Source organism: Dermochelys coriacea, chromosome 5 (genome assembly GCF_009764565.3).
Source record: "Dermochelys coriacea isolate rDerCor1 chromosome 5, rDerCor1.pri.v4, whole genome shotgun sequence".
NCBI classification, from domain to species: domain Eukaryota; kingdom Metazoa; phylum Chordata; order Testudines; family Dermochelyidae; genus Dermochelys; species Dermochelys coriacea.
The window spans coordinates 25,803,835-26,092,192 of record NC_050072.1 but is presented as its reverse complement, the minus strand read 5'-3'; the positions used below and the strand labels follow the sequence as shown (position 1 = coordinate 26,092,192).

Genomic DNA, 288,358 nt, shown 5'->3' with positions numbered 1-288,358 from the left:
AACAAATTTATTAGAGCATAAGCTTTCGTGAGCTACAGCTCACTTCATCGGATGCATTTGGTGGAAAAAACAGAGGAGAGATTTATATACACACACACAGAGAACATGAAACAATGGGTTTATCATACACACTGTAAGGAGAGTGATCACTTAAGATAAGCCATCACCAGCAGCAGGGGGGGGGAAAGGAGGAAAACCTTTCATGGTGACAATGCATCCGATGAAGTGAGCTGTAGCTCACGAAAGCTTATGCTCTAATAAATTTGTTAGTCTCTAAGGTGCCACAAGTACTCCTTTTCTTTTTGCGAATACAGACTAACACGGCTGCTACTCTGAAGCAAGGTAGGCTAATTCCAGCAGTTTACAAGAATATCAGAGGAACAGTGGGGGGTGGGGTGGGAGGGAGAAATACCATGGGGAAATAGTTTTACTTTGTGTAATGACTCATCCATTCCCAGTCTCTATTCAAGCCTAAGTTAATTGTATCCAGTTTGCAAATTAATTCCAATTCAGCAGTCTCTCGTTGGAGTCTGTTTTTGAAGCTTTTTTGTTGAAGTATAGCCACTCTTAGGTCTGTGATCGAGTGACCAGAGAGATTGAAGTGTTCTCCAACTGGTTTTTGAATGTTATAATTCTTGACGTCTGATTTGTGTCCATTCATTCTTTTACGTAGAGACTGTCCAGTTTGGCCAATGTACATGGCAGAGGGGCATTGCTGGCACATGATGGCATATATCACATTGGTAGATGCGCAGGTGAACGAGCCTCTGATAGTGTGGCTGATGTGATTAGGCCCTATGATGGTATCCCCTGAATAGATATGTGGACAGAGTTGGCAACGGGCTTTGTTGCAAGGATAGGTTCCTGGGTTAGTGGTTCTGTTGTGTGGTGTGTGGTTGCTGGTGAGTATTTGCTTCAGATTGGGGGGCTGTCTGTAAGCAAGGACTGGTCTGTCTCCCAAGATCTGAGAGAGCGATGGCTCGTCCTTCAGGATAGGTTGTAGATCCTTAATGATGCGTTGGAGAGGTTTTAGTTGGGGGCTGAAGGTGATGGCTAGTGGCGTTCTGTTGTTTTCTTTGTTGGGCCTGTCCTATAGTAGGTGACTTCTGGGTACTCTTCTGGCTCTGTCAATCTGTCAGTCTCTCTGGTCACTCGATCACAGACCTAAGAGTAGCTATACTTCAACAAAAAAGCTTCAAAAACAGACTCCAACGAGAGACTGCTGAATTGGAATTAATTTGCAAATTGGATACAATTAACTTAGGCTTGAATAGAGACTGGGAATGGATGAGTCATTACACAAAGTAAAACTATTTCCCCATGGTATTTCTCCCTCCCACCCCACCCCCCACTGTTCCTCTGATATTCTTGTTAACTGCTGGAATTAGCCTACCTTGCTTGTCACCATGAAAGGTTTTCCTCCTTTCCCTCCCCTGCTGCTGGTGATGGCTTATCTTAAGTGATCACTCTCCTTACAGTGTGTATGATAAACCCATTGTTTCATGTTCTCTGTGTGTGTGTGTATATAAATCTCTCCTCTGCTTTTTCCACCAAATGCATCCGATGAAGTGAGCTGTAGCTCACGAAAGCTTATGCTCTAATAAATTGGTTAGTCTCTAAGGTGCCACAAGTACTCCTTTTCTTTCTGATTACTATGAAATTACTATGAAAATTGAACTGAAGTCAAAGGAACTACTATGGTGAATGAGGATTATTATGTACACAACAGTTGCAAAATTGGGTTCTATTTCAGGAGAGGACTGAGGTATCCTAAATAAGTTTAGAAATGAAAGAGAGTGAGCAAGAGAGCATATTAGGCCTTACACTTACTTGTATAAGACTTGTGCATAATATCTACTCTCTGCTGCAGGGAGAGGAAAACAGAGAGGACTATAATCTTAAATACATGCTATAATTTTGGGAAATGCTCAGATACATGCGTGCTGTATGAGAACTTAAATAGATGAGTTGATACATAAACTAGATTAGATAATTGGATCAAACAAATAGATTAAATAGTGTGAAGTTAGTCACACTAAGTTAAAATTGCTGTCCGAGAAGCAGTCAAACTGTGTACAAAACCTAATTTCTCATCTTTTGAATGTGATGAACAAAAGAATTGCTGCTAGATAAACAGATGCACTTCTGCAGTTTTTTATAGCTGAGTTTCTTAAATGGTTTCACAAAATAGGTACCTAAATAAATAGCTTTCCGCCCCATAACTGCTGAGCAGCTGCTGTTGAAATCAATTAAAGTCTTTTCCCTGACTTCAGTGGGAACTGGATCATCCCTAAATGCTCACAAGTCGCCAAATTAAGGTGGGGGGAGACAACAGTACTGAGAAACAAAGTCAAGTTATATCCAGAACATTTTTAATACATGTATTTTAATAAATGTATTCATGCAGTTAGAGCAGATTTCCTATAAATACTTTATAAATGTTTGATTATTTGCTACTTGGCACCTTCAAAGCACTGTATAAATATTTAATTTAATTTAATTAATTCCTAAACACCTTTGTAGGCTAGATAACTAAACATTATTATCCCCATTTTATAGATGGGAACACTGATGATTCATTCAAAGGTTTCTTGTTTCTAGTTCTGTGCTTAGATATTTATCTATAAAATATTTACGGAGGGCCAAATCTGTCAATGCTTATGCAGGCTATGCTCCTGTTGAATGAAATGAGAGATTTGCCTAGAGAAGGGCTCTGTATGGATGGTGAGATTTGGTCATGAAGGAATTGCACATTGAGGGCTACTGAGCTAGAAGGGAGACATTCGTTACATGACAAAATTGCATAGTCTTTATGTGAGTTCTTTCTCATGACCACAGTAACCTCTTTTCCTATTCCTTAAAATGAGATACAGGCAGTTTTACCATAGATTCAACATTAAGGCACTATCAGGAAGAATAAATCTCAGGAACCTGTGCTCACAATATTGAATTACCAATAAATATATACGTCTATTGACCCCACAGTACATCAAATGACTGTGAAAGCACAATGAACTAACAGTAGTAGATACAGTTAGTTAAGCAAACACCAGTTAATAAATACCTAATCTTAATACATTCATGTGCAAAACTTTTCTTGTTCAGTCACACTAGTAAAGGCTGGGGTTTTCCAAGGTGCCTATTTGAGTTAAGTGTTCTACTCTTAGTGGATTTCAGTGGGATTTCAGTGGCTACTGAGATCGCTTATACCCCTTTGAAATTCCCAGCCTTAAAGAAATAGGGGTTTTGTGTGGCTCTCTAACAACAGGAGAAGGCCCAATGACTTAAAACTCTGTGTGAACTCTTCCAGCAGAGTAAATCAACAGGTAAAATCCACAATCCTCCATAAAAGCAGAGAAATCTTCCCTGACCTAACAAGGCTAAATGAGATTACAAAATACATAAAGAGCCACACAAAGAGCTGTTGGTTTACTCATCAAAAGTTCTTTAACCTGGGCTAAAATAAATAACTTTTATATAACAACCAAGCCAAAGAAAACGTTTAACCAAAGATTTAGTACAAGCTTTATACAGACCCTCCACGCTGACTGAGTTCTGCTCCTAAGTCTCGTCTCCTGTGGAAAATTGGTCACTGCAGTGCTGCCCGCTGTCCTGTCTGGTCTCTCTGTTTTCTGGGACTTTGAGGTGCATTTCCATAATAGTCAAGAGCCTCCCCCGAGCCCGACCTCTGTCCCCCTCATGCCTACTCTTAACCTACAGAAGCTGGTCCTATGGATTTGGGATACAGGTGCCTCCATGGAATCAGGAAAGCACAATCAGTGGAGCTGCTATGTGCCCCTTCTTTGCCCACAACATAACTTGATAGTGTTGCCAACTATCGTGATATTTGATTTTTTAAAGCCCCAACTCCTGAAGTCAAGTGATTACATGAGAATTTCAGATTTCATTTTTTTAAAAGTAAGTTTCTAGCCCACGTGATTGTAGGGTAAAGCTTGAAATCATGACTAGAATGTACCCTAAAGTCTCAAATGAGTCAGCAAAGTACCCCAAATCTATCTTATTTTTTTAAAATCTTCTGATTTTAAGTGAATCTTCTGATCCTGGGTGGGAGGGTATTCATGGTTTTTTGATAGTTGGGGTTGGTGATACTGACGACCTTCCCTCTGCACAGACAAATGGAAAGGAAAGTATAGACCATACAAGTTTACTGACATTCCATGGAATTCTCAGCCCTTCCAGTATTTTCTCTCATTGCTTATTATCAAACTATTTGTTTACAGAGAAGAGATATTGTTCAGGCCACTTGCTTCCATTGAGATAAACGATGATGTTCCAAACACTAAATTACAACATCGCTGGATGAATCAAGCAAGATGATCTTGAAAGAGAGAGCTTTTCTTTCCACAAAAAGAAAAGGAGTACTTGTGGCACCTTAGAGACTAACAAATTTATTAGAGCATAAGCTTTCGTGAGCTACTCTGAAACCTGTTTCTTTCCACAGAAATAGTAGAATCATTAGCACTGATGGGAAAGGAAATAAAGAACAAGATTATGAGGGTAAAAGAAATGATTGAATATGATATTCTGCACTGTTTGTTAGCGGGGAGCTGTGACTCTATCAGCATTTTTCTTAAAGCTTTAACTTTTTCTTACCTAAGATTTCATAAAAGCAAAGCAATAAAAGAGGATGGACAGTGGCTGGACAAAGAGAAGGTGACACTTCTTCCCCTGCTATGAAGACCATGCTCCCTCTTAAATGTCTGGTGTAAAAAATATTTAATAGGAAGGAGACTTTATGATACCAGCTAAAGAAAAGGGGAAATATAATTGTGCTTTCTTAATATACTGAAGAAGCTGGTATTGGTCATACCATGTCTGTGATTAATAAAAGCTTATATATCTTCCACCATATATATTGGCTGCTGATTCTGTAAGTATTGTTGCTTAAAGCACAGGATTGTCTTAGTTTCTGTTCATGTCAGCTTTGTGCTTAGTGTCTTCTCTTATCACCTCCAAAATGTTGCCATCTTTTGGCTATTACCATGAGAGTCTAATTCAGGTACAGTGGTCCTTGTTCTTGTAATTTCATTCATTACCATGGTGTGTGTGTTTGAGTGAGTTAGTTAGTTAGTTATACCAGAAGACTATCTTCATAGACTCTTCCTTTTGCAAAATAGAGCTGGTTACATTCATGATGTTAATTCTGTATGTTACTTCAGTTAAGCTGCTCTGCTGACTATTCCATAACATAGTCTACAGACATATGGCACACATACTTCTAGCAGGTGCACATTCCCAACCCAAGTAAGTATAAGATCTGAATTTGTAATGTTGTTGTGTCCATATGTTAAGACTGATGTTAATTTTTATATTCAGGCTTATGTTCTTTGAGCATCTTTTGTCATTATATTTTTGTATTTATATTGTAAATTAATGTTTGATGCTACTCCATGAGACACACACATAATGCTAACTTGGGGCCAGACTCTGCCTGGCACTTATGTGGGTCAGAGTCGAGGGGGTGGGTGTAGCGACTCTTCCCCCTCCTTGTGTCATCTGTGCAAAGGCCAAGTAGAATTGTAGTTCTTGCATTCTAGGGAACACAGGGATTTCTTACTTCATTCTCCTCTGAGGAACTCTGATGTCTCAAACGAAACAGCGAGACTAGACAAGCAAGGCTATAGCTCCAACTTCTATGCACTAGACAGCTGAGTTGGTAAGCTACAGTAGTGGGGAGTAAGGTGTACACTGAAAGAGATGTAGTAACAGATGCACAGTATCTGTGCATCAGGGAGACCCGGGAGGCATGGTACCTTTTTGTGGCAGGGCAGCCTTGGGAATCAATCCTGAATTCCTTGGGAATCCAATAGGCTCACTAACTTCAGTAAGAATTGTGTAGGCAGAAGAAACACAGAATCTCTTGTATTATACTAGCTTCCCAAAGATGGGAGTGGAATGTCAATCAGTCCCTAAAAATTGGGTCTTCCTCCTAGAGGAGGTCCACCAGAATCCTTGTCTGACTGTATTTTTGGGCACACATCCAGTTCCATTTTACCATTTCATTTCTCCTATCATGGGCTGTTTTCAGCTATTTCCATTTTTCTTAGCCTTCTGCCACACTCTTGCTTTCTCTCCTTCTTCCAATTTTTTTGGAAATGGATCCTTTTGGAGATGGAATATGTTTTTGCTGCTCGCTGACTGTGCACTTGATTTGCCTGGTTGCTTGTTTTCCTAGATTTTTAATCCTTTGTAGAATCATAGAATCATAGAATATCAGGGTTGGAAGGGACCCCAGAAGGTCATCTAGTCCAACCCCCTGCTCAAAGCAGGACCAAGTCCCAGTTAAATCATCCCAGCCAGGGCTTTGTCAAGCCTGACCTTAAAAACCTCTAAGGAAGGAGATTCTACCACCTCCCTAGGTAACGCATTCCAGTGTTTCACCACCCTCTTAGTGAAAAAGTTTTTCCTAATATCCAATCTAAACCTCCCCCATTGCAACTTGAGACCATTACTCCTCGTTCTGTCATCTGCTACCATTGAGAACAGTCTAGAGCCATCCTCTTTGAAACCCCCTTTCAGGTAGTTGAAAGCAGCTATCAAATCCCCCCTCATTCTTCTCTTCTGCAGACTGAACAATCCCAGCTCCCTCAGCCTCTCCTCATAAGTCATGTGCTCTAGACCCCTAATCATTTTTGTTGCCCTTCGTTGTACTCTTTCCAATTTATCCACATCCTTCCTGTAGTGTGGGGCCCAAAACTGGACACAGTACTCCAGATGAGGCCTTACCAGTGTCGAATAGAGGGGAACGATCACGTCCCTCGATCTGCTCGCTATGCCCCTACTTATACAACCCAAAATGCCATTGGCCTTCTTGGCAACAAGGGCACACTGCTGACTCATATCCAGCTTCTCGTCCACTGTCACCCCTAGGTCCTTTTCCGCAGAACTGCTGCCGAGCCATTCGGTCCCTAGTCTGTAGCGGTGCATTGGATTCTTCCATCCTAAGTGCAGGACCCTGCATTTATCCTTATTGAACCTCATTAGATTTCTTTTGGCCCAATCCTCCAATTTGTCTAGGTCCTTCTGTATCCTATCCCTCCCCTCCAGCGTATCTACCACTCCTCCCAGTTTAGTATCATCCGCAAATTTGCTGAGAGTGCAATCCACACCATCCTCCAGATCATTTATGAAGATATTGAACAAAACGGGCCCCAGGACCGACCCCTGGGGCACTCCACTTGACACCGGCTGCCAACTAGACATGGAGCCATTGATCACTACCCGTTGAGCCCGACAATCTAGCCAGCTTTCTACCCACCTTATAGTGCATTCATCCAGCCCATACTTCCTTAACTTGCTGACAAGAATGCTGTGGGAGACCGTGTCAAAAGCTTTGCTAAAGTCAAGAAACAATACATCCACTGCTTTCCCTTCATCCACAGAACCATTAATCTCATCATAAAAGGCGATTAGATTAGTCAGGCATGACCTTCCCTTGGTGAATCCATGCTGACTGTTCCTGATCACTTTCCTCTCCTCTAAGTGCTTCAGGATTGATTCTTTGAGGACCTGCTCCATGATTTTTCCAGGGACTGAGGTGAGGCTGACCGGCCTGTAGTTCCCAGGATCCTCCTTCTTCCCTTTTTTAAAGATGGGCACTACATTAGCCTTTTTCCAGTCATCCGGGACTTCCCCCGTTCGCCACGAGTTTTCAAAGATAATGGCCAAGGGCTCTGCAATCACAGCCGCCAATTCCTTCAGCACTCTCGGATGCAATTCGTCCGGCCCCATGGACTTGTAAACGTCCAGCTTTTCTAAATAGTCCCTAACCACCTCTATCTCTACAGAGGGCTGGCCATCTCTTCCCCATTTTGTGTTGCCCAGCACAGCAGTCTGGGAGCTGACTTTGTATTTGTAGTTGGTCTTTATCATTGGGTGCTTAAGTTCCTCAGAAAAAGCACCTAGTAAATGGATTAAACAAACAGAATATATTGCAATGAAATGTCTTGGTGGGAAGCAGAACTACCTTCTTTATGAGTAAAGAGACTGTAACCAATAAAATGCAATTGTTCACAGCCAAAAAGGAAATTACATAGCTCTCAAAATCAAAGAAAGTCCCATGTCTGAAAGCATGGCTTGTACAGTTCAAAATGTGGTAGTTTAGAGAAAGCACACTACTATTCTGAAGGCTGAGACTTTTAGGAACAATGAAATGGCTATACCTGATCAAATGAATAGTCTAGTATTCTGTCTCTGACAGGGGCTAGAGCCAGATTCTTCAGAGGAAAGTACATTAATCCCATAATAAACCCAAAGGAGAAGTTTTTCCTAACCCCTATCAGTTAGTGTTTGGCTTATGCCCTGAAGCATGAGGATTTAGATCCCTTATTCATTTATCATTCTCTAATATATTATCCATATAGTTGTCTGATATTTAGGCTCTTTCTTTCAATGAGTGCCACATGTTAACTAATGCATTGTATAATAAAGTATTTCTTTATTAGTTTTCAGTTTGTTGCTTTACAGTTTCATGACAAGGGATCAGCTGGGAATTGTTGAAGTACAGAGAGGCTCTGGTCATGCCCCAATATACCTAACGGATAGGGCACTGAACTGTGATTCAAGAGACCTAAGTTCTCTTCCCACATCTGCCACTGGCCTGCTGGAAGACCTTAGGAAAGTCACTTCCCTCCCCATAAGAATTTCCCCACCTGAAAAATGGGGAGAAAATTACTGACCTACTTTGTAAAGTGCTGTAAGTTGTACTGATGAAAAACACTATATAAGAGATAGCTATTATTAGATGAAAAACTATTATATTAATGCCTTATTCTTAGGATCTTGCTCAGTCTGAAATGCTATTAACCTTAAAGCAAAGCAGAGGAAAATGAAAGAGTGTAGTAACATATTGAAGTGGGTGCATGGGTAGTACAAACAAAGCTGAGACAACTGAAAGCAGTTCTAATTTTAAAAGAGAATTATTCACTAAAGGGCAGTGTAACAGGGTCAGCCATCTCCCACACCCCCCTCATGACCAGGAGTGGGCCTGCAGCATGATGCCTTAGTTTATCTCCATGGGCTTCTCAGATACTCACAAGTATTCATGAGTCCATTAACAGCCCTTCTAGGGGGTCTGGTTATTAGCAGGAACTTCAAAGTGAACCGTCTTCCTCCCCAGCCTTAAGTTGGGCACATTTCCTCCTCCCTGAGGTACTATCTCTTACAGTTCGGGCCTCTGGAGAAGATGTAAGACCTAGATTGCCTTCTTTACCTTCATCCCGAAAGAACAACAAAACTTTCAGGCAGGGCTTTGTTCTCAGCCTCAACTCCATTGAAAACTGAATGCCTGGCAATCCTATTATAAGGTGAGGTCTAAGCAGGGAGGAAGGCCTCTGGAGCCCTCATAACCCCAGAGTAGAGCATGGGCTCATGGAACAATTTAGCTACATACATTGTTACAGCACCCGTGTTAGTCTGTATTCGCAAAAAGAAAAGGAGTACTTGTGGCACCTTAGAGACTAACAAATTTATTAGAGCATAAGCTTTCGTGAGCTACAGCTCACTTCATCCGATGAAGTGAGCTGAAGCTCACGAAAGCTTATGCTCTAATAAATTTGTTAGTCTCTAAGGTGCCACAAGTACTCCTTTTCTTATTGTTACAGCAGTGGCTAAAACTTTGATTTCCCATCTGTTGGCTGTTAGAGTGTGCATACAGCCATTGTACAGCACCGCAGTCTAAATCATTTCTGAAGCTTTTAAGCAGGAAAGTGAATTGAGGGTTTCAATATTGTCAAGACCTGCCTGAAATGTATCACTTTCACTTCACAGGAGTTTGAACAAACACTTTCTTTGCCTTTGATCAGTGTGTGGGCTTGCATGCTGGGAGTTCTGCTTTAGGTTTCAGTCAAACCTGAAACTCAAAGGATTCAACTATTAAAGGACAATGAGATTTAGACTCCAATTGAGGAAATATAGTACAGAGTATAAGCCTGTGGAATTTACTGCCACAGGAGGTCATCAAAAGAAATATGATGTCTGGGTTTTTAAGAGGACTGATAATTGCACTGCTTTTAATGTGTAGTTAGGCAAGGTAAGAAAATATGTGTAAAAAAAGCTTCTATTTCAGAGCATAAGCTAGTTGCCTGCAGCACGCACCTTCCTCTGCACAGCATTCCATAGCTGATTAGGGACCTGACCCAGTTCCTATTAAGTCAGTAGGAGTCTCTCCATTGACGTTAATGGAAACTGGACCATCCTCCAAATGGCTCCCCCTGTGGAAGGGTAAGACTGTGATTTCATCTTCTTCAGAAGCATCAGTTATTCATAAACCTTGAGTAAGTCTTTTGATACTGTCTCACATGACCTTCTCAAAAACAAACTAGAGAAATACAACCTAGATGGAGCTACTATAAGGTGGGTGCATAACTGGTTGGGAAATCATTCCAAGAGAATGGTTCACAGTCATGCTAGGGTAGGGCATAGGGCTAGTCATGGTAGGGCATAATGAATGGGGTCCCGCAGAAATCGGTTCTGGGTCCAGTTCTGTTCAATATCTTAATCAAGTATTTAGATAATGGCACAGAGAGTACACTTATAAAGTTTGCGGACTATACCAAGCTGGGAGGGATTGCAAGTGCTTTGGAGGATAGGATTAAAATTCAAAATAATCTGGATAAACTGAAAAAATGGTCTGAAGTAAATAAGATGAAATCCAATAAGGACAAATGCAAAGTACTCCACTTAGTAAGGAGCAATCAGTTGCACACATATGAAATGGGAAATGACTGCCTAGAAAGGTGTCTGCAGAAAGGTATCTGGGGGGTCATAGTGGATCACAAGCTAAATATGAGTCAACAGTGTAACGCTGTTGCAAAAAAGGCAAACATCATTCTGGGATGTATTAGCAGGAGTATTGTAAGTAAGACATGAGAAGTAATTCTTCTGCTCTACTCCGCGCTGATTAGGCCTTAACTGGAGTATTGTGTCCAGTTCTGGGCACCACATTTCAGGAAAGATGTGAACAAATTGGAGAAAGTCCAGAGAAGAGCAACAAAAATTATTAAAGATCTAGAAAACATGACCCATGAGGGAAGATTGAAAAAATTAGGTTTGTTTAGTCTGGAGAAGAGAAGACTGAGAGGGGACAGTTTTCAAGTACATAAAAGGTTGTTACAAGGGGGGGGGGAATTGTTGTTCTTAACCTCTGAGGATAAGACAAGAAGCAATTGGCCTAAATTGCAGCAAGGGTGGTTTAGGTTGGACATTAGGAAAAACTTCCTAACTGTCAGAGTGGTTAAGCACTGGAATAAATTGCCTAGGGAGGTTGTGGGATCTCCATCATTGGGGATTTTTAAGAGCAGGTTGGACAAACACCTGTCAGGGATGGTCTAGATAATACTTATTACTTGAGTGCAGGGGACTGGACTAGATGATCTCTCAAGGCCCCTTCTAGTTCTATGATTCACCACAGCCAGTTAGCAGATTTGATGGACTTATGGTCTGATATTAATTACAGTTATGTTCCTTTAAAATACCAAAGACCATACAATAAATGATCTCTGAAATATTTGTAAAATAGGCAAGTGCTATGTAAACATCCCTGGAAAAACATAATTAAATGTCTTTACATTTGGATACCTGTTTTATAAACTTATAATTGTAAGGTGTGGTCTACACAGTTGTTGTACCAAGATAACTATGTCAGCAAGGGGTGTTATTTTTTGTTTGGTTGGGTTTTTACTGATAAAGTAATACTAGTACAACTCTTAATGTGGATGCAGATATACCAGTACAAAGGGGCCTTACATTAAAATAGCTTATTCGCCCTTCCTGTACAGAAACAAGCAAGACTAGTATGAGCACTTTTATCCCAATATAACTGTGTAACACTGCTGCAACTTTTATACAGGTATAGTTAAAGCGCTACTATGTTTATTCATAGGTAAGCCTAAGGAATTTTCCCTGGGATAACTAGAGCTGGGTGAAAGAACAAAGGAGAAAGAAATAGAAAGTAACATTCTTAGCATTCAGACCAGAAACTAAAGAATTCTTTTAACAGGATGATCATTCATGTGACTGGAGAATTGCTAATATAGTACCTATTTTTAAGAAAGGAGGGAAAAAGTGATCTGGGAAACTACAGACCTGTTAGTTTGACCTCAATTGTATGCAAGGTCTTAGAACAAATTTTGAAAGAAAAAGCAGTTAAGAACATAGAGGTGAATGGAAATTAGGATAAAATACAACATGGTTTTATAAATGGTAGCTTGTGCTAGGATAACCTGATCTTCTTTGAGAAGATAACTGATTTTTTAGACAAAATAAATGCAGAAGATTTAATCTACCTGGATTTTAGTAATGCGTTTGATACAGTTCCATATGGGAAATTATTAGTTAAATTGGAGAAGATGGGGATTAATATGAGAATTGAAAGATGGATGAAGAACTGGTTAAAGGGTTGGCTACAATGGATCATACTGAAAGGTGAACTGTCAGGCTGGAGGGAAGTAACTATAAAGTTCCTCAGGGATGGGTCTTGGGACCAATCTTATTCAATATTTTTATTAATGATCTTGGCGCAAAAAATGAAAGTGTGCTAATAAAATTTGTGGAAGACACAAATTTGGGAGGTACTGCCAATACGAACAGAATATCATACAAGAAGATCTGGATGAACATGAAAACTGGAATAATAGAAATGAGATGACATTTAATAGTGCAAAGTCATGCATTTAGGGACTAACAACAAGAATTTTTGCTATAAGCTGGAGATGTATCATTTGGAAGTGACAGGAAGAGAAGGATCTGCGTGTATTGGTTGATCACAGGATGATTATGAGCTGCTAATATGATGCAGCCGTGAAAAAGGCTAATGCAGTCCTAGGATGTATCAGGCTAGGTATTTCCAGTAAAGACAGGGAAGTGTTAATACCATTATATAAGGCACTGGTGAGACCTCATCCAGAATACAGTGTGCAGTTCTGGCGCCTCATGTTTAAGAAAGATGAACTCAAACTGGAACACGTGCAGAGAAGGGCTACTAGGATGATCCAAGGAATGGAAAACCTACCTTATGAGAGGAGACCCGAAGAGCTTGGCTTGTTTAGCCTAACAAAACGAAGGCTGAGGGGAAATATGACTGCTTTCTATAAATACATCAGAGGGTAAATACCAGGGAGGGAGAGGAATTATTTAAGTGCCACTATGGACACAAGAACAAATGTATATAAACTGGCCATCAACAAGTTTAGCCTTGAAATTAGATGATGGTTTCTAACCATCAGAGGAGTAAAGTTCTGGAACAGCCTTCCAGAGCAGTAGAGGCAAAAAACCTAACTGGTTTCTAGGCTGAACTTGTTACACTTATTGAGGGGATAGTATGATGAGATTGCTTACAATGGCATGTAGCCAAATAGCCAGTGATGAGACATTAGATAGGGAAGGCTCTGAGTTACTACAGAGAATTCTTTCCCAGGTGTCTTGCCCCCATGCTAAGGGTCCAACTGATTGCCACGTTTGGAGTTGGGAAGGAATTTTCCCCTGGTCAGATTGGCAGAGACCTTGAGGATTTTTTCACCTTGCTCTGCAGCATGGGTCACTTGCTGCTTTAAACATCTATAACTTGAAGTCTTTAAATCATGATTTGAGGACTTCAGTAACTCAGCCAGAGGTTATGGGTCAATTACAGGAGTGGGTAGGTGAGGTTCTGTGGCCTGCAATGTGCAGGAAGTAGACTAGATGATCACGATGGTCCCTTCTGGCTTCAGTCTAAGAGTCTATATCCATAGATTACAAGGCTATAAGAGACTATTCTGATCCTCTTATCTGACCTCCTGCATAACAAAGGTCATATTGAGATCCATACAAGAATAAACTGAGTTTTGCAAGGAAACAAAACCCACAACAGGACTGATTCATATAATTGCTTTATTTTAGAAAATCAGCAAAAAAGGAAGGGAAACTAATTATTAAAATCAAATTTTGGTTCAAAGTCTTGCACAAACATCAGGATGCCCTTCTTGTACTGGACAATACACTATCAAAAGGCAGTCTATAGCAGCTTTGTGGTTAGGAAATGTTCTGAGGATCACAAGACCAGATATGCAAAGTACACAGCTGCCCTGCCTCTTCCCCATAGCCCCTGCCCCTGCTCTGCCCAAGCCCTGCCTCTTCCCACCCCATCACAAGATCAGCACAGGCTTCCACCTCCTTGTGCCGGCTGGACAAATAAAGAGTCCCCACACCTTCTTTGGTGCTTCACCCTTGTGTCTCTATTTACAGTACAACTATATAGTCCCTTTTATTCCCCAACACCTACACCCATTCAGACTCTTCCCAAGATCTCCTAGCTGGTGAGGCCCCTTGCCTTTAGTGAGGCGATAAAGCTGTAAGCCTCCTATCCCCTCCCAGGCTAGCCTCCTGACTGAGCTTTCTCCAGGGCTTTTATAGCCCTTCCCTTCCTCAGCCCAGCTGCCGCTACTTAGCTCAAGTCATTGCTGTGAACTGGCCCTCATTAGGGCCTGCAGCTGGGCTCTCTGCTGGCTGCCTGAGCCCCTGCACCTAGCTTCTCTACCAGAAAGCAGGGCTTGGCCAGCATTTTAGCAGGGCATTCAAAAGATTTTACCCCTTTCCTGCCAGACACCCCTTCCCACTCCTGCTCTGCCCCAGTCCCACCCCCACTCTCCTGAGGACTGAAGCAGGGCTGGGCCTGCACTCACTGGTGGTGGGAAGTGCAGTAACCCAGCCCTAACTATGCTGCCAGTGAGTGCTGGGGCATGGTTTCCTTTGCCCCCCAAGCCAGCCCCCCCTGCCGAGGCCTGCATAGGGCCCCAGTATAGCTAGGGATGACCCTGCACAAGACCTCAACTCTCCCCTCTTCCAGAAGAAATGAGGGGCTTAATCATCCCTGGAAATACGAGTGTATTTCTCCCTGTGAGTTACTTTGCTATAATGATGAATGGTGGTAAAATAGAAAAGAATATTTTTCTTATCTGTTAATTTATTTTCTTTGAAATAACTTATTCACCAATCCCCACCCACTCTGTTAGGCAACTCATATGACAAGGCATTTCTTCTGTGCATAGGTGTTTTTAAAAACCCTTAACTTTCAAGTGATAAAAACACACTGGGTCGGTTCCTTCCTGTTGAAAATCATCAGCACTCCAGTTGAAGTCAATGGATGACACCAGTTTACACCATCTGAGGATCTGGAATATTATCTTTAAAGCTCAAGGGGGCATATTTTCAAAGGGACAGATAGAAGTTAGGCACTTAACTGCCCTTCATGAGATTTTTTTCCAGGGCATGAATATTTTTATTCAGCTTCTGTCAGATGTATTCATTTTGGAGCTAGGTCCTCTGAACAGCTCTGACTGCTCCTCAGAGCTCTCTAGGGAAGGACACTACCCAGTTGAGATGAATCAGTGGGCAAGCATTCTACTTCCAAAAAAGAAAAAGTAGTTTAGAAAAATAACCTTTTGGTGAGCTACATGTACAGCGCTCCTCCTGGGGTTTCTGGAGGCACACAGTTGGCCTGGTCTGAGACTGTTATAATGTTGCTACTGAGCCATCTGCTAGGAAGCACACAGGAATAGAGGCTTTGCAGTACTCTGAGCCACATCTTGCTCAAAGTAGGCATCACAGTGTATCCAGAAAGTGGGAGAGACCATTTCCAATTAGTTTTCAAACGAAGTAATTATAGGATATGGATTAACTGTGTAACTTTCCATTTGCAGAGAAAGATGTGACTCAATACTTCTCTACAAATGGAAAGTTCCACTGTTAAACAAACTCCAAGGTTCTTTGGCTGAGTCTTTGATTTTTGGCTTATGGGGATTCTAAGAAGGTTAATAAACTGAAGTTTAAATCTGTTGCACTGGAACTCAGTTTTCTTTTGGTGTTTTCAGCTTTAAAGAGGTAGGTGTAGGGAAGGGGTGTGTCTGTGTGTGTGACAGAAATATCTGAATATAGATAAATCTGTGAAAGAAAGAAAGAAAGATGTGCTTTGGTTTGCCTTTTCATTCAAAGCCTCAATATTTTTTTAATCTCATTTATCATTGTCATTCATCAGCTAGTATAAGTGCCACTATGTTCAAGTGTCCTGGCTTTTTAACAGGTTTCAGAGTAGTAGCCGTGTTAGTCTGTATTCGCAAAAAGAAAAGGAGTACTTGTGGCACCTTAGAGACTAACAAATTTATTTGAGCATAAGCTTTCATGAGCTACAGCTCACTTCATCAGATGCATTCAGTAGAAAATACAGTGGGGAGATTTATATACACACACAGAGAACATGAAACAATGGGTTTTATCATACACACTGTAAGGAGAGTGATCACTTAAGATGAGCTATTACCAGCAGGGAGGGGAGGGGCGGAAACCTTTTATGGTGATAATCAAGGTGGACCATTTCCAGCAGTTAACAAGAATGTCTGAGGAACAGTTGAGGGGGAGAAATAACATGGGGAAATAGTTTTACTTTGTGTAATGACCCATCCACTCCCAGTCTCTATTCAAGCCCAAGTTAATTGTATCCAGTTTGCAAATTAATTCCAATTCAGCAGTCTCTTGTTGGAGTCTGGTTTTGAAGTTTTTTTGTTGAAGGATAGCCACTCTCAGGTCTGTAATCGAGTGACCGGAGAGACTGAAGTGTTCTCCGACTGGTTTTTGAATGTTATAATTCTTGACGTCTGATTTGTGTCCATTTATTCTTTTATGTAGAGACTGTCCAGTTTGGCCAATGTACATGGCAGAGGGGCATTGCTGGCACATGATGGCATATATCACATTGGTAGATGCGCAGGTGAACGAGCCTCTGATAGTGTGGCTGATGTGATTAGGCCCTATGACGGTGTCCCCTGAATAAATATGTGGACAGAGTTGGCAACGGGCTTTGTTGCAAGGATAGGTTCCTGGGTTAGTGGTTCTGTTGTGTGGTTGCCGGTGACAGAGCCAGAAGAGTACCCAGAAGTCACCTACTACAGGACAGGCCCAACAAAGAAAACAACAGAACGCCACTAGCCATCACCTTCAGCCCCCAACTAAAACCTCTCCAACGCATCATCAAGGATCTACAACCTATCCTGAAGGACGAGCCATCGCTCTCTCAGATCTTGGGAGACAGACCAGTCCTTGCTTACAGACAGCCCCCCAATCTGAAGCAAATACTCACCAGCAACCACACACCACACAACAGAACCACTAACCCAGGAACCTATCCTTGCAACAAAGCCCGTTGCCAACTCTGTCCACATATCTATTCAGGGGATACCATCATAGGGCCTAATCACATCAGCCACACTATCAGAGGCTCGTTCACCTGCGCATCTACCAATGTGATATATGCCATCATGTGCCAGCAATGCCCCTCTGCCATGTACATTGGCCAAACTGGACAGTCTCTACGTAAAAGAATGAATGGACACAAATCAGACGTCAAGAATTATAACATTCAAAAACCAGTTGGAGAACACTTCAATTTCTCTGGTCACTCGATCACAGACCTAAGAGTGGCTATACTTCAACAAAAAAGCTTCAAAAACAGACTCCAACGAGAGACTGCTGAATTGGAATTAATTTGCAAACTGGATACAATTAACTTAGGCTTGAATAGAGACTGGGAATGGATGAGTCATTACACAAAGTAAAACTATTTCCCCATGGTATTTCTCCCTCCCACCCCACCCCCCACTGTTCCTCTGATATTCTTGTTAACTGCTGGAATTAGCCTTCCTGCTTGTCACCATGAAAGGTTTTCCTCCTTCCCCCCCCTGCTGTTGGTGATGGCTTATCTTAAGTGATCACTCTCCTTACAGTGTGTATGATAAACCCATTGTTTCATGTTCTGTGTGTGTGTGTGTGTGTGTATATAAATCTCTCCTCTGTTTTTTCCACCAAATGCATCCGATGAAGTGAGCTGTAGCTCACGAAAGCTTATGCTCTAATAAATTTGTTAGTCTCTAAGGTGCCACAAGTACTCCTTTTCTTTTTGCGAATACAGACTAACACGGCTGCTACTCTGAAACCTGTGATTATGCATGGCTTTTGAAGTGTGTCTCCTCGAATCTTAATAGGGTCTGGGAACTGAGAAGCAGTGCTGAATAGTTTAGGGGTTCTCCAGGGACATGCTTGGATATGCTAAGTAGTGGAGAAACATGGAGACACTTGTGTTTTTCAGTTGTTAAATGCAAAAATTACATGGGCTCACTATTAAGGTTGCAGAGTTAGAATCACAAAGTCAGGAAATGAACAAATGTGTCAAACAGCAGCATTCACTCAGATACGTTGTAGTTTATATTCCTGTTTTCTTTTTGTTAAATGTGTAGCTTAATATTACAGTATAATTCTTTGTCCAACATGCACCATAAAACATGAATATGGTTGAGTTCCAGTTGCTGTTGGAAACTAGCTTTTCCATTTCCTAACTTTTGTGACTCTAATTTCATGACAGATGTGAACGCAACATTAATTTTTTTGCATTTAATTTCCATGTCCTCTTTACAGTTAAGTGGGGGTTTGGGAAAAATGACCTATGGCTAATGATGTTAGCATTTCAATTGTCCAAATTAGGATTTGAAGTTCACAATTTATTAAGGTGAGTGTGCTGGGGGATGTGTGAGTTTACAGGGCACTGGCATTTCTGTTTACATGGTGGTAGCTGCATTTTCACAACAACAATAAAAGATAAAAATGTAGAGTTTTGCCATTTGTCAGGATCTCACCTTTGGCCCTTACAATTTCCCACATGGAAATCATTCTAGCAGCAACCGAAGCCTCTTGGCTTATCATGCTGGGCAAGGAGACTGGCGTAATGGATATGTCACAGAGAGTGCAGGTTTTCATTTGTGGAACTGGATGAAATATTCATAGTGAAGATTTTTTGTCAAAACTGCCTGTTCTTAGGTTTGTGAAATTCTTGTGAAACAAAAGCAATTTTACTCAAAATTTTCCAAAGATTTCAAATATTGGGTAAACTGGAACTTGGAATTAACTGCATGAGGCTCCTGTTGCTCTTTGTACAATTGTGTTGGATTAGAAGTCAGATGGTAATGAGAATGCTTACCATCTCTGTTTCTGTCATGTTCTTCTCTTTATTCCTGAAAAGAGGGGAGAAATTGACTGAAAGAAATGGATTATGCGGACCCTGAAATGCAAACTCAGAGCATGGAACCTGTCAGCAACAGGGCAGAGACTAACATGCATGATCCCTAGGATGTAAGTGTGTTCTTGTTTGTATAGTTAATAACTGGGAAGTGAGACTCAGCCAAGTTTATCAGTTCAACTTTTGTTTTCATTTTTTTTTCTTGATTTTTTTCAGTAAACATTGCTTTATTGCATCTAGTCCCTTAGTTCTGCCGTTGGTTCCTTGTCACTGCAACAAATCTTCTGGAGCCTGCTAGCACTGCTGAGAGTGCCAGCTAGAAGAGCTCACTCGAGCAGTGCAAGGCTCTCCTGTCCTGTAGGCCTGACGAACAAGTGACCCAAACTTTGACCCTGTCTCTTGAGTAGCAGTTTTGCTTCTTTTCGTTCTTTTTCTCCTTCAACTTTCTTTTATTGTTGCAGACACATGGATTTTAAAAAATGCACAAAGTTGTTTTGCACAAACATGGAAATAAGGTAACAACATCCTGGAATTGTAAATAAGTAGTGGTCCTAGATTTTTGGATCTCTAGAAATTGCCAGATCCAAGTATAGATTTATTTAGTTATTTATTTATTTATATCATATGACCTAAAGAAGTAGGTCCCAGTATCATGATTTTACTTGCAATGATGCTAGGTGATTTGTATTGATAAGTTAAATGCAATGGGTGAACAAGACAAAAAGAAAAATGAATCTCTGTATCTTATCTCTATACATAGAGATCTGACTCCTGAATCTCAACAGCCTCTCCTTATCAATCAGTACTGCAAATATATATCCACGTGGTTTAGCTTTGACTTACAATTTCCATTTTGCCTACATAACAGACAAAACTTTGTTTGCTCAACTGATGTAAAGTTCTGTTGAAATCAAGATGGATTGGACCTGACTTTCTGTTGCCCTGCATTTTGTATACTCCATTTATACTAGCGGAATGGGAGTCCAAAATGGATATAAAATGCTACTAACTCTGAATGGGTAGTGTTTTACACCTACTTTACACAATGTGAAGATTACATAAGATAAAGCGCAATGGAGAATCAGGTGCATCGTGCCTTCTATCTGTACTTTCTGAAAAGTTAAAAGCACAGAGTAAATCAAAGCTATGGTTTTGTAATTTATGAGGTTTTTCTTTACTTTTGTACAAGTTCAAAGGCCTTCTCTCATGCTATATCCCCAACTCCTTCAGTTGTCTCAAAGGAGAGTTCCATGGAAAGGGTTTGCAGAAATAAAATTGAGGATTACAAATCCCCCTCCAGAATGATGCATCTGCTGAATTGTTTTTAATGGAACTTTATATTACTTTTTTTTTTAATTTATCTACTGCTTTGGATTCAAGGCACTGGATTTTTTAAAGTAGCTACAAAGTATGTGCAGCTCTTCAGAAATGTATTAATACTTCTTTCCTTGGTTTCTATTTGATGGCCGGTAACTTCAAATGTTTTTGCAGGCGCTTTTTTCTATGGCATTGAATGATTTGTTGAATGTTTGATAATGAAGCACGTTAAAATGTTGATAACAAATATACATATTTGGTTTGCCACCATTCATGAGAATTTTAAAACTAAGGCTAAAATACTTGGACTTTCAGACAAAAGTGGTCAGATAGTTCTGTGCATAGATTGGTGGTTGTATATGGCCCTAAACAAATTAGTTAGAGAATGTTACATTTGTAACCTGGCTAATAGCATTTGCCTGAAACGCCACACCCTGTTATAGGAATTGGTCTGATACAAAAGGTTTAAGTGGGTTTCATTGACTCTGTGGCAGGTGGCTATTTCCTGACCCAGAAACAGTATATAAAGGGAAGTGAGAGAAGCTCTAGGGTATGGGCTGAGCAATCATGATATAGGAACACTAGACACAGCCAAGCCTTGTAGAAGGCTTAAGCTGAACTTTATCTTATTAACTTCTTTTTTAACAAAGCCAAGCCCCAGGAAGAGGGTTATTTGTTGAGTTTGCACAGTGTGGCATCTAATTGTGTTTTGGGTTATTAAAATGTTTTCTTAAATTATGCAAATAATAATACATAGCTCTTAAATAGTACTTTCCATTGGTAGGTCTCAAATCATTTTACAAAAGAGGTAAGTGTATCTCCATTTTACGGATGGGGAAACTGAAACATAGAGATGAAATAAGTTGCCCAAGACCACCCAGCAGGCTAGCAGCAGAGCTGGGAATAGATCCTGGGTCTCCCGAGTAGAGCTGGTCAGGAATCTTCCGATGAAATTGTTTTTTAAAGGAAGATACCAATTTGTCAAAACCAAAAGGTTCTACAGAAATGGTACAGTGTTGACAGACTTCCTCCCCAAACCTGCCTGGCTTCCTGCCAGCTTGCCTGGAGCGTTCCTGGGGACCCCAGGCTTCCAGGGTCCATGGATCTGAGGTAGCTTTGCCTTGCTTACTGCTGCAAAGTCAGGGACCACAGAGCTTCCAGGCTTCTTGCTGTGAAGCCCCAGCAGCCTAGAAACCCTGAGATCCGCAGCACCAGCCAGAGTACCAGGTTCTCCACTCTGTATGGCAGGGAACTCTCCACAATCCCGCCCTGGGTTTTCTGGGAAGAAGGCAGCTGGCTGCTCCATTTTGTTTTGAAAATATTGAACCAAAACCTCTCAGGGCTGGGGGAGGTGTCCCAAAACTAAAAATTTCAAAATTTTCTTTCTACAGGAAATTTTGAAAATTAGTTATTTATTTCCAAATACAAGCAAACACTTTTTTTTTTTAATATCAGAATTTCTTGTGGGCTGGAAACTAAGTTTCGAACAGCTCTGCTCCTCTTTTTCAATCCATTTTCTGTTCACTAGGTTACACTGCCATAATTTGCACAATTTCAAAACTTGTAGTAGAAACCATAATGATGGTAATAAATCATGAACAGATACAGCTGATGCACTTAGCATTCCAGTTCTGTTGCTTGAAGAGTCCTTTCTGACAGTGTCAGCTCTTCTGGGCTCACTGATTGGATTGTGGAATTGACCACACAGTAATTACAGAATCAGATAAAGTAGCTAAATGTGTAGAATTAAAAGTTGTTGCATTGTGTTGTTTTTTCTGATGTCCAGCATGTCCTTCCATCCTTGATCACAAAAAAAATTGACGTTTAGAATAGCAGAGAAAGTTGTCAAAATATGGCAATTTGAAGGAATATTTCAGGATGTCTGGTCAAATTCAGCCCTGATGTAATTAGGGGCAAACTCACTTAAAGTCAAAAGAGTTGTGCCAAGTGAACTGATCTGAATTGACTTGTAGATTTGAAGAACTAAAGCTAGAGACCTGAATCCAGGCTTAGTTAGCTAAACAAGTTGTTCGATTTTTTTCCCCAAGGCTGCTGAACACCTAAGTTTCTATTGATTTAATTGGTAACAGTGGGTACATGCTTAGCACCTCTGAAAACTAGATCTCAGATATTTCTGTGCTTTGATCTCAATATAGGTGCCTAACTTTTGTGGAAAATTTTCAAAAGGATCCCAACCCAGCCCCTAAATTTGCACCTGCACCTTGCACTGACAGTTACTTGTGCATACAATTTAGTAGCTTCTATAACCCAGGGAAGTACTTTATATACACAAATGAGGGATGCTGCATGTATATACTTGCAGCCACATATTGAGAAATTAAAATCTTTGAAAAACTGTGGCCCTAAAATGAAATACACATGCCCCAAACTCTTTCACACTAATAAAGAGTACAAATAATGGATTGTATTTCTATAGTGTCTTTCATATGAAGCCTCAGAGTGCTTAGCAGGTGATACCTTAACTGCTATAAAATTCATCCTGATTGGGCAGTGTCTCTCCATCTCAAAGGGCAGCGCTGGAATAGAAAGCAATTGTATACATCCTGCATGAGCAAGATACCTGGGAAGTGTAGTCAGTCAGTGACAGTCCTAAGGGTTCAGTCAATTCAGCTTCTAGATCTGTTTACCACTTGTATTGGCAAAATGCCAATAGGCCTCCAAATCTGTAGCAACCCCTAGCTCTTGTTTTGCATCATGTGTATGTGTTTGTCCTGGAATCCCAGAGGGCAGATTAAAGCAGCAGCTCCTGTGACTCTCTCCAGTTGGTAGTGCCAAATACTGCCCTCTCTGCTTTCAACAGGCTTCCTCAAGCCTTTTGCCTCCCTATAGCCTCTGGCATGCTGCTGTGCTAAGTGACCCAGGGCCAGCAGGGCTCAGAGCCTCTCTCTCTTCCTCCTACGTGACTTTGCCCATGTTCGGAAATATATCCTGTTTCAAGCCCTAGGGCTTCTGCCTGTATCCAGTAAATCAGCTTTCCTTGTGTACTCAGGCAGTAACTGGAGATGGCAGTAATGTGCATTTTCCTTCCACAAACCCCTCCTCCTCCTCCTTTTCCCCATTCAGTGCCTGACTGTGTTGTAATCCCTAGCTGTAGTCTTCTTGGCCCCTGGGGGCAGATGGAATGAGAACATGTTGTAAGTGTTAGTGATTTATCAGGCACAGCTTGTTACTCATCTAGAGCTTTCCCTCCATTCCAGCTGCCCTGCCACATAGTTAAACAGACAAGCATGTCACAGAGCTGGCACATGGACATCACCTATATTCCCCCTCTTAAATCAGGGATTGGGATTGGGAAAAAAGTGTAGGAGGAGGGGGAAGAACTGGTCAAATCCATCACTACACAGGGTCTGCACTGAGAGGAGAGTGCATACAGGATTATAGGAAGTTATTGACAGTAGACGGTAACCACAGGAGTAAACTACACTGCAATCAGCCTGATACGAATGCCTAGGCGGATGGCTGGGACACATGTTGCTTGGAACTAGAGAGGGGTTTAAACCAAAACTTCAGATACAAACTTTGGTGGTTTGGATCTCGAAAACTGAACAATTTTATCTTCGCTGCAGGGTGGAGTTATTGTTGATCTTACATCATGTAGGAATGACAGAATATTATGTTGCTATATGATATGAAAATTTTGAGCTTATAAAGTGTTGGTGTTATAAGAGCACCCAGAGCATGGGAAAGATGCCTGTTGGCTGACTGATTAATGTCTCTGCAAATAATTTTTTTAAAAAAGGGCTAACTTCACATTAAGTAGTAAATTACTCTGCACATAAGGATGGCAGAATATGGCCCTGAATAAACAAATAAAAAGTGAGAACATCATGCTGACATACACCAAATCTGCCCTGTTCCCTGAAACCCCTTTGTGTTGTCCTGCACCAATGAGGAAGAGGCCAACAGGGATAGTGCTAATGACCACAAGCCTCACGTTGCCATTTACAGACAGACATCATCTTCCTCTCCAAATGCAAACAGATGGACATCATAGCAAAAGGACTGAAGGTAAAAAATCCATTACAATCTACATACCACACAGACTATGCCGACAGCTTGTGCCACACTCTCTCAAAGAAACTGTGGAACCACCTGATCAACATCCTCTACAGCAAACAGGGAAAGATTGAGCTCTCAAAACTGGATACTCTCATAAAAAAACAACCTTCCACACAAACTTCCTCGTGGCTGGCCTTTACAAAAAATAGACAAGCCATTTACAACACACACTTTGCTTCTCTACAAAAGAAAAAGGACACTAAGCTATCTAAACTACTACATGCCACAAGGGGCCACAACAGTGGTTCCTGTAACCCACCTAGCAATATTGTTAATCTATCCAACTATACTCTTAAACCAGCAGAAGAATCTATCCTATCTCGGGGCCTCTCCTTTTGCCCCTCCACCCCCACGAGCATGATACAGTTCTGTCGTGACCTAAAATCCTATTTTCGACGTCTCCGACTCAAGGAATATTTCCAACACACCTCTGACCAACATATTAACCCACAGAGACCTTCCTACCAACACTACAAAAAGAAGGATTCTGGGTGGACTCCTCCTGAAGGTCGAAACAGCAGCCTGGACTTCTACATAGAATCCTTTGTTTGAACACTTTTAGCATATGTTTAGTTTTGTTATAACTGAATGTTACTTAGCTACACATAAGTTATAAGTTCTTTGGGCCAAGGATCGTCATTATTTTGTCTGGAAAGCACTTGGCATTATTTGGGTGCTGTAGAAATAATTAATTTGATTTTTTTATATAATTAAAAGGCTATAGTGCAATTAACTTCTTTGTTCCTCAGTTTTATTTTATATTTCTCTTCCATGTTGTTTCTTTACATTATTTGGTTCTGTTAAGTGGAACAGTAAAGAGATTCCTTTTTTCTTTTTAAATTCAGGAAAAGTGCTGGCCCTCTGCCTTTGCAGAGGAAAAAAGCACGAGGGCTCAGGGCCTGATCACTTTGGGTTAAAATCCACCCCTATGCAGAGGGCAAGCACAAAGCCCTCTTATGAGGATTTGTATGGGCCTTTGGTGCATAGTTTTTGTGCTGGCCTTCTACACAGGGTAGATTCCCCCCTGTGTCCTATGTTCATACATTCCAAGGCCAGGAGGGACCATTGTGGTAATCTAATCTGACCTCCTCTATAACAGAGGCTTTAGAACTTCCCCCAAATCATTCCTTTTGAACTAGGGTATATCTTTTAAAATAAATCCAATCTTCATTTTAAAAACTGCCAGTGACAGAGAATCCACCATGACCCTTAGTACATTGTTCCAATGGTTAATTGTCCTCACTGTTAAAGATTTGCACCTTGTTTTCAGTCTGAATTTGTCTAGCTTCAACTTCCAGTCATTGGGTTGTGTTATATTTTTGTCTGCTAGAATGAAGAGTCCATTATAAAATGTGTTCTCCAAGTAGGTACTTATAGACTGTGATCAAGTCACTCTTTAACTTTCTCTTTAAGGTAAATAGTTCGAGTTCCTTTAGTCTGTCACTATATGGCATGTTTTCTACTCCTTTAATCATTCCCAGGCCTCTTCTCTGAACCCTCTCCAATTTACCAACACCCTTCTTGAATTGTGGGAGTCAGAACTGGACATGGTATTCCTAGTGGTTGCACCCATGCCAAATACAGAGGTAAAATAACCTCTCTACTTCTCCTTGAGATTCTCCTTCTATGCATCCAAGGATTGCATAAGGCTTTTTTGGCCACAGTGTTGCACTGTGAGCTCATGCTCAGCTGATTAGCCACCATGACACCCCTCCCCAAAACTTTTTCAGAGATACTGCTTCTCTGAATAGAGTCCCCAGTGCTGTAAGTATGGCTATATTCTTTGTTCCTAAAATGTGTACATATTAAAATGCATGTTGTTTGCATGTGCCCAATTTTCCAAATGATCCAGAGTTCTCTGTAACAGTGACCTGTAGTCTTCATTATTTACCATTCCTCCAATCTTTGTGTTGTCTGCAAACTCTATCAGTGATTATTTTATGTGGATACAAATGATAAACAGTGCAGGGATGATCCACTGATACCTGTGTGCCCCAGTAGAAGCACACTGATTCCATCAGTTAACCAGTTTTTAATCAATTTAATGTGTGCCATGTTAATTTTGTCATTCTAACTTTACAATCAAAGTATCCTGTTTTATCACGTCAAAAACCTATCAGATGTTTAAGTATATTACATCAACATTATTACCTTTATCAATCTTGTAATCTCATAAAAATCAAGTTAGTTTGACAGGATCTATTTTCCATAAATCTAACTTGATTGGCATTTCTAATCCTTTATTAGTGAAGTCCTGTGTCAGCTGCTCCATGCTCTAAGCTGGAATCGATGTCCAACTAACAAACCTGTCACTATCTGTTATAATGTTAAGGCTATAATACTATTTAAAAACATCCTTCTCTGCTGAGTTATTTCTAATAGTAGTGCTGAATATTTTAAAAAATTAAACTGAAATTAAAGGTGATCTGCACATCTAAAAAATCCAAAATAAATATGAGCCTCCCCCAGCCAGAGCTCTCAAATGTACAGGATTTTGCATGATTGTCCATCTTTCATGTGAATCAGGGAGGCTGTTCTGGCGCACTGCCAAAGCGGCCATCATGCTATGGACAAGAGAGCTCCTCTTCATCTACATACATTGTAGTCTAGTTAAAAGTGCATTGAGCTAGAGACCATCAGTTCTAGTCTCATCTCTATTGACTCCTGTTCATATGTCTGTACCTTCAGTCATTATGATTAAAGCAAGGCCTCATACCTTACCCTAGAAGTCATTATAATTTCTCCATTTTACAAATAAGATTACTTCAAAACGAACTGGGAACTTAATATGGCAAACCCAAGATTTATCTGCATAGCATACTGACCTTCAGAATGAATGTGCAAATCCACTGGCTTGGTTCTCCTGTCTCTAGCCACTGTTCTTGCTACTAGATTAAAATCCTGTCCTAGAGCCAGGAATATAGAACCCAAGATCTGATCTCTAACGCTGTACAGATGTCTAGCAAAGAATTATGTAACCACTGGTAACATGCGTGTCACATCCTTCTCTAGGGGTTGTTCCAAATAAAGAACAACAGTTATTCCTTTAGATCAGGTGGTAGGGGATCTGAGTTGTATATCTGTAGGTTGGGGGGAGGATGTTACACCTACTGATGAACTATGAGTGTGTGTGTGTGTGTGTGTGTGTGTGTGTGTGTGTGGGGAGGGGGTCCTTGTGGATGTAAATGGTGGACATTTTCTTTCTTCCTTAAAAAAAAAAAAGATTATTACATTCACACAGTGGAAAAAATATTCTTAACTTGTTTTGATTGTTTTTAGCTATCTTTCAATTATGGCACAGTGCACAACAAAACACAGGTGGTCCATATTTAGTTCATTGTGACACATTTTCATTGCTTGTGTCACACGTTGACATGTTTAGAGGTTGAAAGAGATGCCCCGTAGGTCATCAGCAGAGATTAAACCAAAGATTTTCAGCACCAAATTACAGCCCTCTGCCACTTGAATTAAAAGAGCAATGCATTTGTTGGTAGCAGTAGTAGATTCTTATTCTCTGTTGGAACAAGTCACTAGAGGCGGATACAACACATGCAACCAGGGTGTTAAAGTAAGATTTTTGTTGTTGTTGAATAGATAACATAACCAGGTTAAGGAGTAGCAGCTGTGTTAGTCTATATTCGCAAAAATAAAAGGAGGACTTGTGGCACCTTAGAGACTAACAAATTCATTTGAGCATAAGCTTTCGCGAGCTACAGCTCACTTCATCGGATGCATTCAGTGGAAAATACAGTGGGGAGATGATTTATATACTGTGACAAAGCTCTGTCCTTGTCTCTGTGGGTCCACGTTTCTTGGCGGATTTCGCTAGCCTCAGAGGCTCACTGTGACCCTCCATGTAACCCTTCTTTCTCTAGAGACAAGGGTCACAGTCTACTGAGCCATTTTCATCATAAGCCAGCAAGGGAGGTGAGGAGAAGTTATCCTTCCTTTCACAGTCTCTGTTGTCTCCCAGTCTCAGTGATTAATCAGGAGCAAAGGTGGGGGGGAGCCCGGGCCCACCTTCTACTCCGGGTTCCAGGCAAGGGACCCTAATAGTATCAGCTGTGGTAGCTGACCCTTTAGAAACATGACATGTACAATTCCCTGGGCTACTTCCCCCACAGCAGCCCTCACTGCCTCAAGCCTCCTTCCTTGTACCTGATATGGTGTGTACTACTCAGCCTCTCCAACCGCACAACTTCTTCCCACAGCTCCTGACAAGTACCCCCACCTGACTAACTGGGAGGCTTTTAACTAGTTTCAGCCAGCCCTTGATTGGCTCAGGTGTCCCAATCAACCTAGACTTCTCCCTGCCTTCTGGAAAGTTCTTAATTGGCCCCAGATGTCTTAATTGACATGAAGCAGCTGCCATTTCACTTATCCTGGTACCAGGGATTTGTTTAGCCTGGAGCTAATATATCTATCTGCCACTAAACTTCCATAGTCATCTAGCCTTGCCCCATCACATATCCGCCTTCCCCCCCGCTCAACACCATAGAGTTGGGCAACTTGGGATGCCAGGCAATATGCTTGTGACAGACCATCAGCATTGCCATGGTGGCATCCAGCCCTGTGCCATATGCAGAACTGGAATGGTTGGAGGGACAAGAACCACCTGGTGACCCTTGCATTCTTTTCCTTATTCCGCTGCATCCACTGGAGGGATGCATGGCCCGTCACAAGAGTAAATCGCCGGCCTAAGAGGTAATAACACAGTGTCTCCATAGCCCATTTGACAGAAAGGCATTCTCTCTCGAGTACTGCATATTTCTGTTCTCTTGGGAGAGGCTTTCTGCTTAGGTAGAGGATTGGGTGTTCCTCTTCTCCCACCATTTGCAACAGAACTGCTCCCAACCCCACCTCGGAAGCGTCTGTTTGTAAAACAAATTCCCTGTTTAAGTCCGGGGCTGTGAGTACGGGGTCATTACAGAGGGCCGTCTGAAGGTCTGTAAATGCCCCCTCTGCTGCACCGGTCCACTTTGCCATGTCTGGACCTCGGGACTTCAACAGGTCCATTAGGGGACTTGCCCTAGTGGCGAAGTGGGGAATAAACTGTCGGTAGTAGCCTACCACGCCTAGGAACACATGGACCTGCTTCTTTCAGGTCGGCTGGGGCCAGTTTTGAATTGCCTCTAGCTTATTCATTTGGGGCTTCATTATGCCCTTTCCCACAATATATCCCAGGTACCTAGCCTCTGCTAGCCCTATGGCGCATTTAGCAGGATTAGCAGTGAGGCCAGCCCACCTTAAGGTGCGCAGTACTGCCTCAACTTTCTCCAAGTGGGCTCCCCAGTCTGGCGTATGGATGATGACATCATCTAGGTATGCAGCTGCATAACTAGTATGGGGGCGCAGCAGCTTATCCATGAGGCACTGGAATGTGGCTGGAGCCCCATGTAGCCCAAAAGGGAGGACGATGTACTGGAATAGCCCATCTGGGGTGGAGAATGCTGTCTTTTCTTTAGCTTCTTGTCAGAGGAATCTGCCAGTACCCTTTTGTCAGGTCCAGTGTAGTCAAGAACCAGGCACTACCCAGTTGGTCAACCAGTGCGTCGATGCGTGGTATGGGGTATGCATCAAACTGGGATATTTCATTCAGTCGGTGAAAGTCATTAGAGAATCTCATGGTACCGTCAGGTTTAGGCACTAGAACAATTGGACTGGACCACTGACTGTAAGATTCTTCAATAACCCCTAATTCTAACATTTTCTTTACTTCGGCCTTGATTTCCTCTCTTTTGGCTGCTGAGATTCAGTAGGGTCTCAATGCTACCTTGGCTCCAGGGATCATGTGGTTATGGTGATAGGTCTCAGTCATCCGCCCTGGTTTTGTAGAGAACACATCTCTGTTGCGATTAATCATGTCGGCTGCCTCGATCTTTTGGATCGGCGTCAAGTCGGATGATATCCTCACTTGCTCGTGTAAGTTATCCTCCTAGGGAAGGGTCTCCTGAATGACTAAGCATGTCTCTCAATCGTGGCAAGGTTTTACAAGATTGATGTGGTAAATTTGCTCCAATTTCCGGCGGCCTGGCTGCCGCACCTTATAGTTCACCTCTCCCACAGCTTCGATTATTTCGTAGGGTCCCTGCCACTGGGCCAACAGTTTACTTTCTGCTGTGGGCATCAGTACCATCACCCGATCCCCTGGTTGGAACTGTCGAAGCTTCGCTTGGTGGTTATAATGGGTTCGTTGGGTCTCCTGTGCTCTCTCCAAGTGTTCCCATACAATGGGCGTAACTCGGGCTATCCGATCTCTCATCTGCAGTACATGCTCAACTATGTTCCTTCCAGGATTTGGCTCCTCTTCCCAGGCTTCTCTGGCTATATCCAACATGCCCCATGGGTGGCGCCCATATTGTAGTTTGAATGGAGAGAAACCCGTGGAGGCTTGCGGAACCTCCTGGATGGCGAACATGAGGTAAGGCAATAGGGTATCCCAATCTTTCCCATCCCGGCTCACCACTTTCCTGATCATGGCCTTGAGGGTCCTTTGAACCTTTCCACAAGGCCATCTGTTTGCAGGTGGTATATAGAGGTCCGTAGGGCTTGTACATGGAGCAATGAACAGAGATTTTTCATCAACTTGGACATGAAAGGTGTCCCTTGATCAGTCAATATCTCCTTGGGTAGCCCAACCTGGGCAAAGATCTGTACTAGCTCCTTAGCTATTGTCTTGGAAGCTGTGTTGCGGAGGGGAACAGCTTCCGGGTACCGGGTTGCATAGTCCAGTACAACAAGCACATGTCGGTGGCTCCGAGCTGTCTTCTCTAGGGGCCCTACCAGATCCATGGCTATCCGTTCAAAAGGAACCTCTATTATTGGAAGAGGTACCAAAGGAGCCTGCAAGTGCGGGTGAGGGCTATGTAACTAACACTCTGGACAAGAGGTGCAGTATCGCTGGCCATCTTCATGTACCCCTGGCCAGAAGAACCTCCGCAGGATCCGTGCCTGGGTTTTCTCTACCCCTAGGTGTCCTCCAAACAGGTGACTGTAGGCGAGACTCAATATGTTTTTTTGATGTTTTCGTGGCACCAGAAGTTGTTGTATCTCTTGCTCCTGCATTTGCACCACGCGGTACAGGAGATCTTTCTTCACTATCAAGTAAGGTTTGGGACCCCGGACCTTCCCATCCACGGGTATCCCATTGATCTCGGCCACCTCTTTCCTGGCGTTATCATATCTGGGGTCCTCCGCCTGGTCCCGCCCAAAAGTCTCTCTCCCGGGACTAACCTGCCCAAGCTCCCAGGGGCTGGCTTCTGCTTCTTCCAACAGCTCGCCGCCATCATGGCTGGGGGCAGTTTCTGGCTCACCTTCTGTGGTGCAAGTTTCTCTGTTGGCTGCTCGCGTCCATCTGCCTACTAGGGAGGTCTTCTGGCCCTGGGTCAGGATCCGGGTTCCCAAGGCCTTCATGGCCTTCCTCTCCTTTTTTGTCTTCCGAGTCTTTTGGGGGGCTGAGAACAGATCCTGAGAAATCTCAGCAAACATCGAGGGTTGACATTCCCCCGGTGACGAGTCGCTGTCCTCAGGGTCCCCACCTCCCTCCAGCCTCTCCGGGGGGAGTAAATTATCAAACCCTGGATAGTCCCTCCCATTGACTACAGGATATGGGAGTTTAGGAACTATGCCCCCGGTCACCTCAATGGGGTTTCCCTGAACCTCTATCTCCACTGGGATGGTGGGGTAATGGCTCACGGTCTCATGCACACACATCACTGCTACGCGTTTGGCTCATAGTAGCTGACTATTTTTTTACCAGCTTACCCGATACGAGGGTGATAGCACTCCCAGAGTCCACAAGTGCTGTAGTCTCTGCTCCATTTATCCTCACTGGCCTGGTGTAATTATGCGGGGCTAATGCGACCCCCGCGAGGTAGATAAGGGAGCATGGGACCTCCCAATCCCCCAAGTTACATTGCATAGGCTCCTTGGTGCTGGGACACTGTGCTACTATGTGTCGCCACTCCCCACATGCATAACATCTATAATTGCTTTTAATCACTCCCATATCCCGGCGGTTAGGAGGTTTAGTCCCCGGGCTCCCCCCATTCAGGCCAATCCCTTCCTTCTGGGATCCCCGCTGGTTTTTGCCCCCCCCCTTCCACCTAGGACTCCCCAGGGGTTTGGCTGCCCAACCTTCCAGGGTTGGGGTCGGGTGCTTGCTTCGAAAGGGGCCTTCCTTGGGTAGTCGGGTCAGTCCCCTGGCTGTCATCCGTCTTTCTACGAGTGTTATCATCTCGTCATACGTGGACGGATCATTCTGGCCTACCCATTTGCGGAGATCTGGCGGCAGTCCCCGCATGTAATGGTCTATGAACAGGGTTTCCAAAATCTCCTCCGGCCTGCACGTCTCGGGCTGTAACCACTTCCGTGCGAAGTGTATGAGGTCAAATAGCTGGGACCTCAGGGGTTTGTTCTCTTGGTATTTCCACTCATGGAACCTCTGGGCCCTTACCACTGCCATTACCCCTTCTCGTGCTAGGATCTCTGCCTTCAAATGGGTATAGGCAGTGGCATCTGTGGCAGGCAAGTCAAAGTAGGCCTTGTGGGCCTCTCCACACAAAAAAGGGGCAAGGATGCTGGCCCACTACTCCTGGGGCCACACCTCACGCTGAGCAGTCCTTTTGAATGAGAGGAGATATGTCTCTATGTTATCTCTTGACGTCATCTTTGGCAGACAACCAGTGGCCCTCAGGGTTTGCATCCTGTCGGACCCCTGGGCGTGAGTGGTGAGGATCTTCAGCTGGTCCACCACTTCTCTCAAGAGAGCATGATCTTGGGTTGCCTGGCTCATCAATAATTGATTGGTTTCCTGCTGTAGCCGCATAGACTCCTGTTGTGCCATTGGCAGAACCCGGGTGGACTCCTGCTGGGCTGCCGTGGCTTGTACCAGAGCTCTTACCACCTCCTCCACCTCCATTGTGGTACAAAGCAAACAAACAAAAATCAAAACAAAAAAAATCCAAATATCCAGTGCACTTTTTTTTTTAAAACCTCTTTCTTCCGCCACGCTGTGAACAAAGTCCCACTCCTGACACCAGTTGTGACAAAGCTCTGTCCTTGCCTCTGTGGGTCCCGCATTTCCTGGCGGATTTTGCTAGCCTCAGAGGCTCACTGTGACCCTCCACGTAACCCTTCTTTCTCTAGAGACAAGGGTCACAGTCTACTGAGCCATTTTCATCATAAGCCAGCGAGGGAGGTGAGGAGAAGTTATCCTTCCTTGCACAGTCTCTATTGTCTCCCAGTCTCAGTGATTAATCAGGAGCAAAGGTGGGGGGAGGCGGGAGCCCAGGCCCACCCTTTACTCCGGGCTCCAGCCCAGGGACCCTAATAGTATCAGCTATGGCAGCTGACCTTTTAGAAACATGACATGTACAATTCCCTGGGCTACTTCCCCCACAGCAGCCTTCACTTCCTCAAGCTCCACTTCACCCTTACCTCAGGGCCTCCTTCCTTGTACCTGATATGGTGTGTACTACTCAGCCTTTCCAACCGCACACCTTTTTCCCACAGCTCCTGACATGCACCCCCACCTGACTAACTGGGAGGCTTTTAACTAGTTTCAGCCAGCCCCTGATTGGCTTCAGGTGTCCCAATCAATCTAGCCTTCTCCCTGCCTTCTGGAAAGTCCTTAATTGACCTGAAACAGCTGCCATTTCACTTACGCTCGTACCAGGGATTTGTTTAGCCTGGAGCTAATATATCTCCCATTACTCTTCAATAGCCATCTGGCCTTGCCCCGTCACAATACACAGAGAACATGAAACAATGGCTGTTATCATGTACACTGTAAGGAGAGTGATCACTTAAGATGAGCTATTACCAGCGGGGGGGGGGAGGGGGGAAGAAAACCTTTTGTAGTGATAATCAAGGTGGTCCATTTCCAGCAGTTGACAAGAACGTCTGAGGAACAGTGGGGAGGGGGGGGAAATAACATGGGGAAATAGTTTTACTTTGTGTAATGACCATCCATTCCCAGTCTCTATTCAAGCCTAAGTTAATTGTATCCAGTTTGCAAATTAATTCCAATTCAGCAGTCTCTTGTTGGAGTCTGGTTTTGAAGTTTTTTTGTTGAAGAATAGCCACTCTTAGGTCTGTAATCGAGTGACCGGAGAGACTGAAGTGTTCTCCAACTGGTTTTTGAATGTTATAATTCTTGATGACTGATTTGTGTCCATTTATTCGTTTACGTAGAGACAGTCCAGTTTGACCAGTGTACGTGGCAGAGGGGCATTGCTGGCACATGATGGTATATATCACATTGGTAGATGCGCAGGTGAACGAGCCTCTGATAATGTGGCTGATGTGATTAGGCCCTATGATGGTGTCCCCTGAATAGATATGTGGACAGAGTTGGCAACGGGCTTTGTTGCAAGGATTGGTTCCTGGGTTAGTGGTTCTGTTGTGTGGTTGCCGGTGAGTATTTCCTTCAGGCTGGGGGGCTGTCTGTAAGCAAGGACTGGCCTGTCTCCCAAGATCTGTGAGAGTGATGGGTCGTCCTTCAGGATAGGTTATAGATCCTTGATGATGCATTGGAGAGGTTTTAGTTGGAGGCTGAAGGTGACAGCTAGTGGTGTTCTGTTATTTTCTTTGTTGGGTCTGTCCTGTAGTAGGTGACTTCTGGGTACTCTTCTGGCTCTATCAATCTGTTTCTTCACTTCAGCAGGTGGGTATTGTAGTTGTAAGAATGCTTGATTGAGATCTTGTAGGTTTTTTTCTGTCTGAGGTGTTGGAGCAAATGCGGTTGTACCGTAGAGCTTGGCTGGAGACAATTGATCGTGTGGTGTGATCTGGGTGAAAGCTGGAGGCATGTAGGTAGGAATAGCGGTCAGTAGGTTTCCGATATAGCGTAGTGTTTATGTGACCATCGCTTATTAGCACCATAGTGTCCAGGAAGTGGATCTCTTGTGTGGACTGGTCCAGGCTGAGGTTGATGGTGGGATGGAAATTGTTGAAATCACTACAAAAGGTTTTCTTCTCCCCCCCACCCCTTGCTGATAATAGCTCATCTTAAGTGATCACTCTCCTTACAGTGTGTATGATAACACCCATTGTTTCATGTTCTCTGTGTATATAAATCATCTCCCCACTGTATTTTCCACTGAATGCAGCCGATGAAGTGAGCTGTAGCTCACGAAAGCTTATGCTCAAATATATTTGTTAGTCTCTAAGGTGCCACAAGTACTCCTTTTCTTATAACCAGGTTAGGAGGGCATTCTACCCATTAACTTCAACTGAGGTTGTGTAGGCTTACTAAGGGCAGCATTCAGCTCATTAATGGTCTGGTGCAAAGCCTATTGAAGTCCGTGTGAAATCTTTACTGGGGTTTGCATAAATCCCTCAATGTTGACTTCTATACAGAAAGTTGTTTACTTGGAATGGCACAGTTGTGTATGAATGCTGTGTGCCAGCATTGTAGGGTAGCTTCTTTGGAAATCACTTTTACAAAGTATGTTACAAAACAGACTTTGAGCATATAACACATAATTACAAACGAGTTTTTATCTGGCAAATTGTTCAGAGTGAGGAAACCCGCAACATTTAGTTTGCATTATATCAAAATTAATAATAGAGCTGTTTGAGAAATATTTGTTAAATTAAGACTTCTGTGGGGTAAAATATTCAACCAGGAGGTGCTGGGAGGGACAGGGAGGAGCAGGGATGGGGCATGGATGGGGGATGGGGTAGGAAGAGGCAGGATGGGGCGGAGCAAGGGTGGGAAGAGGCAGGGTGGGGATGGGATCTTGGGGGAAAGGGTGGAGTGGGTGGCGGGGGTGGGAAGAGGCAGGATACGGTGGGGATTTGGGAGAAGGAGTGGAGTGGGGGCGGAGCGGGGATGGGAAGAGGTGGAGCAGGGATGGGAAGAGGCGGGGCGGGGATGGGCCTGGAGTGGAGGTGGGGGTTGAGCACTCCCCGGGGTAGAGAGGAAGTCCACGCCTATGAGGAGGGATATTCAGATTTGGGGTTTGGGTTATGACCTTTTCTATATTCAACTTTAACATGAAGTTTATGAAAGCTACATAAAATAAGTTGTATAAGAAACAAACCTCTAGCCTTTCAATAGTCTGCCTTCAAGGAAAGCTGTTAAATCATGCTTCTAGCGCATTCTTAACAAAACAGTCTGCAATCATGGTACATGAACACTGACTGCACCATCTAGCCAGTTGCTGCTTCTGTTAAACGTGACCTGCAGAAAAATTGGACTTATGCTATATTTTGTTTCTTTATGATAGATTTTAAAAAAATACCCATTATGTGAAATACATTAGAAATGCAGGTATCTGTCTTGGCTATAAGGTTCTATGCTGAATGATATCACATGACTGGTGATAGCACAAGAGATAACAGATAAGCTGAGTTTGGCTCACAAAATTCTCATTAAAGTCAAGGACTACACAACTGGGCTTTTTATTGTAATACAGCATCACTGATGACTTTTTTCATTTCATTATAAATTCAAAACTCATTAAAGGAAACATGTTTTGTGCCATTCCTCACAGTGTGTGTATAAATCCCGGGCCAGGATCTGGAAACCACCCCAAGTTATTTGTGTTCCCACAATCTAGACCATGAACATCTCCTCTTCTTCGGGCATCACATCATTCACTATAATCTGCTGTCAGGTGTCAGGGTGCATGGGGGAGCACACATAACATTCAAATACCACTGTTTATTTACCTCTGCTAGGAAATAATTAACCATTATCAATCCCATTTTTGCTCAACTCACATATTGCATCATACAAATATCAGAAAACAGCCTAATGAACTATGAGTGTATGTGGGGCAGTCCTTGTGGATGTAACTCTGGACCATCTTCTGTCTACTGAATAACCTCTTTCTGCTGAATAACCTGAATAGCCCCAATATCCTTCCTTCCCTCTCCCTCACAATCTTTCTGCTATCGTCCCCCTCCGAGCTCTGTCCTCCTCTTTCTCCCCTGCGGTTTTCCTTCTTCTTACTCCATCCCTTTCTTTTATTTACTGTTTTCGCCTGTCAATTCCCTCCCCCACACAATATAATATTTCTATGATGCAATATGTGAATTTAGCAATGAAATAAAATAAAAGCAATAGAACTAACAAGCTGTGTGCCAGGTCACTCTGATCCCTTTGCTTTTCACCCACGCTTTTGTATGTTTTTTGTCTTTTTAGATTGTAAAATCCAAAAAAGGCTTTCAAGCATGCCTCTTTAGTGCCTCTTTAGCTTGCTTTATGTTTGTGTGGCACCTGGCATAGTGGGGGTCCCAATCCCAATTGAAGCCTTTGGAATTTATTGCAATATTCATAATAATGGTCAAGCAGTAAGAAGAGGTTGGCAGAGAAAGAGAGAGAGATAGAGGTTGACAATGAACATGCAAACAACTGAGAAGCAGAGCACACAATGTCTGAATTTACCCTTTGTTACATCCTGTCGATTTAGAGTGGCACAGGTATAACTGAGGGCAAATTTGGCAGACTAATTTTTAGCAATACAGAAGAGAACACAAAAACTACAGGCCAAGTACAGTCAGTTTGACATTGACATTCTGGGGTTATTACATTTTCTCCAGTGTGAAATTACCTTTCTAACGGTAAATGAATTACATTCTACTTTCATTTACATCTATGCAGCCCCTTTGGAGTCAATGAGGTTGCATGGGATGTAGCTGATGGCAGAATTTGGCCAAAAGTGTTTCAGGGCAAATTCCTGCAAAGCAAGAGTAACATAAATTAGCGTAATAATGAAAAGAGAGGGGAAAAAATCATATTATTGCCTCAGAAAAAATAAAAGGTACAAAATATAATTGGCACTATCTGGATAGTCTAGTAAATACGTCATTCTCTTTTGTTAAAGACCAATGTCCCATCTCCTACATGCAGCCTGAAATATATTCATTCCATTTATCAGATGTGTGATTAATGTAAATTGGGTTAAAGATTGCTGCACCTCTAATTAATCCAAAATATATTTCATCATGAGCTGATGACAAGTCCAAAGAGGAGAAATGAATTGTGGTTAGTTTATATTCCTAGGGATGCAATGTCTAAACAATGGAGTATTGCTCATTTCATGTTCTTCCAACAAATTATTTGACTTTTATTGTATAGTTTCAGATGCTGTTATACACTGACCCTGCTGTTGTAGTGTGTATAAAACTCTCATCCAACTTCAGTAGGAGTCCAGCGTGCAAAGTTACTGCAGCACCAGGCCCTTACATGTAACGATTGATAGTATTTTACAAACTTAATAGATACAAACTATATATAGGGCTCACTTCATCCACTAGTGAGTGTTAGGGCCATTAGCCTTTTAGCACCAGAATGTAATCAGGGTTTTAAAGTTTCCAAGGGGAAATTTTCATTTTATGTTTACATTTACGGATAGTGGATTGGCTGGAAATTGACCTCTTCGTACCTGTTTTTACAATGGGGAAGGAAATGGTCAGTCAAACTCATCAGACTGATAGTTTCCAAAGCTAAAGAAAGTCCCATCTTTGATTTCAAACTACAACTTAATAACTGAAGTAGAGAGATGGACAGCCCAATAAACTAGGAAAATAAGATGCCATGCAATGCTTTGGGGAGGAGACATTGAGAGGCTCTGTTCCTCTGTAGTAACTGCACAAGGTGGTGTTGGTTTCTTCTAAAGGATTAATTAATTCATATGGGACAAATAGAAAACACAAAGCAAGGAGCTATCATTGCTTCATCTGACTTCAAAGGGAGCAGGATGGGCTGCATGTGAAGGCTTGAGCCTGGAAGGTCATTTGAAGTTGATGGGAGTTGAGGGCACTCAGACCTAGATTTTTAAAGTTATGTAGGCACCTAAAGATGTAGATATGTATCTAAAGGGATTTTCAAAAGTGCCTAGGCACCTAGGATGCTCGAAGGTATTTAGGTGCCTAACTCCCATTGATTTCAGTGGGAGTTAGGCACCTAAATGCATTTGAGGATCTGGGCCCTAAGCCCTTTTGAAAATCCAACAAGGCGCTTAGCTACATCTTTAGGTGCCTAAACACCTTTAAAAATTTTTCCCTCTATCCCTTGCAGGATTGGGTTGTAACTGAAGTAAGGAAGTGTTAATAAGGAAGAGAAGTTAAAATACTATAATAGGTGGATAGTGTGTATATTCAGAATAAATGCTAAAGTTAAAAAAAATAGGTACTTTATTTGATAGGCTTAGTAGCTAATACACATGACAAAGAAAAGAAACCAAGTGTGTAAACTGATTGTGAAGAAAATAGTCTGTATGGATTCTTAGAGTCAAATCCTGATCTGAACCGTGCTGCTAAGGGGAACAGAGATTCTAGTAGATGCATCCGCTGCCTGCCAACTAGACCAGGATCCCCAGGCTGGGCCTCAGCAGCTGCACAGAAGAGCATTCTTTGGGTGAAACATTGACCCTATCGGATGGGAGTCGGTGGAAGTTTTGCCACTGATTTAAATGATCCCAGTATTTCACTTTTTGTCTTTAGAAGAGTGCAGCGCATACCCCCAGCTATAGTATGTTGATGACTGCAGCAGTATATGTACTAGCAAGGTGGGGAATGGAAACATTACCTAGATGGCAGATCATTCCATATAGCCATGCTGCACAGGCTGTTGCTCTAGCTGGTCTTTCTCTCCACTGCTACTTGTTTGGTTAGAGGCTCCTGCTCTGTTTCTTACACTCTTTCCTGCCTGTAACCCAAGCACATCACTATACCAGAGGTCAGGATCTGGCCCTTAGGGTTTTCTTTAATTAATACAAGATTTAGTTGATATACACACATTGTGACAAAGTTCCTCCTCTGCATTGGTGGGTCCTGCGCTTTTTGGCAGATTTGCTCGCCTCATAGGTTCATGGCAGCCCTCAGTTTGGCTGCTTTTGCTAGAGACTCAAACCTGCCATTCACTCAGCTAACCTCATCACTGGCCAGCATGGGGGAAATGGAGAACAATCACCGCAGTCTCTGTGTCCCACCTAGTGGGTCGGGGACAGGCCAGATCCCTTTCCAAATTAGAACTTCCCTTCTGGTGTTGCTCACAGACCAGGTCAACTCCTCCTGTGTCCAATCAGGGGATGGGGGGGAACCCGGGCCCACCCTGTAGATAGCAGCTGTCTACAATGTCCCCTGTATCAGCTGCGTGACAGCTACAACTCCATGGGCTACTTCCCCATGGCCTTTCCCCAGCACTTTCTTTATCCTCACTGCAGGATCTTCCTCCTGAAGCCTGATCATGCTTGTCCTCCAGCAACAGGCCTTCTCACTCCCTGTTCCTTGCATGCCCCCCCCCACTAACTGATGGGAAGTCCTTTTTAAACCGGCGTCCTGATTAGCCTGCCTGCCATTATTGATTCTAGTAAGTTCTTAATTGCCTCCAGGTGTCTTAATTAGCTTGCCTGTCTTAATTGGTTCTAGCAGGTTCCTGATTGCTCTAGGGCAGCCCCTGCTCTTGTCACTTAGGGAACAAAAAACTATTCATCCAGTGGCCAGTATATTTGCCTTCTACCAGACTCCTGAACCCCACTGGTCTGGGTCTGTCACATATTCCTCCCCTCTGCTCAACACCAAGGGGTTGGGCAGCTGGGGACGCCAGACAGTGCACACGTGACAAGCCATCGGCATTGCCATGACAGCTTCCTGCTCTTGTTGCACATGGAACTGGAAAAGTTGGAGGGATAAGAACCACCAGGTCATCCTTGTGTTCTTCTCCTTGTTCCGCTGCATCCATCGAAGAGGGACATGGTCGGTCACGAGGACAAATCTGCGGCCGAGCAGGTAGTAGTGCAACGTTTCCATGGCCCATTTTACAGCGAGGCACTCTCTCTCCCCCACTGCATATTTTTGTTCCCTTGGAAGGAGTTTCCTACTGAGGAAGAGAACTGGGTGTTCCTCCTCCCCGACCATCTGTGATAGGCCGGCCCCCAACCCTACTTCCGATGCATCCGTCTGCAGGATAAATTCCTTGGTGAAATCTGGGGCTATCAGTATGAATTTACTGCAGAGGGCAGTCTGTAGGTTTGTGAACGCTCTCTCTGCTGCATCAGACCATCTCACCAGATCTGGTCCACGGGCCTTCACTAGGTCTGTCAGAGGGCTTGCCCTTGAGGCAAAGTGCGGGATGAATCGTCAATAATACCCCACAACATCTAGGAATGCCCAGACTTGTTTCTTGTGACTTGGATGAGGCCAATTTTGGATGGCCTCTAATTTATTCAGCTGAGTTTTTACCAGACCTTTTCCCACAATGTAGCCAAGATATTTGGCCTCTGTAAACCTTACGGTGCACTTGGCAGGGTTTGCTGTAAGGCCAGCTCACCTGAAAGTATCAAGAACTGCTTCCACCTTCTTGAGGTGGGTTTCCCAGTCTGGGTATGAATGACCACATTGTCCCGGTAGGCATCAGCATAATGATTATGGGGGCATAATAAGAAAAGGAGGACTTGTGGCACCTTAGAGACTAACAAATTTATTTGAGCATAAGCTTTCGTGAGCTACGACTCACTTCATCAGATGCATTCAGTGAAAAAAAAATATAATAGCATAATAGCTTGTCCATGAGGTGCTGGAAGGTAGCTGGGGCCCCATGTAGTCCAAAAGGGAGGATAGTATATTGGAAAAGACCCTCTGGTGTAGAGAATGCAGTCTTTTCCTTTGCGTCTTTGGCAAGGGGAATATGCCAGTACCCCTTTGTCAAGTCTAGGGTAGTCAAGTACCCGGCATTGCCCAGACGGTCCACTAGTTCATCTATGCGAGGCATGGGTATGCGTCAAACTGGGATACCTCATTTAGTCACCGGAAGTCATTGCAGAACCTTGTGGTGCCATCAGGTTTGGACACTAACACAACTGGGCTTGACACTGACTTTGGGATTCTTCAATAATCCCCAACTCCAGCATTTTTTTTACTTCCGCTTTTATTTCCTCCCTTTTGGCCGCTGGCATCCAATGTGAAACTGCAGAACTGGAATTAATTTGCAAACTGGACACCATCACATTAGGCCTGAATAAAGACTGGGAATGGTTGGGCATTACAAAACCTAAACCAAATTTCCCCAATACTAATTTCCCCCTACTGTTACTCACAACTTCTTGTCAACTGTCTGAAATGGGCCACTCTCATTACCACTTCAGAAGTTATTTTTCCTCCCTTGGTATCCTGCTGTTAATCGATTGTCTCGTTAGACTGACCTCACACTTGGTAATGCTACTCACATCTTTTCATGTATTTATACCTGCTCCTGTGTTTTCCACTCCATGCATCTGATGAAGTGGGTTCTAGCCCATGAAAGCTTATGCCCAAATAAATTTGTTAGTCTCTAAGATGCCACAAGGACTCCTCATTGTTTTTGCTGATACAGACTAACACGGGTACCACTCTGAAACCTATAAACAAATATATTTGTAATTAAATATGACACCATAGAGAATCCTGCCTGCATTGGATTTTTATTACACTTGAAACTCAGCACAGGTTCATTGAAAGCTTTCCTAAATTTGTGATTCTTCTGAGCAAACTTGGGTCCAATTTTAAATGAATCTGGGACCATTTATAGTTTTACATCAAAATCAGGTGCAATTCTTGGCTTTACCTGATTGCAACAAGACACTGTTTTACCTGAGTTTGGCTTTGAAACATTTAGGGGTTTTTTTTAACCAAAATCTCAATTATCAAAATGTAATTATAGACGAATGAATTGATGTCACTTCAGGACAGGATGCAGAGTTAAAGTTTCTTGACACCTTAAATGACTGCTTCTTGAAGCAGCTGGTCCTGGAACCTAGCAGAGGAGAGGCAATTCTTGATTTAGTCCTAAGTGGAGCACAGGATCTGGTCCAAGAGGTGAATATAGCTGCACTGTTTGGTAATAGGGACCATAATATAATTATATTTAATATCCCTGGAGCAGGAAAAACACCACAGTGGCCCAACACTGGAGCATTTAATTTCAGAAAGGGGAACTACATAAAAATGAGGAAGCTAGTTAAACAGAAATTAAAGGGTACAGTGCCAAAAGTGAAATCTCTGCAAGCTGCGTGGAAACTTTTTAAAGACACCATAATCTAGGCTCAACTTAAATGTATACCCCAAATTAAAAAAACATAGTAAGAAAACCAAAAAAGAGCCACCGTGGCTAAACAACAAAGTAAAAGAAGCAGTGAGAGGCAAAAAGGCATCCTTTAAAAGGTGGAAGTTAAAGCTTACTGAGAAAAATAAAAAGGAACATAAACACTGGCAAATGAAGTGTAAAAATACAATTAGAAAGGCCAAAAAAGAATTTGAGGAACAGTTAGTCAAAGGTTCAAAAAGTAATAGTAATTTTTTTTAAGTACATCAGAAGCAGGAAGCTTGCTAGACCATCAGTGGGGCCACTGCACAATTGAGGTGCTAAAGGAGCACTCAAGGACGATAAGGCCATGGCGGAGAAAATAAATGAATTATTTGCATCAGTCTTCACGGCTGAGGTTGTGAGGGAGATTCCCAAACCTGAGCCATTCTTTTTAGGTGACAGATCTGAGGAACTGTCCCAGATTGAGGTACCATTAGAGGAGGTTTTGGAACAAATTGATAAATTAAACAACAATAAGTCACCAGAACCAGATGGTATTCACCCAAGAGTTCTGAAGGAACTCAAATGTGAAATTGCAGAACTATAAACTGTAATCTGTAACCTATCATTTAAATCAGCTTCTGTACCAGATGACTGGAGGATAGCTAATTTGACACCATTTTTTAAAAAGGGCTCCAGAGGTGATCCCAGCAATTACAGGCCTGTAAGCCTCACTTCACTACTGGGCAAACTGGTTGAAACTATAATCAAGAACAATATTGTCAGACATATAGATGAATATAATTTGTTGAGGAAGAGTCAACATGGTTTTAGTAAAGGGAAATTATCCCTCACCAATCTACTAAAATTCCCTAAGGGGGTCAACAAGCATGTGGACCAAGGGGATCCAGTGGATATAGTGTACTTAGATTTTCAGAAAGCCTTTGACAGGGTCCTTCACCAAAGGCTCTTACACAAAGTAAGCTGTCATGGGATAAGAGGGAAGGTGCTCTCATGGATTGGTAACTGGTTAAAAGATAGGAAACAAAGGGTAGGTATAAATGGTCAGTTTTCAGAACGGAAAGAGGTAAATAATGGTGTTCCCCAGGGGTCTGTTCTGGGACCAGTCCTATTCAACATATTCATAAATGATCTGGAAAAGGGGGTAAACACTGAGGTGGCAAAATTTGCAGATGATACAAAATTACGAAAGATAGTTAAGACCCGGGCAGACTGCAAAGAACTACAAAAGGATCTCTCAAAACTGAGTGACTAGGCAACAAAATGGCAGATGAAATTTGATGTTGATAAATGCAAAGTAATGCACATTGGAAAGCATAATTCCAACTATACATATAAAATGATGGGGTCTAATTAGCTGTTACTACTCAAGAAAGAGATCTTGGAGTCCTGGTGGATAGTTCTCTGAAAACATCATCTCAATGTGCAGCGGCACTCAAAAAAGCAAACAGAATGCTGGAAATAATTAAGAAAGGGATAGATAATAAAACAGAAAATATTATGTTGCCTCTATATAAATCCATGGTATGCCCACATCTTGAATACTATGTGCAGATGTGGTCGCCATCGGCACCAACTTTTCCCGGTGCTGGTGGGTGCTCACCCCTGCCCCGCCCCCATTCCAACCCCTTCCGCAAAGTCCCCGCCCCAGCTCTGCCACCTCCCAGCCCCTTTTGGACTCCTTCCCCAAATCCCCGTCCCAGCCCCTCCTCTTCTCCTGAGCGCACCTCATTGCCCCTCATCTCCCTTCCTTCCCAGCACTTGCTACACGAAACACAAGTACTGGGAGCTAGGTGGAGAAGCAGGATGCGGTGTGCTCAGGGGAGGAGGCAGAGGCAGAGCAGAGGTGGAGGTGAGCTGGGGCAGAGGGTGGGGCAGGTAGCTGTCAGTGAGTGCAGAGCACCCACCAATTTTTCCCTGTGGGCGCTCCAGTCCCGGAGCACCCACGGAGTTGGCGCCTATGATGGTCACCCCATCTCAAAAAAGATATATTGGAATTGGAAAAGGTTCAGAAAAGGACAACAAAAATGATTGGGGTATGGAAAGCCTTCTGTATAAGGAGAGATTAATAAGACTGGGACTTTTCAGCTTGGAAAAGAAACATCTAAGGAGAGATATGATTGAGGTCTATAAAATCATGACTGGTGTAGCTAAAATAGATAAGGAAGTTTTGTTTACTACTTCTCATAACACAAAAAATAGAGGTTACCAAATGAAATTAATAGGCAGCAGGTTTAAAACAAATAAAAGGAAGTATTTCTTCACACAATGAACAGTCAACCAGTGGAACTCCTTGCGAGAGGATGTTGTGAAGGCCAAGACCATAATGAGGTTCAAAAAAGAACTAGATAAATACATAGAGGATAGGTCCATCAATGGCTATTAGCCAGGATGAGCAGGGATGGTATCCCTAGCCTCTGTTTGCCAGAAGCTGGGAATGAGACACAGGGGATGGATCACTTGATGATTACCTGTTCTGTTCATTCCCTCTGTGGTACCTGGCACTGGCCACTCTTGGAAGACAGGATACTGGGCTACATGGACCTTTGGTCTGACCCAGTAGGGCTGTTTTTATGATGTGGTTTGGAACTGAAGAAAGTGTTTTCCCAAACTAGTAATGGGCCCAATCCACAAAGTTCATCGCTGGATTTGTATCTGGAACCCCAAACTTTTCCGATGCTTGGATTCAAGATTTCAGTTCAAGCCCATCTCTAGTAATAACACTTGTAAAGAAAATCCCTCACACTGCACCCAACCTTAAGAATGGACACTTTTATTTTACCTGGCCAAATTTAGTATTTGTATATTAGTACATTATTTACATAATGATTTGAATTGGGGTTTACAATCATTGCATACATTGGGGAAGACTGTTTATAAAGCAACTGAAATGTGCAGAGCAAGAGCTGAACTGACACTGAGGGAGGAACAGAATGTTCAGAATCATAAGGGATGACCTCAAAAAAGTTTAGAAGCTCTGCATGACCTCAGCTGCCCTGCACAACCTTAATTGATTTCAGAATCCAGAATGATATTAGTCTTTCCTCTTAGAGACTATAGTAGTTTCCTATGACCATTTTTTCAAAAGAAGACACTAATTTTGGGTGTCCAGTTTGAGACATCATCCTTAGGCCTAATTTTCAGAAGTACTGAGCACTCACATCTCCATTTGATGTCATTAGGAGCTGATATCTCAGATTGAACGTCCTGACAACTAATGCACACAAAAACTAACTAGTTCAATCAATCTTATAATTTGAACTGCTAACATTGAGCTAAAGGTAAATAATAATCCCTCACTCTCACAAAATGTTTTTCATCAGTAGATCTACAAGCATTTTACAAAGGTCAGTATTATTATTCTCATTTTACAGGTGGAGAAAATGAGGTACAAAGAGGTAAAGTGACTTGTCCAAGGTCACACAGCAGACCAATGGCAGAGCTAGGAATAGAGTGCAAGTCCCAGTCAGTGCTCTGTCCAGTAGGCCACATTGCCTTCACTGTTGAACTGTGACTGCATTGCTATTAAGTGAGGTTTTCAATTGAGCTAAATTAGAAAAACTCTCCTATGAAGAGAGATTGAAAAGATCGGAATTGTTTACCATAGAGAGGACATGGCAAAAGTATACAAAATAACGAATGGTATAATAGGTAAGATAGATTAGGAGTTTCTGTTTCCCCGGTCTTATAACAGAAACAAGGGGACATTCGAGGAAACTGAGAAGTGGCGGATCCAAATTGCTAAAAAGAAACACTTTATCATATAACACATAATTAGATTGTGGACCTTGCTGCAACAGGATGTCACTGAGGCCAAGAATTTAACAAGGGTCAAAGAAGGATTGAATGTTTACATGTATAACAAGAATATCCAGTAATAATGGTTAATGTTAACAAAAAAAGTACTGGAAATCTCATGTTTCAGATTCTAGCTATTAAGGATTCGGATAAAACCTTTGTGTGTGTGTGTGGGGGGGGGGGCAGATTACCCCACATTTACCTGCTGTTTGTTTTCTTGCACCTTCCTCTGAAGCATCTGGTGCTGGCCACTGTCAGAGACAGGGCACTGGACTAACTGGACCATGGATCTGAGCCAGTCTGGCAATTTCTATGTTTCTGTGCTCTCTTACAATGGACAAGGTTAAAAAAAAAAAGAGATGGGAAGTAAGTTAGTGTGCAGCAAGGTTACTCCATGCCACATGGGAAGTATACAGGGTATTGACCCCAATACATATTATCAGCAGGACCTTCCGTACTAAAGCATAGTACTACCACTGGAACTAAAAGAGTAACTCTCTTAGTTAGCAGTTGTTATTCTTTATGTGATCTAGCCACTAGCAGGGGACACAACCCAGACTTTACAAACGTGTGGCATAGTGTATTTTGAAGAAGCAGGCCATTGGTGCATTTTTATGGTCAAATTGTAGTTTGATCATTTGAATACCCTGGCACACATTATTCAAGCGTGGGAATAATCACAACTCTTGGTTGTTTCACATGTTTCCATTACTTTTCCTTTATAAGTATATATTGAAAAAACAAATAAGGAATTCTATGCCAAGAACTATGTTGATTCAAAGAGATGGTTGCTAACCAAAATGCACAAGTTCTGCAGGCACATTAAAGAGAAAATATGTCCTCCTAGTGATTAAAACATCAGTTAAGAAGTGCATACTTACAGATTTAAGGAGTTCAGCATAAAATCATAAATGCTATTTTTATGATTTATATTTTTCAGAGCCCACTACACATCAAATTCTGTTCTACCTCAGGTCCCCAGTACTACAGTGACTTCTTGTCCCCTTGTTGCCAAGAAGGCTAATGCATTTTGGGCTGTATAAGTAGGAGCATTGCCAGCAGATTGAGGTACGTGATCATTCCCCTCTATTCGGCATTGATGAGGCCTCATCTGGAGTACTGTGTCCAGTTTTGGGCCCCACGCTACAAGAAGGATGTGGAAAAATTGGAAAGAGTCCAGCAAAGGGCAACAAAAATTATTAGCGGGCTGGAGCACATGACTTATGAGGAGAGGCTGAGGGAACTGGGTTTATTTAGTCTGTAGAAGAGACGAATGAGGGGGGATTTGATAGCTTCTTTCAACTACCTGAAAAGGGGTTCCAAAGAAGATGGATCTGGATTGTTCTCAGTGGTAGCAGATGACAGAACAAGGAGTAATGGTCTCAAGTTGCAGTGGGGAAGGTTTAGGTTGGATATTATGAAAAAAAATTTCACTAGGAGGGTAGTGAAGCACTGGAATGGGTTACCTAGGGAGGTGGTGGAATCTCTTTCCTTAGAGGTTTTTAAGGTCAGGCTTGACAAAGCCCTGACTGGGATGATTTAGTTGGGGATTGGTCCTGCTTTGAGGTCCCTCCAACCCTGATATTTTATGATTCTGTGACTCCATGTGAGGCGTAGAAGATTCCAAACTGACGCATATTCCAGGGAGGAAGAACTTTCCTAATTTAATTTCTTAGTCTGCTCTCTTCTTGACACTGCCCCTTTAAAATGTCCTCTTCTGCACTCCACATCAGTAGCATGCATGCATGCTATTCTTTATAATGTTCTAAAAATTACTGAAAAGGAAGAATAATATAATTGGAGATTTATTTCTGATTTAGATTGGGACTATGCACTTTCCTTACTCAGCTGAGCAAAGTTGAGCAGAATGTTGATATATTCCCCTAATTGAAGGAAGAACACTGTTTTTGTTTCCTTTTATAAAAGAACACCCACTAGAAACCACATCAGTAGCAAGTTAAATCATGCCTGAGATAACCACATATCCTGCTTGGTGGTGGTGCTTGTTCTTCAGAGAGAGAGATTGCTGAGTCTATTCAGCTCTGTGCAGCACCGGGATGCCCATGAAATTAAAGACTGTATAGGCAGCTGTGCTTTTTAATGCTTGCTACTTTTACTGTGCAGTTTTCACAGCTTGTTTACTGTGGTTTATTCCTGCTTCAGGAGTCCAGTGTTAGTCTGTACCATCCCTGCAGAACTCAAACTCACCTGTCAGTATAGTAGAAACACCTAATTGGTAAGATATTTCTACGTGTGCTTATACATAAGGGAGGGTTCCTAGATGACATAAGAAAGAATTAACTGAGATCCCATGTTTATTCAAATGTTTAGCTGTCTCTCTGTCTGGTGACATTGTAAATTGGTTCTTCTGACTGCCATAAATTCCTGCTTTGACCATAATATTATATACTATCACGGACCACTCAGATATATGCCATAAAAAGCAACTCTCTTTGTCTTTAGCTGCCAGTTCTTTGTTCTAGTGAATAGAACAGATAGCACCTTTGTGCCATAAAAGCTAACCTGTCTTACTTTAATCTTAGTGAGGAGGTGAAATACCTCTAGGATTCATTGTTTTATCATTATAAGATAGGTCATGATCCCCTCTAATGTGGCTGCACTGTGAGGAAAGGGAATAATACACAACTTGTGTAAGAGCCACCTAGAAAAGCAGTCCCTGGGTTTGTGGGAGCACACAAGCTAATATTTTGTAACCAGTAGGGCCAAATCTTGCAGCCTTTGCTGACTGCAGTAGTCATTAGTCACAGAAGTAGTTTCTTTGGGCCATTCAGTGGTGATATGTAGCATGGTGTAAGTAGACTCTCTTATACTTGGTTAGATTCCCTGAGACATACTTACAACCACTTATCAATGTGTAAGGGAGTCCAAGTTAGTGTAACTTGCATCTTTTGCAGGCTGTTTGGAGTGTAGGTTCGAGCAGTGTGTGGCTATTTTAACTTTCACATTCTTATACCCTCCTGTTACTTGCCTGCGGCATTCCTTTCTTCTGGCCCCTTAGCAGGCATATTACATCAGTTTAGATTCCGTTACATTCAGAGGGTCAAAGTTAGACTCAATGGGACAAGTTCTGAGGTGATGTGAGGGAAGGTGTAAATTACACCTTTGTAAGTGGGTGTGAAACTAAGTAAGTGTGAGCACCAGGGAGTCTTGGTGTAACATGTTGCAGGGGCTGGAGGGAGGTATGAATTACACAAGTGAGGCTCTTAATAGACTTCTTTAGACTCTCCTTTGTAGTTGGCCTTTTTAATAGGACAACCTGCATGAGTAAAAATACTTGCATGAGTAAGAGTTGCAGGATTATGCCCATAATGATTCTGAATATCTTCAAGTTTTTATAACATGCATACTATTCTTTATAATGTTCTAAAAATTACTGAAAAGGAAGAATAATATAATTGGAGATTTATTTCTGATTTAGATTGGGACTATGCACTTTCCTTACTCAGCTAAGCAAAGTTAAGCAGAATGTTGATATATTCCCCTAATTGAAGGAAGAACACTGTTTTTGTTTCCTTTTGTAAAAGAACACCCACTAGAAACCTTTGCAATCATACAACATGCAAATCATGCAGTTTTCTCTATGTTCTGCTTGGAACTGCATTTCTTTTGATGAATGGCAGATATATAAACTTTCATCAAATCTCTCTTTCACACACACTTACCCTCACACAACTAGTGTTAATTGCTAATTTGCTCTACTGTTATCAGTAAAATGATATAATTAGGGTTTATGTATGAAGCTGTTCTGCCTCTAGAAAAACACAGAATCTTCTGAAACCATTCTCTATCCCCTTTTTGGTAAGTGCTATGCAATGTGACTTTGGCGTCATTCACTGCCCACCCCATTATGTTAATCTTTCTGGCTTTACATAATCTCCTAAAGACCAGCCTCTGCTAAGAACTCTACACTTAGCTGTCAGAGACAGTAACACAAGAGCGTGCTCAGTAAAGGCTTGCTTTATTTCATCTACAACATTTTGTGCAAGAGCAATGTTATTTGAATCTGGTGTAACTGCTTTAACAAGGTGTTATTTTTGAGTTTCTGCATTAGAAGCTCATCTCAACAGAAAAATGCAAAGCAGGAATTGTAGCAGTTAGGCAGCTATTTGGAAAACATAGTTTCTATGCAGGATTTTAAACTACTGAAATTAGGCTTGGGTTTGGGTTTTTTTTATCTTCAAAAGAAGAGCTAGTAAGACTAAACCACAAGTTCTGGGCCAGATAAACTGAAGCTTACTGTATTTTTTTTTTAAACTGTAAGGACCGTAAGTATGAGACACCAAGAAGTTCCTGCTAGCGAAGCAAATGCATTATATACAGGGATAGGACCTTCATGTACAGGTAACAATATTACAGTCAGCTCTGTGCATCACATGAAGGACAAACCTTACCTCACCAAAAGAAGAGGATGTCCCAGTGATACTTGGACCGTGAACCAAGCTACTGGTACCAGTACTCATGTGCATAAACAAACAATCAGCGATCAGTTCCCCAGCTTGGGTAACAGTGAATTAAAGTGCAGCGATGAATGCTACACAGGTAGGTTTTAAATGACTAATATTTTGTATATATGTGCTCCCACAGCAAATATATTTTTGGTGAATGGGAGAGTTGTAGGCATAAAGGCCAAATTCTGTTCCCAGTTATAAGCATGCTGTCCCTGTAATATTAATGGGGTTGCAAAGATGTAACTGAAGACTGAATTTGGTTTGAAATGCTTTTCATCCTAAACTCTTAAAGTTATGATTCTACCAATGTAACTCTGCAAGGATCTGTGGTTTGTGCTTCCTGCTGAGTTAAAAAAAATGCATGTTCAAGTGTTGCATTTTGAAATCCCAGAGCAGTCCCGGGTTTAGATTTTGCTATAAATTTTAATTCCAGTCAGTCTTTCTTTATTCCTAAGGATGTTGAGTTCTGTGTCATTGAAACTTTTGCAGCTTTCAGAAAGGCCTGGCCTAGCACAGCTCATGGAAGAGGCACTTGCTACCATGGCTGTACTAAATGCTATGTCCTATGCTGAGCACTTTGGCAATAAGATCAGGGCTGACTCATTTAGGCTCACCAAAGAGCCCCAAACAGAGGAGCGGGAAGAGGAAGTATTTGAAAGTGATTTATATGAAATTATTAACAGCAGCTCAAAAGGAGGAAGGACAGTATCAAGAAACAGTTTCTGCATAATTGACCAGTAAAAATACCTGTGTGTGATAGTACAAACTATTGCTAAACCAAGAGCTGGTCTAGTGCACTAAGAACAGTGCTAGGAGTAAGGCACTTCTGAGGTCTAATCCTGGTTCTGCCACTGATTTAGTTTATAGTTCTAGGCAAATACGTAGGCCTCAATCCAGCAAAACATTTAAGCGGGTGCTTAATGTTAACTACAAATGGTCCCATTTATTCATATGCTTAAAATTAAGTATATACTTACTTGCTTTGCTGGATTGAAGCCTTAACTTCACTGTCTGTTTCTCCATAAGTAAAATGAGGAAACTAACACTTAATTAGGATGTGGTGATGTTGAATATTTGTATTATGATTTATGAATATTAAATGTATGCTAATTATTATGACCCTTCCTAAACTGACCACTGCATGGGCTGGAGTGTTAGGTTATATATAATAATAGAGAGCATGGGGATGTCAGAGAGTCTTGAGAGTGTTTATTAAGCAATTCTTTGTTCTTGGCACAGTCTCACTGGTTTAGTGGCACAGTTACTGCTGGCATAGCAGCTCTGCTTAAATTACATTATTGTGATGTGACTTCCAAAAATACTTACTACACGCACTTGTTTGAAAGGAGGCATAACATTTTTTCACAAACTGTAGTCTTTGAGGTTTTAAAAAGTCTTTGTTAAGCCTATCCAATGCTCACATGTGGTTGGAACTGTGCTGGCCAGTGCTGTGTACATAATGTATCTATATGCTGGGTTTGTAAACATCACAGGGACCAGGCTTCTAGCCAAGTTATTATGACCAGTGTGAACAAGGATATTTTTAGAAAAAATCCTTCACAGATCCATGATATAAAAGCATGGGATAATAAATAGCACCATTTGGATAACTTCAATTCCTACTCCACTGCACAGATGGGGCTTGAGCCCCATAGCAACAAAAGTTGTGGCTAGTACAGTATTAATGTAAGGGTGAATATGGCCTAACAAGTAATGGCCCAATCCTGCAAAGTCTTAGTCACATGATTGTCAGCAGTGAGATTATTCATGTGAGTATGAGCGATTTGTGTGATGAAGGATTTGCAAGTTCGGATCCTAGTAACATAGGAAAGATATTATAAAAGTGTGATTCTAAGAAGCATTATTTGGCCCTAGTTAGCTGGACATGATCTGGCCTTTTCTTTTTCCTAAATACATTGGAAATGGAATCTAAGTTTCCTGAGCAAGCTTGAATCATTTTTGATCTGAGTGGGGCTGTGTAACTCCCTATCTCATTCCAGTCACAACTTTTCCCACAAGTTGTATCTATATCATGCTATTTGAAACTGAGGTTGACAATGTATATTTGCCTTTTATATAGTGTCTTTCATCAGCACATTGTATGATATACCCTACATTTCAGTGAAGAGATTCCTGTATGTCTACACTACAATAAAACACCCAGGGTTGGCCTCTGTCAACTGATTCTGGCTTGTGGGCTTGGGCTGCGGAGCTATAAATTGCAGTTAAATTGCAGTATAGACAATCAGGCTCAGGCTCAGGGACTCTGCCCTCTCACAGCGTCCCAGAGGTCAGGCACCAGCCTGATCCTGGATGTCTGCACTGGGATTTTACAGGAATTTTACAGCCCTGTAGCCCGAATGAGCCTGAGTCAGCTGACACGGGCCAGCTGTGAGTGTTTAATTGCAGTGTAGACTAGTGTAGTTTGGACTACAGCTGGTTGAAACCTGAAATTTCTGTTCTGCTGGAAATTCCAACACTTCAAAATTTTCTGTCATCCCAATTTGAAACAAAAAGTCAAAATTTTTCACAAAACAGAAATTCTGAAAAAATTGTTTTGGAAATATTGAAACAGCCTTATTGAAATGTTTCAATAAGGTTGATGTGCTTTGTTTTGATTATTATTTTTACTTAAAAGTTAAATGTTATGATTGAAACAAAGCACTTTGACCTTAAAAAAACAGGTTTCAGAGTAGCAGCTGTGTTAGTCTGTATTCGCAAAAAGAAAAGGAGTACTTGTGGCACCTTAGCGACTAACATTTATTTGAGCATAAGCTTTTATGAGCTACAGCTCACTTCATCAGATGCATTCAGTGAAAAATACAGTGCTTTGACTTTGTTAAAACAAAATATTTGTTTTCATGGAAAATACATTTCTGCTAAATGTTTAGATTTTGTCAAATTAGTATTTTTTTTTTATGGAAAACTGTTTTGTTGGAAAAATTTTGACCAGATCTATTGTGGACATCTCATTAACACATCAAGTTTGAATATTGTGCATTACCAACTAAACTACCAAAACCATGTCCTGGTGCACCTTTCAGTGTCCTTGGATGTCTGCTGTCCAAGCACTTCTCAGACCCACTTCTGCTTAGCTTGTGAAGTCTGACAGGACCACAGTTTGATTATGTGATATGGCTGGAAAATAGTCACTTCTAAGACTGCAGAGTCAAATTTACCTTCATGCTACAACTCTAACCTGTTTTATATTTCATGGTTTGCTTTTTTTGTGATTGATAAAGGGAATACAGTAGGTGTCGCATATTTGAAGTTTAATAAAGCATTTCTTTGTGTCACAAAATCTTAATAGAAAAATATATTTAAATTAGCTGGGAGAGAGTTGCTATCATATATGGATTTAAAACTGGCTGTGTATCAAGATGGAGGGGGACTATTTTAATTTTCCTGGGATGTGATCCTGTAGGTTTCACTTCTGAGGACTCTCAATTCCTTTTAAATTGAAGTCAATAGAGTCAAGGACATTAAGGCCAAGATTTTTTAAACATCGGAGTCTAAACTTAGGGTCCCAGGTCCATACTTGGGTTTCTAAATAACTGACCTGATTTTCATAAGTTTTGAGCAACCAGCAGTTTCCAGTGACTTCATTGGGAGTTCCTGGTTGCTCAGAACTTAAAAATCAGACTTGTTATTCAGGAACATACATAGAAATTTAGGCGCCTAACTGTAGACTACTATTTTTTTTTTAAAGTCTTTGTCTAAAAGTCTTGCAGGAGGTGTTCTGCATTTTACAGATTTAAACTACTGTTTTTCCTGTATCTCTAATTTCGTCCCATGTAATGTTCCTCACTTGAGTTTTGGCAATGAAAACTAGGATTATGCACTTCAAAGGGATCAGGAAGGGACCTGAGAGCTTGGCTGAAATCCTTGCTGCACACCCACTTGCCTGAGAGCTAATTATGATTTTAAATTGTGATGTTTAATCAGATCTATAAAATGTAAACCACACTTCGCCCAGCATGTTTTGTCTTGTTTTTAGCCATAAGGCTTCATTGATTTTTGGCTGAAATGTATCTATAGGAATGTAGACAGTTGTTTCTTTGTATCCAAAAGTAATGTGCTAAGAAGCAGTTTTAGAACTGAAACAAAATAAGTTTATGTAGAAAAAAATCACGTTGGTTTTGCACTATCGTGGGTTTTTTGGTCTGCTTCTGTAATTTATGCATCTGAAGGGAGTTTCTTTTTTTCTGATAATAGACAATAGTGAAAGATGGAAATATCAGTACATAGCTTAACTCTGATGTATGCTTTTCTGAGACAAATTTAGAGCCAAATCCTCAGCTAGTGTAAAGTTAATGTAGTTCCTTTGACTTCACTGGAGCTATTCTGATTTATAATGGATCAGAATCTGTCCTATATTTTAGACCATATTTGTTTTATTCTGTTCTTAGCATTAATAGTTTTGAATATCCTGCATGACAATAATATTGTAATGCTTTTTAAATGTGATCAATTACTCTAAACTTTACAAATTTTAATAAATGGTAGGGCAAACCTATCTGTCTGTCTATTTATGTCTCCTGTGAGTGTCCATCACTGTAATATCCAAGTACCTTTGTAGAGGTAATAACAAAAATGACAATAAGTGAGGAATCTAATTTTCTTCTCTACTTCTCCCAAGACATTCACAGGATAGCTAAATAGTATATCACTTGAAATAATATGTCTGCAGAATATTAGCATTAAAACTTTGCAAAACATGCCACATATACTCTAATTTTACTTCTTGAATGTTGTTTCCTAGGAGCTAGAAAACATAAAATCCCAAACCTGATTTACAATAGCTGTACTTTTCATTCAGGTTTACAGTATTTCATCTAAGTGTTTGTGTTTTCGCTGCTTGTTTATGAGGGTTAGCAATCAAATTATTATCACTACGTTTTGAAGTTTAGTAACCCATTAAGGTGAATATAGTCACATATGTCCTGAATGTTGACACTGTTTCTGTCTGCAAACTCAGCAAAACAGAAATATATTGACATTGAGAAAAAGTCTGTCTTCACAATCATAAGGTAGAGCTGAATGGTGAGGGCAATTGTGGGGATTCTGTTTATTTTTAGAAAAAGTATGTGGACAAGGCCATATTATACTGTACTTAACAGTATACTATGCAGATTGTACTGCAGCACTGACAGGCCTAACTTGGTTCAGACAATTTTCTGGTTATAGTGTCTGTGGTTTGATGCTAAAAGTGGCAACAGAAATGTCCCACTGCTATTAGCTTTTTGCGTTAGAGAACATTTAAACTAGTTCTGATTTTTTTCCTCTAAGGAGTCATCATACAGTTAAATAGTTTTTACATTAGCTCATGTAAGTATTGCTGTACTAATTTCTGCAAATAATAATCAAATGTTAGTGAAAACATGATACAATGTAAGTGGAGCGCATAAGCTTGCTAATACCATACAACACTGTACCAAAAAATATAAGGGTAGAAATTATATTCACAGACACTGATATTCTCATTTAATAGTTTTTGTGTTTTAAAAAATTGTGCTTTCTACATTTCCCTGAGCCCTTATAAAGACCAAAATTCTGAATGAGAAAGAATAAAAAATCCAAGGAAGATGTCAGGCAGCAGGATTCCACTTACTTGTAAAGAGCCACAAAATATATACAATATAGGGGAAAGACTTCTAACAGTAGCAAAGGTTATGGCAGATTGTGATGGATTTGTTGGCCATTTTAAGGCCTCTCAATTTGCGAACTGGGTGAAAGGCAGCAGTGAAAATTTGAAATACTTGCTTTACAACAGGGTTAGTAGCACAACATCGGCAAAACAGCCTGGAAAAGACTGGCCAGCTGTGTGGGGAAACTTTTAAAATACAGCTTTTTCCAGTTTTAGCCTAATATTGAATTCATTCTATAAGGTGTAGCTAGTATCTAGCATTAATGTTTACTTTCCTGGAAGATTAATAATGACTACTAACATTTTACTTTCTTCAAATTTGACTGGCTAGCTCCTGAATAATATTTGTCATGCAAACTATATTACAAAAGGTAGGAGTTGGTACATCCCTGGTAAAGTAGAGAGAGCCTAATTAGTCTACGTAATTCTTCCACTCTACTCCGTGCTGATTAGGCATCAGCTGGAGTATTGTGTACAGTTCTGGATGCTACATTTCAGGAAACGTGGATAAACTGGAGAAAGTCAAGAGAAGAGAAATACAAATGATTAAATATGTACAAAATATGACCTATAAAGGAAGATTGAAGAAATTGGGTTTGTTTAGTCTGGAGAAGAGAATACTGAGGGTGGACATAACAGTTTTCAAGAACATAAAAAATTGTTACAAGGAGGAGGGAGAAAAAATGTTCTTGTTAACCTCTGAGGATAGGACAAGGAGTAATGGGTTTAAATTGTAGCAAGGGATGTTTAGGTTGGACATTAGGAAAAGCTTCCTAGCTGTCAGGATAGATGTAATAAATTGCCTAGGGAGGTGGTGGCATCTCTGTCATTGGAGATTTTTAAGAGCAGGCTAGACAAACACCTGACAGAGCTGGTCTAGATAATATTTAGTCCGGCCTTGAGTGCAGGGGACTGGATTAGAAGACCTCTTGAGGACCTCTGCAGTAGGGTTGCCAATTTTTGTTGGATGTATTCCTGGAGGTTTCTTCGCATGACATAATCTTTAATTAAAGATTAATCTTTAATTCCTGGAGACTCCAGGCCAATCCTGGAGGGTTGGCATTGGCAACCCTACCTTCCAGTCCTACAATTCTATATCAGAATTAACTGGTTTCTTGGTTTTCTAATTCACGCAAAATGGAACATTAGCAAGTGGGATGGACTGGAATAGAATGCAGAACTCTGTATGAGAAAATCAATTATTTACTTCCTTTATATAAGAGAGACAATATAGGTGAGGTAATCTTTTACTAGACCAACTTCTGTTGGTGAAAGACAAGCTTTCAAGTTTCACCGAGTTCTTCTTTAGCTTGAAAGCTTGTCTCTTTGACCAACAGAAGTCAGTCCAGTAAAAGATATTACCTTGTCTGTCTAAAATCCTTGTTCCAACATGGCTACAACAGCACTCATTGACATAAGGCAGCTAGTACTGATTTATAATTACAGTCAAAGTTGGCAAAATACAGATTTTGAACTACCCAAAAAACAGAATTGACGTTTTCAAATGCAGATGCCTAAATTTAGGAATCTTAATCCATGTTAAAATTGGCCTCATATTCAGAATTGCTGTGCACTCACAGATGCTACTGAAGTCTGTGGAGGCTACTACAGTACAACATACAGGAGATACAGGCACTTCTGTTTAGGTGTATAAATATATATTTAGATACCTAACTTTAGGTATCCACGTTTGAAACGTTGTTTTAAAAAATGTTTTCAAATACCTGCAGAAATGTGAAATGTGAATCTCGGAACACTGAAGGTAAAACAATTTTTTAAATATTTTCAGATCCAAAAAAACCCCCAAATTAATTTTGCAAACTGCAAAGAGAAAACAATTTGTAACTGTTGTCTTTTTTCCATGAACCCATCTCTCATCCTTTGTTTTTTAGGTTTTTCTCATGCTTTGGGATGTCTGAAGCCGGGGCACTGACAGCAACCTTGGTCTTTGCTTCTGACCAAGAACCTGAACTGGACTTAAGTTCAGGCCTCCCTCCAATCTGTCCTCCGAGGCCACGGATCATTTACCTGTCCTCAGGACAATATGCAACAGTAATCCCAAACCAGCCCAAAACTTCCTTAAATTTAATTTAAAAAAAAAAGGAGGGGGGGGACAAAAAACTTCAACTTTGGGAAAACAGAAAATCAATATAAATAAAAGGAAACCTTACAGTTTTGCATTGCAGGTTGAAATTACCACACACCTAGCTGGATAAACAGACTTTTTCACATTACAGGTAGACTTAATGTAGCCTTAATTTTACATTCTGGATTCAGCTATATCCTTGCTTGTCTTTCTGTTTAATGCTTCCTGTGCTCACTCAGCATCCAGCAATCATGTTTTTCCAAGTCTGATCTCTTTTTTTCTACCCCGAAACAAATTTTAAAAACATGATCTCCATTTGTGCATGTTCTGTTGTTAAAACCTATTTCCTGCATGCAGAGGTGACAGTGCTTAAACACATGTACAACAAGTGCCAAGACCAGGTTGAAGTCTGAAAATATAGTCTGTATACTGCAATTACAATATTATTATCCAACACTTCCCAGCATCCTCTTTTCATCATCCTATTTTGGATGTTTTGTTTAAGGAAGTAAAAGCCACAGAGATTTTTTTCATAATGTGACCTACATTTCCTTTTTAACATTTCAGTGCTTTCTAGAAGTGATGAAATAAATGACTGATTTAAAAAAAATCATGAATAAGAATTTGTATTGCACAATCCTTCATCAAAAGTGAGATTTTTTTTTTTTAAACTGCCATAGGGAAAAATACTCCTCAGAGACCCACACAGCCAGTCTCAGCTCTAATATTCTGCCCTCGTGTATGTGCACAGAACTCAAATGTCAGCTCAAATATTCTGCTTTCCCCTATATGTGCAGAATTCGGAGCTCACATAGGGAAGAGCAGAGGGATGATGCTGGGAGCCATGATCTGAGCAGATGGAAGAGAACAGAATATTGTGACTAGGATCCATGCTGTACACGCACAGGGAAGAGTAAGTTTTAGATCAGAAATCTGAATCCCTCACATGTAAGGGAGAGCAGAATATCAGATCCAGGTTTCAATTCCTCACATATAAGCAGTATATTGGAACCAAGATTGGCCATCCAGCTGATTCACAAATGAGTTAACCAGGCAATTCTAATACTTGCCGCAGTCATTTTACAACTCTCAAGGCAGGAGACATTAGGCCAGGTTCTTTCTAATTCAGCAGCTTCAGAGGATTTGTAGAAAGGGAAAAGGAGTCTAGTGGGGATTATTTATGGGCAGGCACTCCTTCTCTTGGCTGAGAGTGGTGGATTATTCCTGTCCTAGTATTCAGAGGCAACTCCTTTAGCAAGCTTCTGCGGTGACTTTTTTCCAACAGCTTCCTTCACCCAAAAGTAGTTGAACTGCTCAGGACTGGAGCAACCCCGTCTCATCCAGCCTCTCACCAGACTCTGTCTGTGTGTCCTTCTCCCTGTAATGAAGAGGTGGGGCTGCCTATCCTACCCTTCCCCTTTCTTGGCCTTGACTCATTGTCTGTGTGTATGTCCGTGACTGCTGCTGCTAATGACAAAGGGCCACCTCTTCCTTGGGACACTGTGCCAGTCACTGTGCCTGTTTGTATGCCCCCTGCTGAGGCTAAAGAAACAAAGAAGTTGTCCATCACTTCCCTCTTCCATTCCCAGCATGCAGCAGCACTGACAGTGTCAACTGTTCAGCAATGCAAAAACCACAAATTAAGTCAAGACCTTTAGAATTAACATAGTCATTTGAGTGTGCAAATTCCCCAGTGTTGCTGGCCATACAACACTGATTAGTTAGGTCTGCATCACTCATTCCTAGTTAGGATGTCTGTACAATATTTTTATTTAAACATGCTAGATATTTAAAAAGTTTTTATTATAATTTGATACATAGGATTTTTTTTTTACAAAGATTACTAATGGGTTCACTCCAGGAGAATGCTGCATGGCTTGAACACCCACAATACCGGGGATACACAGGGTTTTCCCCTGTTTTTGGTAGCAGCAGCATAGATCCCTGAAAATGACATGACTTGATCCAGGTGGTATCAGTAACCTTTTATTAAATGCTCTGAGAAGAGCTCTTTTCTCAGGCACAGGAGTTAGAATCATAGAATATGAGGGTTGGAAGGGACCTCACGAGGTCATCTAGTCCAACCCCCTGCTCAAAGCAGGACCAATCCCCAATTTTTGCCCCAGATCCCTAAATGGCCCCCTCAAGGATTGAACTCACAACCCTGGGTTTAGCAGGTCAATGCTTAAACCACTGAGCTACCCCTCCCCAGTTAATGGTGATTCTATTTTCTAAAACAGAATACACCTTTTAATGTCTTAACGAGCACTATTATATCCCTAGCTCCACAATTTTCTGCCATAAACCAACCAATTGTAAATCTTTCCTCAGTAATTCCCAGTTTAGAACTGTTATTTCAATAACAAAAAGTTAATAGTGTTCTGGCAAAGGATTTTCTAACTCCTGCAGCCTTCTAGCTCCAGCCAGGGTGACTCAGTGATAGCTGATGTGGAATCAGCAGGTTCCTTTCTCAGTCCAGTTCTTTCTTTGCTAATGCAATATGCTACAGGCTTTAAAATGGTAAATGTATCTTTAAAATATTGTGCTGGATTTTACATTTTAAGAGGTAACTTGAAAGTGTCCTTTAGTATTTAAACTTGAACCTTAATAAATGGGGGGGGGGCGGTAGGGAAGAGAGAAAAGTAGTTGTATTTAATAAATGAATATCGCAATGAACTATTATTGTTTATATCAGTGGTTCTCAACCAGGGGTACATGTATCCTTGGGGGTACACAGAAGTCTTCCAGGGGATACATCAACTCATCTACAACAAGGAATCCGGTGGCACCTTAAAGACTAACAGATTTATTTGGACATAAACTTTCATGGGTAAAAAAACCCACTTCTTCAGATGCAACTCATCTAGATATTTGCCTAGTTTTACAACAGGCTTCATAAAAACACTAGTGCACTCAGTACAAACTAAAATTTCATACAGACAATGACTTGTTTATACTGCTCTGTGTACTACACTCTGAAATGTAAGTACAGTATATATATTCCAGTCGATTTATTTTATAATTATATGGTAAAGTGAGAAAGTAAGCAATTTTTCAGTAATAGTATGCTGTGACACTTTTGTATTTTTATGTCTGATTTTGTAAGCAAGTAGTTTTTAAGTGAAGTGAAACTTAGGATATACAAGACAAATCAGATGCCTGAAAGGGGTATGGTAGTCTGGAAAGGTTGAGAGCTACTTCCCCCTCTGCTGGATAGAATTGAAATTGCTCATCTAAGTGCTGCAGCATATGTCTTTTGCTGCTATCAGCTAACAGAGATTTTCCTTTAGCTGAAGTTGTAGGGGATTGTGCTTGTGGAGCCAAAGATCTCTTCGGGCTCTCACTGTGAGAGTCTGTGGCAGACAATATAGTGACAAGCATGAAATCCTTGGTGATCACAGATGTGTTAACATGTCATTGCCAGAAATACTGATGTGACTAAATTCAGCCCTTGGGTAAGCAGGAGTAAAAATAAGAGGGGCCACAATATTTATAAATTACTTTGAAAATTTAAAGAATAACTATAGTAACACTCACTATTAATTATTACAATTATTACCTTGTTTTTAAATCTACTACCAGTTCATTTCAGTGATAAACAATCAGTTTCATGTTTTTGCACCTGAATTTCTGTGAGCAATACTTATTTACATGGGTAATTTAACAGTTGTTCAAACATTTTATTACTAAATGATAAACTTTAATGCAGGGGTGGCCAAACTTACTGACCCTCCAAGCGACATATGACAATCTTTAGACTTTCGAGAGTCTGGGTGCATGTACCGGGGCTCGGGGCTTCAGTCCCACAGGAGGACCTGCCAGGACTCAGGGCTTCAGCCCTTCAGGGAGGGGGGGTTTCAGGTCTTCAGCTCTGTGAGAGATGCCTTCTCAGGGCTTCAGCCCCGCTCCTGCTGACGTCTCCAGCCCCAGCAGGCAAGGCCTGCTGTGCTGAAGCCCTGAGTCCCTCTTCCGCTGGGCAGAAGCCAGAAGCAACATGTGGGGGGAGGCATGTGAGGTCACGTCCCCCCCACCCCGATTTGTCAGTGTTTGCTGGCCTCACTTGGTCACATGGTGCAATCGGGCCCCCTCACTGCTCTGCAGCTGCTGGAGCCAGCATGCTGGGAGCTGCAGCTATGGGGAGAGGCAGCGGCAAACAGTTGGGAGCTGCAGGGTTAGCTGCTGCCTTTCCCCGTGGAGCTAAAGCAGCGGCCCCTCCCTGCAGCTCCTAGCTGTTTGCCACGGCCTCTCCACAGGGAGCTAACACCTGGGCGCTGCAGGGAGGGGCCACTGAGAGTAAGGCGGGAGGTTGGGGGGGGCGTGACTTAAGCTGGGAAGGTGAACCTTTAAATTATGCCCCTCCCCCCCAGCAGGCACCAGTTGTCTCTGGCAGAAACCCCTAGCCCAACACCCCAGTGGAGGGTGGCAGAAGCCCTGAGCTTCCCGCCCCTCCAGTCTGGTAGGTAAAGAATGGGGGGGGGAGGATATGTGGGGGCTCCGCAAGCTGCTCTTTAACTGTAAAAGTTGGTTTGGCCACCCCTGCTCAAATGGAAGGCTTATTATACCTTATATATATATATATGGGACTGATTGTGCAATTAGAACAGTTTGACCACCAATGGGTGTGCAAACCAAGATAAAGATGTTACTCTTATGTTTGCAGAACTGGGGTGGGGGGGTGGGGGGGAAGGTAGATATGTGTTGATCCTGTGGGAAGTCCCTGTTATAAAAATCACATCTTTATGAGGTATATTCAGCCATCTCAATGTTTTTTAAATGGTGGGTGGCAAGTAGGGTGATCAAATACTCTGATTTTATAGGAATAGTCCCGATATGCGAGGCTTTGTCTTATATAGGTGCCTATTACCCCGACCCCTTGTCCCGATTTTACATTTTGCTATCTGGTCACCCCTGTGGCAAGACACCAAATGACCAGAGTGGGCCAAATTTTGCCTCCTCCTTTCCAATTACATCAGGCCATTCATTATTGAAAGCAAGGGGTTTTTTCAGTCTGCTTGCTGCACTGGGGTTGTATAAAGACCTGAGCTTGAGTAACTGATCCCAGGCAAGTCGCGGGTGAAAGGAGTTGCAGAACTGGGGTTTTTTGTCCACTGGTTGAAATAACTAGAAAATGTTGGGGGGGGGAATGAAAATGGGGATCTATTAAGAGCAGACTCAAATCACAACTCAAATCAGCTTGTCCCCACTGCACATCTCCTTCTTCCTGGAAAGGAAAGACGAAAGGTCCTGAACCAGGAAATGATCAGGTTCTATTTGAAAACAGTGACTGGCGCTGCAGAGAAGCAACCCCAGGAACTGTGTACAGAGCCACATGCAGAACAGATTGTGACTGCCAGATATCACACTGGATGCAGCTGTGTGTGAGACTGATGGGGGAACAGCAGCAATTGGGCAGGGAGCCAGTGCAGAGACACTCTGCTAAAACTGATCCTGGCCTGGAAACCTGTAAGCCCCATTTGCTTGAATAGAGACTGGACTGGAGAGGGCATCCCAGGCACTAGGCCTGAAGAGTCCCAACTCTCCACTAGGTTTCCCCAGGGACCCAAATAAGAACCGCTATTGCTCACTTTGAACTGTAACTTTTTAAGCCTCTGTACCTAGGATGTTTGCACCTTTCCTTTTCCTGCCAGCCCTAGTACGTTACCTTTCACGAGGCCAATGCCTACGAAGTCTAGCTGCTGAAGCACATACAGCATTTGCCTCCAAGTCGCTGACATGTTACTGGCACCATAGGGGCTTGATGTACTCCAGCACTGAGCAGCCCCCATAATTACAGAATGCATAAGAATGGACAATAAAACTGTGGTAGTGGGGCCATGTAGAGTTGCCAACTTTCTAATTGCACAAAACCGAACACCCTTGCCCTGCCACCTGCTCTTCCCCTTCTCTGAGGCCCGGCCTCCACTCACTATCCTGCCCCCCCATCGCTCGCTCTCCCCCACTCTCACTCACATTCACCAGGCTGGGGCAGGGGGTTGGGGTGCAGGTGGTGGTGTGGGCTCCAGCTGGGTGGCGCTTAACTCAGGCAGCTCCTGGTTGGTGGCACAGCAGGGCTGTCAGGCTCCCTGTCTGTCCTGGCTCCTCACTGCTCCTGGAATCGGCTGCCATGTCCAGCCCCAAGGTGGAGGCTTGGCCAGGTGGCTCTGCATGGTGCATGCTGCCCGCACCCACAGGCGCCGCCCCTGCACCTCCCATTGGCCGAGGAAGCAGTACCTGTGCACCCCTTAGTACAAGGACCACAATTGTCCCAAACACTTGTGGGAGGTTTCAAGAGTGGAGTAAACCCTCCCCCCTATACTCCTATGTTATAGCCAGGAACAGTTTGGCTATAAACTAGACAAACACTGAACATGAAGATAACAAACAAAAGAAAGGGTTAGGAAAAGGGGGGACAAAGGTTAAAGCAAATAAAAATAATACGAGTTATATTAGGTATAGTGTCTCATTCAAATCATTCTTAAAAACTGACTTCTGAAGATAACAAAAATTGAGTATTTCCACTTAAAAACAAACAACAAACCTCCCAGTGCTTTTGAACCATCAAGAATTACATATATCTTAATTCAGTGACTATGCACACTAATTTCTGTAACTCATGTACTTTTTCCTCCTTCTCCTTCCTAGTGTATATATGTCTGTCATGGTCATCATTTTAGTTCCAATCCGGCAAACACTTACACACATGCTTAACTTTAGTCACATTGAAGTCAGAGCCTTCGACTGTAAGCTCTTCAGGGCAGGGATGTGTTTTCTGTGTATTTTCTATGACGCACATAGCTGTCACTACAAATACTAATCAATAATAATGTAGAAAATCTTATAAACTTGAATCTTTTAGATTAGAGATAGATACCACAGGAAGTGGGGTTTATGGGAGGACTTGAATGAGAGTAAGGATATTTGGCAGAGAGGAATAGAGATGACTTTCCAATATACAGAAGAGCTCCAAAAAAAAGGCACCCAGGTGAGAGTGGGAGGAAGCAAAGGATGGTGAGAAGAACAGGCAGGGTGAAAGGACAAAGAGCTAGATTCAAAGCCACTGAAGTCAGTGGAAGTATTTCATTGACTTCAGTGGACTTTGGATCTGGTCCATAATGATGAATGATAGGAAATATGAGAGATGTTGTAGGCTGGGGCAAACCAGCATGTAGGCTTGAAAGTTATGACAAGGAGTTTGAATTTTATGTGGGAAGAGATCCTGAGCCTGTGGAGAGACTCAAGGAGGGAGAGGTGTGACCTGGCCAAAGTGGTTGCAGGGGAGCATTTTTTAACTACTGAATGCTGGATGAAATTAAAAGATGTTTTAGACAGGTGCTCAGCTACTACAGGGATAGGGCTAATTGGTCTGATCCTGCACCCACTAAAGTCAAAACAACATCCCCATTAACTTCAGGGGGTGTAATATCAAGCCTTATATGAGAAGGTGGGGTGTAATACTGTTTACCAAGGACTAAGCAAAAACTGAGTAAGGACATTAGTATTTGGCCCAAAATATTATCTGTTTAATCTATCTAGCATTCTTATTGAAATGAAGAGAGAATTTTGGGTGTGCTTGGAAATAGACTCAAGCCCATAGTCTGTAAACTATTTGGGGATCTTGCTGGATGAAAAGCATTATTTTTGGTCTAAAAGAAGTTTAAAAATATGGGGCCAAATCCTGCAGCCCTAACTAGGCACAATTCACAGTAGGCTTAATGGGAGTTTTGTTTGAGTAAGGACTGCAGGACCAAGCCCTTTATTTTTAGAAGATGAGAAATACCTTTATTTAAAATTTTCAGTGGATCCCAGTGCAGCATTACGATAAATAGTTTAATTCACATGTTCTAAAAGTGACCTCTTTCCTTTTCCAGAGACATCAGTTATTGCTCAGCCCATATTTATTTTTGAAAAGAAAGAACGACCTTTCAAGGTAACACTTAAGCTTCTTCCTTTTGCTTTTGTCATAAAGCAGCCAGAAAATCAGGAAATAAAAGGCCTGATTGTGGAGCCATGGCTCCACGAGGGGGGAGTTTTTCACAGCCCGGGTGCCAGCTTGAGCCCAAACATTTACATTGCTATTTTATAGCCCGGAAGCACGAGTCTCATGAGCCTGGGTCAGCTGACACAGGCCTGCCGTGGCTCTTTTACTGCAGTATAGACATATCCGTTGACATTTTTTGTTCTTTTTTTTTTTTCCCCAGAGGCCTGCAGAAGACCTGGTTTACAAGGCTGAGAATGGTAATAATTGCATAATTAAAACCCTTTATAATAAACTTGTTATAAAGGGTGTATTTATTTGTAAGTGCTAAGTCCATTGCATGCATTAGTAGTGATTAGAATTTCACTTTATATGTAACAGGGCAATTTACCATGGGTGGATTAAGACTATATATGGGGCACAGAGTTATCACTTTTGTCCTCCTTTGTCACACACACCCCATCCAAATTTCAGCTCCCCTGCAGCACTTGCACAACTATTAGATTTTGAATGATCTTTCCACTTCCTTCAGGTCTTGTTATAAGGTGACCCCATAGAGGGAAGAGTACTGTGGATCCAGAGTCCTGTTTCAGCCATCTCTTTAAAATCATCTGAGTGCCATACAGCCTGATGCAGAGTGAAAAAAGGCCTGATCCAAAGCCCAGTGAAGTCAGCGGGAGTGGAATTGATCTCAGTGGGCTTTGGATCAGGCCATTACTGAGGCATCAAGAGCCCCTTCCATAAGTAGATTCTGCTAGAGCCTTGCAACCTGACCCGAACCTAGTGGTATGCAACTACAAGTATTGGGTTTGGGTCAGGTTGCATCTAAAAACAGCCCAAAACCTCTCGGGTCAAGTTGAGTCTAGTCAACTCTGAGCACCTCCTCCTGTCCATGAGGTCAGCACAATGGCTGCTGCCGCTGAGTTGCAGTGCCTCTCACTCTGCAGCACAGCAAGGCAGCAATGGCCAGCAGGATGAGGCATGCAGCCCCCGCTGCACCGACCTCATGGGCAGGAGGCAACTGGAGACGATTTGCAGACATGAGATGTGGGGAATGGGAAGCCCCCAGCAGGCCAAGCCCCAAGGACAAGACAGTCACACTGACTCGGGGTCGGGGGAAGTGTTGGGTTGGGTTGTATCTAAAAATGACTCAACACTCTTGGGTTAGGTTCGGTTTGTCTGTACTCAGGTTGGGTCCAGGTCAGGCTTTAATGAGACCTTTAATATTAGAATTCTGTACTGCAATAATTTACTGAAATCTGTTGGAAAATTTGATTTTCCAGTACATGATATGTTATGTTTCTCTTAGATTTCATTGGTTGTTCCAGGAAACGGGCAAGGTCTTCATCTTTTACTTTCCAAACATCTGACTCGCAGTTCTACATGGGTATGGCATTTAGATCAATTCCTTTATAATTGTAATTATATTTTCTAGATTGATAAGATAGAAAAAATATTTTCCTCATTATTCAGGTACACATTTTGGTTTGAAGTGATCAATCTCTTGTTACAGTGTGTATGGTAATACCCATTGTTTCATCTTCTCTATGTATATAAATCTCCCCACTGTATTTTCCACTGCATGCATTCGATGAAGTGAGCTGTAGCTCACGAAAGCTTATGCTCAAATAAATTTGTTAGTCTCTAAGGTGCCACAAGTCCTCCTTTTCTTTTTGCGAATACAGACTAACACAGCTGCTACTCTGAAACCTGTCATTTTGGTTTGAATAATTCCAAGTCAGCAAAACTTTTAAACTTCAAAGTTAGTCTGCAAGTAATGCTCAGTGAGGAATTGTACCTTCCTAAGTCTGAAAAAATATTGGTTTTAAATTAATAGAGGGCCCCAGGTCCATATACGAGTTATTTCCACATAAGGCTGTGGAAAGTCCATGTGTTTCAATCATGAGTTTCCCTGGAATTTTTTGACAAGGTCCAGGAAAAGCAGGATTTCCTACCCTGTGGAAGATGTTCATGGTTCAGCCCCGTGAGCCCAGGGGGACCCATGGAATTGAGAAGCCATGCTGACAAGGGCTTTCCCCTCCAACCTGTTATCATCTGACTTGGAAACCCCTTCAAGGTGGTGGGATTATTTCCACAATATTGAGGGGAACACACACACAAGTCACTGCAGACCGCTGTGTACTGAGCATGTGCAGTAGAAATTCTATTTTAAAATGTGCCATATGCTTTCCTCAGAATTTGGGCCTTAATGTAGGTAAATAATATTAACCCATTTAGTTAAAAGAGTACAATTAATTTAACTTTATCTACCCTTAAAATTACATCTAGATCATTCCTACATCTACTTAGACCTGAACAGCTCCATACAAAAAAAAAAAAGAGTGGTTATAACATGACCAGAATTTGTGTGTCAGAATTTTGCTATAATAATCCTCTTTGCCTGTGCCTGTACTATATTTTTCCCACCTTTCTTCAGTATCATTGGTGGTAGCAACAACAGGAGTACCAATGTAGACTAGCCTCTGGCACTTTAACAACCATGACATCTAGCTCTAATCTGAGAAGATCTAGATGATGGTATGGTCAAAAATGCTGGCAGCTGCCAGCTCTTTCTCTATGCTGAAGCTGCACTAGTGCTAGCAGTGATTGGAAATTCAAAGTCTACGCTACAGAGCGTTAGTAGTTGCCTGATACAGGTAGAGTCCGCTCATCTGTGACAAATACATTTTGCTAACATGAAAAATCCATATTCAGGTACTGTGCTTTGAACAAAGGATAATTTCAGTCTCTTATGTTTTCAGATACAGCACTCTCTCGGAAAAGAATGAGATCATCTTCCTGTACTTCCATCCTTCCTACTTTTCCTCCATCACAGCCAGGTCATTAAAAATATTATTCAGTAAATATTCACATAAAATCAAAAATCAGTAAAATAACAAAATAAAACAGCTTTTTTTGTGGGACTGAGCTAACTGAGCTGGGCCAAGTCAGTATGTCAGAAGGAGAAAGGAACTTTGCAATGTTCAACAAGATGTGTTGGTGATTCAGTAGATGGCATTCGTTTCTCAGTCAATGTTGCACTAATGTCTCCTTGTGCTAGGGAATACTCTGCACATGGGAGAGCTGCTGTTTAGATGGGAGCTGCTGTTTGGATGCAAGCAGCCTATGCCATATGCTACTCTGGGTTGTGCAGAGTCTACTCACTGTTGCAAGTTAGATGTTTTTGAGATTTACAAAGGCTTGTAGCAAGTAGGTGGAAGGTTATATTAACCTATAAAATATTATGTCAAATATTATGGACAGTAAACACAGAATGGAGTTGAAGAAATGGTGTGAGCTAGATGTGTTTGGACTAAAACAGTGATTCGCATATTTATCCATACAGACGCAGCATTTTCCATTCTTGGAATACCCTCTATTCTAGCCAAGATTTAGCAGGGATCACCCTCTCATTTATCAATAAGGGAAGGGCAGGGTGGTCACAAACCCTGACACCTGTTTATGACTCCCAGATTGAAAACCTTTGGATTAAAAGAATTGTTGATGAGGGGTTTCCAAATAATCTGGTAAGGGTACAAAATTGGAATAGCAACAAACTAGAATCATCTTGGAATGGAATGGAGGAGTTCATAAATGGATTATGAGACATGTAATTTTGTCGCACACTATTGATGGGATAAGGCTGACAGCCTTTCTGAACATTTCTGGGTAGCATTTGGAAACCATATAAAAGCAGCAGTGCCACACACTGACCATCATTACAGTTATCATGATGGTCATCACTACCAGCACATGCTGGATCTCCAGCATTTACCATCGTACTCTTGGGTCTCTTTTGCTGATCTGAAAGGATATTCTGACTGGATGACATTATCATGCCTGTGAGCTGTAAAACTAAAGGACAGTTTTGTGGTTAAAGTAGTGGCTGACTCCCAGGATGTCTGGGTTCAATTCCTAGCTCTGTCTTAGAGTTCCTGGGGAAGTCACTCTCCCTGTGCCTAAGTTTCCCCTGCCATAAAATGGGGATCATATTTTCCTTCCTTGAAGAGGTGGTATGAAATAAATTAATGTTTCTGAGATGCTCAGATACTGCAGTGATGGGGGCTGCAGAAATGCATATAAACAATTAAGCACTGTGGATAAACACTTCTTTTGCAGTAAAGAATAACATATTCATGACCTCAGCTCTTCTCCGGAGAAACCATGACATCACAAGAACAGAAAAAGGTAACTATTGTTAATATTGCAATATTTATTAGTTGTTGATCCACAGTGTGCTCAACACTATACAGAGCAGGTAAAACATAGACAGTCCCTGTCCCAGCCACTTTACTCTCTACAGCTGATATTCACTCCCCCGTGCAGAAGGCCTGTATTATAAGCCTGTAAACCACTTAATTCCACTTAAAGCCCTATTTCGAAAACTTAAGTGGTTCATGGGCCATGTTCAGGGCCACTGCTCAGGAATGAATATCATCCTGAATAAAAATTTCTGATACATAATGTTAACAAGAACTGAACTCTGCTGCCAGTGAAGGCAAGGCAAAACTCCTGTTGACTTCCAGGGGTGCAGGATCAAGCTTCATATAATCAGAAGATGGATTTATCACAATCAGTGCAGATTTATTTTATTAAATATTACATCACTCCTTTATTTGGCAGGGTTTTTAGAAGGGACTTAAAACAGGAAAGGGAAGCAGGTATTAACAATAACACTTAAATACAATTAAGTTAAAACTCCACAGCACATCCACATTATGAGTCAGAAGAAGCACGACTAAAATGTGTTGTTTAAATGTAAAGGAAAGATTGCATATATTAACCTTTTATTTTGTATTTTGCAAGGACCCTCATCACCAATTCAGCAGTGGACTGTCATAAGACCTGCCATTTTACAGCCACCACAGTCTCAGATATGTGAGGAAAGAAGGCAGATGTGCACTGAAAATACGCGGGCATCTTCCAAAGCTAAAGAGAAAGCAAATATTCAGGTAAAATGTAACTTCAATGTCAAATATACATGTCTGGGTTTTTTCCATGTGCCTGAGCTTTAATAATATTTCACTGAAATTAACTATTTTACAGGGAAGTCTTCAGTATTAGTTTAATTCTGTTCCCATTGAAGTCAACAGGAGTTTTGCTTTTGACTTCAGTGGAGCAATTGTGCCAATGCTGAGCACTTTGAAAAATCCAGCCCTTGCTAAACTACCCATACAGCAGATGAGTGTGCAGATGCTGTAAATTTGTAATTCAATCTGAATTTGGGGTAGAGGGTTGGAAAAGCTTTACTTTGTAGGGATTTTTTTTAAAATATCTGGTTAGGAATTGCACTGGCTTGCTTCACACAGTAAACATGGGCCTGTCTCTGCAAACCACCACATGAATTATCTTAACTCATGCAAGTGGACCCATCATGCATGGGCTTACTCTTGTCAGTAATACTTTCTCGCATGCATTTAGCTTTGCAGGCCCTAATTTCTGGTAAAACAATTTATAGTGCAAGATGAGCCACAATTAATTTTTTCCAACATTTCTGAATTGATCATATTAATTGTTTCCAGTTATCTAAAGAAAGCTCTCGTTGCCCAGCAGAGAATTCAGCAAGTTCTGAGACAACAGTGAGGCCATCTATCTCCTTGCACCTTACTAGCCCTAAAACAATAGGGTAAGTTAGTCAGTGTTGTGGGTTTTTTAATGTGTACCTAGAGAATAGTAAGTGTTTGGTTTCGTCCTCTAGCTTGTTACTCTATGTGTCTGTGTAGCTGATAGGTGAAAAAATGCACACATCGGCCAAAAAGGAAATAAAGGCTTATGGGCAGATAATAACTTGAACTTTTCCTTACACCTCTGGATGAGTTACCTGGACTTAAAGGGTATGTCTACCCTGTAGCGTAAACCCTGGGTTAGTGGGATTCAAGTCAGCTGACCTGTGTTGGAGAACCCAGGGCTTAAGTGTCTACACTGGATGACCTTGTAAACTGGAGTAATAGTAATAGGATGAAATTTTAATAGTGATAAGTGCAAGGTTATGCAGTTAGGGATTAATAACAAGAATTTCTGTTCTAAACTGGGGATGCATCATTTGAAAGTAACAGAGGAGGAGAAGGACCGTGGAGTATTGGTCGATCACAGAATGACTATGAGCCACCAGTGTGATATGGCTGTCAAAAAAACTAATGCGGTCTTGAGATGCATCAGGCGAGGTATTTCCAGTAGAGACAAGGAGGTGTTAGTACCATTATACAAGGCACTGGTGAGACCTCATTTGAAATATCGTGTGCAGTTCCCATGTTTAAGAGGGATGAATTCAAACTGAAACAGGTACAGAGAAGGGCTACTAGGATGATCCGAGGAATGGAAAACTTGTCTTATGAAAGGAGACTCAATGAGCTTGACTTGTTTAGCCTAACTAAAAGAAGGCTGAGAGGAGATATGATTGCTATCTATAAATATATCAGAGAGATAAATACCATGGAGGGAGAAGAATTACTTAAGCTCAGTACCAATGTGGACACAATAACAAATGGATATAAACTGGCCATCAGGAAGTTTAGACTTGAAATTAGACGAAGGTTTCTAACCATCAGAGAAATGAAGTTCTGGAACAGCCTTCCAAGGGAAGTAGTGGGGGCAAACGACATATCTGATTTCAAGACAAAGCTTGATAAGTTTATGGAGGAGATGATATGATGGGATAGCCTAATTCTGGCAATTAATTGATCTTCCACTACTAGCGGTAGATATGCCCAATGACCTGTGATGGATGTTAGATGGGATGGGATCTGAGTTACTACAGAGAATTCTTTCCTGGGTGTGTAGCTGGTGAGTCTTGCCCACATGCTCAGGGTTTAGCTGATAGCTATATTTGCGGTCAGGAAGGAATTTTCCCCTAAGGCAGATTGGCAGAGGCCCTGGGGTTTTTTTGCCTTCCTCTGCAGCGTGGGGCACGGTCACTTGCTGGAGGATTCTCTGCACCTTGAAGTCTTTAAACCATGATTTGAGGACTTCAATAGCTCAGACATAAGTTAGGGGTTTGTTACAGGAATTGGTGGGTGAGATTCCATGACCTGCATTGTGCAGGAAGTCAGACTAGATGATCATAATGGTCCCTTCTGACCTTAAAGTCTATGATTCTAACCCTACCTTAAGGATTTTCTAACCTGGGCTTCAGTTTGGGGCTCTGGCATCCATAATGCAGCATATAGACCTCAGTCAAACCATCCATATCCCAGGCTCCCTAGTGCCCTCCTGAAACGTGGCCACTCTAACCTGTTGTCCATGGTGCACTGTGGGAAAACTTTACTGCCCACCCTGCATGTTACAGGAAGGTTGAACAGCCCAACAACACAGCCAGCTGAGCAACATAGAGGAGATCCCTTTTCAAGAAGTTGTCTGGCTTGCACTTTCACTCTTGAGACAGGAAACAGGCAGAGCTTCCATGAGGCACTAGTGGACATTTCAGCAACGTTTTCTGACCCACCAAATGCACGAGATGGACCAGGAGGAAGAGGTGAGCCATTTCCCCCTGAATGGACCTATGACAGCAAGGAACCACTGAACACTCAGCCAGAAAGTGCACTTACCACAGCTGGAACTAGATGCATACAGGCAACAACATTCAGGGATGCTCTGTGCTCCTACGTTATGAACTTCCATAACCCCATGGAAGAGGGGGAATAGTATCTCTATGAATCTGCTTGTGGGAGTTAAGGGGCTAATTGATTTGGGGGTACACTGCGTGGGGAAGGGTGCAGACTTGATCGTCATGCAATGTACTTATGAATGACATGCTGAATTATGAATTGGGGATAGAATGGGGGATGATTCACAGTATGGATTCACATCAGGAAGTTATTGATGTGAGACTTGCTGTACCTAACTGTATAGAGGAATAGCATTTGCATAGTAATTCCTAATTGTTCCTGATCATGTGTTTAGCTTTGTTATTTCAAATCATGATTGTATGATGAGATGCAGTATAGCAATAAACTTTCCTGATGACATAAAAGGCTTTACTTATAAATGTGTTAACACAGTGCAACAGTCACCCATTGCCATTAAACCACTGAAACAGTGACAAAAGAACATTTCCAAAACAAACAAATGAAGTGTGTGAACCAGTGCAAACACAACAGAATCACCCTACCACTGCATGTCCCCTGGCCTCTGTTCTCCTTTCTCTTTTTTCCTTGTTTTCTGTGCACTTGGTGCCGAGGCAGAGGTATCAGTGGGAGAGGGGGCAAGATGGAGAGCTATATAGTGTTTAGTTGTCCTGCACAGCTGCTTTTGGGGCCTGATTGCATGAGTCACCCACATGTGGAGTTTTCCAAGTTGTTGTTTCTGGACTGAGAATACGTTGCAGAGGAATCAGGCGATGGTGTGGGAGAGGCATCAGGAACCGATAATCTTGCAGCCCTGACTGAGATGAGCTGCTCAAACAGTTCTCTCTGCTGAGCTCTATGCTCCTCCCTTAGCTGCCATTCCTGTTCCAGGAACTGTGAAGCAAGTGCCTACTCCTTTGCTAAAACCCTGTCCTCAAGCTGTGTGGTAAGCCTCAGCCTTTCCTCCTGCCTCTTGGCAAGCTTCTTCTCCAATATTAAGTCCCTCTGCTTCTGGTACTGGACCTGCTGGTTGGCCCACTCAAGAAATTCGTCCAAGTTCACCATGGAAACGCTCTTCTTGGAACAGTTTGTGAAGGTACACTGGGCCAGGCTCGTACTGCACTGAGGTTGAGCTGTGGAGATATAGCAGCCAGTAGAGGTCAAGGGGCCTGCAATAGGACAAGACACTGAAGGTTATTGTCTCAAATAGCTCACTGGAGGAGCACAGAATTAATGCTTGTGGAATTTCAAGGACATAAAATGTTACATTCAAAACTGAACTGCGATATATTGTGAAAGGGATGCTTCAGTCCACAGAATGTCCCTGGGCACAGCCCGGTTAATCGCAGTTACAGTAGTACACAGACAATGGTATGTTAAAAATTCCAAGTTGCTTTTGTTTTACAAAAAAATCCTAACTACTTGTGTTGGGGGTGGGAGGCCGGTCAGTGGCCTTACAACAAAAGGTTTTTACTATCATTTCAAGTCTTTCAAATTTTGGATGACATAACTGTGAGGCAAACCCAAACTAGAGCTACTCACTCAGCTGCCCCTCCAATGGAGCTGAATTGTGTCACCGCTCAGGATGCAATAATTTAGCTTCACTGATTTACTTTTCCAGCAGTGAATCAACCATCAGGCATGCAGCAGCAACCTCTCCCTGAACCGAGCCTGGGTCAGATGACCTCCAGGCTCAGGTATTTCTCCAACCCCCCCAGATCAGTCTGTGAAATAGCACTACCTGGCCAGGAACCCTCCTGCTTCCTTGCAGTGTATCAGACTCTCGAGACTCCCAGCTGGCTCTTGATCCTGTTCCTGCCCCAGCCTTGCCTGAACCCTGTTCCTAGTCCTTGCCCTACTCTGACTTTGCCCTGTTACGAACATGTTCCAGCTTTGCCTCCACCTCTTGACTTTCCCTGGACCCTTGAACTCTGACTATCCGGCATTGACCTTTGGCCTGTGTCTCCACCCTGGCTATGGTACTGACTTGGTTTGTCTCTGGTCTCTGACCACCTGGCTTCAACCCCTAGCTTGAACCTGGACTTTTGCTCTGGTGTTGATTCTGGCTTGTCTACAGCCTCTGATCTTGGTTCTGACCCTGGCCTGTCCCTGGATCTTGATTCCAGTGTCACCCTTGGCCCAGGCCCAACACTACATCCTGCTTTGACTGCACTCTGACCACTAGGCCTAATTACTGGAAGGTAGTGCTTGACGATAACTGTTCTTGTGGTGCCCTATAGACAAAGGAAGATGTTTATTCTAAGCTGCTATTGGAAAATCTGCAGTGTATGCATCCAAAGTATTCAAACAAAAAGTGACTGAACAGCACATCTGTGAGTGGAGTGGGTTGGTCAGCTACTGAGGTGTCCCTGGAAAATGCGTCCTTCTCTGCAATGGGACTACTGATCTGGAGTTCCTGCTTCAGGAAAAGTTTGCAGCTATCAGCATTTGGGAGTGGGTCATAATCCATGAGGGAATCAACAGGATGCTGTGTTAGCTTCCACATGGCTTACAGAGCATCACAGCCTTCCCCCTCCCTGCCCCCCAGCACTTTTCTGAACAAAAAATTCAAACCCCGGTCATACTTGGGACAAATGATTTTTGTCACCTAATGGACTACCTCTCACTGAAATGGGCTAGTTTTGGAAGTGGAACACACTTCCCCAAACACACACAGAGAGTTCAGTGTTTCCAGGCAACTCCACAGACTGTTGAGTGATTATAGAGCAGAAAACTTAAAGGCATGGCAATGTAATGTTGTTGTTGTTTTTAAGAAACAGGAATGGCCCTAGCAAAAATCTGTGCCTTTCTGGTAAAAATACACTTTAAAGATGTTCTTTATTGTTGGCATTTCCCAGTCGCCATGTTGAATTCCACGTGGTGGCAGGGAGTGGGGATGCCAAGGCACTGGGATACAATCCACCAGTAGTGGATACATGCTGCTAGCTGGGGAGTCTCATAACTTTTGCAGTAGTTCTTAGAGTGGAAATCCCTCTAATTCTGTAGCAATACATTTTAAATTGGAGGCAGAAACTTTCCAGGCTCAGGGGCAGCTTCTGTCCCTTCCATGTCTGCTGCAGGCTCGGCAGTGAGCTGTTCCATGTGGGGACATAAAACAGCTCCTCTGAGTATGGACCCAGAATTTGCTGCTGATCCTGTTCTAAAGCATGATCTGGGACTGGTTTCAGCAAGAGAATTACTTCATGGTCCTCACTTGATCATAGAATCAGGCTTGGAAGGGACCTCAGGAGGTCATCTAGTCCAACCTCCTGCTCAAAGGAGGACCAATCCCCAACTAAATCATCCCAGCCAGGGCTTTGTCAAGTCTGACCTTAAAAACTTCTAAGGAAGGAGATTCCACCACCTCCCTAGGTAACGCATTCCAGTGTTTCACCACCTCCTAGTGAAAAAGTTTTTCCTAATATCCAACCTAAACCTCCCCCACTGCAACTTGAGACCATTACTCCTTGTTCTGTCATCTGCTACCACTGAGAACAGTCTAGATCCAACCTCTTTGGAACCCCCTTTCAGGTAGTAAAGCAGCTATCGAATCCCCCTCATTCTTCTCTTCCACAGACTAAACAATCCCAGTTTCTCAGTCTCTCCTCATAAGTCATGTGTTCCAATCCCCTAATAATTTTTGTTGCCCTCCGCTGGACGTTTTCCATTTTTTCCACATCCTTCTTGTAGTGTGGGGCCCAAAACGGGACACGGTACTCCAGATGAGGCCTCACCAATGTCGAATAGAGGGGAACGATCATGTCCCTCAATCTGCTGGCAATGCCCCTACTTATACATCCCAAAATGCCATTGGCCTTCTTAGTTACAAGGGCACACTGTTGACTCATATCCAGCTTCTCATCCACTGTAACCCCTAGGTCCTTTTCTGCAGAACTGCTGCCTAGCCATTCGGTCCCCAGTCTGTAGCGGTGCATGGGATTCTTCCGTCCTAAGTGCAGGACTCTTCACTTGTCCTTGTTGAACCTCATCAGATTTCTTTTGGCCCAATCCTCTAATTTGTCTAGGTCCCTCTGTATCCTATCCCTACCCTTCAGCGTATCTATCTCTCCTCCCAGTTTAGTGTCATCTGCAAACTTACTGAGGGTGCAATCCACACCATCCCATCAGTCCCCAGGCTGGATTCTGAGGCCAGCAGGGCACCATCCTGGCTGACCAGGTCATCATGCACCATGGTTGACTCTGTATTGGGTGCAGTACCCAGCATCCAGTCAAACACCTCATAAAATGGGCACAATGTTGGCAAGTTGTCTGAGGTGCGGTTCTGGTCCCTGGTCCTCTAGTACTCGCTTTTGAGCAATCCAGTCTATTCCCCGAATTGGTCAGTGATCCAGTAAATTTGCAAAGCTGCCAGCTTGTTTGATATCTTCAGGTATGCATGATCATTCCTGGTATTTTTACTGAAGGTCACAGTTTTACTTGCCTCACACCAGATATTCACCAAAGTCTGGGTGCATTCCCATGACCATGAAGCTGCCTGCTTTGCAAAAGGCTTGTTCTGTTCAGTCTCCATTGCAAACACAGAAGCCACTCGAATGGTGTCTTTGCAGCTTAGAATCATACAACCATAGGGTTAGAAGGGATCACAAGGGTCATCTAGTCTAACCCCCTACCAAGATGCAACATTTGTTGTGCCTAAGCCATCCAAGACAGATGGCTATCCAGTCTCCGTTTCAAAACCTTCAGTGAAGGAGCTTCCGCAACCTCCCTAGGCAGTCTGGTCCATTGTCCTACTGTTCTTACAGTTAGGAAGTTTTTCCTGAGATTTAATCTAAATCTGCAATGTTGTAGTTTGAACCCATTGCCTCTTGCCTGACCTCTGTGGCACAAGAGAACAGCTTTTCTCCATCCTTGTTATGGCAGCCTTTCAAGTATTTGAAGACTGCTATCCTATCCCCCCCCCCTTAATCTTCTCCTTTCCACACTAAACATACCCAGTTCCTTCAGCCTGGTTCATATGGCTTGCATTACATCCCTTTTATCATCTTTGTCACTCACCACTGGATTCTTTCCAGTTTCTCTACATCCTTTCTATACACTGGTGATCAAAATTGGACACAGGACTCCACTGAGGCCTAACCAGTGCTGAGTAGAGCGATACTATCACCTCCCGTGACTGCTCTGTTGATGCAACCAAAAATTGCATTTGCTTTTTTTGTAACGGCATCACATTGCTGACTCACTTTGAGGTTGTGATCCACCACAACTCCCAGATCCTTCTTAGCAGCGATGCTGACAAGCCAGTTATCCCCTATTCTGTATTTGTGCATTTGGTGTTTCTTCCCCCAGTGTAGCAAACTTACATTTGTCTTTGCTGAATTTCATTTTGTTGTCTGCAGCGCAGTTCTCCAATTTATCAAGATCCCTCTGAATTTTAGCTCTATCCTCCAAAGTATTGACAAACCCCCTTAACTTTGTGTCATCTGCTAATTTGGTCAGTCTGTTCTCTACACCTACATCCGGGTCATTAATAAAGTTGTTAAACAACATTCTACCCAGAACAGATCCCTGTGGAACCACACTTGAACCCTCCCTCCAATGTGACATCATTCCATTAATGGTTATTCTTTGTTTGTGGTTGTATAACGAATTATGTATACACTTAATGGTAGTTCTGCCAAACCCACATTTCTGCAACTTATTTATCAGAATGTCATGTAGGACTGTGTCAAAAGCCTTGCTAAAGTCCAGGTATATTATGTCCACCACATTCCCCCTATCCACCAAACCAGTTACCCTGTCAAAGAAGTCAAACTAGTTTGACATGATTTGTTTCTTAGTAAATCCATGCTGTCTGCTTGTGATTACCCCTTCATCCTCCAGATATTCACTAATTGAATGTTTTATACATTTCTCTAGTAGCTTCTCAGGTATTGAAGTTAGCTTGACTGGTCTACAGTTCCCCGGCTCCTCCTTTCCCCCCTTTTTAAAGATGGGCACTACATTAGCCCATCTCCAGTCTTCCGGGACCTCTTCTGTCATCCATGAGTTTGCAAATATTGCTAGTGGCTCCGATATTTCGACAGCTAGTTCATTCAGTACCCTGGGGTGAACAGCATTAGGCCCGTTGACTTGAATTCATTCAAATTGGTCAAAATATCTCTGACATGTTCTTTACTTATCCTGATCTGCATCTCTTCCTTTTAGTGGTTAGAAGAAAATGACTCGCTGAGCTGTTGCTGTACGCCAAGTGGGGGCCTCCATTTTCAACTGAGTCTATTAGAGATTTTTGCAATAGAGAGGACAAAAGAAGATGGCCTGTGGGATTATGGGATACTTTTGGCAGACTCCCAGGACGCAAGTTAAGCAGGGCTGCATCTATACTTCAAAGCACTAGAGCTTGAACCCTGGGTCATGGCTTGGCACTGGCTTCGACCCTCCATCCCTGCAGGGTCCTAGAACCCTAGGTCTAAGCCTGAGTCTGAGAGATTTGTTTGTAGATGGAAGGAGGATTTGGGCTCAACCCAGAGTCTGAACCCACGCTTACATTGCAGCATTGACATAACCTATATCTAGGTATGCTGAAGTAAGCTTTGCGCCTGCCCCCTATGTTCCCCAAGCAGATGGACAAGGAGTAGATGAAGAAGATAGGGGAGAGGGTGGGTTTGATGGCCGGCACAGCTAAGCCGACACGGGGAGGGTAGCAGTTTGCTGGAGTAAGAGGAAGTAGGGAGAGAAGTGTGCCTCTTTGATGCAGGATTCTTTCCCTATACTGCTCCTGGGGTGCTGCAACAGTGGCTTGTGGCTTTGCCACTACCTAGGCTTTAAGGAACAATCTCATTATTCCACATGAAATACAATGTATCTCCCTAAATTCCTTTAATGATGTATTCTCTGTGGTTCCCAGTAGGCCAATATTTTTGCTTTAATGTAGGATTTGGAAAGGTAAATGTATGCAGTTATACATATTATATTTGCATCTCTTACAAAGTCTAATTGATATTTTTCACATATTCCTCTAGAAATCAGCCAGTTGAAGATGTAACTTTTTTAAACAGAAATTCTACTTTTGTGTTTGGAGAAAACATGGTAGAGAGAGTTTTGGTAAGATTTGTAAATATTGAAATTTTTTCTTTTTTCTTGTTTCTAAAAAAGTTGGCATTTGAATGCTGAGGTCACATTTTCAAAGATGCTCACCTAAATTGTGACCACAACACTTGTCTTATGTTCATACAAAGCCCCCCATCCTGTAGATGCTTATGCACATGAGTCATCGCTTTGAAGTCAAGTCATGTGAGTAAAGTTAAACATGTATTGCTGTTCACGGGATTGGTCCAAAATGGGTAATTATATATGTCAGTTCATCTGTAAAGGCAATTACTTGTTGGGTATGCTCGGCTGGCTTGTGCGCACATTTCATGGGCACAACTTAGGTGGCCCAAATTTTAGATTTGGCCCTTCAGTAGGAAAATCAGTTCTAGTAATTTTCTGTTATAGCACAAACCATTTCAGATTTTTTAACATTCAGAGCTGTAGGCTTTCTCCCCTCTGACTCCCAAGAAAATATTTGATTAGCAGTATACAGATATATAGGAGATGTGAACAATGAGAAAACTGTAACTCTGCAGAATCTGCTAAATGTAATAGTTTAAAATATCTCAAAGTGATTATTTCTAAATTCTGCAATGCCTTTTTAAAATTTTTGGTATATATGGTGATCAGTAAAATGAGGAATTAATTTGGAAAGATACCTGGTAAACAAAGTTCCACTATTGACTGAAATACCAAACACTTATTTATTTATATCCTATGTCAGTAATTGCATGTAGGAGTAAAGTTTGCATGTTAACCTATTATTTCAACTAATCTTCACCCCTGCTGTGTATTTTATGATTCAATATATTCCTGATCTTTCAGCTTGCTGCTTATATAAACATTACAATTTCTTAATCTGTTTTCCTTGTTTCTTCAATTTTTAGAGTCCTCAAAAATCTCCCAAGCTGCATAATGAAACTGATCTATGCAAGAGAGAAATAACATCCACAGATGCCAAAACTTTTCATATTGGTTATTCACATACAAGTAAGCATTACTAGTTAGCAAACAAATACAGTGAGGCTCTACCAATAGGTCAATTTCAGTGCATCATAGAGGATATCAAATTAGTGGTGGTCAGTAATTATCATTTATTTACTTTAAAGTTATCCAGTCATTAGTATACTATTGGGATGTCCACCATAAATTTAAGTGTCCAGAAAGCAACTGCCATTTGGTTTGTGACTCAAAACTAGAGCTAGATTATCATCATAGCGAATGATTTATTATTTGATTAATTTAGATTATTTTTTATTTGTAAGTTTTCCTTGAATAGCCTTAGAGTTTTACAAATTTATTTGTTATCCAAAACTGTGTGGTGATTACTTTGTGAACACATTTCAGCCTATAGTTTGTTTATGAACAAGTCACTTCAGCTACAATTTTAGCATGTTGTTATTTCCTGCTGAATATTCACACCGCTCTTATTACCATTATGATTTATGGGACTTATGTTTTTCATGACTATGACTTTGAGCAGCAATATCCCAAAATAATTTGATTTGGAAACTCAACTATTAACTAGTTAGGGTTTGATCCTGCTAGTTGTTCCTTGTGGACAGACCAATGTGCCTATACAGAAACACTGGGTCGTGATCTAATTCTTTAAAAAAATACGCTGGAATGCCTGAAGTTTTATTAAAATGTTAACTGATATCTAGCACTAAGAGGAATGTACAAAGACCTAGACCATACAAATAGACATACCGTTGACATACTAAAACATTCCCGCTGTAGAAATTTTTGAATTTTCTATTGTTTTTATTTCTCCTTTAGAAACGTTTTTTGCCAAGAAGTCAACACTAATTGAATCAGCTGCAGCTTACATTTCCAAACCAGCACAGAAATATTTGTTAGATAAAGTTGAAGTTATAACAGGGGAAGAAGCAGAACATAACGTGTTGCAGGTATATTTTCCTAAAGACTGCATGATGAGCCTTTTCACTTATGTTTGGAAAGCACATTATGGTCTACTGTAACTGTCTTCACAATAAGTCACAGGTTTCAGAGTAGCAGCTGTGTTAGTCTGTATTTGCAAAAAGAAAAGGAGTACTTGTGGCACCGTAGAGACTAACAAATTTATTAGAGCATAAGCTTTCGTGAGCTACAGCTCACTTCATTATGCATCCGATGAAGTGAGCTGTAGCTCACGAAAGCTTATGCTCTAATAAATTTGTTAGTCTCTACGGTGCCACAAGTACTCCTTTTCTTTTCACAATAAGTCAGTGTTCCCTAACACCAATAAATAAAACCCCAAATTATAAGTACTCTTAAAGTTACTTTATAAACACAAAGGCTTGATTTTTTTTTAACTAAGGAATTATCAAAGTAAGTGGTTTTATAATAAAACTAAGGTACATTGTTGTAATTTTAGGCCAGCACGATAAATCTTGCTCCTCGAGATTCTTAAAACTCTTTATTTTCTTGGCAAATTAACACTTGCATATATTACAAAAATCTAAAAATGGAAAGAAATACAATTGTAAGATTGAATCCACTCTCCCATCCATTTGTGGGAAATTTGTACGTGGATGGGTCATTAGCTTCAATTTATGACAGTACTGGTACAATGGGTTGCATGAAACTTCTGATATCAGTGATGTCATAGGATGATGCATTCTAGGACATCGTCAGGAAATATGGAGATGCTGGTGGATTTCACAGAGAAGGATTAAAATAGAAAAGGTAAAAGTGAAATGTATTTCTATGCTAAACTTTCCCCATAGTAGATTAGTAGAGGTACTCAACATAAATCTGGGGTTAGTGCAATTTTCATTTCACTTTTAAAATTTGTCTTAATTTTATGCAAACTGTAAAGTAAAAAGTTATAGCACAGAGACATCAAACGTATAAACTGCATTCTCTGGCACAACAGAATTCAGATCTGTTGACGTTTTCCATAACATTTTCCCCTTTTAGATCAGTTGCAAGCTTTTTGTATTTAATAAACTCTCACTATCCTGGACTGAAAGAGGAAGAGGATCCCTGAGGCTTAATGATACTTCAAGCAATAAACATGGAACATTACACTCAAGGCTAGGTAAAAATTAGTTCCACTTCTTAATCATACTCTCTTAATCATTTGCTATAGTCAATTGGATATCACATCATTGTAATCCTGCAACCAGGTTTGTTTATATCTATATCCAGTTGCTCAAAGCCTCTTCATTATTACTCTATAAAGTTAGCTACCTTCTAAACATCCCTAGCCACTGCAGCTTTTGTGAGCTGCAGGTACTCACAAATATCACTAAGCACTATGTATTCTGCTTCCAGATTTCTTTAGCACTAGTTCTCTCTTTTCTGACGTGGCTTTTCCAGAGGTGCTTCTTCTTCCAAGTGACTTATGGGATGTTCTGTTTATTGAGCAGTAGTTTCTTATACTTTATTGTGTAGTTTTGAAAGATTGTTTCATTATATCATATGGCAAAAAGTATAAAATATTGAGAGAAACTTTAAAAATATGAAATCATAATAAAGAAATTTAAACCCCCACCTCTTTCAAAATGTTGGGTTATAAATCCCCTGAAATGCAAAGTTAATGGAAATATGATTTTATAGCAGTACTGAATAAATCTGCTGTAACAACAGGGAGGTTTCAATCGCCATGTAATGTCTAATATGTAAGCCTTCCTGTTTTAGTTATGCGAAATCAAGGCAGTTTGAGATTGATTCTCAACACCAAACTCTGGACTCAGATGGCGATAGAAAGAGTAAATCGCAAGAGTTTGTGCATCACTGCGACAGACCTAGAAGATCATTCTGTTAAAGTATTTCTAATACAGGTAAGAAAAAATTGAAAAAGGACAAGTGTCTAGAACTTGGCAATTTAGCTCAGATTCCTTGTTCTAGCAAGCCTCCTTCTGGTAAAAAGTGTAAGGCTATAACATGTACAGAATTACCATTGAGGTCAATTGCTGTTTTTTGTGCAAAAAGCTGAAGGTCTGATATGGCCCAAGGAGCTAACCAGATCACTGTATTAGACAGCCAGCAGGGGTCACTAAAGCAATGGTATACAAGTTGTTCCCAAACTGTGGTCTGTGGACTATCAGTGATCTATGGAACTGGCTACTCCATGATGCTAAATAACATTAAAAGATGCCTAAAATATATCAACACACTTTCCTGATTTTTTTCCTTCTGTGTCGAAACAATTGCTATAGTTGCCACAGGGATATTATTCAAAGTGATCGTTGTGGTTGATGGTGGGTCCAGGCAATCATGACTAGAAGGGCAGTTGGTCCACAAGAGTCGCCAATCTAGTCCAGTGTCCTGTCTTCCGAAAGTGGGAAGTACCACAAGCTTTACAGGGAATGTTCCGAACAAGGCAATTATCGAGTGATCCACCCCCAGTTGTTCAGTCCTAGCTTCTGTCAGTCAGAGGCTTCAGGACACCCAGAGCATGGGGTTGCATCCCTGGCAAACTTGACTAAGAGCCATTGATGGACCTATCTTCCATGAACTTATCTCATTCTTTTTTGAACCCAATTATAGTTTTGGCATTCACGCTATCCCCTGGTAATGGTTGACTATGCATTGTGTGAAAAAGTACTTCCTTATGTTTGTTTACTAGGCAGCAGGTTTAATTTCATTGGGTGACTCCTCATCCTTTTCTTATGTGAAGGGGTAAATAACACTTCCTTATTCACTTTCTCCAGACCATTTGTGGTTTTATAGGCCTCTATCATATCCCCCCTTTAGTCATCTATTTTCTAAGATGAACAGTCCCTGTTTTTTAACCTCTTCTTATAAGAAAGCTTTTCCATACTAGGGTGACCAGATGTCCCGATTTTATAGGGACAGTCCTGATTTTGGGGTCTTTTTCTTATATCAGCTCCTATTACCCCCCACCTCTTGTCCCGATTTTTCACACTTGCTGTCTGGTCATCCTATTCCATACTCCTAGTAATTTTTGTTGTCGTTTTTCTAATACTAATATATCTTTTTTGAGATGTGCTGACCAGAACTGCATGTAGTATTCAAGGTGTGGGGCATACTATGGATTTTATATAGTGGCGCTATGATATTTTCTGTCTTACTATCTCTATCAGTTTCCTAATGGTTCCTAACACTGTTAGTTTTCTTGTCTGCTGCTACACATTCAGCAGCTTTTTTTCAGAGAACTATCCAAGATGACTCCAAGATTTCTTTCTTCAGTGGTAACAGCTAATTTAGATCCCATCATTTTGTATGTATAGATGAGATCGTTTTCCCCAATGTGCACTGCTTTTGCATTTATCAACATTGAATTTCATCTGCCATTTTGTTGCCCAGTCATCCAGTTTTGTGAGATCTCTTTGTAACTCTTCAGTCAGTTTTAGACTTAACTCTCTTGTTGTGTAATTTTGTATCTTCTCGAAACTTTGCCACATCACTGTTTACCTCCTTTCCCAGATCATTTATGAATATGTTAAACAGTGCAGGTCCCCGTACAGATCCTGCTATTTATCTCTTTACATTGTGAAAACTGACCATTTATTCCTACACTTTGTTTTCTATATTTTAACCAGTTACTGTCCATGGGAGGACCTTCTCTTATCCCATGACTTCTTACTTTACTTAAGAGCCTTTGGTGCGGACCTTGTCAAAAGCTTTCTGAAAGTCTAAGTACACTATATCAACTGGATCATCCATGTCCACATGCTTGTTGACACCCTCAAAGAATTCTAATAGATTGATGAGGCACGACTTCCCTTTACAAAAGCCATGTTGACTCTTCTCCAACAAATCATGTTCATCTGTGTGTCTGATATTTCTGTTCTTTACTATAGTTTCAATCAATTGCCTGCTATTAAAGGTAGTCTGTAATTGCCAGGATCAGCTCTGGAACCTTTTTTAAAAATTGTCAAATTAGCTATCCTCCATTCATCTGATATAGAGGCTGACTTAAGTGATAGGTTATGTACCCCAGTAAGCAGATCTGCACTTCCATATTTGAGTTCCTTCAGAACTCTTGGATGAATACCATCTGGTCCTGGTGACTTAATTTATTTTTAATTTATCAATTTGTTTCCAAACCTCCTCTGTTGACATCTCAATCTAGGATAGTTCCTCAGATATGCCTAAAAAAAATGGCTCACCCATGGCTCAGGTTCAAAGATATATGAACAAGTTAGAGAACCAATGAAAAAGGCAGCTACTTGAGTTTAATCTACAACATTTGCAACCCTAGGCTGACTTTGTCCCTGAAAAGCTGCATATTCCTGACAAATTACTCAGTTTACTGCTGAGTTAATTTCTGCTGAAACACCAACTCTGAATTGCTCTCAATGGCTTTCTTTTGTGCATGGCTATGGTGAAAGGAAAGTTTTTGGCTGCTGCAGATGTGAGCAGCATGGAAGAATAGCCAGATACTCTACTGCTTTGCATCTCTTGCAGTCACTTACACCTGTGCAAAGTGAGTATAAATTGGGTATAAAACTACCAGATCAGACTAGTATCTTTCTACTCCGAATTTGTACAGGTGTAAATGAATCCACATGGTGCAAAGCAGTGGATATCAGGCCCCAGAAGATCATGTGCTTTCAACTACCCTCTGGTAATGATTTCCTTCCAACTTTACCAGCAGAGTTCCTGGCACCTTTTCATTTGTTAATCAGAGAGAATTTATTTTTGGTTATTAATTCTGTTTTTACTTACTTCTAACCAGAAATATTACTATGAATTTTCACAATCCATATATGTTTTATTATTGTCAGAAGTACATTTTGTTACTGAGGAGTTGCACAGAGTCAAGACTATTAAGTATTCAATAAAAAATGAGTTTTATTCACTAGATGAATCATAATTTTTGTTTTAAGGTTGCATCCATTATATCAATAAGGAAAACAGCCAACAATTATTTTTTAACAAATTCTAAAACACAGACCATTAAGACAAACTTAATATTTGTATTTACGTTGATTTTCTCAAAAAGTTACTAAATTGGAATCTTACATACGTTTTTTTGACTCTGAAGGACAATAAGTGTCTGATGTAGGGATTTTAGCTCTTTTCAGTCCTTTTGAAATCTCTCCCCTTTACATCTGCACTTCAGTGGTTGGTTGGGATGCAGTCAGAGTTATTTTGCAGTTATTTTCAATGGTTGTATGCACTTTATTTTCTACAGGCAAGTTCAAAAGATACTGAGTACCTGTATGTAGCAATACATCACCGTCTTGTTGCACTGCGAAGCTTTGCTGAGCAAGAATTGGATGCAAATCAGGTTGACACAGAGCCAGAAACAGCCTTTCGTTCATTAAACTGTGATAGTGACGATGATGATGAAGAAGATGAAACAATAACTCAAGTGAGCAGCAATGAATCAGGTAAGTAGAGTTTTTCCTGGGGCTTTTGTGCTCCTTTGAACTTCTCTTGGTGCCCTGAGAATCCCATTTATACTCCCTTTTATTAACCTCTACTTTCCATCCAAGTGCCTATGTTATGGTGACCCTCTCTCCAGCACTGAAGTAGGGTTTTAATATTTTGACAGGCTTGTGTCAACCGTGCCAAATTTTTTTAAAACAAATAATCAGAGTAGTCTTTTGACACAGGAATGAGTGTCAGGATATCTGAGTTAAAAATTTTCAAGCTTAAAGTTAAGGCTCCTAAATCCAGACTTGGATATCTCAGTTAAAGTAGTCTGTAGTGCTGAGCTCAATTTACACTTACTTCATTGGAAGTTGAGTCCAATTATACCGGTTCTGCATACAGCTTATGGTCATAAAAATGGTCATTAGAACCAAACTTATGTAATGGCTGATTTCTTTTAAACACCAACCTATGCTGACAGACTGTAACAGTCATTTATGAATGGTAAAACTGGTTGACAATGCAAGCACCAGGAGATTTTATATTGTTACAGGACATTAACAACTTTGATAAAGTGATAGATTCTGTCTACCAGGAGATTTGTGGGGCTAGGTTTAATCTGCTTTCACCAGTGGAACAAAGACTACAACCCTCACTGGTAAAGAGTCCACCTAAAGCAAGGTGGATTGGAGCAGGATGCTCACAAATCCCACTCCAGTGGCAGTTAGCATAGCCCATAAAGTGGCTGGGGTCAACTGTGGAGAAGTCAAGGGACTCTAGAGATACAGTGGCCAGAGCTGAAAGTTGCCTTTCCTTAGTGGAAGGCAGGCACTGTGCTGCCCAAGTGGGGAGATTCACCCCAGGAGAGCTGCCATTGTGCATGTAGGGGTTGTAAATTGCATCTACGTTCTCTCTCAGGAGGAATACGGCAGTGATGTTTGAATTATCATCAGCCACATGACACTTTTCCTTCCAGTGGAGCTGCAGGCTGTTCCCTTTTTAGTTGTTAAAAGAACTATTCAGCAAGGATCATATCACATACAAATAACAGTTTTGAGTGACTGTTTACTTTAGGAAATAAACATGCATTTTTTCCTGTTAGCAAGAATATGACAGTTTACAATACTTGTTCCCATAATCATTTGTTGTATCTCTATAATATTCAGTTCACAGAACAACACATGCCATTATTATAAAACAAAACTTTTTTTCAAGTATCCATTTGCAAATATTATTCCATTATACAAATGGGGAAAATGTTAGTTTTTGGGGTTTTTTTACATTAATACATTTGGTATACAGAATTAATTTAAATGAGTGCCAGGACTTTAGAGCTGGTAAAATAATTGAAAATATTAACATTAAGCACTTTTCCAAATGACTTAACATGAAAACTCACTTGCTATCCCCAAATAGTTAAACCCCCTCTGTGTTCTTCCAAAAATAGTCTCCATTGGCTTTAAGAAGAGTTTTTGTTAATATGAAAATGTCATGTGAAGCTGGATTCCTTTCCGGAATCATTGACAATAAGGACTTCTAGTTCTTGCACAAAGCCGAGATGAAAAGTAATGTCAAAAAGGTATAGGACAGTGGATTTACATTCAAAGACTTCTGATGCAGAAGCTGAGATAGCAAGTGACAAATAGAATCTGAGATCTGTGTTTTAGGAGCACAAAAAAAAGAGAACAATACCCTTCTGCTGGTTACTCCTGGATCCTTAATCTAAACCTCTGTCTTTCATGTACAAGTGATCATTGATAGTAGTACTCAGTCCCTTTCAACAAATCTTTGGGTGGCCTCTAGCATTTACTGCTTTACCTTCATCTCTCCTGTTATCCTTATACCCATTAGATCTTCATCTTGCATAGGTTTTGCCTTCCAGTATTCTGTCCCCACTTTACACTCACACAGTCACATCTAGTCATGCAACCCAATCTTGCAGCACACTCACCCCTGGAACTCCATTTCTAAAATGATTCATGGTGCCCTGCTCTCTCACAAGCAGTTAGTATTTGGCTCACTTGTAGCTCTTCTGGTTGAAATACACAGTAAGCAGTTTCTTTTAACAATGTGTAGAAAACTGAGGATTGCATGAAGTACTACTTTCAAAAACTGATAGGCTAGATGCTCAAAGTGCAGTAAATTCTCAAAATTTCCCTTTATCTTTCTCTCAAAGTTTTTTCTGATCTGCAGAATACAATGTTCTCCATCACTGGCTACACGCAGATACAAACTGGCTTTGTATCTGGGTGTACAAACTGGTTTTGTTTACATACTTGGGGCCTCATTCTGGGCTCACGGATTCATAGATTTTAAGGCCAGGAGGGATCACTGTAGTTCCTGCATAACTCAGGCCAAAGAACCTCACCCAGTAATCTCTGCATCAAGCCCATGACCCCAACCTAATGAGCCCCACATCTCCTGCACCTGGACCACCCTAATGAGCCCCCCACACTTGAACTCGCACCCCACTGAGCCCCAACCAGCTGCACCCAGACCCATACCTCCCCCAGCACCCAGATCCTCTCACTGAGACCCAACCACCTTCATCTGGACCCTATTGTAGAGTCCCATTGCCCTTGCACCTAGAACCCCCAATGATCCCCTGTGCATCCATTTTCCCCCAATGAGCCACCTGCACCCAGATTGTCCCACACAGAACCCTCTTACCCCACACCTGGATCCCCCTACATTTAGCCCCTCCACATTTGGATCCTGCTGGGATGAGCCTGCCTGCCCACACCTGGTGCAGAAAGGCAGGGTCCCAGGGTGTTCTGAGGCAGGCCCAGCCCTTGCAGTGTGTCTTGGTCAGGGCAGCCTCACCATCGAGTCCCTGATCTCCCACCTCCGTGCAGGGGCGGGGGCAGGACGCCAATTGATCTCCCACCTCCATGCAGCCAGTGGCCTGTGCCCCCCACTGCCATGCTGGAGCCTCCACATTTTACTTCTGGGGGCGTTCTGTGCCAAAAAGGTAAAAAAAAAATTGCAAAATTCTGCAAATTGTAGTTGTCAAAATAACACTACATAATCACACCAGTTTCAATTATTTTGGTAATTTATTTCAAAATACCTGTCAACAAGTATGTCTGTAACAATACAGACACACAAAAATTTTCCCCCAGGAGTAAAGAGTTAAAGAACTCCCTATGATGACCCTGTTCCTGCTTCTCTGCCCCCTTTCCCACTTCAGAGCTCAACCGGGAGGCCAGACACCCACAACCCCTCCCTTCCCCCGAGCTCAGCCATGGCCCCCCCTCACCCCAGATACCCGCACCCCCTCCTTTCCAGAGCCCAGCCATGGGCCCCTCCCAGTTCAGACACCCATTCCTCTCCCCTCAGAGCCCAAGGATTCGGAGGGAGAAACAGCCTGATGCTCAGTCTCACAGGCTTGCACTGAGTTTCCTGTGTGCCACCCACTCCTTCCCTCAGGGCATGCTGGGAACTGCAATTGCCAGGAACCCTCTAGCTCCCTTCCCTTCCCCCCCAGCAGTGTCTTTGGTGTGTGAGCTGGGCTCTGCCGAGTCCAGTGGCCCCTAGTTGCAGCTAGCAGCACTGCAGCCTATTTCTGTGTGGAAAAGGAAGTTCTTTTCTGCAAAGTTAATTTCTGCAAAATTCTGCATTGTGCAGTGGCACAGAATTCCCCCAGGAGTGGCATTTTATTTATTGACAAATAAAATTTACAGAATATTGTGTGCAGAATTTTTATTTTTTTGGTGTAGAATTCCCTCAACAGTAGTGTGTCTGTTCTTTGGAAAGATGCACCTTTTCCCAGCAGCTCTCCCTCAACTGCTTTCCATGTTTTACCAGTTCAGGAAAGCCCTCCTCTCCTCTGCCAGCTGAGTCATTTGCATTCTCACAGACAACTGCTGCCTGGAAGTTTCCTGGCTGGCAACTCCTTCACTATCACAGACATGGGAGCTGCATCTCTATTTAAAGAGACACAGTTACTTCCACAAGCATATCAGGACTGATTCCCTGGAAAACTGGGACCTGGTTTGGGTTACCCTCCGTTACCCTTTTCTCTATCCCCAAGAGGGATATTCCCTCCAAAAGGTCAGTTATTCAATTCCCTCTCTGAACCTGAGTCTCAGGCTGCATGCCTGAGTCCACTCTGTCCTGGGCATCCTCTCCCAAGTGACTAGTGAGGAGACATTCTCCCACTATTCTTTCCCCAGTTTCCTTCTTTGGGCCCCCCCTAGAACACTCTTTCTGTGCACTCTAGAGTGGGATCTATCCTGTGTTTAGCTGCAAAATGCTGGTAGCTAATACCCTTATCAAGGTTCCTTCCCCATTCTCAACTCTAGGTTGCAGATGTGGGGACCTGCATGAAAAACCCCCTAAGCTTATTTTTACCAGCTTAGGTTAAAACTTCCCCAAGGTACAAACTATATTTTACCTTTTGTCCCTGGACTTTATTGCTGCCACCACCAAGCATCTAGCAAATATAACAGGGAAAGAGCCCACTTGGAAACATCTTTCTCCCCAAAATCCCCCCAAGCCCTACACCCCCTTTCCTGAGGAAGGCTTGATAAAAATCCTCACCAATTTGCATAGGTGAACACAGACCCAGCCCCTTGGATCTTAAGAACAATGAAAAAGCAATCAGGTTCTTAAAAGAAGAATTTTAATTAAACAAAAAGTAAAAGAATCACCTCTGTAAAATCAGGATGGTAAATACCTTACAGGGTAATCAGATTCAAAACATAGAGGATCCCTCTAGGCTAAACCTTAAGTTACAAAAAGACACACAAATAGGAATATAAATTCCATTCAGCACAACTTATTTTATCAGCCATTTAAACAAAACAGAATCTAACGCATATCTAACTAGATTGCGTACTGACTTTTTACAGGAGTTCTGACCTGCATTCCTGCTCTGGTCCCGGCAAAAGCAACACACACAGAGAACCCTTTGTTTCCTCCCGCCTCCAGCTTTGAAAGTATCTTGTCTCCTCATTGGTCATTTTGGTCAGGTGCCAGCGAGGTTATCCTAGCTTCTTAACCCTTTACAGGTGAAAGGGTTTTTCCTCTGGCCAGGAGGGATTTAAAGGTGTTTACCCTTCCTTTTATATTTATGACATGCCCCCCAAATCACAGATAGGGTGAAACGCTGGCTGGGATTTCTTCCTGGAACTCTAGGAGAAAACAGAGTTAATAAGACACATGCATCTCTAAATATACTACCAAGTATATAAAGACTAACAATAATTTTCACATCTCAAGGACGATTTTACCCAGTTGATTCTGGGAAACTTTCATGGGAGAGTGCATCAGCCACTTTGTTAGAAGCTCCTGAGGTATATTGTATGTCTAAATCAAAATCTTGGAGAGCTAACCTCCATTGAATAAGTTTTTTGTTATTTCCCTTCACAGTATGAAGCCACTGTAGCGCAGCATGGTCAATTTGCAGGTGGAAACGCCATCTCCAAACGTATGGGCATAGCTTTTCCGGAGCGTAGACAATGGCGTAACATTCTTTTTCACTGACTGACCAGTTGCTTTCCCTCTCAGACTGCTTCTTGCTGAAAAACATTACAGGGTGGAATTCTTGATCCGGTCCTTCCTGCATTAAAACTGCTCCCACACCACGCTTGAATGCATCTGTGGTTACTAGGAATGGTTTGTCAAAGTCTGGGGCCCTTAGCAGGGCCCTTAGCAGGGTCAGACATGAGTGTCGCTTTAAGCTGGTTAAAGGCCTTCTGACATTCTTTGGTCCACTGAATGGCATTTGGCTGTTTCTTTTTGGTTAGGTCTGTCAGTGGGGCGGCGATTTGGCTGTATTGTGGTACAAATCGCCTGTAATATCTGGCCAAGCTTAAGAAGGATTGGACCTGTTTCTTTGACTTTGGGACAGGCCACTTTTGGATAGCATCCACTTTGGCCTGTAGGGGGTTGATAGTTCCTTGACCCACCTGTTGTCCAAGGTAAGTCACTCTGTTTAGGTCTATTTGACACTTCTTAGTCCTGCCTCCCTTATGCGCTCGAAGACTTTTTGTAGATGTTCCAGGTGATCTGCCCAGGAATCCGAAAATATGGCCACATCGTCAAGGTAGGTGACTGCATATTCTCTCAATCCTGCTAGGAGATCATTTACAAGTCTTTGGAAGGTGGCGGGTGCATTCTGCAGCCCGAAAAGGAGTACATTAAATTCATACAGCCTGACGTGTGGTGAAGGCTGACCTTTCCTTGGCAGATTTATCTGCCAGTACCCCTTGGTTAAGTCCAAGGTAGAGATGAACTGGGCCCGTCCCAGTTTCTCTAAGAGTTCATCTGTGCGTGGCATTGGATAGTTGTCTGGGCGAATTACAGCATTTAGCTTATGGTAGTCCACGCAGAAACGTATCTCCCCATCTGGTTTGGGAACTAGAACCACTGGAGATGCCCATGCACTGCCAGAGGGGCGGATTACCCCCATCTGTAGCATATCCTGGATCTCCCGTTCTATAGCAGTTTTAGCTTGAGGAGACACCCGGTAAGGTTGGACTTTAATTGGGTGAGCATTACCTGTGTCAATGGAGTGATATGCCTGTTCGGTCAGTCCTGGGGTAGCTGAGAACGTCGGCTGGTAGCTAGTGCACAGCTCCTTGATCTGCTGTCGCTGCATACGCCCGAGGGTCATGGAGAGGTTCATCTCTTCCACGCCACCAGCACTTTTCCCTTTGTAGTGTACACCTTCAGGCCACTCAGCGTCATCTCCTCCCGGGGCTGTAAACTGACAAACCTTTAATTCTCTGGAATAAAAGGGCTTTAGAGAATGAATATGGTACACCTTAGGCTTTTGGTTGGAGGTGGGGAATGCTATGAGCTCCCAGGCGCTCCTGGACTGTGAATGGCCCTTCCCACGATGCTTCCATTTTATGGGCCTGGAGAGCCTTTAAGACCATGACGTGGTCCCCTACTTTGAAGGAACGCTCTCTGGCATGTTTATCATACCAGGCTTTTTGCTCTTTTTGAGCATCCTGTAGGTATTCTTTAATGAGGGCTAAAGAGGTTTGGAGGGTGTTTCGTAGGTTGGTTACAAAGTCCAGAATGTTAGTTCCTGGAGAAGGTGTAAACCCCTCCCATTGCTGCTTCACCAATTGTAATGGCCCCTTAACCTCATGGCCATATACAAGTTCAAATGGTGAAAACACTAAACTGGGATGTGGTACAGTTGTGTAGGCAAAGAGCAACTGCTGCAACACTAGGTCCCAATCATTGGAGTGCTCATTTATGAATTTACATATCATGGCCCCCAAAGTCCCATTAAATTTCTCCACCAGGCTATTTGTTTGATGATGGTAAGGGGTGGCAACCAGGTGATTCACCCCATGAGCTTCCCAAAGTTTTCCATAGTTCCTGCCAGGAAATTAGTTCCTGCATCTGTGAGGATGTCGGAGGGCCAACCTACCCTGGCAAAAATGTCTGTTAGTGCCTGGCACACACTTTTAGCCCTGGTGTTGCTTAGAGCTACTGCTTCCAGCCATCGGGTGGCAAAATCCATGAAAGTCAGTATGTACTGCTTTCCTCTGGGTGTCTTTTTCGGAAAAGGACCCAGAATATCCACAGCTACTTGCTGAAAGGGAACCTCAATTATGGGGAGTGGCTGGAGAGGGGCTTTGACCTGGTCTTGGGTTTTCCCACTCTTTGGCACACCTCACAAAGACTGGACATAGGTAGAAACATCCTTGCCCATTCCCTCCCAGTGGAGTGACCTCCCCAAATGGTCCTTGGTCCTGTTCACCCCAGCATGGCCACTACAGGGATCGTGGGCTAAGCTCAAGAGCTTGACCTGGTACTTAGTTGAAATTACCAACTGTCTCTGAGGATGCCAATCTTCCTGGTGTCCACCAGAAAGAGTTTCCTTGTATAAAAGACCTCTTTCTACAACAAACTGGATCGATTAGAAGAGCTGAGAAGTGGTGGGTTGCTCCGTGCTGCTGTCCACGCTCTCTGGAGGCTTTCATCTGCTTCCTGTTCGGTCTGGAACTGGAGACATCAGTTACTCATTGGATTGTGGATATGCTTGGTCCCTCTGGAAGCGATGTAGGGGATGGGGCTGTTTCCGTTGACTGTGAATCGCTCTCTGCTGGTGCTCTATGTTGGGCTTCAGGCTCCGGCTGAGCTTCTTATGTAGAGTTATCAGCTGCTGCTGGTTCAGGTTTGGTGGGACCCTCTGGTGTTGGGGTTGCAAGTACGGGATTCAGTGCTGGCAATGGTTCTGGTGCTGGTTGCTCCACCAGTTTTGGTTCTGGGGCTGGATCCATTACTGCTATTGCAGACGTTGGCATGGGGACCGGTTCCATCACCTCTGACCGGGTCCTGGTAGAAGTTTCCGGAACAGAGCTAGGTGTAACAGCTTGCTTAGCCTGGCTGCGGGTGACCATTTCCACCCTCTTGGCTAGCTTCACATCATTGGCAAAGTCTTCCCCCAACAGCATGGGGATGGGATAATCATCATAGACTGCAAAAGTTCACGTTCCTGACCAGCCCTTGTACTGGACAGGCAACTTGGCTGTAGGCAAATTGAAAGAGTTGGACTTGAAGGGTTGATTTGTCACTTGGATCTCTGGGTCGATTACATTGGGGTCCACTAAAGAAACATGGATAGCAGACACTTGTGCTCCCGTGTCCCTCCATGCGGTGACCTTCTTCCCGCCCACACTCACAGTTTCCCTCTGCTCTGAGGGAATCTGGGAGGTATCTGGGCCTGAGGACCTCTGGTGTGAATACAATGCAATGAACTGTAATCTGTTGGGGTTCTTGGGGCAGTTGGCCTTTACATGCTCCAGCTCGTTACGTTTAAAACATCATCCAGCTGACGGATCACTGGGACGAGGTGGGTTGCTGGAGAACGGTGTGGCAGGACGATAAGGTATCTGGAGTATTCCTTGGTGTGTAGTTGGGGCCTTGGGCTGCCCCCAGTAGTTGGGTGTGGTCTGAGGGTGTCTCTTCTTGTATCCGCTCCAACTGCGACCAGGGTTGTTCCTCTCTTCTCCCTCCACCCGTTTTGTTCCGGCTTGCCCCACCTCTCTGGCGGTCTGAGACTGCTAGTATGATCAGCATAAGAAGCAAGACTTTCTGTTGAGTCCATTTCCTTATCCCATAAACACTGTTTTATTTCCTCCTTGGACATATTCAGGAATTGCTCCTAAGCTATCAAATCATACGTTCCATCAAAGCTAGTGACACCCCTTCCTTGGACCCATTTATCTAACAGATCCTTCATCTGGTTTAGATAAGCCACATTACTTAGTCCAGGCCCTCTCTTAAAGGTTCGAAATTTTACTCTGTACGTTTGAGATGTAATTTGAAATTGCTTTAAAACCAAATCCTTGAACTTATTATAGTCAGAAGCCAATAGGCATCTTATTGAATATGTCCAGAGCTCTTCCAGTTAATTTTGCGATCAGTGTGGTCATCTTGTGAGCTTCAGGAATTTTATGGAGAGTGCACAGTCTCTCAAAGGTGAGAAAATATTCAGCAATATCACTGGATTCATCATACTGTGGACATAGTCGCTCCCATTTATGGATTGTTGGGGAAGGATGGTTAGGGTTATCCAGTAGATTCCGCTCAGCCTTTGCCTTCTCTATCTCCAGTGCATGCTTCCTCTCTTTTTTCCTTCTCCTCCTCAGCATGTTTCTTCTCTTTTTCCTTCTCCGCCTCCGCATGCTTCCTCTCCTCCTCAGCATGCTTCCTCTCTTTTTTCCTTTTCCTCCATTTATTTTTCCCTTGCCTCCATAGCTCTCCTGTGGGCAGCCTCCCTTTCCTCCTCAGCATGCTTCCATTCTTTTTCCTTTGTCTCCATAGCTCTCCTGTGGGCAGCCTCTTTGGCTGTTTCTGCTTTGGGCTCTGTCATGTTTGCCTCTCTGTTTTTAACTAACTTTACACCCAAGAGTTAGAAATAAAACAAACAACCAAACAAGAAAAACTTGGCTTGTCAAAAAAAAAATAGGTTGTGCTGTAACCGGATACCGATGTTCTCTGATAGTGATTGTCAGCCTACAGAAAAATCCTTTAAAAAAACAAAACAAAAAAACACCTCTGTCTCCAGGCAAATAGACAGAAAAAGCCTCTAGCTCCTCTTAGCTAAAAAAACAACCCACCTCCTCAGATCTGTGAAGACTTGTGAATATCCCTGCAGGAGGTTAACTACCCTGCCTTTAGGTAGAGAAAACTCCAGCTCACAAAAGACTATTCCCTTTTGTCTCTGCTCTGGCCCCCAAGCAGAGACAAAAAAAACTCTAACTGCTTTCAGCTTAAAACCTGCTTTCCAGCAGCCCAAAGGAAAAAAAAATTCCCTTTTTAAAATCTGTTCTTCTGGTTCAAAAAATCTCAAAATGATTTCAAGTTTAATCCCACTGCTCTGCCACCATGTCATGGTTCCTTCCCCACTCTGAACTCTAGGGTACAGATGTGGGGACCTGCATGAAAAACTCCCTAAGCTTATTTTTACCAGCTTAGGTTAAAACTTCCCCAAGGTACAAACTATTTTACCTTTTTGTCCCTGGACTTTATTGCTGCCACCACCAAGCATCTAGCAAATATAACAGGGAAAGAGCCCACTTGGAAACGTCTTTCCCCCCAAAATCCCCCCACGCCCTACACTCCCTTTCCTGAGGAAGGCTTGATAAAAATCCTCACCAATTTCAATAGGTGAACGCAGACCCAACCCCTTGGAACTTAAGAACAATGAAAAAACAATCAGGTTCTTAAAAGAAGAATTTTATTTAAAGAAAAAGTAAAAGAATCACCTCTGTAAAATCAGGATGGTAAATACCTTACAGGGTAATCAGATTCAAAACATGGAGAATCCCTCTAGGCTAAACCTTAAGTTACAAAAAGACACAAAAATGGGAATATACATTCCATTCAGCACAGATTGTTTTGTTTAATACCAAATGCATCCGATGAAGTGAGCTGTAGCTCACGAAAGCTTATGCTCTAATAAATTTGTTAGTCTCTAAGGTGCCACGGGTACTCCTTTTCTTTTTGTTTTGTTTAAATGGCTGATAAAATAAGTTAACGCATATCTAACTAGATTGCTTACTGACTTTTTACAGGAGTTCTGACCTGCATTCCTGCTCTGGTCCCGGCAAAAGCAACACACAGAAAGAGAGAACCCTTTGTTTCCCCCGCCTCCAGCTTTGAAAGTATCTTGTCTCCTCATTGGTCATTTTGGTCAGGTGCCAGCAAGTGCCAGTGTCTTAGCTTCTTAACCCTTTACAAGTGAAAGTGTTTTTCCTCTGGCCAGGAGGGATTTAAAGGTGTTTACCCTTCCCTTTATATTTATGACAACCCTGGACTACTTTCTCAGTGACAGGCATTCCACCTTCCTCCCTTCCTGAAGAGATGTTGTCTTCAGCTGCAATGCAGGAGCCGGTCTCAACCTCCTCCACACTTGGAAGCATGCTGCTTTCACCCGCTGCAGAGGAATCAAAGAGACTTTCTCCCTTTTCCTCCAGCAGTTCCTGGGACTTTACTCTTTCCCTCTGGGATCCCACCATAATATTCCTTCTTGCTGCAAGCAAACACCTTAACAGCTTGAGCTATACGGAAAAAATCATTCCCACTAATTATGTGAACCAACCAAGAGACCTTCCTTTAGCCCCACAGTCGAAACACTTTCCAAATTTTCCCAAGCCAATGAATTCTAGCTAGTAGCATAGGGAATCTGGTTCCACCCTGTGACGTTACTGACATAATCTGGGACCGTATAGATCATTGTTGCAATCAAGGTCTTGTAGTGGCACCAAATCTTGTATAAAGGGGGTCAAATGAGGTGTCTTAGACAAGGTTATAGTTTGCTGGTTATGATTATGCTATCTGTATATGTGTATCATTTTTGTATTTAAAGATATAAGTATTGGCTCCATACTGTCTGTATTACAAATTTATGCTATGCTTCTGGGTGACACCCTAGACAAATTGGTGTCAGCTTGTCTAGCCTGCTTGATGGCCCATTAAGGACCATCAGCTATACAATTGACCCACTGAGAGAAGGCAGATGCCCTGTGACTCAGCAAGGTATGCAGGGACATGCCTATGGATAGAACTCTGAGGTTTTTCCATCCCATGTGATGGTCAGCTTGTCTTTGGGACAAAGAAAGAAAGACCACATGGCAAGAGAATATAAAAAGCTGCTGCAGCTCCTCCATCTTGTCTTCAATTCTGCTTCATACCTCTGGAGGGACTTTTCTCCACTGAAGCTTTGAACCAAGGACTGAAAAACCCATCCCAGCTGTGGATGTACTCCAGAGACTTGATTTGAACCTGGAGTTTATTCTGTCACTGCTACAAGCCTGAACCAAGAACTTTGCCATTACTGTATGTAATTGATTCCATTTAACCTGTTCTAGTTCTCATCTATATCTTTTTCCTTTTATGAATAAACCTTTAGATTTTAGATTCTAAAGGATTGGCAATAGCGTGATTTGTGGGAAAGATCTGATTTGTACATAGACCTGGGTCTGGGGCTTGGTCCTTTGGGATCGAGAGAACCTTTTTTCTTTTACTGGAGTATTGCTTGTCATAACTATTTGTCCCCATAACGAGTGGCACTGGTGGTGATACTGGGAAACTGGAGTGTCTAAGGGAATTGCTTGTGTGACTTGTGGTTAGCCAGTGGGGTAAAACAAAGTCTTCTCTGTTTGGCTGGTTTGGTTCACCTTGGTGTGCATAGAAACCCCAGCCTCGGGCTGTAACTGCCCTGCTTTAAGCAATTTGTCCTGAATTGGCACTCTCAGTTGGGTCCTACCAGAACCAGCATCATTACACACCCACATCTACAATTTCTGCTAGTTGACCAGGTAATACATTGGTGTTTAGTGATACACTCTGATTAACCAGAGAAATCTGTGCCCCTGTATGCTTCCACCCTAAATATTCCATGTCATTAATTCTGACAACATTAATGTGCTCCATGTCTGATTCTGCAGAGGCTAGTCTCACAAAACCAATATGATAAATCTCAGGTGCCTGAAAGATTCCTGTGTTGAGAAGCATTAACTATTTGTTGCCTGCTTCCTCCCAGCACAAGGCATTTATTCCTCAGGTGATCAGTAGAATTACAAAAAGAAAAGGAGTACTTGTGGCACCTTAGAGACTAACGAATTTAGCCGTATAGAGTGGAAATCTGTCTAAATTGGTTAGTCTCTAAGGTGCCACAAGTACTCCTTTTCTTTTTGCGAATACAGACTAACACGGCTGCTACTCTGAAACCAGTAGAATTACAGTGATTGCACCTTTTGGGCTCTTCTGGTTTCACAGGAGATTTGAGATGGGGTTTAAAGGAATGATTTTGTGGAGGTGAGTGCCCAACCTCCCAGCCACCCTCCTTTTTTCCAGGGATAAAATAGTAACACTGCTTTCTACAAAGTTTTTAATCCCCTCTTCCTATGGTTTACTCTCAACAGATGCCTGGGTCTTCTCAAAGGCAACAGCTAGAGATGCCATCTCATCCACAGTTTTCACATTTTTGTCCCATAGACACTGTTTCACTTCATCTTTACATATGCTTAGGACGTGCTCCTAAGCAACAAGGTCAAACATTTCTTCAAAGCTTTCAACCCCTTTTCCCCCTCACCCATTTTCCCATCAGATCTTTCATGCTGTTTACATATTCCCCATTACTTATACCAGCATTTCTCTTAAGATTCCTAAATTTTACCCTATATGTTCCAGGGGTAATCTGGAACTGTTTCTTTGAATTTACAATAATTTAAAGCATCCTGAGCTTGCACTTCATTGAATATATTCAGTGTTTTACCAGTTAACTTTGAAAGCAAAGAGGGGATTTTCTTGTCCTCTGGAATCTCTTTAATCACACACAGCCTCTCGAAGGTAGTAAAATATTCTGTAACATTGTCTGTCTCTTTGTATGCAGGACACAATTGTTCCCATTTATGGATTTTTGGAGAGGTGGGAATCAGTGATGAGGAAGGGTTCTGGTTCTCCAGTAAGGCCAGTTGGTGTCTCTTCTCTTTTTTACCTTTTCTCAGCTGATTTGGCTTGCAGTTTTAAGGCCCGCTGATGTACTAACTCTTCAGCTTGATTCTGAGTCACTATTTTCCGTTTCCTTAGCTCCAAGATTTGCTGATGTACCTTCTCTCACCTGCAGTCTGAACAGCTCTAACTGTGCAACGTGGACTGTGGGACTGCTGAGTCCTCCAAACCCAGCAGCCTGGGTTGTCTCTCAGAGTGTGATGTTAATATTAAACTGCAAGCCTCGGACAGGCACTGCACTTACACAGCCATCCACAGGCAGGGACACATCCAACTGAGTTACATGAATGATCTCCCAGCCAGTCATGAACCAGCAATGAAGAGGCCCCAGCCAATTTCCCCCCAACTCCCTAGCCTTGCATCCCAGAACTGTACTATCTTGCACTGGTCAGAAGCCTAGCCAGCATAAGCTTATTACCTCGTTCACCACTCCCTCAGTGTTGAATGGATTTACACTAGCCTTTGTAGTCTGAGCTGAGATTTCCCAAGCACTTCACCCAAAACCACATTGTTTTAGGTAAAATATAAAATCAATTTATTAAATACAGAAGAATAGATTTTAAGTGATTATAAGTAGCAGGCATAGAGATCAGAGTGAGTTGTCACACTGATTTACCTAAAAAGGTGTGTATGGCTATTCCAGGGTTAGCTAGTTAAATTATATGTATATAACCAATGAATACATCATATCCAGACTTTAACCTATTACTCTGTTATGAAATTCTGATTTGATTTAGAGTGAATATACTGAAATAACCACATATATTTAATTCTATTTCAGACCATTCTAGATGGATCGCAGACAGCATGTTGGTTGCTCATGACAACTACCTATGATTACAGCAATACAGTTGGTAGCTCATCTTGCTGAAAATTGTAAACCATGTCAGCAATCCTTGGAGAAAGGAAATCCTATGCATTCACATTCTATGATTTTTCAAGCAAAGATTAACTTGCAGGACAACATAAGTTTAATACAGCAAAAATGGACTTCAGAAGCACTTTAAGGATTCCAATCTTCATTCCTTGTACTGGAATGGGAATGACAGGATGGCCTCCAGTATTCAAGAAACATTACAAAGCCTTCAGATTTGAAATTAATCATATATAGAGACATTAATAATGTGATGGATTTTATATCTAATCAAAGTTCATTCATCATATTGATGGATAGAATTGTTTAACCATCAAATAGTGATATTTCTAAAAAGATATATTTATTGATTGTTTATGTAATGTCTGTTGATAAAAAGATGCATATTATGAAAACTTTAAATATAGTTTCATTGGAAAGAGCCATTGTAATTGTTTGGTAACATTCAAGGTTCTATGCTGCAGTCCGTATTCATGCAGAACTCCTTGTGAATGGGAATTTCATATGAGTGAAGTCTACGGAAACCAACCTTTAATTAAACAAGATCTTTGTTTTGAAAATCTCATATTGTTGATTGGAGTTAGGATATCTTTTTTAAAATGGTAAGAGACAGGGGTCTGATACTGCTCCCACTACAGTAAGTGAGAGTTTTGTCACCAACTACAGTTGGATCACGATCAGGCCTCAAGTTTTAGGAGGCATCTGAAAATTCAACTGTAATATGTTTGGGCACATCTGTTTGCACACATTAAACTCCCTTTGCCTATACAAAATAAGTAATTGCACAGATAATTGCCTGTTTTTCATGTGCAAATGGATGCACAGACAATATTTCTGGAGACCGGCTACAACTTTTGCCTTAAACTGGTGAGCTAAACTACAGTTAAATATAACAACTTTATTATTAAATATTGGTATTCCTGAACACTGTTTCCTTTGATGATGGAAGTCTACCAGCCATCCCAACACATACAATAATCCAACCAGTATTAAAGAAACCATCACTTGATGGTAGCGACTTCACCGACTACTGCCCATTGTCTAACCTCTTTTTCTAACTAAACTGATTGAGAAAATAGAAGAATACCTGATCCCTCTCAGGCCACTGCATGTTAAAAAGACAGCATTTGATGCATAGGTGCTCTCTGCTCTTCTTGCCAACAGACAAAGGAAATACCCAGACCTTACTACAGCATTTAATACCATTGATTATCATGTAACAGTTGCAGATGTGAAGAAAATGCCCTGAAATGGCTCAAGTCTTTTTTTAGACTAAACCCCAAGGCTTATTATGGCTTCTTCATCTCAAAAGATGTCACCCGCAGAGTCCACTCAAGGCTCAGTCTTCCCGTTTCATTAAACATCTGTATGAAGTTGTTGGGAGAAGTTGTGAAATATGGGTTTAGGTGCCAGTACACCATGAACATTCAGCTCCACTTTTTAAAAAAAAATCATAAACAGCATAATCTCCCAGAATTCTCAATGCCTCACCAAAATTAGCACCTGCAGGAAGAGCAATTGGCTAAAACTGAATCTGGGCAAGGCTGAGGTGATGCTAATAGGAAAAGGGAAATGCCACTGTAAGGACATCTGCCCTCAAATTAAGTTAGACCACTGCTTTGGGATCCTTTTGGATCCAATTTTATTGATGTCAAATAGCCATAAAAACAAAAATGCTCTTTTTTTATCTGTGACTGACTGTGACGCTATCGATCAGTTTTACACCTGTCAATGGAGATCCCTGCATTATTGACCTCCAGATTTTATTATTGCAACTCATATCTAGGAACAAAGCTACACATTCTGAAAAAACTTCAACCGCTATAAAAGGCAGCAACCCATGTACTTAGCAACAGGTCATGGTGAGAATGTTGGCCAGGCACTCCACTCTCTGAACTGGTTTTCAACTGAATGCAGAGTTTGATTCAAGATCTATCCGGATAGCTAGATCCTGTTCTTTGGAGAGTTTTGACTATCTCAAAGATTTGCAGCCATGACTTCCCACAACAACTATGTTCTTTTACAACCACAAAACAGTCAACAAAGGAAGGCTCAGGAGTGAGATATAGAACTTTCATAGAAGCTGGCCCAAGACATGTTCCCAGAAGATCTACAAATGCAGTGAAGTTTGTGATCATTCAGAATTAAATGAATAACCTATCTCTTGTGAGTTTGCTTTCTGCCCCCTGAAAGTCTACACACCCACATGCGCGCACACACTTAATAACTAATTGAGCTACATCTCCTTTGAACTGGGAAGGAAAAAAGAGGTGTTGTTTCTATTTTTAAATACTTTGGAGGTGTTCAGATATAATGGTGATAGGGGCCATATAAATACATAGGTAGAATTAAAAACATATTCATGGCGTAAGTTTTTTTTTAATGTTGACATCTTTTTACATTAAATTATTTGTGCTATTTTAGTATTGTTGCAATACATAGCTTTTAAAAGCTAACATATATTACTATGAATACTTTAACTCAGTATTGAGAAAGTATTTGAGTTTATTGCAGCAAATAATAAAACAATATTATAGTCAAACATTTACTGATAACTTGCATTTTCAGTCTAACTAGATGTCGTCTTCTGTGTCCCAACTATAGCTCTAAATAAAAAAATAATAATTTTTGAAAAAAAGGAAAGCTGTCCCTTTTATTTTTATTATTCAGGGTCAATAGGGGCCAACTTATTTCAGTTCTGAAAAAAGTCAGTGCATAGCTTGTGCAGACAAAACTTCCTTTGAAGCCAATGAAAGATTTGAACATACAGGGAATGCAGAAGCAGACCCTTAATCATTAAGTTAATCATTAACTCAGTTACAATTTTCAAAAGAAGCTGGAAGCTAACATTTCCTGGAAAAAGAACAAATATATGAGTAGTCAACATTAAAGATTATCTGCTTCTGATAGATTGATAGGCAATCTGATAAAAATTGTTTGATGGACAGCGTGGCCCAAGTGATTAGTAATGGAATTTAGAGCCTTTCACCTTCAAGTCAGCAGGCTAAATCCATGCCTCATTCTTGTTACCATTTTATGTCTTTCAGTGACCTATTTAAAATGAGTTTATAGTTCAGTTCACGTCCTAGTGAACAGGAGTCCACATCACCAAACCACCATCGCATTAGTCACTAATTTTTCACTGCTACTGGCAAGCTATGCAGAGTGGCCAATGACTGAAACCATTTGGGGACTGAATCCCCTTTCCCCTTGAGGTAGTTTTTCTGTGACTTAAAATTGAGGCATGTTGGCAGGGAAGTTTGGGAAAGTTTGGACTGCTACTCCCTCTCCTGTACCAGTTCTCTTGCTAAAAATGCAGCCTTCAGAGCTATGTTATCTTTCACAAACACTACAGTCACTTGAAAAATTAACTGCAACTATTTCAATGTATCTATATTACTTTTAATTTTGTAGTCAGTGAAGTTAATCGACCTTCGTGCTGAAGACGTTTCCCTTGTATAAGCATAGATTGTCAAGGAGAGAAAATGGACCTGGGCTCTGAGGAAGTTAATTAAACTAAACTAAGACTTGCTCCAGGGGAAATTTGGACTGGAAACGTGCCATCTCTCTGAGGCCTTCATGCTCTCAATATTTTTTTCTTCATATTAAAAGTTTTGGCCTTCTGCACGCTCTTTGTTGTTTGACTAAGCAACCTTCTTTGGAATCTGTGAAGTAACCTCTGTGGGCCAACTTCTGCCCTGATTTTCAACTCATGTAGCCACACTGACTTCACTGGAACTACATGAAATGTAAATCAGGACAGAATTTGGCCACAAGAACTCAATTCCTATCTATGCCAATTAGTGGGGACAGAGCATAGGACTCTGCTTTCTAGGCAGGGGTTTCTAATGTGAGTCTGGAGCTTCTTCAAGATTATTATGGTAGTAAATTGAAAAATGTCTGTGGTTTGAATGACCTTGAATACTGCAGTAATAGAAATAGGATGAAATGTAATAGTTCAGGATGCAATATCATGCATGTAGGGATTAAACAAGAATTTTTGCTATAAGCTTGAGATGTTTTAGTTGGAAATGACAGAGCGGGAGAAAGACCTGTGTGTATTGGTCAATCACCAGATGACTACAAGCTGCCAATGTTATGTGGCTGCAAAAAAGCCTAATGCAATCCTAAAATGGATCAGATGAGGTATTTCCAGTAGAGATGTGGAAGTGTTATTACCATTATAGGCACTGGTGAGACCTCATCTGGAACACTGTGTACAGTTCTGGTCCCCCTTGTTTAAGAAAATGAACTGGAACTGGAACAGGTGCAGAGAAGGGCTACTAGGATGATCAGAGGAATGGAGAACCAACCTTATAGATTCATAGATACTAAGGTCAGAAGGGACCACTCTGATCATCTAGTCCGACCTCCTGCACAGCGCAGGCCACAGAATGTCACCCACCCACTCCTATGAAAAACCTCACCCATGTCTGAGCTATTGAAGTCCTCAAATCATGGTTCAAAACTTCAAGGAGCAGAGAAGCCTCCCTCCAGTCAACCATGCCCCATGCTACAGAGGAAGGCAAAAAAACCTCCAGGGCCTCTCCAATCTGCCCTGGAGGAAAACTCCCTCCCGACCCCAAACATGGCAATCAGCCAAACCCTGAGCACATGGGCAAGATTCACCAGCCAGATACCAGGAAAGAGTTTTCTATAGTAAATCAGATCCCATCCATCTAATATCCCATCTCAGGGGATTTGGCCTATTTACCCTGAATATTTAAAGATCAATTACTTACCAAAATCCCATTATCGCATCATACCATCTCCTCCATAAACTTATCGAGTAGAATCTTAAAACCAGATAGATCTTTTGCCCCCACTGCTTCCCTTGGAAGGCTATTCCAAAACTTCACTCCTCTGATGGTTAAAAACCTTCGTCTGATTTCAAGTCTAAACTTCCTGGTGGCCAGTTTATGCCCATTTGTTCTTGTGTCCACATTGGTGCTGAGCTTAAATAATTCCTCTCCCTCTCCTATATTTATCCCTCTGATATATTTATAGAGAGCAATCATATCTCCCCTCAACCTTCTTTTAGTTAGGCTAAACAAGCCCAGCTCCTTAAGTCTCCTTTCATAAGACAAGTTTTCCATTCCTCGGATCATCCTAGTAGCCCTTCTCTGTACCTGCTCCAGTTTGAATTCATCCTTTTTAAACATGGGAGACCAGAACTGCACACAGTATTCTAGGTGAGGTCTCACCAGTGCCTTGTATAACGGTACTAAAACCTCCTTATCCCTACTGGAAATGCCTCTCCTGATGCATCCCAAAACCGCATTAGCTTTTTTCACAGCCATATCACATTGGCAGCTCATAGTCATCCTATGATCAACCAATACTCCAAGGTCCTTCTCCTCTTCCGTTACTTCTAATTGATGCGTCCCCAACTTATAGCTAAAATTCTTGTTATTAATCCCTAAATGCATAACCTTACACTTCTCACTATTAAATTTCATCCTATTACTATTACTCCAGTTTACAAGGTCATCCAGATCCTCCTGTATAATATCCCGATCCTTCTCCGAATTGGCAATACCTCCCAGCTTTGTATCATCTGCAAACTTTATTAGCACACTCCCACTTTTTGTGCCAAGGTCAGTAACAAAAAGATTAAATAAGATTGGTCCCAAAACCGATCCCTGAGGAACTCCACTGGTAACCTCCCTCCAACCTGACAGTTCGCCTTTCAGTAGGACCCGTTGCAGTCTCCCCTTTAACCAATTCCTTATCCACCTTCTGATGTTCATATTGATCCCCATCTTCTCCAATTTAACTAATAATTCCCCATGTGGCACGGTATCAAATGCCTTACTGAAATCTAGGTAAATTAGATCCACTGCATTTCCTTTATCTAAAAAATCTGTTACTTTTTCAAAAAAGGAGATTAGATTGGTTTGGCACGATCTACCTTTTGTAAAACCATGTTGTATTTTGTCCCATTTACCATTGACTTCAACGTCCTTAACTAATTTCTCCTTCAAAATTTTTTCCAGGACCTTGCATACTACAGATGTCAAACTAACTGGCCTGTAGTTACCCGGATCACTTTTTTTTCCTTTCTTAAAAATAGGAACTATATTAGCAATTCTCCAATCATTCGGTACTATTCCTGAGTTTACAGATTCATTAAAATTTCTTGCTAATGGGCTTGCAATTTCAGGTGCCAATTCCTTTAATATTCTTGGATGAAGATTATCTGGGCCCCCCGATTTAGTCCCATTAAGCTGTTTCAGTTTCGCTTCTACCTCTGATATGGTAATATCTACCTCTATATCCTCCTTCCCATTTGTCATGCTACCATTATCCCCAAGATCCTCTTTAGCCTTATTAAAGACTGAGGCAAAGTATTTGTTTAGATATTGGGCCATGCCTAGATTATCTTTAACCTCCGCTCCATCCTCAGTTTTAAGCGGCCCCACTTCTTCCTTCTTAGTTTTCTTCTTATTTATATGGCTATAGAATCTTTTACTATTGGTTTTAATTCCCTTTGCAAGGTCCAACTCTACTCGACTTTTAGCCTCTCTCACTTTATCTCTACATGTTCTGACCTCAATTAGGTAGCTTTCCTTGCTGATCCCTCCCATCTTCCACTCCCTGTATGCTTTCTGTTTCTTCATAATCACCTCTCTAAGATGCTTGCTCATCCAGCTTGGTCTACAACTCCTTCCTATGAATTTTTTCCCCTTTCTTGGGATACAGGCTTCCGATAGCTTCTGCAGTTTTGATTTAAAGTAATCCCAGGCCTCCTCTACCTTTAGATCCATAAGTTCTTCAGTCCAATCCACTTCCCTAACTAATTTCCTTAATTTTTGAAAGTCAGCCCTTTTGAAATCAAAAACCCTAGTTGCAGATTTATTTTTGTTAATCCTTCCATTTAGTTTGAACTGAATTAGCTCATGATCACTTGAGCCAAGATTGTCCCCTACAACCATTTCTTCTATGAGGTCCTCGCTACTCACCAAAATTAAATCTAAAATGGCATCCCCTCTAGTCGGTTCAGCAACTACTTGATGAAGGAATCTATCAGCTATCGCATCTAGGAAAATCTGAGCCCTATTATTATTACTAGTACTGGTCCTCCAGTCTATATCTGGGAAGTTAAAGTCTCCCATGATCACGCAGTTTCCATTAGTATTTACTTGATTAAGGACATTAAAAAGGGCTCTATCCATATCCAAATTAGATCCCGGAGGTCTATAGCACACCCCAAGCACTATCGTAGGAGAGGCTTTACTAGTTTTCTTCCCCAATGTAATTATTGCCCAGACGGACTCTGTCTTATCCATTGCATCGCTTCTTATTTCTTTACATTCTAACTCATCATTGATATACAATGCTACTCCCCCTTTACCTTTGTTTCTGTCTTTCCTAAACAGCACATACCCTTCAATACCTGTAGTCCAGTCATGACTACTATTCCACCATGTTTCTGTTATCCCTATAATATCTGGTTTCACTTCCTGCACCAGTAGCTCTAGTTCCTCCATTTTGTTACCTAGACTCCTCGCATTGGTGTACAAACATCTTAATTTTTGCTGTTTGGCCTTGCTCACATTTTGTACCCTATTAGGCACAGTCATTCTACAGTCAGTATAACCTATTAGACTAGTATCCACACCGCCCTCGCTCCTTATATACATTCTCCTACCCACGGCTGTATCCTTTCTTACTTCATCTTCTTCCCTCTCAATGCTAAAATCTGGCGTGGAGATTTTCTGGACATCTCCCATCCATCTCCCCCCAATACCTAGTTTAAAGCTCTCTTTATCAGTTGTGCCAGCCTCGATCCTAGAAGTCTATTTCCTTCCCTACTCAGATGAAGTTCATCCCGAGAGAACTGACCTCTGTCCGTGAATGCCTCCCAGTGGCCATACATCCCAAAGCCCTCCTTATAGCACCACTGCCTAAGCCATCTGTTGACAGTCATAATCTTGTCAGACCTTTGTTGCCCTTCTCTAAGAACAGGAAGGATCCCGCTAAAGATCACCTGAGCCTCAATTTCCTTAAGTGTCTTCCCCAGCCTAGCATAGTCTCCCTTGATACTTTCCAGCGAGAATCTGGCTTTATCATTTGTTCCCACATGAAGGATAATTAGGGGATTCTTTCCTGCTCCCTTGAGGATCCTTTTCAACCTCAGGTCTACATCCCGTATCTTAGCACCCGGAAGACAGCACACCCTTCTATTCTCAGGATCAGCTCTAGTTACAGGCCTGTCTATTCTTCTCAATAAAGAGTCCCCGATCACATAGACCTGCCTTTTCCTGGTGACAGTGCTATTCTCCAGTCTCTCCCCTCTTCCCTCTGGCTGCAAGTTCTTTCCATTCCTATTTTCCCTTACAATCTTCTTCAACCCATCCTGTATCCTCCTGGGGCTCATATTTGGTGTAGTCTCCCTTGACTCTTCCCCTTTTTCTATAGGGCTAGCCTCTCTTCTCTTCTTCCTTACCCTTCCACCTTCAAGTACCTGCTGAGCCCCTTCTTCATTTTCCAACTCTGCAAACCTGTTCCTAAGCTCTATTTCTCCTTCACTAGCCCGTCTTTTTCTCTGCCTGGTTCTTTGAGTCACATGTTTCCACTGACCACTTTCCTCATCCAGTCTCTCCTCAAAATTCCCCAGCCCTGGTTCCATCTGTGAGTCTGAGCTTTTCCCTTCAGATACCTCATATCTTTGCTCCATCATCTGCTCAAACCCCTTCCTAAACTCAACCAGACTTTCCACCTGCATCTCCAAACCTCGGATCTTTTCCTCCATCAGCTCTATCAGACGGCATTTCATGCAGAAAAAACTCTTACCGGTTCCCCCCTCCAGGATCATGTACATACCACAGCTTCCACATCCAGTCATCCTCAATGTGTCTTTCACTGCAGGAGTCACTCCCACAGCTGCCTCTGTATCTGTCATCTCCTTCCCACCTAAATCCTGTTAATCTGGGAAACACAAGCCACACCAAAAAGACCACACACCCCCCAGCAAAAGCAAACCCCAAACTAGCACCACAAGACAAACTCCCCTGTTTAGAGCTCTGTTTGCTAGCTCCTGTGCCGCTGCAGCTGTGAGAGGAGCCATAAGGAGCTTGGCTTGTTTAGCTTAATCAAATGAAGGCTGAGGAGAAAGATGACTGTTCTCTAGAGATACATCAGAGGAATAAACACCAGGAAAGGAAAAGAGTTATTTAAGGTAAGGGTCAATGTTGACACAAGAATAAATGGATATAAACTGGATGTCAATAAATTTGACAGAATTTGAAATTAGACAGAAGTTTCTAACCATCAGAGGAGTGAAGTTCAGAAATAGCCTTCCAAGCGGAGTAGTGAAGGCAAAAAAAACTGACTAACACAGGACAGAGCATTTGATGTCCACTGTTTCACAACCTCCCTCCTTTCATTTACTTAAATTTGGTTATTATTTTTCCTTTTCTTTCTCTAGTTATTTAGTTTATTATTTTCCTACTTTTCACACAGTTGTGCTTCAAAAAAGGGGGTTCCCTGCTAATGTTTCTTCTTCTGGACCTTTGGTTTAGCTCTCAGGCACTCCAGGTTACACTGAAGACCTTGGTGTTTAAGCCCCAACAGACCTGCAAAGTCCTTTCCCCATAGCGACAGGCATTCTAGCTGCTTCCAGTGTTTCAGAGATACCCATGTTCCGTCAAAGTACAAAGTCTGCAAGGGGTCCAAAGGCAGGTCTTGAAAGGACAGAGAGGCTAGGTTGAAGCTCTTTGTGACAGAATGTATCAACCCTGCACTGGGCAAACAAGGGCTGACCCTGTCCCCTTACTCCTGCTGAGCATGCTTCAAGTGGAAGAGACTGATAAAAGGAGGCAACCCCACTCAGTTGGGGCTGGCGGTGGAGGAGGAAGGACATGTGTTGCAGGCTCCTGCCAAGGAACCATCAACTCTCCAGGCCGTAGAGACCATGGACCTAGACTATGCTGTGGACAACCAGCCGACAGCAGAGACTGACTGGGATGCTGAGCCGCTGCCAGCCGAGGAGATTCCCAAGATGGGCTTTTTGGTAGAAAGTGACCCAGGGGATGTGTTAGGAGCCAACCTGAACCCTAGAGCAAGTATTTGCCTTGCTTTGCCCCACCCTAGGAAGTTTGGACTGTGTGGTTGCTCTGCCCTGTCAGGGGTCCTGAGATACCCTGGCTGTGATTGTTTGACCCAACAAGGAATCCGGACAAGCATGTGGCGGGGAATATCAACCCTGAACTGAGCAAACAGGGGTGCCCCACTCAACAGAGGCAGAATCAGGAGCCCCCATGACACTCCTCTTAATGGAACCCTCTCTATCTCCAGTGAGGTCTTCTCTCCCCCCTTATCTTGGCCTCAATATCTCAGGCCGCTCTAGTGGCCATTGGAACGCCAGCAGCAGCTCCACAAATGAAGATAATGAAAAGAGAGAAGCCTCTTTCTCCTACTAAGGAATAAAAGCAAAGGGGTAGATCACCTCATAAATCTGAGTCGGAGAGTCCTTGCATCCTGTAAGGAATACTACTGAGGCTCTGGCTCAAATCGGTACAAAGGCATCAGTGTTGCCTAAGAAGACTCGATCAGAGAAGTCTACCAGGCAGCACAAAGAAGCATCTACCTTGGTACCATCTAATATGTTGAAGCACCAAGATCCAGTCAGTGCTTCTACACTTACCTCCGTACTGTTCCCATCTCAGAGCCATAAATATCATCCAAACTGGCACTGGAATTGGCCTCTTCAGTACTGAACCTGGCCTCTTCAGTACTATCATCTTCATCACATTCTGAGCTCAGAGATATCATCCAGATCACCCAGTATCATCCAGAGCCTCTCCATTCCCACATGCTCTCCAGATATGTGCCAATTCCTGTGCCAGGCCCCAGTATCAACTCAGGATTCTGCTTCAGACTATCACAGTCGTCCAGCCCTCCCCAGATCTCTCTTCTGGAGAACCTTCTTATATTAGAGGAACCAGAGTCCCCTCTCCTAAAGAGCTCCACAGAAGCCCCTTGTTAGAGCTTATTCCTTCACTCTCCCATTTCCCTGGTCCTTCTCGCATGAACAGAGAGCAACAATACCTGAAGTCCGAAGGTGCAAACAATTCGATGTTTATTGGGGTGAACTTCCAGCAAGCTTAAATCCAAATTCCTTTTTCCTTATTTTTGAATCCCTACTTACTTCCTGTTTGCCCCTAATTTATATAGTAATATTCTTAGCTATACCTTAACCAATCATTCTACTGAAATTTACCTAACCAATACTTAGCTAACCAATTATATCCCACCTTAATTAGTTTACACCCAGCAAAATTAATTATACAGCAGACAGAAACAATGACAGAACCAGACAGAGACCAGGCAAATAAACACTAGCAAAGTGGGAACTATAATGACAAAACAATACAGAAGTGAGGATTTCACAACTACATCTATAAAGACATAAGGGTTTCCTAGCTGTGTCTATTGATAAGTGAGTTCTTACCAGACAGAAAACTATCAAACTAGATTTCCTTTTACATCTTCTAGGCTCTTCCCTTTCTCTGAAGGTGATAGATCGGATCACCTTCCTAACAGCCCCATATTGACTAGTTTGGAATGTGAGGATGTGGCCGTTCGCTTCCCAGCTTATGGCTGCCTCTGCTGCTTAGCCAAAACCATTGGCCTAAGAACTGGGCCTCGGACTGTCACAGTGAGATAAGGCTCTTACCTAGATTCTTTCTTGTATACCTCTATTACTAGCTAAATGATAAACATATACCTAAATTCTTAAAGTATAGGCCTTTACAGGCAGGCCTGAATATCTATATCCTAACACCCTTTCCACAGTAACACTGTAACAACTGCAGCCTGAACCCTCTCGCATTGGACCAAGGTTAGACTCCACCCTCAGTACCAGCATCAGTACCTGAGGCCCTCCATTTTAGCCCAGAGAAGAATACTTATTCTTCTGACTCTGAGGTCTCGGTACAAGACTCTGCTTTGGCACCATACCATCATACTCATCTGAGCCTACATATTGAAGAAAAACACCTTGTCTTCAAGGTTATGAATACCCTTAGGGAGCCTTCCCCTTTCCACCTCCTCAGTGTGCTTACTGGAATACCAAGTGACACCTCGGCAAGCAGTTTTATACGGTACCAGCCAGAAAAAAAACCCAGCAGCTGCTGGTAATGCATCATTCACAAGCACCAATAGACCATCTAGTACTGTATACCACCTTGGTACCAGAAGAGATATAAGATGAATAAGAGCCACAAACTAAGGAAAGCTCACTCCTATCAGCCAAGTCCCCCTCCTTCCCAGATGAGGCAGTTATGCCATCACCAGCAACTTATGCTGATGACTTCAGGACCTTCCAGATCATAATGAAACACATAGTGGAATCCCTCTAAATCCCATTAAAAGAGGTCCAGGAATCTCAACGCTCCCTGGTTTACGTTTTCAATATCACCTCCCAAGATAAAATAATTTTACCAATTCATGAGGCTCTGTTATCACCTACATGTACTTTATGGCATACACCTGCCACTATTCTGTCCATCTGCTAATGGCAGATAAAAAATATCATATTCCAACCAAGTACTTCTTTTCCCATTCTGCCCCCAATTCCCTGATTGTAGATGTGATTAATGAAAGAAATTCCCACGCTTATGCCAGACTCTCTCCTTCTGACAAGGAGTCCAAATGCTTAGACCGCCTGGTTAAGAAGAGCTACCCCTTGGTAACTCTTTAATTTCAAGTTGCAAATTACCAGGTCTTGATGACTAAGAACATAAGATTGGCCCTACTGAGTAAGACCAAGTGTCCAACTAGCCCAGTATCCTGTCTTCCGACAGTGGCCAGTGCCCTGTGCCCCAGAGGGAATGAACAGAAGAGGTAATCATCAAGTGATCCATCCCCTGTTGCTCATTCCCAGCTTCTGGCAAACAGAGGATAGGGACACCATTCCTGCCCATCCTGGCTAATACCCATTGATAGACTTGTCCTCCATGAATTTATCTAGTTCTTTTTTGAACCCTGTTATGGTCTTGACCTTCACAACATCCTCTGGCAAGGAGTTGACAGGTTGACTGTGCATTGTGTGAAGAAATACTTCCTTTTATTTGTTTCAAACCTGCTGCCTATTAATTTCATTTGGTGTCCCCTAGTTCTTGTGTTATGAGAAGTAGTAAACAACACTTTATCTTCTTTCTCTACACTAGTCATGATTTTATAGATCTCAATCAGATCTCCCCTTAGCTGTCTCTTTTCCAAGCTGAAAAGTCCCAGTCTTATTAATCTCTCCTCATACGGAAGCCTCTCCATACCCCTAATCGTTTTTGTTGTCCTTTTCTGAATCTTTTCCAATTCCAATATATCTTTTTTGAGATGGGGTGACCACATCTGCACACAGTATTCAAGATATGGGCATACCATGGATTTACATAGAGGCAACATGATATTTTCTGTCCTATCTATCTCTTTTTAAATTATTATTAATTAAATAATTAATTATCATTAAATATTAATTAATATCTATCTCTTTTTTAATTATTCCCAGCATTCTTTTCAATTTTTTGACTGCCGCTGCACATTATGTGGATTTTTTCAGAGAACTATCCATAATGACTCCAAGATCTCTTTCTAAATATGATGTCAACATTTATTCAAAGTTCACACACTTTATTGAATACCTTCCACAAGACCCAAAGAACAAATTCAAGCCCTAATTTTGGAGGGTCAGTTAATAATGAAAGTTTCTCTGAAGGCAGCTCTTGATGCCATGGACAGCTTCTACATCCCTAGCCACTGTTGTGGTCCTGCAGTGAACATCTTGGCTACAGTCTTCCGGACTTTCTAGAGGTACAGAATACTGTTTAAGACATCCCCTTTGAAGGACCTAAGCTAGAGATCCCCAAATTTTTTTTGCTTGTACCCCCCTTACCTGGTTCGTGCCCCCCAGAGCCACGGTTGGGAGCCTTGGTGGGAAACCGATGCCAAGAATGGGGCTGCAGCCTAGAGTGGGGCCAGGAGTGGAACTGTGGCTGGGAGTGGGGCCACAGTCAGGGCCAGGGCTGCAGCTGGGGCTGCAGTCAGGGCTGGGAGCCAGGGGCTGAGGTCAGGGCTGGAAATTGGAGGCCACGGCTGGGAGTGGGGCCATGGCTGGGGCCAGGAGCAGACCTGGGGACAGAGTGGCGCTCCCCTCTGATGGGGGCTAGTCCAGGCCCAGCAGCACTCCGCCGAACCTTCCTCCATGCCCCACAGTTTGGGGACCACTGGCCTAAGCTCTTCAGTGCAGAGACAGATTTCTTGCTCGACACACTTAAGGATTTAAGGGTAATGCTCAGGCCTTCATAAGCCTGCAATAAAGAGATGATTTAGCAGGTCCCTAACTGCACAGTTTTCCAGATCATTCCAACACCCTGCAGGAGACCCTTCCCAGATCTTCACAGCCTTGAAGGATACCTAGACCTCCGAAAACAGAATAGACCTCCTTTCCTATCACTCTCTCTGCACCTCCTTCAAGAGACCATCTTGACACTTAAGTCAAGATCCCTGAGCAGCCTATTTCCCTGTATCATTATCATGCCTGTACCACCAGGCAACCCCCCTTTTTCTCTGCAGCTCCCAACTATTCCTCCTGCCTCTCCCTACCCGGCACAGCTCCCCTCCAGGGAGGGGGCCCGGCCACACCATGTGACCAAGCAATTGGGCAGCAGGTGGGGGGGGGGAAATATGAGTCCACATGCTCCCACCCCCCCACGCATTACCTCTACCTGGAAGCAGATAAGATATGTTTGGTAAATGTTCCATGTTGATTCAGAACTACAACATATAAAGATGTAAATTCCAAATAAGAGGTATTGTAAGAGCAAAAGTGGATGATTTATACTTAATAAATTTTCACAACTAGTCATGTGAAGCAGGCATAGTACATTGACCAATGAGATAAGTAAGATTATGCTAAGTCCTATGAATCAGAGAAAGTTTGGCCTTTCAGCCAAACACAGGATTGAGGACTGGGTCAGCAGTTCTGAGTTTCATTCCTTCTTCTGCTGTAGCCTTCCTTGGTGATGTTGGGCAAGCCATTTAACTCTTTGCCTCAGTTTCCCATGTAAAATGGGAATAATGTCACAGTTGTGAGTTTTAATTTAGAAATGTGTTTTGAGAATGTTTAAATTTATTAAAGTTTATATAAGTGCAAAGTAATATTATTATTACTATAAATGAAAAGGGCCCAATACTTGATTTTCTAGCTCTAGAATACTTCCCATGACTCAAAAAAAAAAAGTGCCCCATTATACACAGGCATATACCCGCAACAATAGCTTAAGTTAGATCACCTTGCAGTAGGGAAAACATGACCCAACAAGTTGAAAATAGTCCAAAAGGACTATGTAACATTATGTGAAGCATCAAGTCCTACAGGAATAACAAATCAAATGTCACAAAGGATCATAAAGCAGGTACCATTGGAAAAGAACCATGAAATATCTTACCTGTTCATTACCACTCTTATAGCCAGTTGGTCCAATAAACGATATTATCTCATCCACTTGTCTCTCTAATAAAAATGTATACAAGGATTCCCTTGGGTGCTCTTAGAATGGGGAAATGTCTTAGCTCTCTTTGTAAGATGTAAAGGCAGCTCACATCTTGATTACTACAACATGTGTTTTTCTGACTTGACAAATGCAATCTTGTCCTGCTCATATCCATTCAGTGTTTCTGGCGTGACCCGAGGTTGGGAGCCAGCCCAGGCTATGTGGAGGGGGTCATGGCATGGCCTGGGAGAAACCTGGGGCACAGCAGGGAGAAGGTTGTTGAAAGGACTGGGGTGTAAGATCTGAGGCCGCCTTCTGCAGTAAAATCAGCAGCCCTGAGCTAAGTTGCAGAGAGTCACATCCTCAGTTTCCATCTAAATTTCACCAAAACAATGTAATATCAGGCTGTTAAAAAGGCACTGTTACTATATCAGAGGATTTCTGTATGATTTTTAATTTTATATAGTTTAAAGATCCCAAGATAATGTTAATTAGAAGGCCTTTCCTTTTTCCTTTCTCTGTGAACAGTTTGCAAGGCCAAACTGCTCAGCACATCCTGGGACAGAGGGTCTGTTCTCAGAAGAGAGAACACTTTGCAAAAACAACTGTTCCTCGGAACAGCACACAGAGACTCCCATCCTCTCGCTTTCTTTATCTTGCTTGTTATGTATGTTATATGGTAAGGGGGTTTAGCAATTTCGTTACACCCTAAGAGTTCTTAAAATTAGAAGAGATGTATGTTGAAATAAAGCTCGAGAATGCATGTGAATGGATGTTGTGTGTAAATAGAAGATGAATGGTTAGGAGTGCCAGCCTAAGAGTTACCACTTCAGTATCGATTGGCCGAAGAATGCGCTAAGTGGAGATAACCGGATGACCCCCGGTGCGAAGACTGAAATCCACCCAACAGCCTCAAGGATGGGAGAAGATTACATTTGGCAGCACGGCGCTGTCGGGGATGTGACATCTGCTGACTGATTCAGCAACAGCATGATGAAGCCATCTCCACTGGTATAGGAATAAACTCTTATAAAAACAGACCCTAAAGACTAAGGACTTTGAGTCTGGTTCTGCAACCACCCTCCCGGAGCATCGGATGTGCATCTGTCAAAGACTCAGCTCCACCCTTGTGCCCAGTTTACCTGGCCAGTAACTTGGCATGAACAACCTCTAGGCTGGTAAATATAACAACTTTGCAGAACTTGTATGTGTATGTGTGTGGGAGTGAATGGAATGTAGTAAATATGACTTTTTACTTGCTTTGTTTCTTTTGGTATTTTCTGTGAGTATATGGGATAGAATATTTATGATTGCTTGTTTACTGTGCCTCTTTTTGTATTCACAATAAATGTGGCATTTTGCCTTATCCCTCTTTTAAAAGATCCTGTTGGCTTTTATTTTATTAGTATAACAGCACTCCTTTCCTAGTAGTACCCACTGTGACTTTATTGATGTAAACTGTGACTGTATAGATCATTGTTGCAACCACGGTCCTATAGTTGCACCAAATCTTGTACAAAGGAGGTCAAGTAAGGAAGGTGTCTATAAAAAGGTTGTAATTTGCTGGTTATGATTATGCTGTCGATATGTGTATATCATTTTTGTATGTGAAGTTATGAATATGGGCTATGTACTTATATCTAAATATATAGATTCTATATGTCTGATTCTAAGTAGCTTTAGTGAAGCATTTGGTCAGCTTCTTGAGAAAGGACTATTCAGATTAAGTGCCCAATTAAGAAACACCTGACAATGGACCTTGGGAGCTTCCAATCCACATATGGGGAGCCTTCCTGGGGACATTCAAGGTAGCATGTGAGCAATGGCTGCTCTACCTGTAAAGAACGGAGTCATGCAGGGACATGTGACTTGCCCATGTGACTCTAAACTCCATCTTGCTTCTGTGATTTTTCCACAGTAAGAACAAAGGGGCCTTTCACATGGCAGAGGATATAAAAGGCCCTGGAAACCCCTCCAATTTGTCTTCAATCCTGCTTCTTATCTCTGGAGGAACTTTGCTACAAACTGAAGCTCTGAACAATGGACTGAATGACCCATCCAAGCTCTGGATATATTCCAGAAACTTAACTTAAGCCAGCAGTTTATTCCATCACTGCTACAACCCTGAACCAAGAACTTGGCCATCACTGTATGTAATTGATTCCATTTAACCAATTTTAACTCTTATCTATATTTCTTTCTTTTTATGAATAAACCTTTAAAGGATTGGCAACAGCATGATTTGTGGGTAAGATCTAACTGGTATATTGACCTGGGTCTGGGGCTTTGTCCTTGGGGATCGGGAGAACCTTTTCTCTTTTACTGGGGCATTGGTTTTCATAGCCATTCATCCCCATAAGGAGCAGCACTGGTGGTGATACTGGGAAACTGAAGTGTTTGAGGGAATTGCTTGATGACTTCTGGTTAGCCACTGGAGTGAAACTGAAGTCCTCTCTGTTTGGCTGGTTTGGTGTGCCTTAATAGCGAAGGAACCCCAGCCTTGGGCTGTGACTGCCCTGCTCTAAGCAATTTGTCCTGAACTGATACTCTCAGTTGTGTCCTGCTGAAGGCTGCTCCACCATCACCAGATAAAGAAACAGACCTTAAGATGTTTAAAGAAAATGTTGCTTGATAGCATTCTGTTTGGCAAGAAACCACTTATGAAGTTGTGACAGTGAAATCTATACTTCTTTATTGTTTTGCCTTTATGGCCCCAATTTCTCTATTGTTTATCTGTATGGATTTGATTTAAATCACTAGTCAGGAAGACTCAATTTAATCATGGATTTCTACATAAAAGTGCATTCTTGTTGGTTGTTATAACCTTAATACATATTCTTCACAACTCAGAGATAGATGTAGGTTTCATTTTTAGAAGGTACACACTATACATTTTTAAAGTGATTTATTTTGAAAGCTTTTCAGATTAGTTTTACAGCTATATCAGAAAATGAATGTTTGTTTGGTTATTTCATTTACCAAAGGTAACTGAAGCAGACAGTTCACCTCCCAATGACTTCAGAAATATCTCCAATTCAACAGCTTAATCATTAATATTTGGAGGATTTTCTTGCCATCCTGTATTAGGAGGAGAACATCACCAGACAGACATTTAAATTGTTGTATTTAAATAAAACAACGTTATGTATTCTGGATTTTTTTCTTCAACAGCAAACATACAATATTTTAACAAAACAAGCATATGAATTTTTGAATTGAGTTAAACATTCAGGTTTTTTAAAATCAGGTTTGTTTTTGTTAAAATTGTTTTTAACTAAAATAGTTAAATGAATTTTTTTTAAAAAAACAACAACAAAATTAAATAGATCATGTCAGCCAGGTCAACATGAGAAACTTAAAATATTGGCTTCTGCAGCTAACTCGGTCGTCTTCACCTTCATTTTCCTGTTTGTTTATAATCTGGAAAAGAAAAACAAGCTTTCCTGCTTTTTCAGGTCCCAGATGATTTCTCAATTTGGAATGAATTAGTCCAAAGGAAGAAAATATTCTTTCTACACTGACAGAAGAAGCTACTGCTGTTAAAAGTGAGATTATCACTTCAACAGTCTCTGAATCCAAGTGCTTAAGTGACTTCCACCAGTTCAGTGGTATGACTTTCTTTTAAAACATCATCAGCAAACCTATATTTCTTGAATGGTTCACCCTTAGCCCTGAAGTTTATTATAGTTGGCATTATGGAGGGATGATTGCTGGATGTCCAGGTCATAGGCAACTCCTCTTCTTCAGCAATTAAGGTTTGACCCTGGTATCAAGAATTGAGAATATTTGCAAGAAAATGAGCTGGAGATAGTGCTTGTCCTATTTGTTTTTTTAATGCTTGTAATTTAACTCTGTCATTGCATATTTCTCTTTTTAAGATCTCACTCAGTTCCTTCCAAATTTCAACACTGTCAGCAATAAAACAGCTATTTCCCTGCGTTTTGTTCAAGGCTATAGAAAGAGGCTTCAGAGTACTCAGCATGTGTTCAACATTTCTCTTAAGCCCAATGTTGGCTGTGGCAGTACCATATATTTTTTCATGATTTTGTTCACAAACTGTCATCAGATTAGACCAGTTCTTGATATAGTGCTCAAAACAGTCCACTACTAAGTTCCATCACACGTCTTCTGGGAGAGTTAGCTTGATTCTTCCCACTTTTTTCAGAGCAGCTGCGGCAAAGTGGTTGTTACAGAAGTATTTTGCAATTTCAACATTAGCCTTTATTTCTGGAACACTGAAGTCTTTTTGGCTAAGTGGTGTATCAAATGAGCACTGCAACTGTATGTTATAGCTTGGGACTCTCTTCACTCTCTTCTAAATAATTTCTTCTCATCTTGGATATATTTTCAGCATTGTCTGTGACCTAGCTGTGTACTAGACATTTGAATTTTTTTCACAGTTTGTTATAGCTTTTACTGATACTTCTTGTAAGTATTCTGCTGTGTGTGCATTTCCTGACGTATCAATTGTTTCTGTAAGGAAGACATTCCCTTCTTCTGTTGTTACACAAGCACATACAACAGGATCGCTGTGGACATTACTCCATCCATCAAGACTCAGGTTAACAATTTTACCCTCTAGACCTTTTGCACACTGCTCAATTTCTCTTTCATACACTTTATCTGACGATTTGCCTGTGACATCTGCTCTATTGGGTGGACTGTATCCTGGTCTTAATGATTGAAGCACGTTAATGAAGTGTGGGTTCTCAATCATACAGAAAGGACAGTTTGTTGAATATACAAACCAGGCAATTTTTTCATCAGTTACCTCCTTTTGTAATCTGCTGGTTCTTACCACAAATTTATCTATGGTTATTTCTGGATGATGGAGATTTTTTTTTTCTTTTTGCTACAGGTGATATACTGTGGCTATGTGACATACATGATGTGACTAAAACACTATCATTGGCAGATAATTCTGAAACTATAGAAAATGATCTTGAAAGTGGATAGTCTTCAGAAGCTGTATGTTGAGGATGGATTCTCCTAAACAAAGTAAGTCAATGCAGTTATTTAATTATTATTACCATACTGCTCATTTAGTATTACTCATTGCATTAACTGATACTCAGTACTACTCTAAAGGTGAAATTGTAAAAGGAAGAGCTATTTATTTCAGCTATTTATTTTTATTATCACAACTGCATCTAAAATGATAGTGCTATACAGTAACAACTATATTTTTTGCTCAAACGTGAGAATTCAAGAATAGTCCAGATTGAAGGCAGTCCTTAAGAAAGAAGTATGAAATAAAAAAGTTTACCAAGCTGAAGATCCTGCATGTTCAGACATGTTCCTTTCCTTATCTTCAACACAGCTTCCTCCTGAGAAGGATCACTTCTCATGATGTTGTTTCATTCGGGCAAGTAGGTCTTGCATTTCTTTGTTGCACAGTTTGCATTTTGCTTGCATGCCTGTCTTACGCACAGGTAGAGGAACTTCATTAAAATATTCCCAACTGGGTCTTTTTTATCGCCTGCTGCCATTATAGGTTTTTCCTTCTAGTGAGAGAATGGCGTGGAAGATCTCAAATCAATGAAGGCTATGCTAAGAAAGACCTCAAGACTTCTGGAATATGCAGCTCAAACAGCTTCACTTTTGTTTCTACTGCTTGTCCCTCCGTTCTCACATTTATCTCCAGACTTCTTCTCCTTGTCCAGATCTATTCCGCCCCCAACAATCTTCTATTCATTGAACTTTTTGAAACTTTGCACTTTTAGAGAGAGGTAAGGGATTGACTCTATGTACACAGATTTGCAGAGGGACAATAGAGTTGAGGTCTGTTATTTCTCTCCTTTATATATTATTTATTTAAAACGTTTTTGCTGTTAACAAGCATGTTACCTCCACAAATCAGAGGCTCGTTCACCTGTGCATCTACCAATGTGATATATGCCATCATGTGCCAGCAATACCCCTCTGCCATGTACATTGGTCAAACTGGACAGTCTCTACGTAAAAGAATAAATGGACACAAATCAGACGTCAAGAATTGTAACATTCAAAAACCAGTCGGAGAACACTTCAATCTCTCCGATCACTCGATTACAGACCTGAGAGTGGCTATCCTTCAACAAAAAAACTTTAAAAACAGACTCCAACGAGAGACTGCTGCATTAGAATTAATTTGCAAACTGGATACAATTAACTGAGGCTTGAATAGAGACTGGGAGTGGATGGGTCATTACACAAAGTAAAACTATTTCCCCATGTTATTTCTCCCCCCGCCCCCCCCCCCCAGTTCCTCAGACGTTCTTGTTAACTGCTGGAAATGGCCCACCTTGATTATCACTACAAAAGGTTTTCCTCCCCCCCCCCTTCCTGCTGGTAATAGCTCATCTTAAGTGATCACTCTCCTTATAGTGTGTATGATAAAACCCATTGTTTCATGTTCTCTGTGTGTGTATATAAATCTCCCCACTGTATTTTCCACCAAATGCATCGGATGAAGTGAGCTGTAGCTCACAAAAGCTTATGTTCAAATAAATTTGTTAGTCTCTAAGGTGCCACAAGTACTCCTTTTCTTTTTGCGAATACAGACTAACACGCTGCTACTCTAAATCCAGTTTGAGAACTGCAAAACTAAGCATCTCTGATGGTATCTTCTACCATCACTGAGTCCCATTGGGTAGCTAGAAAGATTAACCTAAATAATCTATACAGAAGCCCTAGAACCCCCCAAAATTGGGTCCCTAATCCATGAACTATTGGAACTCATTTACAAAACTTTTCTTAAATATTACATGACAATATTGTCTCATACTGTAGAATTAGAATTTATAATCCCTATTCCATGATGAGATATCTTTGAGCTATAATGTAGCTTAATTAAAACAATCTTTAGATAGGTTTTTTTCCTCAAACATTTTATCAAAAAAATCTTTTTTTAAATCACTGATTTTTAATCCACCCTGATGATCTCTGTCTGATTCTTTAATTGATTCTGTCTGTTGCATAACTAATTTTGCAAGATTCGAACCAACTCAGGTTGTGGGGCATGATTGGTAAAGAAGTGTTTCACTATGTTAGGACTGGTTAAAGAATTATTTCATAATACTTTAGAAAAAAATAATTGGCTAACATATAGTCAGGACTCAAGTTTCACTATAAAAATTGGGGTCCAAGAAGAAATGGATGAAGAACCTAACTCCAGAACATAGTCCAACATCAAAGCTGCCAAAACCATCACTCCCTGCCAGCTATATACTGTTCAGAAGTTGGAGTCCTGGACTACCTGATCCTGACTGGCCACCAGGAAAAGTCTGTTAGCCTTATTGGGAGTGGTGAGCACTGTACGCTTAGCATGTGTATTCTGTCGATCAATTGGTAATAAATATAGGTTAAGGATATTATTGTGTAAGGCTCTTACACTTGGAAAAGGCCCTGCAGACCGTAAAGCCCAGAGCCCACTGGAATGGGTGTTAGCCCGGAGCCCATGGAGGGGTAAAGTTGGGTCCCTTACTTCCTGAGTACCTAAAAGAGAGGATAGGGGGGTAAATTGGGTGCGTAACAGGGGTAGCCTGGGGCACAATGCACGGTGGGGGGGCAGACTGGGGCACAGCAAGGTTGGATCGTGGCACAGCCCCAGGGGTGTAACTGGGACACAGTAGGAGGGGGGTTGTTGCATGGCCCGGGGTGGGGCGGTGCGGAGGGCTGACTGGGGCACAGTGGGGCTGTATGGCCATAGGTGGTGTCTTTATGAGTTGCTGGGGGGAGCTCGATCCCCTGCCCCCCCAAGCCCTGCCCCCACTCCACCCCATTCTGCCCCCTCCCGAGTGTACTCTGCCCTTACTCCTCCCACAAGCTGCTAAACAGCTGATCTGCAGCAGATGGAAGGCGCTGGGCAGGATGGGAAGGAGCTGTGGGGCTGCTGGTGGATGCTGAGCTGCCTGTGGTTATGGCACAGGCCAGGGGAGGCAGCCTGGGCTTTGTGGACGGGGTTGTGGGTGTGGCAAGACCGGGGGGGGGGGGGACAGTCCGGGCTTTGCGGATGGGGTTGTGGCAAAATGGGGGCGGGGGGGTCCGTCTGGGTTTTGTGGGGAGGTGAGATGTGTCATGACCTGGGGGGGAAGAGGATGTTCAGCCAAGAGCACAGGAGGGGGGTCGTGGCACAGCAGGGATCATGGCCCTCAGGGTAACTTACAGGCAGTTTACGGTACACAACTGGGGTCGTGGCGTAGCAGTCGGCAGCCCAGGGTCCTCCAGGGGTGGGTGTCGCAGCGCACAGCAAGGTTTCACTGGGGATACAGGGGGGGTTGTGATGCAGTATGGCAAGGTGGGGTGAGCATGGGCTGTGCAGGGATTCATCAGAGGGGTGTGTATATATATATATATATATATATATATATATATAGGTTTTTAGCTAGGGCTAGTCAGAGCCCGCCCGTAGCAGGCTACTGGGGTGACAGGGTGCTGTGTACTCTGCCTCACGGCTCGCAGACAGGGAGGCTGCCCTGGACAGGTGGCAGTTTGACAGCCCAGCGTCCCCTGCCTACAGTCAACAACTCCCCTCAGGAGGGGCGCCCCGCCCCCTCCGAGCCGGTTCTAACTGGCTCTGGGATGGCAGTTACTCTCCAGCTCGCGCACCCAATTTCTTCTCCGTTCCAATCCAATCGCTATCTCTTGACCCCTCCCCAGGCTCGTTGGGCTTCAGGAGAGGCTGGTGCCGGGAGGGGGAAGCGCATGCGCAGCCCTCAGTAATCAGGACCGAGTAGCATTCTGTGGGGGCCGACGTAGATAAGCCCCCCACGACCTTTTCCTCTCGCCCTTCTTCGATTGGGCGTTCTCCTCCTCCTGATTGGTTGAAATGAGCTGTTCGTCCTGTCCGCAGCCGGGAAAAGTTTCCCCCTATGGGGTTGATTGAGTCGGGCGCATGCGCAGTCCATATTATGTTCCGGTGGGTGGGTGTGTCTCCCTTCCCTAGGCCTTGTGTCGTGCGCGTGCGCTGTCTGTTCCATGAGCTGGGTCTCTAGGTCGGCGCGCACGTACCATGTGTGTTTAGCGCCTAGGAGGCGGGGGGGGGGGCTCTGGTTTGCTGGATCTGTCTCCGCCCCCCCCCCCCCCGAAGAGCTGCGCGGTTGGAGCGGCCAGGGGTGGGCTGTTCCTGCCGCACGCTCCCGGCCATTACGGGCCCGGGGGTAGCGAAGCCCGGGCTATGACCTGCTACCCGGGCTTCCTATGCGGCTGCCGCTGCGCAGCCAGCCGGGCGGCCGCCCTGCGCGCCCTGCTGAAATACCAAGCAGCGGCTGCGGCTTCGTCTCTCCTGGCCGGGCTGCCGCTGCCCGGCGGGCTTCAGCGGCGCCTCCTCACGCGCAGCCGGCTGAGCCCGGCCGAGTCCTTGCTCCCCTCCTTCGCCGCCGCCGGGTTCCCACGCCAGCGGCTCCTCCAGCGAGAGAGCTCAGGCTCGCCTGGACCCGGACCCTTCGCGTTGGGCCAGCAGAGCTCTTCTGGGTTCGCCCTGTCGTGGCTGGATCAGCGGCGGGGGAGGAGCGCGGGTAGCGCGCGGCTCGCTTGTGGCGGTGGGTTCCGCCCCTCCCGGGTCGTGGTGGTGGCCAAGACCACAAGATACGAGTTCGAGCAGCAGCGCTACCGCTACGCGGGGCTCTCGGAGGAAGATCTCAAACAGCTGGTGAGTGCGGCACAGCTCATTACCCCCAGCCAGCCTGGTACCCTCGCCCCTACGGGTCTCAGCGGGATGCCCGCTTAGGGTAATCTCCACCGCTGCCACCTGCTCCAGCTTCATCCGTTCAGGGAAACAGGCCAGATTAGCCCATGATAAAGCTCGCTTTTCAGGGGGCACAGGCAGGTCTATAGGCACCTGGAGTCAAATAAATGTGAGATCCTTAACACTAAATAAACTTTCAACATTGCCTTGGCTCCAGCACAGGTGGGGGTAAGGAGGTGCACTGCTACCGTTCAGTTTGAGAGAAACAAGGTGGATGAGGTAATATCTTTTATTGGACCAAATTCTGTTTGTGAAAGAGGCAGGCTTTCTATCTTTGTGAAGCTCAAAAGCTTGCCTGTTTCACGAACAGAATTTGGTCCAATACAAGTTGCTACCTTGCTCACGTTATCATTCTTATTTCCTGGGACCAACTGGGCTTCAACAACACTACAAACAACCTGCAGTTTCACACACTTTTCAGACATTAGCACAGGGCTGCAAAGCTTGGGTTACAAATATGGCCGGTGACCAGTTTAGATTTAAACACCAGTGTTACTAACTGGTTTAATGAAAACAAATTATATGAAGCCTCTTTTAGCAAAATCTAGACTATGTGAAAGTATCTGATAGTAGGAAGTTGAATACAATTGAACTGATCATCATTGCTCAATACCAGCTACGAAGATCCTTTATGGATTATTCACCAAAGTGATTATATTAATCGCTCGCTGTCACCAGACCTGATACTGGTTGGATGGGCCACCAGGGGTTACCAACACCCCGAATAACCCAGAAAAGGAACCCACAAGGGTTTGTAAGAAAGGGAGATAGTATGTCAAAGTAGAAACATTTGCTGGCAGCAGCCTCACAGCCAGGCACACAGTACAGTCTTTGTGCACTTGTTCTTAAAGTTTGAGATTATTGGGGCCAGCTCCATCATACAAACAGTGATTCCTAACCCCCAATATTCTAGGTGTTGGCCTGCCTAGTTCATTCATGAGCATATGCATTGGACTAGGTGCTTACTTCCCATTTATTATGTGTTTGAACTGACTATCAAGCTTGGGCTGTCCTAACTTCTTAGTGACACTGTCGGCTGGAGTGCAGACGTTACATGGGAGATGTTGGATATTAGCTGATACAGCTTTGGTCTTAGGCCTTGTCTACACTTTATAGCGTGGCAACTTTCTTCTTCAGGGGTGTGAAAAAACACACCCCTGAGCGCTGCAAGTTTCAGTGTAAAGTGGCAGTGTGGACAGTGCACCAGCGCTGAGTCGCGCTCCCAGTGCTGGTAGCTGCTCACCTTATGGGGATGCTTTTTAACAGCACTGGGAAAGCTCAGTGCCGTGACTACGTGGCCACGTTAAAGCGTTGCCATGGCAGTGTTTTAATGTTGTTAATGAAGACATACCCATAATCTGTTAGCTTGTCAAAAAGATGTGGAATAGACCTAAGAGCAGCAACAGATTTAAATCCTACATCTCTTATGTCTTCCCCCTTTATAAAGAGTGCCATTAGAAGAAGGTAAGTCTGTTGTTAAACACTTTGTTTCTTGTGTGTTTTTAAATTTTACTTCCTATGGTAGATGGAATTGACAAAGTTAATCTGTCCAATAATACTATGATATGGTAATTTGAAGGCCTCGTGTAAGTCAGTTACATTTTGGTGAGAAGTTTCAAGAACTACTAATGAGCTACAGAGAATTGTCCTAATATTTACTTTGTTTATGTGGTGATAAAGGCTGTATGTATGATTAAGTTCAATTAGAGAAAGGGATTCCATTGTGTCCTTATCTCTTGGTTTCTAACCTTATTTTTAGGCTTATGGGGGCTGTTTTTTACTTCTCCCTCTCCTGTTACTATTTCCCAAATGTGTCATTTCCTTTTTTTTTTTTCTCCCAGCCCTCATTTAGGTTCTTAGATACCACCTCAACTACTACAAAATCCTCTCCTCAGGCCTCACAGAAGCCTACTGTTGTCCGTTGAGTACATACAAAATGCAGTTAGTTGTTAAAGTAACTTTTCTTGTCTATTTTCACTTTCTTTGAGTCCATCCTTTGAAACCCCATGTGCTATATATAGCTTCAAATATGAGCTTTTTGTTACCACATTCAATGTATTGTAGAACTCTGCTCTTCCCTACTTAAATTCTCTTGTCAGGTTTAATCCCGTGTCCGACTTCTCTGCCAGTGCTACCACACTCATCCACCTGGTAGTCACTGTCTCACTCATTTGTCACCATGCCTTCTTCCAGGTGGTCCCCGAGCATGGTTTGACCTTCACGAGATCATCCATAAGACCTCTACCTTTCGAACATTTAAGTCCATTTTAAAGATCCTATTCTTGCGGTGCTGCCTACAGCGAATCTAATTGACTTGTATATATATATTCAAAAAACAACTTTTTTTTGCCATCCCCTAATCACTCTTCTGCCTCTCCATAGACTATGAGCTCTTTGGGATAGAATGAATCCCATCTCAAATGTTTGGAAAGTGCTTATGTTTATAGGTGATATCTTAAACTAATAATTAATTTAAAGCAGACCTCTCTCCACTTAGATTAGCTTTCACAATTGTCATGAAAACATAACAATCCAGACAGTATGTGCCCACTCATGGAGGTGACACACTAAATTTAGGATTTGTCTATATGGGAAATTCACTGGTGTAACTGTAGAAATATAATACTGCTATAGCATTCTTTGTGGATGTTCTTATTCTGGAATAAGTGCCTTTTTCTGGTTTAGCTTGTTACATCATAAACTAAACTGGAAAGAGGCATCTTATGCCAGGATAAGAGCATCCAGGATAAGAGCATCCACGTGGGTATAGCTGTATAATTCCAGCTGAGAAATTCCCCCAGTAGACAGGGAAAGTAAGGGCTTAGTTATGATTTTCAAGGTTCATTTAAGACTTTGCTGTGTACATGTATGCATTAAAAGGGCCTCGTGTGCTAAGATACTGAAAGTTCCTCTTATCTTGTGCCCCAGGCTTCTAATTTTGGATGTTCCCATTTCTTGAATTTTCTTCTGTTTGTAGAATTTTCTGTTTGCTTTGCTCAAGTTGTCAGGTTCTACATATGATTGGCTCTGCATGTTTTTTCTTAAACCTGAGCAAATAAACAGAAATCTCAGTAAATATGCTGGGTAGGGGTTGAACATGGAGTAATGTAGTTTAGGACTTATTCATTCCTGTTTCCTTTTTCAGATATGACCTCTTTGAAGTATGCAAGGACATCACTTCCTCGGGCATAGTACTTTTGTTTACACACCTTTTTGCCTTGAAAAGCTTACTGTTGTTTTTTATACATGTTTAATGTTCTGACTGAATATCCAAGGTTCACTTTTTGGATAGAACATTTTTTTTAAATTGAGAAATGGTCTACATTGATCAGTTCAAGAGAGAGTTTACTTTTTGTCTGTGTAGCTGAATGAGATGGAAATGCAGAATTCTGGATGGGGAAGTACTTATACAGGAGAAGTTCTCTTTCCTAGTAGTCTGGCATGGAAATCCCATATGTCTAACTGCAACAACTTTATAACCTGTCTCTTCCTTTTTATCATAAAGTTTCTTGTCCAGAGAGCAGAATTATTAATCTTAGTATTTCAAGAGTCACTGTTGATGTTCAAGGAAGAACTTTGGTTATGGCTGCACTACAGCTTATGTTGATATCCATTGTCACTCAGGGGTGTGAATTAGCCACCTCCTTGAGCAATGTAATTTATGCCGATTTACATGCTGGTGTGGGTATGCTATGTCAATTGGAGAGCTTCTCCTGCTGACACAGCTACCGCTGCTCACAGGGGCTGGAGTAATTAACCCTCCCATCGGCTTAGAGCAGCTACACTAGAGAGTTTCTAGTGTAGCCATATTTCAGAGTAACAGCTGTGTTAGTCTGTATTCGCAAAAAGAAAAGGAGTACTTGTGGCACCATTTGTTAGTCTCTAAGGTGCCACAAGTACTCCTTTTCTTTTAGTGTAGCCATAGCCTCTGTAATGCATTTTGAAAATATAAAGTAATTAACTGTTACAACTGTATTGCTTTCCTATTTCTTTAACAAGTGGGATGAATATAAAAGCGCCTTGCTCCATAAATAGAAGTAAAGCCTCTTTTTTGCCTCTGTTTTGAGTTAGTTGTCTTTACCTTTTTGGTCTCCAAGGCTTCATTTGCACTAGAGAATTGAACTGGTTTAAACACAGAGACCATTCTTGCAGTGACTTAGGTACATGCTTAACATTTCCCACTAACTATGAAAATCTTTGAATCTAGAGCTGAAAACTTACCATAATACCATCTTTTAAAAATCAGAATGGAGCAATCTAAATCACTATACACTGTGAGCAGTCCCACTGAAGTCAGTGCATAAGTCCTTGCGGGACCCAGGGCAAAAATACAGCATACCTTGTCTTTCAGTTTCCCATTCCTTGCTTTCTACCCCTTGTCAAAGAAAACTGCCGAGAAAAACTAAAAGTATTCCTTCATCATAACACCTTAGAAAATGAAAACTATATTACGCCAGTAATAAGTGATTCTGACTTCATAGGGAGAAATGACATAGCCACAAAAGCTGTTTAAAGGAGGCCTGCATAGTGTTTTCTCCTGCTTGCATTTTACATTAGAAATATCAGGAAAGTCAAGTCTGGCCTTCCCTTTTGCTGGAGGTAATATTGGGGATCACTTAAGGTGTTTTTTTGTGATCCCTTGCCTTAACTTGTGTGGCAAAGAGTTTTTGAAAGTGCCTGAATCCCACTGAAAGTCAATGGGACTGAAGAGTGCAAGTCACTTTTGAAAATTTCCCCCTGAATATTTAATTTTTCTTTGTCCGTTCTTTAGTCATTAAAGTTAAATGCTTTTAAACAAAATTTTTAAACAGCGTTACTAAAAATTTTTCCTGTCATTGTTCAGCTTTTACTTTCTTGGCCTTTGTCGTCATTCACTAGTTCTCCAGTTATCAGTCTTTAAATCTAGATGGGACCTGAATTTCTAATGTAAACTAAGCATACGAAAAAACTTTCAAGCCTTCTTTATAATTTTTAAAAAAAAAAAAAAAAAAAGCACCCCCCAAAAAAGGGCACATGCCCATTCCAGCTTTCCCTACTGTGCCTTAGTGCTGTGATGCCACACGAAGCCCTGTACCTGGGTGGGTTCACTTTTGTATTTGTTGACAAATTATATCAAATTTTTTCCAGCTGCCATTACAGTAATAGGCTGATAGATATCCTTATACCTTTGTTTGCGTGACCTCCCCATATGTTCTGTACTTAACTGTTTACTCAAGCATTTACCTTCCTGTAACTATCCCTTTAAAACCCAAATGGTTGTAAAAAGGAGAAATCTTCTAACTTTTTACCATTCTACTTACTTCTAACATTTCCTTCATCTTGAACAATGGAATTAATCACTTTCACTGTATAGTGATGGTGGTCTTAAAAATGTACTCAAGATGATTTTTTGCTCCTTATTGAACATGATAGCTCAGTGGTTTGAGCATTAGCTTGCTAAACCCAGGGTTGTGAGTTCAATCCCTGTGGGGGCCATTTGGGGCAAAAATTGGGGATTGGTCCTGCTTTGAGCAGGGGGTTGGACTAGATGATCTCCTGAGGTCTCTTCCAACCCTGATATTCTATGATTCCTCTATGTCTTGCATGGAGTAAATATCTCCAGAAAGCACTTGCTTGAGAGGATTTAACTGCATGTTGGACATATGTATGCAAATTTCATTGCTTCTATGGAAGGTGACTTCATAACCTGAGGAAATTATTGTTGTCATCTTGTCCTTAATCCATTTTCTTGTCATCTCGGGAAGAAAAGCCTTCATTGAGATAAGGGTTTGACATGAATGAGCAAAAATAAAGACACTAGATTTTAGGCTTCCTGTTCTAGCTTTTCATTGCGTCTAATTATAAACTTGGATTGGTGTCAGTTTTATCCAATATTCAAGAACAGTGTATAGTGGCTTGGGGCTCCATTGCAGGGGATGTATAAACTGTGGTATCTGTATACAAAGTAGTAACGAACTCTCTCGGTATTAGTAGGATTTTTAGAACCATGTACGCTTTTCAAAGCATTCCATGGGATTTAATCATTCAGCTCTCATTAATGTCAGTGGGGCAGTCTTCAGTATATCGGGGCATAGGTAGTCCCTCCAATCACAGTCAGGTAGGTGCTTCCAAGAAAGAGTTTCCTTTGGCTCTGCCTGCCTACAGCATCTGCTAATGGATAATAATTTTGATTGTGAGCCCAGAACCCTGAAGTAGATCTGACTAAATCCATCTTTTCAGGGACAATCTTTTGCTTTTCCTTTCTGTATGTAGTTGAATTAATTTGAATTGGGTGTTGAAAATGGAAATAAAAGTACTTGATTTTTGTTTCATTTGTATAGTTTCCTATCCTACTTCCATGAGAAAATGCTGAGGTGAAAATTTCTTTTCTAAACAAAGTAGGAGAAACTGAATTCTTGCACTAGTATCAGGGAAATACTTACTCCCAGTTCTTCTAATTTTAAAGATAAAAGGTCTGTCTCTCTATTGGACTAAAGAAATCTGAGCAAATTCATTCTGAGGTTCAAATGTCACAATTGCTGCTGCTATCTCTTATTAAGTTCGAAGGACTGGTTCAGGGTTGTTCACCTGAGAGCCATCTTTAAGTAAAGCTTCACACAGGAAGTACCTCAGATAATGAATAGGGAATGATTACTACCAATACAAGGTTTCAGAGTAGCAGCCATGTTAGTCTGTATCCCTAAAAAGAAAAGGAGTACTTGTGGCACCTTAGAGACTAACAAATTTATTTGAGCATAAGCTTTCGTGAGCTACAGCTCACTTCATCAGATGCATCCGATGAAGTGAGCTGTAGCTCACGAAAGTTTATGCTCAAATAAATTTGTTACCAATACAAGGTATTTCTGTTTGGCTTTGCTAATGGCTTCCTGAGACTATACCAAATGCCTGGCAGATGTTAGCTCACCTAAGAAGTACAAATGCAACCTTGTGGTTCAGTTATAAACTGAAGCTTTTGGCTATCAGGGCTCCATGCATGTGTGCGCCTCTTCACCAGATTGTGAATGAAGTTAAAGCTTTTGTGAGGAACTACAGTTATCCCTCACTTAACACTACTTTCTTGATTTAGAAGTAAAGTCTAATCCTCTTTGGAAGTACAGTCCTTCAGTCTTTAAATGCTCTTCATGTGCTTTCTGTGGTCATTGCTAAGAGTGGAGATCCACTTGAACAATTCACATTGGAGAAGAAAAGGCTACCTGCCTGTTACTTGAGTTCCCCAAGCCTATGCAAATCCTCACTCCTCCTTCAGTCATCAAATGATAGTTTTCTTTGGAAAGGAACTGCAGGTGATTAGTACTGCAGTCACTCATATGCTTGCACCAGATATTTGGGTCTAAGGCTATGGCTACACACACAACTTACAGCAGCGCAGTAAAGCAGTTACTACAATTGCTTATGTGGAAAACTATGAACTTTTTTCAAAGAGGATGTATTTATTGCATTAATCAGTTTAACTCTTCTCCATCTCCCCCTTCCATGTGTTCTACTTCTCTATCTGGTCCCTTCCCCATTTCACTTTCCTTACTCTGTTTGTTTCCTTCTCCCTCTCCCTTGGATATGTTGACGGATGGTCATGTTTCCTTTTCCTTTAGATGCTCCTCTTGCTGTTTTCTTCTCTTCCTCTTGTATACCAGCGGCCCATACTACAAGCACGTAGGCTAGCTCACTTCCAGCTGCTCAACAGGTCTTTAAGCTCCTTGTAATGGAGATTCTGTACACTCCTGGAACAAAGCTGAAATCTAGTACAGTGATCAGCCAGCTCTTTGTGGGTGCCAACAGGTGCTCGGAACCATAGTTTTTATTTATAATATTTCAGTGTGATATTGTAAATATTCTGTTATGTGCAGTATTCAGCCCATTTGAACAGCCAAGCAACATTCTGGTCTTTACTCTTGTCTTTGTACTGTTCACCTTGATAGACCCAAAACATGCAGTAGTTAGTATGCTCCAGCACTCAAGTGTTATCATTTATGAAGAATTTCCAAATTTAGTACCTGAAGTCTCTGCTAGCATTTATTTATATATATATATATATATATATATATATATAAAAAATTTATTACAAATACTTTAATTTTCCTGTGAAGACATGGATTTAAAATATAATATCTGATCTGGATTGAATGATCTTTTTGGATTTAATGAAATCCACAAATTACCCAGGTTGTAGAATCTAATATGCCCTTACGTTTTTAAAACTTGTTACCAAGAATTGGCCAGCTTTTACAGACTTAAAATACTTTCTAAGTATGCTTTCTAAAAAAGCCATCTTTGAGACAGTTACTTGATAAAGAAACTGTTTCTCTTTTTGTTCTGAACTGCAAAATCAGAATAGAATTAGATCAACTTGAATTATCTCCTTAGCAATATGTTGGTTCAGTGTGCCCTGGTGACACGGTTCAACTGTTGCTTTTTCATATTTGAAATAAAATTCAATGTGTAAGGAAGAGGACAGAACATGGACTTCATTGGTACGGAAAAGGCCTAGGATTTTAGCTGGTATGATTTTAAAGGCAATCAAAATCTGGAGGAAGAACTGTTTAGATATCTTTCTGCTTGTGTAGTTAAAGGTGGCAGTGCACCTGTAAATAGCTTATTTTTATTTCTTAATGCCCAAGTGCTGGTAACACTAAGTATTAAGATAACAAAAACAGCCTCTTCCCCTCCCACCACCATGTACATGTATGTATTATAGGTAAGGCTATGAGTTGGTCACGGATTCCATGATTTTAAGTGACCTCTGCGACTTCAGCCCCAGCAGGGCTTGGGCTCAGGCTGTCAGCCCTGGCTGGCGGTGGGGCTTAGGCTTCCATGATTTATTGTTTATTGCCCACGACCTGCCTGTGACTTTTACTAAAAATACCCATTACAAAATCTTAACCTTAATTATAGGTAGTGCAGGTAACAACATATGTAGTTAAGTTTGCCTGACATTTACCATTGTAAGACCCTGTTTTCAGTTACTTATAACTGCCAAATTTAAACTGTTTGGGCTGAAATTTTCAATGTCAGGGATCTGACTCGGGCTGAATGTTTTTTGGAAAGTTTCAGATAAAATGGTTCGTCCATTTCTGAGAATAAGATTACAGAAAAATACTTTACCTGTTTTACAAATCTTGCATCTGTTTCACTGAAAAGCTCTAGTGCCTATGCTTTGGAGAAGGGGGTGGTGATGTTTGTGGAAGGGATGTGTTTCTTAGTATTCCTGTGGAAGAATTGCTCAGATTTGGCCAAGTTATAAACCTCTGAAAAATCTGTTTGCACATATTCAGAGGTTTGTTGGTTAATCTGCTAAATTGTGATTGTACCATTCTCTCAGAGCTCCCACATGACAGACCGCATGTGCCATCACTTCAGAGTTACTGAGCATGCTCTAGTCCAGGGCTGCAGGGGCTTTCCCCATAACTTCTCTCAACATTTGGGGACCATTGTGGTGCCAGTACTGGAATTGAGAGCAGGCAGATTCTTCAGTGTTCTCATTGGTCATGGAGCTGGTGCCCAGGCATTGAGGAGGAGACATCCTGACTCTAATGTAGAGGTGTGAGGGGAAAGGGACAAGAGATGGGGGTGTGGAGCAGGAGCTAGGAGGGATAGCAGCAGGGAGGGGACAGGGCAGGTGCAGTGGAAAGAAGAACATAGACTGGGAGGACAGGACCAGAGGTGAGGGTCATTATGGCTCTACATGATTAAATTTTTTTTCGTTTTTTTTTCTCTACAGTGCTCTTTTGTAGTTTTTGTTCTTTACAAACATTGATGAATTTACCTTCAGAAGACTCCTAGGAGGTGATATTGCTATGCTCCGTTTTACAAAGAATTGTCAACTAATTTTGGTTGCCTGATTTGACAAGCCTAGGAGTTGATTTTTTTTTGGAGTACTTAGTATTTTATACCACTTCATATGTTCAGAGCAGAGCTTGTATTGATCTTAGTTGCAGTTCAGCACTTTCTGCATCAGACCCCAAGTGTCTCATGTTCGGTAACCAGAAAATGAGGAATACACAGAGGCCTGCTGTGAAAATGTTTGTTTACATGTCATATACAGTTTCACATAAAAACTCTGTGGCAGAGACAGGAATAGAAACCAATTCTCCAGGAGGGCAGTAAACTCCCTAAACCATTAGGAGGAGAGTTTCTCTTCCTGCCATCTTCTCCTTTTTCACTTTCCAAGTTTTGCAACAAATGATGCAGAGGCGCTGCAGACAACAGCCTTCTTTATTACACAACCCTGATTCATTCCCATAGTACCATCTGTTCTGTGCAGTGAATGAGGCAGGGTCCTGTGGAAGAAAAATAGCATTTGATTGTGTTATTGAAGATTGTATCATAATGCTTATGCACAGAGGGGCCAAGTTAAAATTGCCAACTTATGAAACACACAAATTAACAGCTTTTGAATGCTTGACTTTGCGACCTAAACATTCTTTTAATGTATTATTTTCAGGTGTTACACATCCACACACAATCTCAAAAATCAAGGCTGAGAGGGGCATTCGGCACATAATTGATTTCAAGCATACCTGTTTTTAGGACCTCCAGTTCCCATTACGCATCCCAGGTCACTAGTTTCCGTGCAACATGCAGTATGCTGCAGATGCAGTGGGTACCTTTGACTTATGTTCAGCCTCTCCACTAGCATGGAGCAGGCACTGTTCAGGTAGGGGACTGAGGTCATGCAAGTAGTGTTGATTTCTTTTGTACTAAGTGACATAGTTTTGCAAGTTATATCTTAGTATAAAAAAGCTTTGATTATACCAGCTATCGTAGTTCAGGGACTTCTTTCCAGTTTCCACATAGGCATGTACACTTGATGGAGTGCATGATGATCCATACCTACCTTGGACTGGAAATGAAGCCCTCTACTTAAAATGGTGTTAGTGCAAATGATCTACTTAAAAAGGCAGTGTACTTAGAGTGGGGTCAGCGTACTTAAAGGGGCAATGTGCCTCTCTCTCACAGGGTGTGTGTCTCTCTCTCTCTCTGCCATGCTGTCTCCTCTCCCTCCATTGTGCTGCCTTGTAGAGTGTGAGGCTATAGTAACAATGTGTTAACCCTTGAGGGCTCAGCTGAGTGCAGTTCATCATTTAGCAGTAAGGCATTCCCTAGGAAATATCCCACCCTCTTCTACTCCCTGACTTCACCATCTCAACCAAGCTTCACAGTCATTGTTGTGTACAGTATTAAATTGTTTGTTTGTTTAAAACTTGTACGGGGTGGGTGGGTGGGGGAGTGTGTAGTCTTTTGTCTGGCGAAAAAAATTTCCCTGGAACCTAACCTCCCCTCTCCCCCCCCCCACCTCCCCGACATTAATTCTTATGGGGAAATTGGATTTGTTTAACTTCATTTCGCTTAAAGTAGAATTTTTCAGGAACATAACTACAGTGTTATGGTAAAGGTAAGGCCTGGAGACCTAAATACTGGTCAGAAGAATCAGCAGAAACTTCATACGTTAGTTTCTCTGACCAGCAAGGAATAATCTGACCCAACAGCCTTAATTGAATATTGTGTACTGAAAATAATTAAAAGGCTTTAAATAGAGCATGTATATTCTGCCTACGGATTTCTAACATACCTGTTTTCACTGCATTATCTAAGTGTTAAGATATTTAGCATTCCTGTTCTAACAGGTGTATCTAAAATAAGACCATTATTACTTTAAAAGTTCTCATCAGCAAGTAATACAAGTACTCAGAGAAGCATTAGTTCAAAACCTCGTTCACCAGAATGTTCGATTTGTTCTGGAAAAGAAATAAAAATTCTTGTGCTCTATTGGTTCATCAAAATAATTAGTGTTTGAAATAGGCTCTTGTACCCAGCAATATTAATTACAATACAATAGAAACGAATTTGATCTAGCAAGAATAGTTAGTAGAACTTTTCAGAAGATAAAGCTCTATTTTCTTTTCTAAATGTTTGTTTTACAGTAGCACTGATTACAGGTAACATTAGCTTATCAGTATCTTTAACATTAACATTTTTAAACTGAAGAGAAATAAAAATAACTTCCATTTATATCACAATATACGGGCTCCATGTACAGTAACTGCTTCTGTATTTTAACGGCTTACTTCCATCACCAATTGCTTGGTTCCCCTTTCTGTTAGGAAGTAGGGCAATCGGCTAGTAGTCAGCCTTTATATTTTCCAGCTGTTAGCTTTCCATCAGGATTTTTTTCTCTTGAAGTTATTCACATCCAGATCTGTCATCTTGTATGTCCTGTCAGGAGTCTCACTTTCTGCTAATTATTTAAAAGAATTTATTAGTCAGACAAAAACAACCAGAAAATGTCTTCAGGCATCAGCCCTTTTTGCTTCCCCAAAGGAGAGCCTTAGGACAGCCTGAAGATAATGTGTTACCCTGGATGATACATAAGTCTACTAATAAGAGTACATATTTCAAACATGCCTTTTAATTCCCCCACCACCTCCTTAACTTTGTGCACATTGTCAGAGTGAGAGCAAGTGATTTGCCCAAGTTCTTGGGAGGTTCATGGCAAAGCTGTGACTGGAATAGAGATCTCAAGACTCCCAGTCTTGCTTTAACTAAAAGCACATTTCTTCCTCCTTAAATTGAGTAAGCACATTTGTGCTTGAAGTTTCCACTCAAGCCTGTCGTTTGACAAGCTGAGGTTAGTATAGCACTAGAGAGAGTATAGAAAAGACTAAGTATATTACAGATATATTACCAACCTTGATGTAAGGTAAAGAGCTGGCCTCTGTCTCTCTTCTGTAACTGGTGGGAAGCCAGCAGTTTGCACTTCCTGAATTTACTTTCATATGGTGTGAGACAAAAAAACCCTCCCTTTTGGAGGGAAAATTGCTTTCCCATGATTAATTAACAATCATGGAACATAATTAAATCATAGGTACCCCTTATAAATCACCCAGTCTTGTTTATACCAGACTTCTATAGACACTTTTTTAAAATCAGTTTGAGGGGTTTTTCCCTAGACATCTGTATTCTCACAGACTTGGAGGCACCAGTAACAATGAAGTGCATCCCAATACTTGATCACATCAAGTTCCTCAATACAGGTCACTCAGGATATGTCTATACAGGGATAAAAGACTCTCAGCATGCCTATGATTGTCCTGTGGCAGCTAACTCAGGTTCATGGGGCTTGGGCTCCGGGGCTAAAAATTACTGTGTAGACATTTGGGCTAGGGCTGGAGCCTCAGCTCTGGGACTCCCTCCACCCTTGTGTTAAACTTTATTTGCATCTCTTTCATTGCAGTATAAATACTGGTTACTCCAGTTAAGCTGTCTAATAATGCCAGATGGGCAAATATTCCTTCATTTTTCCTAATGACCTAAATTCAAGGTTTTCTTTTGCATCAAAATGTTTGAAATTACCAGCTCCTGTAGAAGAGAGAGAATGCTGGTTAAACTCAGGTTTTAACTGACAAGACTTTCTGAGTTTTTAAAACAATTAAAATACATTTATAGAACATTTTGGTTCATGTTTGTGTGCACTGATGTTGCCTAGTAAAGAGCAAATTTTTACATGTTCCAAGCTTGAACCTATGTAATAGTCTTAACCAAATACTTTTTAAAAATTAAAGAATTTTTAGTGCAACCCTATTCTTTGAGCTATAACTCTAAGAAGGTACAGAAAAGCTTAATGCAAGCCCGTGGTACTTTATATTAGTATTGTTGAGCTTCATCCTAGTTTCTGTGCTGTTTCACTAGTGTTATGTTGTAGACTGGCACACAGTCTTATTTTTTCCTATAATATGTGTGAAATTCATTTTCTCTGACACCAATTCCTACTTTTAAAAAACACTAATACTTCTACTAACAAAAGACATTTGATAGAACTGTTGGCATGTACATTCACCCAGTCCCTAAAGTGCTCTCCATGTACTAAGAAACATAAATCAGTTGTAATGGGTGGGTACTTCAGCTTGCTTTTTGCAGCTTGGGGGCAGAAGTAGATCTGGCAGCTTGGAAATGCCCTGGCCTCTGCAGTTCTCTCAGTTTAATCTGCCTCTGCAGGGACAGATAGATTTCCCAACTGCAGAGCTTTTCTGAGGGAAATTCCAAACTTATTTCAAATTTTTGATTAACCATTTGGCTCAATTTGTTTATCTGACTTCCAACCGTATCCGAAGGGTTGCGATTGCCTTTTGGGAAGATTGTCCCCTCAGCTCTGTTTCCCCTCTGAGGTGTTTGCAACAGCTGGAGATAGCAGGCTTCATGGAGAGAACTGGTTTGAGAGACAAAAGGAAAAGTCTGTGTGTCCTGCTTCACCCTCATCTGGTTAGAGGGCTCCAATGGCACTGTGGGCAACATGTAGTCCCTCCCACCCCCTTACCCTAGTCTGGGTGAGGTCACATCAGCCGCCTTCCCCTGAGCAGGAAAGGAGGCAGGATTGGATAGTTGGTTTCAGGGTGAGAAGCTCCCTGTCCCTTTGGGAAGCAATGCTGGAAGGGCACTGTTTCAGAGAAAATCATGGAATTCTCTGGAACCAACACCAGCAGTCAGTGCCCTTGACTGCATAGCTCAGCAGTCTTTGCCTTCTCTTGGGTTGTGGATGGAGGGTACAGGACACAGCGCAAACACTGCAAATGCAAGGGTGTTGTAAAGGGCTTTCAGGCTCAGCTTCCTCCCCCTTTTTACCACCTCTGTAACAGGTCTTCCAGGAGAAACATAGACCCTTCTGGCCTACTGTAAATCCCATACAGTGGAAGGTGGTAGAACCTCAGGAGAGTCCATTCTTGAACCCCAGTACCCTAAAGAGGCCGAGAACGGGCCTCTGTTGTGAAGAGAAGCCAATAAGACCAGCTTCCTTGGGGGCAGGGAAATCACTAGCCGCTTGAAATAGTTTTGGAACAATATCTGAGCCTCATTTTGCTTTCCAGGATCATGAGGACAAACTCCCCAAGAAGATATAAATAAAATCAGGTCTTGGTTTCCTAGCTCACCTTCAGAGGGCTGCATGGCAGATTAATGCAGACACAAAGGAAATTCTTTGTCCTTGGGGAAGGAAGGCCAGCTGTCCAAATCACAACTAGGGGATTACGTAATTTTCTTTTTTAAAAGGAAAAGTCCTATTCCTGTATTGTATCCCCTTCTATTTATTTTATTTCATGTGGGTTTTATTGAGAAGAGCTTTTGTATAATTTCTGAAGACACCTATTCAATGCCCTTTAGGGTGTGTTGTGAAATCTTTAGATACTTGGCCTAGCTTCCTGTTTCTTTAGATTCTTTATTGACTTGAGCTGTTAAACTGTATGTAGTAATTAGACTGAGATTATGATGTAAATAGATCACAAGCAGAAACTGGTATTGTGACATGTACACTTAATTAATTTTTAGACAAAGGTAATTATTTAGAGTAATGCCACCAAATCACTGTTTAAGACACTTTTGCACTTATAAAATATTACATTCTGTAGTAATTGGCTGCCTTAACTATGCAGTGGGTCTTCAGATGTCTTTTCATAGGGGAGGTAAGGAATATCTTATCACACGGTGAAGTGTATGTTGAGTTCTGTAGCCATCAAATGTGTAGGGAGACAGTAAATGACTGTCACCATATTGGGTCTTGACAGAAATTACTATTTTTTATTATAGTGCCTAGAGGCACCAGTCTGGATTTTTGGATCCCATTGTGCTAGAGACTGCACAAACATGCAGTGACAGGCCCTACCACAAAGACCGTGCAGTCTAAAGAAATAAGATAAAGGGTGAAGGGAAAAATTGTTATACTTATTTTACAGTTGGAAAAACTGAGAACAAATTAATTGATTTGCCCAAGTGTGACGTTCCCCGGTGTTATCTGGACCGGTGATCTGCTAGGTCTCTCCAATCCTCAACTCTGGGAGCCAGCCTTACCCTGCTGTTCTGTGAGACCCCCCCCACTCCTGGGCTGTTCATGCACAGCTTTTAGCACGTAAGCTGCTCCCAGCTACATGAGTGAGCACTTTTGGCCAGCCGCTGCTTGTATTGTGCAACCGAATGACACTAGCCCATATTTCCGGTCCCAGACGCAACCGTAGGATCCTCCATCTTGTAGTGTCCAGTTATGCCCTCTGGATACTGCCATCTTATACGAGTTTGTCAATTTAACAAAGAAATTGGTATGTACTGGGCTTGTTATCTCAAGGGGAGTCTCTGATGCGCTTCAAACCGAATGCGCTGCTTCAGGTAGAATAAACAAACTTATTAACTACAAAAGACAGATTTTAAGTGATTATGAGTCAAAGCACAACATGTCAGATCTGGTCAAATTAAATAAAAGCAAAATTCATTCTAAGTTGATCTTAATACTTTCAGTGCCCTTACAAACTTAGATGCTTCTCACTACAGGCTGGCTGATTGCCCTTCAGCTAGGCTCTCCCCTTCGATCAATGCTTCAGTCGCTTGGTACTGGTGTCTGTAGATAGAGGTTGTCAAGACTGATTCCCCACTCTGGCACTTTGAGTGCAGAAGGTGAGGGCCCGCAAGGATTCTAAAAGTTAATACTGGCCACTCCAGGCAGGTGCTAAACTTCCAAGATCACAGTTTTTCCTCTGACCTTGGATGGGTAGATGATGCCACCACCCAAGTGCAAAAAAATCCCCTTGAGACCAAGGAAGGCGCACTTGGGAATTCCTCCCTGTGGGGTACCCTCAAGCCCTTTCACCCCCCATCTGGGGAAGAGCTGAGAAAGAAAACAAAGGAAATCAGCTGTTGCCACCAGCTAATTAAACAACATATGCACAAACCTCTTGGGGACACACAAATATATTGTTGTTCTTAAAGGTAAATTTTATTAAAAACAACAAGAAAAAAATACATCTGAAACTTAGGCGTTTTGCTAGATCTTAAAAAAACCCACTTACAAAAATTAAGCATTAAGATAGCTCTCTTGAGGTTTATCTTAAAAGTTACAAGCAAAACAAAAGCATTTGAGGATTATCACAGAGGAGTCCATAAGACAATAAGAAATAACCCTAATTTCGTTTTCCTAGACAATCTCTGATTTACTTACATATTTGGGGTTTCAGATAAGCAATCTCCAGGTATGATCTGATGGTTTTTCATACCAGTTTTAAAGCTTCTCACAGCATAACTGTTGCCCTGTTCCCCTCTTCCCTGGAGAACCACAACACATAGACAAAGGGAGTCTTTTTCCAGTTTTAAAAAGTTCTAGCCCTTCCATTGGCTCTTTTGGTCAGGTGCCCACTCGCTTCCCTTTACCTGTGGACTTGTTAACCCTTTACAGGTAAAGCAAGTAGAGAACAGCTACTAAGGTTTTATAACTGTCTGGCTGGATGTCCGTAAAAGGGAGCTACCCCACCCCCTTCATTTATTACAGAGATGGAAGAGAGAGGGCATGACAAACGTGTCTTCCTTTTAGCATGTTCTTTTTTCCCTCATGCCTTTGCACACACCCCCGCCCCACCCTCCCAGCCTTCAGAGTCAGGTGAGCATTACCTCATTGTAGTCCCAAGCTGGCCAAGGGAAGGGACTCACTCGAGAGTCCAACAGATCCTTTGTTGCTGCCTAGGCCGGTGTCCTTTGTTCCTGTGAGGCTGGGCTGCCATACATACCCTGATGAGGTGCGAACTGCCCCTCTACTCCTGGAGAGTTTTGCCTGGGCTTGTTTTAAGCCATAAGGACACATTTTCAGGCTCATAACTATATACATGAAATTACAACCTGCAACATTACTATAACAACAATACTCAGTGCATCATGAGTCTTCCAAAGACACCCAACATGACAAACTTTGCATTGGATACTACACAATCATATTATAAGGATGAACATGGGGGTTTAGGGTGTTCCCCGAGGTACAGAGTGTCACACCAAGATCACATGGGAAATCTGTGACAAAGCTGGGAATTGAATTTGGATGTCTTGAATCCTCGTTCTTCATCACAAGACCACCCTTCCTTGCAGCTGGGTGCATTCCTCTGTAGTGTTAAATATTTGAACAGTTCTTCAAAGCGTACTGAAAAGAGATGCTCCTTAATAAATCCCTTAGCTGCTTTTGAAGGAGAGAGTGATGCTAGAATGCAACTGTTAACTATTTACTTTATCTTGTGTTTGGTACAGATTGTTTAGAAAATCTGTTATGGGTCCCAGGGACAAATTTCAAAAGCTGTTTAAGACTACATTTTTATACAGGAGGGAATGTTGTTTATAACTGTTAGGCAACTTTGTTCTTATCTCAAACATAGCTTGAAGAATATTATCTCTTTTTGGCTAGCCATGCTCAAAATAATATAATTATCAACTGTATAGAACAGGATTGTTTCAGAGTTTCATTCTTTTTTTGCCCTTTCCTCCTGTTTTGCAGACAGGTTTTATAGCACAATATTCATGTGAACTCTTTTGGGATTTAACTGATAATCATACTCCTAATTCTCAAATGCAGTCTGGTTTGTTAGTCTTAAACTAGTACTTTGTCAGCATGTGTTCGTTTTCTGTTTACTTTATCTAATAGCATTCTCTATAATGGTTGACTGCTTCAAAGTCACTTTGTTTTCTACAGCTTGCATTGAAGGGATCTAACTACAGTGGACTACTGGAGCGACATCATATTCATACAAAAAATGTGGAGCATGTTGTAGACAGTTTACGGTAAGAGCATACAGATTAGTGATGGTCTGGAGAAGTTTGGTTTCTAACAGACTAAAATAATTTTTCACTAAATGTATCTGGGGTGACCAAATGTCCCTGAAGTCTGGGAATGTCTGTTTTCAAGGTCTATACTGGATTATTTTACAAGAACTAGCATCCTTTCTCACTCCAGCTGTCTGCGCTGGTGATGTTGACTGGCTGGCTGCCTGTCACATGTTTTCGAAGACCATTCCTACCAGGTCTATAGCATGTTGTCCCATCCCCGATCTACCCATGCAATCTGTTTCTTTAGATTCTTTATTAACTTGATCTATTTCTCCATATGGAGTAATTACACTGAGATTATGATGTAAATAGATCATAGGTGTATAGTGTATTGTGCCCCAGGAGTTGTAAAGTAAATAAGACTGATAACACTTCAAATGTACAGTACATTGGTTGATCAGAAGTCAAATTGTGGTAAATGCAGATAATCTATTTTAAAAATGAAGGCTGAAGTGAGGGTTTTTTAACGAAGAGTTGGAATAAACAATGTTGTGATTTCGGTTAGACCAAGTGGATATAGTGCATGAAGTTTCTGGCTAGAGCGAACAAATGACATAAATGTTAGTGATTGTGTACAACAGTGGAACAACTTAGAGAAATACCTTTCACAAAACTGATTTAATTAAAATGTTGTGTAACTAGCTTTTCATACAAAAGGCATTTTAAGTTTTAAGTATTTTATACTTATTCCCCCAGGATAATAGCCAACTCATTATATTAACTGTGTAGTACTAGTTCATATTATGTAGATCATGTCAGAGTACATTGACCAACAATATTCATAAACTAAATATAATTGTGACTTAACTGCACTTCATATTCCCCTGAAAGCTTTAATTAGTATGTTATGTGGTTCCTTGTCAAACTATCTCTGTGTCTTCTAGGAATGAGCGGATCGAGGTCCGTCTTGTTAAACGCCGAGAATATGATGAAGACACAGTTCGATGGGCAGATGCTGTTATATCAGCAGGAGGTATTATTAGTGCCTGGCGAAAGGTGTCTTGGATTTAAGTAAATTTTAGTAGATATGTTTGAAGCAGTACGAAGAATTAAAATGCTTCATACTTGTAAGAAAGTATACCTATTGTATTGGAAGTATATCTGCTATAATTATTTGGCAAAAGTAAATCAGGGCATAATTGAATGTCTTGGCCCGTTTACTGTCTTTTTCCTCTTGCTTTAATTTTAAGATTTTTAGTAAGTGAACACAAATGCTTAGTGGCTTTGGGGAAGTTTGTGTGATACGGCATGAAATATGTAAATTGTAGAATTGAATAATTACTCAACTTGTGTAAAAAGCAAACAGTATGTTGTGCTGGAGACCCTGTCATACTTGGGTGTCTGTGGTAGTAAAGATGAGCAATTTATTTTTCTCCTGCTACTTTTGCTTCCCCTCTCCCCCCGCAAATCTCTTGTTCACACTCACATTCATCCAGTTAGCTTGATCATTGAACTAAAATAATAGCCATAAGACTAAACCTACTAGTTCAAAGACTGATCATAAAGAGGGGGGTCCCAGTTCAAAACAAATACCCTGCTAGCTGTTGGGATTCTTTCCAGGCAGTTGTCCCTAGATGATGCTTGTGGGTTTCATCTTTACTGTTAGCCTTTGGATAGTAGGTGTTGACAAATTCAGAGGCCTCCAAATCCCCTCTCCTGCAAGTTGGGAAGAACGGTCTCTCCTCTTCTTCATCCATACAAAATGTATTTGCTGCTGCAAGGGAGCTCTGGTCTTTGCTGCTCTGCCTCTTTCCTGGTTGCTGCTTTTGAGGGAATGTCTGTTACTTTTTCTCCTTCCCTTAACCTCTAACTTTTGGTGGTCCTCCCCAGTGATAGCTCCACTACCCACCTGTGCTACTGCTTATTGCTTTTTAAAGTAGCAACAGAGAAATTGACCTGATTCTTGTCAGTTTCAAAGCTGCCTACACAATTCTGAATAGCAACAGTGAAAACTGATGGAGTTCTGTTCAGTTTTTACTTTGTTGGCAAAACTATAATTATCAGGAGAGTTACTGGAGCTGTTTGTAGTGTATTCTTGGGTCTGTATTAGTTCACACTTGCTCACGTTTGGAAGATCCTCTTTGCAAACATGAGGGCTAGAAATTTAATATGTATTTTCAAATGAGAGCTTAAAATTTAAAGAAGTTGATGGTACTTACTTGGGAAAGATTCCTACTTGACCTGAGTGGTTGATTTTTAAAGCCCTGTTAATAGGGAAACATCTAAGATCTTTTTTTGGATAATAAACAACTGAAAGCCATAATTTAAAAAAGAGAACATCATGTACAATTGAGGCAGAACCAAAACCCAAATGCTATTTCTGAAGTGCATGATGGATGTTAAGAATTGTATTACAGATGTATCTTTTCCCCTCTCGTATTGGCTATAGTTTTTTTTTTTTTTTTTTTTATCAAAACTAACAGCCCCCTTTTCTTAGAAACGGAGCCAAAGAAGTTTGGCATTTCTTAAATTTCAGTTTTCATTAATGTATAAAAACCTCCACAGATGCTAATCTAAGATTTGCCAATGCAAAATGTATTGTCCAAGCATCAGATAAGTGGTGCTTTCAGTGCTGCTCCATTGTGCTTCTTATAAATCTTGGATTTTCACTGCAATTCTGAATTCATTTAATATCTTGGTAATATCCAACATTTAATTTGAAGGTCAGACAAATGTTTTCAGTGCAGAATAACAATTCACTATTTTATTTTTGTGCAACCTATTTAACCTACTGTCTGTGTAAAAACATTAAAAATGCAATTGCAACGTTAATGTCTATATATTACACTGAATGCATCCGATGAAGTAATCAGATGTTTTTTATGCTGTTTTTCTTTAGGTGATGGCACAATGTTGCTGGCAGCTAGTAAAGTCTTTGACAGATTTAAACCAGTTATTGGAGTAAATACTGATCCAGAAAGGTAAGAACAACACATTTGGGAAAGCGGTCTCCTTACTTAACGTAAACCACAGTACTGTACATACTACGTAGAGTACAATTATTACTCAGTGTGCAATTTTAGTTATCAGATTAAACTGCTGCCATTATTAAGGTGAACAATATTATCAAGCAGAAATGTTTTTACTTATATCTATAGTCAGTAGCTCTTTCCATCCATGTTCATGTGAGCCTAGTATCATTTGAATCCCATGCTGGCTCCAAAGCAAAAAGCAAGCATACGCTTGATGAATGGAGATTGATTACTGTTGTTTCAAGGTGAGAATATTTCTTGTTTCCTGAAAGTCTCTTGACTGCTATTGGGCTTTTCCTAGGCTAGATTTGTTGGTGGTCTTGTAATGAGAGTTAATTGACAGGTGACTCAAGCTAATAGAATTGTACATGATCTAAATACTCCACAAATGCTTTTCCAGGATACACACGTTTGTTCCCAGCAATGGGACCAGGAACAAATATTTGTAATCATGTAAACTCAAGTTAATTGTGTCAATTAACTACTCCTAGGGGAATTCTGTGTCAAAAAATTAAAAATTATGTGCACAATATTTTAAAGTTCTGCGTATTTTATTTGTCCAAATAACACCACCATATGGTCACACCATTTTCAATTATTTTGGTAATTTATTTCAAAATACCTGTCAGTGGGTGTCTGTAGCAATAAAGACAACAAAAAGGATTCCGGAAATGTTTTTTGACAAATAGATTCCTTACTAGGCATATTAATACAGAACCTTAAGTAATAATTCATTTAAACTACAATAAAGAAATGTATGTCCCGCACCCTTCAGAAACATTGCAAAGGCTTCTGGAGATCAGAGGTAACGGAGGAGCTGAGGGAGAAGCAAATAATTCCTGGGAAGGAGCCCAAGTGTGAACCTGGAGGGTTGTTGGGTGTCTGTAGGAGAAGTATGGAACAGGTTTTTTGGGGGGGAAGGGGAGAGGAGTTGTAGAGAGTTGGGGAGCCTCCCTCATGCAGAGACTGATCCCTAGCCTCTCCCATTCATCTGCCTCTGTCCCTCTGTGTCCCTCCACCCCCGTCCTCCTGTGTGCCCTGTATCCCCCTCCCACTCAGCCCCTGGCTCAATGCTGTCATCCCACTAGCTCCTGTAACCCCTCCAGCAGTCCCCTCAGTCTGTCCTCCCCATATCCAGTGGGGGGGCAGGATGCTGTGAGGAAAGCAGCTTCTCCTCCTCCACAGCTGTCTGCTCTGGTCCTGAGCCAGCTGCCCTCTCTTCTGGAACCACAGCAGCCCCTCGTGGGCGAAAGGTGTAATTGCGGTGCATCTCCAGTAGAATGTATTTTCTGCGGGAGGGAATCTACAGGGGCACATGAATTCTGCACGTGCGCAGTAGTGCAGAATTCCACCAGGAGTAAATTAATAGCAGGACCAAACCAAAATCTCTAGTCTAGACAAGGCCATATGGAGTTAAAGTTGAAGACCAAGATCTTCAAAAATAGGAGTCTGAAGTTAGGCATTCAAATCTGTGTGTTTAGACACTTGTCTGATTTTTTTTTTTTTTCTTCAAAAATGCCAAGCACCCAACAGCTGTTGAAAATCAGGCAGGTGCTTAAACATAGTTTTTCCTTAGAGTGACTGTGCACATCTGCATTCCACTGCAGATGTGTGTGCATCCATTGTACTCAAGTTGCTGACTTTTGTCAGCAGTACAACTAGGTCGACCAGGTGCCTCAGTTCTCCTGCTCTCAGGTGAGAGTATAAATGGGGTGTATCTGCCACCTACCTCTCAGTTCCTTCCCATGCCTGTGATGAGAGGTGGAGCCCCTGTAGCATTTGCTTCAGTTAGCCAGTGTCTCTAAAACTTTTAGTATATAGTTAGCAGTGGTTAGTAGTATAGTTAGTTAGTTTCAGTTTTATTAGCTAGCCTGGATGATTTTAGTGTAGAAAAAATTCCTAGGTTTTAAGCTGTGTGCCACATGCAGGGCTGTCATCCTTGTCACAGGTAGGCGGAATTGCTGCTTGATTTGTCTTGGGAAGGGCCATGTGAGGGACAGATGCTCTATTGTACCTCCTTTCCTACCGTAACTGAAAAAATAGAGGGTTCGCCTCATGAAAGAGGTGATGTGTCCAGCATTAGAATTGAGCTCTGGTTGTGAGGCAGGGGACTCAGAATCAAAAAGAAATGCCCCTCCAGCTCCTGATTCAAAATGCAAGTCTAGTGACAAATGTCATGCTTCATCTTTCCTATCAGCTTCCTCAAAACAATGCAGGCATTCTGATGCTGATGAGCTTGAAGTCTTGGACTTTCCCAGAAAATTTCTGGTAAATCCTCTGGTACCAGTTTGAGATACACTGGTCCTGTCTGAGGCTGCACTTCTGACTTGGCACCTTCAGGGCTGTTTTGGGCCCCGTATCTTTACATGTGCTGGATTCTTAGTCCTCCTTTCACCCATTTCAGTCTTCCTTGGCTCCATCAGCATCATCCGCTTCATTGACATGCTTACCTTAGGTGCCTTCCACTGTGTAGGCCGTCTAGTCTTCTCGGAGTGTGTGTGTGTGGGGGTCCGTCTTTATTTTCCCTACTAGACTGTCCTCTGGTGCAACCAGTGTCAGCTCCCTAATGCACTGGCACCCTTGGCCATCTGTTAGTCATCTCTCCAACCAATTAGGCTGGCACCAATCATTTTGTCTGCATTCCCTCAACCCCCACCCTTGCTTTCTTTGGACCTTAATGTTTCTCCTATACTTGGGTCATGTAGAACATCAAGAGGAACTGCTCCTTCATACTCTGAGGATGTTTGTTTTTTTCTTCCAACTCTGAGAGAGGAGCCTGTCTCACCTTCAAGGTTGTTTAGATCATCTTACAGGTCTTGTACTACTACAAGACCCCAAGGTCAGCACTGGTCTTCCTATAAAGAAATCCTAGCATGAGGTCTTCCACTGTGGATGGCTTAGCTTGTGCAGTATCTTCCAGGACTTACTGGTCTTGGGCTTCTCCAAGAGACTGTAGACCTCCATCACAGTCACACTCTAGGAGAAAGTCTCCTACTTCCTAACTGAGGGAAATTTCTGCTAGGTATCCTGCTACTATCCTTCAATCCACTGAACTGGACCTGTGGAGAAGAAGGAGGAGGAATTAACAGAGGAGCCCTTAGATCTTCCTCCCCATGTTTTTCCATCTTCACCAGATAAGGCAATCGCTTCAGAGTCCTGCCCTCCCCCCATCTCTTTCTGGAGGACTTCAAAGTCTTTTGGGACCTCCTGAAGAAGGTATCCTCTTCTTTAGGGATGCAGGCAAAACTTGTGCAAGAGAATCCACATTCTTTCCTAGATGTTCTATAATCTCCTGCACCAGGAAGAGTTGTCCCATCACTGAAGTCTTACTACAACTAGTGAAAACTCTAGCAGACTCTGGCCTTTATACCTCCTTTGGCAAAGCAAGTGAACAGATGATACAAAGTCCCTCCTGATTTTGACTGTTTCTTTATTCATCCAGTTGATTTTTTTTGGTGATCGCAGCTACTAATGACTATTCCAGTCAATCTCACCCAATCACTCCCAAGGATAAGGAATTTAAGAAGCTGGAGTTATACATCCAAAAGGTTTATTCCACCATCACTCTTCAAATGAACCTCACTAACTCTCGGGCTCTTGTCAAAATATTATTTTAATTATTACTTGGCAACTTCCAAATTAGCTGACAGGTTGCCAGAGGAATATAAAGAACAGTTTCTAGCTCTGATTTCTGAGGAGCATATTATAGCTTGTACATCCCTTCAGGCAGCCATGCCACTGATGCAGCTTTGTGTTCTGTAGCCATTGCAGTCATCATGCAGCATTCTTCCTGGCTGTGGCCTTCTGGCATTCCAGGGGAGCTTCAGAACACAATAAGGGACTTAACTTTGGAGGGTTCTGAACTGTTTTCTGCTGAATCAGATCACGCTGTATGCACACTGAAGGACTCTTGCATAATACTTTTTTCGTTAAGAGTTTATACTCTGGTTACAAAGAGGAAACAGTTTAGGCCCCAGTCTTACTCCAAACCCTATTTCCAACAGAAGTCACAATATGCCTCTAAGAGAAAGTCAGGATCTCTTTGATGTCTCCAGCCATTTTCATCGGAAGGAGGCCCTTCTTACCAGACAGTTTCATCCTCCAAGCAGTCACTTTGACTTCTTGGTCAAGGACAACACACCAGCTATATTTGCTCCCTTTGGATCATGCCTGCCCTTCTTTGATATGATGCTTTCCCAAGCACAGTGAGACAAGTGGGTGCTCAGTACAGCGAAGGAGGAATATATTATCCAATTTACCTGAGCCCTGCCTCCCTCCATGCCTCCATCTCTTTCCCCACTCCTCATTCCTTTTCAGAGACACTTCTCATGAGACTGTATTACTTCTATCACTCCCAATTCTAGAAGAGATTGTAGTTCTTGAAGTTCCTCACCAACACATAGGAAAAGGCTTCTATTCCTGGTATATGTGCACAATCACTTCAAGGAGAAAAAAAAATTTGCCTATATAGAAACTATTCTTCAAGATCTGTTATGCACATATACATTCCATGACCCTCTCACGTTCTTTGGACATGGCATGCACTGGTGTGAAGGAACCGAGAGGGAGGTGGCAGCCATACCCCTTTTATGCCCTCGCCTGATAGGACTAGTTGTCCAGTGGTACTGCTGGCAAAAGTCTCCAACTCAAGTGCATTGGGCACACTTATACCTGTAGTGGAATGCATTTGTGCACAATGCATCTCTAAGAACAACAGTTACTCTGCAGGTAAGTAACAGTTTTATTTAGGATTTTAATTTGTATCCTAATTTTGAAAATCTTGGTCTCTATCTCTTGTAAATCATATAGAGTAATCTGGAGTATAAATTTGCATCTCTCTACCACCAACGAACTATGGTTAAACCAGTCTTATGAATTAATGTTGGGTGCATGAATTTACCCACCTCCCTCCCTATGTGGACCATTTCCCTTGTTTTCAGCTAGCATGGGAACAGAGTACAGATGGATATTAGAGGTCAGAAGGTTGTTATTCCATCCATTTATACATCTCTCCCATCCCTTTTCAGGGACTCCTCTCACAAGCACTTGCTGAGAGAGGAGATTGACTCCTTGCTATGTTTAGGAGCCATAGAATCAGTTCCAGCTCAGCACAGGGGGACCAAGTACTTTCTGGTCCCAAAAAAGAAAAGGAGGAGATGGAGATCTATTTTAGATCTAAGACTTTTAAACAACTTTGTGAAAGCACAGAAGTTTGGGGTGCCTCTTGTAGGAATAAGAAAAGGAGTACTTGTGGCACCTTAGAGACTAACAAATTTATTTGAGCATAAGCTTTCGTGAGCTACAGCTCACTTCATCGGATGCATTCTATCATTGGGTCCAGGGGATTGGTTTTCAGACCTTGATCTTCAGGATGCATATTTTCACATTGCAATTCACTCCTCTCACAAGAGATTCCTTTGCTTTCTGGTCACCCAGGACCACTTCCAATATCAGGTACGCCTATTCAGATTTTCCTCTGCTCTGAAAGTATTCTCAAAGGTTCTGGCAGTGGGCACTGCCTATCTTCGTTGAAAGGCAATAATAATTTTACCATACCTTGATGACTGGCTATCAAGCACCAGTCTTACAAGATTCTTTTTGCTGTAAAGATAGCCTTAGCCTTTTTCCTCAGGCTTGGTCTCCAGCTCATCAACAGAAAGTCCATGCTGACTTAGGGGCATCCTTAGATGCAGGATCAGCAAGATTTTACATCCCCACAGAAAGATTCGTGACTATCATACCTCGTTGCAAAGATTCAGATAAGCCAGCAGACTTTGGCAAGAAACTGTTTCCAACTCTTGGAACATATGGGAGCTTGTACAATTGTAACACATCATGCAAGGTTACACCTTTGCTGCTTCCAGGGGTGGCTCAGAACGATTTATTCATGGAACAGAGTCTGGATAGATTGATATCAGTCCCTCATCAAGTATGAGACTTCCTTACTTGATGGAAGGACCCTCATAACATCTGGGTGGGTGTCCCCTTTATCCAACAATTACCATAATGACAGGTGCATCTCTGTTGGGAGGAGGGCGCATCTAGGGACACATACCATTCAGGGAAGATGGTCTACTCAAGAAGTGCATTTGTACGTCAACCTTCTGGAGCTGAGGGCAGCTAGGAATGCCTGTATTCACTTTCTCCCAGTTATCAGAGAGATGTCTATCAAGATCATGACAGACAACATAGCTTGCATGTTTTACATCAATCCACAAGGGAGAGTGATATCCTCTTCTCTTCGTGCAGAAGCAATAAAGCTCTGGAACTGGTGTATAGTCAGTCACATCCTCATTTTGGCGATGTGTCTTCCAGACATACAAAACACCAAATTAGATGCTTTCAGCAGACACTTTTCCCAAGATTACAAGTGAGAGTTGGATTCTTGAACTCTGTCACATCTTTCTGGCCTTGGTGTTTCCAGAGTTGAGCCTTTTTGCCACTGCCACCAACAGGAAGTTGAGATAGTATTGTTCAAGAGGGGGGCTTGGCCTTCATTCACTGGGAAAATCTTTCCTCATTCCATGGATGAGGAGCCTTCTGTATGCATTTTCTGCTAATATTAAAAGTGGTGAACAAGATCAAGGTCATACTAATAGTTCCATTGTGCCCAAGACAGTTCTGGTATCCTTACCTCGTTCACCTGGCTGTTGGGTAGTGAGTCTTCTGACCATTCCTCATCTCCTCTTTCAAGATGCTGGTCAGACCTTCCACCCCAATTTAGGAATTCTCCAGGGCTTGACTACTCTATGGTTTGTAGGAATAGAGACTTCCTGTTCCATAGAGGTTCAACAGGTGGTGTTAAACAGTAGGAAAGGATCCATGTGAAATATTTAGCTCCAAAAGTAGAAGAGATTGAACTATTGGTGTGACCAGCATTGCCTTTCCTCCATTCATTCTTCCCTCTGGGCTTTTCTTGACACTACCTTCTGAAATTGAAAGTCAGGATTATCTGTGAGTTTTCAGAGTCCACTTGGTGGGAATGAAAAGCTGTTATAACCCAGTTTAGGGATTTTCTGTGTTCACTCATCCCATGACATTGAGGTTTATGAAGAGGTTGAGGAACCATTTCCCTCAGATTTAAAGAATTCATTCCTGTATGGGATCTAAACTTGGTACTTTAGGTGTCCTATAAGACCTCGCTTTGAACTAAGGGCTCCGTTACTTCCTTAACCTTTCCGTGAAGATAGTCACCAAAAAGGCCATTATCTCTGCCTAAAGAGTCAGGGAATAGGGGGTCTAATAGTGCGCTCCCCCCACTCCATTTACAGTATTTTTCAAGTATGAGGTTTTGTTGCGTCCACATCTTAAATTCTTTCTTAAGATGTTCTCTGAATTTCATATCAGCCTAGTCATCCATCTCCTAGTCGTCTTTTTTTCTGAAACCACATCAGACCAGGGAGGACATTGCAAGGGTGTTGTCCTTCTGTCTGGACGGAACCAAGCTGTTTTGGAAATCTCCCATCCTGTTCATATCAATTGTTGACAGAGCCAAAGGGACCACGGTTTCCACTGAGAGACTCGCCAGGTGGATTTCTGGATGCATTATTTCTTATGAATCTGCTGATATAGTCTCCTCCTAGCATGTATAACCCATTCCACAAAATCTCAATCTCTCTCTCTCTCTCTCTCTCTCTGGCATTACTCAAACATGTTCCTATTGTGGAGATTTTTCAAGGCTGCAACTTGGACTTTGATACACACCATCGCCAATTATTACATGGTGGTCCATTCTTCTAGATCAGATACTGCCCTTGGAAATCCAGTCTTGTCTTCGATCTTGAACTCTGCTCCGAAGCTCCCACCTCTGGCTGAGGGTACTGCTCGGTAGTCGCATGAAGTTAAGCACTCAAAGGGGCAGTACTCGACGAAGGAGAGATTTACTTCATTCAATAACTGGAGTTCTTCGAGATGCGTCCCTAGGGATGCTCCACCACCTGTGCTCCCTCCCATCTATTTTGGAGTTTCCTCTAGGGACTTTGCAATGGAGAAGGAACTGAGGGTGGTTTGCCTGCACAGTCCTATATCATCGCAGTGCTGGCAATGAGGATGTGTACAGCAAGCACGTGCACGGGCCAATGGACACTGCTACCGAAAATCTCCAATCAAAGTTGCATGGGTGCATGCACATCTGAATTGAAGCAGCTAGAGGAGAACACCTCTCAAACAACTCCGGTTACTGCACAAGGTGAGTTAACCTCTTCTGTGGTCTGTTTAGAAGTGTGCATATGCCAAACAGTGAAACTGATGAGGTTCATACCTGCTATAGTGTACAGACAGCACTGGAGATCTGTTCAGCTCCCAGAAAGAAAGAAGGGGTTGAAAAACTTTGTTTGGTCTGCTATCAACAGGCTTCCCAAAAGTACCTGACCAATTAGTAGTGCTGTTAGTATGTGTTATATCAGGGGTAGCCAACCGGCGACTCCGGAGTTGCATGTGGTTCTTCAGAAGATATGTGGCTCCTGCCAGGAGCCAACTCTGGGGGGAAAATGATGGGTGCTCAGCAACCCTATCAGCCCTTCAGTGCCTCTTGTCTGCTGGCAGCTCTCCCCCCTCCCCTCAGTGCCTCCTGCTCCCTCCCCGTGCCTCCTGCCCTCTGCGATCAGCTGTTTTGCCGTGTTGAAGAGGCTCTGCGGGGGAGGAGCAAGGATGCAGTGTACATCCCCTCTATCTCCCCCAGCACCGCCTCCTCCCTCCCCATGCCTCCTGCCCACTGTGATCAGCTGTTTCGCGGCCAAGAGGAGGCTCTGGGAAGGGGAGGAAAGAGGACACGGCTCACTTGGGGGAGGGGGTGGGATGGGGCAGAGGTGGGGCAGGGGCAGGAAGAGGCAGGGTGGGGGTAGGGACTTGGTGAAAGGAGTGGAGTGGGAGGCAGGGCTTGGGGCAGAGCCCATGCCTGTGTCTCCTTGAATAAAGCACAAGTGACTAGCTGGTGTGGAAATTTAATTAAAATTTTTCTTGCACCATCTAACAATGGAAAGCAAATGCAAATGGAAAATAAAGTGCACAGATGAAATTGAGGCTCCCAACGGGAGTGGGAGAATAAGTACTTTTTTGTTGAACATAATGGTAAGACCATGTGTCGTCTTTGCCAGATGTGTGCATCTCAGTTCAAATCTTCAAACTTGCAGCGTCATTTCGCTTCTAGCCATGCACGTATGGATCAAGAATTCCCACAAGGTTCTGAACTCTGCACTTTAAAACTGAAAACTTGGAAAAAACAAACACATGTAGGAGCCCAGTTCTTCACCAGATTTGCCAACTGATCGCAGACTATAACATTAGCCTCCTATTATGTGGCTGTCAAATAGCCCATGCAAAAAAGCCCTACTTTGAAGGCGAGTTTATAAAAACATGCCTTACTGATATGATTTCAATCTTATCAACAGAGAATGAGAATCTACAGAAGAAAATTCCTGACCTACAGCTTTCATGCCACATAATAATAGAACACAGAATCTCCAACTTGAACAGTAACATCAAATCACAACTGCACTTGCAACTTCAGCAGTGTGGGTATTTGAGCATCACTTTGGATGAGTGTGTGATGTACAGGATAAACCTCAATTATCAGTATTTTCCCAGACTGTCTGACTCTGTAAGGGAAGAACTCCTTGATATCGTGCCGCTAAAGGACAGAACTCGTTGATGAGATCTAAAGGAGGCATTTTTTTCAGAGTAGCAGCCGTGTTAGTCTGTATTCGCAAAAAGAAAAGGAGTACTTGTGGCACCTTAGAGACTAACAAATTTATTTGAGCATAAGCTTTCGTGAGCTACAGCTCACTTCATCGGATGCATTTGGTGGAAAATACAGTGGGGAGATTTATATACACACACAGAGAACATGAAACAATGGGTTTTATCATACACACTGTAAGGAGGCATTGATGTTGTTAGTTGCGAAACACCACTTCCCTTTACAGAAGTTCACTGCCATTGCAACGGATGGGGCTGCGTCCATATGGGGATCTGTGAACGTATTAGTATGACGAGAGCTTTCCTGAACTTTGGACATTTCACTGTATTATTCATTGGGAGCAACGGTATCTAAAAATCTCAAATTTGATCACCTCATGAAACCTGTCTTGCACATTGTGAATTTCATTTGCTCAAATGCACTCAATCGCAGACTATTTCAAAATCTAATTGAAGAACTGGATGAAGACGACTTCCCTGCTGATTTGCCATTTCACTGTGCAGTTCAATGGCTCTCGAGAGGTAAACTTGTTTCTTGTTTTTTAGAGCTCCTGGAACCAGTCATATTGTTTATGGAGGAGAAGCTCAGAATACACCCTGAGCTTACAGATCCTGGGTGGGTTCTAGATTTGGCATTTCTTGCAGACATGCTGCTGCATTTGGATAAACTAAATGTAGACTTACAAGGAAAATTCCAGTTGCTGTCTCATCTAGTGCAAAGCGTATTTGTGTTCATGAACAAACTGCAATTGTTTCACAGACAAATGCTTGAGGGAGCACTGACACACTTTCCCTCAATGTAACAACTTCAAGCCAGATCAAAAGAAGATGCAGCAGAACCCCTAAAACAGAGCACAACTAGATATGCGAGCATGATTAAAGATCTTAAGGACAATTTTGAGGAAAGATTCCAAGATTTGCTGCAGAAAAGACCTCAAATCAGATTTCTGATTGACCCTTTTAGTACTGAAGCAGATTGTTTGAAGCCCCCTTTAGTCACTGATGAAGCAACATCCCAGATGGAAATAATAAAAACTTTTGAAAGATGACAGATTGAAATCTGTTCAGAAGACAGAGGGGACCCTTAATTTCTGGAAATCTGTACCAAAGGATAAATACCCCAACATGAGAGGTGCAGCCCTAAAATTAATCTCGATGTTTGCCTTTACCTATCTTTGTGAGTCTGTTTTCTCGACATTCAAACGTGAAATCCAAACACTGATCCATTTTGACAGACAGCTACTTAAGAGAACTGCTGTGCACAGGTGAACACAAACTTCAAGGGAATTGTTGAAGCAGCGATTGCCAGAAGCCCCACTAAGTAAAAAGTTAAGACAAATTGTTATTGTTATTAACTATACATTATCAAGTTATATGGTACACAGTGACAAAGGTCCTCCTCTGCCTAGGTAGGTCCTGCGCTTATTAGCAGATTTGCTCGCCTCAGAGATTCATGGCAGCCCTCAGTTTGGCCACTCTTGCTAGTGGCTCAAACCTGCCATCCACTCAGCTAACCTCATCACTAGCCAGCATAGGGGAAATGGAGAACACTCCCTGCAATCTCTGTGTCCCACCTAGTGGGTCGGGGTCAGGGCAGATCCCTTTCCAATTTAGACTTTCCCTTCTGGTGTTTCTCCCAGACCAGGTTCAACTCCTCCTGTGTCCAATCAGGGGATGGGGGGGGTACCGGGCTAACCCTCTACACCGGGTTCCAGCCCAGGGCCCTGTGGATAGCAGCTGTCCACAATGTTCCCTGTATCAGCTGCATGACAGCTACAACTCTCTGGGCTACTTCCCCATTGCCTTCCCCCCAGCACCTTCTTTATCCTCACTGCAGGATCTTCCTCCTGAAGACTGATCACGCTTGAACTCTTCACTTCTCCAGCAGCACACCTTCTCACTTCCTGCTCCTGGCGTGCCCCCCTACTTACTGATGGGAGGTCCTTTTTAAAACCAGGTGTCCTGATTAGCCTGCCTGCCATAATTGAACCTAGAAAGTTCTTAATTGGCTCCAGGTGTCTTGATTAGCTTCCTGTCTTAATTGGTTCTGGCAGGTTCCTGATTGCTCTAGGGCAGCCATTGCTCTGGTCACTCAGGGAACAGAAAACTGTTCATCCAGTGGCCAATATATTTGCCTTCTACCAGACTGCTGTATCCCACTGGTCTGGGTCTGTCACCATATATAATCATTACATATTACTGGTGGCTCTTCAGCAGTGTACATTGTTAAATTCTGGTTCTTGCTCAGGTTGGGCACCCCTGTTTTATATATGTATTCATGTGGCTCCCTGTCAGCATATTATCAGAATGCCTCACAAACAGTTTAATCTCAACAACCCCTATGAATAGGGAAACAGTCTCTCCATTTACAGAAACACAGATCAAGCGACTTGCCTATGGTCATAGTATGCTTGTGTAAGTAAATCCGTTTCCTCATTTCACATAAAATATTTGGTAGCCCAAAGCATTCTGCTCTTTTGCACGCTCTCAGTCAGAGCTGCCATGGCAGAAAACAAAACAAATACCTTTCATATGCCAGTTCAGATTGAGGGCAGAGAAATACTGCTTAGCTATCAGTTTTTAAAAAAAATGTTTGAATATAGTACTGGTGAAAAGTGGTTCGACAACCTTGGAGACTGAAGTCTTGTAGCCCCAGAGCAGGTACATATTAGGCAGTGCAAGTTTGCCCACACTTCTTCCATTGTGCCTCAGTCCTGGTCTTCAGAGATAATAGTGTAGGTCTGTCTCTTTGCTGTGCAATTGTTTGCTTCTTTGCAAGAATTGCCAGCAGGATTGCCTATGTGTACTAGTTGTGATTTTGAATGTATACAACTTGTTCGTTGAGATGAGTCATATTCTATTTTCACATAGGCTACCAAATAGCCATCTGATAGCAGTAACTGTCAGTAGCATCCTTGTCTGGATTTGACTCATCTGCCTACAGGTGAAGGCTCTATAACCCATTGCCACTGAATAATGCCTGACTTACTAGTGAGAGAGATTGCAACTGCTTTTAGGAAATGAAAATCTAACTTTGCTTTGATGTAGCTAGTAGAGCTCTCCCAAAAGAGTCCTATTCTCACTGCTTTGACTGCCAGCTCTATTCTGTCTTTTTTTTCCACTTTTAGATCTGAGGGCCATTTGTGTTTGCCTGTACGATATACACACTCCTTTCCAGAAGCATTACAGAAGTTTTATCGTGGTGAGTTCAGGTAGGATTCTATCATCTTTGTTTTTACAAAATATATTTCCTGAGGAGAGCATGTGTAATGATGTACAAATAAGAATAAAATTAATAAAATAAATACATTTAAATCATGAACTGAATTTTGAGGCTTAACATCTTGAAGGATGACCATGAGCCATGGTTAAGACATTGAATTGGGGTTCGGGAGACCTAGGTTCAATTTCTAACTCTATCAGAAACTTATGATGTGCCCTTGGGCAAATCACTTAAACTTCCTATCTTGGTTCTCCATTTATAAAATAATACTTCCGTCACAGGATTGTTGTGAAAATAAATTCATTAATGCTTGTGAGGCACTGAGTGCAACGATAGGGCCATATTAGTATCTAGAGGGATAGAAAGGTAACTAATTCCAACATTATACAAATTGCATAGTTAATTAAAGCTAATGTGAGGGTCTTGCAATTGTTAATAGAGTGGCTTAGGCACAAAGTAAAATGGGGGAAGCATTTTGGTGCTAATGCTTGTTAGCTATAGCTACTAGACATTTGTACAAGAACTGATGAGCGGGTAACTAAAACTAAGCATGGTCTTACTGCAGTTTACATTAGAGGGCAAGCTCTAACTGTGGAATGAACAATGCTATGAAACAGGCTAAGAATTGTTCCCCTGTACATACCAAATTTGAGGCCTTTATTTAAAGGGACAAAATATTTGTGGAATTTTAATATACCCTAAAACATAACTTGTATGTTAATGTTTTTGCTCAAGAAATTTTACTAGTTATGAAAATAAATCTTAGTTGCGATGTATTATTGTAATGCCTAGGAGGGCTAGACATAGAGCCTTTCGTGCTAGGAACTTTACATGTTAATGTTTGGTGTGTTTTATTTACTGTCACAGGCAAATTCAGTTTGTAGTTGGATTATAATGTAAACTAGATCTATGGCATGGCAGAGTTGACATGTAGCATCGTGACTAAAACTAATATGGTCAGTTTATCAAGACTAGGTATGAATAACTAGATGATTCGATCTGCATGGGTAAATGGAGTATCATAGATTAATAGATACTAAGGTCAGAAGGGACCATTCTGATCATCTAGTCCGACCTCCTGCACAGCGCAGGCCACAGAATCTCACCCACCCACCCCTATGAAAAACCTCACCCATGTCTGAGCTATTGAAGTCCTTAAATCATGGTTCAAAGACTTCAAGGAGCAGAGAAGCCTCCCTCAAGTCAACCATGCCCCATGCTACAGAGGAAGGCAAAAAACCTCCAGGGCCTCTCCAATCTGCCCTGGAGGAAAATTCCTTCCCGACCCCAAATATGGCAATCAGCTAAACCCTGAACATATGGGCAAGATTCACCAGCCAGATACCCAGGAAAGAATTTTCTATAGTAACTCAGATCCCATCCATCTAATATCCCATCTCAGGGGATTTGGCCTATTTACCCTGAATATTTAAAGATCAATTACTTACCAAAATCCCATTATCGCATCATACCATCTCCTCCATAAACTTATCGAGTAGAATCTTAAAACCAGATAGATCTTTTGCCCCCACTGCTTCCCTTGGAAGGCTATTCCAAAACTTCACTCCTCTGATGGTTAAAAACCTTCGTCTGATTTCAAGTCTAAACTTCCTGGTGGCCAGTTTATACCCATTTGTTCTTGTGTCCACATTGGTGCTGAGCTGAAATAATTCCTCTCCCTCTCCTGTATTTATCCCTCTGATATTTATAGAGAGCAATCATATCTCCCCTCAACCTTCTTTTAGTTAGGCTAAACAAGCCAAGCTCCTTAAGTCTCCTTTCATAAGACAAGTTTTCCATTCCTCGGATCATCCTAGTAGCCCTTCTCTGTACCTGCTCCAGTTTGAATTCATCCTTTTTAAACATGGGAGACCAGAACTGCACACAGTATTCTAGGTGAGGTCTCACCAGTGCCTTGTATAACGGTACTAAAACCTCCTTATCCCTACTGGAAATGCCTCTCCTGATGCATCCCAAAACCGCATTAGCTTTTTTCACAGCCATATCACATTGGCAGCTCATAGTCATCCTATGATCAACCAATACTCCAAGGTCCTTCTCCTCTTCCGTTACTTCTAATTGATGCGTCCCCAACTTATAGCTAAAATTCTTGTTATTAATCCCTAAATGCATAACCTTACACTTCTCACTATTAAATTTCATCCTATTACTATTACTCCAGTTTACAAGGTCATCCAGATCCTCCTGTATAATATCCCGATCCTTCTCCGAATTGGCAATACCTCCCAGCTTTGTATCATCTGCAAACTTTATTAGCACACTCCCACTTTTTGTGCCAAGGTCAGTAACAAAAAGATTAAATAAGATTGGTCCCAAAACCGATCCCTGAGGAACTCCACTGGTAACCTCCCTCCAACCTGACAGTTCGCCTTTCAGTAGGACCCGTTGCAGTCTCCCCTTTAACCAATTCCTTATCCACCTTTTGATGTTCATATTGATCCCCATCTTCTCCAATTTAACTAATAATTCTCCATGTGGCACGGTATCAAATGCCTTACTGAAATCTAGGTAAATTAGATCCACTGCATTTCCTTTATCTAAAAAATCTGTTACTTTTTCAAAAAAGGAGATTAGGTTGGTTTGGCACGATCTACCTTTTGTAAAACCATGTTGTATTTTGTCCCATTTACCATTGACTTCAATGTCCTTAACTAATTTCTCCTTCAAAATTTTTTCCAGGACCTTGCATACTACAGATGTCAAACTAACTGGGCTGTAGTTACCCGGATCACTTTTTTTTCCTTTCTTAAAAATAGGAACTATATTAGCAATTCTCCAATCATTCGGTACTATTCCTGAGTTTACAGATTCATTAAAAATTATTGCTAATGGGCTTGCAATTTCAGGTGCCAATTCCTTTAATATTCTTGGATGAAGATTATCTGGGCCCCCCGATTTAGTCCCATTAAGCTGTTTCAGTTTCGCTTCTACCTCTGATATGGTAATATCTACCTCTATATCCTCCTTCCCATTTGTCATGCTACCATTATCCCCAAGATCCTCTTTAGCCTTATTAAAGACTGAGGCAAAGTATTTGTTTAGATATTGGGCCATGCCTAGATTATCTTTAACCTCCGCTCCATCCTCAGTTTTAAGCGGCCCCACTTCTTCCTTCTTAGTTTTCTTCTTATTTATATGGCTATAGAATCTTTTACTATTGGTTTTAATTCCCTTTGCAAGGTCCAACTCTACTCGACTTTTAGCCTGTCTCACTTGATCCCTACATGTTCTGACCTCAATTAGGTAGCTTTCCTTGCTGATCCCTCCCATCTTCCACTCCCTGTATGCTTTCTGCTTCTTCTTAATTACCTCTCTAAGATGCTTGCTCATCCAGCTTGGTCTACAACTCCTTCCTATGAATTTTTTCCCCTTTCTTGGGATACAGGCTTCCGATAGCTTCTGCAGTTTTGATTTAAAGTAATCCCAGGCCTCCTCTACCTTTAGATCCATAAGTTCTTCAGTCCAATCCACTTCCCTAACTAATTTCCTTAATTTTTGAAAGTCAGCCCTTTTGAAATCAAAAACCCTAGTTGCAGATTTATTTTTGTTAATCCTTCCATTTAGTTTGAACTGAATTAGCTCATGATCACTTGAGCCAAGATTGTCCCCTACAACCATTTCTTCTATGAGGTCCTCGCTACTCACCAAAATTTAAATCTGAAATGGCATCCCCTCTAGTCGGTTCAGCAACTACTTTATGAAGGAATCCATCAGCTATCGCATCTAGGAAAATCTGAGCCCTATTATTATTACTAGCACTGGTCCTCCAGTCTATATCTGGGAAGTTAAAGTCTCCCATGATCACGCAGTTTCCATTAGTATTTACTTTATTAAAGACATTAAAAAGGGCTGTATCCATATCCAAATTAGATCCCGGAGGTCTATGGCACACCCCAAGCACTATCGTAGGAGAGGCTTTACTAGTTTTCTTCCCCAGTGTAATTTTTGCCCAGACAGACTCTGTCTTATCCATTGCATCGCTTCTTATTTCTTTACATTCTACCTCATCATTGATGTACAATGCTACTCCACCCCCTTTACCTTTGTTTCTGTCTTTCCTAAAGAGCACACACCCTTCAATACCTGTAGTCCAGTCATGACTACTATTCCACCATGTTTCTGTTATCCCTATAATATCTGGTTTCACTTCCTGCACCAGTAGCTCTAGTTCCTCCATTTTGTTACCTAGACTCCTCGCATTGGTGTACAAACATCTTAATTTTTGCTGTTTGGCCTCGCTCACATTTTGTACCCTATTAGGCACAGTCATTCTACAGCCAGTATAACCTATTAGACTAGTATCCACACTGCCCTCACTCCTTATATACATTCTCCTACCCACGGCTGTATCCATTCTTACTTCATCTTCTTCCCTCTCAATGCTGAAATCTGGCATGGAGATTTTCTGGACATCTCCCATCCATCTCCCCCCAATTCCTAGTTTAAAGCTCTCTTTATCAGTTGTGCCAGCCTCGATCCTAGAAGTCTATTTCCTTCCCTACTGAGATGAAGTCCATCCCGAGAGAACTGACCTCGGTCCGTGAATGCCTCCCAGTGGTCATACATCCCAAAGCCCTCCTTATAGCACCACTGCCTAAGCCATCTGTTGACAGTCATAATCTTGTCAGACCTTTGTTGCCCTTCTCTAAGAACAGGAAAGATCCCGCTAAAGATCACCTGAGCCTCAATTTCCTTAAGCATCTTCCCCAGCCTAGCATAGTCTCCCTTAATACTTTCCAGCGAGAATCTAGCCGTATCATTTGTTCCCACATGAAGGATAATTAGGGGATTCTTTCCCGCTCCCTTTAGGATCCTTTTCAACCTCAGGTCTACATCCCGTATCTTAGCACCCGGAAGACAGCACACCCTTCTATTCTCAGGATCAGCTCTAGTTACAGGCCTGTCTATTCTTCTCAATAAAGAGTCCCCGATCACATAGACCTGCCTTTTCCTGGTGACAGTGCTATTCTCCAGTGTCTCCCCTGTTCTCTCTGGCTGCAAGTTCTTTCCATTCCTATTTTCCCTTACAATCTTCTTCAACCCATCCTGTATCCTCCTGGGGCTCATATTTGGTGTAGTCTCCCTTGACTCTTCCCCTTTTTCTATAGGGCTAGCCTCTCTTCTCTTCTTCCTTACCCTTCCACCTTCAAGTACCTGCTGAGCCCCTTCTTCATTTTCCAACTCTGCAAACCTGTTCCTAAGCTCTATTTCTCCTTCACTAGCCTGTCTTTTTCTCTGCCTGGTTCTTTGAGTCACATGTTTCCACTGACCACTTTCCTCATCCAGTCTCTCCTCAAAATTCCCCAGCCCTGCTTCCATCTGTGAGTCTGAGCTTTTCCCTTCAGATACCTCCTATCTTTGCTCCATCATCTGCTCAAACCCCTTCCTAAACTCAACCAGACTTTTCACCTGCATCTCCAAACCTCGAATCTTTTCCTCCATCAGCTCTATCAGACGGCATTTCATGCAGAAAAAACTCTTACCGGTTCCCCCCTCCAGGATCATGTACATACCACAGCTTCCACATCCAGTCATCCTCAATGTGTCTTTCACTGCAGGAGTCACTCCCACAGCTGCCTCTGTATCTGTCATCTCCTTCCCACCAAAATCCTGTTAATCTGGGAAACACAAGTCACACCAAAAAGACCAACCCCCCAACAAAAGCAAACCCCAAACTAGCACCACAAGACAAACTCCCACTCAAACTCCCCTGTTTAGAGCTCTGTTTGCTAGCTCCTGTGCCGCTGCCTGACTGGCTGGCTACCTTTATAGGGCCCCTAGTCAGAAGCCCCACCCCCTAGGCAGGGCTCAGCTGCTCTCTCAGCACAAAGCCCCACCCCCTAATCAGGCTCAGCTGCTCTCCCAGCACAAAACCCCTACACACACACACAAATACAAATACTAAAAATACAAAACCAAGTACAACTACCTTCTCCTCCAACAGAACTCCCACTCAAACTCCCCTGTTTAGAGCTCTGTTTGCTAGCTCCTGTGCCGCTGCAGCTGTCTGATCTGTATCACTTTAAAACTGGTAATTCCAGTAGTACTCTGATCTGGTCTGGAGTGAGGAAGCTTTCTAAACTTTGCACCATTTTAAGTGGTTCAGTTCTACTGGTGTTAATATTGGAGTCCTGGTGTGGATGGCCTTCATGCTGCTGCAACAATTGATCAGACCTGGGAACAGCAATGTTTAGATAACATGGTGTTAAAAAGCTGTTGCAGCTTGTAGACTTGTATGCTAGTGCTCTGGTGGTGGTGTTATCTCTGGAACTAAACCTATTGTGATGAGGCTTTAGCCTCTCCACAGGTAAGATTCCAGCTTGGCTTTTGTTATAAGCCCAATTTTGCCCCCTCCTGCAATCTAAAATCCTCCAAGTTGTTATACTAGATCTTATCTAAGAGAGAACTTTTCTATCAGTCCTGAAGGAAATGGTACAAGGGATTCTTGAATTATCACTCTAAAAATATAAGTGATTGCTGGAGTCCAGTATAGCGTTTAATATCTAAAAAGCTATTTTGGATCACCTCAGGAGGTGGCTTACATTTATTTTTTTTAATTTTCTTTGTCTGAATCCTGTACCTGTTGGACTCATGGTAACTTAAACATATATCTTTACAAGTGGAATAGTTCCAGTAAGACTCCCGATCTCTCCTCCTCCTCCCCATACCTAGTCTGTTTCCTTACCCAGCCAGTCCAATACCCCACCCACTCATTTAATCTCCTTGCCCAACTAGTCCCAGCCTCCACTTCCCACATCCCTTGGCTCCCAGTTCTAGTTTCTCTTCTCCAGTGCCAATCTCACCAGACTTCATGTCTCAATCAACTCCTTTTCCTCACCCCTGATCTGGCTTCTGTCCTGTCTGCATTCAAATCAGGTGTCATGTTGCCTGGATGTCACGGGGGAGAGTGCAGGGATGGACAACACAGCAGAAAGGCTCCCTGCTCTCTCTCCCAGTGTATGGCCCTGGCCCAGAACTGCCCTTAAAGACGGAAAGTCTGGCTTTGTCTTTGTAGCCGTGGGCTTGAGGGAGCATGTTCAGTCTGATCAGAGCTAGGAGTTGTGAGAGGTTCAAGCACATTCACTGAGTATGGAATCTTTGGGGATTTTATGTGCTAAAATATAACAAGTCTCCACTGAGCATGTGTGACTTTCAGTTTTTCAGAAGCTTATAACTTGGCCAAATTTGCATGGATTTTCATGGGGGATAGCAGAAGGCACATCCATGACAGAAAAGGATACCACTTGACAAATTCAGAGTTCCTTCTCCAAAACATGGGGGTATTAGAACTGTTCAAAGAAAAGGTTACCAGAATTTTTTAATGTGGGCAAAACATATTTTCCCCTAGTCTCTTGTACAGAAACCTTTGAACAATTTTGGCTGGAAATTTCCCCAAAAATTCTACAGGCAGACACCTGGCATGTAAAATTTCAGTCAGATGATTAGTTTAGTAAAATTATAAAGCAGCGTCTTATAATGGGAAGTGTGGGGCAACCTTAATAGTCTGGTGCCACCAGCCCCACCTACAGTACATAGTGCAGTGGGATGGTATAAAGGTTCCATGAGCGCACTCACGTATGTGCTGTTTTGTATTTTTTCATGTATGGGTTTATATAAAGTTGAGACTGATCAACTTGTTTGAGGAACAAAATAAAACAAAGGATTTTATTTCAATCTGTAGTCTCTTTTTTTAAGGCTATCCTTAGAGCCTCCTGAGTGAGGGATGTTGTGATTTGATAAGCAAATTGTTTGCTGCTAATTGCCGTACCTAATTCTCATCACCACCAAGTGGGTGGCACAGTGTTTCAATTACCTGTTTGTAACTGCTTCAAATATTCAGGCTTTCTGCTCAAAACTGGAGAAGAAACTGCTGTAGTTTCTTCCAGGTAAAATAGGAAAAGAGAGAGGAGGAATTATTTCTTTTCTACTCTGGGGAATAGACAGAATGTTGCAGCAATTTGGGGGGAAAAAAGGGAAGGACATGCAAGTACCATTCTTCTTTGAGTGCTGGTCCCTGGGTGTATGCCACTGTGGGTGTGCCCAGACATAGAGAATTTGTCAGTCAGCATTTAACAAAACAGAAATGGATGTGAAATACATGTTTGTATCAGTTCTGTAATGAATTTGCATTATAATTGATAGATTTGGTGGTCAAAATTGGTAAGCTTTTTAAACTGACTTATGAATTTGGACATCTCCTGCCTTTTTTTTAAAAAAAAAAAGTTGCTCTATCTGATGAATGGTTTGACTGCTCCAACACTGGTACCAATCTCTTTTCCTTTTTCTCAGATGGCAGTGGCGGCAACGAATTCGGATGTATCTTGAAGGAACTGGTATTAACCCTACCCCTGTAGATTTGCATGAACAGCAGTTAAGCCAGGAGCAGCACAGCAGGGCCCTCGTTAATGGAAGATTTCATGATCAAAGTAGGTTGAAGCTGTTATTATGAATGTAATCAACAAAACTTAGCAGTGATCACTTGAATGGTCGGTTGTGTAATAAAATAACTCAAATACTTTCCTGATGAACTCTTTTTTTCTAAATGGACAACCTGTCCTAAATTCTCAATTGAGGGACAATCTTCACTCATTGATATATTTTGCTTTCTGCCACCAACTCTCTGTATAACATTTTTCATAAGTAGTGTCCCCAAAGACTTGGATGCTAAATATCTAAACTGTATTCTTAAATTCATTCATCTAAATTTGGGTTATTGCTGATTATGCACTACATGTATCTTATAACTTTAAAAACAAACCTTGTATTTGTGGATAATCTAAGCACTATACCCAGATGTACAAAAACTCTTTTCTCAACCTGTATATTATATAATTTTAACATTAGCTTTAATAATTTTTTGGGGGGATGTAGTAGCTATAGGCTTGTAAAATTGTCATAAATATAGTAGTACAAGCTCATGGAAAGGGGGGTTCGTCCGTTTGATCAGGACCCAAACTTGGATCAGGGACTCTGTCTTGAGTGTTGAAATATGTCTACCTGTCACTATGTACATGTGACCTTCTAAAATTGTTCATATATGTTAGTTGACTGTCTATCTTAAAAATTTCATTACTGGTCACTGGAAACTTGGCTAGATGGACCATTACTACAATCCAGTATATTTCTACCTGTTCATAGATTCTAAGGCCAGAAGGGACCACTGTGATCATCTAGTCTGACCTCCTGCATGACAGTCCATAGAATTTCCCTGAAATAATTCCAGTTTGAAATAGAGCATATCTTTTGGGAAAACATCCGGTCTTGATTTTAAAATTGCCAGTGATGGAGAATTCATCACAACCCTAGGCAAGTTGTTCCAGTGGTTAATTACCCTAACTATGAAGAGAAGAATTCAGCTTGTCTGGTCATCCACTTGTCTTTTGACAAGACGCAGTCAAAACTTACCTTTTTCGTTTTCCTAAGATTCATATGTCCAAACTGGGTTTTCTCAGTTTTCCTGGAAGAAGTCTGTTTGGGTAGAGACCAAGTCTGAAAAGTCTGTCAGAAAAATGAACTCTTCAGAAAAACTATGAACAACTGGAAATAGATATTAAGAATGTGAACTTACGCACTCTTAATTACAATCAGTTATTGCTTTTTTAATGGATTAAGAAAATTTTGAGAATTCAGTTTCTAGAAATGTAATTTAAAACTCGCCCCACTAATTCATGTTTTAATAACTATCATTTGTCCAATACCTGCAGAATCTGAAGTTTCTGGACCACATCTTTTGCCAGTGAGAGCACTAAATGAAGTCTTCATTGGAGAGTCTCTCTCATCCAGGTACACTTAACTTCAGCATTGTTAAACGTTGAAGTGTGATACAGTGTTAAATTTGTTCTCATTTAAATATCAATTTTATGAAAATTCAGCAGGTAATCTTTGTGTTTGCTGCCATATTTCTTTTCAGCCTATGAATATTAGACTTTCCTCAGTTACAAAAAATAGATACTTACTAAGATGTGGGAGAACAGTTGAGTGACATACCTCTATTCCTGATTGTCGTCCTACCTCTAGCCAATCCTTCAGATCTGTTCTTCCTCTCCTTGTGCCTGTGGGGTCCCACAGGGCCTTGTCCTGGATTCCCTTGTTGCTTTACACCCTTCTTTTTGGTGGTTTCATATTCTCACCTGGCTTCAGTTGCCATCTTTATGATCACTTGATCTACGTGTCCATTCCTAACTTACTGAGATAAGACTGGATAGAGATCTGTCCAACATCTCCTCCTAGATGTCTTGTCATAACGTTAAGCTTAACATGGTCAAAACCAAACTTCTGATCTTTATTTCCACAATCTCCATCACTAGCAACATTACCATTCTCCCTGTCATTCAGATGTTTGTGTCCTAGGAGAATGGTTTTGTAGGGGAAGAGACTGAAAATTCAGACAATCAGTATCCAAAGCTTGGTGCTGCTTGCTCCAAGAAATCTAATTATTTTTTGTCCCTAGGTTTAAAATTCTTGTTTCAGGCCTTTATCTCCCATTTCTAGTCTTCGAGTGCTTGCACATGTCCATTCCACTGTAGGTGTATGCTTGCCTCGTGCACTATTAGATAATTTTTTTCCCTCAACTGTACCTGTCGGGGCGACTTGAGCGCCCTCTGCCTCCTCACACCACTGCATGCTAGTATGAGGTTGGAGCTGCCCCGACTCCCCTCAGTTCCTTCTTACCACCAGGGACAGTTACCAGAGCAATCTTAGACTAATTATCATAAATGCTTTCCTCGCTCCTTTGTATAGATACAAATACCCTCTTGTTAGGAATTAGTTAAGTTAGTTTTAGCTGTTTTTACTGATAGGTCTTTTGGACTAAGTGGTTATTTTTATTTTTCGGTACTGGGTGGGGGGTTGGGTGCTAGAATGAGGCTTTGCTCACCAGGGATTGTCCTGCTGCACTTATGCTAAACTCCTGTCAGTCAGTTACCCACACCTGGCCTGTTTAGAGAGTTTGGGAGAATCCCCTATCAGTGACAAATGTCACACCTTTAAGGGATTTAAGCTCTGCTCAAGAACAGAGTGGAGTGGCTCAAGTGTCTACTCACAGAGGCAGCGCTTCAGCCCAGATCAGACTCATTACAAAGGGAGAGTGCCCCAAGCTTGTCGGCCTCGGTGTAGCGTGTACCAGAGATGTCTGTGGCTCCTGAGTCCCACTCATAGGTACTGAAGAAAAGAATTAGACCTTCCTCAGACTCAGTACTGTATTCTGTTGTTTTGGTTCATAAGCCTACTAAAGGAGGAGATGCTAAGAAACATGCTGTGAAGTCTTTCGCAGGAGCAACCTTCAGCTTTAAAGAAGGGATTCACAAAAAGAAAAGGAGTACTTGTGGCACCTTAGAGACTAACAAACTTAACTAACAAAGAAGGGATTGCTACTTCCAGATCCTGTGCCAGCTCCATTGAGGGCATCCCCTGAAAGGTGTCTGAGACAGAGTCATCAGCCACTTCTGCTCCCAAGCTTTCTGGAGGTGTATGCAGCCACAAGAAACTTGCTTAGCCTCTCAGTACCAGTATCCCCGGCAATGCAAAAGATTCACAAAGATCTCTTTGAGCTAGAATATGTCTTAATTAAAACTATCTTTAGATCTTTTTTTTCCTCAAAAAGCATTTTATCTAAAAGATCTGATTTAAATAAAAAAAAAATCATTGATTTTTATCCACCCTGATGACCCCTGCCAGGGTGGCTCTGCCAACTAAGGAAGCCATTATGAAACTAGTCAAGGTGCTATGGCAGATGCTGTCCTCCTTACCTTCTGTAGCAAAGCGAGCTGAAAGGAGATACTATGTCCCCTTTAAGGGATATGAATATTTGTATTCCTACCCTCCCCTTGGTTCCTTGGTGGTGGCAGTTGCTAATGAGTGAGAGGGGTAAGGTCACCAAGTGTTGATGCTGAAAGGCAAAGAAGTGAATAGGCTGGACTTGTTTGGACACAAGCTTTATTCTGCATGGAGTGTACAACTCAGGATTGCAAACCAACAGGCCCTCTGGGAGAACGTTATAAAATTTAAAGACAAATTGCCAAAGGACTGTAAGTAAGAGTTTGCAGTAATGATAGATGAGGGCAATCTGATTTCCAGAGCTGTTCTCCAGGACAGTTTAGATGGTGCAGATGTGACAGCTTGAATCATGGCATCAGCTATTACCATGAGAAGATGTTAATGGTTACAGTCCTCTGATCTCCCCCCAGAAATCCAGCAGACCATTCAGGAACTCCTTTTCAAAGGTCCCTCTTTGTTTTCATATAAGATGGATGATAGGCTTAATAGCCTAAAAGATTCCGGGGCAACACTAAAATCTTCTGGGATCACTACTGTTACGAGAGAGGAAACCGTTCCATCCTCAGCAACCATATGCACATCAGGTTTCAGAGTAGCAGCCGTGTTAGTCTGTATTCACAAAAAGAAAAGGAGGACTTGTGGCACCTTAGAGACTAACACATTTATTTGAGCATAAGCTTTCGTGAGCTACAGCTTATGCATCCGATGAAGTGAGCTGTAGCTCACGAAAGCTTATGCTCAAATTTTAGTCTCTAAGGTGCCACAAGTCCTCTTTCTTTTTGCATATACACATCATGATCTTCTCCCCAGTCTCAAGATCCACTGAGGAGAAAGGGCAGGAGTTAGAGGAAGTGTCTTCCACTGCCCTCCACTTCTTCTTTGAGTAGTGTCCCTATGGGTGCTCCGCTTTAGGGGTGGGTGGGTGGGTGTGTGTGTGTGTGTGTGTGTGTGTGTGTGTGTGCCCCTGCACCTCTAATCGGAGATTTTTGGTAGCAGTGTCCTATTGAGCCCATGCATGTGCTTTCCCTCCCTGGTGGTCTGCCTCAAGGCTCTTTAGCACTGCAGGGGGGGGAACCCCTCTCACTTCCTTCTCTACCGCCTTTGGCCTCTAGCAGTTGTCCCTTCCTTATCTGTGTCATTAGCATAAGTAGTGTTTGTTTTGTTACCTTTGTTCTCCCTAAAAGTACTCAGGCTTGTGTTTTGTTTTGTTTTATTTTATTCCTTTGGTTTAAAGAGAAAAAGGAAAAGAACTTCACTTTCCTTCCCTGTCTGGGGACATTTTCCCCCCCTCCCCAGGCATCTAGTAGACTCCTAATTATTTATTTTTCAGTTTAAAAAAAAAAAAAAAAGTAAAGACTATGTTCTTCTGCATATTCCTCCCTGCTAGAGGATGACAACCCCCTGCCCAGGGGCTTACCTGGCTCTCTCTGCTTCAAGCCATTCCTCTCCTGCCAGGAGTCAGTTCCTGTAATGGCCAGACACTCACTGTGCCTGGGAGACCCTCACAGAAGTGCTTTACCTGCCACACCTAAAACTGCAGTCTCATGGGAGCTGAAGTCAAAATTCCTCCCTATAGAGAAAACACTTCAGTCTGCAGGGGATTCCAGTGGGTGTTGACCCCAGATTATCCCCGGAGCCTTCACTTCAAAAGGGGTCAAGTGATGAAGAGGAGAAGAGAGAGAGAGGGGGGGGAAAAAAGAAGCCACCAGCAGACTCCCCCTGGAAAGGCTCCTCCAAGCAACTGGCCAGCCAGAGGGGTGTTCTCCATGCGGCCATGCCATCTCCGTAGGACAATACCAGCAGAGGAACCTCCTGCTCTGAGCTCAGTTGCCCCATGGTTCTGCACTGAAGCTCTGGAAGCTGAAACCTGAGAAGGGGCTTCCTGCTGTGAGCTCTGCTCTCGGCACCAACAAGGGGCTTCTGTAAGCTCTGTGCTGCTCTGAACTCTACTCTGGGCAACTACTGCACCAAGAGGGCACAGTTACTGTACCATCTCTAAAAGAGCGACACAGAGAAGCCCTGCTGTCAGCTCTGCTTCAGCACAGAGACACCAGAGGCTTCCACTATCATGCTCTGAGGCAACCGTACAGTCCCCTAAGGAGAGGGGGACTGTAACACATCTTGAAGAACAACAGTTACAGAAATGTAGGTAACTTCTGTATTATAACCTTTTCCTCTAGCTTTCCTGACACCTAGGTTTGACCCTCTTCAGACTAGGAAATCCAGCTGATAGGATCCTCTTTGTTACTGATACGTTTCACATTGTTCCCTCCTCTTAGAATTCCTGTCTCTCCCCCCATCCCTGTATCAGTTTTAAACTTGTCCTTGCCCACAGTACCCTGGCATAAGTTTGCGTCTCTCTATGTGCCCTCATTTATTTGCGTTGCCCTATCCCTTGCATGCTACCATGCTAACCCTCAACATGCTCTTTGTTCACTTCTCCCACACTGCTTCCTAGGCATGAATATCCTTTCTGAGCAAGTCCGCAGGGCTGTTGCTTTTTCCACATTCAAATCCCTCCTGGAGACCTACCTGTGATACCCAATCAACTGATCATGGCAGTGTTGTGGGATGGGCAGTGAAAACATTATCATAAATCATGATCTGGTCAGTTACCACGTGGTCACTTTACTTGTATGTTCTACCCTTTCGCTTTACCTTCTCTCTGTAATTTTTTACCTTTAGAGTGTAATTGTGTCTTGTGTTTGTACAGTGCCTAGGACATTGGTACTGCTGAAAACAGTATAAATGTTTCATGAGTGCTTCCTCTTCCATCTGAACCGCAACCACAGGCTGGCTGTAGGAACTTGATTCAAAGCGTGAAACACTTTTTTGCTTTCTGTAATTTTGAAACCTATTTCCATGTGAGATTCTAAAAAAATTTCCTCATCAGTCTCTGTATAATCTTGATAGATATAGGCAGACACATCCCAATACTTTTCAATCACCTTTTTAGAAAATAGTACTTTTGTTCATTGACTATACATTATGTAGAAAACGCTCTTTGGTTCCATTGTATTCCACAAACACAGTTGCACATGCTCTCCCTTTAGGAACATGTCCTGGATCAAAGATTCTTATAGCAAAGATAGTGTGACTAGGATTGACTATTTTCTGTACGTTGTATTGTAATCCTATTAGTAGTAATACTGGTATTTGTGCAGTGCTTGGAAGATCATTTAGAGACTATGCCTAGATGCCGCAGGGATGGTTGCTTTACAAATACCTAGAAAGACACATATACAAGTGCTTATTTAATCTTTTGTCCCAGTAACAGTGGAAAGAACCTACTAGGAAAGGCTTTAAAGTTCCGTACAAGAGCTTACTCAGCAGGTCAGTAAAGAAAATGAGTAATGATATTGGAATAACTGTCTATTCTAAACTTGCTTTGAGGTGCTTGTCACATCTTTGACAGGTTAGTCCACTTTATCTGTGCTCCATGTCTTAATAACTTGGTTTCAATTTCCTCCATCTTTCTATGTTGAGTTCTTCAAAAATGTGCTCATTCAAAGCTCTGGGTTCATGTATAAAAATGAAGCCAGTTAGGACCAATTTTCAAGGTGGTGTCTTCCCAGCCTATCCAGATAAGAGCTTTCATCATCCACACAGCTTACTTTCTAAGAAGAGCTTTTGAAGTGTGACTCAAATGTTACTATGATTGTGTGCTGCTGACATACTCTGTTTATCAGGAAGTTAAATTGCATGATCTAGATTGGATTTTATAAACTAACTCTTATTTCAGCAGCTCTAGCCAGAGAAGTTTGCGACTTAAAGAAAAATGCTACTCAGTGTAGTTTAACAGATGTACCCTAATGCATTGCACAGAAAAATGATTGCTTTCCAAGACAGTCATGTAACAAGACTACAACTTTACTACATTTATAGTTTAGAAGGAATTTGTATAGAGCAGAAATAAAGCTTGGTGATTTTAATTAAGTCAAAGCTATTTGAAGAATCCAACTGTATTTATAACTTGCTATTGAAGTGATCACAAATTCAGTTTGAAGCTTTGCTCTTACTGGCATTAGAATTTTTTTGTTCATTGGAATTTCCTACCAATTTGAGTTTTCTGATGTAATCTGGTAACATGAGACCAAATGGCGGTATTAGCATAGTTTATGCAGTAGTTCAAGAACTGTACAAGTGGAGATAGTTGCATATGTAATTCCATTTCTGAAAGCACAGAAATCCCAGCTGTACACAAAGTTGTGACCAGTATATAAACTATAAAGAGTTCCTCACTCGTACAGAATGCAATATGAATGGTATCAACAGTTGAAGAATCTGCTTAGAAAAGCTCATGTTGAAATATGGAAAATACTAGTATCTTCAAAACATGTCATAAGCTATTTTGTAGTAGAAACACAATGTTTTTTTAAATTTAACATTTATGTTGATTGGACAACTTTGAAAGGCTACCAAAATAGTTTAACTTTGTGATTTCCTGCAGGTAACACAATGCAAATTATTTTTTATGCTATCAAAGTAGTTTATTTAATAAAACTGTCATGAGACGACAAAGCAATACTTACCTCCATATTAAAAGTTACTGTACAAAACTTGTTGTGAAATTGTCAGCCATATATGAAACTGGTCCTTCTAGATTTATACATGCCTGATATAGGGCTGTGTGTTCTGTCTTATTCAGGGTGAACTATAAGTCCTGCAAACCCAGTTTTAAATTCTCGCTTCATAGGGCCTCCTACTATGAGGTATCAGTTGATGATGGTCCATGGGAAAAGCAGAAGAGTTCAGGGCTCAATGTATGCACTGGAACAGGATCAAAAGCCTGGTAAGTTAGTGTCACAATTTTAATATTAAAGTACTAAATGTTTCTCATCTGAAACTAATTTTGAATGACTTGAAGTTTCTAAAACTGTGTTCTCCGATATGCTCATTTTCTTTAGCTTCTAACACATCAGGTCAATTATTTTGGGCAATATATAAGTTACCATAAACTAGTTTCTATCTGATAAATAACTAATGCTCTCGTGGCTGGGAGTGGCAGACAGACAACCACATGATGGAAAGGGAAAGTCTTGGAGGATCAGGAGAGTGAAAACTACATTGGGAACACAGGTTGTGGTCAGGAGAATGTGAGGGGGAAGCCACCTGGAGGTGAGAGGTGGCTGGGGGGGATGGGAAAGAGCCAGCCTCTGTTGGATTTGCAGAGTCCACCAAATTTCATGTTACTCATTGCAATGTAGCCCATGTGTTTTTATATTAAATTGTTGTTTCACAGTGTCCACACATTTTTTTCAGTTTTCATTGTGCTGTAGAATTTTATATAGGAAAATACATAATTTCAGGAGGTAGTTGTTGAGGATGAGCATGGAGGGCTTGGCAGCCGCTGCAGTGTTTGGCAGCTGGGAATGTACATTAGGCAGATGATTCTGGATGGGTGATGGCAGATGGATAGCAATAAAATAGTTGTCACTTAAAGACGACTCAATTTCAAAGTTAAAAATCCAGTGAGATGAATGGGGCAGGTCACATGGATGCTTCCTGCACACAAGAAGACAACACTGCACTATTCCTATTTTCATGATTATCTTCACAATCTTAAGTGTTAGAAACGTCAACTTTTTAAATGAGTCCGGAGCATAAGGTGGCAAGGGTTGAAGTTTATAGCAGATTCTGTGGCTTTTGTTCCAGTAGTGCCCAAATCCTGTCTAACTGGCCTTTTTTCTTCCTTTGGTTCATCAGCTAAAAAGCATGAGAACTTGAATCTTCCTTTGAGCAGGAATTTAATACAGGATCAAGGCCTTGTGCTACTGTACTGTGTAAAAACATAGTAAAAGACAGGCCCTGTCTCAGAGCCTTCTAATCTAATTTAATATAAAACATAATGGGCCTGATTTTCATTTACATGAAGACTTTTACTTTACTCTGGTGGTATAAAAGGGCCTTGAAGCATAAATATATATTTGTTTGAGTGGTGGAAAGCTTGCCTTAATGAGAATCCGGCCCATTGGGTCTTCTATTAAATTAGAAAAATGGTCCTGGTTCTAATTTACGCTCAAGCACCTTTACGTTACTCAAGCGTAAATATATTCCATTTTAAGTCCCTTTTACACTGCCAAAGTAATGGAAAGAAGTCTTTGTATATGAGAATCGGGTTCAGTTAGGGTTGCCAGTTTTGGCTGGACGTATTCCTGGAAGTTTCATCACAACAGTCTTTAATTAAAGATTAATCTTTCGTTCCTGGAGATTCTAGGACAATCCTGGAGGGTTGGCAACTCTACGTCCAATAAGTAGGTGGAAGAATGAGGGTAAGAGGGATATGCACATAGACTAATTGTGCTCAATTTGCAGGTTTTGAGTTGATTTTCTTTTAGATATAAAGAAAACAATTGCCAGCTATTGCTTGGTGGATCTAAGGATGGTGACAGAGGCAGAATTAAGATCATTTGTATAACTTTATTTGTGTCTTTCCAAAATGTAGATGATTTTTAATCCAACAGTTGTGTTAAGGCATTTTCTGAAATGGTTTCAGAGTAGCAGCCACGTTAGTCTGTATTCGCAAAAAGAAAAGGAGTACTTGTGGCACCTTAGAGACTAACAAATGTATTTGAGCATAAGCTTTCATGAGCTACAGCTCACTTCATCGGATGCATTTGGTGGAAAATACAGAGGGGAGGTTTATATGCGCGCACACACACAGAGAACATGAAACAATGGGTTTTATCATACACACAGTAAGGAGAGTGATCGCTTAAGGTGAGCCATCACCAGCAGCGGGGGTGGGGGGGAGGAGGAAAACCCTTTTTTTTTTTTTTTTTGAAATGGTTATCTTTACTAAACTTTGATTACAAACATTTTTTTTCTCCTCGATAATTTTGAAATCTTTATAGAAGAGATTTTGTCAGCACGTGTTACTCACCAAACACTATCTTTACTTCCATGTTTAGGTCCTATAATATTAACAAGGTGGCAACCCAGGCTGTTGAAGAAATCCTTAAGATTGGTGAGTTGACAGCACACACAGCATTACATGTTAATTTTATCTGAAGATGATCCTGTCTAATTGGGTCCTTTTCTTCCTTTGGTTCAACAGCTAAAAAGCATGAGGGCTCGAATCTTCCTTTGAGCAGGGAACTAATACAGAAAGGTTAGTGAAAATAACTTTTTTAGTAGTTTTGTAGCATTTTTTAAATCATATTTATTGTATTCTATTACTTAACAATTACAGCACTTAAAAGTGCTTCATTACATTAAACATTAGTTTTTCCTTAAGAGAAAGCACTATATAATTAAATGTACCATATGATCTGCAATTCAAGAATCTTTATACTTTAATGTGGAACAGGCATAAATATTTTGGTAGAGAATTTCAGATCTTTACAATTGAGAACTGATGCTTGTAATAATGGTTCTGAATTGAGAGCCAATCAGTGGTTAGTCATGCAATGGAACTGTAATGACTCCTCCTGTAAAGATGTATCCTTTTAATTCTAACTGGGTACTTCTAAAAATCATAAATGCTTTCTAAACAGTTTGATAGTGGAACTGTTTCCGTTGCTTGGAATGTGAAACCTTGAGAATGACTAACTCCTCTAGTGAAAGTGATGGTCCAATTTCTGTACTTACAGTAACAAATGAATATAATGACTCCCTGCTGTATAGTCCAGAAGAACCAAAGATGTTTTTCAGTATTCGAGAGCCTATTGCAAACCGGGTTTTTTCAAGTAGTCTGCAGCGTGGATTCTTTTCAAAGTAAGTATTGCCTATAAATGTAATTGAACACTTAGCATTTAAGTGATATGTAGAATAAAATAGGTAGCCTGAGAGCTTGACTTAAATGTGTTTGATACTCAAGTTTTTGTGTCCATACTGAGTGGGAAGCAAGTGTCCTCCTTTCTCTTAGATGCTTTCAAGACTAATCGTGCAGACCAAGGAAAGAATTTCACTTCATCTGAATAGATCACATGAGATGGACAAAAATATAAACAATATTAAATTGAACAAAACCATGGAGTTTACTCAACCTGCTGAGGTCTGAATGTGATCGAGGCCCCCCCAAAAAATAGTATAGGAAAACTATTAAAGCAGGAAGCTTTTGATATGGGATGAGTTCTTCAGTGTTCACCACCATTTGCATATTCTGTATTGGAGACATTCTGTTTGAGTATAAATTTACACTAGGTTTGTTTGGTACAAAGTTAAAGATGGGACAGTGGAGAGTAAAATGCTGGATAATCTCATTCCAATTTAATAAATTAAGCCTTGAAATTCTACACACACACACCCTCCCCCACCTCCCCAGTAAGATTGCTTTGTTTCTATGAAATTCTTTCCAAAAGTCACATCAGTCACCTTCACTAAAGGAGGTGAGTCACTGTTTCCTTTCTCCCAGCAATGGATACGTTCATACAGCCTTTAAAATGGATTCTGCCACCTCCTTCTCCCCATTCCTCTCTGCACACCAATGCCCCCTTGCAAAGGAATTGCTTATCCTGTCTTTCTGTGGGCTGGTTAGAGACTCCTTTTCTTAGAAAGTCTGACAGAACCCTTGCCTAATGGGAAGTTTGTAGTAGAATGAGACTTTGCTTGCAGGAAATGCATGGGTGGTAGCGGAACATAAGGGTCTATAACATGTCATCCTCATCCCCATGAAAATATTGAATCTTTTAATATGACAGGTCTTCCTCAAACTGTCCAGATTAAGGCTATGCCTACACTGTGCAGTTTACAGCAGCACAGCTGTGCCGCTGCTGTTTATCGGTAGGAGAGAGCTCTCCATACAGCGCTTTTTGTTGGTAAAACTGTTGTCGCTCAGGGATCTCTTTTTTTTTTTTTTTTTTTTTTCCATACTCTGAGTGACAAAAGTTTTACCAATGAAAAATGGTGAACTCTACCCCTGCAACAACAGTTCACCCAGGCCAGAGATTGATAGCATTGTTTCTGAGGGTGGTGCTTTGGAAAGTTCAAGGAGTTCCCATTTTCGTACCAGAAAAGACTGACAGGGACCTATTCCTTCCATCAGAGGCAGGGGACAGGACATTTGACTATACCTCAAAAGTAAGAGGACAATCGAGTAGAAATATAAAAGCTATGTTTAAATTAACCTTTTTTGAGATCACATGAAGACCAGGATTGGTCTTTGGCTTTACTGGCGCTTTTTTCCTACTTTAAGCATGGTTGGAAGAAGATGTCTGTTTCTGAAGGCTTTTGGCCTGAAGTTTAGGTTATACTGAGCTATTGTAATACTCAAATATATTTGTTATAAGATATGAGCCGTGATAAATAGAAATTAATGACATTCATGGATTGTCATTAGAAAAATGATATTTTTCTGAATATTTATCTGAAATCATCCACTCAATGTGCAGCAGCAGTCAAAAAAGTGAACAGAATGTGCGGAATCATCAAGAAAGGGATAGATAATAAGACAGAAAATATCATATTGCCTCTATATAAATCCATGGTATGCCCACACCTTGAATACTCCGTACAGATGTGGTTGCCCCATTTCAAAAAAGATATATTGGAATTGGAAAAGTTCAGATTAGGGATATAGAACAGCTTCCGTAGAGGAGAGATTAATAAAACGGACTTTTCAGCTTGGAAAAGTGATGACTGGGGGGAGGGGGGGATCTGATTGAGGTCTATAAAATCATGACTGGTGTAGAGAAAGTAAATAAGGAAGTGTTGTTTACTCCTTCTCATAATACAAGAACAAGGGGCCACCAAATGAAATTAATAGGTAGCAGGTTTAAAACAAACACAAAGTATTTTTTCACACAACGCACTGTCAACCTCTGGAACTTCTTGCCAGAGGGTGTTGTGAAAGCTAATACTATAACAGGGTTCAAAAGGGAGATAGGCCCATCAATGGCATCCCTAGCCTCTGTTTGCCAGAAGCTGAGATTGGGTTACAGCATGGACCACTTGATGCTAACCTGTCTGTTCATTCCCTTTGGGGCACATGCCATTGGCCACTGTCAGAGGACAGGATACTGGGCTTGATGGACCTTTGGTCTGACCCAGTATGGCCGTTCTTATGTTATATTCATTCATTCTTCTAAATGGTTACATTGTACTTCTTATTACAGATGGGAAAGTGCTGAGTTCTAGATAATGTACAATAGAGAAGTGTTTAAAATAGTTTTTACTTCATGCAGATTGTGCATGGGGGGGCAAAACTAGATTAAGACGATCTGGGGTGCTAGTTATACCCCAACACAAGGCCCCCTGAAACCCTCTTTTCTTATTGTGGTCCTGCCTCCCATCTTAAGTGCTGGTGATGGAGAGGCTGTGGCAGTGGCCCCATTAACATCCTCCAGGAGTGGCAACAGGAGCCTCCCTCTCCCTGGGAGCAGCAGGGGTAAGGGCCAGTACTTACTTAGCAGTGGGGGTTAATCTGCATAGGGGTGTGGGCTGGGTCTGCTGCAGTCTTATGTCACACTCACATTCCAGTTTCTGGGGGTGATACATAGGCCAGTTCACACCTCTCAGAGCTATTGTTTCAGACTTTCTGCATTCGCAGGCAGACATCACTGCATCAGGTATACTTGAGTCACATTTTCAGGCTTTTCTTTGTGACCATAAGGATAGGAACTTTACTTTTTTTTAAATGAACATTTACATTCTGACTTTATGTTGGATCAGGGCTTGCGACTATAGTGCCCATCTCTGCCTTAATCCATCCCTGCTCACAGAAGTCCCCCACATGCGTAAGTGTAGATTTATGGCTTTAGGATTCTTCTTGCTTTAATTGCTGTCCCATTTTTGGTCAGTGTGACATTTTTTGAAAACTTATTTTTTATTAATACCACTCTCACTTTCTACACATTCTGAAGGATAAACCCCAACAGTTGAATTCCTTTTCATTTTAAAGGTAAGTTAACTGGAAGAAATATGATAGTGGCAATGTCTGTTGGTGTTTTGTTCAGTATTAGAAGAGGGTGCTTCTAGAAAATTTATAGGTAAAGTTATAGCTTAAAATACATGTAGTCAAACTCATTTAATATTGACAGTAATCAGTCAATTCTACATAAGGGATTTTCCAATAAGCAATATCACTCTCAAGCTTGCAGTTCCTTAGCAGTAAAAGGAAAAATCATTCCCATCTGCCCACATCTGTTTTGCATACAATGAAGAATGTGTAAACCTTTCACCTTGTTTGAAAATCACTAGTGCTGCTAGTTAGAAATACTGAAATTGCTTGTGCTGTATGCAATGATGAATTGATGCTCATGACTTTAACTGGACATCAAATAGGTAGCATTGTGCTGAACTGGTTCATGTTCCATGTGGTTTTGTAAAAAATCTTCCATTAAGCAAGTCAGTATTAAATGGGTTTAATTGTAGCTTCCTTTCAAAACTTAACTGAGCAACAGCATTCTCATTTGATCAGTCGCACTATGTAGGCTTCAGAGTAGCAGCCGTGTTAGTCTGTATTCGCAAAAAGAAAAGGAGTACTTGTGGCACCTTAGAGACTAACAAATTTATTTGAGCATAAGCTTTCATGAGCTACAGCTCACGTCATCGGATGCATTTGGTGGAAAATATAGAGGGGAGATTGATTTTTATACACACACACACACACACACACACACACACACACACACACACACACACACACACACACACACACACACACACACAGAGAACATGAAACAATGGGTTTTATCATACACACTGTAAGGAGAGTGATCACTTAAGATGAGCCATCACCAGCTGTCTTTCTTTTCCAGCAGACAATATAATTCTGGCTGGATGGCATTTAGATGGCTACTTTAATCCTTCATGTAGATTCCTTCCCCAAAGTGCTAATACTGTATATTTTTTTTACTGTGTAGTACAGTTTGAAGTTCGTTTGAAAAGATGCTTAAAGAATAGTGCATTCTTTCAGTGGGATTCTGTATGGATGGGGACAGGGAGGATTGATTTAAATAATTGATTTTTAACCTTGTTTTGCATTTGTACTTAAGTTATTTTCTTTTCTTCAAGTATAGTTGATTCTTCTTTGAGTGATTGCTCATATGTATTCCACAATAGGTGTGAGTGCTCACCATGTGCACCAGTGCCGGAAGTTTTTCCCCTAGCAGTACCCATAGGGGAGCGCCCCAGCGGTCCCTGGAGTGGCACCTCCATGGAGTGGTATAAGGGGCGCTGTGCAGTCCCCGCACCCTCAGTTCCTTCTTGCTGCCAGTGAAGGTGCGTCAGGACTGCTCTGCTCCAGCGTTGCTGTAACTCGTCCCCAGTACTGCTTGTTTGTTCAGTGTTGGTACCTGTAGTTAGTTAGTTTGTTTAGTTAGTCTACTTTAGCCAAAGCGCCTGGGTGCATCCTGGGTTTTAAATTGTGAGACACCTGTAGGCGATCTATGCCAGTGAGTGATCCGCATGCGGACTGTTTACGCTGTTTGGGGAAACTCATCTCAGCGATCACTGCATGATTTGCAAGTCATTTAAGCCTTGGACCAAGAGAGAAAGGGACATTGGGCTCCAGGCTATTCTGATGGAGTCGGCGTTGACCCTGGCTCCAGCGCACCGCTCTGAGTTGGCACTGGGTACCGTGGTGTTGGTGCATGGTGACCCCTTGGCACCATCAACTAGCTAGCACCGCTCCCTGTCTGTGGGACTCGCCAAGAAGCCTAGGAAGAGGCTTTCTTCACCACAGCACCAGAGTAAACTGGGACAGAGGCTAGACCCATGGCGGGCAGTCCTCGGTCCCAACCGACCCCTAGGCCTCCGACTCAAGTTGAGTGGAGTAGCCTGGCCCATTTGGAGCAGGTCTCCCCGGATGTCCTCCACACTGGAGGCCCTGCAAGTGGCCCAGGGCATTATGTCCTTGCCGGTACCGGGAGCACCACTGATGTCGGCCCCACACTCCAGAGGCAAGCTGCCACTGGGATATCCACAGTTGCCCCTGGCTTAGTACCGGTCTCGATCGAAGGAACGTTCCAGATGCCATTTGTCACCCAGCGACCATTCAGGGAAGAGTCCATGTGGATTGCCCTAGACATCCACCAGCCTGTCTGATAGGGACTCTCAGCATCACTCTGCCTCGAGGAACGAATACCAGCGGGACCGAGGCAGACAACGTCAAAGGTCCTCACCTACGAGGGACTATCGCAGCTGGTCATGGCACGGGCGTCGATGTCGTTCCCGTTCGTCATCCTGCTCCAGGACCCCGCCTCCGCAGTCCCGGGCGTTGATTGCTGGCGTCTCGCTATCGTAGGTCCGCCCGTTGGAGCCAATCGCAGTTTACTGACAGTACTCGTCCTCCATGTTGGGATCATAGTCCCGTGGTCGCCACTGCTCCCGGTGTTGCCGCTTCTCCCGGTCCAGGGACAGCAGCGGGTCATGTCAGCCCGGTCTCCCTTTGTAGTCGTCCATCAATGGGCCAAGCCAGCCAGACCGAGCAGCCGGCTCCCCTTTGCCGCAGCAGGTACAGTGGCACCGGGCCCTGTGGCCGGCCCAATGGTACCAGTGGGCACCGTGACCCCCGACGTAGCCCCCAGTGGGGGCTCGCTCGGTGGCCGGAGCCTCGGAAGGACTATCGGCCTCCTTCTCCAGACCCCCGAGGAAGGAGTTGGTGGGACATACATCCTTGGGACCGTGCCTGGAGAGCGACCAGGTGGTGGGCCCTCTGGTGCCAGTGGGGGGACACAGTACCGCACCGGCCTCCTTACCCTCCCCGAATGAGGCGATTACGGCCCATTCTCCCTCCATCCTGCAAGAGGACTTTAGGGCCCACCAAGAACTCTTTAAAAGGGTGGCATCGAGCCTTCACCTCCAAGTGGAGGAGATGGAGGAGCCCTTTGGCTCCCTGTTTAACATGCTGTCCTCCTCGGCTCTGGGCAGGGTGGCCTTGCCTCTCCACGAAAGGGTGGCAAAAATTTTCAAATACCCTGTGGCAAACCCCAGCCTCATTGGCCCCAATCTCTAAGAGAGCAGAACGCAAGTACTTTGTACCCGCGAAGGGGCATGAATACTGATACACTCAACCACAGGGAACGGCAGGGCCAACCGGCCTCTACCCTGAAAAATAAAGATTCAAGGAGGCTGGACTCATTTGGAAGGAAAATGTATTTGTCCTCAAGTTTCCAGTTATGGGTGGTGAGCCACCAGGCTCTCCTGGGCTGGTATGAATTCAATCTGTGGGGCTCCCTGCCCAAGTTCGAGGACTCCCTCCTGGAGCGCAACAGGAAGGAGTTCAAAGCGCTGGTGGAGGAGGGCACAGTGGCTGCCAGGGCAATCCTGCAAGCAGTTTCAGATGCAGTGGATAAGGCCGCGCGATCCATGGCCTCTGCGGTATTCATGAGATGGATGTCGTGGCTCCTGTTCTCTGCACAGCGATGTGCGGATTTCCCATTTGACGGCAAAGCTCTGTTTGAGAAACAAACAGATACAAAGCTGCATGGCCTGAAAGGGAGCCTCCCTCCCACTGGACAGGTTCGAGACCCTGAAAGGGCTCATTGACACGGTCACAAGGTTTCCGGTGACAACAGCCAGAACGTGCCTCCAGCTCTTGGGTCACATGTCGGCGTCGATGTATGTGGTCTGCTACACCAGACTCAGGATGAGGCCTCTTCAGCTCTGGTTGGCCTCGGAGTTCTCCCAGGCCAGGGACAGGATGGACAAAGTCCTCATGGTGCCCAAGCCAGTGCTTGCCTCCCTAAGGTGGTGGTCCTCCCCGAGAAATATGCTCCAGGGGCTCCCATTCAGGGGCAGGACCCTGACGCATCGGACCTGGGGTAGGGGGCCCATGTGGGGAGAGTTCAGAACCAAGGTCTGGTCGGCTCAGGATTTGACCCTATACATAAATGTCAAGGAGCTCAGGGCGGTGCGGCTGGCATGCACGGCCTTCCATTTGCACCTGGAGGGCCGGGTGGTCCGGGTCCTGACGGACAATACTGCCTCAATGTTCTACATCAACAGGCAGGGTGGGGACAGATCCTCTGCCATGAGTCCCTCAGGTTGTGGGACTTTTTGTATAGCCCACGACATCTGCCTACAGGCCTTCCATCTGCCGGGTGCCCGGAATGCACAGGTGGATCACTTGAGCAGGAACTTCTCTCAGCACAAGTGGTCTCTCCACCCAGAGGGGGTGCGCAGACTTTTCCAAGTGTGGGGAACTCCCCAGGTGGACCTGTTCGCAACTCGGCAGAACCGTCGCTGTCCCTGGTTCTGCTCTGGGGGGGCTGGGACGGGGAGCTATTTCCGATGCCTTCTTCCTGTCCTGGTCAAGCCAGTTTCTCTGTGCCTTCTCCCCATTCCCGCTGATCAACAGGGTCCTGGAAAAAATAAAGACAGACAAGGCCTGGGTCTTCCTGATTTGCCTGGCATGGCCCAGGCAGCATTGGTATGGAACCCTCACAGGCCTGGTGGTTGCCCCGCTGTGGTTGTTGCCAGCCTGCCCGGACCTGCTCTCCCAGGACCAGGGCCGCCTCCTCCATCCCAATCTAGCGGCACTCCACCTCATGGCGTGGCTGCTCAATGGTTAGGTAGGGAAGAAAGGACGTTCTCAGAAGGGGTTCAGCCCGTCCTCCTGGAAAGCAGGCAGCCCTCCACATGCCGAGCCTACTTGGCAAAGCGGTCTTGGTTTTTCTAGATGGGTGGACGAACAGGGAGTGTCCCCAGCAGCCGCCCTGATCCATCTTATTCTAGACTACCGCCTTCATTTTAGATCCCAGGGCCTAGCGCCCTCATCCGTCAAGGTGCACCTGGTGGCCATATCAGCCTTCCATCCACCGGTGCAGGGCCACGTGATATTTTCCCATGCTATGACTGGCCAATTCCTTAAGGGGTTGGATCGTCTCTTCCCGTACATTCGGCCCCCAGTCCTCCAGTGGGACCTGAACTTCTTGTGAAAGGTAGGCTTCCTGGTGGCGATCATGTCGGCTAGGTGGGTCTTGGAACTCAGGGCCCTGACCTCCGAGCTCCTGTACACGGTGTTTCATAAAGATAAGGTCCAGCTCTGCCCTCGTTCCTCCTGAAAGTGGTCTCCACCTATCACATGGGTCAGGACACTTTTCTACCAGTCCTCTGCCCCAAGCCCCATGCATCCAGTGAGGAGCGCCACCTCCACACGTTGGATGTGAGACGGGCGCTGGCTTTTTACCTGGAGCAGACTAAGCTGTTCAGGAAGTCCTCGCAGCTCTTCATCGCGTCGGCCGAATGCATGAAAGGTTGGCCGATCTCCACTCATCTCGTTTATCCGTACCTGTTATGACCTGGTGGGAATCCCTCCGCCACCAATTGTAAGGGTACACCTGACTAGGGCGCAGGCCTCGTTGGCTACCTTTTTGGCCCATGTCCCCATTCAGGATATTTTGTAGGACTGCCACATGGTCTTCAGTTCACATGTTCACCTCGCATTATGTGATAGTCTCCCAAACCAGGGAGGACGCTGAGTTCAGCCTGGCCGGCCTCGGTCCCAAGAGTCTGTAAACTCCTACCTACCTCCAACAGATATAGCTTGGAATCACCTGTTGTGGAATACACATGAGCAATCACTCGAAGAAGAAAAGACTGTTACCTTTTCTGTAACTGGTGTTCTTCGAGATGTTGCTCATGTCTATTCCACATCCCGCCCTCCTTCCCCTCTATCGGAGTTCTCTGGCAAGAAGGAACTGATGGTCAGAGGAGCGCACAGCACCTCTTATACCGCCCCATGGAGGCACCACTCCAGGGGTCGCTAGAGGCACTCTCCTACTGGTGCTGCTAGGGGAAAAACTTCCGGCACCAGTGCACATGGTGAGCACGCACACCTATTGTGGAATAGACAGAAGGAATACAGCTTGAAGAACTCTAGTTATGGAAAAGGTAACTTTCTTTTCTTAGTGGTTGGTTTGCAATTAAATACAGCCTTTACACTAAATTTAATTCTTTTTGCTAACTAGGAACATATATCTATATATCTTTTTATAGCTTATTTTACACTTTTTAGGATTATTCCTTTTCAACTTCTAATTATGTTGCAAAATGAATGATGCCTTTCTTATTTACTAAATCACTGGTTTTCAACCTGTGGTTTGCAGACCTCTGAGGGTCTGCAAAGTATGTCTTAAGATTTCCAAAAGGGTCCGAAACTCCATTCGGAGTGTAAGGGACTGCAAATCAAAAAAGGTTGAAAAACACTGTACTAGATGGTTAATTATTTTACTTGTGATTTGTGCCAAGCTCTATTTGGATGGAAATTCAAATTCAATTAATGTACAAACAGAAACATTGGAAAATGATTTTATTAGTTAAATAAAACTACTTTAAATGTGCTGGATACATACATACATTTTATGATAAACTTTTTTCTTATCAAAACATGTTTTGCATTTAAAACTGATTTATTAAAGTAAGTGTCATCTGTCTGAACTGAGTTGAACAGATTGTTTCTGGTCACCATGTCTTTCAAGATTTTAGAACTAGTAGATCTCATCCTCTCATCTAGTTTTTATTTGTAGATTGGAAGAGGGAAAACAAGCTTTCCTGTTTTTCTAACTTCCAATTAGTGTCTCAATGTTGGATTAAGTAGTCATTTAATTGAACTAGTTGAATAAACTGAAATAAAGAAAATATTCTTTCTGTATGTACAGAAGAGGCTGCTGCTGTCAAAAGCTGGTTCTGCAGTTCAACAATTTCTGGTTTCTTCTGCTGACCCAGTGACTTCCTCCAGTTCAGTGCTTTGACTTTGTTTAAAACTTGCCAGCAAACATCTATATACTGCTTACTATATTTTATTTAATTTAAATTATTTTAATAGATTATAGTAAATTTAGGCCTTAAAGTAGGCTGTCAGTTTCAAATGTAATTTTAAATAGGTTTATTTAAAAAAAATGATTATTTTAAAATAAACGTATTTAACTTAAATTTTAAAAAATCTATTTTTATTCACCCTGGCTTGGGATGTTTTTTCTGATTTACTAACACATAAAACAAAAGGGGCTATTCAGTCTATTAGAACTAACCCTTTGTCCGATACCGTAGTGTATTTCCTAAATATTTTATAGGAAATCTGAGTGCAACACTTGATGACTTTTTTTTTTTTTTTCCAGAGTTTGTGTCCGATCACGTTGTTGGGATGCCTGTATGGTGGTTGATGGAGGAACTTCTTTTGAGTTTAATGATGGGGCAATAGCTTCAATATTGATCAATACAGAAGATGCATTGCGTACTGTTTTGCTAGAAGAATGAAGAAATGTCATGCATTCTGTTGAAATCCTACTAAATCCTGCACCCAGAGAAGGGACTCACTGCAGAGATAAACAGTACATCAGAATGCTGCATTATTTTAAGTTGGAAAATTTGCTTCTCTTGATGCAAGAATATTGAGAAAAGTGACCTGAAATCATTTCCCATTCCTGGGATGGAGAAATCTTGGGGAAAAACTGTTTTTTGAGCTTTATTGCACCTGACACAAAGGAAATGTATCCAATTTCAGTGAAATGATTTTTTTTAACCTTTTAAGATGAATGTGACAGAACACTTTTTTAAAAAAATTAGGTAGATGGGTTCAAATGAAATAAAGTGGTTAGCCGTGAATATTCAGCTGTACAGCTTTTTAATAGCAGTCTGGAACTGAATGAACCAAACACCTCAACCCTTCATACATATTATACTTTTACAGAAAAGTACGCTAAGATTCATTGAGTTGATGCAAGCACAAAGAATAGACTTTGGAAAATACATCCTGATGTTGGCCTAACTGAAATTGAGACTTTTTTTGTACTCTCTTCAAAATTTTATAACACTACTTTGTGGTATGGTTTGTGGTAGATCTTTCAGCTCTTCTTTCAGCTCTTCCAGTGATTTTCTACTCTTTTGGTATTTACTTCAAGACTTTTTTTTTTTTTGGAAAACGTTTGTTCCAGTGACTAAAAAAACTCATTTATTTTGAGTGAGGTAACTCTTCCCTATGTTTCATCTGAAATCTAGATTTTTGTTGCCTGCTGTAAATCTCTTTTTTAATACAAATTATTTTAACTACAATAAATTATGCTGCTTCAATGAATACATTAACTGGCCAGCAAGTGTTCTGTCAATCAGACAGTTGAAGAGAATGGTATAGAATTATATAGTTTGGGTTTTAAAAAGCGGTATTTGGAGTAAATAAAGTGACTTGGTTTTAAATTGAGTACTTGATCTGCTTCATAGCTATATTTCTGAAAATGCAGAGAAATCGCATACCATTCTTTTTGTATGCCAAACATGTATGGGAGACATTAGGGTCTAATGGAAGGGGCACAGGATTAACCTCTATACCTGTTTTCCCCATTTGTAGAATGGAGATAGTATTTTGAAGGGAAATTAAATAATTTGATATTTATGCATAAAGAGTCCTATATAAGTGCTAAATTATTCTGCTGACACTGTCAACTGACTGGTGAATTTATGCTTTTGGTCCTATACACACAACTTCATTATATAGATAAGAATTTAAGCACAATGTGTCTGCAAAAGGGAAAAGCCCATTGTTATCCACAGAAACTGTAAACAACTCCATGATCATCTCAGAAGGTGGTGTGCTGAGTAGTATGTGGATTGCAGGGCAGAACTGGGAAAACTAAGATAGCAGTTTGAATTTTATGCATGTGACTTAATAGCAACAAAAAGGGTTTGTTTCTACTGTAGAATTAACTTTTATTTCAGAAGTTACTCTTCAAATGATTCCTGTTTGAAGAAATTTATACTACAGATTTACTCAAATTCTAATGGCAGTCAATGTATTTATTGTTTACATTTTGAACTGATAAACTCTTACTTTACAGGTGGAGCAAGTAGATGAATGATTTTACCCTTATTATCAAATAAGTAGTTTAAATAGCCTTCTTTTCTCTGTACTCAGCATGAAAAGTTAAACTCCAATTAAATGTCAAGAGGATAGCCCTGACATGGTTAAACCAATGATGTCGTCGTAATGAGATCAGTTATAGTTACAGGTTTATGCACACTTTAGATTTAACCTTTTCTTTTAAAAAAAAAAAAAAATAAAAAAAGCTGTAGACTGAAATGTGGTATAAATGTCCACTTGAAAGCTCTTTGGGCTGCAAGTGGGAAGGTAGAGTCAAAATAGCCCAATAAGCTCTTTTGAAGCCATTGAAAATATTTGGCTCTACTGTTACCAAACTGATGCTCTTCTACATGTCTAATGCAAAAAACCTGCAAACTTGTTCTAAAAGTGAATGTTAGTCCACATTGTGGATTAATCCCTTTTTTAAAAGAGAGATATGACTGTGCAGGAACCAGAGTATTCCAGTAAATTCATTGTTAAGTAAAAAAGAATCCCCCTTTCAACAGTAGTTTCTGCATTCTGTCAATGGATAGGTTGTTTGGCAAATATCCACTGCTGCTGATTGAAGTGTTGCAACTGCTCCATGTAAATATGCACTTTGAATGCGCTAACTGCAAAATAGCCCTTTTAAGTATTTAAATACCTTTTAAGAACACTTTATTTTTATGGCGTTTAAACTAAAGTTAATCAAATAGTATAATTTAACTTCCTAAAGTAAGGACACTGAAAAGTAGGGCAAAAACTACATCTTCAACTCAGCCAGAATTGTGAAGACTCTCCAAACAAATGAGGATAGATACCATGTGCTGTAATATTTTGAACAGGATGGATGGATTAAACAAAATAAGGTTGTTTTTTTTGCTTTTGAGTTTCAGACCCTTAAATTGAGTGTGCTGTGTCTTAAAAGCAACATTGCCAAGTAGTATAGTTCCAGTCTTTGACCTGCTTTTAAGATTTGGTATGAAATATCAGTTGGATTCATAACTTTTAAAAAAGACCACAGAATGTGTTAGTGGACTTGAACTGCTCTTTTGTGCCCTCTACTGGTTTTGTAGCTGAAGTTAATCACTTATTGTATTTCTGCTGCTCTTGATGCTGGTACACAAACTAAAGTAATGAGATGCAACTGTTAGTTTGTGCTCATTAGAAATACTAGCATGGGGTCAAAAATCCATATTGGACGAATCAGTAGGAAGAGCTCATGCCTATTCTACAAATTAAGTGTAAACGTCCCTTTAAAATTTGGTAAATTCTAGTGTTTATAAAGGAATGTAATATAAACAACTGCTCTGATCATCTAGGATACTTTTTTGACGGAAGTCACACAATCTAACTGCTTTGTCCATCCAAACAGATGCTAACTCCAAAATCCAAAGGTGTTTCAGCAGCCTGCTCAATCCAGAATGTTTCAGTTAAGTGATAGTTAACACCACTTAACATTTTGCTAAACTAAAATTTGACATTCTTTGCTTTTTAAAAAGAAACAGTGGTATGTTGATACATACATGTAATAAATGAAATCTGAAGAGTTACATGAAACTGTTTAACGCCTTGTACTTACCTGTATCTTTATTGCAAGTGCTCTTTTAAATATTTATTGAAATCTTTTGACTTGATAAGCAGTTTTTCCAATGTTAGTTAGTATTTGGCTAAGCAGGAAACATTTCTTTACAGCAGGGGTGGGGAACCTTTTTTTCAATCAGGGGCCACTGACCCACAGAAAGAATCAGTCATGGGCTACACACAGCACTGCAGAGGCTCTGGACTTCCCCCCACAGCAGGGCAAGCCCATGCTTGCAGCTCCAGCCCCACAGGGGTGCACGGAGACTCTGGGCTTCCCCTAGACTCCAGGATGGGGTTTGGGGTGTGGGAGGGGGCTCTGGGGTGGGGAATGGGTTGGGGTGCAGGAGAGGGTTATGACCTGGGGCAGGGGGTTTGGAGTGCGGGCTCCGGCTGGGCGATGCTTACCTCAGGTGGCTCCCAGTCGCCAGCACAGCAGGGCTAAGGCAGGCTCCCTGCCTGCCCTGGCTCTGTGCTGCTCCCAAAAGCGACCACCATGTGCAGCCCCTAGGCAGAGGGACCAGGTGGCTCTGCGTGGTGCACACTGCCCACACCTGCAGGCGCCACCCCCGCAGCTCCCATTGGCTGTAGTTCCCAGCCAATGAGAGCTGCGGAGCCAGTGCTGGAGGTAAGATAGCTCAATCCAATATGGTGGTTATAAATGTTTCAGGATTTCCTGTAAGAGACATCTATGGTTATAGCAAGCTTTGCTTGATTACTATCTACATAATTAATAGTACTGAAAGTTTGTTTGAAAAAAAATCTTTACACGCTTGTCTATATAATGAGAGCTAGATTTGTTGTTAACATGTATGGCCATCTTGGGTCAGACCAGTGGTCTGTCTAGCCCACTATACTGCCTTTGACAGTGGGCAGTGCCAGATGCTTCAGAGAGAATGAACAGTACAAGGCAATTATCGAATGATCCATCTCTTATTGTCCAGTCCCAGATTCTGGCAGTCAGAAGTTTAGGGATAGCCAGAGCATGGAGTTGTGTCCCTTGTGACCATCTTGGCTAATAGCCATTAATAGATCTATTCTCCATGTACTTATTTGATTCTTTTTTGAACCCAGTTATACTTTTGGCCTTCACACCATCCTGGCAATGAGTTCCACAGGTTGATTGTATGTTGACTTTCTTATGTTTGTTTTAAACCTGTTGGCTATTAATTTCATTGGATGACCCCCTGGTTCTTGTGTTTATATGAAGACATAAATTCCCTATTCATTGTCTCCACACCATTCATGATTTTATAGACCTCTCTCATCCCCCCCCTTAGTCATTTCTTTTCTAAACTGAACAGTACTAGTTTTTTAATTTTTCCTCATGGACGCTGTTCCCTGCCCTTTTAATCATTGTTGTTGAACTTCTCTGCACCTTTTCTAATTCTAGTATCTTTTATGAGATGAGTTGACTAGAACTGCACACAGTATTCAATGTGTGGGCATACCATGCATTTATATAGTTTATATATATATTTATATAGTGGCTTGTATGTACTGTCATGTTTATCCCTTTCCTAATGATTCCTAACATTGTTAGCTTTTGTGACTGCAACTGCACATTGAGTGGATGTTTTCAGGCAACTATCCCATGATATCCAAGAACTTTCTTGAGTGGTAAGTGCTAAGTCGGACTGCATTTTTGTATATATAGTTGGGATTATGTTTTCCAATATGAATTACTTTGTATTTATCAACACTGAATTTCATCTGCTGTTTTGTGGGAGCCCTTTAACTTTTTGTAGTCTGCTTTTGACTTGACTATCTTGAGTAATTTTGTATCATCTAAACTTTGCCACCTTACTTTTTACTCCCTTTTCCAGATCATTTATGAATATGCTGAACAGTACAGATCCTTTGGGGACCCTGCTATTTACTATTTTCCATTGTGAAAACTGTTTTTACTCCTGCCCTTTGTTCCCTAGCTATCCTCTCCAGTTACTGATCCATAAGGACCTCTATCCCATGACTACTTGATACTGCTTTAGAGCCTTTGAGGTGGGACCTCGTTGAAGGACTTCTGAAAGTCCAAGTACACTGGATTATCTGTATCCACATGCTTGTTGAGACCATCAAAGAATTCTAATGGGTGAGGCATGATTTCTTTTTACAATAGTCATGTTGACTCTTTCCAACATACTTATCTTAAATATTTAATTTGGACAGGATTTAAAGCATTTTCTATTCCATCACTATGCTGTGAGTTTAATTTCAGTGTACAGACTTGTACCTCACTTCAGGTTGTATGGACTTCAGTTTTTCTCCCATGCTCCATTTTCCCCCAATCCCTTGGTGAGGGTGTGGAAGAGCTCAGTTTAAAGTAGGATTTTGCATTTTACTCAGATGACAGATTTGCACCATCCTGATCTTGGGGAACATAGTAGCATGTTGTGAAAGTCTTCAAATAAGACCGACCTAGAGTAAGAGTGTAGTCCAAGCACACCCATCCATAGCTACAGCTTTTAGTGCATTTCAAGTGTATCCCATTCCACAAGTAACTGATACTTTTTCAAGTTACTTTCCTGTCACCACAGCAAGAGGGGGTTTGATAATTTTTTAAAAATTAGTTTATTGGAGTACAACAGTGAAATGCTGTAGCTTTTGCTAGTACAATATTTATGGAGAGAAATACAAGTTATAATACTCTTCTGTATTCCAAGCTTAAAGACTTTTACTTGATATAGATTTACTACTTATCAACTTTAGTTTTGTTGTAGTTTCCTAAACTATGAAACACATGCAACTGTGCTGAACCTAAGAGTTGTTTTTTTAAAATGTATGAAGTTATGCAGAGAACACTTCACCCCTTAATACCTTTGTCTTTATAATTATAAATTAAATCTTTAGGATCCCTTGCTATGAAGACCTTACTCAGGCAGGTATTTCAAAAATGTCAGGCTGCTTAGATATGTAACTTGGCTGTCCTCAGTAAACTCAAAACAAGATGTCAAGTGGGAGAAGTAGTTTGACTGGAAGTAATAGTGCCAACACTACCCCACACTGTTGTATGTGATAGTAAAGGGTCTAATTCCATACCTTAAGTGATTCACCTCCAGCTGGAGATGTTTAAGGACTTTTGAATGGGTTAAGAGTCATCAGATGAAAGAAAGCGTATCTATCTTAGGCTGGTCTACACTAGAAAATTAGATTGGCATAACTACATCATTCAGAGGTGTGAACAATTCAAGCCCGAGTAGTGTAGTTAAGCTGACCAAAGTCCCTGTATAGCACTAGGTTGACAAAAGAATTCTTCCATTGACCTAGCTATGGCCTCTTGGGGAGGTGGATTATCTACACCAACAGAATCCCTCCTATCAACATAAGTGTTACAGCAGTGCAGCTGTAATGTTAAGTATAGATGTACCCTTAATGTTTTATACTGCTGCCCTTCACTATAACACTTGATCACCTTCCATGTAAAACTGATTAGCAGTAGCCATCTCTAGTAGACTGGATGGTCCTGTTGCTAGTTGGAGGAGAGGGGGTTCTTTCTAAACTCCCTACTAGGGACAGACGTAGAATGGGGGGGGGGGGGTTAGTGCTGAGTGCCATATCTTGTCACACTGGTTGCAAGTATAAATTCAGAAGTGAGACTTAATGGAGTGTTACAGCAAAAGACTGACCAACTATGGTGAATCTTTTAGAGTAGCAGCCGTGTTAGTCTGTATTCGCAAAAAGAAAAGGAGTACTTGTGGCACCTTAGAGACTAACTCATTTATTTGAGCATAAGCTTGCGTGAGCTACAGCTCACTTCATCGGATAAAGTGAGCTGTAGCTCACGAAAGCTTATGCTCAAATAAATGTTAATCTCTAAGGTGCCACAAGTACTCCTTCTTCTTTATGGTGAATATGGGATATAGAAATGGGAGTATCCAGGAAGACTTAGATTGGTCTCAACTTCTGCAGCTGCTTAAAGTGAAAGCACAGTTAAGGATACCTAGGATATGTGAATTGCTACATAAATGTTTAAGCCTGCTGCAAATTTGTCACCCCCTCCACCTCCAAGGGAATAAGGGTTGGGAAAAGTTAAAACCCAGATTCTCCTCTTTCTCTGTTAACACCACACATCCGATTACTGAAACTACTTCATGGTTTCAGAGTAGCAGCCGTGTTAGTCTGTATCCGCAAAAAGAAAAGTACTTGTGGCACCTTAGAGACTAACATTTATTTGAGCATAAGCTTTCATGAGCTACAGCTCACTTCATCGGATGCATCGAAAGCTTATGCTCAAATAGATTTGTTAGTCTCTATGGTGTCACAAGTACTCCTTTTCTTTTTACTTTATGGTTGTACAGTAGAATCTCAGTTACAAACATCTTGGGAATAGAGGTTGTTTGTAACTCTGAAATGTTCATAACTTTAAACAAAACGTTATGGTGGGTCTTTCAAAAGATTACAACTGAACGTTGACTTAATACAGCTTTGAAACTTCGTTATGCAAAAGAAAAAATGCTACTTTAAACCATTTTAATTTAAATTAGAAGCACGTTTCCTTACCTCAAATCTTTTTAAAACTTTCCCTCTTTATTTTATTAGTTTGTTGTTTAACACACTACTGTACTTTTCCTTCTTCCCATCTCTGCTGCTGCCTGATTGTGTACTTGCAGTTCCAAATGAGGTGTGTAGTTGACCAGTCAGTTTGTAACTGAGCGTTTACTGTACATTTTATTTCTGAAGGTAACCTTATGGCCTTGGGCACCTTTCTGTCTAGCCACCTCAGTCATGAATAAACTTATTCTCAGCACCTCAAACAGGGATGTACTACATCCATTTTACACATGGTGAACAGAGGCACAAAGAACCAGATCTAAGGCTTACTCCTGTGCCTTAGCCACATATCTATCCTTTCCCTTCTTATGGGCTCGAATAGTTATCTAATTGTTCAAATATTTACATATTTTTCTCTGCTGAACTACCATCGAAGTTGCTAAGTTTTTGGTGGGTTTCTTTAAAATACAGGAACTGGGACAACAGAGCCTAGAAACTTAAAGTTTGCAACATTTTTTGCATTGTAGAACTTAAGGGAATATGTGGTGACCTATATCTCCCTTTGCCATAGCAAGCATATCTGCAAGATTGCTGCTTCTGTACTGTGGAGCGCTTGACGCCCATTAGATCCCAGCAATCCCTTCCTCTCCTTGCCCTGAAGAGCTCTGGAGTTCTGTGTATTTCCCTCTTTACTGCTCCTTAGCCCTGCAGTGTCTCAATGAAGGGATGTGAATACAGGGCTATATAAAAAGAAACATCATACTAAGCTTACCTATGAAGAGATTCTTGCATTAATAATGCATCTTTAGAAACTGTGGAAATCACAAATCAGAAGAAGTTAAATGCTGATTAAGTGGCACAGAACTGGAATGTAAGTCGGACAATAACCAATGAAAACTTCACCCTGACAGGTGAGATCTTGGTTTCAAAAACTTGGAAAGGGATTTCAAGTTTTAAACTCCTCAGCACAGTCATTTTGAACCAGTGAGGGTCACTTCTGTAATTGTTGGAAAAAATGCACTGTAGCTCTGTTCTGCTGCCTTATAACTAGTGTCTGATTCAGCTTCCTCATAGCTCCTTTTGTGTGGATCTCCCTTCCCACGGCTCCTATTGCATTAAGTTTCAGTGAATTTAGTGTCCAAAGCCATGGTTCCTTCCCAGCCCCCCCCCCAAAAAGGTAGGTAGCACCAAATATTCCATCCTGTTCAGTTAAGAGTCTAAATAGACTTAATGCCCTTACTCATTCTGAGCTCTAAACTTTGAACAGTCAGGAATGTACTGAGTTGTAATGAAGTAAGAGTTCCCTAATGACAGAACATCACTCTACTTTGCAAGGGCCTTATTCAAAGCTGTGTATTTGGAAAATATTACAGAAGCATCTTTGGACCCTCACAGTTCAAATAAAGCAACATCACAGACTGCAGAATTAAGCACACTGCCAAATAACTAGAACAGCTGCAATATTTACCAAACTTTCTAACTTAATCATGTTTAGCACAATTGCAATAGTCACTTGGATTTTGCAAACATCTAAAAGCAAGATTGACTGACTTAAAATGCCTACAATTACTCATACCTGATTAGATTTCGGGACACATTTCTGAAGGCAGTAAGGGAAGGACAATATAAAAATATACTTATGAAAGTAAATTGTAGCATAAGACCACGTTAAAACACTTTTCACAAGAAGAACTTGAGTGATGCTCCAGTGTTTGGGTTTCTTGATGAAGCACACCACGCTTGGTGCCAACAAAAGAAAATATCTAGCAAACTCTGCATCACAAACCACTAGGATTTCTCAGTGTCAATCTGCATTTGATGCCCCAGATCTCCTGGTTCTTTTTGCTGCCAACAGTTGGCCGTGCAATGGTTGTAAAATGTGAACAATTGATCTTTATGTGGGGAAGTGTTTCTTTTAGGAGCTGTAGGGAATTGTCAGTCATTATTCCAAAAGCTTGAAGAGTCTTTAGTGTGGGAATTTCACCAAGCTCACTAGAAGGAGAGAAACAAAACAAGCAGATCAGTGAGCTGCAAAAATGGCTTAAACCTTTTACCCAAACTGAATACTATTTCTTTCATGAAAGTCTGCAAAATAGTTTTTGGATAAACGTTTGCTCCTATCTAAAAAAAATCTGATTTTAAATATACTTAATTGAAACTTTATGCTCTGTTCTAGTCATTCAGTAAGAAGTTCAATTGCCAAGCCAGCTTGAATAGAGAAATAGGAATTTAAGTGCAGTGAAATGTAAGTAACTTTATTCATAACCTATGAGCCTCACACATGCTAGGTTATTGCAGGACATGGTTGGTTTGTTTATTTAGTGTTTCTGCAATAGCAACAGACTATTAAAATCAACATTCAGAATAAGTGGAGCAAATTGTGCCCAGATGGTAAATCCTACACATCAGTCGTTTCCTTAGAAATACTTTTTAATAATCTTAGCTAATGATTACCTATTCACTGTATGGAATATTCTATCATCATCAATGGTGTACTAAGTCCTTTACAAGCGAGAACAGAGGTAGACAAAAATCAAACTGAATGAATGCTCCGGGTGGAGAGGGTAAAGAGCTTAATCCTGATAACACAGGGCAAGAAATAACCAGTGAACCGAGTCTGGAGTGGCCAAGGTATGTGACTTTTGTGGTGGCGTTTTGAATGGATGAGGGGGCTGAGATTAGTCTGGACAAGGGATCAGCAGAATGGAATTTGTGGTGATGTTCCTTGTGTTTGTCCAGCTATCATTTAAATGTGTATTTGCAAGTACAGACAGGGACAGATGGATTCATCAGAAGGAACAAACACTACAGAGCTATCCCAGATCCGCATCACTATTCCAGTGTTAAAGGTCTTCCAATTCCCATTTTAACAGCCTAGGTTTAGGAATCAATATAGATCCGTTGCAAGTTCTTTTTTAAGCTTTGACAATTTTATTGTACATAAATTGTTTCAACGAGTTTTATATTATCATTAAAGTAACAGATTTGGATTTCTTATGCATCCAAACATTTAATGCTTTTTTACTAAATATTGTTTTTTCACAATTTTTTGTGGAGCCTAGGTAAGAGAATCTATCTTATTGTTTAGAAAATAGAAATGGCTTAATGAATCATTTCCTTAAGGATATTATACTTCAACAGCCCCTTCATAGACATCAGAGGCTGCAGTAGCTCTGTACTACTGAGCAAATTATCGGAGTTTTAAAATTCTTTCAGAGCAGCTACCTAATATCCCTTTAAAGAGTATGTAAATGTTTACAGAGCTATTAGTTTGTGATAAGCTTTCACATACTTACTCCCTTCTCACTACTACTGAGAAGTAACTAACATTGACATAGCTGACCCAGTAACACACTGAAAGAGTAAAAGGTTTCACCAGTCATCCTTAAGTCTCTCCATTACACATAAGTACTGAAGGAATCTCAGATCAGTATAATGTGACGTTCAAAAGTTCTTTGCAATTCTATAACATCTTCCACCGGAGAGTATCAACACAGCTTTGGAGGAGATTTTTAAACAGGCATCCAACTCCTACTGAAAGTCAATAAGAGTAAGATGCCAAACTGCACTTGGCACCTTTTGAAAACTGCTCCATTTGCTAAAAATCCTCATGGACCACCATGAGACAGATGTTCCCATTTTACAGACAGGAAGTACAGCTAATTGATTTGCCTGAGGTCACATAGCAAAACTGTGCTAGCCTACACAGATTTTGACTTAAAATTGAGTTTTAACACTCAAAGCATAACCTCCTTCGATATTTATCTAACACCACCAATGTGGCACATCATATATTTGAACTAAAACCCAAAATGTTAGCGTTAAAGAGCAACGAGGGAAAAACAATAAGTTTCACCTGTCAACTTTAAACTTTATGGGCAGATCCTCAGCTGGTGTAAAAGGAACTAGCATAGTTCCACTGATGTCAGAACCATGCTGATTTATAGGAGCTGAGGATCTGGCCCTATTTCTTTGTTTTTGGTTAGTATGACAACCATAATTTTATATTAGTTTTTTGTCTAAGTTAAAAGATGTTCAGGTTGCAAAATCAAGCACTCAAAAGTTAGGAAATGCCAAAGTTAAGGTTGCCTGTGCAACTTTAATTCATGTATTGACAGTCTTTAATTAGATGACTGCATAATACTTTTCTCCACAACACTTGCTCCGTTCAGTTCACAGGATGGTCCTGGTGTGAGGGAAGAATCAGGGTTGTGTAGTGAATGAGGCTGTGGCTTCCGAAGTTTTTGAAGGTGTGTAGCGAATGAGGAAGGGTATTGGAAGAAGAGAAAAGATGGTTTCATGGTTAAGGCAGTTGAATGCTGCCCTGGAGAACTGGATTCTATCTCTGCCTCTGCAACAGAGTTTCTATGGGATGCTGAGTAAGTCACTTAAACCAAACTTTTCACAGGTGGTCACCAGTGTCATTTTCTAAGTGCCCAATGTAAGACTGTCTGCTTTGCAAAAATGCTATGCACTTATAACTGTAACCAATTTCAGAGTAGCAGCCGTGTTAATCTGTATTCGCAAAAAGAAAAGGAGTACTTGTGGCACCTTAGACTAACAAATTTATTTGAGCATAAGCTTTCGTGAGCTACAGCTCACTTCATCGGATGCATTCCATGTAGCTCACGAAAGCTTATGCTCAAATTTAAGTCTCTAAGGTGCCACACGTACTCCTTTTCTTTTTTGCGAACTGTAACCAAGTCAATGAGAGCTGTAATTTGACCATGTAAAAAGATATATAATGCTAAATACTCTGAAGAAAAAATAATAATCACGTCTTAGGTGTCTCAAATCCAGCACCTATTAGTGGACGCTTCTGACCTTAATCTTTTGGGGACAGATCTTTAAAGATATTTAGGTGCCCAGTTAAAATTTCAATGAGTGTTAGGCAGCTAAATATCTTTAAAACTGTCTCTCTGTGCCTGAGTTGTCCATCTGTAAATTGGGGATAATATCCTCAGACCTCTCAGAGGTTTTGTGCAAATCAATTCATTAATGTTTGAAGCATTCAGATACTGTAGTAATGAGCATCATAGAAAAGCCTATAACAAAATGAATTTTATATTCAGAATCTGTTTGAATGGTGTGCAATAAGTAAGGCATAGGACAACAACAAGAAAACAAAATAGTGATTAGTTGCTCCGAGTACCATCCAGGTTGTGCACTCAGAGGCAGGGGTCCTCTGGAAAAGACAGTACATGTAATTAGATTCTACCAATGTATATACACACAAGGGAGGCAAATTAAAGTTAGAGGCAACCTTAATTTGGGCAATTCCTAACTGAGGGTTTTTTTACTTTGAATCTTAATATTCTTTTTAACTTCCTCAGTATAAAAGGTGAACTTGGAAGAAAAACAACACCCAGCAACTCCATTAGGTAGAATCATATTTACACTCGCATGGTTCAATCAGCAGAGCTGGAACCTTTAGATCCACAGCACAGACCTATGCCACTTGAGCTAATGGATTCACTGATAGCAGTAGTAGGTTGTCATGTGCATGCACCAGCACTAGAGGGAAATGAGACAGATACTTCACCAGTGGGTTCATAGATTTTTTTGCTGATGCCAGAGGAGACCCAGTAATCATCGGCTCCATCCTGCCTTTTAGTCCCAGCCTTCCTCTTCTGTTTTTAGATATTTGCAATTCAGGACCTTGAACATTTTTATTAAGTATTTCTGATCACCTTTTAATTCAGTTTTAATAGGAAAGAAGTATAATGGGTGTAAGACATTACTCACAGTAAGTCAGCAGGAGATATCTGATAACATCTACTAAGAGACAAATGCTGTAGGTAGATGAGCTGATGAAAATATTGAAAACATTCAGGTTTCAACATTGCACTGTCACTGTAATAAAGGGGATATATAAAAGTAGGATTAAAAACGTTCCTTTTCAAGAACACAGTAAAAGCAAAGTTTCAAGTGTTTCTGAACTTCGGAGAGAAGTTTTGCACATATTATTAAACACTTATCTGCCTTCAAAAGCTTTCTTTACCTTTATTAACTATTTTCAAATTTAACACTATTTCTTCCTTATTAGAAATTAATCACCAATTTCCATCATTTTTATTTTTTGGAGGAGGGAAAACAGCTTGTTTTGCAGGAAGCTGTTTTGACACAGGAATTTAGGTCACAAAAGGAAATTTCTCTACATGTCAAGAGTTCTAAGCAGTGTTTAGTTGCTATGGCAAAAATCGGCTTATACTTTGACATTTTATAATCGTGTTACAAATGCATGACAGGCAAGATAAGTCATTGACAGCAGATGTGGTTTATTACTCCTGAGGGATTCTGCACACGTTTTAAATGTTTTACAAAATTCTGTATATTTTAGTGGTCAAATAGATGTGCAAGCTCCAGCATGGCAGTGAGGAGAACAGGCCCCTAGCTGCACAGAGGTGGGAGATCACCCTGCAGTCCCACCTGGACATGGAGTCAGCCTTAAGGCTGCACTTGACCCTGACACACCAAGGCCCTGTCTGTCCATGTCAGGCACACCAAGAGAGCAAGTGAGAGGGACAGTGTCTTGCATGCACACCCAGCCCTGGCCTCTGATCCAGGTGTGGGGCAAGTAGGCTCAGCCCAGCGGGATCCAGGTGTGGAAGGGCTTAGTGTGGAGCAATCTCAATGCAGGTGGCTCATAGGAGGATCCGAGTATGGGGGAGGAGGGGAGCTGGATGCACAGGAGCTTGTTGGGGCGTTCTTGGTACGGGGGAATGGGACTCTGCAGGAGATCTAGGTGAAAGATTAGGGCTTGGGAGGGGGGAGAGCGACTGGGTGCTCACAAGGGTTCAGGTGCTGGGGGAAGTGGGGTGGAGATCTGTGTGAAGCTGGTTGGGGGAATCAGTGAAGTAGGGGTCGCTGGGCCTGCTTAACTGGGGAGCCTGAACTGCTGCCAAGGGGATGCCACAAGCTTGGCTCCTGCTTACCACCTGAGATTCCCCTATCCTCTTCTCTTCCCCACCCCACTGCTCTGTGCCCTTTTCCATCCCATCCCTCTTCCTTCCCTACTGCCTCTTCTCCCTACCCCACCGTGGGTCTTCACTGTTGTACAGAAAACAGGATGGGTCCCAGCACGCAGAAGGCAAGCATGACCAGCACTAGGACCCAGGAGGTGGGGTCTAGCTGCAGCATCAGTAGAGCAGAGCAACACTCTCCTTCAGCTGGGCAGCTCTGTGCTTTCAGCAATTAGGAGCAGGGGGCCAGTGACATGTGACACTGTGTGCCGCCCATGCTTTGCCTCTGTTTGGGGGGGCAATGCCCCCCCAAACTACACCCATGGGTGTTCCCACCCCCATGCAGCTTCCCTTTGCTTCCCCATCGTTTTCTGCAGTGGGGAAATGAATTCTGCATGCAATGGTGCAGAATTCACCCAGGGGTAAATGAGTTTAGCTTATCCCTTCCAGAAAAGTGTGTGTTTCCTATCGTGGTAACTAGCATATTACCTACAAAGATACTGTCAAGCTGTATACCCCCTGTGACTTACAGTCAGCGGCACTTAAGACACTGAGATCTAATATATAAGGCCACCGTTTTCTCATCTGGAAGTTATTGTACCTTAAGTCTATTAACTTCAAGCGTTCATAGCATTTCTCCTGACAGCCAACCCTGGCACAAAGCATGTGCCCACAGCACTACAAGGTTTCTCGGTAGCAGTGCAGCCCATTGGCAGCTGCCCCAAGTGAGAATAGCCCCAAACCCTTAAGTAGCACAAGGCAACTTAAGATACCTTTGCTTCTGCCCCATTCAGGCTGCAACTTCTATCTTGTTGGGGTTCCAGCACAGAATTTGCCCCCTGTGCACCTGGATTTCTGCCAGCAAAAGCTACAGGAACCTATGAGTGACCATAGCCTAAAGTTTATGGCACAACCGATCAGACAGCTGGAGGGGGCAAAAGGGAAGAGAGGGGGTGCATAACCAATTCTCAAATTCCCCTATGTTAAAACCAGTTTTAGATGTGATCTTGTATCAAATGCAATGTATTTCCCCCCCTTTATTATAGAACTTCCTGAATATCAAAGTAAGCAAACTCTACAGTAACATCGCAAAATGGCTTCTGTTTTCACACTCAGAACTCTCAGCCCAAAAGGTGAGTTTCAGAAACTTTCTGTGAACAATTTCTATCTCAAGGCATTTTTTTAATTTTTTTTGGTAAAAAGTTTGAGCAGAATACCTTCAAAATGTTTGAGCCAGCCACAGTGTATTTGGGGAGCAAAGAGGAGGCAAGAATCCTTTTACCATTAAGAAAATCCCACCATATTGTGATAGTCGGTACTACAGTTAACAGGTAACGATGGGCACCTGATCAGAACAGAACCCAGATGAAGCCTGAAATTTGGCAAAGAAATAAATCTTCCAAGGAGTGACATCTGTCTAGGGTGGGGGAAGAGAAGATCTTGCCTGAAAGTGCTCAGAAATAACTGTGATGAGCTTGGTTTGTAAATGTATGTAGATATCTATCACTCACTGGTTCCTCTGGCTTCTGGTAGCACAAACCCAGATGCACAGGGGGCAGATTCTGTGCTGTGGCCCCAGAGAGACACAAGTTGCAGCCTGAATGCAGTAGAGGCAAAGATTTCTTTATACTGTTTGGATTCAGGGTGCTGAAGAGTTTGATAGTTTTTTTTTTTTTACCTTAAATCTAACTGGACGAGATAAGGGCATCTTGTCACCAATGTCTTAATATCTGGAGGAGAGGGAAAAAACACATACATAAATCAGCCAGGCATTTTTTTCTAGCAATATTACAGCTTCTCCTCACCAGTAAAAGCTACCTTCAAAGTTATATCTGGTTTGAATTATTCACTGCTATGAAAGTTACATGTTTTCTACCAACATGAGTTCTTGACAAAAGGTTGTACTTGTTTCAAGTGCAGTACAAGTGTTCTTTAAACATATACCAAATCTTTTTCACCTACTGATGTTCAGTGCAGATCCTTAAAGGATTTAAATTATCTTAGCTTTGTCAAGAAAACAAAAAAAAGTGCCCCTGAAATGTCATTTGCACCATCAATATATAGTAAAAAGCTTTTTTTAACCAGCATGCTGGGAAAACAGGGGATGCCAGTAAAGTAAAAATGCTGGGTAACTCAGAGGGAGGGGTTTGGAGTGCAGGGCAGGTGTGGGAGGGAGTTGGGGTCCAGGAGGGGACTTGGGACAGGGGGTTGAGGTGTGAGAGGGGGCTTGGATGCCAGATGGGGGGGAGGGGGGAACACACCTGCAGTGGCTCCCTGTCCCTGCTGCTCCTGGCGGAGGCGTGGCCAGGCAGCTCTGCAAGCAGGCACACTGCCTCCATCTGCAGGCCCTGCCCCCCCGCAGCTCCCATTGGCCATGGTTCCTAACCAGTGAGCTGGGTGCTGTGGAGTCCATGCTCAGGAACTCAGAGTGGACAGATGAAGCGCGTGCCTGCATTGCTGCCTGGCCACGCTTCTGCCTGCAACAGCAGAAATGGGGAGCTGCCGGAGGCGAGCGCTCCCCCCTGCATCCAACATCCTGAGCCCCCTCCCAGATCCAAACTCCCTCCCAAAGTGTACCCCATAGCCTATCCCATGCCCCACTTTAAACTGGACTTTAAGTGCAGATCAGAAATGCCGGTTTATAGAGCTCGTCAGTTGGTGAAGTGCTTGATAAAAGAGCTTTTACTGTACCAGCCGGAAAAACATTTGAATTTAGTCACTGTTGTCTTAGTAGGAGAAATTTACTAGGTTTACAGGCATTCTGAAGCACTCCAAAGCTCATTCATGCAACTGAAAACCACTACATGACTTCCATCATGTAGGACACGCTCATCTTTGTAGCGACTGGGTTTTTTGGATCCTGAAATTTTTCCTCTGTAAATCGAAGTCTTGTCATTTCTAAGTTCTTTCCTCATGACTCAAAATTGTATTGTTTGATTGCCTTTAAGTATAAGGTCCATAAAACAGGGACCATCTTATCATTATTTATGTGTACAGCACCAAGTCCAGTGGGGCTTGAATTCCTGATTGTGGCGTTTAAGTGCCATTAATAATAATAATAATAATAATAATAATAATAATAATAATAAATATAAAAAGTGGTTACCAGTGTTTCAGAGCTCATGTACAAAAATACAATAATGCTGGTTAAGTTTCAGGGTTAATGTTTGGTTTTATGAATTGTACTATATAAAGCACACCTTCATGCAGGCAAAGGCACTACTGCATTTGAAATCAATACTCTGGGTCTGAAGGACCAAGAGGAGATGCAAACAGTTAAACAATTACAGCTACACTTAATTAAGGTTCCACATATCATTCCACTAGACCACCAGTTTTTCAGTGCTGCTGTTTACCTGATATCTGTAGATTGTGTCTGTATCCGCTAAAATTTAGTTGAGTTACATTTGTAGAAATGTGGTTGACTGCTGCTTTAATGTGATCAGCTGTGAAGTCACACCAGGACAAGTTCAACTCTTCCAATCTATGCACAAATAAAAATACATCCATTTGGAAGCATTGCAGAAACATAGGTTTGGCCTTAAAAGCATCCACATACTATTCAAATGCCAAAAAAAAAAATCAAACTACATGTGATAAGATGTATACCATCAAGTTTCTTCATTAATGATACCAAATTTTAAGAGATCAGATTAAATAGATGGCATAGAGGAATTATAATGGGATAAAGAGCATCTTGGTTGCCAAAATGAATCAAGCCAGCAATGGCAAAGTAATCATCATTTGTTGTTGCTGTGAAGTGGGGTATCTGCCATAGTCTGGTTCCTAATGGATAGGACTCCACCTTTAAAGAAGAAAAATACAGCTGTTTGCTCCTTAATATATACATTATTAACTGGCCACCGGATTTGTGTGTATTTTTTATAATGTATAGAAATATCATACATGTTTTGAGTGCAACCCTCTTCAACCCTTCACAAATTGCTTGTGGTGTTCGTAGTTACCGTTGAGGTGCTCTGCTCTGGTTCGATGATGGTAACAGTCGGCTGCATGCATGTTCTCTCTGGGTGCTGTCCCAGCTCTGCACAGATAGCTGACACAGCAGACCCCGAGAGAACCCCCAAAGACCACAGACTCTAGTAAGGTACAAAAGCACCCGGCCAGGTTTATTGTCAAACGAAGCATATTAATAGTTTCCTATAGACTCTACAGGACACGCTACGAATATGTGCCCCCTGGCAATGGACACAGTTCAGTCAGTGGCAGGACACTCCAGCCCCCTAGGCTGGACAAAGATATGCGCTCCAGGACCTATTTTTATACAGTTGCAGAACAGATTACTCATCCCTACTGATGTGCTGAGGTACAGCCCCTTGATTCATTAGGGTGCTGTCTCCCCCTTTGATCATGTTGGTTCAAACAAACAGATCTGTCTATCATGCTGTCCTTTTGACCCTGTCTTTGGGATGCACCTGGCATGTTCCTTGTTATCTCTGAAGTGTCCTCGTATCGGGATGTCCAGGTGCCATCTTGGCACACGTTCCTCTTATTACTACTTATATCATTAGCTCGTGCTTTCTAGGAGCCCTTTTCTTGCCAAGTTCTGCAATTAGGGCCTGCCTCTGGCTCATAGCCCAGCTTTGCTTAGCAATGCCTGGAAGTACTTTGGTTCACGCTTTAGGCCTCATACCAGGCCTCTGATACAAGGGTTTGTGTTTTAGTGCCTCTTACTACAGCTTGTCTTAAATTGTAAGCAGGGGCAGGGACTGTATACTCCTTCATGTGGACAATATGCAGTACATTGTGGGTGCTACTAGATAATAAATAACCTGTACTACTGAATTTTTTTGTTGTCTCAACATAGGTCAAAGAAACGAGTCACCCTCTCATCCTTACGGGTTCCTCAAAAACAAGGTTAAAGCATGTTGGTGAGGCAAAGAAATGTGCACTGTTGAGTGACAGATGTATCAACCCCGCGCTGGGCCAACGGGGGCTGACCAATCATTGTGGGCCCAGGAAATGACACCCCCGCACCCCAACTGCACATGGTCCAGGTGAAGGGGACAGATAAAAGGAGGCCGCTCAGCTCAGTCTGTGCTGGTGGAAGAGGAGGAAGGATGTGTGCTGCAGGCTCCTGCAGAGGAACCATCAACTGGATTATGCTGTGGATGACCAGCTGACTGCAGAGATGGCTGGCAGCAGCTTGACAAGGAGGTGCCCGAAATGGGCTTTATGGTAGGAACTGACCCAGGGAATCTGTTAGGACAGAGGGGGGCAAACTAACGCCTGCAAGCCACATCCGGTGAAGTATGGTAGGTGTGGGTCCCCCTGCCCCACACTTGCCACTAGATGTGACTACCGGGGTCTCCTGATATAAACTGAGTCTTTGCTCTGCCTCACCCAGGGGCTACAGACTGATTGTTTGTTCTGCCCTAACAGGGAATCCTGACAACCATGTGACTGGGTGTGTCAACCCCACATTGAGCAAACAGGCACAGCTCCCACTCAACATGCCAAGCCCTCGTGACATGCTGTGTGTCACCAGTTCTGTTACTATCAAAATTTACCACCACCTAAAGCAGCGTTTCCTCAACCCGAGGGTTGGGACCCAAAATTGAGTCACCAGAATGTTTCAAAGGGTTGTGTGGCAGTTCCTGTCCCATAGGGCTGGCAGGGCTCACCACTCTGCTCCAGGCATTGCAACCTCTGGGGTCCCAGTGCCACTCAGGTTTGGCCCAGCCTTCCTGATGACGGGAGTCTGAGTAGGCCATATTTGAGTGAGTGGCCCTGAAACCCCATGAGCCAGGTCACAACTCTACTCTCTCAAATTTGGTCCAGTCGGGGGTGTGGCTGAACCTGAGTGGCGCTGCAACCCCAGAGGTTGCAATGCCTAGAGCGCAGAGCTAAGCCCAGCCAAACCCACAGCAGCTGTAGGAGCTGCCACCATGGGGTGAGTACCAGGCAGGACTCAACCCTCCTCCCCCAGGGTGCAGGATCCAACTTAAGCCACCCTAGCCATAAACATTTACAAATGGGTCCTGAGCCCAAAAAGGTTGAGAACCGTTGGCCTAGAGGTCCCAACCACGATCAGATCCTCATTCTGCTAAGCAGTGCATATACATGTAGTAAACAGGGACAATCTACAACCTAAGTAGATAAGACAAAAAATATTATCCCCATTTTACAGATTGCAAATTGTGGCATAGAGATTAAGGTTTTGTCTACACAATTTGCACTGGTATAACTGAGGAAGTACATTTAAACCCGCGTAGTTAAATCAGTACATGTTAAGCTTGCCTTTGCATTAAGTAAAAAGGAGTACTTGTGGCACCTTAGACTAACAAATTTATTTGAGCACAAGCTTTCATGAGCTACAGCCCACTTCATCGGATGCATGCAGTGGAAAATACAGGGGGAGATTTTATATACACAGAGAACATGAAACAATGGGTGTTGCAGTGCGTATGGTAACGAGTGATCAGGTAAGGTGAGATATTATGGGGGAGCACACCTTTTGTAGTGATAATCAAGGTGGGCCATTTCCAGCAGTTGACAAGAACGTGTGGGGACCAGTGGGGGGGAGGGTGGAATAAACATGTTTATTCTCTTTCCCTCCCCCCCCGGTAATAGCTCACCTTACCTGATCACTCTTGTTAGTGTGTATGGTAACCCCCATTGTTTCATGTTCTCTGTGTATATAAAATCTCCCCATTGTATTTTCCACTGCATGCATCCAATGAAGTGAGCTGTAACTCACGAAAGCTTGTGCTCAAATAAATTTGTTTGTCTCTAAGGTGTCACAAGTACTCCTTTTCTTTTTGCGGATACAGACTAACATGGCTGCTGCTCTGAAAGTTTGCATTAAGTAGTTTCTCCAACATTACACGTGAACTCTGGATTCATTTTCTGCCACAGATCTCCCAAGTCCCACTTCAATGCCTTAACCACAGACCATCCTTCTTCATGTTGGCAGATCACAGAACATTAGTCTCCACAAGCTATCAAATTTTTATAACAGTACTACATCAGTTAGAACGAGTCTGTATGTTTTTGAAGGATTGTTTTAACATGAAGTGATCTTTTCTACCATCAAAGCTGCACACACTGTGTAAAGGGGGCTCATCAGATATCATTTCACTGTTTTTAAAGACGCACTTTCACTTTGACAGAGTTTGACTTGTCACTCTTTCAATAAGGAAATCAACTTTGCATGAGGATATTCAAAACAGATATAGTTAAACTCCTTTCCCCCCCCCCAGATAAATGTACCCATCTTTAAGGAAGATAAGTTTAACAAAAATGAATTATCTGAATCTTCAGCGGAGGAAGATACCCTATTTAGATGTTCAAGAACACAAATTGTAGTTCATAAAAGTTATACACCCATGCCAGTGGGGTGCTCAGATGATCATTTCTCCCAGGAATATCAACAAGTACATAAATTAATTCAGTCTTACCCAGAACAGCTGATCAACATCATAGTCAATGCTTCTGCAGAAAATTCAGAACATCCAGAGAGATTTAATCGCACCAAACTGGAATTCTGAGCGATGCTTCTGTAAAGACCATAGATGGAGTGTCACAATGCTTTCACATTTCTCCTGGTATTATCAATTTTATGGTTTGTTTTCATAATTAAGTTCCAGGCTCAAGATGGCCTTAATTTAGTAAAGATACATTTATGCATGTCTGCCTAGTGAACCCTAGGTTTTCAATTTAACAGTTAAAGAGATATTCTGTAACTGCTGCATTAGTGTACTTGATAAATCATACACTTGAAAAGGGCTATTATCTCTAGGGTCCTGGCCAAATTCCTATTTGGATATTTACATTCTGCCTAATTGAATGTTTCCCTTGCAGTTTTAATGTTCCTCTGCTCTTCCTGTTACTATGCGCTGTTAAACAGCTGCCATGTTTCACCTCAGAGGTGGCTGCATTTCTGCGATGGATAAAGCAATTATCCCATTTGTAAAATAAGCCTCAATCCTGTAAGTAGATGTGCTTATGCAGACCCCTGCACCCAAGCGTGATTTTGCTGAAGTCTGTGCTACTCTAGCTATTTACAACATGAGGGCCTACATTTGTAAGTTGTCTGGGGAGCCTTTTGCACACAAGAAGGCATATAAATAAAGTTGTTAGTGAGTATTTCTTATATTGAATACTACTTGTGGCCTCATTCCAGCACAGAGGAGGTTAACTACCCTGTTTGGCTCAACTAAACCCATCCCCCCCTCTCTCAGGGGCAAGTAGTACAAGAAAAAGGCCCTGGCAGCTCAGTTAGAGCTAGACCAGGGAAGGAGCAAGATGTCCGTCCCACTGTGGCAAGCGATGACCCTCCAGAGCCAGCTTGGAGGGAAGGCAAACTGCTACCCCGGAAGACTGAGAAACCCAATGAGGGAGTGGAGAGCGGGCCATCTGACGAGAGGGGGAACCAGGCCCCAGTACCATGGAGCAGCCCCACCAGATGCTGGTAGAAAGTAGCCCAAGGCGTTGGATCATATTGAAGTAGTTCTGTATTAAAATCACAAATGAGTTTGATTCCCCATAGTTTAAATTCCAGGGTATTACTAATTAAGAGGTCTCTTGGTTTTTGGTACTGTTTCTCTCCCTCTGTGTGAAACTTGCAAGCTGCTAATTGTTAGTACATTCTAAGACAGAGTGTTCTCAAAGCAATTCTTTGTAACAACTACTCACACAGAGAGAGACTCAAAGCAATACTCTAACAACAGAAACAGCACCCAGAAACTCCCCGCCCTTTTGTTGAATTCATCTCTCTTTAACAATTGATAAAAATAGAGATAGAGGATGTATGTAGATGGATGCTTGGTGTGGATAATAACTGAATAATCAGGGAGGTGTCAGCCTAAGAATCCAGTGTCCATCGGCTGAAGAAGGCGTCAAGTGGAAATAACCAGAGGACCCCCAGAGGGCAGACTGGAATCCACCCAACAGTCTCAAGAATGGGAGAACCAAAGAACAAGATAACATCTGGCAGCACGGAGCCATCAGGAATGTGCCATCTGCTGATTGATTCAGCAACAGCATGATGAAGCAATTCCCATAGACTGGCATAGGAAGAAATTCCTATAAAAATGGACTCTAGAAAGTGAGAACTTTGGGGTCTGATTCTGCAAACCAACTTCCAGGAGCATTAGATGAGCCTCTGACAAGGCCCTGCTCCCTCCTTAGGTCCAGGCCACCTGGCCAGGGGCTTGGCATGAGCAACTTTGTCTGGTAACTATGATAACAACCTTGCAGAAGCTGTGTGTGTATGAATGAATGTGTCAATAAATATTAAATTGAATGGAATGTTATAGCTATGACTAACTGCTTACTATGATTCTTTCTGTATTCACAATAAATGTGGCATTTTGCCTTTTCCCCTTTAATAAGATCCTGCTGGTTTTTATTTTATTGGTATAACAAAGGAACAGACACATTGGTCTGTTGTATTGCCAGGAGGCAAGACAGTGACCCCACGTTCTCCTGGCAACCCTAAGACGGAATCACCAGTCATTTCTAGTGCCCTGGGCTGGGACCTGGTGTAGCAGGGTGAGTCCAGGTTCCCCTGCCCCCCAACCCTCAACTTTGGGCTGGATGAGTGCTAACCCTTAGGTCAGAAGGCCAGAGCCACTAACAGTTGACTTGTTCGGCCCTCGTTCAGGAGGCCTAAGCTGCTACTTACTCAGTTGGAAGCTAGGATGCCCAACAGACTAACCCGGCATGAGTGCTGATTCGCTGATGCCACCAAAGGAGGTGCCCATGGTCCTGAGATGCAGGAACTTTACACTTTTGAACATGCCCACTCACCTAATTATATCATTAGAAAGCACCAGTCCTTCCAAGCTGAGGTTCTGTAGTCTATCACAACGACAAAGAATAGTATGGAGATCTGCAACATTTATTGTGCAATTGGATATGTCCATATGTTTCACTCTAAGAGGTCTAAAAAGGGGAAAGGAGAAAGGCAGACAATACAAAATGGATTTTTTTTTAAAATTGAGGTAGCATACTGCATTTGTATATTACAAATGAATACACAGCTAGCAGAAAATGTATATGCATTAATGCATGTCTGATCCATCATTACTACTAAGCTGGTTACCAAAACTGCAAAATTTTATTTACTTTGAGGCATACAAATCTTTAAAACTCAGATCTCTCTCTATGCTAGAGTTAAATCATATTTCCTTTAACTTTGCATAGAAATATACTTCAGTGGTCAGTAGTTCTTGGTTCTTTAAAAAAAAAATTACTGAATAGTAGTAGACTATACTCCTTAAGATTGTGTTCATCAGTTCTTGAACAATTCTGAATCAAGAACAGAATGCAGTTCCCCTGATAGTCAGCCTTGTGCCTTATTCCCTGCTCCATGCTGCCTCTATTCCAAAATTTATAGATGCCACAAGTGACGACCAGGTGCTAAATCAAAGAGATTGGTTGAAATATATGAAAAACTGAAAGAGAGACTTTGTTCCAGGGCACCAAAAGATGGTGACAGCCTTACCGGTTGTTTTTAAACAATGGTTTTCCAATACAGGATCTTGGACAACGGAATACAGTTACACCCACAGGGAGCAACTGCCCAATCACTCCTGGCAGCAGATTTTTACCAGTCAGATCAAGGGTCTGCCAGAGCGATTCATCAAACCTAGGGAGGAAAGGAGTTTGCTGGATAGTAAGTAATGAAAGGCCAAAGCAAAGGACACTGTCATCAACAGGCTTTAATATTACAAATGAATGTGCAAAACAAGGAAGTCAACTCAGCAAGGATTTACTTATACAAATGTTACTGAGATTTCTCACTGATCTGACAGCAAAGTGCATTCTTATTCCAGAATATGAAGAGCCAAGATACTGCATGAAACTCATTGCAATAGGCTGAGGTCTCCTGCAAGTACTGGAACTCTGTGGGAAAGGGGACATTATTTGTTTAGTGGGAGGCAAAGTTTAAGAAATTTGGGGGAAGATAGGAGCCTGGAATCAATGAATGGAACGGGTGGGTGCATGATGGAAGAGCTCAGACTACACTACATATTGGGGGGAGGGAGTGAAGGAGTGGGCAAGACCCCAGGTCTCATTATTGGGAGGGCTGGAAGAGAGCAGAGGCTTTAAATTAGTTAGGGGTACAGCCCAAATGTAAAATTTCCAGATAAGTGTGGTTCTCAAGTGACAGTCTCCATTTAAACATCAGGAATCAAATGAGTCTAGAGTCTCAATGCATGTGTAACCAACTTTCATTGTAGACAGAATTACACATGCACATCAAAATGAGAACAAGACCATTTAACAACCTTTAAAAAGCAATGCTGTTCTCAATACCTACAAGTAAAAAACAATACTCACGCTAGGCGTTGCCATCTCTTGCAAATCTGGGAAACTTTTAGCAGGTCAATTAGTGGTAAGTATACCAAGATCCCTAACAGTAATTCATCTGGTAGTGCATCCCAAGAAATACCTTTAAGAAAACAGTCAACAGGTTTTACATAGATCGGATTCATTTTTGTCCACTGATTAGACAAAAATATTAAAAACAGACAAATTCCCTGCCCTACCATCACTACCTTATTCCCTCGTTGATCTAGGGATACACTAGTCCACTACTTAGGTACTTACATTTCCTTATTGGAAAGGTATTATATTATTACTACTATCATCTCATCCAAGATGTTACTAGGTGCTGTGTGCATAGGTGCAAAAATAGCTGCCAACAGCATTGTCCCACATTTATCTTCTGAAGCTTGTTTGTCCAACCCATTGTGTTCTGAGAAAGTGTATAAAGAGTTCCATAACCAGAGTCTCTTTCTGAAAGGGATGCAACTATTCTGCTTTTGTGCAATTAGCCCTTCTTAAAATTCATGACTCTACCAACTGCAGCCCCTAATGCATATTGAGCTATTGCTCTGCCTAATATCCAAACATTCTTTTCTTAAGCAAGAACATTTTCAAGTCATTATGTACATCTAGAAAATGCTGTTACTGCTCCAAAGAGGTCTGTGGAACAAGGAATTACCTCCCTAAATGGGATGGGAGACCATGTACATTTTAGATAGGAACCCCAGCCAGCACTTTTCAGAAAAAGTTGTGATCTGGGAAGAAATATTTGACAGGTTGAGCACAAATGAGAAGGGTGGCAGTTCAAAAAACAGCCCCTGTAAACTCACCAAAATACCATAAAGAAAGTCATAAGCATTAGTAAGTTACTAGATGGTAAGGAGGCAGCTCAAAATGAGGTTTTACAAAGGCTATGAGAATATTCATCTCTTGTGACGTTTAGATCAGAGGTCTTCAGATAGTATAATCTGTTGCTGGGAGGATGTTTCTGAATCTATCTGAGTTGATCTCTTTTTAATCCATTCTCTGTTGGCCGAAACTGCTGTACTACAGATCTGGGAAATGGGAGAAATCCAAAATCCTATTTAATCCTTATTGAAGAAAACACAATAGAAGAAATGATAGCCTGCATAGTAGCTATCAGTCTCTATGACTCATGGGAAGTATTTTTTCTCCAGAGATGATAAAATACTATCCATTCACAGGTCTCCTTTAAGGAAGGAATAGAGTGAACCACTTCCTTACAGTAACTCTCTCTTTAGGGCATGCAGGCTTGTCTAGAAGTGGGAGGGGAAAGTCAAACTTGTGGGAGATAAAAAAGAAAGACTTGAAAGAACCACACACGATTCACTAGATCCAGGGACTACAGTTTGCTCAGAGAGACCAAACTATGTAAGAAGCAACTAAACTATTAGTGATTTGTAGTACCCGACCTCAGTCATTGTCACTGTTACAAGCTGACCCAAGCTTGGGCTGTTGTTACTCTACCTGACTCTGTCTCTCGGAACAGCCTAGGCCTGCGTGCAATCACAAACTCCTTGTCCTTCTCTTTCACTTTCTGTCGTTTCTGAGGATAAAGAGACACTAGCAGCTCCTGAGGGGTGTTCTCACTGCCCAGCTTCTCTTTCTTAAGGACAGACACTCCCATGCCTGAGAGTAGCTCTGATGTTTTGGTGGGATCCCACGACCACGTGAAGCTTGTGGAAACATTGCTGTCTGAAGCTGGGATTTCCTGGAGATGTCTCCTGCAGGAACAGCACAAGTTACACCCCAAATGTTGGAATTAGAAGTATGTAGAAAGACAAAATGGCACAGGTGCCTGCACCTACATCCCCTACAGTAAGCAATACAATTCACAGTGAAAATCAATAACACTTTGTACTTCTATAGCATTCAAAAATCCTATAGGGTCTTACAAATGTTCACAACACCTCCAGACCTGGGATACATATAAGGATCAAATTGAACAGATTTATGTGATACTCTGTGGGGGAAATAGTCAGAAACACACATACTTAATGGAAAGAAGTAACCTGGGAAGCAGAAATGCTAAAATGGACCCACTTAGGGTGACAAGAGTAAATCAGACAATGAATTTGCAGCATGATATGATTGCAAAAAAGAATATTACAATTTTGAACAGTGGCATCACAAAGGGATGGGAATCTAGTCAACAGCAATAAAGAATAGATGGTGGCTTTATGGTCAGTTAGAATACTGCACATTACCACAGACAAAATCGTAGGAAGGACAGAGAAGGCAGCAGCAATGATCGGGCCATGAGGACTGATTTAAGTAGAAAGATTAAAATAGCTAAATATATTTAATTTTGTATTGTTTATTTTGTTGGACAGAAAAAATAAGAAGCAAAGGGGTGAAACTAAGAAGGGGAAACTTCAGTCTGAAAATTAGGACAATCTTTCTAAAATATCTATCATGCTGCAGAATAGTGTGTCAGAGAAACTGGTGGAAATCTAGCTGTTTGGGACTATTACAATGAGACTGCACAAATAACTGGAGGAAAGTACTGCAATGGCTGGGGTTACAATTAATGATCTAGCAGGTCTTCTCCAACTTTCATTGCCAGAATTGCTTCATCCACCTGTGTGAACTCTGTGCAATTTACAGTCTATAGCAAGTGTGTGACCTGGTGGTTTGAATAAAGAACTGGGAGTCAAGACATTGAATTCTAATACTGCCTCTGAAATGGACATCTGTTTTTAGGCTCTTTTGCTTCAATTCTCTCATGTATATAATAGTGATTACTTATCTACCTCACAGGGGAATTAAAAGATTACAGTGTTTGTACAGCACTTTGAAATACTGCAGTGAACTAGTTAGTGCATACATGTACCTTTATCATTTACTGTATAGAATTAGCACTGCTCAAAACTGTGCATCACAGGCCTTGTACTGCTAACAGGGACCCTCAGTTAGCACAAGTGATAGGCATTTGTTCTCCATTTTTGGTCCTATTATCATCATAGAGTTCTAAATAGCCATGGTGTGATGCAAAGTGACATCTGTGAAGTCCCAGAAGGCCAAAGACACAACCATCAACAATGAATATGAATTCACTTAACCTCAGATGCTTGAAAATATACTTCATTTACAGAGGGGAATATAATGAACTGGCCAATAGCTATATATCTCTGCCTTATACTACAAATAATCAGAACTACACAATTATTTCCACACTGCTAATGGAGAGTGTTTTGGCTCAAACAGTAGGGACTGTGTCTTCGAAGCAGAGGGGATCTAGCTGCACTACTGCTATAAAGTTCCAAATGGTCATAACGTGCACCACAGTAAAAAACTGCAAAATCCTCCGTGAACACTGGTTTGTTACAGGATCACTGTATTTTGGACAACACTACACACACACCCCCCTCCAAGTCACTATCATCCAGGCTACTGGTCCCGCTCAGATTTCCGCCAAAATCACATGGCTACCTGCTATTAATTACTCTTTAGCGGACACACTGAGACGATGCCTAAGTATGACTTGTGCTCACCCGGGTAGCCTTGGGGGATGCAGATGCGGTTTCCCATCCCCTGGGTAGAGTTGAAAGGGGCAGAAGGACGTACAATATACTGCAGCGTTAGAGACTTAACACCGCGTGGACAGACAGATAACAAAGCCCAGTGCAACACTTTGCACGCACCCCCCACAACACAGCCGCAGCCTATGCTTTGGGCGGCCAACCACCACCACCACTCACCCCTTCCCTCGGCAATACCCCATGCGGACTCCGGCCAGCTGCCCCCGGCCGCCGCATTACCTGTGCATGGTGGCCTGGCGCAGAAGCATTAGAAGCTGGGCGCCTGGGTCCCCGCACTAACCAGCAGCAGGAGCGACCGTCCCTTCCCGCGCCTCCTCTCTGCGCAGCAGCAGCACCACCGACCTGAGCGCGACCAGCACCACGTTCCATTCCCCAGCGCGCGCGACTCCTAACGGAAGCGAGGACAGCAGCCGGTGAAAGGGGCAGCCGCAATGCCTCCTGGGATTTGTAGTTCGTTCAGCGGCGCCGGAGTCGGCCTCCCCAGAAGCCCGCGCGGCCCGGCTGGGCGTCGGTCGATGACGTTGTTGGACGGCGAGCGATTAGCCAAAGGGAAATGTCCGCAGCTGAGGAACCGGCTGCCCCAGTCGCGGTGACACGGAGGAAGCCGGGCCTCAAGGGAACTGGGGCCAGCTGCTGTGGCGCAGTTTGAAACCCCGCTTCGGCCGGGGCCATCGCGCACGGAGCCAGGCGCCCGGGGCAGCCGCAGCCGCAGCAGGGGGAGGATGGAGGCGGGCAGAGTCTGGCGGAGGCCCCGGTGCTGAGAGAGCGGCTCAGCTCCAGGTGAGCCAGCGGGGTGGCTGGGCCTGAGGGATCGCCCCAGACACCGTTCCCCTCAGCTGCCCCCTTCCCCCCGCTGCGGCCAGAGAGCAGCTCCTGGCAGGGGTGTGGGGCGGCCTTGGGAGGGAGGGGCCAGTTTTGTGTCACCAGGGTGGGAAGAAGAAAAGGAGGACTCGTGGCACCTTAGAGACTAACAAATTTATTAGAGCATAAGCTTTCGTGAGCTACAGCTCACTTCATCAGATGCATTTGAAGTGCATCGGATGAAGTGAGCTGTAGCTCACCAAAGCTTATGCTCTAATAAATTTGTTAGTCTCTAAGGTGCCACGAGTCCTCCTTTTCTTTTTGCGAATACAGACTATCACGGCTGCTACCCTGAAACCTGTCAGGGTGGGAAGGGGGCACAAGGGAGCATGACAGCGGGGGGTGTACAGGGGCGGGACGTCGGTAGGGGGAGGGCCGTAGGGGTATGTGTACGGGGGAGGCATGGCAATGGGGGGTGGGATGTGACTATATCTTGCTCCCCCCCCCCGGGTGATTTGTGGGCCCAGAGCACAGGCCTGTATTCCATGTCGGGCCCCACAAACAAAGTGGGCTCAGAAAGGAAGACACACCTATAAAGTTCAGAATGTCTGGTGCCCTGAATAATAGGCACCGTTCAGATGGGACCTTATAAACTGAGCTGTGTCTGCTCTCAGGATAGGATTGGAGGGTTTTTTGGGAGGTAAGAAATAAGTGTGGTTATCTGCGGTCGACCAATTTTCCCTATCTTTCCAAAACCTACAACTGCTGAATAACATTTATTATTATTTTTCTACCCCAAAGTGTGTTAGATGCTTAAAGACAAATAGACAGATCCCTGCCCCAAAGAGCTTACAGTCAGATTTTTTTCTACTTTACTGTCAACTTCTTGTTCCCAAAGAGAGAGAGAGAGTTATATTACAAATTACCAGGTTACTTCTCCAAGGTACTGACAAAGTGATTGACTATTCGAGTTTAGCATATTTTGTATAGCTAGTTATTTATAAAATCTACTGACGTCTGCTTTAGCAATATTTCTGTGGGGAAGCACAGGCAAAAAGAGAGGGTTTGTGGTTCAAGAAGTCTGGCACCATGTTGACAAAAGGATTTGTTCCCTTTCCCTTTGAAAGGCTTTTCTGATTTTTCAGAAGCAGTTCTAAATTACCTTTGTAGAGCTCAACTACTCCATCCAAGTGTTTTAATTGGATCGTTAATCACATCCATTCAGACTTTGTGCAAGGTTCTTACTAAAACCTTCATAATAAAACCTTCTATGGAGTTTCATATGAGATTTCCATTTCAGTAATAAGAAAAGGAGTACTTGTGGCACCTAAGAGACTAACAATTTATTTGAGCATAAGGTTTCGTGAGCTACAGCTCACTTCATCGGATGCATTTGGTGGAATATACAGTGGGGAGATTTATATACACACACAGAGAACATGAAACAATGGGTTTTATCATACACACTGTAAGGAGAGTGATCACTTAAGATGAGACATCACCAGCAGCGGGGTGGGGGGAAAGGAGGAAAACCTTTCATGGTGACAAGCAAGGTAGGCTATTTCCAGCAGTTAACAAGAACATCTGAGGAACAGTGGGGGGGGCGAGAAATAACATGGGGAAATAGTTTTACTTTGTGTAATGACTCATCCATTCCCAGTCTCTATTCAAGCCTAAGTTAATTGTATCCAGTTTGCAAATTAATTCCAACTCGGCATTCTCTCGTTGGAGTCTGTTTTTGAAGATTTTTTGTTGAAGGATAGCCACCCTCAGGTCTGTAATCGAGTGACCAGAGAGATTGAAGTGTTCTCCGACTGGTTTTTGAATGTTATAATTCTTGACGTCTGATTTGTGTCCACTTATTCTTTTACGTAGAGACTGTCCAGTTTGACCAGTGTACGTGGCAGAGGGGCATTGCTGGCACATGATGGCATATATCACATTGGTAGATGCGCAGATGAACGAGCCTCTGATAGTGTGGCTGATGTGATTAGGCCCTACGATGGTATCCCCTGAACAGATATGTGGACACAGTTGGCAACGGGCTTTGTTGCAAGGATAGGTTCCTGGGTTAGTGGTTCTGTTATATGGTGTGTGGTTGCTGGCGAGTATTTGCTTCAGGTTGGGGGGCTGTCCATAAGCAAGGACTGGCCTGTCTCCCAAGTTCTGTGAGAGTGATGGGTCGTCCTTCAGGATAGGTTGTAGATCCTTGATGATGCGTTGGAGAGGTTTTAGTTGGGGGCTGAAGGTGATGGCTAGTGGCATTCTGTTATTTTCTTTGTTGGGCCTGTCCTGTAGTAGGTGACTTCTGGGTACTCTTCTGGCTCTGTCAATCTGTTTCTTCACTTCAGCAGGTGGGTATTGTAGTTGTAGGAATGCATGATAGAGATCTTGTAGGTGTTTGTCTCTGTCTGAGGGGTTGGAGCAAATGCGGTTATATCGTAGAGCTTGGCTGTAGACAATGGATCATGTGGTATGATCTGGATGAAAGCTAGAGGCATGTAGGTAGGAATAGCGGTCAGTAGGTTTCCGATATAGGGTGGTGTTTATGTGACCATCGCGTATTAGCACCGTAGTGTCCAGGAAGTGGATCTCTTGTGTGGACTGGTCCAGGCTGAGGTTAATGGTGGGATGGAAATTGTTGAAATCATTGTGGAATTCCTCAAGGGCTTCTTTTCCATGGGTCCAGATGATGAAGATGTCGTCAATGTTGTGCAAAAACAGACTCCAACCGGAGACTGCTGAATTGGAATTAATTTGCAAACTGGATACAATTAACTTAGGCTTGAATAGAGACTGGGAATGGATGAGTCATTACACAAAGTAAAACTATTTCCCCATGGTATTTCTGCCACCCCCCCCCCCCCCCCCGCTGCTGGTGATGGCTCATCTTAAGTGATCACTCTCCTTACAGCGTGTATGATAAAACCCATTGTTTCATGTTCTCTGTGTGTGTATATAAATCTCCCCACTGTATTTTCCACCAAATGCATCCGATGAAGTGAGCTGTAGCTCACGAAAGCTTATGCTCAAATAAATTTGTTAGTCTCTAAGGTGCCACAAGTATGCCTTTTCTTTTTGCGAATACAGACTAACACGGCTGCTACTCTGAAACCTGTCATTTCAGTAATGCAATTTTTCATCATGTTTGTCCTAACAATATGTTTTAATATTGGTGATGAAGGGGGAAATTACTCGGATTTGAATATTTTTTGGCAATTTCTCTCCCAGTCAACAAATTTTATCCAGCCTGATCAATTGCATACTGGATTCATTTTATAATGGCTGATTATGTAGAAAAATTTAATAAGCTCATAAAAGAACAGAACTATGTGGAACTGTTGGCTCTGTCCAGTTCATGTTAAATCTCATTGCACAGTAAGATAGCTGTAAGTCTTGTGCAAGTCATTACCAACTTATCCTTCCAAACCATGAATTTTATGTGGAAGGGTAAAGGAGCTTTTCCTATTTCCCATCTGTCTGATTTCCACTTTTATAAAGATTTACTATTTGTTTGCCTCTTTGGAAATAAAGCAGTATGCAATAAGGAAATAGATATTTTTTTATTTACTTTTTAACTTGATTCAGATATTAAGATTTGAATTCTGAGGATTTTAAAAAAAATGTTTCTCAGACTAATATGCAATTTTTCTTTCCCGTAGTTTATAATTAACCAGTAGATACTGAGACAGACTGACTATATCCTGTAATACCCCAACAAACCTTCTGGACTTAAGATAAACTTTACTGAATTCGGTTAAACCTTAATGTACATCGAAGGTGTTAACCCCAATTCACTGTGTTGTTGTGGCTTTGTATGTATGTCCTCTAGCAGGAGGGGGATGCTAATGTACTTACTTTGTTATCAGCCCTTTGAAGCCACCCTGGAGAGGTACGCATATAGTAGTTCAAACTGGATTCTCCAGGGACTGACAGACAAAGAAAGGATTTTTGGATAAAGAGCCTGGTTTAAACTGGCTCAGGGCCACCTCCTTGATTCCGTAAATGGACAGGACTCTGATGACCATGGAGGGCCTCAGTTCTTAGAGTAGGATTGGAAGGACTTGGTCTACTGAGGCCCCATAAAATGGCGTGTTTCTGATCAGCTGAAACTGTGATGAATTTGTGATCATAAAGTAAACCCCTTCGGTGGGGCATTGAAAGACTGCTGCTCCTGCCAGAACCCATGTTAGAGCTCAGGTGATGTCTGGTAAGCTTATTAGCATGTGTATAGCTTCTGTTGTTTTTAATATGTTCTCTCTAGTGCTTTTAGCCTAATAATAAAATAGGCTTGCATAAAAAGAGGTGTGTGATATCAATGACTATGGGCAGTCAGTCTCACTGTGTTTGGGCAGACTCTCTGCTGGGAATAACACAATGAAGGCAGGGAATTGTGAAGTCTGGTAATACCCCAATCAGAAGGGAGTGAGATGTGGTCTTTACCCAAAAGTGCAATTGCTGGGTAACTGGAAGCCTGAGAGTGGGTGCCCTTTGTTGTACCACTGAGGGGAAATACAGCTGAAGTTTCTCTGAATAGTGACCGATGCCTCTTAAATGAGAAACCAAGAACAGGTCTATACTAAAAGGTTTGCCATTTTAATGGTACCAGTATACTTATGCTGGTAAATCCCTTCTGGTGTTGACATTTATACTGGTATATAAATGTTGATACTGGTATAGCTTAATCACTTTTATATTGATAAAACTGTGGCTTCACTAATGCTTTTACTGGCATACCTATGTCAGCAAAAAAAATCAAACTCCTAACTGATATAACCATGCCAGTAAAATTTTTAAGTGTAGACCAAGCCCAAGAAGTTTCTAGATATTCAAATTCTTCTGGAGTTAATTCTTCTGGCTGTGTTGCAGATGGTCAAAACCAATCTCCTGAGGCTGAGATTTTCATTCAAAACCAGGGCACGTCATTCTATCCCAACCTCTTCTAGCTAGACAGGCTACTGACAGGACAGAGGACCATAGTTCCGTCTCAGGCTGGTACAGGTCTGGTACTTCTGAAAGCCCTCTTTGTCATGAGGTATTAATGTATTCCTGATAGAGGGAGAGTCCTTTTGAACCAGTCATTTCAGCTGAGTTTAACTTTCTGACGTGTAAAGTAATTTTCCTGGTGACAATAACTTTAGCTTGCAGTGTAAATGAGCTTTCAGGTTTTAGTGACTTTCATCTTATTCCAAGTTTTACAAGGATAAGGTGGTGATAGAGACTAATCTAAGATTCCTTCCAGAGCGTGTTGGATTTCCACCTGAATCAGACTAAGATCTTCCTAGGCACACGTGCCTATCCCATCAAGATCCTTCTCCTGCACCCAGTGTCAAAAGGCACTCAGGATTCTATTTGCATAAAGCATTTAGAAAAAAGGACATGCATATAATCTGGCTGGCCTTAAACCATCACTTCCTTGAAATGGGGACACCCTGATGTAAGCTTACTACCATTCCTGTCTCAGGTGTCTCCATTAGAGATACAGGAACTCCTCAAAAAGAAAAGGAGTACTTGTGGCACCTTAGAGACTAACAAATGTATTTGAGCATAAGCTTTTGTGAGCTACAGCTCACTTCATCGGATGCATTCAGTGGAAAATACAGTGTGGAGATGATTTATATACACATGAAACAATGGGTGTTATCATACACACTGTAAGGAGAGTGATCACTTAAGATGAGTTATTACCAGCAGGGGGTTGCGGGGGGGGAGAAAATCTTTTGTAGTGATGATCAAGGTGGGCCATTTCCAGCAGTTGGCAAGATCCTCTGAGGAACAATGGGGGTGGGGGGTGGGAAAATAACATGGGGAAATAATTTTACTTTGTGTAATGACCCATCCACTCCCAGTCTCTATTCAAGCCTAAGTTAATTGTATCCAGTTTGCAAATTAATTCCAATTCAGCAGTCTCTCGTTGGAGTCTGTTTTTGAAGCTTTTTTTGTTGAAGGATAGCCACTCTTAGGTCTGTAATCGAGTGACCAGAGAGATTGAAGTGTTCTCCAACTGGTTTTTGAATGTTATAATTCTTGACGTCTGATTTGTGTCCATTTATTCTTTTACGTAGAGACTGTCCAGTTTGACCCATGTACATGGCAGAGGGGCATTGCTGGCACATGATGGCATATATCACATTGGTAGATGCGCAGATGAACGAGCCTCTGATAGTGTGGCTGATGTGATTAGGCGCTATGATGATGTCCCCTGAATAGATATGTGGACAGAGTTGGCAAAGGACTTCGTTGCAAGGATAGGTTCCTAGATTAGTGGTTCTGTTGTGTGGTGTATGGTTGCTGGTGAGTATTTGCTTCAGGTTGGGGGGCTGTCTGTAAGCAAGGACTGGGCTGTCTCCCAAGATCTGTGAGAGTAATGGGTCGTCCTTCAGGATAGGTTGTAGATCCTTGATGATGCGTTGGAGAGGTTTTAGTTGGGGGCTGAAGGTGATGGCTAGTGGCGTTCTGTTGTTTTCTTTGTTGGGCCTGTCCTGTAGTAGGTGACTTCTGGCTACTCTTCTGGCTCTGTCAATCTGTTTCTTCACTTCAGCAGGTGGGATTGTAGTTGTAAGAATGCTTGATAGAGATCTTGTAGGTGTTTGTCTCTATCTGAGGAGTTGGAGCAAATGCGGTTGTATCATAGAGCTTGGCTGTAGACAATGGATCGTGTGGTGTGATCTGGGTGAAAGCTGGAGGCATATAGGTATCAATAGCGGTCAGTAGGTTTCCGGTATAGGATGGTGTTTATGTGACCATCGCTTATTAGCACCGTAATGTCCAGGAAGTGGATCTCTTGTGTGGACTGGTCCAGGCTGAGGTTGATGGTGGGATGGAAATTGTTGAAATCATGGTGGAATTCCTCAAGGGCTTCTTTTCCATGGGTCCAGATGATGAAGGTGTCATCAATGTAGCGCAAGTAGAATAGGGGCATTAGGGGACGAGAGCTGAGGAAGCGTTGTTCTAAGTCAGCCATGAAAATGTTGGCATACTGTGGGGCCATGTGGGTACCCATCGCAGTGCAGCTGATTTGAAGGTATACATTATCCCCAAATGTGATATAGTTATGGAGACGACAAAGTCACAAAGTTCAGCCACCAGGTTAGCTGTGACATTATCGGGGATAATGTTCCTGACAGCTTGTAGTCCATCTTTGTGTGGAATGTTGGTGTAGAGGGCTTCTACATCCATAGGGACCAGGATGGTGTTTTCAGGAAGATCACTGATAGATTGTAGTTTCCTCAGGAAGTCCAGTGGGAGTGGATAGCTGGGAGTGCTGGTAGTGTAGGGCCTGAGGAGGGAGTCTACATAGCCGGACAATCCTGCTGTCAGGGTGCCAATGCCTGAGATGATGGGGCCTCTAGGATTTCCAGGTTTATGGATCTTGTGTAGCAGATAGAATACCCCAGGTCAGGGTTCCAGGGATGTGTCTGTGCAGATTTATTCTTGTGCTTTTTCAGGGAGTTTCTTGAGCAAATGCTGTAGTTTCTTTCGGTAACACCCTCTGATCCCACTGAGGAATAGCTTGTAGAAAGTGGTGTTGGAGAGCCTAGGAGCCTCTTATTCATATTCTGACCTATTCATGATGACGACAGCATCTCCTTTGTCAGCCTTTTTGATTATGATGTCAGAGTTGTTTCTGAGGCTGTGGATGGCATTGTGTTCTGCACGGCTGAGGTTATGGGGCAAGTGATGCTGCTTTTCCATAATTCTCATGCACGTCAGCGGAAGCACTCTGTGTAGAAGTCCCATCTGTTTTTTCGACCTTCAGGAGGAGTCCACCCAGAATCCTTCTTTTTTTGTAGTGTTGGTAGGAAGGTTTCTGTGGTCTAGTATGTTGTTCAGAGGTGTGTTGGAAATATTCCTTGAGTCGGAGATGTCGAAAATAGGATTCTAGGTCACCACAGAAGTGTGTCATGTTCATGGGGTGGAGGGGCAGAAGGAGAGGCCCCGAGATAGGACGTTGTAGTTATGTTCCTGAAAAATGCAACTTTAAGTGAAACGATGTTAAGTGAATCCAATTTCGCCATAAGACTTAATGTAAATGTGGGGGTTAGGTTCCAGGGAAATTTTTTTCACCAGACAAAAGACTCTCTCTCTCTCTCTCTCTCTCTATTTTTTTTTTTATATATATAAAAGTTTTAAACAAACAATTTAATACTGGTACACAGTGATGATGATGTGAAGCTTGGTTGAGGTGGAGGAGTCAGAGGGTGGAATATTTCCCAGGGAATGCCTTACTGCTAAATGATGAACTAGCAATTGGCTGAGCCCTCAAGGGTTAACTCTCACACTCTACAAGCAGCAGGAAAGGAGGGAGGGGAGACAGAGAAACACACCTCTGTGTTTGAGAGATAGAGATGCGCATTTCCCCGTAAGTATGAAGAGTGGGGTCAGAAGTACACTGGCTTGTTAATTAGATCAGCAAGCAGAGACCTGAGGAAGGCAGCAGCTCCCTCCGTCTGTGTGTCCCCCCTGCTCTATGGAAGGTGGGGTGCAGGGGGGAGGGGGACACCCTGACATTAGCCCCCCCTTCTTCCCCTCCCCCCCACACAGCAAGCAGGAGTCTCGGGGAGCAGCTCCAAGGCAGAGGGCAAGAGCAGCACATGGCAGTGGGGGGAGGGACAGCTGAACTGCCGGCAATTGATAGCCTGCTGAGCAGCTGCTGCACAGGGAACTTAGTCTAGCGGGGAGCTGATGGGGGTGCTGCCTGTCCACCTTGGTTCCAACCACCCACCAGCTAGCTGCAATGGGCTGCTCTTCCTGCAAGCAGTGGACAAAGCAGGCGGCTGCCAAATGATGTTAGAAGGGAGTATTGCACAACTTTAAGCAAACATGTTCCCTAATTGATCAGCATTGTAACAATGTTAACCGGGACGACTTTAAGTGAGGAGTTCCTGTATGGTACGGACCCGTTTATGCGCGGATGTCGGGAGCCAAGCCGTCACAACTGCGTGTTAATGGACTGCTGGTTAAGAGGGCCATGCTGAAAAAAGTGTCTGCCATTCGCTTAGAAAAAAGGCTATTATTTTCTGCTCTTTCTGGCTCTCATTTTTTTTTTCTTTCTTATGAAGTCTGTCATTCGCTGCCGATGAATGATTTCAATATTTTCTGCATTTTGCTCCTCCATAAATCTTACAACAATTTCTACAGCAGTAAGGGCTTCCGTGGGCGAAATTTTGACCATTTCAACTACATCCTCACCATCACTTCCGCGGTCCAGTGTAGCCTCACAGCCCGTTAATATTTCTAACTCGGACAGAAATTCTGAAGTCAGGCAGTCTTCATCCATCTCCAGCCACTCGGTAATGATTTCCGGTGACATATCCAAACTAAAATCTTTTATCATTTGAAAGAGAAATTTACCTTTATTCTCTTTTGTCTGCGTGTGTGTTTGTAGGAGGTCTTCTTCTGAAAATCCTTCAAAGTCTGGCTCTGAATCGGTGCCACTGCTGGAGTTTTCCGAGTCTGAGCTGTCTTTGACAGAAAAGACATCACGGAGAGCCTTCATCCACCAGTTTTCAATAGACTTTTGTTTTACTCTGTCCCAAGCTTTTTTAACTAAATAAATAATTTTCTTCATGTTTAACTGTTTCAGGTTAAATGAATTAAATGCCTGAATTAAATTCTGAAATGCCTGAAGATGTGCATGACATGATCGCTGAAATCAGCTCCCGTTGATAATTGTTTGTTTTTAAAATTCTGAATAATGCTCTGGTCTAAGGGTTGAATTTTTGATGTTGTGTTGAATGGTAGGTATAGCACTCAAATTTTTCCATTGCTCAATACCAGTGATTCGGCTGGAGGATAGGCTGGACAATTGTCAAGTAGAAAAAGTGCTTTGGCTTCCAGTTTCTTCGACCGCAGATGCTTACGAACAGCTGGAACAAAGCTGTTGTGGAACCAGTCGTCGAAAATGTGTCTCGTCATCCACGCATTTTTGCTGTTAGCGTATATTAGGCAGTTTGGCTCTATTGAGGTGATTAAAGCAGCGAGGGTGGCCAACGAGAAGAAGGGGAAGCTTATGGCTGCCCGTCTTATTACTTAAAAGAAGAGTCACATGATCTTTATCTTTTTAAATCCAGCTGTTTTCTGTGTCTCGTAATTAAAGGCTAAAGTCTTATCAGGTAGCAGTTTTGCAAATAAAGCTGTTTCATAACAATTATAAAGTTGTTCTTCGCGGTAGTCTTCATTTTGTAAAATCGATTTTAACTTAGCGGGAAACATGTTTGTGGCAGATTCATCAGCTGATTGGCTTTCTCCAGAAATCGATATCTGCGCTATGCCATGACGCTTTTTAAAATGAGTTATAAACCCTTTGCTGGCTTGGAATGATTCATCCCCCTTAAATTTCCAAATTTTGTTGCTTTGGCTTGAAGAATTGGCCCACTTAGCGGCATTCCTTTCAGCCTTTACTGAGCAAACCATGTGTGCATGGCTTTGTCTGTTTTGGGTTTTGCTGAATAGCACATACATTTTTCACATAAGCCCTGCGGCAGAATCAATATTTTTTATACAAATCTATTCAGTTTAGATTCGTTTTTTAGCCATCCTCAGAGAGTAGATTCAGCAATCCCAATCCCAATGCATCCAGTGAAGTGAGCTGTAGCTCACGAAAGCTTATGCTCAAATAAATTTGTTAGTCTCTAAGGTGCCACAAGTACTCCTTTTCTTTTTGCGAATAAAGACTAACATGGCTGCTACTCTGAAACCAATATCTTTTGAAACTTTAATCTGGGTTTCTCCACTATGTACTTGATCTATTGCAGCTAGCTTTTCTTCTACTGTGTAAGAACGCTGATGCTTGCCCTCTGCCATTATATTAGGCCTACAGTTAAAATTTTCTAATGTAGTGTGTGTGTGTATATATATATATTACTATATATTCTATATCTCGCTAGCGTGACAATGACTAAGCGTGCGTGATACGTCTTTACCAATATCGGTAAAGACGTACAACACATTTCCGCTCCACACTTCCTGTTGATTTCTATGTCAGTGCGTTAGTGAGCAAAGCGGTAGTGTTACATAGCAAGTTCCTGTACCACGTGTTAACAAGTCTTGCGTGTTAAATAGGTAGCACTGGGAGGCATGGCACTACTGCGCATTAAACGGATTCGCACGTAAACGGGTCTGTACTGTATTCGTAAAACAGTGACCTGATCCCCTCTACACATAGTTGCAAAGCATTTTTTCTTGGATTTGGCCTCCAAGAGAGAATCTGTTTTTGGATTCACAAGAATTCCAGAACTTGTTTCCTAAATAGCGGCAAACTCTCCTCTGCAATATACATTTTATGTATTTAATGATGTATCTTATTGACCATTTTTGGTATGCATAGTTAAGTCCTCTCTCCTGTTTTATTTGTGCATATGTGTGTCCACACATTTCCTGTTGATGCTTTTGGCACTGGCCTTGTAAAAAGTGCTTCTGATTGCAGCCTTCCATACTTGTTTCTTTTGGGACATCCCTCAATCTTCTTACTCTCAAATGTGAAGAATCTTGGTAAATGGTAACTTTTTAGACAAAAAGAAATAATATATATTTTTCTCTTCAGTCTTGAATTTTTAAACTTTGTCATCATGGCGGCATCTCTTTCTGTGCAATTGAAGGAACTGATTGAAATGTTAAGAAGGCAACATTTGTACCCTGCAGAGTGATTTACTGCTGGTCCTGCTGCTTCTTCTGTCGTCACTGCTCAAAATTCTTCAAGTGTTGGGAATTTCAGTCATCTGCTACTAAGGACCCCCTTCAAGCTGAAGTGTCTTGCCCAGGGCGGGGCAGTTCTTGGGGCAGCTCCACCCCGCCCCTCTCTTCCCCTCTCTGACCCTGAGGCCCCAGCCAGGTTGGAGCCTGGAAGTCAGAGCTGGGCAGTGCAGGGTGGCTGCTGGTCTGGCTGATGCCATGGAACGGGCAGCTGCAGTGCTTCGCTGTCTCCTCCTGCTGCTGGTGCCCAGAGCTGTGGCTGTTACTCAGCTCCCAGCCCCCTTTTGACTGCTTGCACAACTAGTAAGAGCCACCTGAGCGGGTGGACCTGGCTCTTGTGCTGGCAAAGTCCTCGGAGGAGCAACCACAGCCCCTAGCTGCCTCTCTCCCTGCACCCTGAGCTACTCTCTGCCTGCACACAGCCCCTAGCTAACCACCTGCCTGCACCTTGAGCAGTTTTCAGTTTTTTTGAGCTGAGCCCCCTGACTTGAGTTATAATTTTTGGTTGCACCCCCCACCCCACCTAAACAAGCTGGGTGGCCTGCTGAGGCGAGTCAGAGAGTGGAAGTGGTGCTCCCTCCCTAGGCCCCTCCATGTGGAGCTGAACTGAGCCCAGCTGGGCCTTACACTTACAAAATAGAAGTCAAACTATACCTACGCCTGAGGACTCCCTGCCCAGCAATTGCAGCCTCGGTGCACTATAGGGCTAATGCCCTGTCCTCTCCCAGCAGCTGAAGCCCTGAGGTGTGCCCCTCTTCCCCCCCCCCACCCACCGCCCCACACACGCACTGGGTCCTGGAGGTTTTTATAGAATGTGGGCTAGGCCTTACAAAGAAAAAGGTTGAGAACCCCTGCTTTGTCCTGCATTGGAGGATAGGATTAAAATTAAAAATGATCTGGACAAACTGGAGAAATGGTCTGAAGTAAATAGGACGAAATTCAATAGGGACAAATACAAAGTACTCCACTTAGGAAGGAACACATACAAAATGGGAAATGACTACCTAGGAAGTACTGCAGAAAGGGATCTGGGATCAATAGTGGATCACAAGCTAAATATGAGTCAACACTGTAACTCTTGCCAAAAAAAAAAAAAAGCAAACATTCTGGTTTGTATTAGCTGGAGTCTTTTAAGCAAGACACAAGAAATGGTAACTCTGCTCTACTCCATGCTGATTAGGCCTCTACTGGAGTATTGTGTCCAGTTCTGGGCACCACATTTCAGGAAAGATGTGGGAAAATTGGAGGAAGTCCAGAGAAAAGTAACAAAAATGATTAAGTTCTAGAAAACGTGACCTATGAGAAAAGGCTGAAAAAATTGGGTTTGTTTAGTTTGGAGAAGAGAAGACTGGGGGCAGGGGGACATGAACAGTTTTCAAGTACATAAGAGGTTGTTACAAGGAGGGGAGAGAAAAATTGTTCTGATTAACCTCTGAGGATCGGACAAGAAGCAATGGGCTTAAATTGCAGCAAGGAAGGTTTAGGTGGGACATAAGGAAAAACTTCCTATCAGGGTAATTAAGCACAGGAACAAATTGCCTAGGGGTTGTGGAATCTCCGTCATTGCATGTTTTTAAGATCAGATTAGACAAACACCTCTCAGGGATGGTCTAGAAAATACTTTGTCCTGCTTGAGTATAGGGGACTGGACTAGAAAACCTTTTGAGGTCCCTTCCTGTCTTGTGATTCTATGATATTTTCCACAGGATCCCATCTTACTCAGTGACAGGAAGAATCAGGGTTGGGTAGTGAAGGAGATAGTTGTCCATAGGAGACAGAAGGTGTGTAGTGAATGAGGAAAGGGCTTGCAGGAAGAGAAAGGATGGTTTTATGCTTAAGCAGTTAAATGCTGCTCTGAAGAATTGGATTCTGTTCCTGCTTCTGCCACAGAATTCCTGTGTGATGCTAGGCAACTCATTTAAACCAAACTTTTCCCAGATGGTCACTAATTTTGTTCCTCATTTTCAGGGTGTCCAAGTTGAGGTCTGATTAGGATCTGATTTGCCCAACTGCTGAAACAGTGAGTGCATAACTGAAGTCAGTGGGAATTGTGCTTTGGACATTTAAAATGCTTTATAATGCTAAATATGCCGAATAATCAGGTCCTAGATGTCACAAATGGGGACACCCAAAATTAGTTGACGCTTTTGACTTTAATCTGCCTCTCAGTTGCTAAAGTGGGTTACTAATACCCATGCATCTCACAAGAGTGTTATGAAAACAAATTAATGGGTGTGAAGCACTCAGATAATATAGTGATGAGTGCCTTAGAAAAGCCCATGAAGAAATCAATAATTATGTCTTCAAAGCAGCATTTGAATAATGTTCATTAAGGTGTGGACCACACGTTGAACAAGGAGAAAACAAAATATTGAATAGCTGCTCATTAAGTGAGTACCCTTTGCTCACTGAATTAGACAGGACTCCTGTGTCAAAGTAGTATGTGATAATGTAATTAAAAACTCATAATGCATATGCATAAGGGGCCAAATTAAGGTTCCATAGACAAACTTAATTCTGAATTTCATAACTTTTGAGTAACTTTTGTCTTTGCAGTCTGTGTTCTTTTATTGTAGGTTTTTTGTGTGTAACTTTCTAGATTTAAAAAAAAAAACTGTAAAAACAACTTCCATCACATGGCATCATATTGATGCCTTCCTCTAACATAGAATAAGTAATTGGGGGGAAAAGTGAGCACAGCAAAAAAAAAAAAAAAAAGATTGTTTAATGTAAGGGACAAAATTACTCAAGATAGTTAAATCCCAGGCAGACTGCGAAGAGCTACAAAAGAATCTCACAAAACTGAGCAACAAAATGGCAGATGAAATTCAATATTGATAAATGCAAAGTAATGCACACTGGAAAACATAATCCCAACTATACATATAAAATGATGGGGTCTAAATGAGCTTTTACCACTCAAGAAAGAGATTTTGAAGTCACTGTAGATAGTTCTCTGAAAACATCCACTCAGTGTGCAGCAGCAGTCAAAAAAGCTAGCAGAATGTTGGGAATCATTAGGAAAGGGGTAGATAATAAGACAGAAAATATCATATTGCCTCTCTATAAATCTATGGTACACCCATATCTTGAATACTGCATGTGGTTGTGGTCGCCCCATCTCAAAAAAGATATATTGGAATTGGAAAAGGTTCAGAAAAGAACAAAAAAAATGATTAGGGGTATGGAATAGACGCCATACGAGGCGAGATTAACACGATTGGGACTTTTCAGCTTGGAAAAGAGACGACTAGTGGGGGATATAATAGAGGTCTATAAAATCATGATTGGTGTGGAGGAAGTAAATAAGGAAGTGTTATTTACTCCTCATACCACAAAAAGTAGAGCACCAAATAAAATGAATAGGCAGCAGATTTAAAACAAACAAAAGGAAGTATTTTTTTCACACAACGCGCAGTCAGCCTGTGGAACTCCTTGCCAGAGGAGCCAAGACTATAACAGGGTTCAAAAAAGAATTAGATAAGTTCATGGATGATAGGTCCATCAGTGCCTAAGGGTGGGCAAACTTTTTGGCCTAAGGGCCACATCTGGGTATGGAAATTGTATGGTAGGACATGAATGCTCATGAAATTGGGAGTAGGGGTGCGACCTCCAGTTGGGGGGTGTGGCCTCTGGTGTGGGGCCATGGATGAGGGCGTTGGGATACAGGAGGGGTCTCCAGGCTGGATTCGAGAGGGTGGGAGGAGGTTCGGGGCTGGGGCAGGAGGTTGGGGAAGGGGGTGAGGGATCCGGCTTTGGGTGTGGGCTCTGGGTGGGGCTGGGGGGTTTGGGGTGCAGGAGGGTGCTCTGGGCTGGGATGAGGGGTTCGCAGGGTGGGAGGGGTCTCGGGGCTGGGGCAGGGGGTTGGGTGACGGGATGGATCACTTGATTACCTGTTCTGTTCATTCCCTCTGGGGCACTGTCATTGGCCACTGTCGGAAGACAGGATACTGGGCTAGAATGACCTTTGGTCTGACCCAATATGGCTGTTATGTTCTTAAGGGACAGTTGTGTTTGAAGACAGGATAGAAGAGCATCACAGAGAAGGAAGGATTTTAAATTTTAAGTTCTATCACGTTGCTGTGTTTTTTTCTTGTACTGAAATTACATAAGATGAAACACAGTAGATTTTTCTATTGTATTAAAACCTGTAAGCTTCAGTGAGAAAATACAGATACTGGTAAAAAGTAATGTTACTCCATTAAATTAAATACCCCGAGAGGACCTGCTTCAGTACAGGGGGAGAAAAACACTATGACTGCATGCCCCTAGTTGTTACCTATCGCCCCACTTGGAACCCATAGAGGGTATTATCAAACTACTACAACCCATACTTGATAGGAACCCCATCCTGAAATAAATCTTTCCTGAATCCCCTCTTCTGGCCTTCAGACGCCCGCAGCCTCTCCAAGTTCATTCCCAGAAGAAAGTTCCCCAGAGACCAGCACACACCAAGTAAAAGTGGCAGCAGGCTCTGCCAGAACAAGATACAAAACCTGCAAATGCATCTCCACTGCTACAATGATTAACATCCCCAGAACACACCTTTCAAGATCCATGGGTCCTATACATGCCTATTACAACCAGGGCTTTGGAGCTGTGCTCCGGCTCCGCTCCAGCTCCAGGCAAAAACCTGCAGCTCCACTGCTCCGGAGCTGCTCCGCGCTCCGTTCCAAAGCTCTGATCACAACGTGTGGTGTACCTCATCCAGTACACTAAATTCCCCAGTAGCAACTATCTGGATGAAACCAGACAATCACTCTGCTCTCGAAAGAACTCGTACAGGAAAATGATAAAAGACAAAAACATCACATCACCTAAGGGTGAACACCATCACTCTATATCTGACATATCAGTCCTCATCCTCAAAGGAAATTTGCACAATGCTTTCAAAAGAAGAGCCTGGGAGCTTAAATTTGTAACTTTGCTAGACACTAAAAATCATAGACTGAATATAAACAGTAGATTTATGGCTTATTACAACAATCTATAACCCACTAACAACTCCCACACCCATTCCATTCCTTCCCTCCCTGTGACTGAAGGGATGTTAACGGGCTGCTTCTCCCTGATTTGATAGTTCTGCTAAACAATCTGTTCTACCTTGTATTTAGCTGTAACACTCTGAACCATGACCTATACCAGTGGTTTTCAGACTTTTTTTCTGGTGACCAGGTTGAAGAAAATTGTTGATGCCTGCGACCCAACAGAGCTGGGGATGAGAGGTTTGGGCTGTGGGAAAAGGTAGGCACTAGCCTGCCTTAGCTGGGCAGCACCGCCGACGGGACTTTTAACGTCTCGGTCGGCGGTGCAGACCAGAACGACCTAGTGCCTGACATGCTGCGACCCAGTACTGGGTCCCGATCCGAAGTTTGAAAAACGCTGGTCTACGCTACAGTTGGTATAACTGTCGCATAGAGGATATGGAAAAGTCATATCCATGAGTGACATAGTCATACCGACCTAACCCCCTGGAGTAGACAACACTATGTTGATGAGAGGGCTTCTCCCATCAATATAGTTGCCACCTTTTGGGGAGGTGGAATACGTAGGCTGTTGGGAGCAGTTCTCCCACTGGCATAGGTAGCGGTTTCACTGAAGCACTACAGCAGTGTAGCTGCATTGTAAATGTAGACAAGCCCTGAGTATGTTTCCCAGACCTGAAGAAGAGCTCTGTAAACTCAAAAACTTGTCACTCTCATCAACCTAAGTTGGTACAATAAAAGATATTACCTCACCCACCTTGCCTCTCTAGTAAATAACTAAATATACAATCAAGGTATATATCATTCATTTTAAAAAAATTCTCAATATCTTGCTGAAAATGAAATTGGTATGTTACCAAATCTTTTTTTTTTTCTTCAAGCTTAATTCTTCAAGCTCTCTAGTTTCTTAAGCTAGAGATAAATAATGGTAAAATAGTATGTTTTACTGTTAGAAATAAGAGCAGAATTTTGTATTGGATTGTTACTGCTGTTAATCGAATTGAAAAGTTGGAGCTATATGCTCATCTAGTGAACGGGAAGTTGTCACTCATGCTTTCTGATATCAAGTACTTGCGACCAAGAAGGTAGAGAAGGGGGAGCCTTATAAATATATTACAAAATGTGACTGGAGGAATGCATTATTTTCTCTAACAGAACTGTGGGACAATGTGTTGTCTTGTGATTATAGTAAATGACTGTAAGCCAAATGGATCTTAGTATCCAATACCAGTTGTGCCATTGACTCACCGTGGAATTTTTTGGACAGACGACTTGGTCACCTACCTCAGTAAAACTATACGGAAAATTAGGTGAAAAACAGGATCCTTCTGAAAGTCAGATGATTCATCTATGCTGTTCTTATATAAACTTAAAAAGTGTGTGTCAGTAAGCTTCCATAGAAATATATTTTGAGCATTCAGTGCTCATTTATTTCATATGTATCTTCTAGAGGTTTTAATGCAGTGGTCCCTATACTTTTCAGGGTTGCACCCTCCCTTACCCTTGTCCACATTCCCCAACCTCCCTGGAGCTGGGAGCAGGGCCGTGGCTCGGGGCAGGGGCGCGGTGTGAAATGGGGTAAGGGAGCCAGGAATGGAGCCATGGCCAGAGGTGCAGGTTGAGAGTGGGGCTGTAGGCGGGGCTGGAGCAGAGCTGGGAGTGGAGTGGGGCTAGGTGGCCCTCCTTCCCCTCCACCGGTGGGGGCTGGCCATCCCCTCCACTCCCCTCTAGGGGAGCATGCCCCACAATTTGAGGACCTCTGTTTTAATGTAATGAAATGTGTTTTTGTCTTACAGTTATGGTCCGCTTTCATAAGTGAGCTGCATTGGCTGGTTGGAGTGAATATATAATAATGAGTGGTGCAGCTTTGGGCATTGAGATAATATTTGTCTTTTTTCTGGCTTTATTCATACTTCATCGGTATGGAGACTTCAAGAAACAACATAGACTTGTGATCATAGCAACCCTGCTGGCTTGGTATCTCTGCTTTCTTATAGTATTTATATTGCCTCTGGATGTTAGTACGGTAAGGTTTTCCATTTTTGTAAAGCTTAGTACATTATTGCTCTATTAAAAAAAATAAATCACTAAATACACTACACACTAAGCATACAGTTGTGTAAATCAGTAGAAAATATTTCTATAAGACAAAGAATTTTCAATTAAAAAGGCATCTTTTAAAAATTGTAAAGTTGAATAAAGTGCCCTGTTAGTTCTGTCAAGTTAAAAATAATTTAAAATAAGTGAACTGAATTTTAAAATTCACTATTTATGCTGGTAGTTAGTATTTCTCTCAGCTTGAACAAGGAACTAATTGATTTCACTTTATTTTTTCTAATCAGTTTTTCATCAATTTCACTTTCAATTTTTTTATGCACTAGTTAAGTGCTGGGATGCAAATACTTTAGGAATGTTTGTTTTTAAACTTGCCTTACTAGAATTAAAAGTGAAAAGCCATGGAAATATTAGCGTTTCACTTAATTTTGGTGCCAAATTTGATTTGTATCCCTATTCTTGTTTTTCTTCAATAACTGTTTCACCTTGTTTCTAATAGTTGTTTACATGATTATTTCATTGTCTTCTAGACTATATACAATCGATGCAAACTTGCTGTTAACTCCAGCCCTCCAGAAAGCAGCAGCAGCAGCAACATCATCAATGGATCTTACCCTACTTCTGCTCCAAGGTACTAAGAACGATCTTATTTTTCTGAATCACAATATTAAAAGCATTAGCATACTTTTTAAGTAAGCAAAAATGTGCAAATAAAGAACTAGTACCTGTGCTGGAGAGAGTGCACTCTAAATTAAATATGACATGGTGATTGAAAACTGTTAACAGGCAATGTTGTGAGGAGGGACAAGCGTGACAATAAGATCTTGTAATTAAGATATCTGCAGATCTCAATGCTTCTATTTTTGTTTATTTTTAATTGTTTTTAATTTTGTTACCTTTCCTCCTCTATTTTGTCATAGACAAAACAAGAGAACTGTGGTTTTTAGAAGGAATTTGAATATGCCAAGAGAGGTGCTTTTGTGAATTTCTTTCATTATTCCACAGACCTAATGCTTATTAGGGTTTTTGACCATGACCGTATGCTTCAGAGACACACAGTCTTTCCTTTGTATATGTATTCATTATATCCAAGACTGTAGACCTCTGTAAATCTCAGACAACTCAAAAGTTATGATAGGTGCTCTATATCTGTCTGCTGGCAGAGAAGAAATCACACTCAGATGTCTGAGTTGTAGTGTGATGATTGGAGCACTGAAATCATGAAATCCGGATCCTCTTTCTGGCTTTTCTCCATTTGACCATGAACGAATTTCTTAACCTTTTTGTGCTATTTCCATGTTTGAAAAATTAATGTAATACTCTTACTCGTCTCACAGAGACGTGAGGCTTAGTTAATTGTCAGTAAGCTGTTTTGAGATTCTAGGATGCAAATTGATGTGTATGTGCAAAATATTTGTTATTTCATCACCCCAAAGTGGAGAATATTAAGGTTAATACCGAAAAGTCAGGAGATACCAGCATTAAGGTGGCATGCACAACACTTTTCCCCTTGATGGGTATGCATTGCTCAACAGTCTTTAAATTATAAGACGTTTTATTTCTCAAATAATGCATTATCCTACTATCTTTTCTACAACATTAAATAAACCACTATCACATCTTTTTACTATAGTACACTGTACATAAGAATGGCCATACTGGGTCAGACCAGTGGTCCATATAGTCCAGTATCTTGTGTTCCAACAGTGGCCAATGCCAGGTGCTCCAGAGGGAAGGAACAGGACAGATAATCATCAATTGATCCATCCCCTGTCACCCATTCCCAGCTTCTGGCAAACAGAGACTAGGGACGCTTTAGAGCACGGTTTTGCATCCCTGCCTATCCTGGCTAATAGCCATTGATGGACCTAGCATCCATGAACTTATCTAGTTCTTTTTTGAACCGTGTTATAGTCTTTGCTCTCACAACATCTTCTGGCAAAGAGTTCCACAGGTTGACTGGGCATTGTGTGGATAAATGCTTCCATTTGTTTATTTTTAAACCAGCTGCTTCCTATTTATTTCATTTGGTGACCCCTAGTTCTTGTGTTTTGAGAAGGAGTAAATAACACTTCCTTATTTCTCCACACCAGTCATGATTTTATAGATCTCAATCATATCCCCCCTTAGCTGTCTCTTTTCCAAGCCAAAAAGTCCAAGTCTTATTAAACTCTATTCATATAGAAGCTGTACCCTACCCTTAAACATTTTTCTTGCCCTTTTCTGTACCTTTTCCAATTCCAGTATATCTCTCTTCAGATGGGGCGGCCAGACCTGCAAGCAGTATTCCAAGATGTGAGCATAGCATGGATGTATATAGCGGCCATATGATATTTTCTGTCGTCTTATCTATCCCTTTCCTAATGATTCCCAACATTATGTTAGCTTTTGTGACTGCCGCTGCACATTGAGTGGATGTTTTCAGAGAACTATCCACAATGACTCCAAGATCTTTCTTGAGTGGTAACAGCTAATTTAGACCCTCATAATTTTATATGTATAATTGGGATTCTGTTTTCCAGTGTGCATTACTTTACTTTTCATTTATCAACACTGAATTTCATCTGCCATTTTGTTGCCCAGTCACCCAGTTTTGTGAGGTCCCTTTGGAACTGTTTGCAGTCGGCATTGGACTTAACTGTCTTGAGTAGTTTGGTATCATCTGCAAATTTTGCCACCAACTGTTTACCCCTTTTTTCCAGATAATTTCTGAATATATTCAAGAGTACTGATCCCAGTATAAACCCATGGGGGACACCACTATTTACCACTCTCCATTCTGAAAACTGGCCATTTATTCCTACCCTTTGTTTACTGTCTTTTAATCAGGTTTCAGAGTAGCAGCCGTGTTAGTCTGTATTCGCAAAAAGAAAAGCAGTACTTGTGGCACCTTAGAGACTAACAAATTTATTAGAGCATAAGCTTTCGTGAGCTAAAGCTCACTTCATCGGATGCATTTGGTGGAAAAAACAGAGGAGAGATTTATATACAACACAGAGAACATGAAACAATGGGTTTATCATACACACTGTAAGGAGAGTGATCACTTAAGATAAGCCATCACCAGCAGCAGGGGGGGAAAGGAGGAAAACCTTTCATGGTGACAAGCAAGGTAGGCTAATTCCAGCAGTTCACAAGAATATCAGAGGAACAGTGGGGGGTGGGGTGGGGGGGAGAAATAACATGGGGAAATAGTTTTACTTTGTGTAAAATTTCACATTTGGGGACACCGTATACCTTCAAATCAGCGGCACTGCGATGGGTACCCGCATGGCCCCACAGTATGCCAACATTTTTATGGCTGACTTAGAACAACGCTTCCTCAGCTCTCATCCCCTAATGCCCCTACTCTACTTGCGCTACATTGATGACATCTTCAACATCTGGACCCATGGAAAAGAAGCTCTTGAGGAATTCCACCATGATTTCAACAATTTCCATCCCACCATCAACCTCAGCCTGGACCAGTCCACACAAGAGATCCACTTCCTGGACACTACGGTGCTAATAAGCGATGGTCACATAAACACCACGCTATATCGGAAACCTACTGACCGCTATTCCTACCTACATGCCTCTAGCTTTCATCCAGATCATACCACTCGATCCATTGTCTACAGCCAAGCTCTACGATATAACCGCATTTTCTCCAACCCCTCAGACAGAGACAAACACCTACAAGATCTCTATCATGCATTCCTACAACTACAATACCCACCTGCTGAAGTGAAGAAACAGATTGACAGAGCCAGAAGAGTACCCAGAAGTCACCTACTACAGGACAGGCCCAACAAAGAAAATAACAGAACGCCACTAGCCATCACCTTCCGCCCCCAACTAAAACCTCTCCAACGCATCATCAAGGATCTACAACCTATCCTGAAGGACGACCCATCACTCTCACAGATCTTGGGAGACAGGCCAGTCCTTGTTTACAGACAGCCCCCCAATCTGAAGCAAATACTCACCAGCAACCACACAACAGAACCACTAACCCAGGAACCTATCCTTACAACAAAGCCTGTTGCCAACTCTGTCCACATATCTATTCAGGGGATACCATCATAGGGCCTAATCACATCAGCCACACTGTCAGAGGCTCGTTCACCTGCGCATCTACCAATGTGATATATGCCATCATGTGCCAGCAATGCCCCTCTGCCATGTACATTGGCCAAACTGGACAGTCTCTACGTAAAAGAATGAATGGACACAAATCAGACGTCAAGAATTATAACATTCAAAAACCAGTTGGAGAACGCTTCAATCTCTCTGGTCACTCGATTACAGACCTAAGAGTGGCTATCCTTCAACAAAAAAGCTTCAAAAACAGACTCCAACGAGAGACTGCTGAATTGGAATTAATTTGCAAACTGGATACAATTAACTTAGGCTTGAATAGAGAATGGGAATGGATGAGTCTTTACACAAAGTAAAACTATATTTTCCCCATGGTATTTCTCCCCCCCACCCCACCCCCCACTGTTCCTCTGATATTCTTGTTAACTGCTGGAATTAGCCTACCTTGCTTGTCACCATGAAGGGTTTTCCTCCTTTTTCCCCCCCTGCTGCTGGTGATGGCTCATCTTAAGTGATCACTCTCCTTACAGTGTGTATGATAAACCCATTGTTTCATGTTCTCTGTGTGCGTATATAAATCTCTCCTCTGTTTTTTTCCACCAAATGCATCCGATGAAGTGAGCTTTAGCTCACGAAAGCTTATGCTCTAATAAATTTGTTAGTCTCTAAGGTGCCACAAGTACTGCTTTTCTTTTTGTCTTTTAATCAGTTACCGATCCCTGAGAGGACCTTCCATCTTATCCCATGACAGCTTACTTTGCTTAAGAGCCTTTGGTGAGGGATCTTGTCAAAGGCTTTCTGAAAATCTAAACACTATATCCACTGTATCACCCTTGTCCATATGCTTGTTGACCCCCTCAAAAAATTCTAGTAGATTGGTGAGGCATGATTTCCCTTTACAGAAAACCTGTTGACTCTTCCCCAACAAATCATGTTCATCTATATGTCTGATCATTCTGTTTACTATAGATTCAATCAATTTGCCTGGTACTGAAGTTAAGCTAACTGGCCTGTAATTGCTAGGATCGCCTATGGAACCTTTTTAAAAAATTGGCATCACATTAGCTATCCTCAAGTCATCTGGTACAGAAGCTGATTTAAATGATAAGTTACATACCGTTGTTAGTATTTCTGCAATTTCACATTTGAGTTCCTTCAGAACTCTTGGGTGAATACCATCTGGTCCTGGTGACTTATTACTGTTTAATTTATCAATTTGTTACAAAAGCTCCTCTAATGATACCTCAATCTGGGATTGCTCCTCAGATTTGTCACCTAAAAAGAATGGCTTAGGTTTGGGAATCTCCCTCTTATTCTCAGCCATGAAGACTAATGCAAAGAATCCATTTGGTTCCTCCTCAATGGCCTTATCATCGTTGAGTGTTCCTTTAGTATCTCAATTATCCAGTGGCCCCACTGGTTGTTTAGCAGGCTTCCTGATTCTGATATACTTTCAAAAAGTAACAGCAATTTTTTTTTTTTAGTCTTCAGCTAGCTTTTCTTCAAATTCTTTTGGAGCAAAACAAAGACATTAACTAAATAAAACTTTTTTTTTAGTCTGCAGTCATGTTAGTCATGCAGCCTACCTTAGTTTGGGACATAGGCAGATCATTAAAAATATCTCTGATTAAACTATTCTACATGTGCAAATTGCTAATAACTCAGGCAAATCAAAACCAACTTTTCACTGGAACACTCCAAAACACTTCTCAATAACTGGTATCTCTGTCAAACAATGTAACTTTCTTATCCCTTCTGTTCCTACTGCTTTGATACACAAGCAGATAAAGTTATTCTGTAGTGAGGAATGTGCTGGTGATCAAAAGCATTTGTTTTTCACACTTCTTGTACTCAGCAGTTTGAGTGGTTTTGCTCAAACTTTCCAGCTTTCTCAGGCAAAGACTAGATTTGGAAAGTATCGGCCCATTGAATGAAAGTTTTTTTTTTTTGTTTGTTTGTTTGTTTGTTTTTTGTAAAGATGACTGACTCTCAAACTGAGTTATAATGGAAATGCTTAGGTAACTGCACTGTTAGTAATGACTGCTCTGGGTAGTATTTTCAAAAGCTTCTAAGGAAGTTATGCACCCAACTTCCATTGAAAGTTAATGGGAGTTAGGCACCCACTCCTTTAGGTGTTTTTGAAAATCTCACTCCCCAGAAATAATTACAGAATACGTAGAAGGGAAAACAACCATTTACTTTTTTTCACTTTGGCTCTTCCTTTTCTAAGATCTTGTTCTCTGAAAAAAGAAACATTCTACGTAAGAAAAATATGAACATGATTTACTGAACGCAACCAAAAAAATTGCCTTACTAGTTGACTTCTGGAGAATCTCTGATAGAATGCCAGTTGGGACTACCCTTTTTTTTTTTTTTTTTTTTTTTTTTTTTCCCCCCTTTCTTCCCCTTAAGAGAAATTGTCGTCATGTCCAGATATGTGCTCTTTGTGGTGCCAGTATTTATCAGCATAATTTTTAAGTGGGCTATAAACTAAATCTCTTATGAAACATGTTAGTCATGCAAAAACATTTAATTAAAACAGTTTTCTGCAGTGGCAAGACTGAAAATAGTTTCTGGGTAGAAGTGATGAATATTTTGATATTTAGATTTTACAATTAACATGTGGCTCTCTAACCTTTTTACAGAAAACATAAGTGTTTCAAACCATGGAGTTATATTCCCAATGGAATTATGCCAATCTTCTGGCGTGTAGTATACTGGACATCACAGTTCTTAACCTGGTAAGTGAGGCAAATAGATGGCAAAGACCACAATATATATTCTGAAAATAAAAGTTGCTAGTATTTACAAAATACCTTTTCAGATTTCATTCTGAGAGATTTTTACATGGTCATCTGATGGTCTGGCAGAAGAAAATTGTTTTGAAATCAAATACCTTTTAACATAGTTTCAGTAAAGCATTTGAACATGTTTAACTCCCATTAACTAATGAGGATTTAATGAGGAACAAATCCAATTAAAAACCCAAGCACTGACAGTAAAACTTAATACAAGACAAATATACTTAACTAAATCCAAAATTAAAGAGTTTTGGTTTAGCAGACTGAATGTTCCTTACGCTGGCCACTATGAAGCTCATAAAAATGTTCTTTCGTTCTCTGCTGCTATTGCTCTGTATACTCTTGGGGGAGCAAGCCCCACAATCTATGTTTAATATTCTGAATCAGAGAGATAATCTTAGCACAGAACAAAACAAACAAACAAAACCATTATGGCAAAATGTTACAAGGTCTCTCTGTTCAGCAGTGCTCTCTTTTTTGAATGTGAATTCTTCCAAGAAATGTGTGTAAGAACAAATCCTACATTTCCTCATTATGAGAGGCTATAAAAAGGACTTAGGGGAATTTGAGAGCTACATAAGAGAAGGCACATGCCTGCAGTAGCTGCGACAAACATGTTTAGAGGGAAAACAATATGTGTATGCCTTGTTTTAGATATATTGGTTAGTGTATTAATGTGACCAAGAGGAGCAAAGCCTGTAGTGCTCTTATAAGTGGTGGTTTTTCATACTAAAGCTGTCTATAAATATTAATCTAAACACAAGTTATTTCAAGGTTTATTGTCAACTAGATGTATCTAAAGAGAACACAAATGTAATAGGTAACAGGTTTTGCTAGGAGAACTTTGCAAGTGAAAACTGGCAGATAGGGTAAGATGGAAAAATCTTACATCATTAATGTATTTTTGTTTGGTTCTAGGATACTCTTGCCTTTCATGCAGTCCTATGCTAGATCAGGAGGGTTCTCCATTACTGGAAAGATTAAAACTGCATTGATTGAGAATGCAATCTATTATGGCACTTACTTGCTGATTTTTGGAGCATTTTTAATATATGTGGCTGTAAATCCAAATTTCAATCTACAATGGTAAGAGTAATACTATTGTAAGTATTTGTCTTTGTTTTTTAAAATGTGTTTGTATTTCTCACAATATCTCTGCAATGGAGAAGCTGGGCAGTACTAATCTATCCTAGAATTCGGATTTGCTCTAGACCAGGGGTGGGCAAACTTTTTGGCTTGAGGGCCGCATCAGGTTTCTGAAATTGTATGGAGGGCCAATTAGGGGAGGCTGTGCCTCCCCAAACAGCCAGGCATGGCCCAGCCCCTACCCCCATCCACCCCCCCCCATGCTCCTTGACCACCCCCAGAACTCCCGCCCTGACTGCCCCCCACCGCCCTATCCAACTCCCCCCACCTTCCTGACTGCCCCTCAGGACCCTGCCCCCATTCAGCCCCCCTGTTCCCCACCCTCTGACTGCCCCAATCCCTATCCACACCCCCCGGCGCCTGGCCACCCCCTGAACTCCCCTGCCCTCTATCCAACCACCACCACTCCCTACTCCCTTACTGCACTGCCTGGAGCACTGGTGGCTGGCAGCGTGATTGCACCAGGACAGGCAGCCGCACCACAAAGCACAGAGCATCAGGTCAGGCCGGGCTCTGCAGCCACGCTGCCCAGAGCATTGCGCCGGTGGCATGGCAAGGTAAAGCTGCAGGGGAGGGGGAACAGCTGGGGAGGGGCCAGGGGCCAGCCTCCCAGGCCAGGGGCCAGGCACGACGGTCCCGCAGGCTGGATGTGGCCCACGGGCTGTAGTTTGCCCACCTCTGCTCCAGACTTTCCCTGAATATACTACTATTTCTATTGATTTTTTTTTTTCAGGGGGTGGGTGGGGGGGTGTGTGTGTGTGTGTGTGTGTGTGTGTGTGTGTGTAATTTTGTGTATGGTTTAGTCTGATTTCCAATATTTTCTCTCTAGCACTTGCTTTTCAGATGGCATTTCTGGAAAAACTATTATTGGTCAGGTTTTTTTAGAAAGGCTTGTGGTAGTATTGTCTGTTTTAAATATTTCTGGGATCACATTTAAATTTTTGATCTGGGCCTTTATCTGCAGTTAACTTTGAAATGGAAGACTTCAATCAATAAACGTCTTTTCAAATCCTGGAATGTAGTATTTACAAAGAAACTTGCTAGCATTCAAAAAGACACTTGAATATATGGAAAATAGTACAAATTAATATAAACCTCTACCGTCATCTCTGGCATGGTAGTCTATTGTTCCAGCAACTTTGCTGCTGGATTTTCTGATTTATTCTTTCCCCTTGCAGCCCCCGCCCCTTAAGCTTCAGAGGCAGGAAAAGGTGACTCTTGTATGTTGTTGTTTTTCCCCAGTATAGTCTGCCTCTCAGCACTCTGTATTGATGCACCTGGTGAACAGCACTCACGTTGCTCGTTTAAGGAAGAGGCTTCTTGGTGGCTTTTTCTGGAGTCTCTCGTTTCAGGATATCTTTGTCATCTTCTCCTTTTCTCCCCAGTTTAGTCTCTGTATGATAGACAAGAAGATCTTCTGGGGCAGCATGTTAAGGATAGCTGGAGACTGCTCTAGGCTGGTGTTGGATACTCAACCCTTTCAATGCTTCAGCATGGGAGGTGGCCAATCTGCAAGAGAAACCTCTGGCTTGTTTCAAAGACTTGGAAGATACAGACAATGCCAGCAGTTTCAAGTGTGACAGAGTTGTAGATAGGAAACTAATCTTGGTTCTGTGTATGTGAAAACGTAATTACTTACTGGCGGTCCCTCTTCTGTTTTAGGAACCAGCTTCAGACAATTGGGATAGCAGCTGCCAACACATGGGGTCTTTTCCTTCTTGTGTTGTTGCTGGGGTATGGTTTGGTAGAAATTCCACGCTCTCACTGGAATGGAGCAAAAAAGGGATACCTTCTCATGAAGACTTATTTCAAGGTTGCCAAACTGATGACTGAAAAAGCAGATGCAGAGGAGAACTTGGAAGATATTATGGAGGTGAACAAGCTAATTTTAATTAAGAAATATAAAGTGGGGAGGGTTTAATTATTCATCTTCAATTCCACATTTCCTCAAAAGGAGGAACATCTTAAGTAACATGAGCCTACTTTAGAAAGTTACTGTAATGAAATTATGGAAGTAGCCAGAGGTCGCAGTCAGGGTGCTTGTTGTTGTATAAAATCAGAAGTAAAAACCAGTATCTGTTCTGAAGAGCTTACAAACTGCTACATGGTGGTAATCTGATTTGGTGTGTCAGCAACGAGAACAGCAATCATCAGGTGTTGACTCTTGGAACAGTGCTGATCAATAAGGGGTACATGCATAAAGATTTAGTGCACAGACCCCATTAATGCTCATGCAGCTTACACTGTTAACACTTCTGTGCACTACTTAAAAACTTTCATTCTTAACAATCTATCTTGTAATAATAATACTTCTTTTTGACGAGTGAACAGAAGGTATATTTGTTTTCCAAAGAGATTCTCTTGAAAAATGCACTACCATTATTCTTCATTCCTATGATTTGCCAGTGAGCAATAGAATCAAATCTTCTATTAAGAACAAAGTGTGAATCAAAGAAATTCAACAACAAATATTAACTGTCCTGTTCTAGTGCACATGACCATAAAATTATGCATTTGACACTTGTGGGGATTTGTATGGTATGGTAACTCTTCCTACATATATACAAGGTGTTAGGGGGCATATTCCTTCACCCACTTACTTCCCTGGTCCTTCTCGCATGAACAGAGAGCAACAATACCCGAAGTCTGAAGGTGCAAACAATGGGATGTTTATTGTGAACTTCCAGCAAGCATGATTCCAGTTTCCTTCCTCAGCGTCCCCGTTCCCAGCTCTGACACCACAGAGCCTTGCCTGTGTCCCTGTTCCCATTCCCCACCCATTAGCAAAACATGATTCCAATTTCCCACCCCCATTCCCTGTTCCCATTCCCCCACTTACTTCCTGCTTGACTGCAGACTATATAGTAAACCTTTGTTCTGCTTAACCATACCTTAACCAATCATTTCACTGAAATTTAACTAACCAATCCTAACATATTGTAACATGATTATCTAACCAATTATATCCCACCACCTTAATTAGTTTACACCCAACAAAATTAATTATACAGCAGACAGAAACAATCACAGAACCAAACATAGATTATACAGACAAACAATAGGGAAATGGGGATTACAGTGATAGAACAACAAAAAATGAAGATTTCACATCCCAGCTATTGATAAATGAGTTCTTGCCAGACAGGATGCTATCAAACTAAGTTTTCTTTAAATCTTCTAGGCTCTTCCCTTTCTCTGGAGGCGATAGGCATTATCAGGACAGGATTGTATTCCTAACAGCCCAATAGCACCTTATTTCAATGTGACTAGTTTGAATATGAGGATGTGACCGTTCCCTTCCCAGCTTATGGCTGCCTCTGCTGCTTAGCCAGAGGCCTTAGCCTAAGAACAGGGCCTCGGACTGTCACAGTAAGAGAAGGCCCTTACACCGGCAGACAGTGATTTTTTGATTCTTTCTTTTATACTTCTATAACTAGCTAAGTGATAAGAATGCACTTAAATTCTTAAAGTACAGGCCTTTGCAGATAGGCCTGAATATCTATATCCTAATGCAGGGTGTGATAAAATGGCAGCAGAAACTTCATCTCCTTATTCTGGGGCTGTTTTGATGATAGAGATGCTGACAATTTTGCAGATTTATGAACTGAAAATTACGCTTTCTGAGCCTTTAGAACTTCCTATATTCAATCATAGTTCATTGCCTGAAAGGCAGTCCTGGCTGGGAGGGATTGCTGGCAGATTTTTAGGTCCAATATCTGCAACCCACAAGAACTACAACACTCAGGGAGGGCATCATTAGTTGTAGAAAGTAAAACCAGTGCTAAAATGTCTGAAAGCTTGTTGTGATTTTAAGGTTTGAAATGTTATGAACTTATTCTGAAGTTGAATGCGCTATGCTTTGGATATCTGTGAGTCAAATGATATAATACATTCCTTGACATTGGTGAAATTCTCAAGGGCAATAATACCTGAGAGCTCAAACAATGCTGACACCAACCAGCTCAGAGAATTCCACTGTAGATATCCAGATAAACTTGTCACTGGTACACCAGAAGAACTGTAGATTTCTGTCTTCCTGTAGGAGCACAGAAAACACCCAGATCCTTGAGTAAACTCTCATAAAATAGTTATCTCGTGCATTACCAAGCAGATGGAGGAAGATGCATGATTCTTCCCCATCTCTTTGACCTGTCCAAGCCTGGTGCATCACTGAGTTCTTAACTGGAAACAGCTGTGACAAAACTTGCCTGTGTGATAAGCAGCATTTTCCATATAATCAGCTATTATTTGTGGCACTTTAGAGACTAACAAATTTATTAGAGCATAAGCTTTCGTGAGCTACAGCTCAGAAGCGAGCTGTAGCTCACGAAAGCTTATGCTCTAATAAATTTGTTAGTCTCTAAAGTGCCACAAGTACTCCTTTTCTTTTTGCGAATACAGACTAACACGGCTGCTACTCTGAAATCAGCTATTATTGATGCTTGTCAAACATTCTTTGAAATGTGGCAACCAGAGGTGAGAGGGCAATACCTAGGCAGAAGGATTGCAGGATATTCAAAAAATCCTTAATGGCAAAAAGGGGATTCTCTGAAGGACTCTGGGATGAGTCACTTTCTGCCACTTCCAAGTTTACTTCCCACATGAGTCACCACAACAAATATCTAAAGCCACTAGCAGTGCACGCTGGCTCATTTTGCATGCCTTATAACCCACTCACATTGAGTCACATACTAGTATTAAACAATAGATGACAAAATCAGGCAAAAATAAAACTTATTTCCCATCCCCAAATTAAAACAAAAAGCATTTTCCCCTCAATGTGCCTGATTAAAAACAGACCATCAGTTTCTGTTTTGTATGCGCACACAGACACAATAGCATTTGTAGGTCTATTTGATGCCAAGAGTTTTTCTGATTTACTTTCCTATACTATAGGGAATATTGTGAAATTATTTTATATTGTTGATTTGCGTAATAAAGCTCAGCAACATTCATTGGTAAGAAGTTTCAAAATTTTTGAAGAATCATTTGGGTTGGCAAGGACGTCTTGATAAGATTTCCACTTAAAAGCTTTTAGCCACTTCATACACTGCATTGACATGTAATGTTTCTGGGTTGTTTTTTTGTTTTAAACAGGAAGTTCGTAAAGTGAATGAGGGTATCAAGTATAATCACCCTTTGAGAAAATGCGTTGATACAATATTGAAAAAGGTAATTAATGAATTCTACAGTTTTAGAGATTCTTGCTCTTTCATAAGTTCCTGAACACATCAAAATCTGACTTTTTAGACCTTTTAAGACTCTTGTCCAATGTTAGAATTTCTTTTCTCGTGGTTTATTTTGTTTCAATAAATGAAAACCTTTTGAAAGCTGTTATTCTTAAAAGCTCAGTTGAATACCAACTGTCCTAATTATGTTGTTACGAAATGTGAAATTATTAAATTGGGATTCTGTTTATAGTATTAGGACTTTTTCTAGAATATGGAAAGCAAGCACAGAGCATTTTTGAACATAATGTAACTTTTAAAAAAGATTTTTATCTTGATGATCTGCTGACCTAACACTTGAGTTATAATTTCTTGTTATGAGAGTCAACCTCTCAATGCAATCACATCTGTGTAGTATGGTGTATATAATTGCTTGTCTTCTATAAATTTAGTTTGAGCTATTCTTTGGTGGCTGATGTATAGTTTTTTCCATATCTAGCACTAAAATTACATTGTAAAGGATAACTGAAAAATAAATATTCTTTCTGCTGTATCCTATTCTGAATTTATTCATACAAACTTGAATAAAATACATTTTTCTTTAACAAGATATGTCTTTTTTATATATATATTCTTCGAACGTGATCATTTACATACAGGGAAATGCAGATCCACTTTTATAAGTGAATCCTTTGCAGTATCGGAGGGGAAAGAAATTGAATATTTTAAGTGAAATGCATTTCAGTTGCATCTACTGTCCAAAAAAAAAAAAATTTTAAGACTTCAATAAAAGACCATATCCTACTGTATGCTCTGCTTCCAAAAATGAAGTATTTCAGTTATTTTCCTTTTCCTACCAGTGTCCTACTGAATATCAGGAGAGAATGGGTAGGAATATGGATGACTATGAAGATTTTGATGACAGGCAAAACAACTATCCAAGTGAGAAAAGTCTGGTCAAACTTCACAAACAGGTAACTCGATAAGTTTCTGTTGCAACATCACTTCTCTTGCTAACTTACTCATTTAAGACCATTGTTTGTTCTTAAATAGTTGACAAATAAACTGAAATCCTTAATTCTCGTTTTTTTTATTCTGCTCATAAAACTGTACCTGTTTGTTCTATTTCTGAAAGTGGAACAAAACATGTATTAATGTATGAAATTCAAAAGGAATATCTATAGGAATAAAAATAGCTTATCCTATGATATGTTGTAGCATGTTTTAAATAGATGTGATGAGGCATAGCACTATATGTGCTCTAATGAAGAATCTCAAACAGAAATCATAGTGAAAGCACAAGAAACTCATTGGGGAGATAAAGAAAGAAAATGGTGGGGGAAAGAAATGCTCAATTTTGAAATACTCCTTTCATGTCTCTTTTTATAAATAGAATTAAATACACACCATGAAAAAATAGGCAGAAGTCATCTTTGTACCTATTACTCCTTTTTAACTTTAGCAGCTCGTCAAAGTTCAGGGCCTTGTAAGTTGTTCTAGTTGGGAGTAGAAATTGATGTCGGAATCTTATTCAATGCAATCTTGTCTGTTTACAGGGAATGTACAAAGTTCTGCTTCTCCAAATGCAGGAGAAACTAAAATCAAAAGTAGTAATTTCTTTAACAGGCCTAAACCTCTTTCAGTCAGGATTCCTGACTCAGAACTTCTTTCTAGGCTTTTCTCAGGGTCACACCTTTTCCCAGGGATTACAGACTGATGCTTAGCTTTCTTGCTCTCCTTCTGAGGATATGTCTACATTGCAACTGGGAGGTGTAATTGTAACTTGTGTAGGCATGCCACAAGCAGAGCTCCACCCAGGACCCATACATGAGTAGCTATCCCATGGTGCCACAACTACACTGCTGTTGTTACTCAAGCTAGCTTTGATTTAACTAGATGAAAGCTAGCTTGGGTATGCATACATCTGCTACAGTCACACCTCCCATTTGCATTATAGACGTACTCTAAGTCCCTCTTAGGCCAAATCTACGTTACAGAGTTCATTTGACACAAGTTACACTGGCATACTATTGCCAGCTTTTGTATATCACTCGGGTGCATGTACGCTTGGCTGTTGGTGTCGCTGTGCATTCTCACTCCAGATGGTTGCATCAATGGAAAATGTGGGTATCCCAGCATTCCCTGCACCGCCATCCGGTTCAATGCTTTGTTAAACATTTTTGCAGTGCTTTGTGGGATAGCAACAATTTACCCAGGGATTTCTGAGAACTAAAGGTCAAGTTCCCATCTCAGTGCTTGTTCTATCTCATAACTTTTGCACTGTTTTTTAAAATTCCCACAGTCCTATGTGCTGCTTTTCAGTCTCTGACAGAAGCATGGACCCTGTAGAGCTCAGCAAAATTTGAATGACCATTGCTAATACAGGACGCACTATTCTCCTTTGTGGAACTTGAATGAGTATTACTACAAGTGGGGATGTGATGAGGAAAAAGAGATGAGGAATATCACAATAACTGGATGTTGGGAACAGTGAATAAAAATGCCAGGTTGCTGCTGGCATTCATGGACTAGTTCCACGCTGTGGTTTGCCACTTCTGGGCCTGAGAAGCGAGCAGTGATTGGTGGGATCCACATTGTAATGCAGGTTTGGGATGGTTTCAGAGTAGCAGCCGTGTTAGTCTGTATTCGCAAAAAGAAAAGGAGTACTTGTGGCACCTTAGAGACTAACAAATTTATTAGAGCATAAGCTTTCGTGAGCTACAGCTCACTTCATCGGATGCATTTGGTGGAAAAAACAGAGGAGAGATTTATACACACACACACACACACACACACACAGAACATGAAACAATGGGTTTATCATACACACTGTAAGGAGAGTGATCACTTAAGATAAGCCATCACCAACAGCAGGGGGGGGAAGGAGGAAAACCTTTCATGGTGACAAGCAGGTAGGCTAATTCCAGCAGTTAACAAGAATATCAGAGGAACAGTGGGGGGTGGGGTGGGAGGGAGAAATACCATGGGGAAATAGTTTTACTTTGTTTAATGACTCATCCATTCCCAGTCTCCATTCAAGCCCAAGTCAATTGTATCCAGTTTGCAAATCAACTCCAATTCAGCAGTCTCCCGTTGGAGTCCGCTTCCGAAGCTTTTTTGTTGAAGTATAGCCACTCTTAGGTCCGTGATCGAGTGACCAGAGAGATTGAAGTGCTCTCCAACCGGTCTTCGAATGCCATAATTCTCGACGTCTGACTTGTGTCCATTCACTCTTCTACGTAGAGACTGGCCAGCCCGGCCAATGCACATGGCAGAGGGGCATCGCCGGCACACGACGGCACACATCACATTGGTAGATGCGCAGGTGAACGAGCCTCCGATAGTGCGGCCGATGCGACCAGGCCCTACGATGGTATCCCCTGAATAGACACGTGGACAGAGTTGGCAACGGGCTCTGCCGCAAGGATAGGTTCCTGGGTTAGTGGTTCTGTTGTGTGGTGTGTGGTTGATGAGCAGTGGCTGCAGAACTTTCAGATGCGAAAGGCCACATTCCTGGATCTGTGTACTGAGTTTGCTTCAGACTTTGAGTACAGGACACCAGTTAACTGCATTAACAGTGGAAAAGCAAGTGGCCATCAAGTTCTGTGGGTTTGCAATGCCAGATTGCTGTTCATCAGTGACCAATCAGTTTGGAGTTGGAAAATCCACAGTGGGGGCTGTTGTCATTCAAGTTTGCAAGGCCACTAAGCATTTCCTGCTGCATAGGACTGTGACTACTGGCAATATGCAGCAAATCAGAGTGGATTTGCATCAATAGGGCACATATCCCTGTTCTGGCATCACCTCATCTTGCTAGTGGATACATAGAAAAGCATCTCTTTCTGTTTGTTATGAAAGTGCTAGTGGATCACTGCCGACACTTCACTGATATCAGCATGGGCTTTTCCAAAAGCTGTAAGAAGGGGCATTCTTTCTTGACCAGTACATTACCATTGGCGGTACTGAAATGCTTGTAGTGATTCTGGGGGACCCAGCATACTCCTTGTGCTCTGGCTCATGAAGTCATACACTGGCTACCTAGACATCACCAAAGAAAGATTCAACTACTAGCTCAGCAGGATGACTGTTTAATGTGCTTTTGGTAGATTGAAGTGTTGCTGGTCTTGTTTATTCACTAGCTTAGGTATCAGTGAGGCAAAAATACCCATCATCATAGCTGCATGTTGTTGTGTACTGCATGATATCTGAGAGGCAAAGGAAATAAGGCTGCCAGAAGGGTGGAGGAGTAAGGTTGACTGGTTGTCTGCTGAATTTGAACAGCCAGACACAATCGCTATTAGAAGTGCCAACCATGGAGTCAGCTCAGGGGCTTTAAAAGACTATTTTAGCAGTCAGCCACACCAGTGTTATGTGATGCTTTTATGAACTAGAGTGTCTTTGTGTGTATGATGAGTTACTGACTCCCATTATGACAGGTTTCAGAGTAGCAGCCGTGGTAGTCTGTATTCACAAAAAGAAAAGGAGTACTTGTGGCACCTTGTGGCATTCTGAATGCATCCAATGAAGTGAGCTGTAGCTCATGAAAGCTTATGCTCAAATAAATTTGTTAGTCTCTAAGGTGCCACAAGTACTCCTTGACTCCCATTATGAATTCTGTAATGCAGCAGTTATGCTTGGTGGAAGTTAACAAATATATTGAGTTTCCGAAAATAGAACCTTATTATGTGCAAAGAAACAGGAAACAAAATTAAATTGCAAAAACACAAGGTAAAGACATTTTAGCAACGCTGTAACAGGGTAACCAGCACTGTAAAAATCCAAATAAACAATAAACGTTTACATTTACATATTAAAAATGTTTGTCATGTTACGAAATATGTAGTGCGTTGTGGCTGATCTTGTGGTTTTCAGACGTTTTTATATGTATAGTTATGATTCTCCTCGTTTTTCCTCTGGCATGGAGTGGTAGGGGTAAGGGTTTATACCATGTTGCAATCTGTTATGAAGTGTGTGGAGGGTGGGGGAGAGAGGTAGGGGTGTGTGTGTGTGTGTGTGTGTGTGTGTGTGTGTGTGTGTGTGTGTGTAGAGTTGTGACCAGGGATTAGAAAGGCTGCTGAGTCTGGGGTCTTTGGACATGTAGGTTGATAATGCTCTGCAATATCTGAGTTGCTTAGCAAACCCTTGATATCCTGGTGCACTTCTCAATACACCTTTCAGACCTTTTGCCTCTCTTGAAGCAACTGATCTCTTCATTCTTGGTCCTTCACCATGGCCGTATGGCCCCTTTGAACCCCTTTGTTCATTGCCAGAAGCCGTAGAGGACTGGAGGATCTCACAGAACATATCCTCCTAGTCCACTTCTTTCTCCTCTTGATAAGGTCAGATGTCCAGCGGACATGGAGGGAGCACCTCTCAAGCCACTACACCAGAGGGCTTTTGGTTAAAGCAGGTATCTTTAAGATTTACAGTCACAACAGAAAGGGAAAGATAAGTCTCAACATTCCCTTACATTATTCCTCTAAATACCTTTTAAAAAGAAATGCCAATTGTCACTGTAGTTTTGGAGTGCCTTATTACAGCACCACTCTGTAGGTCAATCCATAGTGAGCAGGCCCTGGCCTACCATGAAAGGAAGAGGGTGTATTGTTGCATAGAATGTTTTAGATGCTGGGTGCCTCTGGTATTACAATAGAAGGAAAATGTGGTGAATATTGCCAATATCTTCGCAGGCAGCGGTGATTTTGGCTGATATCTCCCTCCTGGAGGTGACCAATACACAGAGAAACAATCTTCAACTGGTGTTCTGAAGCCAGCCCAGGCCCATACGTTGCTAGCCTATTTACTGAAATGGTGGCAGCGCAACTCATTGCAGAGTGGTGTGGGAAAGTGTCCTATTGCAGGGGAAGAAACAAACTACAATGCCTTGAAATGTTTGGGATACTATTCCAGAGTATCTCCATGAAAGTTTCATCAAGATCACTCGAGGATAAAAGGGACATTCTTGTTCAGATAACCGAAGTATTCTATGTGGTCCCCTGTCCAGCCCAACAAACTAAAGAATGGAAGTGCGGACACCACCTCTGCCTTGTTCTTTTACCTCTCTGAGCACAGGACAGTGATTGGATGTGGATTGTGTATTTAGACTATTATGCTACTTTTTTAGTAAAATGTTAGAGAATAAATTTTTTTTCTAACATATTACAAGTAAGCAATCAAAAGTCAGTATTTGTTCTTTATACTTGCAGATGGGATGGCACCATTTTTAAATGGGGAAGAAGGGCAGGTGGGCAGCCAAGGGAGGAAGGGAGATGAGATTTTTGGGAAACGAAAAGGTAAATTCTTACAAGGCATAGTGCATGTTCATGGTTACCAGGGCTCACCTGCACTCACCAGGTGGGGCTGGCTTGAGTTCAGTGGAGTTTGATAACTCACTGCATGGTTTCAGTCCACCTCCTCATCGCTGCCACCATCCCTCCACCTCACCATGTGCCTTGGGAGTCTCTGTCTCAGGGTCCCACAAAGTATCCAGTCATAGGCAGGAGGCTAGTGGGCTCCCCTCCAAGTATGGCATGTTCTTCATCATAGAAGAAGCAGGTTTGTGGCAGTACCAGATTTGTTGTTTGCATCCCTTGCCTTCTGGTTTGCCTGCTGAAGTTTCTTCACTTTCCCATTTCAGCATCCCCTGTGCAATCTGCACATAGATGTATATATTTCTTTGGCTGTTCCTCAGCTGTGCTTGCACAGTCTCTTCTCACATGCTGAGATGCTCTGTGACTTCTTTCCTGCTTCAGGCAGGAGTGCATCTGGTAGTTTATATGCATGCCTGGAGCCAGCAGGGTCAGATGCTTGCAAAAGTGAGCTAGTGGGTGTGCTCATCAAGCTAGTCAGTCAGGAAAAAGCATTTCAGAAAGATTGTAGAGGTTTTAAAGGGGGGGGGATGTGGCTTCCGGTCTCTCTAACCTTGGGCAGTGGAGTTCAAAATTGTGACAGGATTGGCCACTGTTGCAGCGGTAGGGGCATCGTGGGACAACTGCTGGAGGACTGTTAGGGTCAACACAGGTTTCAGAGTAGCAGCCGTGTTAGTCTGTATTCGCAAAAAGAAAAGGAGGACTTGTGGCACCTTAGAGACTAACAAATTTATTAGAACATAAGCTAGTTGATGCAATACCTACACTCACAGTGCATTGACCTAAGTAGGTCAACCAGGCCTCTGCATTGCTCGGGAAGGTGGTGATGTGATTGAGTTGCTGTAATGGGGTGCATATAGTTGCAGAAGACAAATACAGGGAGTCCTCGGACTTTAGGACACAATTTGTTCCTCAGAATTGCGTTGTAAGTCGAAACCACTTTCCCATAGGAATCAATGGTATGAAGAGGGGATTGATTCCTGAACCAAGGCTTGACACGCTGTTTTCACCACAATAACCCAGTTGTTTGTATTAAATGAATTGTAGATGACTAATGTTGCAATATCAATGTATTTACTGTACACTGTATTTTGTAAACAGAATTCAGATAAATATATAAACTCACATATGCTGCTCAGAATGCCGGCAACACAGGCCCCGAAAGCCAGGGAGAACGGCACATATGCTAAGCCTCCGCCGATCAGTGTTCAAGCTGTCTGATTGGCTGAGCCCGGGGCCGGGAGTCAATCAAAAATAAGCGGCAACCCTACCCGGCAACAAGGTACCCTGCTGCTTTAAAGCCAATCAGAAGTGACCCCTTCCAGCTCTATACCAGTATAACACAACCAGGAAGTGATTTCAAGTGAACTTTATGCAAATCGAGCGTCGTAAGGGCGAAACAGGCAGTCAATTGAAAAGCTGCGTAAGTGGCGACCGATGTAAGTCGGGCGTCGTAAGTCCGTGGACTCCTTGTATAAGAGTAGAGACATGCACAACTAGGTCAACTTAACTTTTTAGTGTAGACCAGATCTCAGTTTCTTATCTGCTCTTCTCCAGCTAGTCTTTTCCACATCCACAGACAGACCTGGTCAAAACAACACCGATTAGAACCCTCTGCCCACGTGATCCTAGTTTCTGGGCAGACTCTATTAGGCCTTGTTTTAGGTGTGGCCTCTTAACTGTCTCTTACATCTCTCTTACGATCACACCCATTCAGCTCCAAATTGGTTTTAACTCAACCCTTAACACAGTTTAACTCAGCTCAAAATACACCTATATGATGTTGTGAGCAAGCAGTGTGGAGTTTAACAATTTTCTCCTATTTCTTGGAGCAAGCGTTCTGTAACTGAAACTTTGGGGTTTGTTTACTATAGGTAATTTATTCAGTTCAGAGACACCGTCGTACGCAGGTGCAGTGGCGAATTCTTTTAGAACAAGCATTCTACTTGGAGGATGTAGCGAAAAATGAAACCAGTGCAACTCATCAGTTTGTTCATACTTTTCAGTTCCAAGAACCTGAAAACAGAATTATCCGATATTTCTACACACCAACTGTTGGTACGTGTTGTCATACAAATGTTGAGTACCTAAATGACTATAACTCATGCTTTCCTCTAGAGATCATGTCATTTTTTCTCGTGTGAGAGTAATATTCATGTATAGTAGTAGTAGTAGGCAAATATACATCCTTTTGTGCTCGTGTGATGGAATAGACACGCTGCCTTCCCCAGTTGCCAAAAAGCAGTTATATTTCTGATGATAAACTTAATTTGAAGGCAAATTAAGAGCACTTAGATACTACATAATGGCTACCTCCATAGAAATTCCTAAAGATTTTTTCTGGACACTATAGGAACAAAAACAAGTTGCAACATTAGCGAGCAACACATCTGGAAAATTATCCAGCAATAACTCATTCAGTGCAGGTCATCCTGCCTTCCATAATCCGTAACACCTTAGAGAGGGCTGCCTTCAGCTCTCCATACCTTTAAGTTGTCCCAGTACCATTGCTGTGACTCTTCCACTGTTCCCTCCTAAAAGAGGTGAGGGTATGAGGAAAAGATGTTGTTTTCTCGCTGTACCAGACCATTGGATTCCCAACCCCATTCTGCTCCTTCTTTAGGAGATGCCTTCTCATAATCCAACTTCCATTTCCAGTTTATCAGGGAACTAACCCACTATACAATGATGCATTGTGAACCTGCCAAAGTGCAACAACACGAATTTAATAACCTAACCTACTCTCTAGGTCCCTGAGCTGTGGAGAGAGAGAGGCAAAAAACCCCATACCAGGCCAATCTGGCAATTTGGGGAAAATGTCTTCCTACTGTCAAAAAGGTGACTAGCATGATGCCCACAACAAGGGGCAAAAACCCAGTCTTACTCTTATTCCAAAGGGAGGAGCTGCTGCTCCTGGATGAAGAATAGTTCCTCAAGCAAGGGGAAAGGGTTAATAAGCCTTCCCGTTGGGTGGCAGGAGCCAATAGTCTTATTTGGCAGCATTCTGATCAGCTAAGGAGCGCCTCCCATTTCACCTCCCCAAGCCCATGAGGAGGAGAAGAGAAGAAAGGTGGAGTGCAATGCAGTCATTAAAGGAACCCAAGGTTTTCTTTCCTTTGTTGGCCCAGACACAGACTCCCCAAGTCTGGGGCTGAGAGTTGTGGAAAACACTGTCTAAACTAGCAAAGACATGAGTTATAATTATGCTAACATATATTGAAGCATACATCTTATGCACAGAGAGTATCTTCACAGTTGAATATTTAATATTCAACCCTCTTAATTGAAACACTGAAAATCAGTCATTGCTCCAAATATACTGTCCAATTCCTATAAGCAATGTAAACCACAGAATCTTTGTTTTGGTTTTTGGGTTTTTTTGGATAGTGTAGTTCTTCCTGTTACCAGCCCAATTAGAAGTTTATACATGTATGCATACTTTATTTTTAAACATGAAATTGGCTTTTTCTATATATTTGTTTCATTGTTTCAGAAATAATAATTTAGGCCTGAGACAAAGTTACAGGCATCACAAAATCAATGAGTTCTCTTAGATTACTATCTCCACAGAAAGAAAAGGAGGACTTGTGGCACCTTAGAGACTAACAAATTTATTAGAGCATAAGCTTTCGTGAGCTACAGCTCACTTCATCGGATGCCGATGAAGTGAGCTGTAGCTCACGAAAGCTTATGCTCTAATAAATTTGTTAGTCTCTAAGGTGCCACAAGTCCTCCTTTTCTTTTTGCAAATACAGACTAACACAGCTGCTACTCTGAAACCTATCTCCACAGATTCCACTCTTAGTGCAGATATGCTGGAGATAGGATTCTTTTCAGCTAGCCATGTCAGTTGGCACCGTGCCTCAACAATACTATTTTGAAAATTTCCATCTCTTCCTATTTCTTCTATAAATTGTATTAATCTGCTGTTTATTGGGTTTTTTTTTTTTTTTCCAGAATGGTACTGGGAATGTCTCCTTCGGCCATGGTTTTACAGAATTCTTGCTATTGTTTTGGCCACATTCTCTGTAATTGTTGTGTGGTCAGAGTGCACATTTTTCAGCACTCAACCTGTTCTGTCCTTGTTTGCTGTCTTCATACAACTGGCAGAAAGAACGTACAACTATATTTACATAGAGGTCAGTTTGGAATGTTCATTTAATAATCTTATTGTACAGATTTTAGTTCCTACAATAATGAAAGAGACCAAGTTTATTAAACTTAGCCCTTGTAATCTATTATCTATGAAAAATTAACCTCTGACTACTGAACCACAGAAGCTCTGTAAGCTACCCAGGTACTAAGACTAATTTTGTGGCATTGTCTCCTGTGCACTACTCTATTACAAAGGGTGGAGTCTGACCCAATTCAGTCGTCTGCAGGAACATAAAACTGGAGTAACTTGATCTAGTTATGTAGACGTGGGTTGTTGGCATGGTATATGGGACTCCTCATTTTCTTATCATCTGGGCTTTTTTCAAGGTTCTCATGCGTGCGATATTTGCTCTGAATATACCAAACTGCCACCAAACGGCAAGTCCATAGTCTTAGGAGCTGTGAATTACTTAAGAGACATATACCTTGTAGGAACTGAGCCCAACATTTGCAGTATGGTGACAAAAATACAGGAACTTTAAAATGCCTATTTTATTATTAGAGGGTCCTGTATAAGTCAAGGAAGAGCTTCCAAGCTACTTATGGTAGTGTACTATTAATCTATTCCGTTGTTCAACTCGTCACCATTGTCTAATTGCTGATACCCAATTTAACTGCAACTATATCAGTAAATGTAGCCTATAATATGCTTTATTTTATACTGTGGAAATAGGAAAGGAGGGTAGCCCTTTTAAATCCTTCTTAGCTGTTTGAAAATACACTTCATACTTTTGCAACTTAGTGGAGCTAACATGTTTGTTTTTCAAAAATATGATTTCATTGCTGTCTTTATTTAAGTACATCTTGTATGCAGTACATTGACAGCATTATATATAGGCCTGTATAGGCTAAATTTATGCATTAGTTATGTTGTAATTCCATGACACAATAGAAATAAACAATTTTGCCCTGAAGTCTATTGTTGCTATAGTCTAGTATTGCAGGAGTTATTCTGATATAATTATAAATTTGAAAGAAATAGTAAAAAAGGAATATTTTGTTTCTAGATGGCTTGCTTCCTTACCATCTTCTTCTTAAGTATCTGTGTTTACTCAACTGTCTTCAGGATTCGTGTATTTAATTATTATTATTTAGCTTCGCACCATCAGACTGATGCATACAGTCTCCTTTTCAGTGGCATGTAAGTACACCATATATTTTGTGGGTGTGTATATATAGATTGTTTCTGGGACTGCCTCTTTTTAAAAAATAAATTAATTTTAAATCAACAGTGTTTCAGATATAACTCTTGATGATCAGATAGGTGTAATTTATTCAGCATTTCATCTTTTAAAAGCCACTTCTTATGTAGTTGTGATATTATTCTTTAGATTTTATTTTATTAAGGGGGGAAATAGCTTAAAAGCTGCTAACTATTAAATTTATACAGGTTATTCTGCCGTTTAACTCCACCATTGTGTCTGAATTTCTTGGGTTTGACTCACATGGATTCATCCATCTCTCACAAAAACACTCAGGCAACTGCATATACATCAGTAAGTATAGAGAGAATTTATCTTGATGCAGTATGGCTTAACAGTCAGAAAAACAATTATGAAATGAAATGTTTACTGTAAAAACATAATTCTTCATCTTGTTGCTTACTCATTATTAAAGCAGGATAAAATTAATTACTCCTGAGAGAATTCTGTGCCAAAAAAAAAAAATTCTGTGCCCAATATTTTAAAGTTCTGCATATTTTATTTATCAATAAATGTGAAGATACCCTGCAGTCTTACCCTCCCCCCTTCGACATGGATTTGGTGGTGAGACTGCACCCAACCCTGACACAGCACAGGAGCTGGCCCTCCCCAGAAACACCCCGGGGGGCTTGTGCCACACACACCCAGATAGCAAGCAAGAGGGACAGAGTCATGCATGCATGCCCAGCCCTGGCCCCCGATTTTGGTGTGGGACAGGCAGGCTCAGCCCAGCAGGATCCAAGTGTGGAAGGGCTTAGGGTGAGGGGATCCAGGTGTGGAGTGAGAGGGGTATGGGTGAGGGCAGTTTGGTGGGGGTTCCAGGTGCATGGGGAATCTGGATGCACAGGGATTCATTGGGGGTTTGCAAGTGCAGGGAGAATGGGACTTTGCAGGCGGTCCAGGTTGCGGTTCAGTGTGGTGGGGAGGGGCCTGGGTGTGTGTGACTTACCGGGGTGGCCTGGGTGCTGGGGGAATGGGGCTTGGTGGGTTGGGGGTCTGGGTGCAGCTGGTTGGGGCTTAGTGTGCTGGAGATCCTGGTATAGAGGGTTCATCAGGATGGTTCAGGGGTAGGGTGTATCACGCGGTAATTTACCTCTCCACAAGCTGCTCTAGGCGCCCAAAATGATACACCCACACTGCTGGGCAAAGGCGTATGACCACTTTTGCAGCTTCCCTTTGCTTCCTTGTCAGAAGTCATTTTTTTGCTGGGAAGCAAAGAAATCTGTGGGGGACATGAATTCTGTGCACATGCAGTGGTACAGAATTCTACCAGGAGTAATAGAAACTGTTCTCCAGACTTATTCATTGGGCAAGGTCAAGATACTCGTTGTCCCTTCTTATCATTATCACTGGCAGGCTTGTACTCCATTTGACTCTCTGAACAGTGTGTGCTGTGCTGAGCTAAATGAGTGCAACTTACTTGTAACTTCCAAGTGCTATTTGTTTTTGCACATGGACTCCAAATTTATAGATATCAGTAGCAAACATAAGTTGAGAATGAAGACAGTAAATCTGTTTTTTGTTAAGCAATTAGTGGTAGAATTATCATTTTGGTGGTAGACTATAATCTTGTGGGCATAGTTTATTTATTGATTTAGATTTAAGACAAGATTTCTAACCATACAGCCATGGTTAAAATAATGAATCATACAATAAATACAATTAAATCTCAGCTGCATTAAAATCAATTCCACAGCAGGGCTGTCTATTAATCACAGTTAACTCATTAACTCAAAAAAATTTACTGCGATTAAAAAAAATTTGCAATTAATCACACAGTTAAACACTAGAATACCAATTGAAATTTATTCAATATTTTTGGATGTTTTTCTACATTTTCAAATGTATCGATATCTATTACAACACAGAAGAAAAAGTGTACGGTGCTCACTTTATATTATTTTTTATGACAAATATTTGCACTGTAAAAATGATAAACAAAAGAAATAATATTTTTCAATTCACCTCATACAAGTACACTTTCACGATAGAGATTTCACTATAGTAACTTACAAATGTAGATTGTTACATAACTGCACTCAAAAAGAAAACAATGTAAAACTTCAGCGCCTACAAGTCCACTCAATCCTACTTCTTGTTCAGCCAATCGCTAAGACAAACAAGTTTGTTACATTTACAGAGATGCTGCTGGCTACAAAAGTGCCATGTGAACACCTGTTCTCAATTTCAGGTGACATTGTAAATAAGAAGCGGGCAGCATTATCTCCTGCAAATTGTAATCAAACTTGTTTGTCTGAGCGATTGGCTGAAGTAGGACTGAGTGGACTTTGTTTTATTTTTGAATGCAGGTTTTTGTTTTTTGTTTTTTTTACATAATTCTATATTTTTAAGTTCAACTTTCATGATAAAGAGATTGCACTACAGTACTTTGTATTACAGGGGTGGGCAAACTTTTTGGCCCAAGGGCCACATCGGGGTGCGAAACTGTATGGAGGACCGGGTAAGGAAGTCTGTGTCTCCCCAAACAGCCTGGCCCCTGCCCCCTATCCGCCCCCTCCCACTTCCCGCCCCCTGATTACCCCCCTTGCTCCTTGTTCCCTGACTGCCCCCTCCTGGGACCTCTGCCCCAACCATCCCCCAGACACCACCCCCTATCTAACCTCTCCATCCCGTGCCTCCACCCCCCAGAACCTCTGCCCCATCCAACCGCCCCCTGTCCCCTGACTGCCTCCCGGGACCCCTGCCCCTTATCCAACCCCCCAGCCCCCTCACCATGCTGCTCAAAGCAACATGACTGGCAGCCGCGCCACCCGGCCAGAGCTAAACACGCTGCCCCCAGAGCGCTGCCCACGCGGCGGTGTGGCTGTGGAGGGGGGCAGTGGGGGAGGGGCCAGGGGCGAGCCTCCCCGCCCGAGAGCTCAGGGACCAGGCAGGACAATGCCGTGGGCCAGATGTGGCCCACGGGCCATAGTTTGCCCACCTCTGTTGTATTATGCTATTTCTTTTGGGTTTTACAGTGCAAAGATTTGTATTCAAAAATAATATAAAGTGAGCACAGTACACTTTGTTTTCTGAGTTGTAATTGAAATCAGTATATTTTGAAAATGTAGAAAACATCCAAAAATTGATTGATAACTCATTTTTCACTTGTCAACATTCATTTCAAATTAGTTATTACAAATAGAATTATGTAGATATTTAGAGAATGGATAACTTATTGTATTGTGACTGGGTCCTATGGGTAAGAAGGTGGTAAATTCTAGACAGAAACAAAAAGAATGGATGCAACTGTCTTATCTTTGTACTAATCAATATTTTTCTCTTCAGATAATGGGCTCCATGAGAGTGTTGTCCTTCATTGCAGATGGGTTTTATATATATTATCCCATGTTGGTTGTCATTCTCTGTATTGCCACTTACTTCAGGTGAGTAATTGACAGATCTGTAATTTATAATTTACTTAGCACTGATTTCAAAATGTAAGACATTCTTTCTCTGCTCCTCCCCCCCACCCCTTCTGCAGCATCATGTTAACTCAAACTATTAAAAATGAGACTGTAAGTTTAGCATTTTAGAATCTGCAGCTTTTAGATAGGAATACATTTTTTTAAATGCCAAAAAACTGAATGATTCAATAAAATGTTGAACCATTCGCCAGAACTCAGCAGTCTGAAAGTGCAAAAGTTACATTAAAAAGTTTTTCACACCATGAATAAACTGTTAAATCTACTTAAAAACAAGCAGATATTCTCTCTGAGAAAAGAACAACAGTTCTCGCCATAGAGAGAACACAAAGATGGTTTCAGGCCTCCTGATTCCAGGGTCAGACCATTCTCCAATAAAAATTAAAGCAGCCTTCTCATGTGGTTGCCCATGACTCCATGAGGCTGTATTAGCAGCCAGAGGTCACGGTGGCATAAGGATACCTGGGACCTGACTCCTGCACTGGAAGCCAGAAGTGAGTTTACATAGGCTCCTCTATAGTAACTCATCCTCCATTACTTGTCATCTACACAGGGGAAATTCTCAATGTTTTTACAGTAGTATCGAAGATCTGACACAGCAGCTATAATTTTGGTACTTGTGAGATTACTGCAAGCAGGTGCATTTCTTGTTTTAAGTTACTTGCAGTAGTGATAGGAGGGAACACTTCTAATAAATTGTAAGCATGCTTCCATTCTGCTGTATTTCTGATTTAACATAATTGAAAGGACTTTTGTGAGCTGATGCATGTCTTTCATTCACAATCTCGGTCTAAGTACCTCCTTAGTGCTCTGAATTTTCATCTTGCTTGCTCAGCAAAATAAATGATGTCCTTTTTAAAATGTAGGTTGTCAGTATGGTAAGCTCTTCTCCCTGCATTTCGGGGATAACTAGCTTTGCATGCTACAGTGTAGTTTGTCTCAACTTTATTTTTATGAATTAAAACTTTTTTCTTTTATCCTTTTTTGGTTTTGCCAGCTTAGGAACTCGTTGTTTGAATCTGCTGGGGTTCCAGCAGTTCATGGGAGACAATGAAATGACTTCTGACTTCATTGATGAAGGAAAGGAGTTAATCAGAAGAGGTAATATGGGTAAAATCAGTGTATCTAAAATTTTGTGATAAAACTGAATATTGTTTATGTCTCTTTAGTACTTAGTCCCAAAATCTAAAATTGCAAGGATCATTTTATAAACTAAATGTCATATTGGTTTAAATCCAACATCTCTCACAATTTGTACACTATAGGGCTTCATCAGTACCTGAGAGTCTAAGGAAACTTTAGATGATGCAGGAACCGGTGTTTGTGATTCAGTAGGCGGTAGTCTTCTCTTGGAATCAGTACTGAACTAATGCCCCAACTTGGTGGTAAGGGAGGGGTAGTGTAGAAGTGAAGTTTTTCACATGAGATCCCAATTTGTGATACCTTTGGGGTATTTCAGGGTCACTGTGATTCTTAATTAGTTAAGATTTATAAAGCTGAAATCCTCAGCTGGAAGGTGCTATAGTAATGTGTAATCAGTTTTTAATAAGTTACGTAAAGATTTTGTATCAATCATAAAGTATAAAATGAAGTTACTTGTACTCAATTTTTATTGGAAAGGTGCATGCACCATCACCCTTAAGCAAGCAATTATGACACCATGCATTTTACAAAGAATCTCTTTTGGAAGGACCCTTAAACATCCCATCATTAAGTTTACAGAGCTGAATATTGTCATTGTCCCATTAGTTCATTTTTAGAACTGCTAGGCCTTCAAACAAAACCCTTGTGTATTTTAGGTAACATTTTAGTTTTCTCTTTGACAGAGATCCTTCCATCTGGCACATCATTATAATTTTAGAATGATTCATTCTTCTTCCATGCCCCATCTGTTGATATGCCATGTTATTAAATATTGGGGAAGTTCATATTAAGCTTCATTCAAATTTATAAAAGTAGGCAAGTAGTTAATTTAAAACTTCAGTGTTTTTCCTCAGGTGAGTCCCTTTATGAAGAATGTATTGGTTTTGATTAAATTTAATCCCGTTAAGAGTATTGGTAGAATTTTATTCCAGTGCCTTTTTTAATCCTTGGTGCTTTAACTGTTGTATAGTCACTGATGTTTTTTATTACTCTGTAGTTTAAATACAAATATGGTTCCTTTTCTAGAGAAAAGAAAACGTCAAAGGCAGGAAGAAGGTGAAAATAGAAGAAGGGTATGAGAATATTTTAGAAAGTATTATACTAATTTTCTATGTACTGTATGTTGGTATGTATTACAACTTTCCATTAGGACCTTGGTTTTCATTCCATTATAACACTAGTGTGGAATTTGGCATATAAAGTCATAATCCCAGAAGAAATATGTCGAAATATATCTATCCCTCTCCAGTCAATTAATTATTGTAGTCTACAGGAAATGAATTATTACCCATGGCATGCTTTTCAAGCCCAAACACTATAGAACTTTATTTTTTTAATTCAACATGAATTAAAAACAGAATCTGGTTTATTGCAAATCTTCAGCGCTTAATTTTACATGTTTTCTTCATGTGTATATGTGTTACATTGTCACTGAACTTAAATTGACATGAAACATTTTGGTCTTTCCAGACCATTTTCAATTAATGATTCAGAAAGGTTGGGTGGTTTTTATTTTGCAGACTAGAACTGAAGATCTTGCTCTGTTGTAAATGGGTATATTGTCTTCAGTGGAATTATGCAGTTTACACCAGCTCAGGATCTGGAACCACTGAGCTGACTTTGAACCATATTGAATGTAATTAAATAGTTTCCAATTGGTTTTAATAGAAATTGAATCGGATCCTGCCTCTTTTACATAAACCAGGGGTTTTCAAACTTCATTTCACCACAACCCCCTTCTGACAACAAAAATACTACATGACCCCTGGAGTGGGGGGAACCAAAGCCCAAAGGCTTTAGCCCCAGGTGGGGGGCCTGTGAGGTGAGCCCTACCACCCAGGGCTGAAGCCCTCAGGCTTCAGCTTCAGCCCTGGGCAGTGGGGCTCAGGCTTAGACTTTCTGAGGATAAAGCTCAAGGCCAACCCTGGCAACCCCATTAAAACGGGGTCGCAATCCACTTTGGGGTCCCGACCCACAGTTTGAGAACCACTGATGTCACTCTAATATTTTCATATTAGAGTTTACAAGAATTTTTTACTGTAAGCATCATATGACTGTTTGGCTATTGTATTATCCTACCAACAGGTGGCATCTAATTTCTACTGCATAGACTACAGAGATATTGAGCATATTTTGTATGAATAGATTTAATACATAATTAGCATAACTATGATACAGCGGACCCTCACTAGAACGCGTGTCTATATAGTGCAAATAAGCTTATAATGCTGTCACAGCCATGGATCCAAAATTTAGTAACTTTCATTGGCAGTCATGGTAACGCGGTCCTGGCTATAACATGGTACTGCGCATGGATCCCGAATCCTGCCTTCTAGCGAGGATCCAGTGTACTTGCTTTTAAAAAAACTATTGGGTGGGAACAATTACTAGTAAAATATATTTTAGAATGAAAGGACACACATTGATTAAAATTTTGTAAATTGAAGAAGACACAGGCACACAATCTCACAGCCTGTACTCAGTAACACTTAATGTATAAAGTTACTGCTCCTCTAGTTTACTGTGTGAGGGTGAATATCCCAAGATAATGGATCAGAATTTCAGAGGAGTCCAGATATGATCCTAGTAAGTAACTTTGTTCATATAGCTGATGGGGTCTATTTTGTTGGTATTTGTTTTTTGGGCCAGGAATGGAAAGAACGATATGGAAACATCCGAGAAGATTCCACTAGAAATAGAAATGTTCACTCAGACCAAAAAGAATCTAGTTTCTCAGAGACCAGCACAAGCAGACGTAAGTAATATGCTTTTTTCTGTACTTTCTAAAACCTTCACTAGCATAATTGTAAAAGTAGCAATAATTTTTCTGCTTATCACCTCAGCATGCTGAGTTTACCCCTTCTTGTGGCATGAAGCCATGCTGTTCACTCCAGGAGGGACAGTAAGTCACCACGGGGCTGGCAATCTTTGATATTTCCTCTTTACACTCCATGGGAAGATTCTGAGAATAATCGGGCTCTCTGATTTGGCCTGTAGTCCTTATAATTTGAGCAGCTGTTCCCAGCTGTGGGATTGACAACAAAGGGCTTATCTACACATTTGGCTAAATCGGCACTGCTGTGATCGATGCAACCGTGTTGATTTGATCCGCTAAGTTGATGGGAGAGCACTTTACCGTCGACATCTGTATGCCGCTCCCTGAGAAGCGTAAAGTAAGTCAGAGGGAGAGCATCTCCTTTTGACACAGCACGGTATAGACGCTGCTGTAAGTCAACCTAAGTTATGTCAACTTCAGTTACATAACTGAAGTAGTGTAATTTAGGTTGATTTACAGCTTTAGTATAGACCAGCTCAAAGTGGATTGTTGTACTGTGTTCTGAGAGGTAGGGATGCTTGCAATTTTCTGCAGAGTCTAAGATTTTAAAATCTGTAACCCTTCTAGTTGTCCAGATAATCTTTCAAATGTATATTGTCACAGTAATTAGACTTATAGAATATTAATTCAATATACTGAATATATAACTTAGTATACAAACTCATAGTTTACATTTTTTTATAATGTGTGAAACTACCATATGTTAAATCATTTGAAGTGATGTATTTCTTGAGGGAAAATAGTAAAATATTGGTCAAATTTTCAATGGGCAGGTAATTAGTTTTTATGCTTATTAGAGAGTTTTACCTATCTTTTTTTTTTTTTCACTTGTACATATTTCTGAATTTTTGCATGTTTTACATGTTTGCCCATGAGCTTCTCGGAGCTGAACACAAATAATAGTATGCTAATTCATGAAACAGAAAATACAGCTGACCCATCAATACAGTGAAACTGAGTATGCACAAAGTGCTATTAAATTAATAAAGTAAATATATTGAGTAGAGAGAAATAACTTTCCTGTGTAACTACTTTCAATTATAGTAATCTTATGTGTAACTATGATAGGTACAAATTTTAAGGAAGAAATGTGACGAGTTATCTTTTTTTTTTTTTCTTCCCCCACCTGGAAATCCAATATTTATAATAATTAACTGAAATTATTTTAACAACAAGGAGTCCAATGGCACCTTAAAGACTAACGGATTTATTTGGGCATAAGCTTTCGTGGGTAAAAAACCCACTTCTTCAGATGCATGGAGTGAAAATTAGAGATGCAGGCATTATTATACTGACACATGAAGACAAGGGAGTTACCTCACAAGTGGAGAATTAGTGTTAGCAGGGCCAATTCAGTCAGGGTGGATGTAGTCCACTCCCAGTAACTGATGAGAAGGTGTCAATTCCAGCAGAGGCAAAGCTGCTTTTATTGTGAGCCAGCCACTCCCAGTCCCTATTCAAACCCAAATTAATGCTGTTAAATTTGCAAATGAATTTTAGTTCTGCAGTTTGTCTTTGAAGTCTGTTTCTGAAGTTTTTTTGTTCAAGTATGGCTACTTTAATATCTGTTATAGAACGTCCAGGAATTATTTTAATGATACCCAAATAATATGCAGCATTCCAATATTATAACGGGAAGCGCACCAACTGGTATTGTGAAGACTGCATAAGGGATTGCATTTTAACACTTGTTCCCAGTCATTAATAACTTTTTGAAATCTCGGCATTTGGGTGATTCCTGCCTCCCGCATGGTCTTTGCCCAAATGTTTGGTTTGGATTTGATTTGGCGTTTGTTTTAAGAAACATAATTTCAACCTATATTGTCTAACCACTTTTGAATCATGGTGCGGGAGGAATATATTTTTCCAATTACAAAAGCTCATAATTTTAAACTCTGTGTCAAAATAGGTTTAACTGAAAAGTGCCTGGAAGTTTTCGGGTGAAACTGGGTATAGATTTGGCAAAGTGTTGGCCCTTTTGAAAAATTGCAAGTTGTACATGCGGAGTGAGTGCATTTTTTGCAGGGGTACTGGTTGGAACTGTGAGCATCCAACTAGGATTAACCAAATATTGAATCTAGCTATAGTCAGACTTACTTTTTGAATGACTTACAAGTAATATGCATATTAGGTTTGTTTGTTAGAGAGAGAGCATTTATAAGCCATAGGATTTTAAGATGTTTAATGATATTTGCTTATTCTATACTTTTAAAAAAAAAAAAAAAATATTCAGCTGTGTCTAAGTATACCAGGTCAAATGGCGGGACCGAAAGGGATAGAATAGAACTTCTCCAAGATGCGGAACCTTTGGATTTTAATGCTGATTCAGTTAATGATGATCTTTTTGATCAACCTCTTGACTCAGGAAGGTGAGAAATTTTCAGTTTTATCTAAATGAAGTGTTTGGACTTATTATTGCTTTGATCCATGGCAACTATATTCAGTTCACAGGCGTATCATTGATAAACAGAATTCAGAATCTCCCCTAGATTTGTGTCTTAAGATGACTAGGGCAGTATTTGAAATCACTTGAAACTTAGTCCTGGTGATTCCTTCTCCGTCTCCCAAATGTCTAATGGGTCAAAGTTATTTATTTCAGTCAATATTTTTGACATATATGTAAAATATATTGGATACATGTGAAAAATTTATTTCATAGAGGCAAAAGTGAAGGAGTCAGCTTCTGTGAAATCCTGTAAAGAATTAAGGACATTGCAGGGGCTGACTGTGGCTCAGCTAATTGTTTCCCACGTTGCTGGTGATCTGTAATTTATAGATGATGAAACAAAAAAGGATCATTAATTGTGTTGGAGAAAATCAACAAGCAGAAGTGAAAAATATATATACATGTAGCCATGTATTTTTGCTGTTCAGTCATAGTTACTGAGTTCATGTTCATCAACTTTGCATAAGTTCACATGAGAAATTCTGGCACTATTGAAGTTAATTGCAAAACTCCCATTGAGCTTAATAAGGTCAGAATTTCATCCATGATGGGTACCCAACTATAGTCTTGTAAGTTACTAAATTTGTTTAAAACCCTGTGACCAAAAGTTCAAAACTGTGTCCACATATTGCTTGAGGACACAGGGCCAAATTATCAAAAATCTCATAATGTGAAAGTGTGCTATTAAGTAGTAACTCATTAACTTGTACTCTCTAACCCAGTGGTTCTCAACACGGCCCCCTGGGGGTCTGCAAGCCCTTTCAAGATGGACTCAGGGCCCCCCCGCTGAAGCCCTAGTCCCCAGCACCCCCCAAGGGGCTGAAGCCAGGAGGCGCAGGGCTGAAGGCCTAATCCCCGAGCCCTGGTGCTCTCTGTGCGGCAGAAGCCTTGAGCCCATGGGCAGAGTTGGGGACATGGAGGACATTGCCCCTCCCGCTCCAACTGCAGTGCAAGAGCATGGCAGTTCTAGGGGCAGCCCCACACCTCTCTCCTCTCCCCCCGCATCTCCTCTCCCCACCCTCTGGCCAGGTCAGAGGTGGGAATCCGGAGCCAGGCAGTGTGGGGCAGCTGTGGCTCTGGCCGATGCCATGGAGCAGGCAGTGGCAGCATTCCCTCCTCTCCTGCTGGTGCCCCAAGTTGAAGCTGCTCCTCAGCTCCCAGGCCCCTTTGCTCCCGCAGAGGCAGCCAGTAAGAACCCCCCCGGTGGGGAGACCCAGTTCCATGGCTGGCAGACCCCTCTGGGAACAGGGACCACAGGGGAGTCCTCCCAGCCCACAGCCCCTAATATTCCTCACCCTACACCCTGAGCTATGCCCTCCCTGCATCCTGAACTACCCACTGCCCACACACACAGCCCCTACCTGCACCCTGAGCTAACCCCCGGCCTGCTGGGTGATACAGGAGGTGGAGGTGGCACTCCCTCCCTGGTCTCTGCCATGTGAAAGTGTCTCGAGCCCCACCGGCCCCTGCCCCCCTAAAATAGAAGTCAAACTACCGCCTATGCCCAAGGCTCCAGGGCCCCGAGTGCCGCTGCCCCTCCCCTGCTGGGCCCTGGAGTTTTTATAGCATTTTGAGGTGGGTTTCAGAGAGAAAAAGGTTGAGAACCCCTGCTCTAACCCATGCATCATATAATTTACACACACATAATTCTTGCACTTGTCAAATGAACACAGGACATTATATAATGCATTATTTCTGCTTCTTTAATATGTGTTTTCATCTACTTGCTAAACCTGTAAAATTGAGTAATTTTCAATGGGTCTAGCAGCCAGAATGAACTAGACTATAACGCACTTGTTTTAAAACAACTTAACCAATTCTGTCTAAGCAGTAAGAATTTTTTCTCACACCAGTGTAAATCAGGAGTAATTCTGTTGAAATCACACTGGTTAAAACTGATGTCAGGGTAGAATCAAGCCCTTTGTTTTTTCCACTGCAACAGTTTAAAGCATCTTAAAACATGTAGAACAGTGCTAGAAGGGCAGGTCCCTGCTTTGGCTCTGTTCAGGATTATTAGAGAGAGAAAAACACAGTTGTGGTGATCTTTTGAATATATTTCTGTTTTTAAGTCTTCATATATTTGGCTACCAATTTGGGGAAACATATTTTTTCCCCTCAAAAGCTGCTATTCACCTCTTAATGGTGTTGGGTGGTGCTGTTTCACTGGATAACATGTAGACTCTTTTGCTGCTTATCCAACCTGAAAACTTTCAGATACCAATAAAAGTGTATTTTTCCTTACAATTTAACAAAAATATAATCATCTTTGGTTTCTCCATGGCTAATAAGAAAGGTAGTTTAGAAACAAGACCTCCTCAAATATGTTTAGTCTCTTGGTCACATGATATGTAAAAGATTTAATTTTAGATAGCTAACCGCCATGTATAAAATTCTTATGCACGTATTTTTTAATTACTAGAATTTCAATTTTAGTGTAATTTTATTGTACAGATTTTTAATGTATTTATTTTATTATATATAAGTGAATAAAGTGCATTGGGATCATTCAGGATGAAAATCACTCTAAATGTAAGTTATTCTGCAGTTCAGATATTTCATGTGGCAAAATGGGCAGAATAGATTTCTTTTTAATGCGCACTAGATGTGACTTTGCTTCTATATGTTACTGATGTTTTCTTTCTTTCCTCTTCTCTCATACAATTTCTTTATGTATGTCCTACAGGTATCATCCTGGTGGAAGGTATTTATCAATGTCACGAAGCCGAATATTTGATGATGTCTAATCCCTTCATAGCTTATGAAAACTTAATAGAAATCAAAGTCTGCTACTCATTATTTGGAAAACACTGTTTGTAACATTTCTGAACCAAAAAAGACATTTTTCTGTTAAAAAAAAAATTGTGGAAAATAAAGGAACAATAATAGTTAGAAATGCACCTTGTATAGTAACTCACTTATCACGGCTAGAGTATACTTGTTTTAACAGGCATTGTTACACAGTGTGGGGTGTTTTGTTGTTCTGGGGGCGGGCTATAAAATGATTTTAAAAACCTAGTTTAGTTAGTTAAAGGTGAATCTAGACTAAATTTTATACATGCAAATAGGGCTCAAATTGAACTGTAACTTAAGGTTTGGGGATGGATTTTGTTGTTTTTGTTTTTTTAGTTTTGGAAGGAATTGTTTTTTTTAAAGATGCTCTGAGAAATATAATATAGTTTAGTCATCCTAAGTGAAGTTAAATGAATTACTATATTACACACCGTTATTAAACATTTTGCTATTTGAAGTTTGAGTCTGAACCGGAGTCCACTGAAGTGAAAAGTCTTCCATTGATTTCAGTGGCCTTTGGATCAGGCCCTTTATGAGCAGAAGGGATCAAATGGCAATTCTGTATAAACACGCTGGCATAAAATGTGGAAGGCTTACACATCAGTCATAGAACTGGGAATTTTTTCTGTTTCAATATTATATGCAGATAAACAGTAGCATGTGTAATTAAGATTAAATATAAACATAACTATTTTTGCTATCACTGTCATTCAAGCATTTGTGCAATGACAGGAATGCATCCTCTATGGTCTGGTGGCTGTTTAAGAAGACTTTTTACAGTAGTAGCAGTTGAAAATCTTTGTGTAAGAGAAATTTTAATGTGAAATATATCCGTTTTAAATTTTAAATGTTACAGTTTTTCACAAACTTCTAGCACAGTGTAAAACTCCTGGAGCTTTCCATTTGAAAAAGTGAACTATGTAGCATGAATCATTATTGGTAAATGTTTTTGACATCCCAACTGCACTGCCTTGCACAAGGTATCTGTGATATTAAGGTGCCTATATTTTGCAATAAGTAGGCTCTTCATTGTAAAAGGAAGAAATGCTTATTTATGCAAATAAACGCCATCAAAAATGCCAATGAATAACAGTGGAAAAAATGCTGTCATGCAAATGATTTTGGGGGAAATATACTCAACTTCAATTTTGCTTTGTTTGCAATTTTCAGCCAAAGGTAGGTTTTAAGCTGACATTTTTTAATCACTGAGGAGTTTTCTCATTGCAAAGTGAGGGTGAAAGCTGAAGCATTAGATCTCAGAACTATTTTTTTCTTTTTCATACTTGAAAGATTGGCAACTCCTAAAGCATCTAGAAATGGGGTTACACTGAAAAATAGGTTTTCATGGATGAGGTATTCCATTTAGTAATAGTCTATTTTCTAAAATCTGTGCTAATGTGATTCTATCTGCTTTAATGAATAATAATTCAAAAGTTCAGAAAATAATGCTACAGTAGTGTATTCTCTGCTTATTTACAATGATTTGAGTAACTATTTTGAAGGATAGTGAAATTCTAGTCCACTTCTATAGAACCCATTACCTAAATAAATAGACATATAATAACAGGTTTCAGAGTAGTAGTAACAGAGTTGGTCTGTATTCGCAAAAAGAAAAGGAGTATTTGTGGCACCTTAGAGACTAACAAATTTATTTGAGCATTTGTTAGTCTCTAAGGTGCCACAAGTACTCCTTTTCTTTAGACATATAATAGCAGATTAACTCTGAATCCTTTCTTTAGATACATGTACTGTTCCTACTGAAATCAGTGGGAACCTCATTTGCATCCAAACGCATAAATTATCTCTTAAAAGTGGGCCTGGGAGAATTTTTTTTCAAAAAGTGTTCGGGAGTTTGGGGAGTTCCTGCTCTTGTGTGTGTTTTTTAACTTTAGAAATCCAGGTCTTGTGTGCCCTGGAAGACTGATCATTGAAGAACTAATGACAGCACCAAAGACTAAAAGTTGAACAATTAAGAGGAAAGAAATGTTTATTCATACTATTTAAAAGTTTGTCGGTCTTTATGTTAACACCTATTTAACTCCAATAACAAACATTTTGGAGAAAGAATCTTTATTAAATTATCTCTAGCCCTCTTCTTCAATCAAAGTATGATTACTGAAAATACACAGGCTCTTAGGCACATTCTCCTCCTCCTTTAAGTCTTCCAGAAAAACCATGTGAGACTAGATTTGGCATTCCAATTTTTTTTTTTTTTTAAAAATTGATACCTAAAGACCTGAAAGCTTTTTTTAAACTTCACAAAGAAGCCCTTCCTACCCCTCCCCCACTCCCAAAAGCACAAGCTCTTCATTAATACGTTACAAGTCACACTGAAGGGGATCTATTCTTAGTTCCACTGCAGTTAAGGAGAGAGAGAAATTCGAGGACTTCAGTAGCTCAGACATAGGTTAGAGGTTTGTTACAGGAGTGGGTGGGTGAGATTCTGTGGCCTGCGTTGTTCAGGAGGTCAGACTAGATGATCATAATGATCCCTTCTGACCTTAAAGTCTATGATTCTGTGATTCTGTAATAAACTTCACAGAAGGAATTCTGGATACTCATGAAGAGCCTGATCCACTTGTCATTGTGCAAGTAGAACGTAGCCCTAATAAGAGCTGCTCTTGCTATCATTTAAGTCAATGGAAGTTTTCTTTGAGTTCAGTGGGAGCATGGTCAGACCCATATAATAAGAAAATGAACTAGACCCCATGTCTGGATTCCCATTGATAATTTTCAAAGTGGAGCGTAAGGATTTAGCCAGATGACTCTAATGGGACTCCAGTGACTAAAACACAAACCCCAACATGGAATTTTAACCCCCTAACTGTGGTGGGAATTTCTTAGGTTTTGTGGTCTACTCCAGGTGATGATGCAATGAACTGATTGTCTAGGGATTGTCCATAAAGCACAGAAGTAGTTGTATCACTGCTAGGATGTGTTGTATTAAAATGTTGCTTTCAGCGTTTCCCTAGGTTTTGATTTGTTAGCTCGATGACCGGTTGGATTTTTAATAAACGTCTTTGTACTAATTAATTTACACTCTGAAAAAGAATCCTTTATGGTTTCCTGTGAATGTAAACCTGGAAGATTTATCAGTGTTACCATTTTGTGAGAGGACACAATTGTGTAAGTACATGCTGTTTACTGATATAGTAATTTATTTTACTTGGTAAATCTCACAAATATGTACCTATTATGTTCCTGCACCACTAATATTCAAAATTAGAAAGTCCAAAAATAATTGCATTGTAAACTGTACCGTGATTTGGGAGACTGAACAATAACATGTATTTATGCTGTCACTACATAAACATACTTATATGCAACTAAAGAGTATGTAAATAATATTTTCTTATAAATTGTCACTATTAAATTACAAGTAATATACTCTTCCTATCTTGCATCATGTTTTTCACACGGTTTGATTTATAATTGTGAAATATGCCAAAAAAGTAGCAAGTTAAACAGAAACTATGTTTGGATGCTGTCATGTCAGTCATATACTAGAAAACCCATGCAAATTTTGAATAAATTTTTAAAAAATCAGAATGCACAACATAACTGCACTAATAACCCAGAACTGTTGTTTTTTGTTTTTGTTTTTTTTAAAGTATGGGTAGAGAAACTGTTGCACCTAATGAAACTTAATGTCTTTGCTAGACTTGAAAATCTGTATTATCAGGTGTTTAAAAATGGGTGTAGAAATAGCTACATTCTGAAGTGATTTCTGTGCACTTTATATTGGGTCTGGCTTGTAGCATTCAAATATAGGCAATCATTTAGCAATTTGGGGTGGAACTATAGAACTTTGTTTTTACCGTATATTAATACCAATATCTAATGTTGGGGCTGGGGAGATGTAACATATTATCCCTGAGGTACAATTTTAAAGTGCTAAGGAAAAAGTCCTTTTGGAACAAACCTTATACTGCTGTAATTCACACTACTAAAGAATGCTTAATGTCTTCTGCATTTGTGTTTAATCAAATAGTCATGTAAATTTAAGTAGCTATGATTACAGTATTAAGAGGACTGGGGAGAAGCTGCTATTTTTTTCACTATTTATGTTCTTGCTATTGCAAAACAAAGCTCTAACAATTATTTGTACAATTGAAGGTGTAATAATTGTGGTTTTCTACTCCAATTCAGTGTAATTATGGTAACTTGTACTTTTATTAAATTAAACTTGGAATATTGTAGCTGTTCCATCAGAACAAGTGAAGGTTTCCTGTTCTTTTCTTTCACTATCATTGTTAATTACTTGAGACCTAACGTGCACTTAAAATATTCGAAGCTTATGAAAGAAGTTCTCATTAATTCATTCATTATAATCAAATGAATATATCGTAACTGTTAACAAAAAACGCTAGTTTTGATGCTCTGTGTATTCGGTGTCCTAACATTTAATTTCTCTAAAATGCAAGAAAGTCATTGCAATTTTTACAAAATATCTTTTTGTAAATAATAACTTGTAACATTTTGATTGAGATTTTTAAATCCTCTTTCTCCAGTGTGCTGTGAGGGATATCTACTGCCTCATAGCAGTACTATGCCAATACTATTTGTGCCTCTAGCAGATTAGTCTAGACTGAAGTTGAGAGACTCCTACATTTCTTCATTCCCTTAATATGGATCAGCCATTACCAACAAAGTTACACCTTAAACCAGACCCTCACTCTACTGTATTAATGAACTGTTGGTATGAATTATGCTTCATTACATCCAGTAACTTTTGTTTCAGTCATAAAGCAAGATTAGCAAGTTTATTCATTGTAGCTGTGCTCCTCACCACGTTAATGTGTCTAAGTATTTAGATTGTAACATATAAGCAATGCCAGTTTTCAACTTTTGGTTATTACTTCATGACTGTGTCTTACTAGATGACATACTCATATGAAATGTAGTAACTGGAGAATGGTGTCTCAGAATTTCTCTCTCAAAACTCTTATTTGAATACTTTCATTCTTATAGACCAGCTGTTCTCAAACTGTGGGTCAGAACCTCAAAGTGGGTTGTGACCCCCTTTTAATGGGGTCGCCAGGGCTGGCATTAGACTTGCTGGGCCCCAAGGCCAAAGCCTGAGCCCCACCTCTTGGGACCGAACCCCAAGGGCTTCAGCCCTGGGGGATGGAGCTCAGGCTTTGGCTTCAGCCCTGGGCGGCAGGGCTCAAGTTATAGGCGCCCCCCGTCCAGGGCTGAAGCTCTTGGGCTTCAGCTTTGGCCCCCTCACTTGGGGCAGTGGGGCTCAGGCTTTGCCTGGCTCTGGTGTGCTCAGGCTTCAGTCACCGTTCTCCTCAGGTCATATAGTAATTTTTGTTGTCAGAAGCAGGTCACGGTGCAATGAAGTTTAAGAACCCCTACTACAGACATAAGTGGAAGGGCAGGGAATTAATTTATTTCTGTTGGTACAACTTTAGTAATTGCAGACTTTATTCCATTTTCAAATGTGTACTGTATTAAGAATAGGCTGTAGGAGTGCTGCTTATGGATAGACTAGGTTTTTGCCTTACGATACAAGTATAAGTGTGCATAATTTCATGCTGTGTTGTTTTGACCTCACTTAATTGAAGTTGTTTTTGTGTAGTGTTCTAAATTATTGTACTGGATATATTTTTTAATTGTATGTTTGAATATCTAGTGAAATAAAATTGTTTGCATGAAATAAAATGCATTTCTACAATACTACTTGTATGTGCTTTATACATTAGACTTCCTCTAGAAATGCTTGTTACTAATCTTTTTCAGATAATTTTACTTTTTTCCAATTAATAATTGTGAATTGATTTAATTGAGAGTATAACCTTACTTTATTTTTTTTAACTTCCTTCAAATAGCATACTAATATTAAACTTACAGGATATGTATATACTCATCACACATTTTTAGAGGGGGAGGATACTTTTGGAATAGTTTAGCAAGGTATTCTGAAAAAGAACAGGGATATATTGGGTTTGTTTTGGTTTTTTCCTGCAGCCCAACTGGTTAAACATAGGAATAAACTATGTTACCTCCCATCTTCGTTGGGAAGCTTTATCTTCCACACTATGATCATTAAGCTGCTGAAGTATGAAGTTTCCCTTATAGTCCATCCAAAGTGCACTATTAAAGATTGTGATCTGAACCTCTGCTTTTTGCAGACCAGCATCTCCCATGATTCTGATGTATAGTAGGCTGCTTCCTTCCTCTCTGCAGTTCCAGAAGCATTGCAATGTAGTTTCTGCTGGCCATGCCCCGTTTTCTGGTTTTTCACCAGAATTTTTACCTCCGTGGCAGCATTTAGTGGCTGTTTGCTTTGCTCCTCACCATTTCTTTTGTCAACTTTAGTTTTTCAATTCATTTTTCGAGGAATAACAGGCAACTTTATAATGCTTGTTCCTCTTACTTCTCCTCTTCCTCTTCCCCGGATCAGATAATTGGCAGAATGATGGTTTCAGCCACCCAGATCCACCACTGTAGCAACCTCCTCTCTTGGACTCCTCAAACAATGGCAGAGCATATGGGCAGGAACCTTGCTAAACCTATGCAGCATCTCCGTATGTGAAACAGTATTTACAGGTTCTACAGGAGCAAAATGATGCCCTCCCTGTTCACAACAAGTCGACACTTGCATTGCACCTGCACAGGTCTCAAGCAGACTGGCATATTGGATACCCCACCTGCCCTGAGGAGCCACAACTCCAATGCAGAAAAGCCTAATCAGAAGCTTCCCAGACTTTCAGGGGGAGAGTATAAGGATGAGGATGCTATTATCACAGTTAAGGGAATAAGTCTTACAAAAGACCTGGGCTGCAAGGAAATAAAAAACCCTTAAGCAATCCAAAGTCCCTCCCAGAACTGATGGGGATCCTCAGATCCTTGGGGAAAGAAGCAGGGCTCCTACACATCTCTTCCTTAGATGTTTGGCAGAATTCTTAAGAAGAGACTGTCTCACAAGCAATAGAAATGGGACCCAGAAAGTTAGTACACAGAGGAAGACCTATCTAGAGGGCTGAAGGCTCTCAATAAAAAGGGTCAGGAGAGACTGTACCCTGCCCATCGCATTGCAGGGACCCCTGTAAAAAAGGCAAAAAGAGACAAAACACCCTAGAAGTACAAAAAGGGAAAGAAGATATAAAAGATTTAAGAAATATTTGTACACACTCTCCCTTCTCTATTGAGGAGGGAGAATTTCCGGATTCTGAATCTGAGCAGGACAAAGAGTTAAAAATAAAGGTTTCTTCCCCCTTCCTCAACAAATTTGTTACTATGGTATCTACCATATATATCTAACCAGATGAGATATTAGATGAGAAGCCTAAGAGCAAATACCCGCCAGTCTAATTCTAGCTTGAGATGGAAGTTCTGCTGTACTCTTCCCTTATAGATGTAATCAGGGATGAATGGGAATACCCTGATGAGGGAAAAGGTATCAGTCACACGCTTAGATACTATAAGTTGCAAGAGCCAAAAAACGCCATCACAGAAATATTGAATGTTGATGCTGTGGTGGTGGTGTTGGTAAAGGATATGATGATCCCATCAGAAGAGAATATCTTCCCTAAAGATACAGCTGACGGAAAGATGGAGGTTAACTTTAGGAGAGATTTTGAGCCTTCCTTGGCCACTAAGCATATTCCTGGTCACTACCTGCTTTTCAACAGCTGCAGTGTCTTCTACAACATGCACCCTCCAAACCCTCAGGTACTCATGACAGAGGTCAACCTATTGGGGTGGGGAGCACATTGAATCACAGAAATGTAGGGCTGGAAGAGACCTTGATAAGTCATCAAGTCCAGCCTCTTGCACTAAGGCATTACCAAGTAAATATACACCATCCCTGACAGGTGTTAGTCCAGCCTGTTCTTAAAAACCTCCAACGTTGTGGATTCCACAACAGCCTTGGAAGTCTATTCCAATACTTC

The 288,358-nt window shown here is 41.7% G+C and overlaps 4 protein-coding genes and 3 long non-coding RNA genes across 20 annotated transcripts; 4 read left to right on the top strand and 3 right to left on the bottom strand.

Annotated features, from left to right (window-relative positions):
* The first annotated feature begins 15,697 nt into the window (after positions 1-15,697).
* RANBP3L (RAN binding protein 3 like) lies at positions 15,698-104,785 on the top strand. Of its 3 annotated transcripts, none has more exons than XM_043514940.1 (16): positions 15,698-15,876; positions 51,571-51,848; positions 67,359-67,417; positions 67,689-67,725; positions 68,775-68,852; positions 70,228-70,305; positions 71,585-71,653; positions 72,272-72,417; positions 72,988-73,091; positions 82,008-82,089; positions 82,965-83,067; positions 83,857-83,987; positions 85,000-85,120; positions 85,723-85,865; positions 89,189-89,387; positions 104,138-104,785. In XM_043514940.1, exons 2-16 carry the CDS (start codon positions 51,581-51,583, stop codon positions 104,191-104,193), a joined length of 1,674 nt encoding a protein of 557 aa, XP_043370875.1. In that variant the 5' UTR covers positions 15,698-15,876; positions 51,571-51,580; the 3' UTR covers positions 104,194-104,785. The 3 variants fall into 3 exon arrangements, with proteins under 3 accessions (XP_043370875.1, XP_043370876.1, XP_038259326.1); XM_043514941.1 differs by lacking the exon at positions 15,698-15,876 and adding an exon at positions 49,507-49,524; XM_038403398.2 differs by lacking the exon at positions 15,698-15,876 and adding an exon at positions 50,962-51,107.
* A 23,805-nt stretch (positions 104,786-128,590) lies between these two features.
* On the top strand, positions 128,591-197,107 carry NADK2 (NAD kinase 2, mitochondrial). 7 transcript variants are annotated; one of them, XM_043515069.1, is made up of 12 exons: positions 128,591-128,630; positions 147,933-148,021; positions 148,951-149,039; positions 150,906-150,987; positions 163,863-163,946; positions 172,268-172,404; positions 173,683-173,761; positions 180,402-180,545; positions 182,665-182,720; positions 182,811-182,864; positions 183,346-183,469; positions 193,756-197,107. In XM_043515069.1, exons 1-12 carry the CDS (start codon positions 128,619-128,621, stop codon positions 193,892-193,894), a joined length of 1,089 nt encoding a protein of 362 aa, XP_043371004.1. In that variant the 5' UTR covers positions 128,591-128,618; the 3' UTR covers positions 193,895-197,107. The 7 variants fall into 7 exon arrangements, with proteins under 7 accessions (XP_043371004.1, XP_043371005.1, XP_038258473.1 ...); XM_043515070.1 differs by having other exon boundaries at positions 128,612-128,630; positions 180,450-180,545; XM_038402545.2 differs by lacking the exon at positions 128,591-128,630 and adding an exon at positions 128,654-129,358 and having other exon boundaries at positions 180,450-180,545.
* Positions 170,470-173,300, bottom strand: LOC122460349. The gene is made up of 3 exons (XR_006281604.1): positions 173,107-173,300; positions 172,228-172,229; positions 170,470-170,481 (listed from the first exon to the last, which is right to left on the bottom strand). It is a non-coding gene; the product is annotated as an uncharacterized LOC122460349 (long non-coding RNA).
* A 2,719-nt stretch (positions 197,108-199,826) lies between the features above and the next one.
* On the bottom strand, positions 199,827-242,077 carry SKP2 (S-phase kinase associated protein 2). Of its 4 annotated transcripts, none has more exons than XM_038402548.2 (10): positions 223,582-223,781; positions 221,288-221,544; positions 219,812-219,923; positions 218,973-219,116; positions 218,276-218,410; positions 215,923-216,021; positions 211,861-211,988; positions 210,183-210,234; positions 207,288-207,395; positions 199,827-203,534 (listed from the first exon to the last, which is right to left on the bottom strand). In XM_038402548.2, the coding sequence occupies exons 1-10, from the start codon at positions 223,608-223,610 to the stop codon at positions 203,321-203,323; spliced, it is 1,278 nt and encodes a 425-aa protein (XP_038258476.1). In that variant the 5' UTR covers positions 223,611-223,781; the 3' UTR covers positions 199,827-203,320. The 4 variants fall into 4 exon arrangements, with proteins under 4 accessions (XP_038258476.1, XP_043371006.1, XP_038258475.1 ...); XM_043515071.1 differs by lacking the exons at positions 221,288-221,544; positions 223,582-223,781 and adding exons at positions 233,335-233,343; positions 242,071-242,077 and having other exon boundaries at positions 202,870-203,534; positions 219,812-219,983; XM_038402547.2 differs by having other exon boundaries at positions 202,870-203,534; positions 223,643-223,760.
* On the top strand, positions 203,528-214,901 carry LOC122460347. The gene is made up of 3 exons (XR_006281602.1): positions 203,528-203,787; positions 209,551-209,637; positions 213,330-214,901. It is a non-coding gene; the product is annotated as an uncharacterized LOC122460347 (long non-coding RNA).
* Positions 223,806-286,139, top strand: LMBRD2 (LMBR1 domain containing 2). 3 transcript variants are annotated; one of them, XM_043515065.1, is made up of 20 exons: positions 223,875-224,142; positions 242,639-242,868; positions 243,428-243,528; positions 249,623-249,718; positions 250,697-250,864; positions 252,587-252,797; positions 256,022-256,096; positions 256,953-257,066; positions 264,335-264,518; positions 266,418-266,599; positions 267,623-267,756; positions 268,006-268,111; positions 271,106-271,203; positions 272,240-272,343; positions 273,412-273,458; positions 275,035-275,140; positions 277,455-277,590; positions 280,151-280,196; positions 280,351-282,024; positions 282,173-286,139. In XM_043515065.1, the coding sequence occupies exons 2-18, from the start codon at positions 242,695-242,697 to the stop codon at positions 280,155-280,157; spliced, it is 2,043 nt and encodes a 680-aa protein (XP_043371000.1). In that variant the 5' UTR covers positions 223,875-224,142; positions 242,639-242,694; the 3' UTR covers positions 280,158-280,196; positions 280,351-282,024; positions 282,173-286,139. The 3 variants fall into 3 exon arrangements, with proteins under 3 accessions (XP_043370998.1, XP_043371000.1, XP_043370999.1); XM_043515063.1 differs by lacking the exon at positions 280,151-280,196 and having other exon boundaries at positions 223,806-224,142; XM_043515064.1 differs by lacking the exons at positions 223,875-224,142; positions 280,151-280,196 and adding an exon at positions 237,855-237,877.
* LOC122460348 lies at positions 254,355-263,156 on the bottom strand. The gene is made up of 4 exons (XR_006281603.1): positions 263,109-263,156; positions 259,503-259,505; positions 255,949-255,955; positions 254,355-254,430 (listed from the first exon to the last, which is right to left on the bottom strand). It is a non-coding gene; the product is annotated as an uncharacterized LOC122460348 (long non-coding RNA).
* Positions 286,140-288,358: the final 2,219 nt, after the last annotated feature.

Excerpts from the sequence above, each read along its gene's own strand:
- RANBP3L (XM_043514940.1), top strand. The coding sequence starts at position 51,581 with ATGAGACACCAAGAAGTTCCTGCTAGCGAAGCAAATGCATTATATACA. Across the intron at positions 68,853-70,227 it reads TGACTCGCAGTTCTACATGG|ATACAGCACTCTCTCGGAAA; the intron begins GTATGGCATTTA and ends TTATGTTTTCAG. Across the intron at positions 85,866-89,188 it reads TTAAAGTATTTCTAATACAG|GCAAGTTCAAAAGATACTGA; the intron begins GTAAGAAAAAAT and ends TATTTTCTACAG.
- SKP2 (XM_038402547.2), bottom strand. The coding sequence starts at position 223,731 with ATGGAACGTGGTGCTGGTCGCGCTCAGGTCGGTGGTGCTGCTGCTGCG. Across the intron at positions 219,117-219,811 it reads AAGAGATGGCAACGCCTAGC|GTTTGATGAATCGCTCTGGC; the intron begins GTGAGTATTGTT and ends TTTCCTCCCTAG. Across the intron at positions 211,989-215,922 it reads ATGTTGATCAGCTGTTCTGG|ATTGGAAGAGTTGAACTTGT; the intron begins GTAAGACTGAAT and ends ATTTGTGCATAG.
- NADK2 (XM_038402544.2), top strand. The coding sequence starts at position 128,885 with ATGACCTGCTACCCGGGCTTCCTATGCGGCTGCCGCTGCGCAGCCAGC. Across the intron at positions 150,988-163,862 it reads GTAAATACTGATCCAGAAAG|ATCTGAGGGCCATTTGTGTT; the intron begins GTAAGAACAACA and ends TTCCACTTTTAG. Across the intron at positions 182,865-183,345 it reads CAGGGAACTAATACAGAAAG|TAACAAATGAATATAATGAC; the intron begins GTTAGTGAAAAT and ends CTGTACTTACAG.
- LMBRD2 (XM_043515063.1), top strand. The coding sequence starts at position 242,695 with ATGAGTGGTGCAGCTTTGGGCATTGAGATAATATTTGTCTTTTTTCTG. Across the intron at positions 264,519-266,417 it reads TTTCTACACACCAACTGTTG|AATGGTACTGGGAATGTCTC; the intron begins GTACGTGTTGTC and ends TTTTTTTTCCAG. Across the intron at positions 273,459-275,034 it reads AAGGTGAAAATAGAAGAAGG|GAATGGAAAGAACGATATGG; the intron begins GTATGAGAATAT and ends TTTTTGGGCCAG.